This window comes from Pongo abelii, chromosome 11 (genome assembly GCF_028885655.2).
Source record: "Pongo abelii isolate AG06213 chromosome 11, NHGRI_mPonAbe1-v2.0_pri, whole genome shotgun sequence".
Taxonomy (NCBI): Eukaryota; Metazoa; Chordata; class Mammalia; order Primates; family Hominidae; genus Pongo; species Pongo abelii.
The window spans coordinates 84098092-84341884 of record NC_071996.2 but is presented as its reverse complement, the minus strand read 5'-3'; the positions used below and the strand labels follow the sequence as shown (position 1 = coordinate 84341884).

Below are 243793 nucleotides of genomic sequence, written 5' to 3'. Positions count from 1 at the left end.
ATGGAAAACTGGCTCTGGGCTGGAGGTGCCAGCACAGGGGAAACGGAAAGCAGACAGCTGGGTTGGGAGAGCAGAGACTGAAGTTGTCCAGCTGAGGGGTGCAGAAGTGCAGACTGCAATGACAGCAGGCAGAAAGGACTATATGTTCTAGACGGAATGGACAGGATTTGCTGGTAGATTGGATTGAAGGCATGAGACAAAGGAGACATGGATGATATCAAGGATTTTGATACTACAGATTTGAAACATTCTGAGAGGCACAGGTTTGTGATGAAAAACCATGAGTCTGGTTTTAGATATGTTTTAGAAGCTTATCGGACAGCCAAGTAGAGATGTCAAGTAGGCAGTTGGACATAATACCTAAAGTTCAGGAGAGTGGTTGGAGCTGGTGACATCATTTGCAGAACCCTGGATAGTACATAAAGCACAGGACAGTGTGTGGATAGATCCTAAAGACAGAGCCCAAAGACAGAGCCCTAGGGCACTCCAGCCCTGGAATAAGGCAGCTTATCAAAGGAAAAAGAGAAAGAAAGAAGGAAACACAACTCTTATTACTTCCATCTTCAGGACAATTCAAAGCCACTGTTTTTGACTTCCTGGCTTGAGTGAAGCTTGAAAAATGGCAACTTGCCCCTTTGCAAAGCTCCTAAGGAGTAGCCATTGGCTTGGCCTGTTTGCACTGGCTCTGGGTGAGCTTTTAAAATGCCAGTGAGCTCTAATCGTGTTGATTGCCTAACAGCTGTGAATACAAGACGCTGACTCCAGAATTGCAACTCATTCTGCGAAGGGCACCATCCTTTTCCCTCTAATGACTGCTGAACAGAGCCACCTGAAGCCTGCATGGGATTTAGCAGCAGCTGCACTTCTGCTCTAAGAAATAGCTCACTGCAGTCAGATCAAACTGAAGCTCTTCCTTGCTTTTCCTTGAAGCTTGGGTACTTATTGTCGGAGCATTAAACAGTAAGAGTCCTAGCTTAACTGGTGCACAGTGCTTTATGTTTGGTAGGGATTTGATTAGGCCTACAAACCGTCTGAGCTAAGAACCTTGAGAAACTCCTGCTATAGTTAGCTCTTTCTGTGACTTTGCAGTGTGACCAGGAATGAGGACAGAATAAGAATTTGCTGCCTTTATGATAGAACGGTTTAGGCACTAGAACACTGGAACTAGATCTACAACCCTATTAATTTAATTTCCTCTTCAACTCCCCTACTCCTTTTTTTCAATATGATGATAATGACCTTGTTAAAAAAAAAAAAAAAAAAAAAAGCCTTCTGCTTTACTTCCCACCCTGCTCCTCTTCCCAGGGACTCACTTTCTTCCTGCTTCCCCATTACAAGTACTCAGCTCCCTGTTTTATCACCCTGCTTAGAGCAGCCATTATCAGCCTTGGCTGAACATTGGAATTACCTGGGAACTTTTAAAAATCCGGAAGTCTGGGTCTCGCCTCCAGAGATTCCAGCTTAATTGTCTTGAGCGTGGCCTGGACATTTGGGTTTTCAGAAGTTCCCTATGTAACTTTAATGTGCAACCACTATTGAGAATCACTAGCCTCCAGACTCGCCGTGTTTTCAAAATTAATGAGCAGCTGATTTTAGAAATCTCAGTTATCAAGAGAAAAGGGTGAACCCCCGCCCCCAGGGCTCTTCTCCTTTTCCAGGTGACACTTCTTTATGGCAGTGGGTGAAAGAGAAGCCCTGCTGCTTGTAATCTCCCTCAACGGAGTGCAAGATCCAGGCAGACAAGACTGCAGAGGAGATACCTTGGGGGAAAGTAGAACCCTAAATACTTACACCTGGAGGCATTTACCTTTAATACTGAATTTGTCAGACGCAAATTTGTCTATGCAAACCAGGGCCTTATCTCTAGCTTCCCCTCAGGGGTTTTGGGAAGTGCGCTAGTACTCTGAAACAGGGTTGTAAAGCATCACCTCTGCTCTCCAGGCAACCCTCTGGAAAGGAGGTGGAAAAACAGAGGCTTCCACCCTTGCAACTCTAAGTGTGTTCCTTGGCCAGCGGGATCCATCACCTAGTATTTTCTCAAATATGTGGTATTTGGGGGCCAGTCCCACACCTATTCAATAAGAATCTCCATTGGAACAAGATGCCCAAGGGATGATATGCAAGCTTAAGATTGAGGAGGGCTGGTTTAACTCGAGGGTAACGAAAAGTACGAAATCGTACTTTACAGGAGAAACTAGGAGGAGGGAGCCACTTATTCCTCCTCTTGCAGCTGGGTCTTTTTGTGGTGAGTGGAGAAGCGGCGAGGCTGGCAGGCCAGGGTGCTGGACTGGGTCAGGCGCGGCCCCGCCTCCCTCCTGGGTCCCTGCCCTGCGCGCCGTTGCTGTGGCAGCGCAGGACGCCGCTAGAGCTGGGGCTGCCGCACCCTCCACCTCCTTCTCCAAAGGCCTTCCCGGACGCCTGGCTCGGGCCCAGCCTGAGACTCCGCCATGCCCTGGAGGAGGCGCAGGAACCGGGTGAGTGCCCTGGAGGGCGGCCGGGAGGAAGAGGCGCCCCTGGAGGTTGCCGCTGTGCCTTCGGCGCTGTTAACGTCCCCGCAGCAGACGGAGGCGGTGGCCGAACGGATTCTGCTCCGGGGCATCTTCGAGATCGGGAGGGACAGCTGTGACGTGGTGCTGAGCGAGCGAGCACTGCGGTGGCGGCCCATTCAGCCCGAGCGCCCGGCGGGTGAGTGCCCTGCCCCAAGCGTCTTCGCCTCCCTACGCGCTTCCTCCGTCTCCCCGGCCCAAGGCCTGCACCCACGCGCTTTCGCTCCACCCTCCCCATTTCTCTCCTCCCCTCCCCGTGCTCTCCTCACTGCCCGGACGTGTTACCGAGTCCCCAAGTCGCCGCCTCCTCCTTTCCAACCGGGAACTCACGCCTCTCGCTCCACCCCAGAAACCCCAGGGATTCTTTTGCTACTTAGCCTTCTCCCGCCTCCGGGACCTTCCCCGGACAAACGTCACACTCAGCTTTTGCTCAGAGTCTCAGCAGAAAATCTTGAGCCCCAAAGGGGAGGTAATTTACAAATGTGAGAAGGTCACCTACTCCGCCCCTCCAAGTTGAAAAAGTTTTAATCCATCAACTTTGATGGTACATTGAAACTATAAACATCTTACAGATTATGCCTACACAGGAGTTCTGAATCCAGCTCTCATTTTGCTGACTTGAAAATGTAACTCCAGAGCTTTGGGAGTGCTTCTGGATTTTTTTCTGCCCCTCACCTTCCTTGCCATTGTCTAGAACATATGTAACTTACCTGCACATTGCGCACATGTACCATAAAACCTAAAGTATAATAATAATAATAATAATAATAATAATAAAAGAAAAAAAAAAGACTTCTTCAGGCTCGGTCTAGAAACTTTTGATTTTTAATATTGATCCTAGAATATTGGATCACAGTTTTGCGATGCTTAGTTATGTCAAGCGGTTTGCTTACGTTTGCCTTTTATTGACTTAAAATTTTAGTTACCTAAAAAAGTTATAATGCTGTAGTTTACAACAGAAATACTTCGAGTCTATTTTCACGTCTTAGTCAAATAGCCTTATAGACTTAACAGATATTTTAGAAAGACCATTTTACAAGTCTTGTAAGTAGACTTTCATATAGTCTTATTTCTAAGTCCAAACTCGAGAAATACTCCCCATTGTTGAATTAACTTATATGTGAGCGGTGAAAGACAGATGAAATGGGGGCGGAACTACATCAAGGTTACTCTACTTGCAAGGAGATGACTTGGGGGAAACGGAATTTGGTGTTCAACCTCTTTTAGCTAAATACAAATTTATGAAATTAAAAAAATTGCCTTCCCCTGTTGAAAAACAAGACACAGTGTGCTGTTTATGTTACAGAATAGACTCACTGTCTTAAAATCTTGCTCAAAAGTCTAACAAAATGAAACCAACTAGCCAGGGATTTAGCACTGGTTGCGATTGTGAATTCTGCCTGTGCTGCATGTGCCATACTCGCTCACTTCACGAAAACAGTCTTTGACCTTAAAGTGTTTTCAGGTGTTTTAAAAACCAAGGTGTAGTATTTTCTTGAACCTTTTAAGTTAAAAGCTAGAGATACAGCTATAGAATTATTTGTAAGTCTTTCAGGCAATTCGAGTTATGCAATATAGAAGTTTATAATTAGAGTTTGGATTAGCCCAAAGAGCCAATTTAACCTACAGTGCAGCTGAAATACTATAGAATTAAAATGAGACATTGTGCAATAAGAGGTCATACAAACCAATGTTGCAGTATTTGTGTACAAAAAAAGCAAACAATGATATAAGAAAAGAAATGCTGTTTTATATTGAGTGGTGATTAAGGTAAAATAGGTTTAATTAGCGCCCCCCTGGCAGTAGAGTTCTAAAATAAATCTTGACAGATTTGTAACTTTAAAGGTTGCAAGTACTGATTCTTTGTTTAATTATGCCCTAAAACCATTTGGTGGTCTTTTCCTTCATACAGGTGTACCCTTTTTCTTTGTAGTTAATACCTGGTATTGAAACCACTTTGGGCCTCTAAGATTGGGGGCACAGAAGCCTAGAGCCTTAGTAAGTAAGAAACGAAGAGATGTTTTATTTAGGTAAAATATAGCCAGGCGTGGTGGTGTGCGCCTGTAATCCCAGCTACTTGGGAGGCTGAGGCAGGTGAATCGCTTGAACCTGGGAGGTGGAGGTTGCTGTGAGCCAAGATCACGCCATTGCACTCCAGCCTGGGCAACGAGAGTGAAACTCCATGTCAAAATGCACAACAAACAAACAAAAACAAACACTGGGAAATAAGAAGGAGATATTAAGAGATGATATATTTAAATGTTAGAAATACTCTGTTGTTGAATAAGCTTAGATGTGAGTGGTGAAAGATTAAATGGAAGAGGAGCTACATCAAAATTACTGTACTTGTGAGGACATGATATGGTAGGATGTGGTGGGGGGAGAGCATGTCCATTGCTGGTTGACAAGTGACTGGCTGCCTCAGAAAAGGATGAGGGTGGATAGGGGAGGTCACTGGAGATTATTAGAACATACCTATGTTTTCAAGACTGCTTAGTTTTTAAACCTCATAGTACTTTGTTTTCACTGACGAAATAAAATACTATGTGATCTTTTTCTAATTTTCCATCTTGAGTAATGAGCAAAGACATGAATGTATTTTATGAAGGCTATGACTGCCAAAATTGGGACAAATTGATGGTCTTGTTGGCAGGGTAAATGAGCATAACCGTAGTAATTGTAGTTCTCTTTATTGGGTTCAGGGGTGACCTGGAATAATGGATGTGTTATTACCCTTCGCTGTAGAAGTGAGGCTTTCGAAAAGAGGCTATACGTCAAGTTGGGAGGCACAAAGTATCAGCGCTTTTTGGGGATTTTTTTTTTAAGTAGAGAAATATTTTAAATGTGTGATATAATGTTATGCATGTGCTTCTTAAGCACATTAACTCAACCAGATCCAACAGCTGGTCTATTAACTTTTTAATTGTTTAAAAAAATTTAATTGACACGTTGTAATTGTATATATTTATGAGATACTATTTGATGTTTTGATATTTATGTTGTACCATTATCCAATCACAGTAGTTAGTGTATCCGTCACCTCACACTTTCATCATTTCCTTGTGGGTTAAAACATTCAAAAGACTCTCTTCTAGTTATTTTGTAATATATATAGTATTTTACTGTTAACCATAGTCACCATACTATGCAACAAAACACCAGAATTTATTCTTCCTACCTAGTTATAACTTTGTGTCTGTTGACTAACCTCTCTCCATCCTTCCTTCTCCCCTCCCCTTCCCAGTCTCTGGTAACTATTCTAATCTCTGCCTTATATATATCAACCTTTTATAATAGGAAAAGATTCTACGTGTGAGTGACATCATGTGGTATTTGTCTTTCTGTGTCTGGGTTACTTCTCTTAACATGATATCCTCCAGGCTTAGCATTCACAATTGACAGGACTTTATTTTTTAATGGCTGACTAGTATTCCATTATGTTTCTGTATCACATTTTCTTTATTCATCCATTGTTGTATGCTTAGGTTGATTCCATATCTTGGCCATTGTGAATAGTGCTGCAATAAACATGGGAGTGTAGATCTCTTCAACATACTCATTTTATTTCCTCTGGATGCATACCCAGTAGTGGGATTGCTGGATCATATGATACTTCTATTTTTAATTGTTTTAGAAACTTCCATGCTGTTTTCCATAATGACTGTACTAGTTTACAATCATACCAACAGTGTGTAAGTGTTCCCTTTTCTCCATATCTGTGTCAATACTTATTTTCTTTTGTCTTTTTGGCAATAGCCATTCTAACTGGAGTGAGGTGTATCTAATTGTGGTTTTGATTTGCATTTCCCTGACGATTAGTGATGTCAAGCATCTTTTAAATGTACCTGTTGATCATTTGTATGTCTTCTTTTGAGACCTATCAATTAAAGTCTTTTGCCCATTTAAAAAATCAAGTTGGCCAGGCACAGTGGCTCACGCCTGTAATCCTAGCACTTTGGGAGGCCGAGGCGGGCAGATCACGAGGTCAGGAGATCGAGACTATCCTAGCCAACATGGTGAAACCCCGTCCCTACTAAAAATAAAAAGATTAGCCTGGTGTGGTGGCACGTGCCTGTAGTCACAGCTACTTGGGAGGCTGAGGCAGGAGAATTGCTTGAACCCAGGAGGTGGAGATTACAGTGAGCCGAGATAGTGCCACTGCACTCCAGCCTGGTAACAGAATGAGACTTCATCTCAAAAAAAAAAAAAAAAAAAATCATCATTATTATTTTTTCTGTTCAATTAAGTTTCTTATATATTTTGGATTTTATCCCTTTGTCGCATGTATACATTGCAAATATTTTTCTCCCATTCTGCAGCTGTTTTCACTTTAATAGTTTTCTTCAAGGTGCAAAGTTTTTTAGTTTGATGTAATCTTATTTTGTCTGTGCTTTTGAGGTCTTATTTTAAAAATCCTTGCTCAGCTCAGTGTCGAGAATAATTTCCCTTTTTTCTTGTAATTTCATAGTTTCAAGTTTTACATTTTAAATCTTTAATCTATTTTTATTTTTGTATATGGTGAGAGGGAGGGGTTTAATCTCATTCTTCTGCATGTGAATATCTAATTTTCCTAGTACCATTTGTTGAGACTGTCTTTTTCCCAGTGCATGTTCTTGACATCTTAAAAAATCAGTTGGCTGTTGTAGGTGCAAAAATTTATTTCTGGGCTTTCCATTTTATTTCATTGGTCTGTCTGGTTTTATGCTAGTACCATGCTGTGTTAATATAGTTTTATCGTATATTTCTAAGTCAGGTAGTATGATACTTCCAGTTTTGTTCTTTTTGCTCAGGACTGCTTTGGCTACTTGGGGTTTTTTTGTGGTTCCACATGAATTTTCAGATTGTTTCATTTCTGTAAAGAATGGTGTTGGTATTCTGATAGCGACTGCATTAAATCCGTAGATCACTTTGGGTAGTATGGCCATTTTAACAATATAATTATTTCAACCCATGAACATGTACTATCTTCCCATTTATTGATGTGGGAAGATAATTTCTTTCATCAAAGTTTTATACTTTACAGTGTAGAGATTCTTTCACTTCCTTGGTTGTTTATTTCTAGGTATCTTTTTTTTTTTTTTAAAAAAAGTAACTACTATAAATGGAATTGTTTTCTTGATTTTTCACATAGTACAATATTAGTGTATAGCAATGCTACTGATTTTTATATGTTGATTTTGTGTCTTGCAACTTTACTGAATTCTAACAGTTCTTTGTGGAGTATTTTGGGTTTTCTATCTATAAGATCATATCTTCTGCAAACAGGGACAGTTTGACATGCTTCTTTCCAATTTGGATGCTCGTTACTTCTTTCTCTTGCCCAGTTTATCTGGCTAGAACTTTCAGTAGTATGTTGAATAGAAATTGTGAAAGTGGGCATCCTTTTCTTGTTATTGATCTTAAAATTGATCTCGTTATTGGTCTTTTCCCATTCAGTATGATATTAGCTGTGGATTTGTCATATGTGGCTTTTGTGTTGAAGTACAAACCTTCCATACCTAATTTGTTGGGTTTTTAATCATGAAATTATGCCACATTTTGTCAAAGGCTTTTAATGCATCTGTTAAAATGATCATACAGTTTCTGTCTTTCTGTTAATATGTATCTCATTTACTGCTTTGTGTATGTTAAACCATTCTTGCATCCCTCTGATCCCACTGATGAATCGCACTTGAACGTAGCAAGTTATCTTTCTAATGTGCTGTTGGATTTGGTTTGCTAATATCTTGAGAATTTTTGCACCTATGTTCATCAGGGATATTGTACTATAGTTTTCTGTGTTGTATTGTTATCTGATTTTGGAATTAGGGTAATGCTTGACTCATGAAATGAGTTTGGAAGTATTCCCTTTGCTTCAGTTTTCTGAAATATTTTGAGAGGAATTGATGTTGGTTTGTTAAATGTTTGGTTGAGTTCAGCAGTGAAGCCATTAGTTTCTGGGCTTTTCTTTGATGAAAGACTTTATTACTGATTCAATTTCCTCACTTATTATTGGTCTGGTCAGATTTTATATGTCTTCCTAAGTTAATCTTGGTAGGTTGTATGTGTCAGGGACTTCATTTTTTCTATGTTATCAAATTTGATGAAATTTGTTGAAAACCAACTCTAAATTTTGTTCATCTTTTGAAATTATTTTTAGTCTCTATTTCATTTATTTCTCCTCTGAGTTGAATTATTTCCTTACTACTACCAACTTTGGGATTAGTTTGTTCTGTTCTGTTTTTCTTTCTTTTCTTTTTTTTTTTTTGAGATGAAGTTTCGCTCTTGTTGCCCAGGCTGGAGTGCAATGGTGCGATCTCGGCTCACCGCAACCTCTGCCTCGCAGGTTCAAAAAATTCTACTGCCTTAGCCTTCCTGAGTAGCTCGGATTACAGGCATGTGCCACCACACCTAGCTAATTTTGTATTTTTAGTAGAGACGGGGTTTCTCCATGTTGTTCAGGCTGGTCTCAAACTCCCGACCTCAGGTCATCTGCCTGCTGTGGCCTCCCAAAGTGCTGGGATTACAGGCGTGAGCCATCGTGCCTGGCCGATTAGTTTGTTCTTGAGTTTATAGTGCCTTGAGGTGCATCATTAGGCTGTTTTTCAGAAATCTGTTGTCTTTTTTGATATAGGCATTTATTGCTATAAATTTACCTCTTAAAACTGCTTGTGCTGTTTCATAGGTTTTGTTATGGTGTATTTTCATTCTCACTTGTCTCAAGAAAAATTTTAATTTCCTTTTTAATTTCTTCATTGGCCCATTGGTTGTTTAGGAGCATTTTGTTTCCATGATTTGTGAAGTCGTCAGTTTTTCTCATTGTTGATTTCTAGTTTCTTTTCTTTTTCCTTCCTTCCTTCCTTCCTTCCTTCCTTCCTTCCTTCCTTCCTTCCTTCCTTCCTTCCTTCCTTCCTCCCTCCCTCCCTCCCTTCCTTCCTCCCTCCCTCCCTCCCTCCCTCCCTCCCTTCCTCCCTTCCTCCCTTCCTTCTGTATTGCTTTGTCTCCCAGGTCCAAGTGCAGAGGCACGATCTTGGCTTACTGCAACCTCTGCCTCCTGGGCTCAAGCAATCCTCTCACCTCAGCCTCCCAAGTAGCTTGGACTACAGGTGTGTGTCACTGTGCCTACAGGTGTGTGTCACTGTGCCTGGTTAAATTTGTTTTTTGTTTGTTTTGTTTTGTATGTTTAGTAGAGATGGCTTTTGCCATTTCACCATGTTGCCCAGGCTGTTCTCAAATTGCTGGGCTCGAGCAACCTGCCCACCTTGGCTTCCTAAAGTGCTGGGATTACAGCCATGAGCCACTGCGCCTGGCCTGATTTCTAGTATTAAAACGCTGTGGTCAGTAAAGATACTTGATATTATCTTAAGCTTTTAAAATTTGTTAAGACTTGTTTTGTGGCCTAACGTGATCTCTCCTCAAGAATGTTCCATGTGCATTTGAGAAGAATGTGTATCTGCAGTTGTTGGACGGAATGTTCTGTAAGTGTGCTAGGTGCACTTGGTCTGTGGTGCAGCTTAAGTTCAATATTTCTTGATCTCTTTGTGTGTGTTTGTGTATGTATGTCTAGATAATTTATTCATTATTGAAAGTAGGCTGTTAAAGTCTCTTACTACTATTGTATTGGAGTTTATCTCTTTAGGTTGAATATTTGCTGTATGTATCTGGGTACTTAGGTATTAGGTACACGTGTGTTTATAATTGTTTATCCTGTTGTTGAATTGATCCCTTTATCATATTATGACCTTCTTTGTCTCTTTTTACAGTTTTTGACTTAAAGTCTATTTTTTCTGATATGAGTATTGCTACTCCTGCTCACTTTTGGATTCTGATTGCATGGAATATCTTTTTCCATTTCTTCACTTTTGGTCTGTCTTTAATGGTGAGGTAAGCCTCTTTTAGGCAGCATGTAGTTGAGTTTTTTTTTTTCCAGTCCTGCAGCTACTTTATATCTTTTCATTAGATAATTTATTTACATTCAAGGTTTTTATTGATAAGAACTTATTTCTGCCATTTTGTTACTTGTTTTCTGGTTGTCTTGTAGATTCTCAGTTCTTCTTTCTCTCTTGTTTACCTCTGTGGTTTGGTCATTTTCTGTGGTCCTAAGCTTTGTTTTCCTTCTGTCTCTTGTTTATGTATCTGTTGTAATTGCTTTCTTTGTGGATACCATGGGGCTAACATAAAGAGTCTTGTAGTTATAATAAACTATTTTAAGCTGATAGCAAGTTAACTTTGGTCACATAAAAATACTCTAGACATTTTTCCTCCGCCATCCCTAATTTATATTTTTGTTGCCTTTATTTCTTTAGTATGTGTTCCCTAGCCATTGTAGCTTTTGTTGTTTTTGACCAGTTTTACTTTAAACCTTCATCTAGAGGATTGAGAGGTTTACATAGTAATATGATATCACTGGGGCATTCTGAGTTGGATTTATAAATTTACCTCTATTGGTGAGGTTTATATTCTCACATATTCATGATAGTTATCATTTTTTCATTTACAGCTGTAGCACTTCCATAAGCATTTCTTGTAAGGCTGGTGTAGGGGTGAATTCCCTCAGCTTTTGTTTGTCTGGGAAGGCCTTTATTCTCCTCCAGGATAGTTTTGCTGGATATAGTATCTTTTGTCCTTGGCTGAGACTCATTTTTTTTGTTCTTTTAGCATCTTGAATAAATTATCCCTTTCTCTCCTGGCATACATCAGTAATTTAAGGTTACTGATGAGAAATCTACTGATAGTCTAATGAGGATTCCCTTACATGTAACTTGATGCTTTTCTCTTGCAGATTTTAGAATTCTCTGTCTTCAACTTTTGACAGTTTGACTATAATGTGCCACAGAGAGGATCTTTTTGGGTTGAATCTAATTGGGAATCTTTGTGGTTCCTTCATCTGGATGTCTGTATCTCCCCCAATATTTGGGAAGTTTTTAGCTATTATTTCATTAAATAGGTTTTCTATGCCTTTCCTCAACTTTTCTCTATCTGCCAGTTCTATAATGCAAAAATTTATTTGCTTAGTTTTTTTTAAACTTTGGATTATTTCACAAAACCTATTTTCAGATTTTGAAATTCTTTCTTCTGCTTGATCTGATCTATTCTTGAAGCTCTCAATTGTGTCTTTTATTCACTGCATTCTTCAGATTTCTGTGTTTTAAATGATAGATCTTGTTTTAATTTCTCATTTTATAACTTTCCTGATTTCATTGGGTTGTTTGTATTCTCTTGTATCCTGCTGAATTTCTTTAAGATCATCATTTTTAATTTTGTTTCAGGCATTTTATAAACACCCTTTCCTTTGGGGTCTGTTACTAGAGACTCACTGTGTTCCTTTGGCAGTGTCGTGTGTCCTTGCTTTTTCATGTTTCTTGTGACATCTGCACATCTAGTGGAATAGTCACATTTTCCAGTTTTATGCAGTAGCTTTCACAGCGAGAGACTTTTCCTGTAGATGGGTCCTAGAGTGTTGGTTGGGTATGGTACATTGGCTTTGGTTTGGGGTGGATTCAGTACCATGGTCTCTGTGTAGTTTCTTCAGCTGTAATCTTCATCAGCAATGTCTGATTTCCTCAGTGGCCTAGGCTGCAGGAGTTTTTGATGGTGGTATAGTTTTGCTAGGGACAGGCATGTCATGCTAGTTGTCAGGCTGGACACTTGCAGGCTCGGAGGGCTGACAAGCTGTCTTTTGGGCTCCCCAGGGAAGAGAAAGTATGATTTTCCAGCTTTTCTTCTATGTTTATTTAAAACTTTGTTGTCTGGCTCACAGTGTTCTTTATCTAAAGTCTAGCTTGTGGTGGTGGTCATATTGCAATCATTATTACAGCTTCAGACTTTCTAGACCTTTTCCATTTTAGTGACCTTCAGCCTTCATTCGCTTCCATTCATGACCGCAGAATAGATGTAGTCATCTCTATAGAAGGCAAACTCATCCCATCTCTTCAGCTTCATCTAGAAATTTGTTTCATCTGTTACACTTTCTTTCTTTGGTTTTTAGCCTTCATTCTCTACCAGCTCCATTCACTTAAGCACAGAGATATGTTCAAGACTCTCCCATTCTAACAGTTCCCTGCCTTGATCCTGCAAGCTTTTCTCTCTAGCTGCTACCTTGCTTTTTATTTTTATTTTTTTTCTCACTTGCTCTGATAATCTCCTAGAAAAATTGGCTTACTCTGACCATCTCCATTAGTTCACCTCTTAATTCTTCAACCCTCCGAGACCTGGCTTTGTTCTTTCTCTACTGAAACTCTTCAGGCAGAGATTAGCAGAAGTCTTCTTATTGCTCAATGAAGTGGAAACTTTCAGTCCTTATTTTTCTGTATTTCTCCTTCATTTGACTTTGACTTAACTCTCTTGGTTTTTGTAATACCACCAGCACCTAGTTTATCAGTCTCTCATGGGAACTTCATTCTATATGCCTGCCAAATGGTGGAGTCCCAAGGAGTGTGGTCTGATCTGCTGTTCCTCATTACATGCTTTCTTGTCAGTATTGCACACTGTGGTTCTCATCTACCATCATCCACCTCCAGGAGTGCCATATATTTAGTAAGTTTACAAGAAAAGCAACTTTTCTTGCTCTGTAGACTAACTCTGATCTTTTGTTCCCTATCATGGTTATGGAACTCACTAATTATTCAGCATCAGCTGTCAGAATGTTTAACTTTGCTATTTAGGTTTGTGTAAGTTATGGGACAATAACTAGGATAACTAGAATTAGCTTGTAGCTTATGTGGGATAGATCATACAAATGCATATGTAAGTAGTGAATATTTTGGCTTAATAAGTGAAGGAGTATTTAGGAAGCTATCTGGAATGTTATCTAAGTCAGGATTCTGAAGGTAACCCCAGCCTCACTGTCCCTTATTCACTATTTCTAAACACCCACCAATCCTGCCTACTTTATTTACTTCGTATTTCTCCAATCTACCATCCTTCTCTGTCCGACCAATCACTGCCCTAGCTCAGGCCTTTAAAATCTCTCACTTGACCGACTCCTTTACCTCCTTTGAACCTGTGCACAAATGTTAGCTTCTTAGTAAGGCTTTCTTTGGTCACCTGTATAAAATTCCCATCTGCTACATACATCCTGGTTCCCTGTATTGCCTTATATTCCTCAGTGGCATTTATCTCCTTGTATACTATATAATTTCTAATCGCTGTCCTTTCTATTACCACCCCACTTCAAGATGGCAAGGATTTGTCTGTTATATTAGTGACTGTCCTAATAGGAAAAAGAAATGGCACATTTATATTGGAGTAACTTGAGAAGAATTTTTAAAAGTCAGTATTTATAAAGGTGTAGATATAGAGATAGTGAAGTACTCTTGGGACTAGTAATAATTGGGTAGGTGATACCATTTTTAAGCCCAAAAGGGCATAGTGAAGGAGCAAGCGCCTGAACCTGGATTCAGAGAGGCTATGTAGAGGAGGCCACTAGGCAGGAGCTGTGGCCTTTGCCTCAGCTTGGCTGATTACCTCACTAATCCTAAATTACCCAAGTTCCTTCTTTTCTGGCCCATTTCACAGTCCAAAGCCAACTTTAAGCCAGAGGGCAAGGGGAGAACTTGATGCAGTCCATGCAGTATGGCCTCCCAGTGAACAGGGCAGGTGGAGGATAGAAACTAAATCTAGATGGAGGAGAGGGAAGATATTCAGAATATCTTTTTTCTTTACTGTCAGAACCTTGAAGAGTGCCTGGCATATAGATAATATTTATTGAATGAATGAATTTGTTACTGGTTTACTGGCCTAATGAACTTTTGTTTTTCTTATTCTATTATAACTTGGTGACTACATTCCTACATACTTGATACCAACTCCTCATTAACTACAAAGGCAGTATTCCCCTCTCCCCCTTCTTAAACATCAAAACTCTTTTTAAAAAAAAATTCTTAAATGAATCGCCAGTATATAACAGATAAAAGTACGGGTGCCTTGATTGGAGTAGTGGGTAAATGATCCCGAGTCTGTCTGTTTGGGTTCCCTCTTTGCCTAAGCAGGAATGTGACTGTCTTGTTTGAAGCCCACTGAAGTAGAAAATGGGATGAGAGACACACTCTTCAACATGGCATAAGATTTCCATGCTTGGCTCCTGCCTATCTCTGCATCCTCCTTTCTCAGTAGTTTCCTCATATTTTACCATCCTGTAATTGAAAGAATTACAAAACTAGTTCTCTATACATGCTTTCTTGCTGTTCCAGCTGCTGGGAATTAGCTTCCTTTGTGCTTTTTTTTTATTTGAATGATTACATGTTTACATTCATTAAAATTAATGAAGATTCATTACAGTTGTTTTCTCTTTAGGCATAATTGGATCTCCTATGCTGAGACATTGAATGAAACTTTGTTTTTTCCCCATTATATGTTAAGCTCCTTGAGGTTCTTTTCAACTTTGCGTTATTCCAGGATTTCTATTGTAAGAGTTAAGGTTGGTCCACTTTTCTGATGTGAGGCTCATGGCAGGAAGGTTCCATGTTGCTCAGCTGCAGAGTAGAAAACACTGAGCAGGGCTTAAATAGATTAGGATGCTGCCATTATAATATAAACTGTGTTTACAAAAGGGCATCATCAATTCAGAAAATATCTTTTTCATTGACTACAGTGGTGCCTGATGATCTTTCTATTACAATCTTAAATTATGGTCATTTTAATTATAGAATCATACATGGGTTTATTTATGTTAAAATAAGGTAATTATCAAGCTAGCTGTGACCTATGAGAAAAATCCTGAAGAAATGATGAAGGGATCAGGTGACTGTTTTTGAAGTCAAGTGTGAAAGGTCAGACCACTCTGCGTCATGGGACCCTGCCAAGGCAGAGCAGGTCAAGTGCTGTGCCCAGTGGGGCCAGCCCCCAGTATGGTGCCAGGGACTGGGTGTGAGAAGCCAAAAATTGAGAATACACCTCGGAAAGGGGACATGGACAGATGCCACAGACGGATTTGCATATTTCATGATTTAGCCCTTAGCTTGTGCTGATATTGGATCAGATATTTTCAGAGTTCAGTATTTTCAAAAGCATCACTGATCACCTGTTGGCATTGTTTTACATCTCAACCAAGGACAAACTTTTGGGACATCTGTTTAACAAGGGGTAAGCTTTTATTTGAAATGTTCAATTAAAGCAGAAGAGTCAGGCATTTTTTTGTGCCTCCCCAAGAAAGATTTGTTTACTGTCCTCTGTGAATAAATATAATGTCATTATTTCCTGTAAAGGAAAACCTGATGGGGAGAGTAAGTAATGGGTAAGATTAGGCAATGTTAAGCTCATATATTAGTATGTTTAAGAGTGATCAATTTAGAGATCTCTGTGACAGAGATGCCAAATGCTCACAGTGCTATCTCATGTTGGAAACATGTGTCTCCTCCACTTTTCCTCGGTCCTCTGAAATGACGGCCCTTTAGGGATTGACAGATACTATACATATTTCTGTGCTGATATGTGATTTGTCTAAAACAAAAGTTTCACAAAACAATTCCTACCATTGCCGTTTAAGAATCACTCTGATATGCTCTGTTTCCATTGCAAACAAATGCTCATTATGATTTGTGAAATTAACTTCACAATTTCCTAATGGATGACACCTTGAAGTATGAAAAGCACTACAGGATCTTTTATAGCTTCCCTCCTCCAGCTCTCTGTAATCTGCTCCCGTCTGTGGTGTAGGAAAGATTTCAGCAGTGGCCACTGAAGGCCCTAAGATCTTGTCTCAACAGATAGCAAGGTGCGTAACAGACTTTGGACAGGTTGTTTAACATGTCTGAGTTACGGTTTATTCACTGGCAAAATGAAGGGCTTATATTATATTGTCTCTAAGTACTATCAGTTCTGACCACCTGTGAACTTTCATTTTAAAGAAAATACCTATTTCTACGGCCTTTAGGCATTAGGGAATTTTGTCAAATTAAATAAATCTCAGTAAGGTTTGATGGTCAATAGGGCCCACCGTCTGGTGTGTGTGGAGGGGTGTTGTATTTTACATCAGGAACTTCACAGCCCTCATGAATTTCTAATTAGAGGAACCACCTGAGAAATATAAGTCAAAGCCCTTTGCTCCCCTTACTCAGCTTTAGGGCACAGTGACTAGAGGTGGGCAGTCGCTTTGGCGTAGGTATTGTCATTGGAAAGGAAGAAACCATTTTCTGGAGGAAAAGAATTGGTTGAGGCTAGCTTTAAGCAACTATTTCATACTGGACAAAAGGACTAGCTCATCCATTCTTCATTCATTTCTGTGTATCCTCTATCAAATTTCTGAGTAAAGATTTTATACTATTTTTACTTGATTAGCATTCAAATATTATGTTTCAAAGATTTTTAAAAAATAAAACTAGGCCTTCGAATCATAATTATGGCTTATAACTCTATTTTTCATATACTTACTATTTCAAGTTACCGATTTCATGTTATGTTTTTTTCAAAAGAGTATTCCTGCCACAACTCAGAGCTCAGCTGAATTAGAGCAGTGACTAGAAAATCTGAGAAGGCTGAGCTTCAAAGTAAGGTCTGGAAAGTGTTTCTTATTGTTACAAGAGAGTCAAAATGATTTTCTTGAGCTTTAAGTTTATATAAGTATTTACTTGAAACTTAGCAGTTTAAAAGATAATGTGCAAAAATGTGAAAATGAGAAAAAACAATTTCAAAACAAGAGTTGGTGATTATGTGAGACTTAGCAGAGCAGAGTATATTCTAAGTATTAATCTGTCTAAGCTGTTTGGGAACAGATGTACGTGAAACGGATACCCGGTGTTCTGTTGTGTACACCCCAAGTGAGACATCTGTTGGTAGACCGTGTGGTCAGAAATAATGGAAGCAGGGGTTAAACCCCAATATGACCTATTACTCATGTGAATTATTGAAGGACTAATTACTCAGTAAAACATGATGCTTTGATTCATCAGTCTACACGTTAAGAAAAAATCCTCTTTAGAAAAAAATTTAGTTCTGTTCCTAAGCTGTCAAATTTGAGGAAATTTTTAAGATGTATGCAAAGACTCAAATTTCCATAGTAACTGCAAATACTATCTGCTTATAAAGTTTTAAAATGTTTTGACAGGTCTACTAATTTATCATAAAAATAGCCTCAAAAGTTTTAGCTTTTTGTTAGGGTAGGTTGGGTCTCACAGAAAACAAATGTACAGTGAATTTTCTAAAGCAGGGCTGTCCAGTTAGACTTCCTGAAATGATGGGAGTGCACTATATCTGAAGTGTTCAATACAGTTACCACCAGCTACATGTGGCTATTGAACAGAAACTGGCTAGTGTGACTGAGAAACTGAATTTTTAATTATATTTAATTTTTATTAATTTGAATTCAATAACTGCTTGTGGCAAGCAGCAACTGCATTGTACAACACAGCTCTGACACATGGAGAGTTGAAAATGTTTGTTTACTTTCTTCCCAAGCTTTCATTTTAGTCTTTGTTTCTACATAGAAAGGAAGATATAGCTTTTGAAAAATGAACCTGAATGTAGAACTGATATGGTTATGCAATTTGGGCTGCCTATTTAAAGATAAAGCAACTGAGTTTAGAGATTTCAAAGTGGCAGAGTCCTTTAACGTATTTCGTGGACTGGCCACGGTAGCTCATACCTGTAATCCTAGTACTTTGGGAGGCTGAGATGGGAGGATTGCTTGAGCCCAGGAGTTCGAGACCAGCCTGGGCAACATAGCAAGACCCCATCTCAGGGAAAAAATGTGTATATATATATATATGCATACACATATATACATATATACACTCATATATATAAACATAGTTTGTGTGTACAAAAAATATTATTATGTGTAGATTAGTTGGTTACTAGTAAAGTTGAAGTCTTGTCTATAGAAATCATTGTATTTTTCATGGTCATTGTGATACATTGTTTGAACTGAAATTTGGCAAATTCAATCTGTTTCTTACTACAAGAATAGTACATAGATTTGAAATGGTAACTCTCTTAGTCTGTGTACTCTGACCCTGTGAACGTCTGGAGACTAATGTTATTCCTAAATATGCTGTGTCCACATGGCACCATCTGAAGGCAAACACTTTTTAAAACTGATCTACTTTTGTGGACCCTTCCTCTCTCTCTTTCCTGCACCCCCCCATGGGGCCCTTTGGGGCTGGAACTGGCACAAAACTATTCCCCTAGGAATGGGTTCATTGAAGCCAAGGGACACGCAAATTGAGAATCAGATAGACTGGACCAAGGTCATTAAACCAGAGAGGGCAATCCAGATGGGGTTGTCCAAAGTAGGAAGTTCTGAAGTGAATTGCAGAAATGTAAACATGGCAAAGCTAAGGGAATAGAGAACCAGGGCAATGGATATAGAGAACAGAGCAATTGGGTATACAGGAAGATGCTGTTGGCTAGACTGGATGTTTTTGTACCCTCTGTAATTTGAGAAAATGGACCATCCTTGTTGAAATGGTCAGGGATGTAGTAGATATAATTCATTACAGTTGTGTAATCTCAGCACTAGAATACTCATCATAACCATATCGCTTGTTATCCCACCTAGCCTGCCACTTAGTTGGGTTATTAGATTACATTTCAGACATTGACAAGTCTACAAGCATCATTAAAATCCTAAACACAGACTTCTTTAAAGCCTTCTGACCGTATTCCTGCCCAAGTTTTAGAAGCACTATGCCAATGATGGGGGTAGTATATGCTGAGCAAGTGAGTTTTGATTGTGTGTGTCTGCATGTGTATGTAGGTGTGGTGAGCAACGGGAAGGAACTCTCAGCCATGGCTCTGAATGCTCTTGTGTTGGCCAAAATTGGTATAAGCTAGGAGGAGAAACACAAAGGAGAGAGAGGCATGAAATTGAAGGACATTAAACCATTTGCCAACTTTTGGCATGCAAACCAGAATTTGAGGAACCTTAGTGTAATGGGTGACTGAATTCAGAGATAGGCAATCAGGAAAGTATAGGTGCCAGAAATATTTACCATTGGTGAGCATTTTTGTTTTTGTCATTGGCATGGTGTTATGAACTTATATTAAGCCTAAGTGTAAGTCTAAAATAATGTACCAGCTGGCATCAGGGAATTCCCGTGTACATTCCTAGATTTTCATTAGAAACAGTGTTCTGGAAACTACCACTGCTGCTACACAGCAGTGCCCAGTGCTTGACTGAAAATAGTGAACACTTAACATTTGTTTACTCTGCCAGGCTCTGTGCTAAGTATCTTATCTTGTTTAACCTTAGCAAAGAAACTATGTAGTCTAGATAGGATTTTTATCCCTAGGGCCCAGAGGTGTTAAATAACTTGCCCAAGGTCATACCAGTAATTTCAGTTGCTGGGGTTCAAAGCTAGGCAGTCTGACTCCAGAGCCTGCACTGTCCCCATTTGGTTATGTTGCTTCCCCAGTTAAGCAAGCAAGAATTCCCCCTCATGCCATCAGGAGTCTGTCTGACATCTGAGTTGGTGGTAGTAAAGCATCATGGTCTGAACCAAAATAATAAAAACCTTTGAAACAGTATTATCTGACTTCTTTCAGGCTTTTAAGACAGTTCCATCATCAACAGCTTATTCCATTTCTCTGGCCACTTCCAATTTCTGAACAAATGAAGAAAATGGGAGTGATAAATTGGAGTTTTTAACAAGCTTTTTTTTAATCTAGTATTTTTTTCATGGAAACCACCAAACATACCCAAATGTAGGAATAATTATGTAATAAGCCTTCATGTTCAACCCTAAGAGGGGTGAGGCTCTATGTGACCCATTACTGAGTTTAAACAGTTTTCAATTTATGGCCAGTCTTATTTCATCTATACTCTACCCACATCCCTTCTTCCCCTGGAATGATTGAAGTAATTCCTAGGCATCATATAATTTCATCTATAAGCATCTCAGCATGTATCTCTAGAAGATAAAGATTTTCTAAAAAATCATATTACTACTCTTCAAATTTAAAATAATCTTTATAGTTTTACATATCTAGTTAGTGTCCAGATTTTCCTGATATTTTCTCTATTTTTTTAATATGTCAACCTTGAAATGAGGTCCATATTATAGTTGATGGCTATGCCTTTCAAATTTTCTCATCCACAGATTCATTCTTCTTCCTTTTTTTTCCTTTCAATTTATGTTTCGAACAAACTAGTTTGGCCTATAGTTTCTCATGGGCAAGAATAACCTTCAGACTGGGATGCCCATTACTGTGATACCCGTAAAGGGGATGAGGCAGGCTGGGGAAGGGAGAGCCTCAGACCATGATCAGATGTCACAAGGTCTTCGCTTACCTAGGGTGAGGACTTGGGAAAAAGATTGCCCATTAGGAGTCCTGCCATGGGCAAAAGTGGCCAAACTTCAGCTGTGCTGTCACAGGCTGTGGGCTGCCTTGGAAATGTAGGACCTCAGCTCCTCTGAAGTTGAGGTGGAGCTTGAGGGTACTAATACCTGGTGGCCATTGTAACAATAACTACACTCATTGCGATGGCATGGCAAGTTCCTCCTCAAAGGTGGATCCTAGCATCCACCATGACCAATGAGGTTTTTTTATTGTTATGATCACTATAAACTCAAGGATTTAAACCTATTAAATATTTTTCAATTCACAGCAATGATTATTTTTACTGATCTTCAAATTGTCACATTTTGGATTTTTAGACCAGTGGGAGCCCCTTCATCTTGACTTCTGAGTTCTTTTGACATTCCCTCAGCTGTCTGATAGCTTCCCTGCTTTCTGGAATGGCAAGATATTCCAGGTTCATCTTGAACATTTCATGCTTGAGATATGGAATCAAGCTCATCATCAGAGGGTCCTGGTTCCTTTTACTGGGTAGTGGTATTAGAGACCACAATTTGAGAACTAAGCAACATCATTGCTAAAACTTCCCCTATGTGTACCTTGTTACTTAGGTTTTTCAAAGAACAGAGCTAGAAAATATATTGGGTTTTTTTGTTTTGTTTTTAAAGAAAAAAATGTATCATAGGATTATGCTGATACTTCCAATTCAAGTGCAGGCCTAAGCTTTTCACATTGTCTCTTTTCTCCTACCCTTAAAGTCCTGATTCCTAACTATAACGACATCATTACTCATTTGCTTTATCCTGCATTATGTAGACACAATAGAGTAAGAACACCAATGCTGCCAATCAAAAGTATAATTACTGAAACCCACTTAAGATAGTCCTGCAATTATTTTTGTTCATAGAGTGTACACTACTAGGGAGGTGTAGTCAAACTACTGTGTTTTAAAGACACTTGGATCTGTGAAGTATAGCTTAGCTGTTTCCCTTCTATGCTTTTCCTTTCTTCCTGTAGGTAGGAAAGCTTATTTGTTCCTCAAAGCTCTGGGTTGTTCTTTTATTTTATATAAATAAACATGTGCATATATTCTTTTCATTACCCCCACAGTACCCACTATCTTAAACACATGTACCATATATGTGTTTTTCTATCTTGATTTCTTTCTTACTTAACAATATGCCCAGAAGTTCACTCTGTAGTGCTTTACATCAGCATCAAAATCTATTTTGATTTTGATACCGTTTATTGACCTCTCTGTTGGAGAAATTTGGATTGTTTCTAGTCATTTTTGTTATCGCAAACAGTGGTTTAATAAAAAACTTTACTTTCCTTTTTTTTTTCAATGTGCTTTTAGGATAGACGCCTAGAAGTGAGATTGTTGAGTCAAAGAATAAATGTGTTAATAATTTTGCTCAATATTACCAAATTCTTTCAAAAGGGTTGTGCAATTTTGCTTTTTAAAATCATTAAGGGCATGTATTTCCTGAAAATTTCTCCAGAAGAGTTTATTGCCAAACTTTAAAAAAACAACCTGATACATAATAAATTATATCTCAGCATGGTTTAAATTTGCATTTTTCTTATTAAATCATTCATGTTTCTAGTCTATTCCTCCTAACATTTAGGGAGTACCAATTATGGGGTCTCTAGAAGGTTCCAGGATGCTGTAATCAATTTGACATGATTTCTGTCTTAAGATATTCACAGTCTTCAGGAAGATATATTGACAAAGGAATAACTACATGATGTATTTTGTGTGCAACTTAGGTAGTACTTACAGAGCATTATAAATGCACATGGAAAAATAGGTAAAGGAGAAAATTATTCTCTGTTGGGTGGGCTGAGGGGGAAGTCAGGAAAAGCTACAGAGAGGTTCGAGGGTAAACTTGAATGTGGGCCTTGAAGTATGATTAGGAGTTAGCAAGGCAGACAAAGGAGCAAGGAAACCATTCTAGAAAAAGAAAATTTTGAAAAATCTCAAGAAAAGGATGCTTTGGCCTATTTGGAAAATAACATTGTTTTGTTTATGGGGGAGATGACAGTGCTTTGTTTTTAGTCAGTAGTTTATACAGGACTTTGAATAACATGCAAGGAAGTTGGCGTCTCAACCTGAAAATTGAGGAAGGTGTGACAAAGGCTGGGCATTAGGTGAGATCAAGTATTTCTGTTTTTTTGGTAAATTAGGTAGCAGGATAGATTATAAATGGGCTCCACACTGAGGAGCCCAGTGTGATGGCTGATCCAGCAGATCGGGAGACAGTGGCTGCAAAGCTGGGAGAATGGCGAGGTAAGCCTGGATGCAAGGGATATTGTCAAAGACAGAATTTGGAGGATGTGAGGCTTAAAAGGGAAATAAATAATAGTGATGCTGAGATTTCTAGCTTGGGCAGTGGGATAGATAGTAGACGCTGTGCAAATTTATTTTTAAATCAGCAGAATGAGAAGCATCTTATTTGAAATATATTCTACCAAATCTTAGCATCAAATGTGCCAGTGACTAGCAAAATGTGTAAACAGAAGGGAAGTAGCTTGAAAAGTGCACAAACTGGAGAAATTGCTCCTGAAGGACTGTAAGTTGAACCCTTTTAAGCCTAAGATCTGTGTTTCCTATGAGCCCTAGGCTCTTTCCTTGTTTATCCTGTTTATTAGAGTAGAGGCTACTTAAAAATAATCATAGTTTAAAGCTCTCTATTTTCAGAAAACATTATTCATTAGATGTTAGTAAATAATGTAATCTTCATACATTCTTAATATTCCTGCATTATTGGAGTGTAAAAAGTCAGTGAAATAGTCATTTGTAAAGATGTCAATTTTTATCTGTGGAAAATAACTGTTCATACCATTTTAAGCTTAAAAATTCTTCATTTACTTCTTAAAATATCCATGTTGATATTATTTTGTCTAATACAAGTAATTAATATTTACCCCAAATTAAGATTTTAAGTTTACTAAATGTTACAAACATAATTCAAAGCACTGTTTAGTGTCCATCTGTGCAGGAAAAATAAGATCAATACAATTGAGCAGCTGTTAGCATGTATTGGTTTCCTTATATTTTAAGTATGTTTTCATGTTTTGAAGGTGTAAAGGGATGACAGTATGTTTTGTTGTGGTTTTCATCATACAGATAAAAACTTATTACACTTGAAATCTTGGTGAACGTAATACATTTTAAAATTTCCATTCCTCACCCATTTATCTAGATATGTAGACACAGGAAAATAAATAACATGGATACATTTTTGTCATGTGATTTGATTTATGTTTTTTAAAAAGTAGAAATAAATTTCTCTAAAAGTTATTTTTATTTTTTAAATTTAGCATTTTTCATATTTGAGGAAAAAGCAATATGTCTTGGTACCCTAGCTTCTGAACTAAAAACACATCTGTCATTTTACAGGTTATTTTAATATTTTTCATTGGGATCAAACCTACTCTGGAAATATCTCATGGGTGAGCTTTATTTTTATGAAATGTTCTTGGCACTTGAAGACCTTCGTAGGTACATGCCAGACTCATCTTGCATCCAGTTCTTCTGCATGGAAAATATGTGCATTGAAATTCTAAGTGCCTTTTCAAATTTGACCTTCTTAGAGAATAATATGAGTCCCAACAATTGGAAAAACTATGGAATGCCTTTTGGCCTTTACTTTTCAAAGATTTTCAGTCAGTAATATTTAATTAGCATTCATTGTGTACATTGTACATTTGTGTGTGATATGGCTATTTCCAAAGGAATATTCTAGAAGATCTCAGCCTTCTGCTATTGAAGGTGATAATACACTACTAAGTTATGTGTTGCTTTACATTAAAATAATGTTGCAGCAGTTACTTATTGCTTAACTAGTGGGTATAGGACATCAGGTTGAAATAATTGATTTTGAAGTTAAGAATTCTTGTTTATATCTTAAACTAACCAAGTATGTTCATTAACTTTGGGAATAACAATGATCTTTTTCATTGTTCTTGAGTAGACTGGATAAATCAGAAAACCCATGTCAGAGGTCCCTGTAAAAACTTCAGTCTTATTTAGTAAGTCCCTTTATAAGAGTTTCAATAAAATCAGGTAAATTTAAACTCTGAAAATTCTACATACTGTCTATCATGTTCAATTTACTGTTAACCAATACTATGCACTGGAAAAAATTTTTTTCACCTTAATGAAACCACTGGTCATTACTGCTGCTACTGATGCTCTTTTGTCTGCACATACTGTTGCAACATAATGTGTTGTGCATTTGATACGGATATTATCATATTGCCATAAGGAGCTGCTATTATTTTAGACACCAACTGATTCCATGATAGTGTCAGATTTCTTTAACATATGCTTATGTTTTTGTACAAATGACCCCAAGAAACATCTGCTAGTTTTGTGGTGGTATCTACTGTTTCTTTTTTAGAATTTGACCTGTCAGTCACTTTTTAATGTGAGTCTACAATATTTGAGTTGTATTCCTTTCTAGTTTTTATGCTATTGATATTAACAAAATTGAGTCAGTTTTATGGCATAATTCAGAGAGAAACTGAAGCTGTCTATGGATGTTATTTTAAAAATACATTTTTCATGATTGTGCCTTTAAATTTTTGTCATTGATTGACACTTTAAAATTGAAAAGTGCCCTTTTAATGCATCCTTTAGGTTCCAAAATATTAAGTTGAAAATTTCTGTCTATTGGTCCTGAAATTACTCTCTGAATTTGATAAGTATGTAGTAGTTGTGGCGTATCCTTGGTCAGTTTATATCCTGTGCTAATTGCTAATCTTACTTAGTTTGTTCCATGTGTGTGTGAAGTCAGGCAAAAAAGGAAGTGGAATTTCTATAAAACTGTGAAATCTTTACTTTGTGGAGACTAGAGAAATTTCTAAATAAAAGAAGGCACTCCTTCTATTGTAGTTAGGATCCCTTCTTTTACTTGCTTTTCATGATCTTGACTGAGAAGCAACAATCGAGATTTCCATTGCCTGACGCTTTCTCTTTTGCTTTTCTTTTTGTTTCTCTTACATTTTTAAAGACAGCTATTTATTCAAAAACAATATGAACTTTTATTTATTGGACTTAAACCTGGAACATCAACAAAACAAAGAACAAACAAAACTACCTTTCCAACTTTATTAGAGGATGCTATCAATACAATTTTGTATTACGTTCACACTTGATACTAAACCTAAACCCAAGAAAGTGTGTCCTGTGTTACAGCATATCCCTCTGTTTAAGATAATAACTAGAACAATTTACTTTTATTTTCTACTCATCTGCTTTCTGTGCATCAGCTGTTGTCTTCCCTCAGCCTCAAAGCATGTCATCATTTACATCTCTGTGCTCATTCAGTCATCCTTGCTGCTCTTAGTCCCCTTTTTGTCCCTTGGGTGACTTATGTCATTAGGACAACCTTCTGTCCCCACTTGGCTGAAACTGAGCTGAGGCCCTTGCCAGTTGCATTAGGTGTGGCACCTTTCATGGCTCAGTTTGGGCCTCTGTGATATCTGTGTGCCTTCTACTCCAAACTCCATTCTGCCAGAGGTGGCAGGGTGACTGGAAGCTTTAGTTTCAGTGACAAAACCCAAGCGTGGCTATGCTGAGTGTCTAAGTAGCTTTCATTTAGGCCTGAAATAGGAGAGTCAGGCGCCTCTGTGTCCCCTGAGAAAGAGAGATTTCCCTCAGCTCTCTGGGCCCAGCACTCAACCATTTAAGTGAGCTGGTTAGTATAATTTCCCTAAATTGTGGTTTAGTTTCCCTATGAGTAGGACTGGAGTAGGACCAAGTAAGGAAAGTCCCTAGTGACCTTTCTGCCTCCTGAGGAGCAGGCCATTTACTTTCAGTTGTAGCTTCCCATCTGTCTGTCCCCACTACCCTATCCAAGGCCCTGGAGGAGCCACAGGATGAGGGAGGAGATTCATGGAAAAGCGCCTTCAGGTACTGGGTATGTCTGGAGTAACATTTAAAGTTTAAAAGACTCTTTAACAATTTTCCTCTGATACTTATTACTGCCTATACTTGTTTGGTTTTAGTACAGCAAGTTTTGCCTATTGTGGGGATGAAGAAAATAGAAATATTCCCATTAACTTTGTATGGTGCTTGGTATGATACCCTGAACAGGTGCACCCGTAATTGTTTACTTGATGTTCTTTTTAATAAGTCAACTATATCATTGGAAATTGAAGAATAGCAAAGTTAATTTGTTTAATCATTCTATGGGAACTCTTGCATGCTTGTTCACTAGAGGAACGTTGGGTTTCTCCCTTAAAGGACAAGGCTTTGTTTTGTTTTTAATAAGACACACTCTTTATAATTAAAACAAAATCCCAGTGTTAAGGGATTACTGTTTTAAATAATTGGATTTCTTTCCTTTGTTCCTTCTGATCCCCGTATATGAGAAAAAAAATCTAATGGTGTCTTAGGATAATAAATATTTTTAGATTAAAAAGTTCTCTTAACCACTGAAATTTAATAATACTTCTCAAAGTTTATGGATGATATAGAATGTAATGTAAGGTTGAGAATTTTAGATTTGGCAAAGGCAAAGATACAAAAACTAGTGAAAAACAACAAACTGGAAACACTTTTAAAATAGTGATGTATTTATCTTTGCAATAAATTATTCAGAAATATAAACTCACTATTTACATAGTTTTATTTAAATTTGTCCTCAAAATACTAAATTTAGTACTATATCTTTTCTTCTTTCAGATAAATGCTTTCCTGAAAATGGTATTTTAATATCTACAGATGGTTTAGTTTAACAATGGTTGGGGTAAAAATGACATAGGGAAAAGCAAAATGTGACAGCCCAGCTCTGTTACCTTTAGAGAAACTCAGAATAAACTCTATTCCTATTTCCTTCTCTGTCCCCTTTCCATACTCGAGAGCCCTTTTCTGAGACTCTGAAGTCGTGTGTGGGCCTTGGAGAGGATAAATAGCAGGGTGGGTGGTAAAAGGGGAGAGTGCTTTGCTTGAGGCAAAGTTTTCCTCCATATGGGACCTTCCTCAAGCCCTCCCTTCAAACCCTTTAAATGAGAGCATGAGCTCCTATGACAGAGGTCATGTGGAAAGCGGCATTAGCATGAAGGAGGGGTGCTGTGGAGGGGGTAAGATGCAAAAAGCAGCATTAGCATGGGGGAAGGTGGGGTGGAGGGATGTAAAGGGAATGAGATGTGAAGTGGTTAAAGGGCCATTTTTCTAGTTGGCCTCTGGGCTTTAATGAACCTTTTCCAGTGTACCTGTTTCTCCACTTAGCCCTGGGCTAATCTTGACTCTTAACTTTCCAGGTGTATAGCCATGCTGATTTCTCCTGGGTTTGGAAGCTCTGCGAAGCGCTGGTTCTAGTTCAATCACAAGACTTTTAAAGAACCAGAAAAATAAAACAAGTTTTAAAAAAGTAATTAAAAAAAAAAGACTTTTAAAGAACCAGTGAAAACCTGGGAGTAAAAATATCGAAGACTTGAGAAATTTTCATCTTTACCCTTCAAGTGGGCAGCATGAGAAATTCTTGTAAATGGTGCTTTCAAATCTTACACAAGGTTCTCAGTTACCTTCGTTTGTACTCCCTAGACCGTATTGCATCCCTTGCTATCTTGACTAATTCCCACCTAAAATAATTCAATGGCCTCCCAATATAATCTGACATTCTAATTAATAAGCTAAGAAATTATTTGGTTTTTCTCTCATTGGCGTTAAATATTCTTCAGTGCCCACATTTGGAAATATTGGAACACAGAAATGAAAAAAGATACAATCAGTTTCTCTCCTTGCCATGTTTTCCTTGATATGGCAATACGACAGCAGGTCACCCTTTGAAGAAAATTCAGAGATGCTAAAATAGAAATTAAAACTGAAGATAAGTCAAGGCAGGATAGTGTAGGAGTCTGCTACGGCTGTCATAGCAAAATACTACAGCCCAGGAGGCTTGAACAGAAATTTATCTTCTCACAGTTCTTGAGGCTGGAAGTCCAAGATCAAGGTGCCGTGGGGGTTGGTTTCTGAAGAGGGCTCTCTTCCTGGTTTTCAGGTGGCCACCTTCATACAGCATCCTTACGTGGCCTTTTCTCTTTGCCTGCATGGATAGAGATCTCTGGTGTCTTCCTTGTAAGAACACCAGTCCTGTTGGATTAGGACCCTACGCTATGACCTCATTTAACCTAATTACCCTATTTAAGGCCCTATCTCCAAATACAGTCATACTGGGGGTTAGGGTTTAAACATATTTTAGGGGAACACAAGTCAGTCCATAACAGGTGATTTGCTATAGTTCTCCTTTACCTAAATCTTTTCCAACCTTGAGAGTGGGTTTTGGCCAGGTGTGGTGGCTCACACCTGTAATCCCAGCACTTTGGGAGGCCGGGGAAGGTAGATTGCTTAAGTCCAGAAGTTCAAGATCAGCCTGGGCAACATGGCAAAACCCCGACTCTCGGGGGGTGGGGGGCGGGGAGAGTAGGGGAATTAGCTGGGCTTGGTGATGTTCACCTGTAGTCCCACCTACTCAAGAGGCTGAGGCTGAGGCTGGAGGATCACTACAGCCCAGGAGGCAGAGGTCACAGTGAGCAGAGATCGCACCACTTCACTTCAGCCCTGGGTTACAGAGTGAGAACTTGTCTCAAAGAAAAAAAAAAAAAGTAGGTTTTATTCTTCCCCTTAAATTCCTATTAATATTGAGGTGAGGCTTCTTGTGTTTTTTTTCAAGACAATGGTTAATGTGTGATTACTTAAAAATGATATATAACACTAAGAAATAAAGAATTGTTAAGTGAGAAGGAACATATTAAAATGGCTTGGAAAGATGGGTAATTTTTTACATTTTAAGTAGGTTTTCTTAACTCTAACTGTGGAACTTGGTCAATCTAATCAGTCTAAATATAGCACAAATAATGATAGTTATATGGACAGGAGAAATAGTAGTAGCCTTCAAAGATAGTGAAATGCATCTGAATATCACTAACAATGTCATGAATTTGCTTGTTCTAAAGTTTTCTGAAAGTATGAATTCATAACTGAGATTTTTTTTTTGCCTATGACTACTAATGTTTGAGGAGAGAGTAGTGTCAGAACCCCCCCCCATTTATTACATGTTTATTTCATATTTTGGTACTGAAATCAGTGTTCATTTTGTGTCTTCCTGATAAATCTTGCCAATAAGTAATTACCTTCCATATTGAAAAGTTCTTAGGGTTATCAGGTTGCTGGAGGCAACCTTAAAAGGCCATGCAGAACATTGACTTAGGTGGCTATTACCCTGCTTTATTCAAGTCTGAGCATATACTTTCCTACTACAATCAGAATACTGACCTACATTTAAAAGTGCAACACTGCCCTGTTATCTAAATCCATTGTGTTCCTGAGAGGAAATACCAGAAAAGAGGGCACCAATATTATTTTTCTGCTGTTCTTGATCATAAGTGATTACCTTTTTTTTTGGTTAGGCATTCTGCTTCTGAAAGATAACTGAGGTTGAAGTTAGTAGAACTAAGATTTTTATATAAAATCATAGGAAAGATAATTTTCAGGATTATTGAATCATATTGAAAAATTATATAATCATTTTAAAAGATAAGGACTAAAACGAGTTAATTCAATTTGGAAATAGTTAAATTAGAATTTGCTTCTGTTTTTGATGAATACTGCTTTTTGAAAAATCTTCTGAGTATTTAAGCTTTTACCACTCTAGTCATTCTCCCTAAAGTAGACATAGAAGCGTGTTCTTATCTTGATTTGGTAAGGCTCTGAAAATGCAAAGCAACAGATGTTGTACCCAGCATAATTATATGTATCCTGGAAACACATCTTTATTGAGTGGGATTTGTTCTTGGGGAAACAAAAATTTGGCAAACAAAGGGCATTAACTTGCTGATCTCAGCAGTAATTACTTGGGTTAGATTATAATAATCTTGTGTAGGTGGTAACTGCATGCATATATTACAAAATATAATTCTAAAATACATATATTAAAAGGAAAATGAACTTGCATAAACTTTAGCTCATGTATCCCCTTGAAGAGCAGAAAATATCTCAATTTCATTATTTGAAAGTTCTTTGAACAGCTTTTTGGAAGAGGTTTCCAGGATTCCAAATCCTAATATGTATATTGATACTGAGGCTTTGGACTAATCTTTGGGGGTTACTGCCTTTTTTTTATGCCCACTGAAAATAGAGCATTTCAAACAAATAAACTGATCTCTGATCTTTAAGCATGCCAGCAACTCTTTGAAACAAATCCATAGTTATTTTTACCAATGACTGTATTATAACAGTACTTTCTGTATTATCTCTTCCATTCCAAGGCCATTTTAAAACACCCTCTTTCTCCTCTCCCAATAGGTAAAGTAAGGCAGAGCTGCTTAGGACTGGGTTATGGAGAATTATCTGGAGATCAGTTTGAGAACCACTGTGCAAACCATTTCTTACATAAGTAGCTACAAAGTTGCCCTTACAAAAATTTCTGAAGTTGGTGGTGTTGCGTTTTGGAGTCTGAAGCTTAAATAAGAGTTTGTCAGTGGTCATGGTCTAAATAGCTGGTTACTACCAAGGTCATCTAATTTTTTTTAACACAAAAAAATATTCTGAACACAAGTGAAACCTTCAGGACAAGACATTTATGTTTTGAGAATATTTTTAAATGATTCCTGTCACGTATCTTATTTTACATATCTTAATGATCAGCATGTATTTTTTGTTGTTGATGATGATCTTATAAATGTGCTATCACCTAGTTTCTAATTCCTAACAGCTCCTTCATCAGTAGAATATTTCTGTAGCACAGTTTTGCCATCTGTTAAGAAAAGATGGTGACTAATAAGAGTGGCACATTTCAGGGCTGGTGTGCTATCGCAACATCTAGTGTTTTAGTACTGAGGACAGTGATGTATGCAGTGTTCCTTACAGCCATAGAGTGTGGGAATGTTTTCCTCTTCGGCAAAGTCTGTGTATTTCCACAGCTGAACTCTCAGGATCCAAAGGAAAACCACAAGATGATGAAACCAGATGAATGTGATCAAATTTCTATTCCCTACTACATGATTATTAGTTTTCATCAAAAGAAATACTCATCCTATCCTGGGTTGGAATTGGTAAAGAATTTTGCATTGTGACTAGGACACATAAAAGTTTTTAGGATGAGTACAAATGGAATTTGATAGATTTCCCCAAAATGTTTGGGAAAAGATTTATTCCTCCCTAGGAACAGCAAGAGTAGCAGCATCACATGAGGCAACTCCTGGTAATTTTTTCTTCTTGCTCTTATTTCAATGATATCTTTTCATTATTTTCTGTATCTCTCAATTTCTATGTTTCTCTTCTTAATGTATCCTGTAAATTTCTTAGTAGAACCTTTTTACTAATGAGGGTTTCCTAGCTTGCTTTAGGAGGCACTCAGGATGCCCCCTTTTGTAAGGCAGTAAATTGAAAATAAGAATTTGGTGAAGGTCCACATGACGGTTAGTTTCCATTCTCCATTGTACCAAACTGCTACAGGGAAAGAACCATATTCAACCTCAAATCCTCTTTATTTAGGTCAGAAAACACTTGGCATAGAAGAGACACTCAAATTTTGCAGCTAAATAGATTATTGATAGAAAATATGTTTCTTGCCTCTACAAGCAATATGAAACCAATATGATCTCTAAATATCTTCAGACTACTGGGGCAAATACTGTATTATAAGAATAATTCTTCAAAAAGGAAAATCCAGCTACTCTCATATCACCTCTCTATGTTGAAAGCTAGGGAAGATAAACTGGCTTCCAGCCAATGAGAGTCCATGTGGACCTGGTGCTGGCTGGAGATCCCTAATCCAAAGGCAAGAGCCAGATACTGGTTGTCTGCTGAAAATCAGAAGATGACCTCTCTGGTAGTAAGGCCAGTGACTCATGCCTGCATCTTTTATCCTCTTCTGATTTGTATAAGGATCTCTCCCTTTTCCCCAGTACCCACTCTTAAGAATTGCTTTCCTTTTTAACATGATCATACCAAAATGTATCTAACAGTACCTTGATTTCCTTTCTGAGGAATTTAGGGAGCATATTTACTTTGTCACACTCATTAGAGGTTTGGCTTCTTGGTTGGGTTCTTAAATGGACAACTTGTTTGGGTGATTTGGCAGAGAATAGGAGAAGCCAGTCCTTTCTGATAGAGCAAACCTGGGGAGCTGTGGTTGACCTACCTGCTAACTGTCCTGTACAATTAGGCGTGTGGCATCAGTGGGTAACTGACCAGAGCCACCATCTCAATGGCGGCTGTTCTTTCCTTCCTGTGCCTTCTCAGATCTCTTTTTTGTTCTTGTTACTCCACTATATTGGTTTTTCTTGAGTTTTTTTCAAGCGAATATCGCTATTCACTTCTACTGCAGTTCCTCTATTGTTCGCTTTTTCTCTTAGTCTTCATTGTTTTCCATTTTGAACATTCAGAGATCCATCAAAAAAAGTAAAATAACAGGAAGGGAGAGGTAAACACCAGTCAAATGAAGTATTATAATAGTATATTACTATGCTCTTTAAAGTAATTGAAGGATGGTTTTTTGGGGTCAGAATATCTGTTAGAATTTGGAATTTGCCACTCTTGAGACTGGGGCAAGCTATTTAAACTCTAAGCTTATCTGTCCCTCCTCACAGTCTGTAAAATGGGATCATAATAATGGCACCAAGTTTATGGTGTAGTGAGCATTCAGTGACACAATGAATCTAAACTTATTTGCACTACATAGAACAGAATTTTTGTCTATGAAGCAATATAGCATTTTAGGCATGAAAGAAACTTTAGATTAAATTGAATATCATTTTTCTTACCACAGGGTAAGTTTCTGTTTTGTTTGCCCCTGTTTCTCTAACTCCTAGAATAGTTTCCAGCACATAGAGATTCAACAAATATTTGTTGAATGAATGAATGCATCTATTCTAATCCTCTTGTTTTAGGAATGACCTGTCAGGCTCAAAAGTGAAAGCATTTCCCTCAAGATTGGTGACATAGTTGGGGACTAAATCTAAGGCTTTCTTTTCCTACACCAGTGTCCTTTCTGGGAACACGATGCCATTTTCTCAATATTTGTTTATTTATATGGTAAATTGGTAGGAAGCTGTGTGGTGCTATAAGAGGATAAGCTTTGATAATGAGGTATACTTGCTATCAAATTCTAACATTCTCATTTAAAACATGACATACCATTTATCTTCTACATTTTCATATGTAAAGTGAGGTGATTTCTACCTTATAGAACTATTGTGAGGATTAACTGAACTAATCTTCGTAGAGCACCTGGTCCCATTTTTTTTTTTTTTGCTCACCCCACCCCCCCCAACTTTCTAGCTAGATAACTTATACATTCACTTTGTTTTTCATTCCTTCTTGAATCTGTTGTGGTCAGACTTGACCCCTGTCACTCTACAGCTCACTCGTCAAGGTCAGTCCTCATTTGACTTGACCTATTAAGAGTCTGACAAGTAGTCACACTATGCTCCTTGATGCAGCTTTCTTCACCTACCTTCTTGGATGTCATTCTTTTGGTTCTCCTCCTACCCCACTGGGCTGCTTTTTCCCAGTCTCCATTCTTGGGTATTCTCATTTTCCCATGTCTGTCCTCTGACTTCTTATTGTCTCTGTTTCTGTTTTCTCTGGTTGGACCTTCTCTAGTTTCTGGCTTCAAATACTATCTAAATGCTCATGTCTTTCAAATTTATATCTCTAATCTAGGCCTCTCCTCTGAATTCCAGTTTTATAAATCTTCTGCTTAAATATTAGAGGTCTAATAAACTTCTCAAACTTATATGTTCTACAACAAACTCCACATTTTCTCCTGCAACCTCTAAATGTGTACCTCCTATAGATTTTCCCATTTCAGTAAGTGGGAACTTCATTATTCTGATTGTCCAAACCAAAAACACTTGGAGACCTGCTACATTCCACCCTTTGTCTTTCATTCTACATCCAACCCATCAACAAATCCTGTTGCCTCTTCCTTTGAAATATATCCACGTTTGAGCAGCATCATTGTCACCACTTGGTATTATACACTCTCCTTTCTCACCTGGAGTATTGTATTTCTCATCTGGGGTAGTGTCTGCCCAACGATGTCCCCCATCAGTCTGTTCTCCATGTAGCAATTTCGTTTTTGTTTGTTTTAAGATTAGGTCTTACTTTCGCCTTGGCTGGAATGCAGTGGTGATCATAGCTCGCTGTAGCCTTTAATTCCTGGGCTCAAGTGATACTCCTGCCTTAGCTTCTTCAGTAGCTAGGACTACAGGCCCACAACCACACTTGACTAATTTTTTTTTTTTTTTAACTTTTACTAGAGATGGGGTCTCCCTTTGCTGCCCAGTCTAGTCTTAAACTCCTGACCTGAAGTAATCCTTCTGCGCCAGCCTCCCAAAGTGTTGGGATTATAGGCATGAGTCACCATGCCTGGCCCAGATGTTAATTTTAAAGTATACATTAGAGCACATCGTTCTTCTGCATGTTCAGTGTAAAATCCAATGTCCTTAATGTAGTGTATATTACCCTACATGGGCTACTAGTGCCTGAGCCCTCTACTCTTATGTCTTATTCCTCTCCTGCTTTCTCACTAGCACCAGTCACATCTTACCGTTCCTTGAACACACCAAGTATGCATTTGCCACAGGACCTTGATGCTTACTGTTCCCTTTGCCCAGAAACCCTTGGAACCAGCTATGTGTTAAAATTCAGATATTTACTGATTTTAGAGAGCTAAAATGGGGTATATATAATATATTACATAACACAGCTGATTTGTGGTAGCGTTTCATAATTAAACAATATTTCTGAATGAAACATTAAGAATGCCTGTGCTAAGAGGGATGAGTAAAGACTCAAGTCTCATTGTCAGATCAGCTGCAGAATGAGGTCAGCTCAGGATTTGCTGCCAAATGACTTAAGAAAAAAATGTTTTTGGAGCTTTGGGGATTTCAGAATTGCAGATGAGGGATTCTAGACCTGTACCTACACAGCATGCTCCCTTATTTTGTTCCAATCTTTGTTCAACGATTATTTATTGGGTAGTCAAGGAAGATCTCTGTCTAAAAGGCTTCTCTGTGTAGAACAAGACTGGCATGTGGAAAGTTTCCAATTAACGATATTGAAAGAGTGAAGCTCAAATCATTTTTCACTCAAATACATACTATTTAGAAGACAGTGGCCAGTTTAAGAATAATCATTATTGGAAACAAAGTACTATTTGATTAGGGATAGTTAACACAAACACTTATTAGGATTAGGGATATGTGAAATACTTAATGGATGAGTCATGTGCTGACATAAAACCCATTATCCATTTTAGTTCCTGGTAGCCTAACTGGTTGAACTCTGTTTTATTGATCTGTTATTGATTTGGCCTGTAACTTCAAGTTACATTTTAATGTAATTTCATCCTTTTCTGATCACCTGTGTCTTCAAGCATTTTTAAGCAGTTGATAGATAGTTGAAAGATATTATCACTATTTCAGTCTAAAAGATATTATCACTATTTCAATCTACTTAAAATTTTTACTACATTCATTTTAATATCACTTATGGAACTAATCGAAAATACAAGATAGTGAAAAACTTCTGAGGATCACCTGAAATTTTAGCATTTACTTTCCTTACATAGAGGAACTTAGTCTCTCTAAAGAATTATGAGTAGTAAAGTATCAATGATATTTGTCTTAGTTTTGGTTAAGTGTACTCCACAGGAGAAAGTTAGGCATGAGCAGGAATTATTGTAGTCCCACATTCTCAAACAGTTCTCCAGTAAGAAAGATTTTGTGTATTTCCAGAAATCATTTTCCTCCTCCTTAGAGCTTTGGGACCATAATTGTATTTAAATTGCTAAACTGTTTTAAGGAATCATAATAAATTGTTTAACATTTATATTCAATCAACTTTGTAATTTGTATAAATTTTTCAGGGTAACATTTGAACAATTTTTAAGAAAATGGGAAATACAGAAGTATTCTTAGTTTTACTGTATTTTAAAAAGATGACATGTGATCTACTGACTGAAATCCTTCAATCATTTTTGTTTTTCTCCCCAAGATTAGATAGAATGGATGTGATTTTATTTTTTAATTTGCATTACGGAGAGTACTTTTTGGGGGTTTTATGAAAAAGACTTCATTTATTTTGTTAGTGGTACTTCAGTTGCATAAGAAAATGTTCTTTTAAATATAAGTGGTCATTTGTATGCAGCCTTAAAGTTAGCAAACAAGCCTTTGAGTAGTCACTATTTTTGAAGGTCTTTATATCTGATTGCAATGGCTTATATTCAATAGTACTCCTACTAAATGAAATAAAAATGGATGCCTCTTCTGCCACAGAGGCACAGGTGGACATCTTGGTAGCAAGCCCCATGCGGTGTGACACATGGCACAGCCCAACATGGGGGCAAAGAGCATGCGGCTTGAGCTAGGAGTCATTTTATGGCTACTTTGCTGTAGATTTGTGTTTTTCTGTGGAACAGCCATTATTGAAGATATTTATATGGTATGATGTTTGTTTTTCATTAAGTGCTTATTATGATTTCTTAAAAATAGTCAGGACTTGATTAGCAGAACCTATTTAGAAGCCAGAGTTCCCCTGCTCCACCCCTTGCTATCTATATAAATGATATTTTTGACTCTGTCCTTTATAATGTTGGCACCCTGTGCATATTAGATGTAATCAGGGCTGAAAGGAAACTTGAATCCATCTGGAAGCAATAAACTTTTCTAAAAGACTGCACAGTGTTATTTAATCCTGTGACTTCTTACTGTGAGTGAAATTAAGGTTTGATGCAGTTGTGTCACATCGTATTGATATCAAATTTATCTTTCTAAAAAAAAACCTGACAGTATTACAGCACAGAGGAGAAGATGGCTTGCTGTAATCCCATAAGCTATTTTACATTGATTACATGCTACATAATGTACGTAAATATATAAAATATTTGATCTAGAATGTTTAAGTTTTCTCTAAAATTTTCTCATCAGGTAATACTTTCTCAACTTCACCTTTAATTTTGGCTTCTTACCATAGTACTAACTATGCGGTAGTAATTGTGTTATGATGAAAGGCCTGGAGAAGAAATTATTATTTTAAAACTATTATAAAGTGGAGACACAGTTGTATAATTACCATCTATGTAGAATGCCAAGGTATAAACATTTAGCTTATTTTAGTATCAGACTCTTTGAATCAATTTAAGTCTTTTTCAGTAAAATTGGCTTCCTCTAATTTCTACTCCAAAATGGTTAAAATTTTGTTTTACTTCAAATACATTGGTAGGGTATCATATTTCATGTGACTAGGAGCCTAAACAATATCAGCTGACTGGCATAATTTGTGAAGTATTTGTGTGTTTATTAAAATTTAAAGTTTTTATTAAGACTTACAATTTTATTAAGACTTAAATTTTTTCCTTACATTTTGAGTAAGTCCAACTGAAAATAACTTAGAGACTTAGGAAATTTGACTACATTTTATAAGTAATTTCCTTGTAATTTTTCTTTCTTGTGGAAACAATTCTTATTGATTTACTTAACTATCTTTTTTTCAATGGCAAAAATGAAAACCAAATGTATTTGTCAACTATATTCTTTTAATTGGTGGAAATGAAAGGTTCATATCCCCCGTTTGCCTAGCATATTAAAAATAAACATGACCTTTGTCTTGAATGTTGTTAACTTGGATTTTAAAAATCAAACCATAATAAGCTATATTAAAATTGCTTGTCACCTTCCCTTTGTCTCAAGTAAGTCTGGGCCTAAAAATACTCATCATATGAATAAATAAAGTTTTACAAATACTTTTTATAACGTCTTGAATTATATGTGTGTTTGAAGCTTACTTTTGGATGTTCGGTCAACAAGGCTTCTGACAGTTTCTTTTTATCTTCCCTCTATTCCCTGCCACTGTGCACCCCAAAGAGATCCCTGACCACAGTGGTCCCATTGCTGGCATCACGAAGGTAGACTGAGGAGTTCAGGTATCCTAGAGGCTGTTAGGTGAATCTGTTCTACCTCTTTCCTGGTCCTAGGACCAGTCTTCAAGTAAAAATAACAATTACTTTAATCTCTCAAGTAAGGGTTCTTCTCCCTTCCAGCAACACAGATCTGCCTGTGCCGAGTTCAAATACTCTGAACTTTCAACAGTTGTTCTGAATACTTTTTTGTCATCTTATGATCAAATAGTGAGAGCATTGAGGGGATAACTGAATGGGCATGGTATAAAAGTCAGACTTTTAGTGTTTCTAAGTAGCAGAACCCTTTGGATAATTTAGAGGGCTGTGCGATATCCTCACCATGACTGCTGGGAAGTAATGGGATCTGACCTGCAGAGGTACTACATTGGCTGACAATAATGACAAAGGTGAGAGCAAAGTACATATGACTATCCTTGAGGTCCTCAGGAAAAAAAGAGTATTAGTGAGTTGAACTGTGAGATGTAAGGGCCTTTACCAATAAGGAAGCCCATGCCCAGACATAATCCTTACACCCTGGCAATAGAAACCATCATTATGGTTTAGATCTCATCCTGTTCCTACAGTCCAGCAAGTTCAGGCCACAAAAGGTTTAAGCACTTTTTCCTTTGTTCTCATAGCAACAGTTGCCCATGGAGGTTCAGTTACACTAATATTAACATTTTAATATACACAAAGAAGTGCCTGGAATGTAGTAGGTATTCAAACTTGTTAAATGAAAGAAGTAAACTTTCAGACTTACCTTGAAATACTACAGTTTTATTCTTTCTCTAACCTCTCCCACTACCACCATCTTAAAACCACCATTTAATTAGTATTTTATAGCAGGTTATTAAAGGCTTTCAAAGACCTTTGAACCTTCACCCTCTGGTAAGTTAATAACTTCTGATATGCGATTAAATGTCAACTGAGTAGTAGTGGGCCTTAAGAGTTCAGAGGGACTGAGAAATGAAGGTTATTGTTTAGAAGAGTGGCTCAATGTGCTTCGACAGTTGGTTAATATTTGAAAAGACTGGAGTCAAGAAGGCCTTCCATGTGCTAGGAAATGAAGGAGCAAAGGTCCAGAGGTGGAAATGTATACAGTGTGATTAAGGGATTTTCTGATTGATAGTAAATACAGTCAATAAAAAACTTTTATTGGAAGTCTAGCCTGTGTTTGAAGCATTAAGCTAGGTGCTGGGATACAGAGATTAGAGATGAAGATAATGATGAAGATATTGTTGAAGTGAATTGCTGAGAAGCTAGAGAAAGGGCCAATTACCATAATCTGAGGATCAGGAGGAATTGGTGCAAAGATCATCTGGTATAATATGTAAGAACTGTATATACAAACTGATATGTGTAGCTGAACTGATAATGCCAAAAAAAAAATGACTAGGTTTTTGATTAAGATGAATCCATTAAGGTCATATTTTCTGTTGGTGCCATTCTTGGAGACCTCCCCCAACCCTATACATTTATAAATGTTTTTCCTGAGGGACTGAGATGGAAGTGGACATATAAAAGGAAAGGTCTGGGCAAATACATAAGTAGGTAGTAAAATCAAGGAACAAATGATCTCAACAAAATTGCCCTTCTTGAAATGAATGAAAATGATGAAAGCCAATCACATTGCATGATGAACTTGGGGTATAGAATATTAAATATTTAAAATTGCTTTATTTCATGATGTTTCAGATGTAATAGGAACTTGTTGCATAGATGGTGTAAAAACAATCTAGTAATAAAATCTTAGGTATTTAATACAAGGTGAAGAAAGATCCAATGCATAAATCTTGGCATTTTAGGCTTAATTTTCATAAGGCTATGCCTGTCTTTATAAGACTATATACCAGGAGTTCTCAAGCTTTTTGGTCTTGGAACCCTTTTATACTCTTAAATCGTTGAAAACCACAAAGACCATTTATTTAAGTTGTAACCATTGATATTTGTTGTATTAGAAATTAAATAGACATTAAAAATATTTACTATTTAAAAATAACCGAAAAGATGGGCATGGTGGCCCACACCTGTAATCTCAACACTATGTGAGGCCGAGGCAGGTGGATCACTTGAGGTCAGGAGTTCGAGATGATCCAACATGGTGAAACCCTGTCTCTACTAAAATACAAAAATTAGCCAGGCGTGGTGGTGGGCGCCTGTAATCCCAGCTACTCAGGAGGCTGAGGCACGAGAATCGCTTGAACCCAGGGAGATGGAGGTTGCAGTGAGCCGAGATTACACCACTGGACTCCAGCCTGGGCAACAGAGTGAAACTCTGTCTCAAAAAAATAAATAAAAATAAAAATAACAGTAAGTTCATTGCATATTAACATAAATAACATATTTGTATTAAAAATTAAAAATAACTATTTTCCAAAACAATCAAAAAAGCAATACCACTCTTCTATTTTAAATTTTTTCAAATCTCCCTTTTCTAAAAAAAAAAAATATTGTGTAAGTTTAAGGGGTACAAGTGCAATTTTGTTGCATGGATATATTGCTTAGTGGTGAAGTCTGAGAATTTAGTGTATCTTCACCCAAATAACATACATTGTACCCATTAAATAATTTTTCAACACCCACCCCCCTCTCACCCTCTTGAGTCTCCTTTGTCTATCATTCCACACTCTGTTCCTATGTACACATTATTTAGTATCCACTTAAAGTGAGAACATGTGGTATTTGACTTTCTGAGTTTTTTCAACTCTGGCTTAATAGAAGACAGCTGAAATCTCAGAATGCTTCTTCATCCAGTCTATTGTGAATATGTTGCTTTAATTGAAGTATCTAAGGAAAATACAGTTTAACACAGATGTGCAGCTGAAAAGAAAACATCTTTTAATATGTTCAGATAATTGTGGATATTCTCCTTTGATACTATAGCAAAACTTGTCAAGTGCTAATTTCTTAAAGGCTGGTTATAATTTGAAATCTGAAAACATATCTATTTAATTGTAGTGTGCTATTTGAAAATTTATTGGTCTGTCTTGTACTTTGAATGGATATTTTGCCCATGTATGATTTTATAACATCCTGTATTGGCCTTTTGGAAAATTTGGTTTACTATCATAGGGTTTCTAAATGTTGATAAGTTTTATTACAGTATATTTAAAAAAGTCTAATGTCACTGCCAGTCTCATCAGAAAATTCTTTAAGATTAGAAAGCTGTTAAGATCATCATCACACTTACAAGTTTTACAAAATTCTAATTTTACTCAAAACATTATATTTTATCATTGACAAAGCTCTCAGTTGCTTTCCTTAGTGACGACTCACTTTGTTCATTTTCCAGAAAATGTTTACCAAATGCTGCTGCCTCAATACCAGAGTCTGTATTGTCAGTTGATCTTTCAAGTAAAAAGTGGTGTTCTGTGAAAAACAGCTAGTTCAGCTGCAACTGAAATGATATAAGTGTTTCTCCTGGAGCAAACCACCACTTCCATTTGTAGCAGAAATGCTGTATGTATACTTTCCATTGTTATTACCCATAACATTTTTAAAAATGTACTCAAGGGTGGAGATTTTTTTTAAAAATAAGTGTTATTGCTTCATCAAAAACAGTTAAATGAAACTGGATTTTTTAAACTGAGTTTGAGTTAATGAAGAATGCAGCAATTATGAGTAAAATTTGGTGCTCCACCTTGATTCATACTGACACTCCAGGAGTTTTACCCACTATTTCTTTTGTACCTTTAGTGCAAATGTTAATATGGTAGGAAAGGTAAATGACATCTTTAGTATTATTATAAAAATCGTTTTTACCCTGTATACTCTTTGAGACTACACATTGAGAATTGCTGATGAAGGTGTTTTAGTTTATCATAAGCACTGGAAAGATTTACTTAATTCACCAATTTCTCCTGAATATTTGTTTATATAAAACAAGACTATATGTATGGACCTACCCTTTTATCTAGGAAAATTAATTTCTAAGAACTAGCCAGGATATTTGGAATGTGAATAAATCATATATCCAGAAAAAGGCTTTAGAAGATTATCTATGATTGAAAGTCAAACAGCTCTCATTTTCTATTATACTGTTCTTTTTAAAAAAATTTACCAATTTTATGTGGTATTTATGATTAAACATACACCAAGTAATTTAACGTTTTTAATGTCACTTTTAAAGCTCAAAGAATCACATTTAGGCTGGGTGCGGTGGCTCACGCCTGTAATCCCAGCACTTTGGGAGGCCGAGGCAGGCGGATCACGAGGTCAGGAGATCGAGACCATCCTGGCTAACACAGTGAAACACCGTCTGTACTAAAAATACAAAAATTAGCCAGGCATGGTGGTGGGCACCTGTGGTCCCAGCTACTCGGGAGGCTGAAGCAGGAGGATGGCATGAACCTGGGAGGTGGAGCTTGCAGTGAGCCAAGATCGCACCACTGCACTTCAGCCTGGACAACAGAGCGAGACCCTGTCTTAAAAAAAAAAAAAAATTAGATTTTTGACTGTTTCATTAATTCATCTTAGACTTCACATGAAAATATCTGTATATCCTCAAATGCTTACATTCTTAAGTATCTCAGCCGTTTACACATGATAGAAACAACTAAATGGAAAAAAATTGCAGTTGGAAATTCAATATTTTTTATTTGATCTGATAAAAATGTGCCATTTGCGAATCGGACTGTAATTTTCTGTCTTTCTCTCTGAAAATAAGTTCAAAAATTTCCCTCTAATACTTTTACTGGATAAGAAGCCTACTTGGTTGTAACTCTTCATATATGTATGTATTTAGGAACTTAAGCTTTTCTGCTAACAAATGTTACGTCAGAATTCTTGAGGATAGTAGTATGTTGTGATGGGTTTTCAGTAAACTACAGGAGCAGCCCTATTTGTTTAAACCCTAGTTTAACCTGATTATTAACAATTAAATTGTGTTTTCTTCTAACAATTAAAGTGTATTTAAATTTATTGGTCCCTTGCTTCACAGATTTATCTCAATATGTGGTATATTCAAACAATTTTGTATTTTTAATTAGGGGATTAGATAACCAATTCTGAAGAGCCAAAAAAATTGTTAGACATCACATTGCTTAACCGTCTAATATACCATAAGTGTGTATATACACTATGTTGTGGGAGCCATCTATCAGGCAGGCCTGTTTTTCAGGCAGTATTTTAAAAAGTGGACATGTGCAGAAACTGTGAGCACAATTAGCGCCAAGCAGATAAATCCAGCTCTAATCCTGTTTACGGTCTACATCAGACAGATGTGCCAAGATTGATTTAGACAAGCCCGGGCTTACAGTAATATTTTTAAAAGTGCCATTCACTGTTCTATTTTTGTTAAACCTTTGCTAAGTATTCTGAAGTCTTATTGGTTTTGCTCTTCTTATGAACCACCGTAACCTACTTTAAGCAGGTCCCGCTTTGCTCTCATGGTGACAGGGTAACCTGCCAGGAGAGGTTATCTTTATTCCCTGTAATTAAGTTGACTTTTCCCCCCAAGAAAATACAACAATAGGAAGTGGGTGCTGAATTAAATAAATAGCATGATACCCAGTAGATGTATACTTAAGTCCCTTGCAAGAACAGATGGTCCCCAGTATCTCTGTAAGTAATGTGAGAGGACAGTTAATGTTCTGAAACAACTAGCTATAACCAGTATGATACTAATGAACCAGTAGATTTCAAATAATAAACCACATGCCGCCAAGCAAAATTATATATCATTCATAAGGATTTAAGTATCATAACTTGCAAAAAAGTATCAATACATGATTTCTATATTTTTATCTACTGATATCAAATATCAATTTATGAATAGAGTTTCACTTCATATTTTTTACCAATAAAGGTATGTTTTAACATTAAGGTAGAATTAAAGTTATATTTAAAATACATGCCCCAAAGTACGTGGTGATTTTTTTTTTTTTAACTCCTCTTTTACTATACTGTCTGCATGTATTGGGCTGTATATGGAAATGTAGCTTTTACATACAATTAGGAAAACAATTGCTTTTATTTCTAGCAGAAACTTGCACTATAACAGAAGTGGCTAGCATGGGAATCAGAATAGTTATCTTGTAGATGAAAACCGAAGCAGACATAAAAGATGTAATATTTTTTCAGCACTCAAAAAATTATAAGTAAAATTTTATAAACAAAAAGCAGTATTTTTCTGATTCATATGGAAAATAAAATGAGTCTGAGTCATTCTTAAGGTGATACCGCAAAGGTGTATAGATAAGAAGTCCATTTTTAAGTATACCTGAAACAGCAGTTTTTTCTCTCAATATGGTTTGTTTTCCCTTTTTTCTCTTTAATCATGTTTCCTGTAAGTATTTGCATATTCTAAGAATGTCCAAAAAATAAATGTTTTGCAGTGGGGGTTGAGGAGAAAGAAAGACCTTTTTAGATTTCAGCTGATCTTATCAGATGATCTCTAGAACCTTGAACCTTCAACCTTCACTGAAGTTAGCTGGAGGGCTTTTCACCTGGAAACCTGAGAAACCTTAGAAACCTTCTGTTTTAGCTCTCTCTCAAGTCTAGGAAGCCAGTGGCCTGCGGCCCCACAGAGCCAGCTGGTCCACTCCTCATATAAGAACTTCAGTAACAATACAAAGACATAGCAAAGCACCATCTAATCTGATAACTCATTAAACAATATTTAGATGGCTCAAGACTTTAAATAAAAACATTTTAAGCTTGTTTATAGAATACTAACAAGTTTTATTCCCAAAGACTATATTCAGAGTGAGAAAACAATTTTCCTTAAAACTAATATTATACACATGTTCGTATATGTTAGGAACTAGTTATATGCAAAATCAAGTGACTCTTGTGATTAGAACTGGTCAGATTTATTCATGTAGCATAAATGGTTAATATTGCCAAAATGGGTAATAGATCAGATTTTCTACGTGAGATATTGACACCTGAGAGATTTACAGTGTTTCACTGTTGTGAAAAATGGAGTGCTGAAGAACATTTGTCTCTTGTTATACATTTGTAAAAGAATTCACAAATTACTAATTTCAAATAATTAAATATTTCTTCCAAGCCTATAGTTTTTCTTTTTAATTTCTTCTTGTAACATTGGCAAAAAGACCATTCATGTGAAAACCTCAGATTTTGATCTGTACACAAATGCAGGAGTAGAGATTGGAAGCTTGAGCTGGAAAAGCAGGAAATACTGCTCAGATCCTTACAAGGATTTTCAGAATTTTCACTGTTGGGTCTTCCTGGTTGCCACGCTCTAACCTCCCATCTCCTTGAAGGCAGCCCCAGTTTCTGATGAAATACTATTCAGTTAATTTATACATATGCTGTCTTGCTGTTTTCCTAAGGACTACAGGCAGAACTGTGATTCACCTACTATTTTAAGTTTGGCTAGATTTAAAAACAGATTATCTCACTTATATGTGGAATCCAAAAAAGTCAAACTTATAGAAGCAGAGAGTACAATTGCAGTTGTCAAGAGCTGGGGGAGGTGAGGCAAGGGGATGATGGTTAAAGGTACAAAATTTCACTTAGACAGAATGAATAAGTTCTGGATCTATTGTATAGCATTGTGACTATGGCTAATAATGTACACTTGAAATTTGCTAATACCTGAAGATCACTAAGAGACTACGTCTTAAATGTTCTCACAACACACCAAAAAAAGGTGTGAGGTAATGAATATGTTAATTAGCTTGATTTAATCATGTCACATTGTAAACATGTATCAGTACCTCATATTATTTTCCATATGAATCAGAAAAATACTGCTTTTTCTTTATAATATCTTGTACAGCATAGATACGATTTTTAGTGGTCAATTATATTGTAATATATACATAAATATGTATGATTTTTATTGGTCAATTATACTGTAATAAAACTGCAAAAAATAAAGTCGTATCTTGTACAACTTTATGATCTATGTACAACTTTATGATCTATGCTGTATCTTGTACAGCATAGATACAATTTTTAGTGGTCAATTTACATACATAAGTATATATGATTTTTATTGGTCAATTATACTGTAATAAAACTGCAAAAAATAAAGTTGTAATTAAAAAATAATTTGGAAGAAAAAATTAGCAAGTGGTTGGAGATTGAGGAAGATGGGACCAATAAGTCCTCCAAGGAGAGTCATACATTCGTTTTTTTTTAAGGTCCATTATTAATCTTATAATATTTAATATGTATAATTTCTTGACACTTATGGGTCCAATTAAGTATGAGAACAATGTGGATAAATCTAAAAACCTTAAAGTTGAGTAAAATAAACCAGATACAAAGAAGCACATACTTTATAGTTACATTTATATGAAGTTGTAGAAAAGGCAAAACTTAGCTGTAGTAAAAATCAAAATCATGGTCCTGAGGGAACAACTAGAGAGTGGTATGAGGGAGCTTTCTAGAATAGTGGGAAAATTCTATGTCTTTATTGGGATAGTGATTATGTGAGTGCATATACTTAAAAAAACTCATGGAATCATGCCCTTACAAATCTGTAATTTTTTTTTTGGTAATTTATACCTTAATAAAAAACAAAACAGATGAGAGGGTTAGTGATTGTTTCCTTGAAGAAGGTCTTTACATGGGTCTGTTGTTAATGAGTTGTAGTAAAAATCACCCAAAATGCTTGGATTCAAGTCTTAGATCTGTTCCTACCAGATGTATGACCACAGACAAGTTACTTACATTCTGTCTTCAGTTTCTTCTCTTTTAGGAAAAAGCATCTAGTTTTTGTTGTAGAGATTAAATTAGATAATACAAATGAAGTACAGAGAACAGCATCTGGCGTGTAACACATGTTCATTATTAGCTACCCTTATTTTTTAGGGAATGGAAATTTTTAAATTAAAACTAATCAAACTATTTTAGGATAAGCAAGTGAAACAATCTTTTTTTTCAATCGATCACAGAAATATTTTCACTGAAGACAAATTAGACATTTATATAAGCAAACTACAGTGTCATTACCATTCAAATTTTCATATGCATATTCATACTTACATGCATATGAAAGCATTACACATATGTATTCTATAAATATATACAAAACAGTAATGGAAATGTGCTGTACTATTTTGAACATCTTTCTAGTCAGCCCTGCATTTTATTTACTTTTGAGACAGGGTCTCACTCTATTGCCCAGGCTTGAGTGCAGTAGTGTGATCTCAGCTCACTGGAGGCTGGACGTCCTGGGCTAAAGGAATCCTCCTACCTCAGGCCCCCTAGCTGGGACCACAGGAAAGCACCACCATGCCCAGCTTATTTGGTTTATTTTTTTTTTGTTTTTTTTTTTTTTTGTAGAGATGAGGTCTCACTATGTTGCCCAGGCTGGTCTTAAACTCTTGGGCTCAAGTGATCCTCCTGCCTCAGCCTCCCAAAACACTGCGATCACAGGCATTAGCCACTACACTGACCTCTACATTTTAATAGCTGAGTAGCCTTCTGTTATATGAATATACTTTTTTTTTTTAACAGAACCAATACTCCATTATTGTACATTTAGGTTGTTTCCAAGTTTCACTCAAATAATGTTTGGGTAAGTAAGTATTTTTATTTTTTATTATTATTATTATTTTGAGATGGAGTTTCACTCTGTTGCCCAGGCTGAAGTGCAATGGTGTGATCTTGGCTCACTGCAACCTCCGCCTCCTGGGTTCAAGCGATTCTCCTGCCTCCACCTCCTGAGTAGCTGGGATTACAGGTGCACACCATCATGCCTGGCTCATTTTTGTATTTTTAGTAGAGACAGGGTTTCAGCATGTTGGTCAGGCTGGTCTCGAACTCCTGACCCTCTGATCTGCCCACCTCAGCCTCCCAAAGTGCTGGGAATACAGGCCGTGAGCCACCACGCCTGGCCTGGATAAGTATTCTTTTAGCTAAATTGTGCATATTTATTCCCTTAGAGTAAATTCCTGGAAGTAAATTGCTGGATCAAAACCAGGTATATTTTAAAGAATTTTCCTTTTCTACATTAAAAATAATTATAATTCTGATTACAAGAAAGGAAAATTATGGAGCTTCATAAGAAAAAATTAGTCTCATATTTCATATCTCATATTGCATATTTAATAGGTAACCAGTGTTAAATTTGTTGTGTGTTTTCCACTGGGATTTCTTTCTATCTCCTTTAATAAAAGCAGGATCAGATCCCTCAGATTACTTTGTAACTTGCTTTTATTCTACTTTTTCATACCTGTTAGCATGAATGTCTTTCCAGACCAGAATACAGAGATTTCACTTAGTTATTTATGAGCTGCAGAAGATGACTATGATTTATTCAACCATTCTCCTGTTGAAGAGCATGAATATTGCTTCAGATATTTTTGTTATTATAAATATTAGTGCAATTAACATTTTAAAGTCTTTTGATACATATTCCCAACTTGTTCTCCAGCAATTACCATTTTTGCATTCCCACCAGCACTGGGGCTACTTCCCTTTAGCTGCATCACCATTTAGCATTATTTTTGATCTTGTGCCAATCTAAAAGGCAAAAAGTGGTATCTTGTTGTTTTAATTTGCATTTCTTTGATTACTAATTAGATTGAACTTTTTCATGTGTTCATTGGTCAATTTGCATTTCTTCTTTTGTGAAATGCCTGCTTGGGTCTTTTATGTACTTTACCATTAAAGTGTTTTTCTTGATTAAATAGATTATGTAACTGTCATATGTTGCAAATATTTCTGTCCATTTGGCCTTTGCTTATGACTTTTTATGAGTCTTCAGGACTTTAGAGGTCTTTATTAAGTATTCAATAATTTTAATGTTAAATGTATTGATCTCTGTCTTCCTTTGTGTCTTAGGGCTTTTCTATTTAAGGTTACGTAAATTTCTAATCTACAAATATTGGTGTATATTATGAAATAGGGCCCTATTTTTCTTTACAAAAGGTTAGTCAGTTCTAAATCATCCTTTGCTATTTCTAGCGGAGCTTAGATGCCACCATTATCACATCAGTTAATTTTTAAATGTGTAATTGTTTCCTGATCTATTCATTTATCTATTCCTAGATACTTCTATCGTAATAGCTTTGCCAAATATATCTGATAGGGTGTGTACTCTCCCTCATTACTTCATTTATTTATTTATTTATTTATTTAGAGACAGAGTTTCACTCAGTCACCCAGGCTGGAGTGCAGTGGCACGAACTCGGCTCACTGCAACCTCCGCCTCCTGGGTTCAAGGGATTCTCCTGCCTCCACCTCTTGAGTAGCTGAGATTACAGGTGCGTGCCACCACACCTGGCTAATTTTTGTGTTTTTTTTTTTTTATTTTTTTATTTTTAGTAGAGACAGGCTTTCGCCATGGTGGCCAGGCTGGTCTCGAACCTCTGATCTCAGGTGATCTGCCCTTCTCGGCCTCCCAAAATGCTGGGATTACAGGTGTGAGCCACTGCGCCTGGCCCCCTCATTGCTTTTAAAACATTTTCTTACTGTAATATATTTATTCCAAGAGAATTTTCAAATGTTTCATGAGATTCCTTGTCCATTCCTTACATCAGAAAATACCATGGAGATTTTGATTGAAGTTCTATTATAAGTAGTTATTAATAAAGAGAATACTGGCATGGAAAATATGTAATCTTGGAACTTGTTGTATCTCCACTTATTCAATCCTTTGTCTCTCAGTAGATTTTGAATGGCTCTTTATCCCACACGAGCCTAGAATCATTTTGCTAAGTTTATTCCTAGATATAATATGCTAATTGATATGGGAATTTTTTATCTCCATTATACCTTCTTCTTGGGTGTAGACATATTTGTAGCCAGCTTCCTCACTGCATATTTTTTATTAGGCCTAATGGCATTAAGTTTATTATTTTGGATTTTGCAAAAAAAATTATGATAATATCTTTAAATAGTTAGTTTCAACTCCTCCTTTCCCCTTAAATCCATCAATTACTGTCTTTTATTTCACTTTCCTTATGTATTGACTAGAATGCCTAGAATAATTGAATGGTATGAGTAATAATAGGTATTCTTGTCCTGTTTTTGGAAATCCTTCTGGATTTCAGTAAGTGTGATGTTGGCTTTTGGTTTAGTATCTTTAAATTTGCAATTTACAAGATATTTTACATTGGAATAGTCATTGAGTTGTTAAGTAAAGCACAAACATGTTAAATTCAGACTGAAGTACAGGACTTTAATGAAAAGTGAAAAGAGTTTATTTCATCACTTTCATTTTTTCTTTCCCTCAGTGGCTGTTTGTCCCCCTCTACCCCACTCCACCCCCCAGCTTCCTTCTTTTGTGCTCTTATTGTTCTAGGTTTGACTACATAAAAAGAGACTCTAAATTTATATGTGATACAAGAGCATAACTAATATTATAAAATTAGTCTAGAAGAAGTTATTTGCAACCCATATAATAAGGGACTAATTTCAAGATTATTTGAAGGACTTTAAATATTGGTAAGAAAAAAATAGACAACCATTTAGAATAAGGCAAAGCATGTGTAGAGGCAACTCTTAAAAAAAAAAGTGAGCTGGGTGTGATGATGCACACCTATGGTCCCAGTTACTAGGGAGGCTGAGACAGGAGGATCACTTGAGCCCAAGAGTTCAGGGCTGTGGTGTACCACAGTCACACCTGTGAATAACCACTCCACTCTAGACTGGGCAAACATAAGAAGATTGTGTGTCTTAAAGAAAAAGAAATGAAAAGATATTCAGTTTTATTAATTGTTTGACTAGCTGATTTTTGGAAAATACCCACAAATATAACCAAGCCTACAAGTTTTTTTTTAAGGTGGGTAAGAGATACATCTTATCTATATGCATCCACCTATGTGAAGCAGGCACCCAGTAACACCCCTGTGTGGAAGACAAGCTTCCTTAAACTTCACAGGACAGTATTTCCTATGTAGTCCATCATAGGCTGAGGATTTTTCAGGACCTTTGGTAAGCCTGCTTGGTTTCATTCTTGAGGGTAGAGGAAGGGTGTAAGACTTCTCTGGTCTCTCCCAAGCATTTTGGGGACCCTGGCCATAAGCCTACTTGCTCAACAGGTGCAAATGACTGGTAATATGCTGACCAGATGCAAGTGTACCACCGATGATTTGCTGTGACTGAGTTTGGTTTCCTTTGCATGTACTATCCAGCTTTTCGTTCCTAATATATTCTTCCTTAAGGGAACCAGGACTTCTTGGGGAATCCAGATGGGCTTGAAACACTGTTTTTATAAGAGGAGGGCTGTTTTCAAAGACATCTATAGTTCGTAACAAAGGAGTTAGATTGAAGGGACTCTCACTGTTCAGTCTGTGACAAGCATGAGTATTAAAATGGAGACAAGAATTTTAGTTAATTGGAATGTTGAATTTGTAAAAGGCTATAACTTCATAATATGATCAAGGGGAACAAACAATCTAAAATTTGTTAAAGTAGCATTTTCAAAGTGCGGTCCAGGGACTCTCAGGGTTGGTGAGGTCACAACTGTTTTTATATTATTGCTAAGACTGTATTTCACTCTCCTTCTCTCCAAGGATACGGTGGAGTTTTCCAGAAGCTATGGGATATGTGGCGATAGCCTTGCCCTGATGGAGGGTGTGCTTTGTGCTTTGCATTTTTGTCCTTTAAAAATGCTTGGTTTTAATTTTGAATACAATAATTATAGATAGATATAACCTACATAAACCAAAGTTAATTGCGGCCCTCGGTCTTTAAGGGTGCACAGTGGGGCCTGAGATTAAAGAATTTGGGAATTGATGTTCTAGAGAAAAGTTGATCTTACTGATGGGGGTTAATCAATTAGTATTTACTGACCGGGGCAGGACAAACCATTAATTTTATAAAGACACACAGAGCATTTCACTAAAATACTTTTACTCTGATTAAGTGGTGATTTTAGTAATAGTAATGATTGTTTGGTTTTCTGATACCTGAAGGAAAAAGAGCCTGTTGAATTGACACTTTGAGGGTGTTGAGTTTTAGGTCACTGGGTGACTCTAGAAATGGACCAGGAGAAGAACTGAAACTTGAGCTTTCTAAGAAATAGAAGACCTAAAAAATGTTTAGTGTTACCCTATCCCATGACCACAATAATTGAGAAAAAGGCCTTTCCGTTCCCTCTCCCCTACCCTCCCCCTTCTCCCCTACCCTCTCCTCCCCCCTCCCCTCCCCGCTCCCCCTCGTCTTCCTCCTCTCCCTCCCCCCTTCTCTCCCTCACCCCTCCCAACCTTCCCCCTCCTTCTCTGTCCCCCTCCCTCCCTGTCTTCCTCCCTCCCCGCCACTCCCTGTCTTCCTCCCTGTCTTCCTTCCTCCTTGTCTTTCATCCTCCCTTCCTTCCTTCCTTTCCTTCCCGTCTGTCTTTCCTTTTTCTTCTTTCCTTCCTGTCTTCCCTCCTCTCTGTTTGTCCCCTTCTCCTTGTCCCCTTCTCTCTGTCTTGCCTTTCCTTTCCTTCTTTTTCTTTCTCTCTTTCTCTTTCTTTTTCACTCTTCCTTTTTTTAATTTCCCTTTTACTTGCCTTCTCTCTTCTTTCATTCCTTCCGTGCTTTCTTTTTTTTAGTAGTATGTGTACTTTGTGAGCAATCAGACTATAGCTTGCAGAATAGTTGGGAGAGGCCAAAAATGCCCCTGAGAATGCAAGTAAGGAACTTCTTAGTGAGCATATGAACATCCTCACTCCAATCGGAGGGATAACATTGTTCATGCTTCAAGGGCTAAAAAGCTGAGAGAGGGTCTCTGCTCTCTGTTACTTTTAGCATTTGAGTCATTTCTGCATGTATTTCTACTGATTACTTTTTCTCCTATTTTGATTCATATGTTTTCTGCTTCTTTGCTTGTCTAGTGATTTTGGATTAGATGAGTGATATTGTGAATTTTACCGTGCAGAATTGCTGAATTTTTTTTTTTTATTCCTGTAAATATTTTTTGGCATTGTTCTAGGATGTAGTTAAGTTACCTGGAAAAAGTGACATCCTTTTTTTTTTTATTATACTTTAAGTTTTAGGGTACATGTGCTCAATGTGCAGGTTAGTTACATACGTATACATGTGCCATGCTGGTGTGCTGCACCCATTAACTCGTCATTTAGCATTAGGTATATCTCCTAATGCTATCCCTCCCCGCTCCCGACATCCTTTTGAGAGACTTGCTTTTAAGTTTTGTTAGGTGGAATCACAGCAGTCTTTAGTCAGCTCACTAAGGACCAATACTCTTCTAAATACTTACCATAATGTCATATGAATTTCCATGTTTTTCCACTTCGGCTGGTAGGAACACCTGTGTCATCTCTAAGCATTGTTCTGTTAATTCTTCTAGTAGTTCTTATCTGGCTTTGTACATCTGCTGCTCAATACTTTCAGCTAAAGTCTCAAGGGGACCTCTGCAAATCTACAGTGTTCACTGTTCAGCTTTCTCTTCTGTAGTAAATTGCACAGTGAACTCTAGTCCCCTTAGCCTTCCTGAACCCCCAGTTCTCCTTAACTCAGGGAGATCACCAGGCCCCACCAGGATTCCTGTATCTGCCCTGTGACCTGGAGACTCTCTGCAGGCAATAGGTTGGGGCAGTCGTAGGGTCCACTTTGTTTTCCTCCTCTTCGGCTTCACTGTCCTGTGTTACCTGATGTCCAATGTCTGAAAACTACTGTTTCACGTATCTTGTGTGCTTTTGTAGTTTTAGGTGAAAGGTAAAACTAGTTTCTTATTATCCCACATTGGCCAAAGCAGAAGTTTTGGAAGTCTTTTTTTAATGTCTAAAACACTTCTACTTTGAGAGTCAGTTGAAATGGTCTTTTCCACAATAATTATTTTCTGACCTATGGTTTAAAGATAAGTCATGAAAATTTTATGCCACTTTTTTTTTTAAGTCTGATTATGGATAAATTCAGGGGGCTATTTCCTCCTAGATTGACAGAGTTTATAATGTTTCCTACTCACAATAATTGTACTTCTGCTTCCTCTTTGCATGTGTTACTTTAATGGGAATGTATATTTCCTTTTCGTTAAGCCTGCCTTCAACAATCTGTCATAAAGTCACTTCTATTAGTGAATTCTATTTTTTCTGTTACTTTACTCTATCCTTAGTACCAAAGGGCTCCTTGTGTGACACCAATTTATTACTAAAATGTCTCTTTGTTTATGTTCTTGGAATTCTTCATATATTGACTATCCTCAGATGTTGAATGTTGTAGGCCTGTGTGGCAGGGATGCTCTTCCATTTATTCTATTTTAATCTAATTCTTGACAAAATAAACCCAATTTTTCTTTTCTTCCCCTTTCCGTCTCATGTAGGGACTGGCATAAAGGGCAGTCCATAAAATTACAAATGATTAATTTTTTTAGTTTTAACTATTAGTCTTACATTTAAGATATGGACACAATTTTTATTTCTTACCAGTAATTCATTTTATTTTTTTAACTTTTAGGTTCAGGGGTACACGTGCAGGTTTGTTATATAGGTACATTTGTGTCATGTGGGTTTGTTGTACAGATTATTTCATCACCCAGGTATTAAGCCTAGTACCCATTAGTTATTTTTCTTGATCCTCTCCCTTCACCCACTTTCTACCCTCTGGTAAGCCCCAGTGTCTGTTGTTCCCCTCTATGAAACACAATGGTTTTAATTGGAAAATTTAATTTTTTTCAGGTGATTCTAAGTATGACTTGCTATGTAAAGAAGAATTTATTGAACTCAAAGACATATTCTCTGTGAAACTGAAACGGCGTTGTTCTGTTAAACAGCAGAGAAGTGGTACTTTATTAGGAATCACACTCTTCATCTGCTTGAAAAAGGAACAAAATAAACTAAAGAATTCTACACTTGATCTTATTAATTTAAGTGAAGACCACTGTGACGTATGGTTTAGACAGTTCAAGAAAATATTGGCAGGTAAGTACTCCTCATGGGAAATTTTAATCAGCCCAGTTTCCTTGATATAGATGATTAATCTAGACATGTTTTGAGTGAAAACAACTTTAGTGATGTTGAGATAGTTTCTTTCAGTTCCTAGTTTTTGTCGTAAGTGTTGAAATTTGTCAAATACTTTTTCTACATTAATTGAGATAATCATATTTTTCCCTACATCCTGTTAATATGGTATCTTACATTAATTGATTTTCATATGTTTAACATCCTTGCATTCCAGGAATAACTCCCCCATGGCCATGGTGTATAATCTTTTAAAGATGCTATTGAATTTGGTTTGTTAGTATTTTGTTGAGGATGTTTGCATCAATATTCATAAAACATATTGTTCTGTAGTTTTTCTGTACTTTTTATCTGACTTTGGCATCAGGGTAATACTGGCCTCATAGAATGAGTTAGGAAGTAACTCTTGAAATGACTATTTTCATGAAGAAGCTTCAATAATCTGAAATAAAATAAGTAATTTAGTTCACCTGAGAGTTGTTTTTAGAAGCGTATTTATTTTTCTATTAATGTCTCTTTTGAACTGTATAAGAATGTATTCTCCTTCCACTCACACATTGATGCCACGTGTGTATATGTACTCTGTGGCCTGAAAATAAGAATTTTTTGAATAATCTTAAGAGGCCATGCTTTATACTCTGGTAATTGAGAATTACCTATTTCACAGTAGCTTTTTCTAAAGGTTAATTTCCAGAGAAAAGAGAACATGTTTATTAGGATATATCTCTTAATGAATTCAGTGTATCTGAAATTTTTAAATGACATTTTCATATTTTGCATACTAAATAAAATTCATAAGTACAAATATAATGCAATTCATAAGTACAAATATAATGCAATTCATAAGTACAAATATAATGCAATTCATAAGTACAAATATAATTCAATTCATAAGTACAAATATAATGCAATTTGGATTGCTAGAAGTTATCTAGTTAAAATATGATCTTAGGATTTTTTTTTTTTTTGGTCTGAGATTTATGAATCTTGCCTGTTTTTCTGTTAATTCATTTCTTCTTGTTTGCCACATCAATCAGATCAGAGTAGAGGCAGCTTGTATAGTTGATGACACAGTTTAGGGTTAGATGGCACAGGATAGAAATGGGTGCTAGACAAAGAGCAGTCACAGAGCGATGTTAGAAATTTCCAGTTCCAGCATCATTGATCAAGAAAACCATGAGGACCCAAGTTGATCAAAGGCGGCCAGTCAATAAAGTTATGCTCATGGGAGATGAGCTGAAGTGACATTACATTAAAATTGGAAGACCCTCTTACTAAGTAGCTCCATGCTTCCCTGCTAGCCCCTTTGGGGCTTCCAAGAAGACTTGATTATTTCAAGAAGGCAAGAACCCACAGAGGCCGTAGTTTAGTTTATCTCTCTGGAAACATAGAGAATATGTATAATTAAATAAAAGCACTTTAATAGTGACTCCTTTACAGTGTTATTTGAAATTTATGTCAAGTGATTTAAAAAGTAAAAATAAAAATGAAAGTTAATAATTTCAGTGGAAGTAAATTTATTAACATGACCAGGAATACATAAAACTTGAATGGTCTTGTCTATAAAATAAGGATATGTCATTTAATTAGGAGAGTCAAAGCTCTTTCTTGCACTTAAGGTCTGAGGAACTCTTCTCCCATGGGGCTTATGAAGGGCTACACTGAGGCAACTTCTTCAATATATCTCAGCCATAAAACCAAGAGAAAGTAAGAAGCAGAGGACATCACACAAAGCTCAATTCAGTAAAAGCAATTTTATAGGAATAGAGGGACTTGTCAAAAACAAAAACAACAACAAAAACAATGTCCAAATATTTATTCAGCTTAATGAGTGATGTTTTGGTTTGATCTAGGGTTAAAATCTAGACAAATTACAGAGATGAATAAACTACATATCCTTTAGTGTACCATCCTCTGAAAATGTTACTTTTTGAAACTTTGATTTTGATAAGAGCTGGAGGCACTCAGGGAGTCATTCTCTGGCATGGTCTTGGAGTACAGAGTGATTTTGCTGATTAAAAGCAAATAGATTGACTTTTAAAATCAACTCATACAAACAAACTGTTAAAATCTCTAATGAGAGTGAAGAAACCTAACCAAGACTGACTGATACATTACTGCTCCATCTCTGCACCAAAGTGGATTCAGGGAGGCCTGTAGGAGATGCCACCTCCTTATCCTACTCCCCACAAAGACAGTCCTTGGCTATCTTTATCAGACACAAATGAATGGTTGAGGCTCCAAAGCTCTCTACCAATTCTTGTGTTACGCTGGCACGTTTTTAAAATTTTATTTATTTTTTATTTATTTTTGAATGAAGTCTCACTCTGTCACCCTGGCTGGAGTGCAGTGGCGTGATCTTGGCTCACTGCACCCTTTGCCTCCCGGGTTTGAGCAATTCTCCCTGCCTCAGCCTCCCGAGTAGCTGGGATTACAGGCACCCGCCACTACGCCTGGCCAACTTTTGTATTACTTAGTAGAGATGGGGTTTCGCCATGTTGGCCAGGCTGGTCTTGAACTCCTGAGCTCAGGCAATCTGCCCACCTTGGCCTCTCAAAGTGCTGGGATTACAGGCATTAGCCACCGCACCTGGCTGGCACTTCTCTTAAAATTAATATCTCGAGAAGTTTTCTCTTTAAGAATATTCTTTCAATTGCAGGTCCATGTAGTTCTGGTATTCATTAAAGTGCCTATCCCAGGGGTTTTGGTATGTTGTGTTTCAGTTTTCGTGTTTCAATTTTTTTGATTTATGCATTAATTTTGTTTTCTCAGAATTCAGGTGCAGGTTGTTTAGTTTCCATGTATTTGTGTCGTTTTGAGAATTCCTCTTGTTCTTCATTTCTAATTTTATTTCATTATGACACTTGAAATGATTTTGATTTTTTTTGTCTTATTGAGATGTGACTTACGACTATGTGCTCAATGTGGTCAATTTTAGAGAATGTTCCATGTACAGATGTAAAAAATGTATATTTTGTGTTGTTGGGTGGAATATTCTGTAGATGTCTGTCGGGTCCATTTGGTCAAGAGTCTGATTTAAGTCCAGAGTATACCTTTGTTAGTTTTCTGCCACGGTGATCTGTCTGGTGCTGTGAGTGGGGTGCTGAAGTCCCCCACTATTGTTGTATAGCTTTCTTTTTCCATAGGTCTAGTAGTATTTGTTTTATGAACCTGGGTGCTCCAACATTGAGTGCATATTTATTTAGGATAGTTAAATCTTCTGGTTGAATTGAACCCTTTATCATTACATAATGCCCTCCTTTGTCTCTTTTTGATGTTGTTGGTTTAATGTCTGTTTCTTCTCATACAAGTATAGCAACATCTGTTCTTTTTTAATTTTCTATTTGCATGCTAGATCTTTCTCCATCCCTTCACTTTGAGCCCGTGGTTGTCATTACATGTGAGATGGGTCTCTTGAATTCAGCAGAAGGTTAGGTCATTTAAAAAATCTAATTTGCCACTCTATGTCCTTTAAGTGGAGCATTTAGGCCATTTATGTTCTAAGTTAATATTGATATTTGAGGTTTTTGTTCCTATACATTTGATATTTGAGTATTGTTAGGTAGTAGCTTTCTAGTTTGAATTGTGTAATTGCTCTATAAGATCTCTGAGCTTTGTACTTTTGTGTGCTTATATGGTAGCAAGTATTGTTCTTTTGTTTCCATGTTTAGAACTCCTTTGAGTATTACTTGTATGGCAGGTGTGGTGGTAACAAATTCCCTTAGTGTTTGCTTGCCTGGGAAAGACTTTATTTCTCCTTCATTTATGAAGCTTAGTTTGGCAGATTATGAAATTCTTGGCTGGCATTTTTTTTTCTTTAAGGAAGCTAAAAGTAGGCCCCTGATCTCTTCCTGCTTGTAAGGTTTCTGCTGAGAAGTCCTCTATTAGTCTGATGGGATTTCCTTTATAGGTAATTTGGCCCTTTTCTCTAGATGCCTTTCATATTTTTTCTTTGATGTTGACCTTGCATAGTCTAAGGGACTATATTCCTTGGGGATGGTCATCTTGTATCTTGCAGGTTTTTTCTGAATTTCTTGTATCTGGATGTTAACCTCTCTAGCAAGATTAGGGAAATTTTCCTGAATTATTGCCTCAAATATGTTTTCCAATTTGCTTACTTCTTCCTCTTCTCCATCAAGAATGCCAGTAAGTCATAGGTTTGGTTGCTTTACATAATCCTATATTTATCAAAGGCTTTGTTCATTTTTCAGATTATTTATTTTTGTCTAACTGGGTTAATTTGAAAGGCTTGTCTTCAAGCTCTGAAATCTTCTGCTTGGTGTAGTCTGTTGTTAAAGCTTCCAAGTGTTGTTTTCTTTTGTTTTGTTTTTGGATGGAGTCTCACTCTGTTGCCTAGGCTGGAGTGCAGTGGCGTGATCTTGACTCACTGCAACCTCTGCCTCCTGGGTTCAAGTGATTCTCCTGCCTCACCTTCTGAAGTAGGTGACTAATTTTTGTATTTTTAGTAGAGACAAGGTTTTGCCATGTTGGCTGGGCTGGTCTCAAACTCCTGAACTCAGGTGATTTACCCACCTTGGCCTCCCAAAGTGCTGTGATTACAGGTGTGAGCCACCATGCCTGGCCGGCTTCCAAGTGTATTTTGATGTTCCCTTTAGTGAATTTTTCAATTCCAAAAGTTCTATTTGGTTTTATCTTAATATGGCTATCTCATGTTTCATATCCTGCATTGTGTTTCTGGTTTATTTGAAATGGATTTTAAATTTCTCTTGGATCCACTGAATTTCCTTGCAATACATATTTTGTTTTTTTAATCTGTCATTTCAAAGTTTTCAACTTGGTTAGGATCCATTGCTATAGAGCTAGTGCAATTCTTTGGAGGTATGAAGACACTCTTTTTGTAGTGTTGGAGTTCTTGGGCTGATTCCTTCTTATCTGAGGGAGCTGTTGATTCTTATTTTTGAATTTCCTATTGGTTGGGCGGGACTTAAACTTTTTTTTTCCCCTTAAGGGTATGACTATGGTGTATGTTGTGTGTGATGATTCGACTTTGTTTCTGGGTGCTTTCAGGGGGCCAAGGCTCTTTATGGATTCCTTGGGTGTGGTAGCTTTCTTAGATGCTGCTTGTTGTAGCAATGTATTGGATTTGTGAGCTGACACTCTATCTCGTGTGGGGCTGAGGGTGCAGACATCTCAGGAAGCTTATTTTGTGGAGTAGTGCTAAGCCTTTCTGGTAGCGGGCTTTTTATTTGATAGTACAGTTCAGGCTGCAATCCAGTAGGTGGCACTTAAAAAATAAGAGCCAGCTTGCCCTCAGTTAGGCTGATGTCCAGTAGAAGCACCTGTCCTGACAGGGGAGTGGCAGGAAGAGATTGTGTTGGTGTGTGCTGAGGCCTTTGGGGTCACTGGTTAAGGGGAGATGGGGGGAGGTGCACTAGCTCCTCATCCAGTGCTGGCAGGAATGTGATCTGCTTTTCTATCATACTCCGTCACAGGGCTCATGACCTTCAGTTCATAAAGATTTTTTCCTTGGGTTCCCAGCCGTAGTCTGGCTGTAGGTTAGGCATATGCCCCTCTGAAGGCAACCACCAAAATGGTCTTGGGGCAGAGCCTCTTCCCCCAGTCTAGGGCAGGCAACTCCATGACTTGTATGTCCTCCATTGCTGGGACACTGCTGCTCTGTGTAGGGATGGGGAGTTGGGCCCCACCCTTTATGTAAGCCTAAGTGGCATTCTCACTTTCAGCAGGGGTGGAGCCATCTTGAAAACCATGAAAAACTCTTTCTTCGAGTACCTGTGCTGGCCCCCAGTGGGAAGAACCACTGCTGCGTCTTCAACAGTGTACGGGGTGGGAAGGTATTGCCACAGATGACCCCGTCTCCATATCCATTCCTTGACATGGTGTTGCCACCTTTAGCGCTTGGCACTGTGCCCACCTTTCCTTTGTCCCAAAGGGGTTTTGGCAAGTTGTGCCCCTCTCGCTTATAGGTGGCCTACACTGGGGGGGGTTAGATCTCTAGAGGTTCCATAGCTCCCTGGGAACTTGATGGCCCCCTGGGCTTTTCAAAGTCAGAACAGGTTATGAGGTATGTTTGCAGGGGATCTGGTGCTACAGAGACTCAAGGGTGGAGAATCCCTGGGCAGAGCAGAGGCCCACCACTGGTGCACAAGCAATATGGTGGCCACCATCTCATTTTGGGTCTGAGGGGAGTATGGGAACCCCTGCAGGAGCTGGCCACCCAGTTCTCTATCCCTGGGAAATTCCTAAATTGCCACCAATAACATTGCCCTGGGTCACAAGGGTGGGGCCTTGAGTTCTCTGGGGGTTGATCTCTGCCAGACTCTGGCTACTTTTCCTTTCTGCACCCCAGCTTCTTCTCATGGGCACTCCAAAAGGTCCTGGCTCTCTTTCCCCAGTTTTCCATTAGAAACTTGTCCATTTGACAGTAACTTTGATCTTCTTTCTAAGAGGAGCTGGCATCCAAGGTCTGTGGTCAGCTATGTTGGAAAAAAGAAGGAGAAAAAAACTAGTTTGTATTAAATTCTGAAAGACTAGTGGCACTGGTTAACTCTTTAAAGGATTGTTAACAAAAGAAAATCTTTTTAAACCAAACTCCTAATTTTATCAGAATTGTAACTGAAAATATAAATGTATGAAAACATAGGTATTATGTAAAATTTGCTCAATAAAAGAATAGGAAAAACTACTATTTATCTTGGACTTGTGACAGCATGTTAGTTTGACATTTGAACCCTTTCTACTCTAGTAAGTAGTGGTGGGAAAAATTCATTGTAGGAGTCTGCAGACATAACAAACTATCATTAGACTGCCAAGACCTCCACATAATAGAGCAAGCAGAGAATGTCAAATAAGTATGTTAAAAATGATCAAAAAAAGATAAATTGAAAACATAAATAGGGTGCTATCAAAAAAGGATAGCATTTATGTTATGACATATGTACACATGAATATCACTTTTTAGAATTTCATCCTTCTTAGGACTTATTCCTGAGTCCGAGGATTGAGAGGTTCTGATAAAATAGGTCTCAGTGGGTTCCAGGCATGGGCTTTCTTTAAAAGTCTCTCCAGGGATTCTAATGTGTTGCCAGGACCAAGAACCATGGATAGCCAAGATCTCAGCAGCGCAGTTTGATTGAATGAACTTATGTAGAACCCTGAATGCCACACTTAACCAAAGAAACCTTTCTAGGGATTAATTATAGGTGACAGAACATGCTATAGTCTTATTAAATATTATTAAAAGTTAACCAATACCCATTCCTGATTCATGTAAAATTCTCACTTATTTTCCAAGAGTTTTACTGTATGACTGGTTTATGGGATCCTTGGAAAAGGTTGACAGACATGGCAAAGGTTCCTGCAATGTTTCTCTTTGTCCATCAACAGCCCTAGCTCATAACCTCTACCCTTTCAGCTAAAAGCAATTAGCTCTTCAGAAATGATTCATTCTATTTATACTTGGGATAAGTAACATCAGGCAGTCTTCCCTAGGGCTTCTCACGGGCCCTGGTGGCATTTTTATTCTAAGGGAGGGTTATATTTTTACATGTAATTGGTCATAATTATACTAAAAACAAGTAATTGGTGTCTTATACAATAAAATTATATTTCTGCTTTAGTCATTGACAGAGTACCCTAAGAATAGGAGTTAAGAAGTATATTCATTGTCATCTTATTTCTGATATATTTCAAATTCTTTTGCTAGGAAAAAGCCCTTTTAACTGTGCTTTGTATAACAAAACTTCTTCGGAGAAACAATTTAGATAAACTTTGTCAGATCTTATGTGATTATATTCAAAATGCTAATTGAAGGTTCTCTAAACATTTTCAGTGATATGTTGAATTAAGTTTTCATGCTGTTAAATAAGTTAACATTTCTTCCTTTACTAAAGTCATTATTATAAAAATTTAAATCCTAATGATTAATGGCTGATGTTTATTAAGCATTTAGTATGTACCATTTTTTTGATAGCAGCTTTTATGAATTATCTCATTAAATCTTCATAATAGTAGCATCAAGAACTACAAATATGTTTTCATGTAAGAAGGGAAATAAAATTATGAGTTTTGCTGTGAGGTTTGAAGAATGAAAACAATGCATGACTTAGAAAATAGTATAATTAAGTGAATTTTATTATTATCATTATCATCTCTTAGTTTATAAATGAAAAAACTAAGGCTTACATAATGTAAAAGTCAGTTAACAAGGTTAAACAACTGGTAGGTGGTAGAGGAGCTGGAAATAAATCTGTACATGTCTGAATCTGGAGCAGGAACCCTTAACTGATGTGTCATTCCAGCAGGTCATCAGTTACTCTACAATACCTATTAAGTATACTTTATTTACTATATTTAGATTTATAGTAGATTTAGACTCTACTGTAAAAACATGGACTTCAGACACCTGTTAGACAGTATCCATATCATTTTGTTTGAAAGTTGTCCCGCTCTAGTGTTCTTTTCTAATCATGATGATTCAGAACTCTAAACTCTTGAAGCAGGGCAACCCTTAGGGTCAGCATTAATAATTTCTCAATACTTAAAAAAGTTTCCTCATGACTGTTGCTATTATTGAGATTTCTCAAATGTCTTGGCCTGAATTGGGTGTGCACTATGAAAAAAAAATGGCAGACATTTATTTTTGTTAACCTAAAGGAATTTTAAAAACACATATAAACACACTGGTTTGTGACAGATTACCAGGCTTTATGTTTAGCAGGGTTTCCTAAGCAAAACACAAATTCTGTAAATCTACAGACAGATAAAACATTGACTCAATCCTTAGATGAGAGTATAATGGATTATCACTTAATAACTTTTGTCACTGAAAGTAAATGATGTAAAAAGTAATAAAGTTCAACTCTCACAGTATGAATAAATAGGAAATACATAATATTTTAAATTAGGCAACAAATCATTAAGCCCCCAGCATTCATTAGACTATCATTAATGATAAAATTGTGTGGTATTTATACAGATATTATATGTAACTCCAGGAATTTTGTTATAATTGTGTATGAATATATTTGTTGTTTGAGGCAGGTAGTTGGATATTTGCAGCGGCTATATGCTGAAGCATTCTGGTAATAGTTTTCAAATCAACCATTTTTTTCTCCTTGTCGATTACCTTTAAAGCAAAAGCACCTTTTTTTACTATATTTTTTGAAAAAATACATTAGTTGTAAAATTATATATTTTGAAAAAGTTCACTTTCTGTTTTTACTAGTTTCACACCTTTGTTATTTTTTCAATGGAAAGAGCAGAGATAGGCAAAGGCGAAGCCTGTGTGTGTGGTTGGGTTCCTGGGCCCTTCATAGCATCTAATGCCAAGCTGTGTTCTCTTTTGTGTCAGTGCCTTCCCACTTGCTAATTATGTGACAGAGCTAGGGACTTCCCTCTGTCTAGTATGCCCCCCATCTCTTGTTTGCCTAGTGAAGTCTGGTTTGAAGCTCAAGGTCTGATACAAACCAGGTGATCCTCTGCAAAAAAAAACTGTACCTGAGCAAACGACGCACTTACTCTTTTATATGTTCCTGGCACTGCTGATACTCTGATAGAAAACATCATCACTTAATGCTAACTGTGGGCTCACAAAGGGGATACTTTAACTGTAAGAAGACTGTAACTCTTCTTAGCACAGAGATTAGTAAGTACTTGAAACAGAGTTTCACATATAATAAGTGTTCAATAAATTTTATGTTTTATTTCTAACACTTGGCACAGTGCCTAGCTCAATAAATGTTGGTGAAGTGAACTGAGTATACTGCTTATCTGTTATGTGGTAGGCATTATTCTAGTTGCTTCTGTTATAAACCAACTCATTTAATCCTTATCACAGCACTTTTATTGTGGTCAATATATTTTAATCCTCACAGATGGCTAAGGAAACAGTACTATGAGAGATTGGTTGACTTGCTTTGGGTAAGGTGCTTAGAAAGTGGTAGAACAAGATTCCTATCCAGGCCTTCTGATTCAAAAACACATTCTTTTTTTTTTTTTTTTTTTTTTTTTAGTAGTGTTTTCTGGAAAGGCAGGGTATAACTGACTGTGCTGTGTATTTGGGACTAAGTATATTATTGTCAAGTATATTAAAAATGTCACAACACTGGAAAGGAGTCCATCAATGGGCTATGCAGGTTGAAGGATTTATAGATGAGAAACTGATAAATTTGGTTAGCAAGGAAAGCCATCAAGTTGTGAACCCTTTATATTGGCAAAAGAGAGGGTCCTTTGAAATCTAAGGGAACAGAACTTTCTTTCCTGTTCTCCAAGTTTGGAGCAGAATAGGTAAGCTCCAGACAGTCTAATGCCCAAATTTTACCAGTGATGTTTTAGTTTTGTTTTTTTTTTTTCCAAAAGGAAAATGATGTAATTCTTCATATACTTCTGAATTGTCTATCTTTTCAAAAATAGAAATTTTCATTTTGCAGTACATACAGAATCAAAAGACTTTCAAGTCCTAACTCCACAAATGTTTATTTTGAAGTCTTTAAACTGTTTACCACGGATATTAGTAAATCTGTCAGAAATGAGGTGACTTACTTATCCTTCCCCCACCAGATATGTGTGAAGGATGATTACACTAGATAGCATGGATGGGTCCTCTATTTATCTCTTTTTACTTGAATGGAAAATACATCATTCAGATTAATCAATTAGTCATTGTGACTGATAGAATTTTTATATGGATAATCTGGGTTTGGTTCCTAGCTTTACCACTTACTTGGGGTCTTTATGTCTTCTATGGTCTCCTGTTTGTAAAGGGAAGTTGATAATGCCAATCTAGCCAGGTTATTGAGATGCTTAAATATGTAATGTATGCAAAGCAGCAGGTACTCAATAAAGGGTAACTCTTAGTATTATTGCATAGCTCTCCAGGTATGTATTGAGCTTCTATAGAATCCATAGCCCCAAACTCTTTAGCCCTTTGAGACCAAGATTAAGCATTGTCTTTCCAGAGGAGAGGGTGAGAGAGATTGCCATTATACTAATAGAATTCATCATTATCACCATCATCATCATCATCATGATTTCTTGGTGTGTCATGGAATGTACTGCGTTTCACATTACCAACAGATGTTAATTTTCACAACATTTCTGAGACAAGAAACTATGATTACATTTTACAGATAAGGTCATGCAGCTATAAAGTCATGAAACTGGGATTCAAACTCAGGCAGTCTGTCCCCACAGCCCATGTTCTTAACCCACCATGCTCTCCTGACACTTGAAAAGTTAGGAGGCATACTCCATAGCCTGTAATGTTGCTGCAAAGGGAATCTAATTTTAAATCCAGTGAAGTTTATTAGTTGCTGTCTTTGATATGCCATTCAGATTGTGCTATCCTTATGACGCCTATCTTGGTTGTATATGTAACTGGGCATCAAATATATAAATACTCAAAAAGTGATAGGTGCCAATAAAATATTTTACAGTTAATACTTATGTAATCTGTGTTCTATATGTTTGAGGGCTGGTTCTAAAATACTGCTCTATATTTGACTTTTAGTTAAACAGTAAGCTTTGCTCATATTAATTCTACAGTTGATACCAGTCTCATATTGCTAACATGTCTGTAAATAACAGTTGAAATTGATCTGGCAATTTTAGAGCTATCAGACCCAGGAGATGAGAGAAACATTTAAAATGTTTATAACATTAAATCAGCTGAGTCAAGAGAGAGAAAGAGAAAGATGATTCAGATTTCTTGTACTGGTGGATGTAAGTGCTTGGAACTGAAATAAAGGAGAAGGTGTAGGGAGGGAGAAAGATAAAAAAATCTTCCCTTTACACAAGTTGAAATTGAGTTTCCTTTGAGATATAGAGGTGAAGACATTTTAAGAAACTCCTTAAAACTCTCTAATGTGGTTTTTCAACCTGTTTCCATCAATTTGGCAACATATCCTCCCTTTTCGGCACAACAGAATATTCTAGGTTTATCTCACGTCTTCCTTGCCCCAGCCCAGGAATCAGCCATTTCTCTAAGAAACTGTGGTTCGTTTTGGTGGCGAACAGTATTGGGAAACCAAGATCTGGGAGCTAAATATACTCTTAGTGGTTAGGAGGTCATAACTTGTAGACTCTTGCAGCTGACGGAGTTAGGACATATTTATTAGAAATCGTGAGTTTATATTGATCTTGCTAGGATCTATCCAATCCTACAAGATTCTTCCCTGTGTCTCTCCTTTCTATTTGTGTATCCTTTCTTCCATATTAAGAACTGTGGCTCCCAACAACAAGGCATGTGCCCATTTGCCCAATCGTATGATGTATAAAAACTACTTTGAGAAAAGTGGCAGCCAAACCACTGAGAAAAATAAACTTGCTGAAATGAGTTCAAGATTTATTGGCAGCTCTTTTTTTGGCCCCTAGACTGGAAGTATATGTTTCAAGTATTGTGTTAAAAAATTATTTGGGTTAGCTTTTTCCACCCTTCGTAATAGTAATATTATTTACTTGAAATACAGTTGGCTTTGTTTCTATATTCAGTTTTTTTCTATCTTCATTAATTTCATTATATATATTTAATATGTAGGACATTAACATGTTTCCAAAAGAAGAAATCACTCCTTCCTGTATCATTTCCACCTCATCTCTCTTACCCCTTATAGGTAACCAATTGCACTGGTTTCTGGTTTATCTTACTTATATTCCTATTTGAAAAGTTACTATATATATGTATGTTTTTTAAATTTTTATATTTTTTTACACAGAAAGTAACGTTCAGTATGTACTTTGCCACTTTCCTTTTAAACTTAACAGTGTATACTGGAAATCACTCCATATCATGTCACAGAGAGCTTCCTTATAAATTTTATATTTTTTAATAGCTGTATAAGACTTCATTGTGTTGTCTGTACCATATTTTTTTTTCTTTTATTATTATTATTATACTTTAGGTTTTATGGTACATGTGCCCAATGTGCAGGTAAGTTACATATGTATACATGTGCCATGCTGGTGCGCTGCACCATATTTTATTCACTTCCCCATGTGTGGACATTTTGACTGTTTCTAGTATCTGCGATTACTAATAATGCTGCAGTAAACTTTGTGCATATCGTACGTTGGTAAATTTCTAGACATGGATTTCTGGGTTAAAGGTTAAGCACATGTGTAGTTTTGTTAGATATTGATAAATTCCTTTCCATGGGGTTTATATCATTTTAAAAAAATTTACCAGCAACGTATAAAAGTGTCCATTACTTCAAAGCCTCACCAACAGATTGTATGTTTTAAGTACTTTTATGTTTTAGAATTTTTCCAATGCGATAGGTAAACAATGGTATATCAATATAGTTTTAATTTACATTAAAGTTCAGCATCTTTTCAAGTTCAGCTAGTCTCAGGGCTATTCTTAATATCTTGTGAATTGTCTTCATATTATTTTCCCATATTCCATAATACTTTTGGTCTTTTTCCTCCTCAATTCTGAGAAGTTCTTTATATTTCAGGAATATTAGCCATTTTATTTGATATGTTACAAATATTTTTCTCCCAATATATAACTTTTCTCTTATAATGATTTTTTTTCATGCAAAGTTTTTAATTAAAACCTTTTATGGGCCCAGGTGCAGTGGCTCACACCTGTAATTCCAGCACTTTGGAAGGCTGAGGTGGGCAGATCATTTAAGGCCAGGCGTTCGAGACCAGCCTGACCAACACAGTAAAACCCTGTCTCTACTAAAAATAGAAAAAAATTAGCTGGGCTTGGTGGCACATGCTTGTAATCCCAGCTACTCAGGAGGCTGAGGCATGAGAATCACTTGAACCCAGCGGGTGGAGGTTGCAGTGAGTCAAGATCGTGCCACTGCACTCCAGAGTGGGCAACAGAGTGAGACTCTGTATCAAAATTAAATAAATATATAAACAAAACCATTATGGGCCAGATGCAGTGGCTCATCCCTATAATCTCAGCACTTTGGGAGGTCAAGGTGGTTGAATCATTTGTGCCAAGGAACTGGACAGACCAGCCTGGGCAACGTGGGAAAACCCTGTCTCTACAAAAAAAAAAAAAAAAAAAAAAAAAAAAAAAAAAATTAGCTGGGTGTGGTAGCATGCACCAATAGTCCCAGTTATTCAGGCCGGTCACGTGAGCCTGGGGAGGTCGAGGCTGCAGTGAGCAGTGATTGTGCCATTGCACTCCAGCCTAGGCAACAGAGTGAGACCGTTTCTCTAAATACATACATACATACGTACCTTTTATGGAGTTAAATTTACACACTTTTTCTTTATTGGCTCTGGCTTTTGCATTGTACTAAGACTTTCTTTACACTCAACTTATAGATAAATTCACCCATGTTTTCTTCTACTACTTGCACAGTTGAATTTTAGATCTCTAGTCCATTTGGAGTTTATTTTTTGTATGGTAGAAGGTATTGATCCTATCTTTTTCCAAATAGTTGTTACCCAGTTGTCCCAAAACAAGTTATTGAAAAGTCCATCTTTGTCCCAGATAGACTGGAACAAAATGAATTAAAGACTTAAATATAAAGATTTTTACTTGTGTATCCTTTCTTCCTAGAAAGAAAACATAGGCGGAAAGCTTCATGCCATTGAATACTTCATGCCATTGGTATGGCAATATTTCTATTACAAAAGGTGGAAAAAGCTAACCCAAGTAACTTTTGAACACAGTACTTGAAATATATACTTTCAGTCTAGGGGGCCAAAAAAGAGCTGCGAATAAATATTGAACTCATTTCAGCAAGTTTACTTTTCTTAGTGGTTTGGCTGCCACTTTTCTGAAAGTAGTTTTTATACATCATACAATTGGGCAAATGGGCAGATGCCTTGTTGTTGGGAGCCACAGTTCTTAATATGGTAGAAAGGATACACAAATAGAAATATTTATATTTAAGTCTGGCAATCATTTTTAAGATGTGAACTTGAACAGGCAACAAAAGCAAAAATAGTACGTTGGATTACATCAAACCTAAAAGCTCTGCACAGCAAAGGAAACAGTCAATTGAGTGAAGAGACAACCTATGGAATGGGAGAAAATACTTCTAAGCCACGCATCTGACAGAGGGTTAATATCCAAGGTATATAAAGAACTGCAACAACTCAATAGCAAGAAAACAAATAACATGAATAAAAAATGAGCAAAGGATCTGAATAGACGTTTCTCGAAAGAAGACATACCAATGGACGACATGAAAAAATGCTCAGCATCACTAACAATCAGGGAAATGCAAATTAAAACCACAGTGAGATATCGCCTCATACTTGTTAGAACGGCTGTTATCAGAAAGACAAAAGATAAGTATTGGTGGGGTGTGGAGAAAAAGGAACTCTAGCACACTGTTAGTGACAGTGTAAATTAGTATAGCCATGATGGAAAGAGAATGGAGGTTCCTCAAACAGTTTAAAGTAGAACTACCATATGATCCAGCAATTCCACTACTGGGAATATATCCAAAGGAAATGAAATCAGTATATTGAAGAGATCTGTATTTTAGTGATTATTGCAGCATTATTCCCAATAGCCAAGATAAGGGATCAGTCTAAGAATCTGTCAATGGACAAGTGATAAAGAAAATATGGTATGTATACACAATGGGATACCATTCAGCCTTTGAAGAGAAGGAAATCCTGTCATTTGCCACAACGTGGTTGAACCTGGAGGACATTAGCTGAGTGTAATAAGCCAGGCACCAAAAGAAAAATACCACATGATCTTTCTTATATGTGGAATTTTAAAAGTTGAACTCATGGAAATAGAATAGAATGGTAGTGACCAGGGGTATGCGATAGGCTGAGGGATCAAGGAGATGTTGGTCACAGGATACAGGATTTCAGTTAGATAGGAGGAAGAAGTTCAAGAGGTCTATTGTATACCATGGTGAGTATAGTTAATAATAAAGTATACTTGAAAATTGTTAAGAGTAGATTTTCTGTTCATACCACAAAATGATAAGTATGTGAGATAATGCATATGTAAATTGGCTCAATTTAGCCATTTCACAATGTATATATATTTCAAAACAACATGATGTACATGATAAATATACAATTTATTTTCAATTAAAAATTTTAAACTCTCTAATTGGCCTTCAACATATAGCACACGAATCTTTTCACGACTCTTTATAATGGAACATATATTCTTGGAATGCTAAAAATTATTTTTTTTGGAGGTCCTGCAAATAACTAAAAATTTATCTTAAAAGCCACATCTAATTACTTACATATGATCCAGAAAGGATACTTTGAAAAAGCTTTTTAACTGATAAAATCATTAAGATAAAACATATTCATAAAAGTATTCTCTAATAATTTTATAATTTTCTAGTTCATGAAGGATTAAATATACAATTATCTCATTTGAATTGGATTTTTTATGAGGTTAATTGTATTTAAATGCTAATTATTTTAACCAATTTTGTGATTGACTTCTATGTAGAGTAGGGAAAAAGAATTTCCTAAAGCCAGTTACATATATCTCTTTTTAGTCTGGATTTTTAATTAGGAAAAGTGATATAGTTAAATAGGTCTACTCTATAGCATCTTCTAAAATGAGTAAAAATTCATTATATCAGGATAAAAAATGATAAAGATATATGGATGACACATTTGGCTGAATTTTTCTTCTTTCTTCGCTGTTCTCTTGCTCTCTATTTAAATAGTCTTAGCTCTTTTATCATTTAAATTCTGAAGTATTGAGGTGATTATTCTGGCAGCAGGTGATCCTACTAATTACCGTTCAGTCAGTTTTAGCTATTAGAAACAGAGATATGTTTACATTGCTGGGCTGCATGTAAATTTAGAAGTTACATGGCTTTGTTTTTACTTTGACTTACGGCATTAAAATTATTTTCATGTGTATATGTAAAGATCTGCATCTATAAGCTTTTGTGGATAATAAGGTGAAATTGATGCATTGTAATATAAATTGCCAATATAAAATATCTCTAACTCAGACCTCTACTGGAAAGTTGTCAAATCTTATATAGGAAAGGCTTTTACCATCACTGTTACACATTAACTGGGCATAGTTTAATATTAATAGCTCCTGAGACTTGTGGTTAACTGAGGTTTCTATTTCCTGTGTTTGGGTTTTACCTTTGCAACAACTTGGTTGCTTTTCTGTGTAAAATAGTGGTGAATATACACAAGAGTATGACAAGGTTCTGGGCTCTTAACTTTGATGAACACCATGCCATTTCCATCATGCTGCACTCAAAACAGCACAGATGTGAGTCTGGGAGTGGCGTCCCTGCCGCTCTCATGAGCCTTTGTTTGGAGAACACCCTGATTAACCCCCACCCTTCACGGTTCATTGACTCACTGATAGATCAAGTTTAAACTAGTATATATTAGCACATTTGTTACCAACAGAGGAACAGTTGGCCATTCTGTTTTACATTGCTGGTTCATTGCAAACTGGCGTGCTAAAAAGGTCTATACTCTAGAGTATGAATTGGGAAGAACCAAGTCAGTTGCATATTAATGTTGAATTATACCTATATTTTAATCTTGGATTGTCTACTTGGGGGATGCTTACACTGTTTTCAAGTTATGAATAAGTGATAATTACCACTTTGAAATTCATCTTTTTTTTTCAAGGAGTTTAGGGGATTTAGGTGTCAATATAGCTTTCATATTAAACAGTTTGTCATAATTGGATGAGAGCAGAGCAAGATCATGACTACCTGATGCCTTGTGTTGGAGCATTTAAAAAATGTTTTCCAGAGAGTTATTTGTACTTAATGACTTTACATAAGTCCTTACATTATACTATATTTCTTGGTCACCTAAAAATGTTGTTTAGTCAAGAGGGTTAGGATGTGCATCTGTTTTCTCATGAAAGAAATTAAACTGTTCCCTTTTTATCAATTTTCTTACACTCTAAAGGCTTTTTTTTCTTACCTTCCTAACCTAGTTACTAAGGTCGTCTTATTGTTACAGTTCCTTTCATGGGAGATAGGTTTACTGCATCATTTGGCAGTTTCAGAGGGTGAATTTTGTCTTGGCTTCATCTTTCCTTACTGGTTGCCATCCCCTTGGCCACCTGCTTTTTTGCATTTTCCTTTCTCTTGTGAGATATGAAGCTCTGTGCCCCAATGGGGCTGAGGGACAGCACTCTGAGTCCAAGCCTAGGATAAGGCAATGGGCTTGCTTTTCAAAACAAACTAGTGTCATACGGGCTGCTGCTTTCAGGTCCACTGTCTGATTTTTATTATCACTGATGATTTGTTTCTGGAAGGCAAACTGATTTAAGTTCTGAGCAAAAGGGTTGGTGTTTATTTTCAATGCTACTATTAATTTAGAGTTTTAATTTAGAAAAGATTTTTTACCAGCTCTCAAATATGATTTTTCTACTGACTTTAAGTTTGTAGATATAAAGAGTAGACATGAGATAGGGACTGAATTACTTTTTTGTTTTTAAAACTTGGCAGTAATAAGGGGTTGCTTGTTTTTTCATGCTAAATATTTTTTCTAAGGGATCTAGATATCTATCAGAAAACTTACCTTTGATAACTCTGGTTCTTTATTAAGTATTTTTGTCTTATTTTAGGAATTAATAGAAATAGTTGTAATTTTAGACTTCCTTTATAAAACAGCAATTTAAAGAGAAGATTTTTGCTTAAATGATTGTTTTGCAGTGTTGTGCTTTTGTTTTCTTTAATGCAGTTGAAATTGCAGCTTTATCATTTATTTTTTAATTTGGGGTTTTTAAAAGAATATTAGTTATTTATGTATATTTATTGGGCATCTACTGTGTGCCAGACACTATTCTAGGAACTAGTAAACATAGCAGAGAGCAGAATCATGAAGTTCTTGACCTCAAGGAGCTTAAATCCTAGTGGTAGAGGGGGAATTCCAAAAAATCAAATAAATGTATTTCTATTATGTCAAGTGATGGTATGTACTACCAGGCAATGAGATGAAAATATTTCCTCTTCTATACAGAGTGGGCAAGGAAGGCTTCATTGACTGTGGAGTTTTAGAAGAAAGCTGAAAGTAATGGGGAAAGAGAGCCATATCGATATATGAAGGAAAACATGATCCAAGCAGAGGAAACAAAAAGTGCAAAGAATTGAGCAAGAAAGTCATGTTCGAATGGAGTCAGCAGGTTAAAGAGCAGGTCACAAATGTGGCTGAGGGTGGGTCATGAAGGGCCTTACAAGCTTTGTATGAGTTTTTACTTTTATTCTGAAAAAAAAACAAAAAAAACAAAAAAAAAAAACAAAAATGGGGAGCTATTTGGGGATTTTAATAGAAAAGTAACATAATTTCCTTTTAAAATGGATATGTGGCCACTAAGTGGAGAGAGTGGTCTATATGAGTGGATGGAATAATTGAAACAGGCAAGCAGGAGACAGGTTAAATGAAAAATAGATTAATCCAGGCAAAAGATGGTGACTTAAATTAAGCTGGGAGTGGGAGAGATGGTGAGACATGCTTAGACTTTGGATTCATTTTTCCAGATAGAGCTGGCTGACAGAGACATGTCATTTACCGACATAGACATGGCAGATTTTTTTTTTCTTTTCTGAGACAAGGTCTTGCTCTGTTGTCCAGGCTGGAGTGCAATGGTGTGACCATAGCTTATGGAAGCCTCAGACTCTTGGTATCAAGTGATCCTCCCACCTCAACCTCCCTAGTAGTTGAGATTACAGGCATATGCCACTGTATCCAGCTAATTTTTTTTTTTTTTCTGTAGAGACAGTATCTCTCTGTGTTGCCTAGGGTAGCCTTTACCTCCTGGCCTCAAGCATTCCTCCTACCTCAGCCTCTCAAAGTGCTGGGATTATAGGAGTGAGCTACCATGCCTGGCCAATATGGCGATTATTAAGAGGATAAGTCAAAGATGACGTGAATATTCTGTTATGAAAAGTGTCAAACATATAGAAAATATAAACAGTATTCCAATGGGCACCCATATTTTTATCACCTTGATTCTACAGATCTTAACATTTTTCTATATCTGCTTCAAATATTTTATTCTGCCAATGTGTTCTAAAGTAAATTGTTGATATTGTGATAGTTCTCTCCAAAATGCTTCAGCGTGTAGCTCTAAAAATAGATATTTTTCAGATAACCAAATATCATTAACCTGCCAAATCAATGAATGATAATTGCTTATTAACATTTAGTACTTGGTCCATAGTCAAATTCTCCATATTTTCCATAATGTCTTTTATAGTTAACTTTTACCAACTAGTGTCCAATCAAGAATCATTCGTTTAACTAATTACATTTAAACTATAACATTACAACATGTTTTTTCATATGTTTTATTCTCTCTGACATTGACTTATGGAAGAGACTAGATTATTTGTCCTGTAGACGTTTTATCATACTAAGAGTTACTAGGAGAGCTTAGATTACTAGTCCCCACTCTCAGAAATTTTGATTCAGTGGCTCTTTCCAGTGAGCTGCTGGTGACGTTGGGCTTTCATTCTGAAGACCATACTTTGAGCACTACTGCTGTACCACTATCCAATGGCTTCTTTGTGATATCGTTTAACTTGTTCTGTTGCCTGTATTTCCTCTAAACTGCATTTTCAATCTAAAGGCTTACTGAGATTCATGTTTGATACTTTGGGCAAGAATACTTCATAAGTTGTAGTGCTTAATGTTAGGTAGCACTTAATTCTATTTCACTATTCATGAGGCTAAGCTAAGGAGGTGTCAGCCTGATCCTTCTATTGTAATGTTTCATGTGAAACTACTAGATAATTTGTTGGGGGGGGAGGGTAGGGAAGAGATATCTAGTTTTCAATAAATATTTCACCTAATGGTTTTAACACACATCGATCATCCTTGCCTGAACTAATTATTTAATTAGAGATGGCAACATGGAGACTTTCTAATTCAATCTTTTTTTTTTTCTAAATGAATGGCCTTGTTTTTATTTTTAAATGGATGTTACTTCACAACTGGGGTTATTTGATTACCCAGAAATATAGTGCATATTAAAAAGGTAGGATAATTGCTTGGTTAACTAATTAAGCAATTTTTAATTACCAGTTTTCACAGTAAGGCACTAAAGTTTCTGACTTGAGCAAAGATAAAGTGGAAAGATAAAGTGGTCGTTTAGTGAGATGGGCAAGACTGTGGATAGATAGACTAGGTTTGGTGGGAAAGTCAGAATATCAGTTTTGAATATGTTAAGTTTGAGATGTCTATTAGAAACACATGTTGATGAGGCCGGGTGCAATGGCTCACACCTGTAATATCAGTACTTGGGAGGCTGAGGTGGGCGAATCACCTGAAGTCAGGAGTTCAAGATGAGCCTGGCCAACATGTGAAACCCTGTGTTTACTAAAAATACAAAAATTAGCTGGGCTTGGTGGCATGCGCCTGTAATCCCAGTAATCCCAGCTACTTGGGAGGCTGAGGTGGGAGAATCACTTGAACCCAGGAGGCGGAGGTTGCAGTGAGCCAAGATCCCGCCAGCCACTGCACTTCAGCCTGGGTGACAGAGCGAGACTCCATCTAAAAAAAACCATATATATATATGTTGACAATATTTCAGTTGAATAAAATAAAATATTCTAGCTATTTTAGGTAGAAAGGCATTTTATACCGATACTACTACTAAAGGGTAAGAAGATATGACTGTAGTACATTAAATATACTGATGGCCTACAACTGTTGCTGTGTTGCTTTTTCCTCTTCACCACACATATGCAGCCTCATGAAACATTTTCCATGACCAGCACACTGAAGGAAATAAAAGGAACCTAGTTTAGAGATGGTTCTGCATGATACAACAAAAATTAGCTACTAAAGCATTACAGTCCCACTCAAGAGTATTCCCCCCCTCAAATAGTAGGGCTGGTCTTTTAATCAGTTGATTCTAATTGTCAAGGTGTGATGGCCAAGGGATTGATGTTTATCAGTGTATGGACAGTGGTTCAGAGTTTGGTGAATTAGTCGAGTTGAAAGAGAAAGATTGGTGACAAAGATGTGTGAGGTGGAAAGTATGCTTTCACAGAAGAAGAACAGAAAATGAGATTTATGTTTTTTTGTAAATGTTCAACAAAGAAAATTCGTTCAGAGGAGGAAATAGGTAGGCAAGATGCCCCATCCTACAGATGTTAGTCAGCATCACTGCAAAGCAACCTCAGGGCTTATGCGGTGGACACTTAAAGTAGCACTGGTGCAGGGATGGGAGAAATAAATGGATTTAATAAGCACTGCTGCTTACCAAGGTTGATTGAATTGCCACTGTTGCCAAGTGTTCTACCTGCAAACAGATCAGCCTTGAGCCCTGGATATGGCACCATGTCCCAGAGCAACCAGCCAGCCACCTGGTGGCAGGTTGATTACATTGGATTTGCTCTGTTATGGAAGGTCAGTGGTTTGTCACTGCTGCGATGAATGCTTACTGTACGTTTGGATTTGCATTCCCTGCCCACCATGTTTCTGCCAGCAATAACATCATGGCATTATTAAAGCCTTATTCAGTAATATGACATCCTATATAATATTGCTTTTGATCAGGAGACTCATTCACATCAAAATAAGTGAGGCAATTGGCTGACAACTACAAGATTCACTGGTCTTACCATGTTCCTGTTGTAGCATATTGTATTTCTACCTGGAAGATAAAACCTTGCGACATTAAAGTAGTTTTTAGTTCCATAAACATAATACAGGGGTCTATGAATCAAGAAGTGGAGGTAGAAGTGTTGTCTTTTACTTCACATCTAATCCCGTGTTCAAAATATTTTTTCATCTTGCCTCTGCAACTTTGAGCTTTGCTGATACACCGAGGTTTTAGTGTGAGGAAACAATACTTTCATATGGGAACATGATAGTTGTTCGATTGAACTGGACATTTAGAATAACCTGGCCACATTGCTGAACTGTATAACTGAAACAACAAGGGAAAAAAATGAAGATGCTACACTGGCAAAGATGATTAATTTTGATTATTGGGAGAAATAGTATTGCTACTGTTACTTAGGAGGAAGACTATATGTCTAGAAACTAGGAGGAAACCTGGGTTGCCTCCTTGTAGCAGGGTAAAATGAGTGAGTACCTTGTCTAAGAAAGGGAACATGACCAAACTGAACCCAGAAGACATGGGAAATCTAAACAGATCAATTAACACCAAAGAAACAGGCATTTTTTGGTACTTCTAAAAAAGTACCAGACTAATATTTTCACAGAGATGTTCGTTATACCCTTGAGGAACAGGAACAGAAAACTTCTGTACTATTTAAACTATTTTAGAGGATAGAAAAGGAAAGAAAACTCCAGATTTTATTTATAGAACTTGCATGAAATTGATACCAGATTCTGACAATGCAAGTTCAAAAAGGAAAACTAGAGATCAGTGTTACTTATAAATGTCAAACAGCTCTTAATAAAATAAGAATAGATGGATGTGGTTATCAACATGATAAATATGTTTGTCACATTTTAAAGCCTACATGGGGAAACATTTGAGGTTTTCTTATTCTAGAACTGACAGGAATGTCCTTTATTATGAGCACTATTAGTCAAATTTTTCTGGTGGGACTAATGTAAGTACACTACTGAAGAAAATGAATGGTATGAACATTGGAAAGGGGAAATTAAATGATTATTATTTACAGATAAAATAATTGTTAACCTGGAAAATCCAAGAGAATAAAGGGAAGGCCTACAATTAAGGAGTTAAGGAAAGGGCTAGGTATAGAAATCAATAGTTTTGATATATGCAGGCTATAGCTAGTGAGGAGATGAGTTAGGGGAAAAAACACGTTGACAGTTAGCAACAGAAAAGCTGATAAACCTAGAATTGTTCACCACTTACCTTAAAATGTTTAACATTGTACTGACGGAGACAGGAGATTATTTATATGGAAAAACATACCATGTTTCTATACAGAAAGATTGAACATCACAGAAGTATTATTTGATCTTAAGATAATTTAATGCAATCTCAGTGAAATACCAGGAGAATGTTTTTAAGCTAGACAAACTTATTTCAAAGATCATATGTAAAAATAAGCAAAAATAGATGTGAAAAATTCTTTAGAGTAATGAGAGACCAGTCTTATTGACTATTAAGTCATTATAAAACTATAATATTTAAAACATGGTACTGACATATGAATAGATCAGTGGATCTCAGATGGGCAGTTCAGAAAGAGATCCAAACACATACAAAAATTTAGTACCTCTAAAGGTGGCATTTAAAATCTGTGGGGAAAGATGGATTTTCCAATGAATAATGTTGAGATAGGTAGATAGCCATCTGGAAAAAATGAAAGTCAAATCCCAACTTTTTACCTTTTATCAAAATGAACTTCAGATACAATTGAAAATATAAAATTGAGACCATAAAAGTATTAGAAGAAAAATGCAGTTTTTAAGTCTCAAAAGGGGACTCTTCAATATGATAAAAAGCCCAGAGGCCATAAAAGAGATGATTGATAAATTCAAATATAGGTCCATATAAGCGAAAACTTTCAGTATGGAGAAAACATCATAAATTATTAAGGCAAATGACACACTAGGAAAAGCATTTGTAACTCGTAACAAGCCTAGTTTTCTTACTGTATAAAGTACTACTGTCATAATTGACAAAGAAAATATGAAGAATTGGCAAGTGACATACGCAGAAAGTTCATAGAAAAAATAATAACTCTTAAACATTTACAAAATTTTACAACTTCCCTCATAAAAAGAGAAATGGAAATTGAAATTAGAATCACATACAATATTTCACTTTTCATTTGTCAAAGATCAGAAAGTTTGAACATACTGTGGGTTTATGTTTATAAGGATGTGAGAAAACAGGCAATCTAAATTCCTTGTAGAGTGTAAATTGGTACTAATAAGAGAAAAATTTATTGAATACTTTGTGCCAGGTGCTTTTCTGAGCACTTTACATTTAATTATCTCAACTTATCCAGAAAGTACTATTATTTCTGTATTACACATGAGGAATTTGAAGAAAAGTTAGACGAGTAATTCAAAGTCACACAGTTAATAAATGATAGAGTGAAGATTTGAGACCATTTCCTTTTACTCATGTGTCCACTTTTGGTCACAACTCTGCTGTTTCTATACTGAGTGATTTAACAATATATGATAAAACCTTAAGAGTACATACTCTTTGATCCAGTGATTCTACTTCCAGAAGTTTGTCCATTTTGCATCAAATAGATGGAGAATAGCATTCATTGCATTGTTATTTGCAGTAAAGGAAGATTGGAAACAACCTAAACATTTATCCTCAAGGACTCATCCATACAAAAGAATTGAAGTAAATTCATCCAGTTGAATATGAGGCAGCTTTAGATAGAGTGAGATGGCATCCTATGTAGTGATATGGAGTCATCTTTAAAATACAGTAAAAGGAAAAAGCAAGATACAGAATAGCATGTAGGGAAGCTGCTGTCTATGTGAAAAGCTGTAGAATATACATGCATTTTTGTATATGCATAGAATATTCCTAGACGAGGCCAAACATGGTGGTTCACGCCTGTAATCCTAGCACTTCGGGAGGCTGAGGCAGGTGATTCACTTGGCTCCAAGAGTTCAGGACGAGCCTGGCCAACATGGCAAAACCCCATCTCTAGAAAAAATATAAAAATTAGCTGGGTCTGATGGTGTATGCCTGTGGTCCCAGCTACTTGGGAGGCTGAGGCAAGAGGATTGCTTGAGCCTGGGAGGCGAAGGTTGTAGTGAGTCAAGATCATGCCACTGCACTCCAGCTTGGGTGACAGAGCAAGACACCATTCATCTCTCTCTCTCTCTTCTCTCTCTCTCTTTCTCTGTCTACACACACACACACCCACCCACACACACATATATATACACATATGTGTGTGTGTATATATCTATATATATATATATACGTGTGTGTATATAGATATATTTCTAGAAGGATTCTCAAAGTGATATCAGTGATTGTTGTGCAAGAAGGAAACTAGATATCAGTGAATGAGCTAAATAAGGTGATTTTGAATTCTGTAGCATGTATATGATTTACCTATAGAGAAAGCAGTGGAGCATGTGTTTCTCAAATATAGAATGTTTGCAGTGAGGTCACTTGGTGAAAAGTATAGCCATGTCAGACAGATGTAGGTTCAGATTCCAGGACTTCCAGGACTGCTGAAAGGGAAAGGGGCTTTGGATCTCCTTCAGCTTCAGGCAGCATTGCTCCTTTCCCAGCTTTGACATTAGCTGGAGGGAAGACAAGTTCTTAGAACTCTATGTGCTTGGGACAAGACCCCTTCCCCCCACTGCCTTATTCTCCAACCATAACTGCTGCAAACAATTCTTACCTCTTCCACCCCATGTCACTGCCTAAAACCCTTCATCACCTGGCCTCCCATGCCTCTAAGTCTCTGTACATCCCCTAGCCTGACGCTGTCCCCAACCCTCCTCAACTCCAGACACCATTTTACTCTACCCTCTGGAATTGTCCATTATTAGCAAAATCTCCTTTATTTTCAACCTCCTTTCTAAATATTTTCCCCACATTCTTGTTGTAATAGAGACCCAGCTTTCCCAGGAATGTATAGCTTTCCTTGCGGTCCTCTAAAGTGGTAACTGTTTCTCTGCCATACATTTCATACCACTGGTCCTGGAGATATTGTCAATGTCTTAATGTCTTCCTTCCATCTCACTTAAATTTTGAGACCGTAATTCCTTTTTCCTCTCTTAAAATTTCTCAGTGTTGAAGCTCAATCCATTAGATACCTCTAGCTGGCACTACTAGTTGCAGTCCTGTGCAGACTACAGAGTCATTTTCTTTATTCCTTGAAGACTTAAACTCTATCTTACTCTCACTCTCTCTGACACTACTCCTATTAAAATATTATGTCTCTTTAGCTATTCTTTCAGTTTTTGGTCTCCTCTCCTTCAACGAGGATGATTTCTAGAATGTTGGTTCTCAAAATGTGGTCCCTTTGCAAACATCATCAGCACCGGGAACCTGTTATAAATATGAATCCCCAGACCACACCCCAGACTACTAAGCCCAAAATTCTGGGGGCTGGAGACCAGAATCTATGTTTTAAGAAGCACTTCAGGTGATTCTGATGAATATGCCAGTTTCTTAGATCTTGTTATTGTCATTACTGACAACTTTCTCTGAGACCACAATTTGAATCTACCAATTTTTCGCTAGTACTCACCCATCTTAAGTCCTTACTTTACCCTTAACAGCCAGACATTTGAATATTCCTTAACTCTTCTCTTTCACATACTATATCCAAAGAGTCAACAAATGCTGTCAGCTATACCTTCAAAATACATATGGAATCTAACTTTTAACCTCCACTGCAGTTACTCCAGTCCAAGCACAACTATTTCCCACCTGGAGTATTGCAACTGTTCTTGTTTGGTGGCCCTTGGCCCTACTTTATCTAGTTTCCACAAAGCAGCCAGAGTGTTTCTTTCAACACCTAAGGTTATGTGGCTTCATTGATCGAAATTCACCATGCTTCACCTCTTTCTCTACAAAAGCCAAAGTCCTTGTAAATGTCTGTAAGGCTCGAGGGTGATCTGACCTTCCCTGGACAAGAAGTCACGCCCACCTTTGCCCTCCCTCTCTCCCACTACTAGTGATCTTCATTTTTATCTTTAGAATGTATTTCATTACCACATGACATACTCTTGTTCCTTTCTGTCTTGTGCCATTAGAGTGGGAGCTTCACAAGGGCAGAGGCTTTTCTTGTTCACTGACAGAGCCTCAGCTTCTGGAACCCTGCCTTGTACTGAGCAGGCATGCAGTTATTTGTGAATAAATGAATGAATATAGGAAGATAAATAAAAGTTGTTTTTCTGTGTGTGATAACACTGTCCTTATTGGGACTACCCCTGCTTGAGAAGTAAAGCAGGGCATTCCAATAAGTTTACCAGGTAAAGTAAACTTAATCAGGATATTTAATCTGACACTTGGCCTCTCGGCCTTAAGCAAGTTTCTTTTCCTGTCGTGTTTTGGTAAAAGTAAGCTTAGTTCTTCATGGTTAAAGGACAGCAATATTGTCCTGCATGATATTTTTAAAACCCAATCAAGAATCACACATTGCATTTGATTTTCATGCCTTTAGTCTCCATTAAAAGTGTGCCCTTTGTATTAATAATTAGAGTGATGAGGGACAGAGTTTAAGAATATATAAATATTTTGTCCCCAACTGACTGTCACTGGATGGCTTTGGCACCCATTGGTGATTCTTGCCTGAATCAGTAATTATTGTGATGACTGAAAATAGTGATTTTTCTCACTGTATAATTCTTCTATATTTATTAATTACCTAAATATTATTCTATAGAACAGAATGTTCCCTTCTCATCTTTTGTTTAGTGTCAGTATTACTTATGAAGTTGGGTGTTTAGAAAATTCAATGTTGTATAATACTGTTATTATTCAATATTGTATTGTCTCAGTTTGGGTCTTTCATCTGAGTCCTTTCATGTAAATAGTATAAAGATCAGTAGTAGAGGAACATAGAGTAAAGTGTGAGCAGAGAAGCCTTACTCTGAGACAAACTTCAGAGAGGTAGACTCCGTTGCTGATTAAGAAAGGCTTCACTGAGGAAGTGTTGTTTGAAGTGAGCTTTGAAAAGTCGTAAAATTTTGACAAAAGTGGGGATGAGGTGGAGCATAAAGGAAAAACTGTCTGAACAAAGGAAGGCCCGGCAGACTAGGAATTTGGTAATAATACAGTGGTTTTGGACCTTGATGAGGAAGTTGAAATGGAACATAAAAACCCTCTGCATTTAGCTCCATTTATTTGCTCAGGCAGCTCTCACTGCCTAAAATTTTCACCCCTGCTGTTTTGCTCAGGGGTGGGATGAGGGGTAATGAGGGAGGAAATTTTAGGGGGTGAAAACAGCACAAGCCAAAAACCCTGCTCAGATGCTCCCTCCTCTTGAAGCCTTTTCCAGATCCTTAATAAGAATTAACCACCCTCTCTCACACACTCTGTTGTACTTTGTGCTTCTCTGTTAACCAGCCTCTGTGTTTTGTGCGGTCTGTATTTGTGGATACATCTTCCTCCTTTAAAGCACGAATCATATCTTAATCCCTTGGCCCTTCTTCCCAGTACTTAGCACAAATGCTCAATACATGTTTCTTTAACACGTGTAACAGAGGAAGGAGAGGAGAGTGAGTGGGATTGGGAGCAGGAGGGTTCTGAATATCATTTTAAGGGGTTTGGGCTCACTCTTCAGGCAGCAATGGGCCATAGCCACCTTTGAACTGTGCAGCACTGATCAGAGCTGTGATGCCAAAGGATGCAGTGGAAGGGGAGGACAGCCAGCATGCCTGGGCATGGTCCCCAAGTCAGAGGACATCAGTGGGAGAAGGGAGAAGGCATGGAAGCAAGTAGCTACCATCTTATGAATCTGAGCACCCATTCAAAGGTGGCAAGGAAAAAGGAAGGCATTGAGCACGGTTTTGAGGTTTCCAGCCTGGGTGATTGGAGGCTGACGCAGGCTTCTTACCAAAAAGGGCCCTAGGCAGTTTCACCAGGAATGTTTAAGGAGTTTATCATGACCCTATCTCTTGTCTAAAACTCTCCCAAAAATCAAAACAGTATGTCCTGTTGAAATGCTTTATTGTATCAAATATAATGAGAAGTAAAATATTCTCTCTACTTGACGTATGAAACACTGACTTCCTGTAGTGGATAATTTTCACTTGTCTTTTTAGTAATGGTTTTTATTAAAAATAGATGTTAATAACTGCTTCTTTAATCTTTAAACATGGCCCTCTGAGAGCAGCTTACCATAAAAGAAACGGTTGTCAGCTTTCTTTTTGCTCCTCAGTCCCTCCTGCCCCTTCCTAACAACAGAAAATTTGCTTTGCACCTGCTCCAACTGGGTTCGAAGAGATAAGCATCTTGCAAGCCCAGAAAATTGTAGTATCAAATCTCAGCCCCAACTGTGAGGCAGCACTATCATCGAATCCCTGCTGAGAGGCGTTGCTTTCCCAATTCCCAAAAGAGTTCTTTCTCCCCTGGCCCCTTTTCAGGCTTGAACTCTGACCGAAACCCTCTTTTTAACTCCCAGCATGCACTGTACTTGGTACTGACACTGACCCATCCCTGCTTCCTCTATTCTGCACTGGACTCATCAGTAGGTCAGGCGTTGGTAGCCCTGGGGTCACTGGGGTGCCCAATTCCAATAATGAGCACATTTAGCTAAGGAGAGGAAATGTACCCTTCTATTTGTTACAGTCCATTGCTTTTTTTTCAGAAACAAATGCTAAAAGAACATTTGATATATTGTGGTTTGGTAAATACACATAGCACTGCCTAATATTCACAAAGTTGCCTCTTTTTTTTTGCATCTTCCTTCATAAATTAAATATATTGTTCTAACTCATGATTTATTTTAAGAGGGTTATACCTATTTCACAGCTAGGAAATGTTTTCAAATAAAGTTATATTCAGAATACTCTTGCAAGAATTTCCAATAAAAATAGCAAATACTATTTAAATGCATATAACATTCTAACAGACTTGTGTGTCATTTTAAAGGGAAAGAAAAAAAATGATGACAAGGACTTTACAACTTTGTCTTTAAAATTTCTTCTTAGGCTTTCCAAACAGACCGAAGTCATTAAAAATACTCCTTAACCCCCAAAGTCACAAAAAAGAAGCTACCCAGGTTTATTATGAGAAGGTTGAACCTCTGTTGAAGCTTGCAGGAATAAAAACTGATGTAACAAGTAAGTAATTTTCAGAATATAATTTCACCGTCTGTAAAAACATATAAAAGCAAGATAATCTGAATTTGTCCTTAATGCAAACTTGAGAAACTACTTGAGAAGCATTTTTATGTCTTCATAACCTACTGCAGCCAGCTCGAGGGTTATAATTATTTTGCTGTGTTATTTTTATTAGAATATTAATATTTTCTCTTTAGAACTTTTTCAGATTTTTTTTCAGACCTAAACAATTGTTAGATATAATTACAAAGGAAGCTGTATACTTGTTTACATCTTCACGGAGATGTTTGCTACTTACACATTAATTTTGCAGTTAGGCAAGAAATTGATTTTTTGCTCACTTATATAATTGATGTCTTTCCATGGAATTCTTCCTTGGGTTGTTTTCGTTCTGACTCTGACCCCTGCTGGTTAGGTCAAAACTAAGCACTGAACTGCTGGTTTTATTAATAGATGAATTTAGAGATGCTAGAAGCTTAAATTCGTTGTCTAAACTAAGAAATGTACTTAGGTTTGTGCCAAGGAAAATAGAAACTTGTTAATGCTAAACTTAATAGATGATTAGTAATATCATTTTTGATTTTTTTAATTTGGTGGTCACATTTCTTTGTTTCTTTGAGACTTATTTTCGTATGGTGGGGAACTGAGTAGAAGAGTCGACGCTATGGAGAATCGCAACCTTCCTAGCTTTATTTCTATGTGGCTTCGCTAACAGTGGAAATTTGCAATACATTTTAATTGATGAAAAGTATTATAAAATAAGACTACTCAGGGGACAACCCAGAGTGCAATTGGAACTTCCTAGTCCCAGTTATAGATTCCTAGGGAAGGGATTCACAGTGATGTGGCTTTACTCAGCTGTAAACAAAGGAGATAAGTTTCAAGATGTTAATAATATCATTGAAGCCTACACCTAGTGATTTGATGGATTGAGGTAGAAGAAAGTTCCAAAAAAAAAAAAAAGCAAGTTTTGTAGGAAGGTCAGCCCCCATGAAATGTGCCTATAACTATAGAGGTTCGAGAGAAACTACCATGAAAAACTCAAGAGGAATTTTTGAATTAAAATAAAGTTATAGTGAAGAAGTTAATCTTTCATGTTTGTGACCTTTGGCTTATTTAGAGGTGATTTACAAGTAAAAGAGAAAATTCAGATTTATGTTTTCTTTCTACTGAGGATTTCCAAAGATTGGCTGAAGGAAAAGTTTGAGATTTGTATTAGGGTGAGACAATTAAAAGTTGAATGAACATATTGGCATACTCAATGACTATTTTGTTCATTGCTTTTACATGTGAATACTACAAAGCAGCTTAACATGGATATTGCTATATAGCATTCACTTCAGGAATCTCGTTGTATGCTTGCTCTGTGTTCAACATTGTGCAGGATGCAAGATGAATAAGCTATCATACTTGCAATTGGATGACTTTCTATATTATTAGAGATTCAAAGAGATACTTAAAACCATTATAACTGGGGTATACATAAAATAACTTTGATGTCTCAGAGGTGATATTTTGATCGGAAGATTCAAGAAAAACATTTGAACTAGGCAGTTTTTAAGAGGCAGACAAAAAATGAGGGAAGGAAGTCAGGCTAACAGGCATGTACTGTAAAAGTTGGGGGGGGGCGGGGAGAGAGAGAGTATGTGTGTGTGAGAGAGTCCATGTGTGTTACACCCATACATCTGGAGAGTTTGTGCCAAACTTTGCTCTACTTTCCTCAGTTTTGACATTATCTGAAATCTTATTCTATCATCATAAAATAGCTGCCAGTGAATTTCATCCTTTCTTATTAATATCCAGTGGGATGGGGAGAGGTGTGCATATGTGTGCAAGAGAGACCCAATATGCTTTAATCCTGAAGATGAATTAAAATTTCCTTTTTTTAAGTTTGGGCACAGATACTGTATTAGCGCAGTCCATCTGGAATAATCATTTATTTAACCATCAAGACTCTTCCCAGGGGCTGAGGGCAGATCCCCTTTTCCTGATGACTGAAATGCCTCAGTTGAATCTGGATTCTGTTAGGGAGAAGAAAGGGCAAAATGACTTCTAGGAAGGCTCTCAACAATGTATACTACAGGAGGTATAATTCCAGGTTATGGATGGATCCTTATGCTGCACTCAGCAGTTTACTCATCGTGTATTGATCCACAGTTGGTGTAAATTTTTTTTTATCATAGTGTTGCAATCTGGTTTGGCAAAGATGACTCCACCAGCAGAATTAAAATTAAAAAGGAAGAGAGAAAAAGAGATTGGAGACAAGAAAACTGATATACAAGGCCTGAACTAAGGCAGAGGAAATCATCTAAATGTGCTTTCCTTCTTAATTGTATTGGAGACAAAAATATTACGTTCTAGGATTTTTTCTCTAAATTTGTAAATATTACTAAGTACCATATTTAAACATAAAACAATAGAATATTCCGTAAAGCAAATTTAGAATTTACTTACATTTGTGCAGAATGGCTAATTATTAGCTGCCTAACACTCCTCCTACAGGCAAATTTCTAAAATTACATCATTCGCTTATAAAACCATTTTAGTATGCATATTGGCTCAATATTTATGAAAAATATTTCTTGAATAAACCTGTGAATATTTGAAAAGTTTTAGTCTTCCTGCCTATCTTACAGTGTTATTTTTGTAGTTGAAATAATATATTTGAAACTTTGTATATTATACTACAGAAAGATGGTCATAATACTGTTAGTTTCAGTTTCAAAAATTATGTCATGGTAAGATTGAATTCATACTTTATTTGAAAGAGAAAGTATATGGAAGAGTAAAGCAGAAAGAGGACATATCTTCTGCATGTCCAGTGGGACATTGTTTTAATGTATCCTTGTGTGAATGGGTGAGTCCAAATGGAATTGGAATTACAAAATAAACCCTATATGATGAGTTAATTAGGAAATAGTGCTATATAAATATGAAGTATAATATGAACAATTACAGCTAGATATGTACACTATAAGGTACTGTAATTTTTTCATAAATTTATTTTAAAAATGGATCTTACCACATTAATAAAAATATACTTCTTTCATTTTGGGTTGTGCTGAAATCCTAACTACTTCTGAATATAGATCAGCATCTTTTGAAATATTTGTGCTAAAGTTGCATCCCCACTCTGCTACCACCACCAAGGTGTAGTATCTTATCTAATAGCATCAGAAAAACTTCTGGGAGAACCTGGAAATAATTATTTTTTCCTAATTACCTATTTGTATACAAATCAAAGAAGAGTATGAACGACAAGCCCATGCTGGCATATGACATCATTTCTCTTGCTTCTAAAACAAAGCAAGTTTTAGAGATTGTACTACTAAATGTGTGACAGATATTTTGAGGATCAGAGATCCATAGGATAATTCATAGAACAGTCGAGTGAAAAAGTTAAGGCAGCAGAGAAATCAGACTGAAAAGAACTTTTGAGGCCACATGGTTCAATTTTCTCCTTGTGGGTGGAGCACAGGTGTGTGGCACTCAACTTTGGCTTGGCCACCTACACTAGAGGCAGAGTATGTTGTTACTGGACAATACTGTTTGACATTCTTATGAATGTTCAGTTACTGTACCTTTGGGCAGATTAGAAAAGGCACCTCCTCTGTGCTGACTTACAAAAAGATGCCTTTTCTTCCAGGCGAATTCATCCTTTGCTTATAAAACCATTTTAGTATGCATATTGGCTCAATATTTATGAAAAAATATTTCATACTTTCAGAATATTCATATTTCAAAAATATTCAGCCCAAGGTCACTAGATTCAGCCTAAGGTCTTTTGTTAGATTGCAAATCCATCATTCCCGTTGGCTAAGTACCTTTGTGCTAGGCATAAACTGTACAAAATGAGAACTTGTGAGCTGACATTTGCCTCTTTGTAATTTTTATGTACTAGAGTTAATGTTATCTTTGTAGTAATATGAAATAAATGTGCCCCATCTATTGTATAAGAGCCATTGAGATATTTGAAGACAGATATCCTGTCTGCCCCTCATCTCTTGTTCACGATAGGTACTTCCATTGCCTTCAGTTACTTTTTGCATTAACAGAGCTGCTAGACCTTATCATGGTCATTATCATTATCATAGTCAAAGACATTTATCTGAAGGAAACCTTGATCTCTGCCAGCTCAGGGCTCTTGGGAGTGCCTAGTCACCAGATAATTTTACCTCCTGGGCAGAGTTGTCAAGAAAGTGGTGTTTGTTATCATTTTCCTCTTCTTTCTCCTAAAATCACGCTTCTAACATGGCTGTTAACAAACCTCTTTATAGTGTTTCTCTGGTTGTTTTTGGCTCTACTTGAAGCCTTCCGTTTCTTGGAAATGCCTCTTGCCTTTCTAAATCTCACCCAGCAGAAAGCTAGGCCATCTAATGAAACTGTGTCACAAAAGATTCCAGTAGCCTGAGGCATCACTCCTTCCAATTTTACCTGCATTTTAATACAAAATCTGAAAAGTAAATGTTCATGCATCATATCTAGCTAGAGAGAAAGATAATTCTGTGTAAAAGATTCTTTTTATTACCTCTTAAATAATTGTGGGTGTATATGGCCAATCCTGTTCCCATAGCATTCAGATGTGAGTTAGGAAGTTGGAACTTTATACCTGGGGACAATGAAGACTCACTAATGGAGTATATACAAAAAAGTGATATGATTAAATATGTATGTGAAAATGGTTATTCTGGCTAGAGTGGGGGAGAGGTTTGAGGGAGACAAGATAAAAGGCTATTGTAGTACAGGTGGAGTATCCCTTATCTGAAAGGCTTGGGACCAGAACTGTTACAGATTTAGGATGTTTTTAGCTTTTGGAATATTTGCATTATACTTAACCACTTCAGCATCTCTCTAATTTGAAAATCTGAAATTGAAAATACTCCAATGAGCATTTACTTTGAACGTCATGTCAGTGCTCCAAAATGTTTAGATGTTGAAGCGTTTTGGATTTTAGATTTTCTGGTTACAGATACTTAACTTGTCTACACATAAAAGATATTTAGTGATCAGATCAATCAGCTAATTTAGGGAATTAGCTGGGAGAAATGGAGGAATGCTATGGCATAATTTAAAGACAGAAACAACTGGCCTTGGCCATGGAGTGGTTCTGGAGAGTGCAGGAAAGGGACAATCTAGAAAGAAGTCATTTTCCTGTCTTGGAGTAGATGATGGAACACAAAAAGAACAATATATTTGAGAGAGAATATATTTGAAGGTATACATAATGGATTCTGCTTTGAGCTTACTAACTTTAAAGTACCTACAGGACAGGAAAGAAAATGACATTTCAGTATCACATCCCACACTAGAATTTTATCACCAAACCAAGAAATTTTTCCTTATGTCCAAATCAAATCTCACCTGATTTTATTTCAGCTGATTTTCTCATCAACATTGGGTATCAACCTTAAAACTTTCTCTTGTCTTCCTGAGGAAGTTGCATTTGCACCGAAGAGGGCAGGGGGAAATTCCCAGCAGTGAGAACTGTGTTCAAAGACCTGTAAACTGTGAAGACTTCACATCTCCTATTTAGAAAGAGCACAGGTTGGCAATCTCATAGGAAAAGGAAAATAGATGAAAGAAGAGGCTGGGTTACATTTTTTGAAATTACATTTGTCTAGCAATCCTTTCTTTATGTTTGTTTGTAGGGGGATGATTTGAATCTGGCTGTCACTGATTCCAGGGCCCACAATAGCCTGTCTAAATACATATTTGGTCCTTTCTACTATATCTAAATAGTAATCCAGATCACTCTTTATCCTTTTGCCTAACATTGTTTTTTATAACCACCTATTACTTCATATTATAATTCATTATTTCATTAGGATATATTGTCTATCTCCAGAATGCAAATTCCTGAGGCCAAAGACTAATTCATTTTGTTCATTTTGCTAATATATTTTATAGATGTAGATAGTCAGGTTCTTTTCATTTTGTTTCTTTGTTCTAAATCTTTGATTTTATTGAACTTGTACAATGTTACTCAAAAAATTGCTATTTTCAGACAGGTTGCATTAGTGTATAATCAAATTCCACTCACAATATCAAAAAAAGACTGTTACAAATTAAAAAAAAATAAAAATAGCATTCAATAATAACACAGTTCTAAAGCTCATTATTGGATTTGAAAAACTTTACCAATGTAAGCTTTGGTATAAAAGTAAGGCTTGGTAAACTGATTCTTAGCATAAATATTTTTTCATAATATTCTTATTTTTAATGTGTATATGTAAGATGTTTTATTTTGCATTTTAAGGTTGTAACTACTTGCTGTAGTTATAAATGAATGATCAGCACACATCTTCTTTGATAACCTTTCAACTTTATTAATATTGATATTTTATATGTAGTTTTATTATGCCTTTCTTCTGATTGGAATTTAATATAGAGAGGTTTTATTCATGTGAATGTTAATGGCATTTTGAATAAGCTATGGGAGAATTACAATGTAACACTGCTGGATACAGAATGATTCTTTCAGACACCAAGACTAATAATTTTTAACAATATCTAAAAACATTGTAGGAAAAGCTTGAACCATGTTGGCACCAGGGACAGACAGGCATGAAAGATTAATGTAATCTTGCATATAATGACACACATTCTTACACAAAAAATCCATCTGCAGTGTCATGTCAGTCAGCAGAAATCTTTGATGGGTGGATCCAGCTGGGCTGTCTCTTCTGGCAGAGCTGCCCTGGAAAATGCTAAATGTGGTTGTGATGCTTGGTGCCATCTGCAGTGTGCCCGTTTATCCTGTCTTCACTGGCATTTACGATACTGCATAGGGCATCAGTGACTGTGGAGACAGCGATACGGAGTGACAGATTCATTTCCTCGGAGGGTCTGAGCTCTGGTGGGCCTGTGTGCCACCCTCCTTCTTGGGTCTGGGTCTCTTATAATTGGTGTTGGCTTTACTTTGTATTTTCACATCCAACTCTTCCTCTTTTTAGTCTAACAGTTCCAGTACACATTCTTCTGGTTTGTAAATCTTACACTAACCTTTTGACTAATTTATTCATGTAAGGTTGCCAAACCGATTTAACATTGACTGTTCAATGCCAGCTAATATGCCTTATTTCCAAAATACTCCTCCTCCTAAGCCTCTAATTTAAAGGACATGTGTCTTATTTAGGGAATAGTAAACAGGCACCAGGATAAATTCTGTAACCACTATGCGTGGGATATTCCCAAATGACTTATGTAGTTGAAACAAATATATGACCTTCTCTTACATAAAGCTATAAAACATCAGGCCAGTAACACTTAGTCCTCTTGCCCATGATTAAAATATAAATATTCAAGAATAAATGTTGTTTTATGACTTGACCATATGTTTATCATATTATTTTGCCAGAACAAGTTAAAAAGTGTGATCATTGTTTAAAACTTTCACTTTGTGTATGTGTGTGTTTTTTTTTAATAGTAATGGAATATGAAGGGCACGCTCTGTCACTGCTTAAGGAATGTGAACTCCAGGGATTTGATGGGTAGGTTATATTATTAATCAATATATGTTATATCGTTTATGTATTAAATGCCTTCAGTAGTTTTAGCTACATATTTGGAACCTAACATTTAAAAATATTTGTAATGTATGTACTTTGGCTCTATCTTATTCATATCTATGTAATAATCATTAATGATAATATGACATGGTCATCTATCTCTCAGGATCTGGCATAGGAAAGCAAAAAGAGGAATCTAATTATAAATACTGGGAAACGACAGTGTACTACCTTATACTTACTAATGTGCATACATTTGCATCTATAATTATTGGCTTTTACCATATATCTAGAGAAGCACTAATGGAAGATGTTATACTGGTCACATGGCATAACTATATGATGATCCTCTTTGCAAATTAATTGATAGGTTTAATAGCTACCCATTGGTTAATTTGTCTGTGATAGATTGAGGGAAGATATTTTATAAATACAAGTAAATAAATACATTATTTTCAGAAAGAATAAGAAATAATTTTAATTATCTCATAATGTAGTGACTACAGTTTAGGTATGTTATTCACAGTGGGCATCGGAAACCATTGTTTGCAATACATTGGAGTGTACAGAGACTGTTCACTGGCATGCAAACATTAGAACCAAGGCAAGTGATATAAATTTCGTTGCCATTTTTTAAAATTAGGTGAACCAATTTGCTAAAGTGTTGGATTGATGTGTAAGACTAAAACGTATTATATTCCTTTAAGGAAGTTTTTTTTACATGAGTAGATATTTGATAATTTAAAAAGTTGACAAGTGTGTGAATTATTTGTGTTACATGGTGATGGGCAAGGGGCAAAGACCCATAAGGTCAGGAAAGGGAGTTAGGTCTGTACTTTCACCAAAGTGAAAGGCATTAACCTTCCCAAAGACTGATTTGAATGTGCTGGGGAGGGAAGTGGTGCAATCAAAATGGAGCATTGGCAGGGCTGTTTTTCAGAAATGCTTATTTATTTATTTATTTATTTTTTGAGGAGAAAACAATAGCTGTTGAGAAAGAAAATGTGGTAAGTAAAACATGATTTTTCCAAAAGGAATCTAGAGGGAAGTAAATCTAGATAGCAATATTATATAAGCATTGGGAATCAAAAATATGGGGTAGGAGATTACTTCAGAACTTTATACTTAGAGGTAGACAAAAACATTAATAGGCTTCATTTAGAAAATTGTCTTACAAGTATACAATTTAAGAAAAGTACTTGCGGGAATCATGCACACCAACTACCTGTTTGAATATGCTGCATAGTCCCTCACTAGACCTCATGAGTACATGAAGGTAGGTGCATTGCAAATGAGTCCCTGCTTCAAAACTTGATTAGATAAAGAATGAGAATAAAGATATCACAGATATTAAACTTGGTCTTACACAGCAGCATTACAAAATGTTCTGCTGAATGCAGTATCTATCAATATGTTTTACTGGTATTTGTACTGGGTAAAGGGATGAAAAGAACTTCGCAGAATGAAGAAAGACTTGCTGAAGTGCAGTACAGTAATATTTTTCTCTTTACCTGAACATATTTAATCCTTATTTATTTTTCATGGCAGGTGTTGTTATTTTTCCATGTAGAGCTAAAAGATATATAGATTTTTCAGTTATTATATTTTACAAACCAAATAGTTTGGCCTAACTATTATATGAATTGAGTTATGTAAGTGTTTCTAAACTCTATGGCATGCTGATATCTTTCAGACTTACAATAATTTCAAATTTCTACTGAAAGTCATCTTCATGTTCTAAGACCCTTTAAATCAGGGGTCCCCAACTCCGAGGCTGCAGACCAATATCAGTCAGAGGCCTTTTAGGAACTGGGAGGCACAGCAGGAGGTGAGTGGCAGGAGAGGGATCATTTCCGCCTGAGCTCCACCTCCTGTCAGGTCAGCAGCAGCATTAGATTCTCACGGGAGTGCGAACCCTATTGTGAACTGGGCATGTGAGGGATATAACTGGGCATGCGAGGGATCTAGGTTGCACGCTTTTGATGAGAATCTAATGCTTGATGATCTGAGGTGGAACAGTTTCATCCTGAAACAATCCGTCTCCCACCCCACCCTGCAGTTTGTGGAAAAATTATCTTCCCACATAAAAAGGTCCTTGGTGCCGAAAAGATTGGGGATCACTTTAAATAGCTTATTTATTTTTGTGGGTTCAGTTTTCCCAGTAGAAGCTGATATGGTAGTTGGAGTAATTATCTTAATAAAATGGCAATTTTAAGTCACTGTACTTAGAATTACATAGAGAGATATATGAGGAGAATAATAGAAACATAGTTTCTTCAGGTACTTTAAAGGAACAATTCTCTTGCAAGTAAAATTGTTTGAAAATGGAATATTCTACATTAGTGAGTTTTCTATTCCTGAACCTGTTCTAAAGAGTGGCTAAAGGAAAATTTTGGGGGGAAATTTATAGAAAAGGTGCAGAGATGAGAGAAGGTTAACCCCAAAATGCTATGGCATTTTGATGAGAGACAGACTCAAATTTCTTTAAGAACTTTAGCCTGAAGCACCTCCATCTGACACTAGTGGAACTATTAATAGGGAGTGATTAGGAAATCACCTAACAGTTTGGTTTCTAGATACAGGCTGAAGAAGTTAAGAGCCAAGAAAGATTCTATGTATAGTATTTAGTAAAGCAAAACGATTTGGTAAGTAATGTTTAAGAAATGCTATTTCCTAAGATTTTGGAGTTGTATTTATTTTTTTAATGAATTACATATGTTTCTATGAGACATCTTGTGACATTTCTAAACCCAGCAGAAACAGTGTATCAGCACTTATGACAGCTGGTTCTCCACTGCGGTGTGTCCTAGGAAACACTCTAAGATCCACTGTTAAACCTTATGAGAGCTTCAGATTCTATATTGCTCGCGATTTTACCGGGCATGAGTAGGAAGTTTTAGGAAGGAAAATAAAAGAATATCAGCTGCATAGACTTGAAGCAGTAACACTTGCATTTATAAGTGTGAGTATAGTTTTAAAAATCTGTAGATTTTATGCAATTGTAAATATATGAATTCCTCGCTATTAATATTTCAGAATTTTTTAAAAAATTGTTGAGTTACTTTTCTCTTGTTCATTTCACCATTAATTAGACCCATGATGATCTAGACATTATTTGGATTATACTGACATTTTATCAGATTGAACATATCTGTATTACTTAGTAAGGTAAAAAACAAAAACAAAAACAAACCCTTTTCCAGAAAGAAAAAAACTGTGAATCAAAACTACAATAATATATTGAACATTTCATAGATGATGGGTTCATAGATGAGTATAAAAATATTCATTAAAAAAATCTTTATTGCTCCTTAAAAAAGGATATATTATCACCCAGTGTTTCTTTTCTAGACAGAGTAATTCTGTTTGGAGCCATGGCAAGGAGTTTACTTATTTTAAAAACAAGATTTGTCACATGCAAAGGATTAGTTACTCTAAGGTTTATGTTTTAGAGTGACACAAGTGTGATTAACTCACTATAAATGATTGAATATTTTGCTTTTTGCCTTTCTTGTAGTATTTAAACTCTTGTGATATTTTTGTAAGAAGCTGTTGATGAAAAAAGCCAAACTGTAAAATATTTAAAGAGGTTTATTTGGAGCCAAATATGAGTGATCATGGCCTATGACAGCCCCAGGGGGTCCTGAGAACATGTGCCCACAGTAGTTGGGTTACAACTTGGTTTTATACATTTTAGGGATACAGAAGTTATAGCCAAAGACATAAATCGATAAATGTAGGGTATTCATTGGTTTGGCCCAGAGAGGCGGGATATCATGGAGCTGGTGGGGAGGGGAGCTCACAGGTGAATTCAATGATTTTCTGATTGTCTGTTGGTTGATAAGCTTTGCTGAAAGATTCAAAATCAGCAGAAAGAAATGCTTGAGTTAAGATAAACGGGGTGGTGTAGGCTGGGTGCAGTGGCTCAGCAGTGGCTCACACCTGTAATCCCAGCACTTTAGGAGGCTGAAGAGGAGAGATCACCTGAGGTCAGGAGTTTGAGATCAGCCTGGCCAACATGGCAAAATCCCATCTCTAGTAAAAATACAAAAATTAGCCGGGTGTGATGGCGTGTGCCTGTAGTCTCAGCTACTTGGGAGGCTGAAGCAGGAGAATCACTTGAACCCAGGAGGCAGAGGTTGCAGTGAGCTGAGATCACACCATTGTTCTCCAGCCTGGGCAACAGAGCGAGACTCTGTCTCAAAAAATAAAATAAAATAAAAAATTATAAAAATAAAGATAAATGGGGTTGTGGAAGCACAGGTTCTTGTTATGTAGATGAAGCCTCCAGATATCAGGCTTCAGAGAGAATAGATGGTCAATATCTCTTATCAGACCTTAAAAGGTATCAAACTCTTAGTTAAATCTCTCCTGGATCAGGAAAAGACCTGGAAAGGGAAGGAGATTCTCTATAGAATGTAAATTTCTCCTGCAAATGATGGCTTTGCAGGGCCATTTCAAAATATGTCAACAAAATACATGTTGGGATAAAATACTTTGATTTCCTCTAGGGCCTGCTATTTGTTATTTAATGCTACACCAGAGTCAGGTTGGAGTTGGGGATCTTATTACTACCAAGTCTGTTTTGTCAGTCTTATGATCTACTTTTTTTTTTGAGATAAAGTCTCACCCTGTCACCCAGGCTGTAGTGCAGTGGCGCGATCTCGGCTCACTGCAACCTCTGTCTCCCAGGTTCAAGCGATTCTCCTGCCCCAGCCTCCTGAGTAGCTGGGATTACAGGCATGCACCGCCATGCTCAGCTAATTTTTTGTAACTTTAGTAGAGACGGGGTTTCACCATGTTGTCCAGGATGATCTTGAACTCCTGACCTCGTGATCCACCCTTGGCCTCCCAAAGTGCTGGAATTACATGCATGAGCCACGGTGCCTGGCCTATGATCTACATCTTAATGTCAGTGCTGGTCATTTGCGCCTAAACTCCAAAAGACAAGAGGGTAAAAGGAGGCATATCCAACCTCCCTTCCTGTTATGACCTGAATAGTTTTTCGGATTTTCTTTGTTATCTTCATGGCCAAAAGGGGAAGGTTCATTCAGTTATTTGGAGGACTTAGAATTTTATTTTTGTTTTACAAGACTTATTTCCTAGGCTGAGTCACTGTACCTGAACATAATCTTAATGATTGAATAGTTAACATTTTTAGAAATATTTAGAAATATTTTTTCTAACTCACTTAATTTCACACTGGTTCTACTGGTAAACTGTTTTTCAAAATAATAAAATTCTCATAAGGCTATTTTTATTAGGTTTCATATATAGAAAAGGTATCTAATATATTGAATAATATTGCAGTTTCTAAGGCCAAAATGTCTTATTTTAAATCCGTGTTCTATTACTTACTAGTGGTACAATCTTGAAAAAGTTACTTAATCTTTCTATGTCTTAGTTTCCTAATCTGAAAATTGAAGGTAATAGTACCTATTGCATACAGTTATTTTTCCACTTAAATGAGTTAATACATGGAGAGTGCTTAGGAAGATGTCTGATATATATATAGTAATTATTCAGTAAATATTTCTTTATTGTTATAATTGTCATTTGTATTAATTTCAAAAGATTTAACACAATGTATTATGACAAAATTTCAGATGTTTCAGAACATGCTCATAGGGAGGCCACCTCTAATAACTCTAGCAATATGTTAACATATGCATGATGCTATAATTGTATGCAAGATTCTAGGAGTTAAGTGTTTGCATCTTATGTATGTTAAGGGTCAAGTTCTTTGGTGCTAAATTAGATTTTTTTGGGTATGACTTCACATAGTCTTTTTGGTCACACCCATATGTCAGCATTTAGACAGCCATGGATTGAGAGTTACGTTTAAATTCATAGATTAGAAATCTCATGGAGATTTTTGAAATCAGGTAAGTTTCAAGTCAAACCTTGGTTTTTTTCATTCATAAAGATGGGACTGTGGCCTATTTTGCAGACTTCTGAGGATTTAATAGAAATTAGTAAACACACTACCTGATATATAGTTTGTCCTTAGTAAACATCATTCCTTTTCTCTGAGTAGGTGGTCACATTGCAAACCTCTGGAATCAGTTTAGACATAAGAATAAAACACACCTAATCAAACATGACCTGGGTCATATCTTGAGTCTTCTAACCAGAGTAGACTTGGATTGCCCAGGCTGTGTGGAACTAGTGGGATGAGGAAGATGGGGACTAGAGGGAATAGATGGCTGAGAGAAAGATGGTGGGAACTGACTGGAAAGACACTTTCAGCCTCTGGTCACCACCCTCCAGAGCTTCCTAAACTTAGAGAACCAGTAACTACTGCTGACTGTGGCCCATAGGCAGTTTTGTTGGAAATAGTGTTTTTAAATATATTGAATGCTAGTTGCTAGTATTTACAAATTAGGAGACTCAGCCTTAAATCAGAATCTCTGGCTTCTCTAGAAAAAACAGATCTGGGTCCATTAGGCCTCACACGTGATGTGAGTGGGCCACAGCGAAGAAGTGGCTGTGCCTTTAGATTGAGCCTACTCTTCCATTCCTGCTGGGCCCTTGCAGCCCTTGAGTTGTGACACCTGCTTTCACTGAGGCAAAATCCACTTTCCATTGAGTTAACTGGTGACATTTTGATACATAAGAATATTTTGTTTCTTTTGAACACAAATGATTATGAAATGAATTTCTGGTATCTTATGTGTTATTTTAATGGATTCTGCCCCCATAGTCTACTTAACATAAAGTCTTAAAAAATATACTAGTAGTACTTTCTAGGATAAAAGGCTAATAATATTACATCTAGAAGTACCAAATAGCAATAATGTCAAGGAGATGAAATTCAGGTCAGGTTTGTAATTACTACATTCATATACTAATTATAATTAGCAGTTTCTTAAAGCTTCATATTTTACATGATTTTTATTGCTATCTGTCTTTTCAGAGCTTTATTGAGAATTAGCAGGATTTTATGACTTTGGTTGGTGTTAGTTAAATGAATTGCAGATGACAGTATTATTAACAAAAAATGAGAATGATATGCTTTTGGATGTTAACAGAGCAAAACGCTGGTCAGATGTGAGTTAACATGTTCAAATGTTTTCATATCTCTTAACACTTAAAGCTATTTTGTCTATGGGGAATTATCTAGTTATTATATTTGTGAAGTAAACTTACCTGTGTAGTGTTTGTGTCTTACCCATTGACACATAGTAACATGTTTGAAGGTACATGTGAGCAGTCATGCACATAGACTATAAATTAGTAAACTATTTTGAAGTCTAGATTTCATGACTTATTACCAATCATTCTGAAGTTTTGCCTTCTTTGCTTAATTTGTATTTTTCTAGTGTTGTCTGTGTTGGTGGAGATGGATCTGCTAGCGAAGTAGCCCATGCTTTGCTTCTGAGAGCTCAGAAGAATGCTGGGATGGAAACAGACCGAATCCTGACTCCTGTCAGAGCGCAGCTTCCACTTGGCTTAATACCAGCAGGCAAGGGAGTGGCTACAGATTCATTAAACTGACCCTTCTCCCTCTTTTCCTTTCTTACTTGCTAACCTAGACAGCACAACACAGAATTAATGAACAGACTTTGAAAGATCTAGACTTCTGGCATCCCCACTAGCAAATGTGAGACTTTTGACAAGTCATTTAATCTCTTTGAGCCTTATTTTTCTAATCTATAGAATAGGGATCACAGATATATTATTCACTTTATTACAAGGTTATTGTAGTACTAACGTTTGGTTTAGTAAACGGGTTTAATATATAGTTAAACCATCAGTATATGGAATGGTTATTATTCTCCCTTCCCATAAAAAGATCTAATGATTACACAGTACCAGGTAGGAAGTTTCGAAACAGGGCCACTCCAGTCTAGCTGCTTCCATATGAGGTGAATATGGTAACTTGCATAATTGACGTATAACCAAATAACCTTGAGAATGCCAAAATTACTTGTGACTGGAAGGAGGATAAGGTTTGGAAGGGCGAGATTCTTAAGGTCAAGCCTTTGTAATCTTTCTACTCACTGCCATTTTTCAGCATCTAGAATAGACTATGTCACAGTGATGCTCAGTGAAGCCTATTAAGTGAATGCATGTAAAGAAGACTTTATATAGTAAATGACACTTGGATTAGGTCTTAAAATGGGTTGGAGCTGGCCTGAAAAGGTGAGAATGAGTTATTTTCTTGGCTGCAAAAGTAATAAGGCAAAGGCAAAACCCAGGAGTGTTTGAGGAATAGTGAAAAGGCCATTCAATGGAAGATAATGCTATCAAAATAGGCCCAACCATGGAGGCTCCTGCATGCCACAGTAAGGGCTCTGAATTGTATTTGATAAGCAGTAGGGAATAATGGGATGTTTCAGAGCAAGGGGGGCAACCTGATTGGAGCTTGTTCCAGGAGGAATCATTTTGCCTCACCGTGTGAAAAGATTAGAGGATGGGAGCAGGAGAAAGTAGAGGTCAGAGACAGGGAGAACCGTTAGAGCTACACTGTGATCCAGAAAAGAGGGAAACATCATTCAGAAGCTGGTTGTATTACACAATCACTCATCCCTGTTTAACAAATGGTGCTGGGAAAACTGGCTAGCCGTATGTAGAAAGCTGAAACAGGATCCCTTCCTTACACCTTATACAAAAATTAATTCAAGATGGATTAAAGACTTAAATGTTAGACCTAAAAGCATAAAAACCCTAGAAGAAAACCTAGGCAATACCATTCAGGACATAGGCTTGGGCAACGACTTCATGTCTAAAACACCAAAAGCAATGGCAACAAAAGCCAAAATTGACAAATGGGATCTAATTAAACTAAAGAGCTTCTGCACAGCAAAAGAAACTACCATCAGAGTGAACAGGCAGCCTACAGAATGGGAGAAAATTTTTGCAATCTACTCATCTAACAAAGGGCTAATATCCAGAATCTACAAAACTCAAACGAATTTACAAGAAAAAAACAACCCCATCAACAAGTGGGCAAAGGATATGAACAGACACTTCTCAAAAGAAGGCATTTATGCAGCCAAAAGACACATGAAAAAATGCTCATCATCACTGGCCATCAGAGAAATGTAAATCAAAACCACAGTGAGATATCATCTCACCCTAGTTAGAATGGCAATCATTAAAAAGTCAGGAAACAATAGGTGCTGGAGAGGATGTGGAGAAATAGGAACACTTTTACACTGTTGGTGGGACTGTAAACTAGTTCAACCATTGTGGAAGACAGTGTGGCGATTCCTCAGGGATCTAGAACTAGAAATACCATTTGACCCAGCCATCCCATTACTGGGTGTATACCCAAAGGAATATAAATCATGCTGCTATAAAGGCACATACACACGTATGTTTATTGTGGCACTACTCACAATAGTAAAGACTTGGAACCAGCCTAAATGTCCAACAATGATAGACTGGATTAAGAAAATGTGGCACATATACACCATGGAATACTATGCCACCATAAAAAATGATGAGTTCATGTCCTTTGTAGGGACATGGATGAAGCTGGAAACCATCATTCTCAGCAAACTATCACAAGGACAAAAAACCAAACACCGCATGTTCTCACTCGTAGGTGGGAATTGAACAATAAGAACACTTGGACACAGGAAGGGGAACATCATACACTGGGGCCTGTTGTGGGGTGGGGGAAGTGGGGGAGGGATAGCATTAAGAGAAATACCTAATGTAAATGACGAGTTAATGGGTGCAGCACACCAACATGACACATGTATACATATGTAACAAACCTGCACGTTGTGCACATGTACTCTAGAACTTAAAGTATTTTTTTATATATATATATATACACGTATATATATATATATACGTGTATATATATATATATACACGTATATATATATATATGTGTGTGTATATATATATATATATATACACGTATATATATATATATACGTGTGTGTATATATATATATATATATATATATATATGAAAATTAGGCAAAATAGCATTACTTGAGGTACTCAATACCCTGGCAGAGTAGACATTAAGAGTAAGATAGACTGGACTTGAATTTCAGTTTGGTACTTGACTTTGGGTGGGTAATTAGCCTTTATTAGTCTTGATTACACATTTAAAAGGTTTAATAAGGCTGGGTGCAGTGGCTCATACCTGTAATCCCAGCACTTTGGGAGGCCGAGGTGGGTGGATCACCTGAGGTCAGGAGTTGAAGACCAGCCTGGCCAACATGGTGAAACCCTATCTCTACTAAAAATACAAAAATGAGCTGAGCATGGTGGTGTGCGCCTGTGATCCCAGCTACTGGGGAGGCTGGGGCAGGAGAATAACTTGAACCTGGGAGGCAGAGGTTTCAGTGAGCTGAGATTGTGCCACTGTACTCCAGCCTGGGCGACAGAGCGAGGCTGTCTCAAAAAAAAAAAAAGTTTAATAATGTCCATCCCCATAGGGCTATTAGAAGAACCAACTGAAATGTATATGAAAAATATATTGTATAAAGGCTATCACAAAATAAATAAATGATAGTGAAGGAAATTATTTTTTCATTTTAAAAAGTCGCACATTATCACTAAAAAAGCAAAATATTTTTCCCTATGATTATAGAAAATAATGCACATGGTTGAAAAAAATTCATATTTTGATAACCCTATTCATTTAGTATGGGTTTTAGAATACTTAGTATTGTTGATAAGTTGACAGGGCATAAGATATTCAAATGCCCTTTTAGAGTGTAAAGTCTTTCAGAAAAGTCAGAATTTAAAAGGAGAGAGATATTCAGATATAATCTGATAATTCTGGAGTATATAGGAAAACCTAAAATGGTTTCTAAGTAGAAGACACCAAGATGATTTTGACTCAAAGAGAAAAATGATGCATTTTGGGCCATCTTTTCATGGCATTTTATTTCTAGACCTTTTTGCTTTACTTTAGTAGTTCTGACTATAATGGTGGAAACTTTCCAACATTTCCTTCCATGCAAAGTGGATATGCTTAGGACATTTCATTAGTACTTAAATTCCCGAGGTCATTCATTGACTGCCATACATCAGAAATAGAAAGATGGGTGTCCCTACAGGTATGCCTTTGACATAAATTTGGTGGTTGGCTATAAAAACTGGTGGTTATTCTTATGTTTTAGTATGTAATTCAGATTTTATAAAGGAATAGCATTGAGTTTTATCACTATTATAATTTTTAAGAGTATTTCTGATTTGGGGAGCATTTTGTGTATTCTTTGGATGTTTGTAGTAATGACATTTTAACATGTCTTGTTTAGAAGACACAGTATGCTGCCAAAACTCTGGTCATTGCATAGGAGTTCTAGCATTCTAATTCTGTCTAATAGGAGGGGAAAGTCATGTGTGGGGTATATTTAATTTGAGGACTGTATGCCCAGTCAGGGCTTTTGATAGAGAATGGGAACTAGAACTAGGCAGGAAGTTTTCAAGCTGAACATGAGGAGACAGTGTGCCTTTGAAGCCATTTGCCTCCTGGAGAGAGACACCCAGAGGGAGAGTGTTTAGTAAATTAATCCACTGAGCCAACAGACTAAGCTGCTGAATTATGGTCAGACTCAAATGGATCAGATGTGGAGAAGCCTGTATTTGAACTGCTGGCCATTAGGAATGGTGTTTGTTGCTATGGGAACTGGTGCTAAGGAACTATACTGAGAGACTCTGATTAAAAGGGGGAGGGGGAATGGAGAAAAAAGCCTGAGAGGACATAAAAATAAAAAAGCAATCCAGTTGTTGTAAAACAAGGCTCAATCCACATACTGATGGCTGTGAACCATATATTCCTATAGAGTTTGCATAGATAAATTCTTGCTTTCCAATTAATTTGAGGAGAATAAAATATTGCTGAGGGACTGTTAATTTCTATGATATTTCAGGCAAAGAACCAAAGTGTAGGTGCCGTTTTCGTGAGAATTTTAGATATGCTTGACTAGGAAGTCATTACATCACATTTATCTGTTTGGATGTGGGAGACATTAACAGCCTTATGAATATTCATGGTATCTGGTTAATTAAGTTAATTGTTCTGCAGAAGTGCTTGCACTTCCAAGGACAATTTTTTTTTTTTTTTTTTTTTTTTTGCCTCCATAGTTTCTCCCTGGTATTTTGTCAGTAATTCTTTACATGAACTGCTACTTCTGTCCTTACTTTTTTTTGTATTTGGAACGTTTTAGCAGCTCTCGGGAGGGAGTGATGGGCAAAGTTTCTTGTAGTGTTAAGAAAAATAACTTTCAGGCTAATTAAAATGTTTACCTTGAGGTAGAACATTTATAGCTTTTGTGAGAACATTAAAATTACGCCATTGTTATTTATGTGAGCAGCATGTTCTTTTGGCATGTAGACATCTTTTCAAATAGAGTACAGTTTCCTGAAACAAAATGTAATCCATCTTTCAGATTATCCCAACAAAATATAGAACAAGCTATCTTTTTGCAATTTTACATATACTTTCTCATAAACTTTCCTTTTTTCTTCAGAGTGTCAAAAACCACATTTAAAAACTAAGATACAGATTAATGAGTAGTCAATGACTAAAATAATTTTCTGACTTCTAGTCATGTCTGTTATCACTGCCAACTTCTACAGAATTAGAGAAAAGTTGCAAAGCCTGAGAAGACATAAACAACTTTTAAAGCCATCTCTAGCATTCTAAAAAAAATTTGTACTTGGGCATACTCAGCATACTTCAAACTCACAGGGAATAAATGGTCTTTATTTTCTTAAGTCATGATATGTGTCATTCTCTATTGCACATGACATTACATTATGTTTTTTAATAGCCTTTCTAGAGAAATGCTTTTACAGTCTACTCATAATTAACCATGGTAATGGAGGAAATGTGTTTCATGGAGTACTGTAATCCATCGATAATCCTAAATATCTCACTCTAATTATGTGGCCTCCTCCAAAATCTTTACCACAAATCTGATTGGGAAGCACAATGGATTGACTTGTTTCTTCCTTTTCTCCCGATCCATTCCAGATTTATTAGCAATTAGATGGTCAAAGGGCAGGCTGTAGAGGGCCACAAGATCATTGGAAAGACCTGGATAAAGATCCACTGAGTAACAGGTTTCTACACTACTTGTTCTCAAAACTTAGGGTCCATAGACTCACCTTGTGAACTTGCTAAAACAGAGATACCTGGGTCCTCCCTCCTCCAAACATTCTGATTCCATGAGTTGGAGGTAGAACCCAGGAATGTTTTTAACAAGCTCCCAGGTAATGATGCTGCTTGGACTATGCATTCCAGAGGAGTTTCTCACCAAGTCACTGTGCATACAAACCACCTGGGGATCTAATAAATTGCAGACTCTGATTCAGTGTGTCTGGAATGGGGCCTGAGAGGCAACATTTTAAAAATAATATTTTTTTACTTCCATTAATACTTCTATTACTGTTTTAATACCTATTATCCTTATTTTTAAATGGACAAAAATTTTATGTATTTATTGTGTACAATGTGATGTTTTGAAACATGTATACATTGTGAAATGGCTAAATAAAGATAAACATGCATAAAATTGACATAATGATCACATACTGATTTTACATTGAGAACACTTAAAGTCTTCCTTAGAAATTTCCAAGTATATAATGCATTGTTACTAACTATTGTTTTAGCCTGTTCTCATGCTGCTAAAAGGAAATACCCAAGACTGGGTAATTTATAAAGGAAAGAGGTTTAATTGACTCGCAGTTCAGCATGGCTGGGGAGACCTCAGGAAAACTTCCACCATGGTGGAAGCATGGCATATTCTTCACAAGGTGGCAGGAAGGAGAAATGCTGAGTGAAGTGGGGAAGAGTCCCTTATAAAACCATCACATCTCATGAGAACTCACTCACTATCACAAGAACAGCATGGGGGAAACCATCCCAATGATTCAATTACTCCTACCTGGTCTCTCCCTTGACATGTGGGGATTATGGGGATTAAAATTCGAGATTTCGGTGGGGACACAAAGCCTAACCATATCAACTATAGTCACTAGGTTGTGTAACAGATCTCTTGAATTTATTCCTTTTAACTGAAATTTTATATCCTGGACCAGTATCTCCCCAATCCTTCCCACCCATTAGCCCCAGTAACCACTATTTTACTCTTTGCTTTTATGAGTTTAAGTTTTTCAGATTCTACATAAAAGTAAGATCATGTGGTATTTGTCTTTCTGTGCCTGTCTTATTTCACCTAGCATAATGTCCTCCAGGTTCATCCACGTGTTGTAAATGACAGGACCTCTTTAATGCCAAATAGTATTCCATTGTGTATATAAACAAGCTGATTGTCCCTAATCTGAAGACTTAAAATCCAAAATGCTACAAAATTAGAAATTTTTGAGTGCCAGCATGATGCCACAACTGGAAAATTCCACACCTCATGTGATGGGTAGCAGTCAAAGTGCAGTCAAACCTTTGTTTCATATAGAAAAATATTTTAAATATTATATAAAATTATCTTCAGGCTATGTGTGTAAGATGTATAAAACTTTTATGTTTAGACTTGGGTCCCACCCCCCAAATATTCATTACACCAACAGTGTAAAAGTATTCCCATTTCTCCACAGCCTTGCCAGCATCTATTGTTTCCTGACTTTTTAATAATCGCCATTCTGACTGGCGTGAGTGTGGTTTTGATTTGCATTTCTCTGATGATCAGTGATATTTAGCTTTTTTTTTTATATGTTTGTTGGCCACGTAAATGTCTTCTTTTGAGAAGTGTCTGTTCGTATCCTTTGCCCACTTTTTGATGAAATTTTTTTTTCTTGTAAATATGTTTAAGTTCCTTGTAGATTCTGGATGTTAGACCTTTGTCAGATGGGTACATTGCAAAAATTTTCTCCCGTTCTGTAGGTTGCCTGTTCACTCTGATGATGGTTTATTTTGCTGTGCAGGAATTGTTTTCTTGATTTCTTTTTCAGATAGTTGTAAGTGTACAGAAATGCTACTGATTTTTGTGTATTGATTTTGTGTCCTGCAACTTAACTGAGTTTGTTTATTAGCTCTGACAATTCATTCATGGAGCCTTAGGGTTTCCTAAATAAAATAAGATCATGCCTACAAACAAAGGGAATTTAGCTTCCGTCTTTATGATTTGCAAGGCTTTTATTTCTTTCTCTTGCCTAATTGCTCTGGCTAGAACTTCCAGTACTATTTTAATGACAGTGGTGAGAATGGGTATTATTGTCTTCTTGAGGAACAAGACATTGTTTCTCAACTCATGAGAGTCATTTTAATAAGCACTCAAGTATTGTCATTCCTGTTTGACAGTAGGCCATATTTTGAGTAACAAGGGTCACAACATAACTTGCCTTTTGGTGAATCAGTTGGAACCAGTTTGCCAGTTAGTTAAAATAAACTTTTCTTTGCATTGGTATTACTAGAAGTAATTGTGCTTATTTATAATTAATAATAATTAAATATGCTTATTCTTAGTTACCTAAAAAATTATGATTTTAATGACCTCTTGGTTGATAATGGCTAAGCTGCCTCAGCTTCTCCAATTTAGCAACCCAAGTACATATCAGTTCAAAGTAACACAAATTGAAGCAATTATGTATGATCACATAGGAATGCTTCTGATTAACAAAATCCAGAGGACTGGTCTTTGCCTTGATAACCGGAACACACCGCATCCATGGTTTCACAGCTCTTGGCTATTATTGGACTTACTTATTATATTCTTTAATTCAAGAAAAATTGTAGTTTCATTTATTCTGTTCTTAATAATTTTAAATTCTCTTTAGCCTCCTGGGAATGGGAGGGGCTAGCTGGTATTGTCTCCTGTACCTCAGATTTCACTTACACATAAACATTAAAGGGGCGTAACTTAGGGAGCTCTTTGCCTCTGTGGACTGGTGGGGAAAATCCAGGTGTGTCTTAAATTCTAATAATCATGAAAATCAGAAATCATAATGTTTCAAATACAAATCTTCATACATGGAAAATACAATTGAATTAAACATTTTCTTCAGTGTAGGAGACATTTGTCAGATAACAGGGGATTCTCATTTGGCTAAGAGCTTACCTCTAAGATTCATTAAATGTATTTAGAGCATATTTTTTGTAGTTTGTAATTATTTTATTTTCTGAGTTATTATTTGGATTATTTTCTCTTTTATTTATGTATGCATGTGTCTCTGCTCCCCAGAGGCACCCTTTTGCTGTTGATCCTCATTTTGGCATTGAAGCTAAAAACCCATTCATTAAGGTTGGATGAAGTGGGCTTTGATATAGCTAGCATTTGGCAGGTAGAAAATAGACAATCGTGATTAAAAAAAGCTGTAAGCGGTTACTATAAACTATTTTTAAATTTCTAAGTATTTTAAATATTCAACAAATGTGTAGACATTTGATATGCATCTATACTGTGAATAAGAACTTAAACTTCTAATATTCACATTAACTTTCCTGATTTTATAAATTCTCGTTTATTTTTCATCTGAACATTGCAGAATGACATCTACATAAAGTAAGAGCAAATGTTAATTTGAACACATTCTACCCTAATAGTGCATGTTTTGAAATTGCTTTGGCAGGATCTACTAATGTATTGGCACATTCTCTTCATGGAGTTCCTCATGTGATAACTGCAACATTGCACATTATAATGGGTAAGAATTCTTCCAAAGCAGTTCATATTTTCTAAGGAAATTTTGATTTATATAAGGAAGGCCATCTTATTTCCATCAGACTTTAAGAAAAGGCAGGTTCTTTGTCTCTCAAAATAGAGAAATGTTTGACTAAAAAACCAAAAAGCAATGCTTTACTATGTGGATTGCCTGTCTTTTCAAAATACTTGCTTTGTAAAGAGCAGTAAATGAAGTTTTATTGTAATCTCTATAGAAAAAAATATTGTAGTGTGCTCAAAATAATAATTTTATAACCAGATGAAGAACATTAATGAATACTCTTTAAGTATATCCAACACTGATGTAGGAGTGTACCAAGACTCTAGGACTAGGATTATGTTATTAATGAAAAAACATACCAGAAAAAAATTTCAGCCAGTATACGTCTATAGATATTTTATTATCCCAATTGGTAAAAAGCATATAAGCTCAGGTATATGTAACACCAAACTACTGTTAAATCTAAGTTTACCTTGCCTATCTACTTTAACTTCGTTTCTTTGACCATGTTTTATAGGAAATAGCAATAAGCTGAAAAATTTAGTACTCTGGGTTTCTTCACTAGTAACCTGAACAAGTTAAAAATGGTAATTGTTGTAGTTACAGGTAAAGGGAACTGAAGAGAAAGTGAGGGATGTTCATGGTCTACAGTACCTTGAGATATTCTCCTATAAGCCAATAAATATGCTCTCTTATGTTTGCTGTTTTGATACAAGTCCTACTGTACTCACTGACTAATATTTAACGTAATATTCAAGGGCATGTACAGTTGGTCGACGTCTGCACCTTCAGCACCGCTGGCAAGCTTCTTCGCTTTGGGTTCTCAGCCATGTTTGGCTTTGGTGGAAGAACTTTGGCTCTGGCAGAAAAATATCGATGGATGTCCCCTAACCAACGGAGAGATTTTGCTGTTGTTAAGGCACTGGCAAAACTTAAGTAAGTCCTTTTCTTAAACCAAAAATTTTGTATCCCAGGTTCAATGACTGTTAATAACAAATTTCATTACATTTTAGGGCAGAAGACTGTGAAATATCATTTTTACCATTTAACAGCTCTGATGATGTGCAAGAAAGGTAGGTAAAAACTCAATGTAATACAGATAACCTATATCTTTCTTTAAAGCATAAAACATTCTGACAAACAATTGATCAGACTTAGGATCTTTGGTTATTTTTCTAACATAGTAGTAAAGAATATAGAATCACAGACTCTTACAGGTCCTAGTAAGCAAACAACTACTCAGTCAGCCTTTTTCTCTTTTTCCTTCCTTCTTTCCTCCCTTCCTTCCCCCTCTGTCTCTCCCTCCCTCCTTCCATTCTCTTTTTCCCTTCCCTTCCCCTTTCTTTCCTTTCCTTTATTTTTTTCCCTTTCTTTCCTCTTCCCTTTCCCTTTTCTTTTGAGTGCCTACTATATGCCAGGCACTTTGAATACAACAATGCACCAAAAAATGAACACAACACACAGTTTTGTCCCTCATGATAATTTTGGTCTAGTGTGTAATACAAATATTAAAGCCATATTAAAGAAGGGTTATAGTCTTTGAAGAAATAGTACATTATTATTCCTTATAATACTAGTTTACCTTTAAATGAATCAACACATTATGTTGGCAGCAACAAAATTGTACACGTTTTTACTTACTATCTAATTGAAGAAAGTATTTAACATATGTAATGATGAGTTCTCTAATTTTCTCGTATTTATTAGATTTGTGTGTGTGTGTGCGTGCGTTACCTGTTTTATGTCTTTGTTTTGTTTTCTTTCTTTTAGGAGGGCACAGGGATCTCCCAAATCTGGTGAGTCGAAAAGTATCTCCTTGAGAACTCTGCCAGGTTCTGTTGACATTTTGCTCTGATGAGGGAAAATAACTAATCACTTTCATTACCTTTAGACTGTAATGATCAATGGCAAATGATCCAGGGTCAGTTCTTGAATGTCAGCATTATGGCAATTCCTTGCCTGTGTTCAGTGGCACCTAGAGGCTTGGCACCTAATACCAGGTTAGTAAGCATTTTTATTGAATTGTTGATACATTTCTTATAGACCATTTTTTTTTCCAGGATATCCAATTAACTGTTGGTTAGCTAGAAACTTAACAGGTAGTTTATCTTTGTATATTAGAGATTCTAAGGGATTTGTCGTCACAGTAGGTTGAGAACAACTGTTGAACTGGAATAATTATCAGATAATCATTGACTAATGTCACTGAGGCTAAAATAATATTTCCTAAGTTTTATTGATAGAATTTTATGCCTACTTTGCTTGATTTATTCATTTAGTTGTGGAGAACATTATATTAAATACTGACATTTCTTGTGAATGTCTTTGCTGTCCAACTTTAATGCAAACGTAAATATCCTCAGCATGAAAATCACACATATGTATATTTGACACTGTATTAGTCTGTTTTCATGCTGCTGATAAAGACATACCTGAGACTGGGTAATTTACAAAAGAAAGAGGTTTAATGAACTTACAGTTCCACGTTGCTTGGGGAGGCTCCACAATCATGGTGGAAGATGAAAGTCACATCTCACATGGCAGCAGACAAGAGAGCTTGTGCAGGGAAACTCCTATTTTTAAAACCATCAGATCTCATGAGACTTATTCATTACCATGAGAGCAGCACAGGAAAGACCCAACCCCATGATTCAGTTATCTCCCACCAGGTCTCTCCCACAACACATGGGAATTATGAGAGCTACAAGATGAGATTTGGGTGGGAACACAAAGCCAAACCATATCAGATACCTTTAGTCAAAAGAAACATTTCAGTTCTATTTAATGTGAATAGTAGTGCATATCAATCTCCTGCCCACATATTCAATTGAATAAAATATGAGACATCTTATATATATCTTTTTATCCATAGGATATAGACATTCCTTCTCTTGCACATTCTTCTTAAGCAGCTGTCCATTATGGGGCTGAAAATATTTCTTTCCTGAATCCAATCCTGTAGAGTGTAGGAGAAAGGATCGTGAGTGTTGTGAAATATAGCCAATAAACAGGGAAATATTCAAAGTTAGAGAAGAAAAAAGAGAAACTGCAAACTTCGATATTGAAAACCCAGATGGCAAGGTCCTCATTAATTACATCTAGTGCTAAAACTTGAGTATTTTGAACCTTGTGTGATTTAGAAATTGAGCCTGATAGTTTTCCCCCACACCCTCAGAAATCCTAGATAGCTGTGTGCTTTCGTAATGTAGTTTCCCTGACTAAACTTGAAGATGCGGCTAGCTGACCAAGGAGCTATGTTCTGCAGGACTTGAGACAATGTTTATCTAACCCTGTTTGTTTAAGGACCTTCTTGGGAGGGTAGACCTGCTCTTCTGGGAACAATCGATTCATAGCTCTGTCAAAGCCACTCCGTAAATGTTCAGCTTGACTAGAATTCCACTGTTGCCTCTGCAGGCTTAATCAGTATTGATGAATTTTTCAGAGAAGGATGACTAATTAGAGATTTCTTATGTGGTTTATAATCACAACATGCCATCTTTGCAAAGACCTTTTGATCAAGACTCATTTGACCAGAGATTTTTCAGAGATGTAGCTTCTGATGATTCAGGAAGATTGAACAGGAGATTTCACTTTCTTCTTTTTCCCTACCATGATAAATAATAATTTATGTTAAAATATTTCAGTGCAAATTGCCAATAGGAACTAATATTCTTATATTCTAAGTATTCTAAGATTAAATGTGTTCATATATGTGAGACATTTAAAGCAGTGCCAGCTATGTAAGTTGTGTTTCTATTTCAAGTAAATATTGCAAAGCAGGCATAGGATAATGCTTTTAATGTTTACAAAATTATGCAATTAAAAAAAAAGATGCACAGTAACACTACCATGAATGTTTTGGTGCTGTTTATTTTTAATTGGGAAGAAGAAGCATGATGGAAAGCATACTGAGCACCTGGAGTATTGGTGCTGATGACCATTTTTTCTCTGTGTGCCTTTGAACAAATCACTTAAACTCAGAGTTGTCTTTTCCTTCTACGTGAAATGAGCGAATGATGAGATAATCTCTAAGGTCCCTTACAGCTCTGACCTGAGCTTCCATAAGATACTAAGAGCTCTTTTTTTTATTTTGTTGTTATTCTTAGATTAACTTCATGTTTGCACTGAAATCAAGCTAGAAGTCATTTGTATGTATTTCTGCAAACCGCATTCTATAGCTTGATGCATTTGTGAGTGGCTGTTTTGGCACTAAATCACACCTCTGAATTTTCAGTCTCTTATATTGGATGGAACAGTTATGCAAGATTAAAATGTTCAGTCATTTAACTGAACATGTGTGGCAGCATTTGTTCACTCCATTTCATCCATCCAAAGGCCACTTTGATTTATTTCATTTCCTATGTCACTTAGACCTTCTGTCTATAAATAAATATTTAAATCACACTTTAGATTTCAGAAAATGTTGAGCTATTTGTTACACTACTTGTGCATATTAACTCTTCTATAATACATCTTTTAACAACATAGTTTCACATTTAGAATTTCTAATTACATTGTATTTTAAATTATGTCTTGATATGTGAGTAGGATGCTTGATGGTTTGTTTTGTAAAATGCTCTAATGTAAGAGCTTATTGAGAAGGAAGCCAAAGATTTAATAAAACTCATTTGAAAGCCTGCATCATTTAAAAAATAGCAAGATATGGTTTATGAATTTTAGGTAAATGTAACATGGTGATTTATCTATCTTGTCCAATACTTTCAGTAAACAGTATACTTGTTATAAGGAACAGTATGTCATAATTTTTGGTATAATCTCTTAGTAAACTTCTTAATGTCTAATAGAAATATTTAATTTCAGATTGAATAATGGAAGTATGGCTCTTATAATTGCCCGAAACACTTCTCGACCAGAATTTATAAAACACCTGAAAAGATATGCCAGTGTAAAAAATCAGGTATAGTAAATTCTTTTTGTTACTTATTTGCAAAGCTATTAATCATGTAGAAAAAGTTGCCACAAGCATTGACATCGAATCCTGCCTCATAAGAAGGTTTCATTTTCTTCTGAATATATTAATCTTTTTTTTCCCAATCTGTTTCATCCAAATTTTGAAAAGCACCCACCAGGATTAATATAGATTGGCCTTTTTTGAATGATGAATTAGTGGTTATGTATATGTAACCACAAAGATAAAATAGGAAATGTAGTGTTATATTGCAATGTGAAATAAATTAAGGATAAAATTACATACTCAGGCTGTTCTTCAGAATGAAAAGAAGTGAAATTTGAGAGTTTAGCCTTCTTGATATTATGGCAGCAGACTTTCTAAAGTTATGATCTTTAGATCTTCCTGACATTTGTTTGCATATCTGCCTATGCTCATTGCAATAGATCTGTAGATATGTATTTAAAAATATGACACTTTTATACAAATATTCATTCAAAATGAGAATATGTGAAGATATATATTTCCACTTAAGTGATTTGCTTTAAAGAGAAACAGTAACTATTACAAGCCATATTATTTTGGCAGCTATTTTGACCTGATTATTAGGAAAATTATCCTTGAAATATTTGAATTTCTGAAATTGTGAGTCTTTGAAGTACATAGGTATGGTTGTAAAACCCTATAGTTTCACACTTTTTTTTTTTTTTTTTTGAGATAGAGCCTCGCTGTGTCACCCAGGCTGGAGTGCAGTGGCGTGATCTCTGCTCACTGCAACCTCCGCCTCCCACGTTCAAGCGATTCTCCTGCCTCAGCCTCCCAAGTAGGTGGGATTACAGGCTCACACCACCACGCCCAGCTAATTTTTATATTTGTGGTAGAGACGGGGTTTCACCATGTTGGTCACGCTGGTCTCAAAACTCCTGACCTCGTGATGTGTCCACCTCGGCCTCCCAAAGTGCTGGGATTACAGGCGTGAGCCACCACGTCCGGCCCACACATTCTTAAAGGTATAAAATGGTGCTTGGATATAGTTGGGAGAGAACAGACAGGAGGAAGACGAGACTAAACCCAGCCAATGACTGGCAGCTGAACCTTGCTTATGTACCTTAGCCATAGCAAGTCTCTCCATTTTTGCCTCATTATATTTTCAAACTTTCTTAGGCCATCTTCATGAAGTTTGATCTTCTATCTATAACATTATTTGATCCTCATGTATTGAACAACTAACTGGGCTGCTTAGGAACTTAAATCATAAAAAATTAGTTACAGTTCCACTTTCTTTATATGTCAAAGTAGATCAGCAAGTATAATGTAGGTTGTGAGCCTACATAACACCTTTATGTATGTGTTTGGGTGGAATATGGAGATTTATTGATTTTCAAAGGAATATATGCCTTTTCACATTTTAATAAATTTTTAAACATTAAAATCAATTTTTAAAAAACCCAAAGCACTATATATTCATTGCTGTTTTTAATTCAGAAAATAGAAACAAGAAAATGACTTAAAGCACTCAAAATTCCATGTTCCTCAAGATTAGTATCATTACCTTGGTAGAATTTTTTCCAAATCCTTTTTTATTAAATAAATGAGAAGTTAAGTAAGTATTAACCTCATTCATATGCCTCTATTTGAGAACTTAAATAGTATTAACCTATTAATCTACCCCTGAGAAGTTCTGTATTTATTTTGGGGAGGTGTATGTTATACAAATTGTTTATGGAAGATCTCTTTTGAAATTGCCTATGGGGCAAGTCTCTCAGGCAATTTTTATAAATATTCTTTTTTTTTAATCAATATACCTTTCTTCTGATTTTAAAAGCAATGGTTACCTTACACATAAAGACAGACATACAGAAAATAATAAAAATCTGTATCGATAGGAAGATGTTTTCTAAAAGAGATAATATTATGCAGGATTTATCATATTTTCTCATGTACTCTACGAGGCATATCTTGCTTTTGACACAAGAAACAGTTGCCTGTGTGTGATTCACTGGCCTTAACTCTGTTTTATTTATCAACTTTCAAAAATTAAAATCCATGCTATTTTTTTTTTTGCAAAGAATTCTAAAATATTTTGCATAGTGTATATAGTAAGAATAATTAGATTGATTCCCAGGGTGACTGCTTTCAAGCAGTGTTAATTTGATTTGTTAATTATCCATACAGGTGTGTTTATTTAGGCTCTTTCCTTCATGGTGACATTAAAAATGTGAATTTATATAAATTTTGTAAGATCATGAAAATCAGATCTATGTAAAAATCATGTCTACTGCAAATTCGTAGCAGTGCTGGTATTCAGGAAGGAAAATGTGGCAATTCAGTCTAAGGAGAGTAACATCTGCTTCTCTGAACCATGTTTACCAGGTTGAATAAGCGAATGTTACTGTATAACACCGTAAAATAGATTGAAACCACCATGTGTGGAGTGGCTCCTGTTCCTTCCCCATCTCTGTGTAAAATTAGATAGAGGCTGAACACTACCCTTCAAAGTCCTTGCAGCTCCATCCTATTGCTTTGCCCCCCTTCTCACTGTCCACACTTTTCTCTTTCATTGTGACCATTTTTGGTAGGGAGTTTAAAACCTTAAATGTGAGTGCTTCCCCCCGGGATTTCTTTGCAGCCCTCTCATCTTCTCAGGATGTCGTCTCCTGGATGGCCTTATTGCCCCTCACTTTTGAACTATCTGAACATCATGCACTCCGAAGGGTTCTGTCATCTTGTCTTATCTGCAGGACCTCTGTGTTCTTGTATGCTGAGGAGGTTCTGAAACTCACCGGCATCTGGAGGCCAACATGTCTACAGCTGAGCTTATCTTTTCCCCTAAAGTTGTTCCTTCTGCATTGCTCTGTGCAGGTCAATGGCACCAATTTCTATCCATCCAGGTTACCCTGAACTGTTCCTTCTTCCTCATTCGTCACTACCAGTCCCCTAACTTGTTCTGTCGGTCTCTTAATGTTTCTAAAATTTCTCCCTCACCTTAATTCAAACTTTAATCCTTTCTTGCTTACAGTAGCCTCCTTTTGGCCTTCAGGTTCTCTGGTCTTGTCTTCCATACCTCTTTTTAGAGAAACTTTTTTCTAAGACACACATTGGATTTCTCTCCTGCTTGTTCAGTGCCTTTCTCTTGTTGTCAGAAAAATATGGAATTTCCTCAGTCTGGAACATGTGGCCTTGGTATCCAGGTCCCTGCCTGTGTTGCAACCCCACCTCTTATTACCACCCTCCACCACATTCCCAGTGTCTTGGCATTTTATTCATTGGCTAAGGTTGCCATAACAAATACCATGGAAAAGATGGCTTAAACAAACAAATGTATTTCTTTCATGGTTCTGGAGGCTAGAGCTGCAAGACGATGTCAGCAGTTTTGGTTTGTCCTGAGTCTTCTCTCTCTGGCTGGCACATGGCACCTTTCTCACAGCACCCACAAGTGAGTGGTCTTTCCTCTGTTCATCCCCGATGTCTTTTCCTATGTCCAAATATCCTCTTCTTAGAAGGACACCAGTCGTATTGGATGAGGGCCTAAAGACATCATTTTAGCTTAATCATCTCTATAAAGATCTTATCTCCAAATATAGTTATGTTCTGAGGTATACAGGGCGAGGATTTCAATACAAGAATTTCAGGGCCAAGGGGCATGATTGAGCACCTAGGAGTCACACTGAATTCTGTGTAGTTGCTTGACCATGGTTTGCCTCTAGTTTTTTAAATGCTTCCTCTCTCCAGACTTTCTTCTCCAGGCTAAGTCTTATATGTTCTTTAAGGCTCAATTGAAATGGGAAGCTTTCCCAACATCTGTAGCCTGTTTGCCTCCTCTTGTTTCCTCCGTTGAACTCCACGCTTGCGCCATCATGGCACTTCTCTGTATCACAATTATAACTGTTTACTTCTCCTCCCCATGCCCCAAACATACCCTCACACAGGATACTAAGCTCTTGGCTCCCTAAAGTCCCACTTAACAGTGTCTGTGGCTTCACAGTTAAAGCATTTGAAGGATGGCTAGATCTTCATTTTGTGAGGTGTGCACATGACAACTGCTGATTTAAGATAATAGACTTACTGGTGGTGGCTGTCAATTCTTGGCATTCCTTGGCTTACAGCTGCATCACTCCAGTCTCTGACTCTGCCATCCTTGGCATTCTTCTCTCATAAGGACATCAGTCATATTGGACTGGGGCCCACCCTAATGACTTCATCTTAAGTTGATTCTACCTGCAAAGCCCCTACTTCTAAACAGGGGACATTCACAGGTACCAGGGGTTAGGACTTGAACATAGTTGGGGTGGGGGAGGGAAATATAATTTAGCCCATAACAGGCAGTTGTGTGTTTTAAATGAATTATCAACTAACATGAATGATTATGTAGATAATTCTACAAGGATGAGGCATGTAGCCAAGGCTTTATACCTGAGGTAGGAGGTCTAATGCAGTTACTGTCAAACAGTTTTACTTGGGGCCCTCTAATTCTGTACCTCAGTCACAACAGCTGATGCCATCATATCATCTACTGTTTAACTGTGTTTACAGTATAAACTGGAAAGTCGGCTGGACCTTGGTATCTACATATGTAAAATATGGGTGTTGAGGAAAATATTAGTTTTCTGTCAACTTTTAAAACTATGTTTCATTGAGGTTTACATGTGTAAAAGGGGAAAAACTATGTAGATGATGTTTAATTAGGAATGTATCTCATGTCATTTTTCTGAAAACTGAAATGAGTAGTTATACATTTCTGCTCAAGTTATCTGGCTATATTTTCTTAATTATTTCAGAAAATACATAGTGCTTTTTCAGTGTAGTTTACTTAGGCAAACAAGAAAAAACACAAGTTGAAGTTTACCTTGCACCATTCTATAGTGGTAAGTAAACAGTGATCTTGCAGCTTGTGTCCATTGTTAAAGTGGGAATGGGGCAGGCAAACACCTTTTAAAATCCATATTTGATTGGCTTTCTCTTTTAAAAGATGACATACATCCCATTTTATCTTCAGAAGTTTAGACTTGCGTTCTTCCAAATTAAATTCCAAGTGTGAAACTTGTACTAGTTTGCTTTATGTCAGCTAAACTAATTGACAAGTTGATAAACTCAATGGATTATATGTCTTCTGTATCTCCAGGCCAGTATTAAAGATTATCTTTAATTGAAAAATCTACAGTATCACTATTATATGCAACTTCTCACAGATATGTTACTATTTGTCATAAAACAAGATTTCTAGGTGCTAGATCTAAACCCAAAATGCTTCGGATAAGAGATTCCTTCTTCCAAAAAAGATTTCTAGGTGCTAGATCTAAAAGAACCCAAAAGGCTTTGGATAAGAGATTCCTTCCAAAAAAAGCTGGAGATCCCTGTTCATAGTCTCAAAGCTATGAAAATGTCAGCATACATGTTGATATTTACTTGTGAGAGAGGGCACAGTGAACTTTGATTTGCGTTAGTAGCTAGAGATAAACCAAGTATAATGATTATTTGTATTTTAGTTCAATTTTCCATTTGTTGAGACTTACACTGTTGAGGAAGTAAAAGTTCATCCAAGGAATAATACTGGTGGATATAATCCAGAGGAGGAGGAGGAAGAAACTGCTTCAGAAAATTGTTTCCCTTGGAATGTAGATGGTGATTTAATGGAAGTTGCATCAGAGGTCCATATTAGGTAAGTCTATTTCACTGCTTATATGTCAACCAGTAAACATAAATCTAATGGTACAATGAAAGCTCTCCTCTGAACTATCAAAGCAGGCAGTTGGTTAGTTTTTAAAAAATCAGTAAATCAGGGAAGCATAAAGAGACATGCACAAATTTCAATAAATAAAAAGTAACTTTACATTTATTCAACTGTTATGTAGAGCCAAGGCATTTTCTTTGGTTATGCATGTCTACATTGGCTTTCTAATTTATTGTTGTGCATAAACTACAGATAATGTCTACAACTTCCATTTTGGATTTTTAAAAATGGATCAAGATCTTAAACCTTTTAGTGGAGCCATCTGAGTAGTAAAGTGTTAGATTTTTATCCTTCCATCTTAGTTTCCTCTCACTCATAATTACTGTAACACGTTTTGTTCAGCAATTTGCTTTTATTAGGCCTTTACAAAGCATTCAACTTCCCTTGGGAACAATTTTACATAGCAACTGGTATAAACAGGTTTAGGAACCTGCAAACGCATCCTTGGTAGGCGTTGTGACACTCAGTGGTTAGAAGAAGCATGCAGGGGTGCCCACTAGACGTGGGTGTTCTAGAGGCATGACTGACTGTTTTACAGAGGTAATAGAGAGCATTGGAAAATCAAGGAAGTCAGTTTAAGGAGGCTTTAGAGCAATTACTGTTGTTGATGATTTATCAGACCTTCTCAGTTTTCTAGATTACAGCTCTGTTGTGAATGCTGTGTTTGTTATCAATTTGTATTTGGCATTGTGTACCATACTTATTAGGTGTATGTGTGAAAAATAACAAAATAAGTTGATGAAATAATGTATTTTCTTTACAGATTGCATCCAAGACTTATCAGTCTTTATGGAGGAAGCATGGAAGAAATAAATGATTCCAAAGTAACATGTAATTGTTTCTAAAAGAAATGTACAAACTAGAATTTTAATATAAAGAAATATGGCCATGCTTTAAACCTGTGGTCCCCATCCTTTTTGGGACCAGTTTCATGGAAGACAGTTTTTCCCTGGATGGGGGAATGGTTTCAGTATGAACTGTTCCACCTCAGATCATCAGGCATTAGATTCTCTTAAGGAACATGGCACTCTAGATCCCTCACATACCAGTTCATGATACAGTTTGCACTTCTATGAGAATCTAATGCTGCTGCTGATCTGACAGGGGGAGGAACTCAGTAATGCTCCATTGCTCTAACCTCCCACTGTGTGGCCAAACAGATATCCTAATAGAAATTGCTATTTTTGATGTTACTAACAATTTAGCCTCTAGGGCTTTAAAAGTCAAGATGAAATATCAATTCAAATTCTGGTTTTTTACAATGTGTTTATTGGACACACAAAAAACTTTGCAACCATCATAATACATCAATATTTAACCTAGATAATTCTGAAATAATACAGATTTCATAAGTCTGCCTTGATTTACTGCTCCCTAATCCAGAGCAGTTAAATTTCAAAATCACAGTTAGTTATATAGTCTACCTGCCCAAAAAGAATAACCCATCTTAAAGTGGTAGGGTTTTAAAATTCATCATACGTAACAAAGTTGATAACAAATACTATTTTGAACTGGGCAAAATCTAGCCCAATATGTAATTGTGTTCCCCTTGTATCTGAGAGGCCTGTGTTGGACAATCATAGGTACTCTGCTTTCACTGTACTCAAATAACCTGAAATATATAGTTGTTTCTGAGTAGGAAAGAACCAAATTTAAATTTCTTTAGAGACCATCCTGGAGAAGACAGTTCTGAATCGGGGCTTGATTTTTCATCTATGATCCTAGATGTTCTCCTGAAAGAAGGACTAGCCTTTTTATAATGATATAAAGTTTATTCCTGTGTATACACACTCTGGATTCAGGAGGTTTTGTGCTTGTGTTTCACTACTCAAATGCCTTCACAAATCTCAGAACATTCCTCACCATCACTGCAGGCCTGTGAACAGAACTTTCATCAATTAGGATGACTGGCTAGTGGCAGGGACTTCATATAAAGAAATCTTTTCCAGAATTGTTTTTCCAAATTGCCTTCTAATTTGATCACTTCCTATAACAGATGTTCAAAATTCGGCTACAGCTCTCTTGTGAAGACAGAGTCAGATAAAATTATATTCTGCAATTATCTAGATCATAAGCATAAAATAAATATTACAAACATGATTGTATTTAAAGAAATTATTTAAAATCCAGAAAGTCATTTAAAATAGAACCTCATATAGTATGAACAAACTATAAAAATATTTTACCTGTCACTTAACATTTCATGAAAATTTTGATGTCTCATTTATATTCACTGTATACAAATTGAATCAGTATCTTTCAGCTAAATTTATGAATTTTGTTTCTTCATTTCCATGATTTGTAAAGAGTAACAAAGAATTACATCCAAGCAAATATTTGTGTGACAGTCAATATTTTACATAGTACATAATATGTACATAATATGTATGAAGTATAGGCCCCCTAGTCTTTGCACAGCTTTGATTTTAAAGTTATTAGTGAGGTATGGTTTCTGTATTTTTAAAATCAGTGTATATCAGGTAAAGTGCAACACTCACAATCTTTTGTTTCAGAATATAAATTCAAATATTTTATAACAAAAGATTTGAAGATGGTTCTTAACTATTTACTCCTGGGTATGCTTGATAAAGGTGTGTTATAGGAAGAATGGTAAATATATACCTACATAAAAACACATGTGTATATATACAGAAAGATGGGGAAATCCATAGCTGTATAAAAAAATAATTATCCAGAAGTCATTTCACTAAGCTCAAACCAGTGTGCATGTTCAGTCTGAAGTTTGCCAATTAGGCCTATAATATTCATAGTCTGCTGAAAAAAATGGTTGTTGGAACAAAGCCCATAGGAAATGTATTATAAATAAAGGGCTTTAAAGTGATAATGGTCCACTTCTACTCATTAGAAAATTTGGGAACAGCTCTCTAAAAAATTATATTTTTAAAGAACAAGTATCAAAGATGTATTTGAAATGAACCTCTGCCCACCCAGTGGGGTTCATTTTACCGAGGCAAGCACATATGGTAAGTAGTATTTCAAGTCTAAGACTTCTCCAGTATAATTTAACTCAGTTATACTTTCATTTCAAGATATCTTCAAGGGTTTACTTTTCTTGAATAAATTGAATGCTTTAGTGTTTCTCTACCCATTTAAAAGCTGAGAGATTATCTTTGGCTGTATTATTACCTTTGCAGTTCTTCTATCTCAAAGAGTAATCATTGCTGAGATTTTCCCCTTGCATGAAGACATAATATGTCACAAGATCATGAGTAAAAGAAGTCCGAACAAAATTCATTTTTTCTTGTAAACAGTGTCTCTTAAATTTCTTTACTACAACCTGAGTCTGTTTTCCATTCTCTCAATTTGAAAGAAGTCCTTAATCATCATTGCTTTTACTGTTGATATAACTCCAACTGTCTCTTCTGTTTTCTTCTTGTAGGATAGATTTGTATTGTCTTTTAAAGAAGCCGGCCTGAAAATAGCATTACATAATCACTAGTGTATAGTTATGTACACTCTCTTATCTACTATACTCATTTCTAATATCTAAGCAGTTAACACCAATATTTCTTAAACTGCATCCCTTGTAACATCAATCATAAAGGTTTAACAGAGGTAATCAGTAAAAATTAGTGGGGACATACTGGGTTAAAGAAACATTTTTGTTTTTAATGCAGAAATTCTCAGTGATACACACCACATTCTCTCCAAAATTGACATTCAGTGTAATTTGCAATCTTTTCCAAATGGTTTTTTAAAAGGAACGTCTTTCAAAACAAATTAAGAAGGCATATTTTTCTAGAAAGACTTGGGTGTTGAAGAGAAATGTGAGATCAGTACTGAGCAACATAAAAAGTTAACATTAAAATAGTGAAATATTTAAATCTAATAACTTGGAAGTCAAATTGGCTTTGAGAAAATGTCATTTTTAGTAGTTTAATGTTGGTAATTGTTAAATGCTTACCTTCCACATGACATATGAGATCAACAGAAGTACAATAAGTCCAAGTAGCAAGCTACTTGAAATAATCACTATGGTGAAATAACGTTTAGGTCTTTGATGATGTAGTCCTTCCAGTAGAACCTATGTGAATTAAGAAAAATAAAACTCAAAAACCAAAAAAAAAAAAAATCAGTTTAAAAAGTTGCTTATATTTCCTTTAAAGCCCTGCCATAAGCCCCAGTAGTATTTAGAACTACCCACCCCATTTTTTTGCTGGTTCTAATATAATTGCAGGAAACACTGGTAACTAGCAGAAACAGTGAGTGTAATGGGCTGTATCCATGACTTTTCCTTCAATCTATTCAATTCTCACTGCTGCCCAATTCACCTCTCTAAAAGAACTGCTGTATTGTTCCCTCCTGCCAGTTGTGGAAAATGCCAACTCTCAACCAAGTATTGGGGGCCCTCCATGACCAACTCTCAACCAAGTATTGGGGGCCCTCCATGAGCTGGTCACACTCTACTTTCCCAACTCAGTTACTCAAAAGGAAGTAATTAGAGACACCCTTGAAATGTGTTTTCGTATAATTTTAATGTAGCAGTTAAGAGGGTAATCTTACATGCACAACATTCTCATCCTTGTTTAGTTCAATAACTCTTGGATTTGGCTCTGGAAAACCTGTTGCTCTTATTTCAAACTTGAGTGCTGAAGTCTCATCCTGTTTAATAAAAGAAAAATCACCATAGCCTGGTTTATTTCATAAAGACATAATTTATCAGGATCTTTACCTTCTAGCTAGAGGTGTTCACAATTTACCTTCCCCAATTTATTTCACCACTTAAAATTAACTGCAGTGCTTCCTTTAGGTTCCCAAAGTGTGGTCTTGGTATTAATTTATATAGTATCATTTTATTGAAATCCTTTGATTAAACAGCTACCTTGCAAATAACTTGATTTAAATATTAGACTACAGAAAGAGGTAAGTTACCATTTACCAGTGTTCTCCACCCCACCACCGCATATTGAATCTATCTTATTTGGGCTTTTTATTTCTTTCTAAATTAAATACATTATAGAATTCAAATATAAAATCAGTGGATGAACTCAGAACTTTACTATCTAAAGCAGGGATTTTATAATGCAGAATCCATGAAGCTTGGGGACCTGTAGATGGGCTTTATAAATTCTAAGAATCTTTAGGAGATGTTTTCATGTGTGCATTTGCTGAGGGAGATAAGAATATATTTAGTCAGATTCTTAAAGAGGGATATGACCTTTAAAACTACTGTGTAAGTGTTGTTATTTAACATTTTAGAGCTGAAAATGACAAGCTTCATATAGATCTAGAGCAGTGGTTCTCAGCAGGGAGGGTTTTATCACCTAAGGGACAGTCAGAAATGTCTAAAGAAACTGTCAAGTGTCAGAATGTGGGAGGTGGTACTACCAGCAGTGAGCGTATAGAGGCTGAGGATGATACTAAATATCCTACAGTGCACAGAACAACCCCCCAAAACAAAATTATCTGGTTCAAAATGCCAATTATGGCCACTGATGAGAAACCTAGACCTAGAGAAAAAGAGAAGGCAAACTGCAAAAGGTTAAATGACTTGCTGATGGTTCAATGACTTTGCTTTTAGCACAGTTGAAACTAAAATGGATATTTCTTCTTTGCCTGTATAGTGTATCTTCCTCTTAAGCACTGTTTGGCAATTTCAAAAATTCCACTTGAACATAACGGCTGCCATTTCCTTTGGCTTCCTATGTTCCATGAACTAAGTGCTTATAAAAATCATCTCATTTATCCATATTGAACAGATGAGAAAGCTGAAAAACAGAACTCCACATAAAACTAGTTTCATCTCAAACGACTCCTCATAAATATACATGCTCCTTTGTAGGAAGAAGTCCAAGATACTTAAATTTTTTAAATAATTAAATATATGTTTTTGTTGTTGAATTTTGATGTTTTTATTTGATTTTATGAAAGCCTTAGTTTTTCTTCTTAGCTATACTTTTAAAGTAAAAGGGCTTCAATAAAATTCATCATCCCTTCATGCTAGAAACGCTCAATAAACTAGGTGTTGATGGAACATATCTCAATAAGAGCTATTTATGACAAACCCATAGCCAATATCATACTGAATGGGCAAAAACTGGAAGCATTCCCTTTGAAAACCGGCACAAGACAAGGATGCCCTCTCTCACCACTCCTATTCAACATAGTATTGGAAGTTCTGGCCAGGGCAGTCAGGCAAGAGAAAGCAACAAAGGGTATTCAAATAGGAAGAGAGGAAGTCAAATTGTTTGCAGGTGACATGATTGTATATTTAGAAAACTCCATGGTCTCAGCCCCAAAACTCCTTAAGCTTATAAGCAACTTCAGCAAAGTCTCAGGATACAAAAATCAATGTGCAAAAATCACAAGCATTCCTATACAATAACAATAGACAAGCAGAGAGCCAAATCATGAGTGAATTCCCATTCGCTACAAAGAGAATAAAATACCTAGGAATTCAACTTACAAGGGATGTGAAGGACCTCTTCAGGGAGCACTACAAACCACTGCTCAAGGAAATAAGAGGACACAAACAAATGGAAAAAAATATTCTATGCTCATGGATAGGAAGAATCAATATCGTGAAAATGGCCATACTGCCCAAAGTAATTTAAAGATTCAAGGCTACTCCCATCAAGCTACCATTGACTTTCTTCACAGAATTAGAAAAAACTACTTTAAATTTCATATGGAACCATAAAAAAGCCCATATAGTCAAGACAATCCTAAGCAAAAAGAAAGCTGTAGGCATCAGGCTACCCGACTTCAAACTATACTACAAGGCTAACCAAAACAGATACAGAGGCCAATGGAACAGAACAGAGACCTCAGAAATAACACCAGACATCTACCTAGGAATACAACTGGTCTCAAACTCCTGGCCTCAAGTGATCCTCCTGCCTTGGCCTCCCAAAGTGCTGGGATTACAGGCATGACCCCTTGTGCCTGGCCTATTTTAGCCTTTATTACCTGTTAATTTCTAAAGCCATTTCACTTAGTCAATGTAGATAGTTGAAGTGATAGAAATACAGTTTTAGAGTTTTACTCCAAAATTTTATTTAAACCTTAATTTGTTGAATGCCTTCATACTATCCTGCCTATATGACTGAATTTATAGATTTTATGTAAACTTAGCCACCAAGTTGTCAATGTTTTAGACTTACCATTTCTAAAATGGTTGGCCGGCCTTCCAATTGGATATGAACACTGGCTTCTTTTCCACTTTCCATTTTCCCAAAATTACACAGGAAATTTAAACAATGTGGATCAGCTTTTATGCAGTACTTGAAGGGAATATAAAAGTGCTACATTAAAATTTTCAACATTGGAAAATATTTTTAAAATATAGAATTTAATATATACTCTAATGGCATTTTGAAAATCATCTTTCTATAAATATGAAATTAAACATCTGCTTTCCTTAGTGGCATTTAAATTACCTTTAAACAAGACATGAATGTTTATTTTCTAAATTATAATAAAGTATTTAAACTGGAGCATATGTTCTTATTATTTGTATTAACATAATCTTCTGGGACAGAATTTTTTAAAAAATGTTCCTAATCAGAGTCTTGCTAAGTTACATATTCTTTGTTTGTTGTAAAACGTGGATCATTTCAAGGTGATGACTGCTTCTCCAGTTTTTTTCATACATTCACTAAGCTGAAAAGAATGAAAATTAACCCATGCCACAAAGGCTGCCCAGGTGAAGACAACCTCTTGGTGTCCTGAAGGGTCTGGAACAATGTCTTGTTGGCAAATAGTGGGCATTTGTTAGATAAAAAACTGAAACTGTATAACATTTTTTTTTCTTTTTGAGGTGGAGTCTTGCTCTGTCACCCAGGCTGGAGTGCAGTGGCGTGATCTCGGCTCACTGCAACCTCCACCTCCCAGATTCAAGCAATTCTTCTGCCTCAGCCTCCTGAGTAGCTGGGATTACAGGCACCTGCCACCACACCTGGCTAATTTTTGTACTTTTAGTAGAGACGGGGTTTCACTCTGTTGGCCAGCCTGGTCTTGAACTCCTGACCTTGTGATCTGCCCACCTCAGCCTCCCAAAGTGCTGAGATTACAGGCATGAGCCACCACACCCGGCCAACATGTTTATATATGGGATAGACCCTGGGTCTATCCCAACTCTCCAACCATGCTTGTTCTTCCATGCAAGAATACTACCTAAACTTGTCTTATCTCTTATCATTGAAGTGACAGCTCAAACCCATTGACTTGATTTTAAGTGTCTCACTTCTCTGTTGGAAAGCAGGAACTACAACCTGAAAAATTGAAACTTACCAATAGCCTCTTATCAGTCTTGGACAAGAACTGGACTATGCCTTTCAAGGTCTGCATTGCACTCTTTTGCTGCTCTAATGCACACACTCTTTGATAATTTTCAAAGTGGCATTCTCCAGTAGTAGTCTATGAAGACAGAAAGCAAGAGAAATCTTATCTTTCAACATTGGAAAAAACAGCAAAAAGCAACATGGTTTTAAAAGTTCCAGTAGCTTATCTTTACTAAAATATATCAAGTACCTCTGAAATTGTAGAAATTTTTTTGACAGATTTGGGAGTGATTAAATGTCTGTGGCAGAAACACAAAAACCCAGCCAAATTACAGAAGGTTGGATATAGGTTCTAAGCTGATAAAAGGGCCTTAACCTTGCAGAAATGTGAAAAATGATATTGGAACATTAGCATGATATTAAATATTTATTTCCCTTTATAGGCAAAACAATATAACACTGTATTCTTCTCTCTAAATCTGGAATTTAAGTAGAATTTTTAAAAATCAGACCTCAAACCTATTTAGTAGATTTGTTGACTTCTGTCTTCAACCTGTTAAGCTCAAAACAATTCTGATGGAACCATCAATGCAAGAATATCGGTCCTTAAGAAGTGGTTTGAATAGTGCTTCCTTAAAAAAAGGCTATAATCCTCATATTTGCACAGTAGTTTCAAGTTTTATGAAGAATTCTACTAATCAAATTACCTCTGTAGGTCCGTATCACACAGAAATGTAACAAAATAATTATTCAATGGAGATGGTAGAATATAGTTCTGTTATTTAAATCAAATGTAAAAGTTGCACTGTAACTCTGTAGTTCTAAAGAAATGTATAATATTCAAAGCATAACTCAATAAATGCATGGTGAATTCATAGCTTAGAGTGTGACTGAAGTAAGATAACAATTATCCATTTTCGCATCATAACTTGAATAAAGGATTGGTTTGCATTTATTTTAGTATTTAAGACACACAATAAAGGTTAGGTGGAAGAAATACATTTTTACCTGGACATCCAAAATGTTGAACAGCTTATCAGTTTGGGGGCTAAAAGAATTTGGTACCATTATTTCCACACTAACATTGGGAGCCATGCTATTGCCAGTGTTGATAACCTGATAAGAAGGAAAAATTTTTTAATAAATTAAATGTTTTCTATAAATGTAAGTACAGATATCAGTGAGCTTTTAGGTGATCCCATATATTCCATGCAACATTTATAGTGGTGGAGGTTTACAGTTGGCAGCTGCATAACAAAGGGAGACAGGATATCCATAGTCAGAATTTTTAAAGTTTGCTAATAATTTCAAATGAGTCATTATTTCTAAACTTCTAGTTTTGGTATTGTTGAAAACAAAAAGTACAGGCTGATGGTTTATTGGAGAAACAGTCTTAGGAGACATAAACAATATATATTTGTATGTTACATTACATATTTTAAAAATATCATTTGGTTCTCATGAGGTAGGCCAACATTTTGGTATTCACCAGCTAAGGGAAATGCTAACAGGTGTTCTTAGTGTTCCCAAGACAAAAGTTAAAAAATGACAAGAGTTATGACCAAAACTCAGGTATTGTAATTCTAAATCCTATGATGTTATTGCAAAAGCACTCTGTGCTAAGAGGATAATCAGCAGGAGAAAGTGAATAAAAATGTATTTTTATTCAGGATCTATATGCTGATGCATTCAGAAGAAAAGTATGTTGTTGGGTTTTGAGAAAGCACAAAAGGTTTTTAACAATACTTGTCAAAAAATGCTTAAGAGGATGATAAATTTGGGGATGGAAGATTCCTGAAAAGGGAAATGGGGCCAAAATATAGTCTACTGAACTGGCAGCTTAACTATAAAACCAATACAGTAAGTCAGAAAGAGATGCATCCCAATACCTCGATTAAAAAAGCTGACTTGCAGACCTGCACTCATTTTATGAATGCATGTGACATAGATGAAGAAAGTGTCTCCAAATTGGGAACAGGTGGTAATTGCTAATCCATAAAAGCACAGGGCAGTTGCAAAAGGAAATGTCAGCAACAGATACCTAGCAGTGCCCAACACTACAGACAAGGTCTTCTCGATGCCATTAAATATCAATCTAAATCACAAACATCTCTGTTTGCCTAACAACAATTAAACCTCTAAGAATATCTACATAGTTGGCTAGACACAGAAATCCTATATACCGCAAGTTTCTCCAGTCCCAGTCACCACATTATAAATTTAGTATAAAATACTTTGTAACTATTAATTGTAAATTAATAAATAAACATTCTAGAGTTCAGTTTGGTTTCTGTTTTAGTTTATCAAAGCACAAACTCCCATTGGGTTTTAAAGAGCATTTCTTGGGACTTCAAAGTGGAGAACTAAAATTTTTCAACATTAGTATAAACTAGTGTAACAAAAATTGGAGTATACATAGAATCAACAGGATTTCAAGGTTATTCTTTTTCCACAGATCTAGGGCAAAGCCAAGGAATTTGCATTTTGGATAGGTACCCCAAGTGATTCTAATGCACATTTTGAAAAGCATTGTCTTACAAAATATTATACCTAATCCAAGATTTACTCACATATATAGATTATTCTATAAGAATGCTTGGACAGTGCTTTTGGTTCAAAGAATTTTTTTTTTTTTGGAAATTTACTAATCACCAACATCTTTGATACAATAAAAATATCAGTTTGACAGCAAAAAATGTTTTTAAAAACTTAGGTTTACATCAGTCTCCTAATACTTCTGAATTATGATAGTACTCTTTACTTTAAAAGGTTATTTAATAATTGATAAAGCACTTGTCACAGGTCATAAACTTATGGCTTGAAAGGCTGACCAATGTGATCTTAAATGGAGATGGGAGGTAAGAGCCGCCTTTACTTTGTAGTGCTGAGGTTTTTATAAGCTTGAACCGAGAAGAAATTTCACTGATTTGCACCCAAAGATGCCTTCCCTTAGCCTGTCCTGTTTTCTGTATGTGTCTCTAGCAAATTCAGCTCATCCCATAACTTTGCCTGTTTCAGGCATTATCTCTGTTCCTGCATGCTCTCTCTCACCTGTCCTGTAAGGAGATATGGGCTTCAATACCAGGGACAAGACAAGTGGAAGGAAAGCAGCAGGGGTCTGAGAGGCAGGAGTACCACTGCTGCTGCCCCATTCCAGCCAGCCGTGGTCTGCAGAGGCTGAGGGACGTCATAGGTGTACAATGTCCCTTGGAGCAATGCATCAGTGGCATCCTTTTAGGTTGTTACAAATATCAACACAATTAACTTTTCTTACATGGAAAGTTAAGTTCATTTTCTCCACCATGCACGTTTCAGGCTCATTTTCATCATTTGATCCATACACAAATGAAGTTGGGTTTACAAACCTGGTAGAAACAAATTCAAATTTAATTAACTGTCTTATTCGATGATGTATTATAAAGCGTCTTTTTCTATAGTCTGGAATATAGCATATTTACAAGTCACCATGGAATACTTTTGGTTTTGTGGTCAGATATACATTTTATTTAAAAAAAAATTAAATTAGGGCCGGCAGCGGTGACTCATGCCTGTAATCCCAGCAATTTGGGAGGCCGAGGAGGGCACATCACCTGAGGTCAGGAGTTTGAGGGCAGCCTGGCCAACGTGGTGAAACCCAATCTCTACTAAAAATACAAAAAAAAAAAATTAGCTGGGCGTGGTGGCGCCTCCCTGTAGTACCAGCTACTCAGGAGGCTGAGGCAGGAGAATCGCTTGAACCCGAGAAGCTGAGGTTGCAGTGAGCTGAGGTCACACCACTGCCCTCCAGCATGGGCAACAGAGCGAGACTCCGTCTAAAAAAAAAAAAAAAAAAAGGCCATGTGCTCTGACCTAGGTAACAATATCTGTCCCTCACCGATATTCTTTTCTCGCTTTCCACAACACTACACCTTTTTCATTCTACTGACCATTCCTTCTCTTTCAGCCCTTAAGTGATTCATGTAAATTTGGCAAATGTAATGTGGGATAACTTCTTAGTTTTTTCCTAAGGTTCTCATACCTCAAATTATGTTACCCATTTTTGAATTATTTCTTCCCATCTCATGATCCCTGCTGGCTACTTATAATGAACCCCAAATCTGGGGAACGAGTCTAACATTATTAAGTATGATAATTTTTTTATTACAATACAAGGCTGTCACTCTCTCTTAAAGGCCTGTGATTTGACATTTTTATCTGCAATAAACTTTAAGAAATATGTTTCTAGGGAGACCTCTACTCCATAAGGTGCTCACATTTGGCAGCTAATATTAGGTAATACCAAATTAGAAACTCATGAAACAGGAAAGTAACTGGCATAGATTTAGGCAGTTTAACAGGTGAACATTCCTTGTTCAAAATGATGAGATGTGAATAACAGAAAAATAGGAAGACACTCATCATAAGCCAGGAGGAGTGGCAAGATAAACACTGAAAACCAGGAAACATGCAATGAACTTTTTATTTGCTTACTCGTGATTCTCTAGGTCTTACTCTCCTGTGAATGGCCTTTTTTCACCCATTTGCTTTATCTCAAACTTGATACTCAATTCCATCAGACACTGACATTTTACATTTACATGACTGTATATCACCTTTCTAAGTGGAAAAAATGACTGCGGGATGGTTTAGATTTAGAGCAACAGGAAAGGCTCATCTGTCTATTTGTTCTGTAACTCATATCTTCTACTGCATAAAAATGTAGTTTTAAGGACTAACAGCATGAATAAGTTCCAGTGGAATTACTGAAGGTTTCTGTAAGCCCCCTTTTATTCTTTCTCCACACATCTCCTTCTTGAATGAGAGGGGGATCCACTCAATCATTAAAATCATGAGGAAGCAATGAATTCTCATACTGTGGTTGAGGAATTCGGTGATCCCATAGGTATAAAAAGTGGACAAGGGACACCTTGCAGCCAGATCTCTCACATCTCAATCCATTTGCCACATGTGTAGATATGGATCTGCAGAATAGTGATTTGACTAAGTTTGCACTTCTCTGAACTTCACACTTGACATGGGCATTGAGTATGATTATGCAGACTGCATACTGCCTAATTCCGGATTAGGATTACACAGTGCACAACTGAAAGGCTCAGTGTGGCCTTGCTAGCTTATTGGGGCTCTCACAGTAAGAAATCTCCTCCAGCTGGGTACTAGTTTGATGTAGTATCAGTGATGATTATAGGGTGGGTTATTATAATGGACAGCTAAGTAAGGGCTATAACAATGAGGTAATTATTAAAAGATGAAGTATCCTTTTTATTAAAAAAATTCTAGAATACAGTTTTTTCATTATGTAAGAAGCAAGGAAACTGTAAATCAGCTCTAAATTTGAAAGGAGGCCTTTATGTCTACTTACCCATGAACAGTCAGCTTAACCTCATATTTTAAAGGTATTGCTACAGTGACTCTGCTGTGCTTTAGATTGTCCATTTCCCCTTCATTTTCACTACACAAATAGAAAACACCCTGTTAGAATTCACCAAGCAGAAAAATCTTCAGAGAGAACTAATTACATACCCTGTATACCTAATATACTCAGAGGTTTGCTTAAATGCTTTTTGAGGAGTGGGGATAAAAGTAGATATGGTAGTAAAAATTTTTTAGGACAAGGTTGGCAGAAAATTTCTCTCATTATTTAAACTGTTATCATTTGCTTCTAATGCTAGATAGAGGAGTTTTTTTTTAAATAGTTACATTTATTAGATTAAAAGATTTTTTAACCTTTATGTTCTAGGTGGTACAAAAACCAGAATAAATAGGTAGTTTAGAAACAAATTTATTACGCTCTTTAGGTTGAAGAAGTATTTTTGCAAGACTTAATTCAATGATCAAAGAAAGCACATCAATCATATAATTTTTCAAACTGTATAGCAAGTCGTGTACTGCCTTAACGTATCTTTATAATCAGTTTTACTTATAGAGATTTTTAGGATGAGAGGGTGACCAAGTTGTTGTGTTAGGTAAAATGAAGTCCATCTTGATGTTTACTCTGAATTTTAAAAAATATATTGAAACTTCACTCATGAAATAGTCATTAACGATTTCCTGTTTACTCTAGGAGACATATCTATGTCAGTCATTACCCTCACTTTTAAATCTTGTAGAGTTATTACTTGTAAACTGTTTATTCTGTTTTTGATTTCAAATACACAGTTTGATTCGTGACACATCATGTCCACTCTAGTCTAATCTAATAAATACTTAACATAGCTCAAGAGCTAAAACATTACCAGTAACTCCCATTTAACTATGTTGTTTGGTTTTTTTAAAAGCACACCATGTAAGAGAAGTTTTCTGTTACAATTAATGGAACACAGTTTTATGGTTCTCCTAATTCCCCCCTCAAAATATGGGGGTACATTTCTAGTTCATTTTATTAACAATAAATTATACCAGGTAGCATGCACTGTGATATTGAGGTCCTCTTCTGCTCTGCTGAGTGAGCTCACATCCAGGAGAAAGCTAATATCTATCTGTAAAACACAGAGCAGGAAAGCCCATTAAAAAAAATCTCAAGTACATTTTTTATAATCTGAATTTTTTTCTTAAAAGCTTATGTTCTATGGAATGTAGAATTGAATCTATTGTAAAGGCATCAGCTACTCCTCCCTTGGCAGTAAGATTCAGTGAAGTTGTTGGGTTTGTGGCAATTTTAAAGTACACACATATCCACAAGTAACATTCAGAGACAAAGCCTTCTATGAATATGAACGCAGGCAAGTCCAGACAAAATTAGAAATGCTTTCACAACTTGAGTGAAGACTCTTGCCAAAAACACCTTTTTGTATAGCAGAGGTAACATGCCTGGCAGACAGGACCACCTGCGGTGGGGGTGGGGGGTTTTGGGGAAGGGTGTGTAGGGGGAGCAGAATTCTGATTGACACATGCACACGCCCATTTCGATGTAAACATGCGACACCCTTTAAAACAGCAAACTTTGCCAAGAATATAAACACAAAGCCCAAAGATTTCAAGAACCAGTTTTATTTCATCACTCAGCTACCCACCCTAAGCTAAAATATTTATAATATTTTATATGCAACATAAAGATAGGGAAGAATAGAAAAATATTCATGATAGTGAACAAAAGCCATAAAGGTGAAACACTTACGCTTGAGAGATGATCTACATATATATAGCCAATACTGCAGTCAAGTTGTACCATGCCAGAGTTATCTGTGACTTCACAGTTTATTTGCTTATCTTCCTAATGGGAAAAATGAAACAACTGTTTTGGACAGGAAAGAAATAAGTTTGTAACATATGTTTAAGGATGGTTATTGAAAAGAATATCATCCCAGAAGTATTTGCTTTCCTAGGAAAACTATTTTCTATTTATGTTTGAGATAAATAGAAATATAAATGATATAAATATGTGTGCATGTGTGTATATGTGTGTGTATATATGTATGTATATATGTGTATATATGTGTGTGTGTATATATTTTTTATATATATATATGTATACTCTAGTATTCAGGTTCTCCACAAAAAAAAATTTCTGGACTTGCAGCTTTCATTCATCTTGGTATATTCCCTATTTAATCCAGGGTCTGAATTCCTTGAAAAATCATGAGGCAAGGAATCTATAAGGTTCATATTTTAATGGTCGTCTTCTGTCTGGTATGTGAGAATGTGTTTAAGGTATTTAATCAAAATAACTATAATCTCAATAGGTGTAATGAGGTTATAATTGCAGTAAGTATAAAATGCTTTAAAAATACAGTCCGTGAATATCTGAGTTTCCACTGTTACTTTTGCAAGTAGTGCAAACACTACAGAAAAAAGGTAATAGATATTCGTGAGAGGTCAAAGGTCACTCTTGGTGTGAAGATGTGGTCCCTGGACAAAAGATGAGTGAATTTGATAAAGGATAGAGAAAATTCCATTAATTGTCTGAGTGTCGCCTTAAAATAAAGAACGGTAACTCTGGAGTCCAGGATGGAGGATCAATCTCACTTGTGCAAGGACCACAATCAAGGGGATACTGTTCCAACATCAGATGTGTGCTGGCTATGGCAGTGAGAATGTAAAGGCACCCAAACGCTTCCTCCTACTCCTAACACTGGAAAACAGGAGGCTGATGCCTTTGGAATTAAGACCCAAGAACTTGCCATTCTGAGCAGGGGCACGGAGTAAGTCTGAAAATAACTAGGAGCCTAAATATTAAGATTTATACCCTAAATCAGTGAAGTGAATTCTACCATTTACTTTTAAAAAATTAAGTAAAATACTAAGTAGTATCATGCTGTTGTGGTTTACAGTACTTACCAGCTCTAAAATCTTAATGAAATAAAGACCCACGGGTAGTTTGACATGTAGAGTCGTTTCATATGCATCATCTCCAGCATTAAACAAGGACACATTCAACATTAATGTCTTCATACTCCCAACAGCAAGATACGTTTTATTTTCATGGGGCCTAAAAATTAAGTAATATTATTTAATGCTTGTTTAGGAAATAAAAATCCCTCTGTCTTATATGCATACAAGGATATATGTATATAATTTATGCTGAACATAAAATACTAATTTTCTTGGGAAAACAATCATGGGATTGACCCTATGCAAGCAGATGTAAACCCATATTAAGAAGAACTCTTTATCATGTTTTTTGTAAATTCAGTCACCTATTACCCAAGGAAAGTTTAATGAGCTATAATTAAACTCGTATCTTTTCTCATTTCTTTTCTGCGTAACCTCTTGCTTGTATAATTTTAACATTTTCCTGATTATTTCATAACGTTTTCTAAAAGCAAAGCAATTTTTCTTTTCTTTCTTGCAAGCCTAAAATAGACATTGAACTAGCCGCTGCCTGAACCAAGGGAGGAAAATGGAAGGAACTGGTAGAAAAGGAGAGGACTAGAAGGAATGCTTGGTAGAAGTGAGCAAGGCATGAGGAAGAACTACTATGTCCACCCACAAGTGCGTGGCACTAAAATCTGTTGGACTAGAATTAAATTGTGAAGCAGCTGGTCACCTCCACGAGTAACTAGGCCAAATTTAAAAACAGAACTGGAGAAATGCTTCATCCTCCTGTGTATTGCAAAGTATAGATTGCTGCAAATCCACACATATGCACGAGTTCAAGTCCTGGCACCTCCAGCCGTTCTTTCCGGTGGGGAAGTAATTTAGCATTTTTAAGCCTCAGTCATCCTATTCCATACTACCTACCATTCAGTGAAGATCTGGGTTACGTATACTGTATAAAGTCCTTAAAATATTTTAAATATGAAGTATTTGAGACATAAGGAACTTATTCAAAGACCACAGCTAGAATGTTCTAAAGTCTTGAAACAATTGCAAATTTCTACACAGTTCATTCTTTTTCCCAGTGAGAGGGTTAGAACAGCTAAGTGCTAAGGAAAACTTTCCATCACAGCATGTCATTTTATAAACTTTCCCCTAAGAACAGAAGTTCTTAGATATCTAGTAATTTAAAATTTAGAAAAATTAGTTCAAAGTAGAGAAGCATGTTACCCAAAGCAAAATATCAGGTGAGGATAGATAAAAAAGATAAATATCCACCTAGCACTGCAGAATTTAGAAAGTTTCTTCAATAATGTTTAAATTGTGTCATTCAAATCAACATTTGTAGAGAAGATTAGTGTTTGAATAAACTATTTATGGAAATACTAAAGATACAGTAGGAATTTAGTTGTTTTTGTGAATTGATTAAAGACAGAATATGTAAGGACAGAGTTTAAGAACATGTTTCAAAATTTCTGCTTTTAAGTATTGCTTGGAGATTCATGAATGAATATAATTGAAAGTTTCTGCACAATAAATCAGGCACTAAGTTCATCGTTCCCAAATACCAACACACTTCACTCCTTCCTAGAGCTGATATAATAAAGGACGATGTGTAAATAAATGTAAAAAAATGATACACAAATGAGCAAGTGTTATGAATAGAGGGCTCTGGGGGACACTTTTTGCCTGAGGTAGCAAAGACATGATACTTGTTCTTTGTCTACTACTATGGTTAAATTGGCTGCCTCAAGAAATATTTTTTAAGTCTGAAAATGTCATGATTGAATCTAAATTCACTTGGATTGAGTTTCTAATTGATTTATCTGTCTCAAGTCCTTCTCCTCTCCTTTAATCCAGTCTTCACACTGCCAGAAGGTCATTTTCAAGAAAGCAAACGAGATAATGGTAAGTGTCTGTTGAGAACCTTACATTGCCTTCATGATAAGAGTTCCAACTCCTTAGCATGACACAGAGGCTCTCCAGAATTGGCCCCTGCTTCAGTTTTCACTGCACAATTCATTCTTTTGTTTCAAGTCATATTTTTCTATAAACAAGCATCTAATACACCAGGATGTTTTGTGTCTTCCTTCAAACTAGCACTCTGACAACATCTCCTCTTCATGCATCTGACTTGTACTTATTCTTCAAGATTTAGCTTGGACGTCAATAATTCTTAGTTGTTCTTCCAGCCAAAACTCACTGTTTCACCCTGCACTGCTCTCCGCTGACAGCGTAAGGTGGCAGCTTCTCCCTCTCTCAAAGCACACTGGGCACCTCTATAAAAATGCAGTATTTTCACAATGTCAAGTCTCTGGTTCCTCTCACCACTAGACTAATTTGCCTTGGGGAGAAGATGCTGGATCGTGATTCATATGCTTTCTCAGAGCCTAACAACACAGTGTTCAAAAAATATAAGCAGGTACGTACATGTCTGTATTAAACATAAAGAAGGGTTCGGTGGTGTCCAAGCAACATGTCAGGAAAAACTGGGGAAATTATTGGATAAGTTATTGACTGTTAGAAGTCTATGAAAGTATTCAGCATAAATACTGTCACGTTATAGCCTTAAACCGTGTTTATGTTCTGTGATGGAATACAAATTCCAAATGTCTCACTAAGAAAGTAAATATCTAGCATTACCACGTTGTGATCTGTACCCCATCCAGATAACTTAATGTCTTAGTGGTGATAAACCTACTGAAAAGACCTATGAATTAATGGCATCATAAGACCATGGCAAAATCAAAACTGGAAACGTGGTACGGTTTTTGAGAATTATTCTTATGAACCTCGGAATATGCAAATAAAATAATTTTGGACATTTTTCCCCACTTTTATAACTCTAATATAACTTCTAAGAAAATGGGCACTTAATGCTAGAAAATTCTTCCTTTTTTCTATTTTAAACTTATCAGAGTATAATACATGCACAGAAAAATGCACATATCCTAATTGTACAGCTCAATATTTTTTATGAATACATGTGTTAAGCACCTAGATCAAGAAAAAAAATATTAGCAGCACCACTGAAAAACCCTCTGGGGTTTTTTCTTCCAGTTATCGGCCCCACCCTCCTTGATTTTTAATAATATAAATTGGTTTTGTTCAGTTTTGTATTTTATATAAATGTAATCTTTGAGTATCTGTTCTTTTGCATGGCTTTTATTCAAAATTTTGTTTGTGAGACTAACATATTGGTACACATAGTTGTAAAATGTTTATTATCATTGGTGTATATAGTCCATTTTATGAAGATGCCACATCTTATTTATCCTTTCAATTATCCACGGGACTTTTGACAATTTCCATTTTTGGAACTATTAGTTTTTTGGTTGACACACACATGTAATTCTGTAGGCTAAATACGTATTTATATTTATCTTTGTTTCTATCTAGGAGAGATTCTTATAATTTTTTAACCCAGGATTAATTTCTTAAAAATCTTTGAATCTTGGCTTACTTTCACAACCAGCCTAAGTTATATTGACAAACTATGTTTAAAAAACAAAACATACTATCAGGAACTATTTTTAATTAATAAAAATATATATACTTTAGAATTTCCTTATAAAAAGCAAGCATATCATAGAGTAGAGGTCTGCAAACTACTGCCTGAAGGCCAAATTCCCATGTCTGCCTACTTTAGTAAATAAAGTTCTATAAGAACACAGCCGTGCTTTTGCACTACAGTGACAGAGTTGAGTAGCTGGGACAGAGATCTCTGTCCCACAAAAACAGATATATGTACTATCTGTCCCTTCACAGAAAAAAGATGCAGGCTCTTGCTACAGAACAATCCAATTGATGAGTAAATTAATTACAAAATAAACATACAACATATTACCATATTTAATTGAAATCTATTTTGTGCTATTCTAACTATAATAGAAGCTTCATTATTTCAGATGGCATAGGATGCAGTTCTTTACCCCAGTAAGCCATACAGAATTAGAGAAAATGATCCCCCAGTCCTCATAACTCCTCCAGACATGGAGAAGAAAGGAAAGAATGCCACTTCCACATGCATCATCTCTACGTTGGGATCCTTGATTTGAGCAGTTGGATATGCTGGAAGAATGTGTAATAACTAACAAAGCAGTAATTCCAAACCCTGGGCACCACTGCAGGATGGGGGAGTCTGAGTGACAGTGTGCTACCACAACATTTTAGGGAATGGCTGTGATTTACTCGTGCCTGTGTTGTAAACCTTGGGGTTAAGTAGTATGCATCTGCTTGGTGGCACTGTTAAATGGGAGAGAGGAAATGTGTGGGAACATGGCTGTCCCACATCCCGCCCCCCCACCGCAAACTCTATAATCATGTTAGGACTAAAGCAACCTAAGAGGTTCTAAAAGTAAACTTCAGCTTGACATTAAAGTTTAATTAAGACTTGTAGAAGAGCTGCCCAGAAATAGACATTTATAAAATATTCTGGCTTGTAACCAAAGCATTAGTCACTGAACACCTTTGGGAAAGAAGTTGGCACTTAGACAAGCAACAGAAGGTGAAAGCACTGCATAAACAGCTAGGTTCCAAGACAACAGCAAATTAAAGAGAAACACAATGTTCACATTTCAGCAGCTAGACTCCTGGTTTATTTTCCATTTTTAAGCTATTTTGCCACATTACCATAATTACAATTCTACTTTTCTTTCCCCCAAATATACATCTTACTGTAAATTGATTCATTAACAAGATGCTCTCAGAAAGATACCTACCAGCTTCCTATGTGAGACATAATAAAGAACCAGGTGCACATCTGGAAGTGCGACAAGACTGAACCAGAGCTGTCCCCGGGACTCATAGTTCATTCTTCATTAAAACATGCATAATGCAGACTTGAAATTTACAAAGCAACCTAGAATCCATGTAACTTAAACAAATCAAGGTACTGTGTACATACAGAATCATAACTTAATAAGTGACAGAGGAAAAATAGAAAAATGATGTACTGCAGCACCAGGCTCTATGTTTTTTTCTGAGTGAATAATATAGCTTTATTTTGCAAGAAATGCTCCCCAAGTCTTAGTATAATGAATTCACCCTGTCTCCCTAAAATGAATTAGGGCTTGATAGCTAACTTGTTTTTAATCAAGATGCTACAATAAAATATAATGTAAACTGATACCATACTTCACTATGTCAAGATACATGACTCATTTATTTGACAAAAGAGTAACCTGCAGCAAGTAGCCTAGAGGCCTAAGTAAAATTTTTATCTTGTTTTCCTTTACTACTGACTTCAGGGAAAAAGACAATACTGAAAAATTCTTGCCTGTTGGAATGGACAGGTTACCTGTTACCTGACATTTAGGAAGATTTTATTAAAGACAGGCGAACTCACTGAGGTTAAGGGGAGAACAGCAGAAAAACTTAAATTGAAAGACTGAACCAGTAATTAGCATGTCTTAGTTTATAAAGCACATAATTCATTCTCCCAAAACTTTATGGGGTCAGTGAGGCAAATATTCCTACTATTTCCATTTTAAAAATGGACAATTTCATCAGACTAGCTCTTTGGGGGATTAATAGCATAGTGGCAGATATTGCTCCTTGCTCATTGTCTAGCCAACGGTGATTTCCCTTCTTAGCTGCCAACAGAGCCCTGGATTATTCAGGTGACAGGCAGCATTCCCTTAATATTTCAGAAGACAGACCTCTAGGTTCAACTCCAGAGAATGTATCACAATAACAAAATGATTGATTCAGGATCAACTTACTGTGATCACGACGACTCCATTCTCCTTCAACCATGACAGAATCAGGGATAAACAGGTAACACAGGTCTGGTTAATCAGAATACATCTAATGAGGTACTGCCCTTCCTGGAAGGGCAACTTAAAGATGACAAAGCACTTTTGCTCTTTTCCCTTTTCTCTTGCTTGGAAGCTTGATGCTGCTTGGCTATACTGTGATCATGAGAAAAAGCTGAGAGAGCTGGAAAGATAACCATCAATGTCTAGTCTTTGGTAGCTGTTCACCAAACCTGTGAACATCCTTCCTCAAGACTGCTTATTATGCAAAATAATATCTTTATTGTTTAAGTCACTATTAGTTAATTACTCTAAAACTTGCAATTAAAAGTATTCCTAACAGATACAGAAGCAATTGTTCAGGGAAAGCTTACATCACTCATTCTGGAAGCACAACTGAGGTGCAGAAATGTATTGCGGTGTCATTTACACGAGTATCAAGGATTTGATTTTAAACTTCCTACGTGATGGCTAATACCTTCTATTATATTTGTAATCTTGAAGTCGTGTTGGTTCATCTTTATTTTGCACTGGAAGTCCTTTTAAATGTAGTTTATTGTCCTAAGCATTTAGACATACAGGAAGAAGCCTCAACTTAATGAAGAGATGAGAGTGGATAAGCACTGTTTAGTGTACTGTCGACAGTTTATTATTGTAGTCTTCAGAAACTCATGTTCTTTACTGAGTAAATACATTTACCTAAAACAGGTTGATAGCTCTGGGGCACATAAATACTATTAGTGCCAGCAGAGTTATAGCTGGGAGAATGCATGGAACATATGGTCACAATTCGCCTACTGTTTCTGAGAAAGGAGAGAGGACACCTCTGTGGGAGAGACATATTTTTGTCTGATAATTTACTTAAACACAAAGCACTTTGTCAGAACCTTTCACTGTGAGTCTGAGAAATTAATTAGAAGGGCTCTCATTTGAAAGTTCCTCAAATAAATTATCATTTATCTAATAGAAATACATAGCCTGTAACTTTCTTAGTTGATACAAAAAACACAGCGCCTACTACTTTATATGGACATTCATGCCACTTCAAACCTTGTAAGGCTGCGCTACTGAGCCAGTCACAGCCAGCCATATTTTCAGGATATAAAGCTTACATGCAGAATTATGTATAGAACTGGCAATGTTTCATTTTATGGCCAAACTAAAAAAGCTTATCTATAAAAATTCCAACCATAATATATCAAAAATAGAAATAGTAATGACTTTTATGGAGCCTTCGTGTAAATCAGGCTTTGCACTAGGCACTTGGCCTGCATTATTACCCTTTAAGACAACCTTAAAGAGTCGGTACTATTTTTATCCACTTAGCAATGAGGAAAGAGGTCTAGAGAGGTTAAAAGTCTTCTCTGAAAAGGTCACTAGTAATACAGTAGATATGGGATTTGAACCAGGTCAGTTTGACTTCAAATCTGGAAGCTCTTCACCACCACAACATTGGTTCTTAGGTTTCAGTGTGATAAGAACTTGGAGCTCTATTAATTGTGAAGATCTGTGGCTTGGTCCCCTTTAGTTCTGACGTGGATGGTCTGGGGCCTAGGAACCTGCATTTCTTCAAGCATCCAGGTGATTCTCATAAAGGTGGCTCAGAGACAACACCTTAAGAAACACAGCCTTACACTTCATTTAAAATCATTATGCCATTTAAAATCATAATGGGTTTGATAGGCTGCAAGAAATATTATCGCCTTAAATTAAAATGCAAAGTAGATATTTTGTTGTGAGAAAACATGTAACAAAGAAAAATAATTAAGATGCATTTTCATTATTCAGGAAAGAAGCATAGTTAGTAATTTTTTTTATAAATGTCAATGTCTCATTTTCTCATAGGCCAGAGAGACTGCAATGAAAGGTGACAGCACAAGTGTCTGATTTAAGAAAATGAAAACACTCCTTTACTTGCAGCTTAGAAAAGATTTCCCCCACACAGCTCGTCTTCTTATCAAAGGCCCATGAGGGTAAAAACACCAAGACAATTAAGCAGTTTAGGAAGAACATAAATACAGAAATGGGAAGATTATAAGTTATTCAACTAAGAAATCAATAAAGCCACCACCCTACATGCTGGAATACAAAGTAGTCAGTAGTCACTGTTTCTGGATTACAGTTAATCTGGGTAACATAAGTATAAAGTCCAATCATCAATCAAATAGGTCAAGGCTTTTTGGCCCTGAACTATGGACTCTCAAGGCTAAACTGACATTACCTAAGTGAAAATAATTAATTGATTCTCGGCCATATGTGATCCTACCACAGTAGGGTACTCAACCCTATTTGTCAACCTTTTTACTTATTCCTAGTTGACTCCCTGTCCTTTATCTATTTTGAATTTTTTCCATTCAAGTTCCCAAACATATCCTCAATGCCTTCAATTACCATACACAAACTTGCTTTTTATCCTAGCCATCCATGAGTTCTCTGTATTTCCCTTCCTTTCATATTGAAATTTCTTAATGTCAAGCATCTATTCATAGCTTGTTAGCTCAAGATAAGGAGATTCTTAACTACGGCTAATTCCTCTACCTATGAATCTGATCCCTTTTGGGATCTTGTTCCATTCTCAGCAAACCTCTCCAGTCACCTGCAGCACTCCAGGCACTGTTAGGCATTGGGAACACAAAGATGAAAGGACAGGACCCTGCTTTGCAGCAGCTTCCAGGACAGTGTGGAGATAGACTCTCAATAATCGTGAGCACAGTGCCACAGGACCAAGGTCACAACAGAACTTAAGTTTAAGTAGCTGAAGACCAGGGGGCTTCCTCTAGGAAACAGGTGAGATTTAAAAGATACATAAAAGTTAATCAGGTAGATGGGCAGAAGAAGTGAGAAGACACAGAGGTTCAGGAGAGCATGGCACAGCCAAACCACCATAAGTATTCAGCCATTGATGAAAAAACTCCCTGGGGAATTGGTGAAAAATACCACCCAGGAGTTTAGATTTTAAGTCTAAAATGAGCCACTGAAGCACTGTTATCACACGTGTATGTTAATAATGCAAAATCAAAGGCCAGTATCCTAGAAAGCAGGAGAACTTAGTGACCTAGGTAGGATAGTGAGTGCCTAGTTTGGGGTAATAGTGGTAGAGATAGCAAAGCATGAGGGATAGAAAGACATCTAGGTGGTGGTATTGTAGAACTTAATAATTCTAGATATCAGGAATAAGAAAGAGAAAAGAATGCAGATTGAGCCCTAGGATTCTGGCTTTGGTAACTTTCTAATGCCCATGTCATTCCTGGATAGTGCTTGGGCAGATTGAAACTATAGGGCACCCAAAAGGACATGTCTAATAGGGAATTTGATACGTAGGTGGGTGTGAAACTCAAGAGACACTGGTTTAGGCATCAGCAGTGTAGGCATGCCAGTTGAAGTTGCAGTTGTGAGCAAGACTACCAAGGTTGAATGTGGTAGTGAGAGAAAGGGCTGAGGGAGGACCATTTAGGGTGCCAAAACCAAAGATCCATCAAAAACAGCTGAAAAGAAAGGGCTAAATAACTACTAAGACAATGGGAGTAGGATAGTATCATGAAAATTAAAGGATAAGACATTCAAAAGAGGAAGTGAACAGTGAAATGCTTCAGAGGGGAATTCAAGTATGGACTGAAAAGCATGTGCTGGGAGTTAAGTTGAAGATGTCTCCCTCCAATTTATTCTTTTCCCTGCCTCTGGCCCTCACATTTACATCTTCTAATAATTAAACAAATAACAACATTTGATAAATACATAAAAATTCCTCACTTCAACCTACTTGTTCCCAGTATACTCTCCTTTCTTTAATCACTAATCCTGTCATTTGGCTACTTCTGCACTGAGAGTTCTATCTTAACATTTGCCAGTGATACCCATTTTTTCACCACCCGTCACATTTTATTAATAAATGCCAACTTCCATGACCTTTAGACATTATGCTATCTGATCTTTTTATAAATTTTACAATATTAATTCTCCCTTTTTATATTCTCCATTGGCTATTTCACCAGGGACTTAGTTCTCTTTAATTCCTTGAAGATACCTTCTCAGTCTCCTACAGGGACTCCCCATTCTTTTTAATCTCCTTGAATAAAATTGTCCCCCAAGATTTGATCCATAATTTTTTTCCTCTGTGAAATTCACATTTCTATCCCTTGGGCCATCTCACAAGTCACTAATGTATGGAGGAACTTCCAAACATAATTCTCAACTAGATTTTCAAGTGGAATGCCACATAGAAAAGTCCCTCCAAATTCAACATGTCCCAGATTAAAGCTGCTCCATTTATATCCCAATCTCCCAAAAACAGTTCCCCATTTTCCTGGCCTGTCACTGACGCATCTCCTTCCCTGCTTTCACTTGCCTTCTACGATCAGTCCTCAACCTGAAGTGCTCATTCTCTCTCTCTGGTCCTTGTTTTCACATCATCTCTTTGATATGCAAAATGATTTGAATATAGGGGATCCAGATATGATACAAAATTGCAGTGGTTTATTTGCCATCATAAAATAACGACAGCAACCAACATTTATCCAGTCTTTGCTATGTTTTAGTTGCTATTCTAAAGCACATATCTATTTCCTTTTTACTCTGTTTCCCCTTCTATGAATTTAGAAGAGCAAGATGGTTTATTCCTTTTTAAATTTGTCATACTTGGATTATATATCAGTCTGAGTGATATAACCAGTTTTCTGGGCGATAAAAAGCTAAGCATTGCATTGCTAATTCTTTAAATGCTGTTAATTTTCAAGGGTTAGCTCTTGTTCCTTTTCTTTTGGGAATGCAAATGCACACACTCATTACCCCCTCTTGATGACTAACAGAGACTATATACCACATATACTTACTTCAAAAACCCAATCTTTGCAGAAACCTGTAAATCAGCAGAACAATTTTCATGGGCACAAAACCTTGCAAAGTTTATCTGGAAATAAAAAGACAATGTTTTTTATTTTGATTTAATCAGCAAGTATATATATATTTTAAAGACGACGACATCTGTGATGCATGAGAAAAATAAAATTGATACATCAAATTGACAACTCTATTTTATCTCTTTTAAAAAGTTCAATTTGAGAATTAGTAGGGTTCAAATGACAATCACTTGCAGGGCTAAAAGAGCTAAGTTCTAAATAGGTAAAATTTAAAGCCCAAATTTTGTGAGTGAAATAAGATTTGGAAAAAAAGTTAAATGAAAGGCATTAAAGGAGTTTATTAGCTGCCAAGATGTTTTTCACTGGGCTCCTCTCCATTTTCTGGTGCTGCAGTTTGATCCCATTTATTACATGTGAGTATGGCACTTAATTTTGGCAGATGTTGGGACAGTTATTTTATACTCATTGAAATTAGCTACATGGAGATACTTAGAAATTTTACTTAGAGGAAACATTGAACAAAATTAAATAAGTAAGGGTTTCAGAATTTAATTAACTCTAAGTTTTTTAATAAGATCAATAAATACTACAAAAGACCTAGGAAGACCCAAGGCATAAGCTGGACAAAAGGAAAAAATGGGGAGAGATAAAAGGGAAGATAATGGGAATAGGTAAAGACAGACAGATGCAGAAAACAAAGAGAGATCTAGAAAGTCAGAAGGAGCCAGGCTCATTAAGTGTAAAGTGACTAGAGTACTGTCAAATAGCATGCCTACAGCTGGGGGAGAAGTGTAAATATCTCTCTAAATAAATATGATTTTTTTTTCTGCCATTTCTATTGGTAAAGCAGGTTGTTCTAAGAATCAAAATATAAATTAATATAACTACAAATTGCTAAGGTTTTGACTTGTGTACTTGCAATATTGAGATTTTCACTATTAAAGACATTTACAAATAGTTGATGTTGACAACTGAAGTTCAACAGAAGAGTAAAAACAACCCCTGACTTCTGTAAATATTTTCATATGAGGGTATAGAGAAAAATCTGCTCTTCAGTTATCTTCACTTGATCCTGTATTCTAGACTAGACTAGTGGTGATTGTAAGCTCAATTATCTTAAAGTGACTATGGGGTAATTTTGTCTGGACAGGATATGAACTAGACCTTTAAATGTCCCTTTCATCTTTTACATTCTGTGTGTCATTAGTGAACATTTTAATGAAGGCTTTTTACCATGCCCAGACACATCCTGTTTTTGGACAAACACTATGTCTTTGTGTTGATAGACACTAAAGGTCTGAACAACAGGACTCCTGAGAATAAATACACTGTCAGTGAAACTTAAATATTTTGAGAAAATTTAGAAAACGGTTCACTGGTTAGAATGTAGGATCCATCTCAAATGCAATTGATCCTGGGATGTGGCTGAAAAGCGTATAATGAAATTTTTAAAAAGAAATTATTGTATAACAGAAATACATGTGTCTGTAAATGGGTGAAACTAAGCAAGAAAATTTGATTATGAAGACGTGAGCGAATCTGTGAGTAGGATGAAAGCAAGGGAGAAAATGAGAAGAGGAAGATAAACTGAGGACACATGATGACACTGAATAACTAACTTATAAATACGACCTTCTCCCATTATGATTTCTCTCTAGTAATATATCTTTCTTCACTGGCAAGGCATTAAAAATAGAACATCAGCATTTTATATGAGAATCTACTGTTGTGATTAAATGCATATTTTAAAATATTCAGTTCAATATCCTAAAGGTAATATAAACAATTTAAAGAAATGGAAAACAAGACACATCATAAATCTATTTTTATGTTTTTAAAAATTCATAATTTTTAAAAAAAATTCTGACGTATAGTTCACTTCTTCAGAATTATGCCATATTTTAAAAATTTAGTTAAATGCCACATAATAATTTGAATAAAGGAAAATATTCCTACTGTTTTTTTAATTATGTCTTTTTCTTTCTTCTGCTGAAGAATTGGCTGAAGCGGTGGGAATTCCTCTGTACTTCGTTTACTGATGACATGAGGACCAAGGTGGTAAGCAGCTTCAATCTGAATTGGGGTGAGGATGTCCCGCACATCTTTCTAAGGAAAATAACCACCACATGAATTAACAAAAACAAGCACGTAGATTAAAAAAATATAAAACTCCTTTCCTGAATAAGGCCAAACACTATACATGGAAGACAAAGCAAATACTTATCTTTTATCTAAACTGTTAAAAAAATGAAGATGTATATTTTTTCATATCACACAAAATCATTTACGTTTCTTATGGAAAACACAAAAAAGAATAAAAATGAAAAATAATACCATCCAATAATAGTTATAAAGGTCTGTACTTGGGAGTATTTTCTTCCATGCTATTTTCTACGCATTTAAAAGATAACTTGATATTATAACATAAGCATTTTTCATGATAAACTTTTTGTAAATCATTTCAAAGTGCTTTTTATCAAACCATTTAACTTTACCCTATACATTTTCTCTTTATAGCTCTCAATAACATTTTGATTGAATTTGATTCATTTGACTCCAGATTTATTATAAAACATCCTTTTTAGTTATTCTTTTTTTTTTTTTTTTTTTTTTTTTTTTTAAGAGATGGAATCTCCCTCTGTCAGCAGACTGGAGTGAAGTGTAGCTCACCACAGTTCTGAACTCCTGGGCTCAAGAGATCCTTCTGCTTCAGCCTTCAGAGTAGCTAGGACTACAGGTGTGCACCACCATGCCCAGCCAATTTTTTCATATTTATAGAGACAGGGTCTTGCAATGTTTCCCAGACTGGTCTTGAACTCCTGGGCTCAAGGGCTCCTCCAGTCTTGGCCTCCTAAAGAGCTGGGATTACAGGTGTGAGCCACCATACCTAGCCCTTTTCTTTCTTTATGGAACTTTTCTATTATATTTTCTAACAGATACTGAATGGTATATAGGAAAAGTATTTGTTTTGTACATCTAATTGTATACACTGGTCACTTCACTGATTTTATTAGTTGTTAAAGTTTTTATTTATTTATTTATTTTGTTTTTGAGTCAGTCTTGCTCTGTCACCCAGGCTTGAGGGCAGGGGCGTGATCTCAGCTCACTACAATCTCCCTCTCCTGGGTTCAAGTGATCCTCCCACTTCAGTCTCCTGAGTAGCTGGAATTACAGGCACGCACAACCACACCCAGCTAATTTTTGTATTTTTAGTAAAGACCAGGTTTCACCATGTTTGTCGGGCTGGTCTCAAATTCCTGACCTCAAGTGATCTGCCCCCCGCTCGGCCTCCCAAAGTGCTGGGATTACAGGCTTGAACCACCGGGCCCGGCCATTTTTTTTTTTTTAAGTTTATTGTGCTTTTATACTTCACAAAGAACGCTTGAATTTATTTACCAATTATGCAGAAATTGTAACCCATTCACAATCCATTCTGCTCTGTATAACATTCATTTAAACTTAATATCTTAACTAATGTCTACACAGCATTTCTTACTCCTATTCTTGTTGATATGCGGTCACAGTTTTTTTTTTTTTTTAAATAATCAGATTTTTAAAATTCATTGTCTTCTGTCTCCAAAGAAACAGCTCGGGTTTATTACAACTGATTGACAATACTTACATTTTAACCTTTATTTATATATGCAGACATTATTTTCTTTTAAAAATATTTTCTATCAACTTACAAATGCTTTTGATTATTTGCTAGCCTCATTAAAAAAATTCCACATTATTTTCAAAATTATTTGCTTACACACAGTGAAATAATCAACAAGAAAATATCTTTGAAAGCATTTGTCATTTGATTAAATAAGCACTTCACTAGATAGTAAAAGTGTCCTAGACTCTCAAGTCTATGAAAACAAAGAGAGTCAGCCCTCTGTACCCATCGGTTCCACATCTCAGGGTTCAGCCACCTTGGATCAAAAATAGTTGGCAAATAATGGATGGTTGCATCAGTGCTGAACATATACAGATTTTTTTCTTGTCATTATTCCCTAACCAATACAGTATAACAAGTTTGTACATAGCATTTACATTGTATTACATATTATAAGTAATTTAGAGATGATTTAAAGTATATGAAAGGATTTACAAAGGTTAAATGCAAATATGGCACAATTTTATATAAGGGACTTGAGGATCCTTGGATTTTTGTATCCAAGTGGGGTCCTGGAACCAATCCCCCATGGATACTGCAGGACAAGTGTATATGAAAATCAGGTAACATATAAAACACGGTGTCTCTTAGAAAGCACCTGTTCAAGCACTCCACAGACAGAAATGTGATTTTCAAAGGGTACTCAACAAAACAGACTTCTCCTTATCTAAAAGGGTAAGCTAATAAGATTTTACTTATTAGTAACCTAAGAGGATTTATAACAGAATTCAATTGAGAAACTACATAAAGTAAGACATGTCAATGAGAAATCTATAAAATAAGATTTTAGACACTGCAAAAAGTAAAAGTAGAAATGATCTCAGGATATGAGAGAGCAGTTCACATCACCAGATATAGCCCACCTACATGGAAACTAGTGGAGAAAATCTATGCAGTTTTTGTTTTTCTTGGTATTAGAATTGTTGCTATACTCAGGAGATAATTTGACGAATTGGTCACAGACTGTGATGTCTTTCATACTAATAATTTAAGGCTCAGTTTTTGACTCTACTTTTCATATGGCCATTTCAATCTATAAGTTCTTCTCATTTTAAAAAATAGATTCAACAAATTCCCTCTTGACCATTAAAGAGTCAAGTGTTTTCACCCAGGCTAGACATATTAACTTAAGCCATAATTGAGGTTTATGTTATGCTAGATGAGTTCCTCAGGGTAGACCCATGACACTGCAATTGACAGACCTCCTACTGAGTAATGTCAGTGGACCAGGTTTCTATTTATCTATAGATATTTCAGGATTGCAATATTGCTTAAACATTACTGCCCCAAAGCAAACAAGGAATAGATTATTTTCAAAGCTCATCAATTAATAATCCTTAAGGAATAGGAGAAAAAAATCCCTATCACACAAATTATTGCTGTGTTGCTATATTATTTATATAGCAACTTTTGATAAAAATCAACGAAGTAATTTAATAAAGATGACACACACCACATAAAAGACTATATCTATTCTATGTCTTTATGTAATTACAAACAAAAAGGATGTAATCTTTTTTCTCTTTTCACTTACAACATTATCAATTTATGTATATAGTGGTTAAAAGTAATAGTGGTCTGAAGGTGAAGAACTGGTGTTCAAAATCTGGGGTCCACCACTTATTATCTACCTAACATTGGACAAGTTTCTTAATTTTTCTATGGCTTAGTTATGTTATCTGAAAATGGGACTAATAACAATTATGGTGGTTATACCTATACCTTATTGTTGTGATGATTAAATGACATAATGTCCGTAAAGTAGACATGACAAGATTTGTATGTTGCTTCAAAATTCAGGTATATAAGCCAACTAAGGAATTACTAAATTTCAGTTTCCTAGAATAGGAGATTCTGGTGAACATTTGGAAGGAATAAGAAAACTGAACTACTGCCAACCATCAACATTAAATAGAAAATTAGTTATAGAACAAGGAATAGAGCTCTATTTATTAAACGGTATTTAGAAGATTTGGAGCCTGAATCAGAGTACTCAAGATCCCTGATTACTTTTCCATTCTTATACAGAGATTCTTTTATTAAATTACTTGGTAAGTGATCACCTCAACATGAAACCTTGACCATATAGGAATGCTGCAAATCAAGGCCAAATCCCAAGTTATCGACTTGTGAAAACGGAACAGCTTGAAGCCCTGAGTATTACAATAGCAAACTTGATTAAATTATTCCCTAGGTGTAGGAGCTAGACAGCCACTGATTGTCCCTCCACATGTCCACTGTTTTAATTCTTCTCAACAAGCTTGCTTTGACCAAATCACATGCTATCTAATTCATACTAATTTTCCACAAGGTCTTCTCTACATCTGTTGTATATTACTTTCATTATCCTAATTAGCTATTAATTACGCTTTTCTTACAATATATAAAATGTACATGCACTCTTGCAAAAACTGTATTTGACAGATATTCACACTTATTTAACTTTAACAGCTCCACCTAAGGACAAAAGCTGTAATATCAAAAATGTCTTAAAGTGATTAATTAAATATTTGGGAGTAAAAAAGTAGATTTGTTTACATTTTAAAATTTGGATGGGCATGTGCTATCTATATTAAAAATAATGAAGATTCCATGCCACATTTTTATGGACAATTACATAAAATAGGGTGCCCACAAGCATACAAATTAGCACATGCCTGAAATTACATAACGTCTGTCTTCTTGCTTGACTTTCATGGAAATCTGTATTTCTGGCCAACTTGAGAGCTGAGCAACAGGCCCATGTACTCCTGTTAATTTGGTGGGGCAAAAAAATTTATAAGATATCACTAAATAAAAAATAATGTCAGGAATAAATACTTGAAGATATCTATTCATGGGTCTACTGTGTCCAAGGAGGCTCTAGGGATACAAAACTGAAAGTCGGTACCTGTCACAATCTATGTTCCACAAATCCACATGGACAGTGTGGGGCATGAATATTCTGATAGAGGCATGTCGAAATACAGAAGAAGTAGGGCCACCTAATCTACACATAAAAGGGGCTGGGGAGGCTCTTACATAGGAAGATTTTAAGCAAGGAATATGACTAGATTTTGGAAATACCTCTCTGGTGCTAATGCAGGGCTCGGGAAAGAAAAGCTGAGACCAAGACATAGGTTGGTACCTGAACCATCACCATCTTGTATAATTGCAGTCCCTTTATCTAGTAAGCTTGGCTCAAGTGGTAGAGAACAGTCAGACATCTAGCACTACAATTTCCTGAGAAAAGACAGCACCCTCAAGACAAATGCCCTAACCATTATACCAACAGAACATTCTCAGATTTTTCTTACAGAATTTTTTAAATAGCACCAAGAACATAGCATCCATAAATTTGTTAAATATTTATTAAGTTTCTGCCTTACGTAATGGATTGTGCTAGCTCTAAGAATACAAATATGCAAAAGATAATATCCTGCCTCAAAGACCTTGCAATCTAACAAAGAATTCACATATGTTATAATAATCAATTCACTTCTAGAATACCATAATATTAAAACAGTGATATAGTTTGCTCGCACTTAGATTTTCAGCAGAAATGTCTGCATATATGAATCAGTCCATAGTGTGCTATTGTTAAAAAATTTCTTCTTTGGAGTAAATGACATTTCATTAAACTATGTGCATGTATCATTCAACAATATAAGCAAATGAAATAAAAAAATACAAAAAAATATATTTACTAATCAAATACACATTTGTTCTCCTGAACCTACTATGGAAAAAAGATGAGTTTTAGAAGTCACCTATTTTGTCATTTTACATAACAAAATAAACCCGTATTTCAGAAATCTAAAATTCAGAAATTTGAGAAATCAAAGAAAGAAAAGAATTAACTAATCTACCCAGGTAGATTGATGTCATGATTTTAATAAAACACGCGAAGGCCACTGAATTCACTGGCTCTCAGAATATCTCTGGGGACAGGCATTTTTCGTTCAGCAACTAAGCCAGTATTTCTAGCTTTATTGGAAATGCAGACAAACAGGAAATCTTATTGTTTCCTTTTGTTATCCCAATGTAGCATCCTTCTTCTCTTCTGAAATATCAGTGGATATTTTGATGCAGAGATCCATCAAGTTCAACCAAGAGATATCATCTGTCAAAATTTCAAGGGAAGTTTCACTACCATGGCTGCTCTAACATGTCTAAAAACTGCTTCAAGTTACAGTTTGGGTTTCCCTAAATCAAAACTGCTTCAAAATTATCCCTTGTCCTAAGAAATCTCTAAAATTTGATGAAGTTGTATATTTAAAGCAAAAACAAAGACTTTCATATAGTTACATAAATGGGGAAACATCTTTTCATAGAGGAAAAAGCAATGTCTAATAGAAGATGATTTCAATAGATAAAACACTAAAAGATATAAATGAAATTAACCATTTCCTTTATATTACAGAAATATCATTCTAACTCATTAGCAAAATCTAATAATTGTATGGCTCTGGTGGCAAAAATTAAAGCTTGGCATAATTATAATCAACTAAAATACAAAGGTTTTTTTAAAGCAAAAAAAAAAAAAAAAAAGACAATTTCTTCCTTCTTTCTTATTTTATGAGGAACAAATTTTGACCAGTCAAGCAAAGTAATCCTGTGTGATACTCTTTTAATTATGATTAGACTTAAGAAAACTGATTCCCCTACTAACCAGATAAATGAAAACATAGCCTCAGAAAAATAACATGCCAGAACAAAAATCTACATGCCAGTGATATAGATCCTTATTAGACTATTAAAAATGCACCTCTAGTCCAAGAAGATCTAGCATAAAACTAAAGAATTGTGATTAAAAGAGAATACTTTTTTAAAATATATGTTTTATATAAACTTAAGATCTGGAGTCTTTTTGACAGCCGAATTCCCCGCCATCAAAGAACTCAACGGATTTTGTAAGTAAATTTAAAGGCTTTCGTTTGCATAAGGTAATCAAAGAATTGTCAGCAAAAATAAAAGCAAAATTCAATCTTTTCCTCACTTTTAGGTCTCCAAGGACTCTTCTGTTTTATAATATCTATGCCATCTTTGCAGCTTGATCCCTTTAATAGTCAATTCCAACAATTTGCTGATTGTACTGGGATCTCCAATTCAAATTTCTTTCCTGGTCCCTCACCGTCTTGGTGTACCCCCTCCCCTCCTTAGCCTGCTTCAACTTCACAACCAAAAATATAACCATTCCTTTGTACATTCCCTCCCACTGCATGCTCCTTGCTTGCTTCACTCTCTTGACTAAACCACAACCCTGGTTAATTGTAACTCTTCATCTACTCCTGCAAGATTGAACATGACTGGGAAAAAAACACAAGCGCACAGGCTACACTCAGTTTATGACAATAAGTGCAAGTGGTCCCAAACACCATCTGACAACCATCCTCTATTTTGTTACTCTCACATTCTCCTAGAAGACTATCTCACATCTTCCCAAACTCCAAATGCCACTTCCTCCATCCCTACTCTAGTTGATGAGTTTGCTTCTTAGTTCACTGAGATTATTAAAGCAATCAGACAAGAACTTCCATAGTCCCCATCACCACATCTACCCAGTATCTGCAAGCACATACTCAGATGAATCATGCACATGCCTATCTAGAACCAGCCCTCTCACTTGTACATTTAATCCTTCCCTTTTTGCCTTCAAGAATTTAGCCCCAGCTCTTCTCCCCTGTCACATATATCCCAAGTTTTTCACTCTATTGCAGCATGCCTATCAGCATAAAAACATGCTAATGCTTCTCCTGTCTTAAAAGACAAAAACCCAGAAAACTCTTCACTCCAGTTCAGCTACTGACCCCCAGCTCCATTTCTTTGGTCACCTTTGGGGCAAAACTTTTTGAAAGAATAACCTATAACGCTTCCGATTCCTTTCCTTCTCCCCTCCCGCCACTAATGTCTGAAATGCTTTTGCCACCACCACCAACAGCCTCTGCATTATAAATCCAATGTTGAGTTTTCAGCCCTCATCTTATTCGATCAAGCTGCAGTATAGAAAACATCATCATGCTTTCCCCTTTTTTCACTTCAGTTCCAGGATGCCACACACTGTTGATTTTCTTCCTTTCTCACTGATTGGAATCTTCTTATCTCCTCTGTGGGCCTCTTTTCGCCAACCTCTTCATGTTGTAGCGGCCCAGAGTACAGACGGTGGCCTTCTTCTGATCTCAGCCATCTTAATACGGCTTTAAATACCATCCATATGCCAAAGATATATTAAGTTACCTTTCCTGTTCTCTGCCTATCCTCAACTCAAGATGAGTATGTACAAAGGCTTAGTTGATATTTACATTTAAGATAGGTCTCTCTGGCTAAGCAGGCCCATGACTGAACTCTAGAATTTTCCACTCAAAAGGTGTTCTCCTGCAATATTGTCTCAATTGATGAAAACTACATTTCCAAGTGGCTCAGGCTAAAGACCCTGGAGTCATCACAGATCCTCTTTCTCAGATGCCAGACATCCAGTCTCTCAGCAAATTGTAAATTGGATGTCAGCAAATTGACTTCAACTACTTCTTACCATATCCACTGCCACCACTTTTGTTGGAACCATCTCTCACCTGTGTTACCACAGTAGCCTCTCCTCCATGTGTTGACTCTTGATCTCCTACTCTATTCACAACACAGCAGCTAGAGTGTTCCTTTGTATACGTATGTTAGATCATGTGACTTCTCTGCCAAATGCTGTTATAGATCCCCCTTTCTCTCAGAGAAAAAGCCACAGGTTCTATATAATCTCTCCTTCCACCATTCTTCCCTTTGCTTACATTTCTAGCCATCCTTGCCTCCCCATTGTTCTTTAAAATAACCAGGTACATTCTTGAGGCCTTTTGACTCAGCTTTCCTCGCTGAAATACTCTTCTCCTGAACCAGTTGTTCTCAAAGTATAGGTCCTCTGGGAACTTTGCAGAAATGCACATTATCAGCCCTTACTGCAGACCTACTAAATCAGGGATTCTAGATGCGGGCCAGCAATTTGTGTTTTCAGAAGCCCTACAGGTGTTGTTGCTATTGCACCCTAAAACTAAGAACAACTGCCCTAGATATCTACATGGGTAACTTCCTCACTTCCTTCACGTCTTTGCTCAGATGTCACTTTCTGAATGAAGCCTACTCTGAGTATCCTATTTAAAATTCTCCATTTCACTCCTTCTGCAGCACTGCACATTTCTGTACTCTGCCCTCCTTTTTCCTTTATCACCCGTATCTTCCAAAATACTATAAAATGTATATTTTTATCATATTATTTTTTGTCTCACCCCAGTAGACTATAAGCTCCATGAAGGTAGTGATCTTTTTATGTCTTATTCACTGGTATATACAGAATTTGACACAATGTGGGTACTCAATAAATACCTATCAAATTAATTGAGTGAATGGCCAGTAGGGACATCTACACAAGTAAAGCATGTCCAACCAACACACAGGCAGGGAGTCCTCTGACAAGCGGGGGTAGTGGGCCCCAGTACATAATTAACAAGTGTCACTTCATTTCATTGTAAGGAATGCAGAGATAAAATAGATACATATGTTAACACTCCCACTCCTGGTACCATGGTACCAGATGTGTTTTATGGAACACAGGAACAACCCAGGCATCCCAACTGCTATGCGTCTTCTTTTCTAGTATTAGGAAGATGGAAGAATTCAGGTTGCTGTCTTATGCTTTCAGACTGTAGAAACTTAAGAGTGTCAATGTTTCCTAATGCCTTGAGCTATTACCCTGGTGGAGGTGGGAAAGTACACTTATTACATTCCTATACCTTCTTAAGTAACAGCTACAGCTCCTTGACAGAACTCAAGTTCAGGGTAGCTGCAACTGTGGTTCTTATCTTCTGTGTGTGTTTGTTACAAAGGAGAGGGTTGGAGTAACTTTTTGCCTTTCTATATACGAGTTTTAGAAGTGTTCCAAACACAAGCAAGGTAACTCAGGAAGAGAAAAAGATACTGAAGGAAACGAGCATTTCTTAAAAAGTCTCTGCCATGTACAATCCCAGCAGTAAGTGCTATCATTTAATATTTGCAATATGGTACAAAGGCAATGGCTGAATCCTGCGACCATCAAAACCATGGTAACACTACAAATATACATGCAACAAAACACTTACCTCTGCTAATCATTTCTGCTACAAATTTACTCCGAAAAAGCTGTACAATTTTGATGATCCCTTATTTATAGGAACGATGCCAAGAAACACAGGACTAAATAAACCAGATCACTTTTAGAAATTTAACGCAATGTGTTTCTTTATGAACATCTAATGTTGGCCCTTTTATTGCCTTTAAAATGATCTCAATATTTGTCTCTACAATTGACTGACGTAAGTAAAACGACATCTATGAAGCATGAAAAAAAGAACCTCTTTAATTCCTACCATATAAATGATGGTTACATTAATATTCTATACTTTTGGCTCTGAACTATCTAATAGCTTTATTCTAGTACAACAATAAAAACTGTTAAGGGAAATAAGGAAATAGCATGGGGATTATTGCTCTTAGCATTTAATAACGTATTGGAGTCTTGATGCTTGCTTGCATTTGCTTGGAATAAGTATCTAAGGGAAAATTAAGCCCTAAGCTGAAGCTACTATTTGAAATCCCAGAAAGGGCTCCTGGGAATAGTTTGGCTTTTTGTGACAATAGATTTTCTGATGAAGTACACGGTTCCCTAATGAAAAAGACCTGGCACAGCTTCATATGATAAAATTTGACCAATGTGAGGAGTGCGATGATCAGTTTGGGAATGAGTGTTTTAATAAAAGAAACATGAAATCGGCTGTGCTTTGGCAGGACATACCCCAAACCATCATGAGAGCTGTCGTCCTGGCCCACAGATGATCCCCACCATGCTACAACTGTGCGAGTTCCCACTGACATCACTGACAAAGCTGGCATGGAAACAAAGACATAATCCAAAAGCAGTCATGTTGGATTCTGCTTCATTGGAGTCGTATGAAAAACAAACTAACTTCCCCGCCTCCCCTGACCCACCCCCAAAAACGTACCACGGAATAGATTTGAGGCTCAGTTGAGCTACTGAAGATGTATATTTCTAGGCAAGTAGATAAACAGGGATAGGAGAAATGAAATTTTAGAAAGGAAAAGGCAAGTGTTTTCAAATGATGAGGTCAAATGTGATAAATGTGAAAAGGGATGATACAATAAGAGGACTCTGAATTACTTGGGTTGAGATTGTCTAATACTTTAACTGGAGCAACAGGTCATAGTTCAGGAGGGGTAACAGTTGCTTTTATCTACATTTTATAAAAAGATACCAATACAATAAGTTGCTATCAACAACGTTGAAGTTCACATATTCATTAATAAAAAATAGCTTACATTACCCGCATAAATGCTCGATGTGTTCTACAGTTAGCTACTCTGCTGGACACTTGTATGCTTCCTGTAATCACGTCAGAAGTTCCATTAGAAGAAAAATAGAATCTTGGTGGAGACTCTGCCTTTCTGTTCACATCCAAACTCATGTTATAAAACAAAACTGCAAAAATATAGAGAATTGCAATTAATCTAATTACTGAAATACATCTATTGTTATTTTTGAAGTGATAATAGTCAAAGTTATATAGACTACTGGAAATAATATCTGGAATTCTCTTTATTAAACAGCTTTTTAAAGACTAACCTGAAATATAAAAGAGGGAACAATTAAAAATACAAATTTTAAAAATTGTTTTTATAAAGATTTATGAACTTTATGTTTCTATTAACATTAAAATCTTTAGTTATTTGCTTAATCTTTATATAAACATTTCAAAAATATAAAAATTGTTGCTAATAAAAGTCTTGCATAATGTTTCAGATTCCTTTTTTTCTCAGAACATTGACAAAGGAAGTACAGACACAGCACTTTGCTCAAATGTCACTTGGAATAATTCTATCTTATATGGTTATATGACTAATTTTATATATGACTTTTTTATATTTTAGATTTGTTTCTGATTTGAAGGCTTTTTTTTTTCTACATGAAGTGAACACATGATTAAGTCAAATCTATATATATGGTTTTCTTAAAAATGTCATCTTTCCAGTCTTATGCCCTGATTATCTGTCCTTCCTCTATGTTATTGGCTTCTAGTTTGACCTTCCAGTGTTAATTTGTGCAATTTTTAAAAAATTCTCTCAATAAATATTCTAGCGGTTTGGCAGGGTTTATTTCAAATCTGAAATAGTAAATATTCATCTGCTCATGAAGATCTCCAAATTTGTAAAAAAAAAAAAAAAAAAAGAAAAGGAAAAAAGAAAAAATTTAAAAGCAAACAAAAACTTCCAAGCCAGATCTTACCAAGAAAGTGAGAACCATTTCATGAATCTAAATGGGTTCTTTGCCATGCAAGCTAAATCTAATAGTCTGCTGAGGTGTCACTCATTACATAAAGGCAATAATTCATAAGTGGTAGTTTAAAGAATTTATGTAATTCTTGACCTGTTCACTTAGGAGTAACTTACACTTCTAGAAGAATTTTACCTACGTATTTCAAGGAAACATAAGCGTAAAATTTATATTACTCTTTATACATTTCAAATAAATCAATCATCTTTTTAGTTGGAAAATAATGAAGTCCAAGCCAATTGGATTTCAAAATTATAATAACTGAGATTCAATACCTCAGAGAAATAGCACTGCAATTGAAATAGCTGTCTACAAGTTCATTGCCCTGAGTTCAGAAAAAAAGTAAATGAAAAAGGTGAAAAAAACTAATCCACTATTAGTAAGAGTCAAAATGTCCTGGTTTTATTAAACATGCTTGCCATGTGAATTATTTCTCCTGGGAGTCATTTTATGATAATTATAAGGTATGTTTCTCTAATAATGTGATGATTATTTATGTGTTTCATATGTTTGTCTTCAACTATTTTTAAAAATATCTGGTCACAATGGAATTGTTAGTAGAGGAAGCACTGGTTTTACGTAAAAGGAAAGAGCCTCATCTACTCAATGTGTGTCTTTCAGATTATCCATCAGCTTGTCTGTGTTAATGTGTAATTTACTCTGTGGTCAGGCTCTCAAATTGCCATTTTCCAATCAGTAACTAGATGAAGGCTTGCCCACCCTCTTATTACTGTAGCTCTGGCCATGACTTTTCCAGGACACTATTAAAAATGAGTCTGATATAAAGTAGAGATACCAGGCTCATTGTGTACCTTTCAGGTACAGGCTCATTGTGTACCTAATGCATACTAAGACCTCTATTACATATCCATGGTATTATTTAATAAGTATGTGGGCCCTTCACGATGTTTAGATAACAGCAGCCTGCAGGGTCATGAATACAATAAACTCTTGACAGGTCCTAATAGGGGATCATAAACGTTGTGAATTATTAATCTCTAAATGATATGCCCAGATATGCTCTTCTCCTACCACAGGCTTGTTTCACTAGTAGTTATTCTTATATTAGCCTAAATAAAACATAATTAGGAACATTAATCTGCTAGCAAAAATACTTATAAAGTCACATATACATGATTTGGGATTCCCCACCACAATTGTGGATGAGCTATATCAATGATACTTTCTCCAGAGCAGATAATTGAGAGTTGTCTATACATAGGGAAATAGGTACGGTTCTTAGGAGCTTGTAGTCGCAGTAAATTATTAACAGGCGTATTATTTATAGAAATCAGAAGCAAGTCTAGCTTCTTCAATTTTTTTAGTATTTATTTTTATGGTTATTATTTTTTGGAGACAGGGTCTTATTCCATTGCCCAGGCTGGAATGCAGTGGTGTGATGACAGCTCACTGTAGCCTGGACCTCCTGGGCTCAAGTCTCAGCCTCCTCAAGTGCTGGGATTATAGACATGAGCTACCATGCCTGGCTTTCTTCAGTTATTGACATTGGATAAAATGTCAATTTTATCCAATGTCAAGAAGAAAGAGATTTCACAGGTTAAGCTCAGTTCGTTTACCTTAAACTAATATAGCAAGTGATACTATGTCCTTTGCTTCTCATAATCTCTAAACAACTACAGCCTTCTAATGTGCCCGACTCATTGGTTAGAACAACGCAAGAATCCAGAAGATGGAGAGGAAAAGTACGCATCAGGTAGCTTCTCTCCCCTGCTCTAAAGAAGATCTCCATGGTGAAAACCAGGGAGGGCTCCAAGCAGGATTGTGGGATTAATGAATTAACCACACCCCATCAAGCATTAATATTGTAAGGCATACCCACCAATGTAACCTGGAACTTCCTTGCCCTTATATGAGAAACAAAGTGTTAGATCCATGCACACAGAAGGCCATCCATTTTCAACACAGTCAAATTTCGTTCTATTTACTGACTCAGGGTGGCTTAAAGAAGCTTCAACAATTACTACAGGTCTTGTCCTGAGAAGGAAATAAAATTAGCAATGTTAATTGCAGAATTATTTTTCCTTAAGAAGATTAAGTGCATTTGTTTTTTCAGTTTACATTGACCAAGTAATTTCATGAGTCTTATTGTGTGTGTACATACTAATTACATTTCTGTGTACAGGGCAAAATAACTTTTTATTTAAATGTCTAAAAATTTTGACTTTGATGATTTAATTATATCTCTGTAAAGTGAAAAAAATACCCTAAAATTCAATAATTAAACTTCGAAATACCAAAAGAGCATCATAAGGTCACTACCACTGCTGATTTTAAACACTGCCTCCCATCATTTTACAATTAAACCAAATTGCCATTAAGCAGTGAAATATATCAATCTTACCTTAGCAACACAGCAGAATCAGACCGAAAAGCACCAACTGCTACATCTGGAGGATAAAAAACAACACAGATTAATGATCATCATTAGTCAAAGAGAAATTACTTTTCAGCCATAAATACTTAACTACGTATCACCTTTGACTACCTAAAAACACTATTTATAGAAAATTAGAGAATATATGCTAACATCTTATGATTCATTCGACTTTTCTCTGAATCTATTCATGTACAACATTCATCCCACTATAATATATCATAAACTTTATGACAAAAACAAGTTTACTAAAACAAAATTCAATTTTTGGACTAGAAACATTCACCCAAATTTCTTTTCTAAATAAAAATTTTCTTTCCTTTCCTCATCATATATTTGATTTTCATGAGTGCTTTCATTTTTTCAAAAACACAGACTATAACATTGAGTAACTAGCACTGTTAAGCTGAGGAATTACTTGATCATTTTAGGAATGAATTAAGGAGAACTTTAAAAATGAAGAAAAAAATTATCAGTAAGATGAAGTCTTTCATACCAGTTTTATGTACTTCACTATAAAGCAGTATCTATAATAGAGCTTATTCCAATTTATAAATTATGATAAACTAATTACTCACCTACATAACCATTATTATCTGCATCAATTTGTCCTGATATAGACTGTCCAAACATACTTAACGATTTGCTGATCTGAAGTCCTTCAATTCTCTGAAAAGTAGGAAAGTTGAGTGGGGAGTAGTTTTTGAATACTAATATACCAGAGAAGCAATGATTTAGCTAAATAATGAGCTTTCCCAGGCATGCCTTGGCACATCTACTAACAAAGCTGCATTTGAGTTAAATCAAATACTTCCAAGGGTGCAAAATTTTTCCAGCTTGAAATGAACAGGTGACATTTGTGACTAAAAAAATTTACTTTGTGAGCAAAGGGAAAATTATGCTGTATAGATTTTCTGAAATAGTCCTGACTCCCTCTCAAGTCTTTTTAGAGATGGGGGTCTCACTATGGCACCTGGGCTGGCCTTGAACTCCTGGGTTCAAGCAGTCTTCCCAGCTCAGCCTCCTGAGTAGCTGAGATTATTGGTGTGTACCACCATGTCTGGCCTCCTTAGGTCTCTTCAGGCTCTCTATTTACTTCCTTGCCCAACATGAATAACTAAATAAGAATTTGTAAAACAAGATGTCTATAATCACTTAGTGGAGCCTATGACTGAGGCTTTTGATAAAAGCTGACTTTTTAGCAAGAACAACCCTAGCCAGATATGTACTTTCTATTCCACATATCTAATTTCATGTTCACATACAGGTTTATAAATATTAAGCTGATATTCATACTAAGAAAATTAGTATTTTTTCACCAGACAAATACATTTCTTTTATGTCAATTACAGAGAACCATTTGCTTATTTTTGCCTAATCAAAAATAACTGTGCCAGCTAATATTTCCATGCAAATATCAAGGGAAAAACTTTTCTTCCCTGCGTATGAATGTCATTTTTTTTTCTAGGCACTGAAATGCCATGATTTTTCAACATACAAAAGTGAAGGCAGAGTAAGATCCTGAGACATTATTAAAGTGCTATCATCTTACTACTCAACAGTGAAAAAAACCCAGAGAATCATATGTGTGTTTGATCTCCCTGTGCAATCTTCACAAAATATGGGGCTCTAGCCACAAGGCCAAGACACAGTTAATCAAATCCAAATGGGCATATTTTAGAATCATATGGATATTACCTCAGAATACAATTTAATGAAATACAAAGAGAAATCTTTAATGGGCTATAGACAAGCTAGGGTGGAAATGAACTACAACTCTTATTTATGGAGAAAGGGAGTTTGAAGAGTTATTAATCCCTTAAAATAAGATCATTTGCCACTATAAGTAAACAGTGAAATAAAGTGTTAAGTATTTGAAAGAGAAAATTAAGAAAAATAAGTCCACATAAAACCTGGAAGTTTTAAGGATACACATTATAACCAATGCTTCTTTTGGAAATAGAATAGTACTTTACCTGTGAGAAGGTTGATGAGATCCCATCTGCACGGCCATTGTAAATATAAATAGCACCTCGCAAGTCATCTTCCTGTGGAGCTCCGATAGCAACATCTATCCAATAATTTAAACAGTGGAAAAATAAATTATTGATACAAAGAATGCAACTTCGCAAACTAACCTTATGAACCTTAATTCATATCACATAAGAAAACTCTCTTTTATGAAAAATAAGTCTTCTCAGACAGAAAAAAATAAAATATGATCATCATCATATACAGGATTGCACACAATAGTTTGCACATGGAAGAAAGCAGAATGGAAGCATCTGAGAGGCAGTGTAACAAAATGATTAGAACACGGGCTCTACAGCCAGACCACGAGGGTCTGATCCGAGCTCTGCCACTGGGCACTGCCACACTAGGCTGGGCCCATTTCTTAATCTGTGTTTCAATTCCCTCACCTATATAATGGGATCATAATAAAAATCCCTCTCAGCATAAAAGGATATAACTTATGTAAAGTGCTTAAAGCAGTGCCTTGCATGTAATAACTTCTCATAATCTATGAATATTTGATCATAAGAATTTTTATTTTGGGAGTCTAGACTTACCTTATTTGCAAAATGACTTTTAAATTAATTCCTATTCCAATGAAAATGATTAAGGTATCTGTTAGAGATATCTGCACACACAGACACACAGGATTTCAGAAAAAGGATTTGTTCTGTAAAATAATGATTATATCACCTTTCTGTATTATTGACAATTATGTCAGACTATGAAACCATGCGAAAAAAGATCTGATCAACTAATATAAGAAAACCTGAGTAAATGACATGGTTGCTTAAGTGCTATAAATATATAGCACAAAGGAGAAAAATAATATTCTACAGTTGCAAGAGCATTTCATTATTTTACCAAGTATAGTCTATTTATGCACATATTTATTTATATGCAATGGTTTATTTAATAGACACCTAAAGTAGTTTGTCTTCATGATATTACTTATTACTATCAAATCGAAAATCATTTTATCAACTATAGTGGTAATTTTTGGCTACTATTTCAATGAGGAAAAAAATATCTTTGATATATAACTCCACGCTAAACAACGTAAAATTTTAAAAATGCAAAAGCTTTTCTATTTTCAGTTAAAAAGAAATGGTAGACACCTATATTTACTTTGTTTAGACATACTAAGGCTAGCCTCTTTTGACTCGTACAGAGTTTTTCAAACTTTCATATACAAATATGCCCACTCATTTATTCATTCATCGGACAGCTAGTGAGCACCTACTATATTCCAGGCAATTGCCAGGAGCTGGCAAAACAGGGCAGTATCACAGAAAGAAACTCATTGCCTAGTGGGGAGGAATGGCAAGTAAGAATAGACTAATAGCACAGCATATGAGGAGGAAGTGGTGGAAATTAGGAAAGGCTTCTCATAGAAGATGATGCCCAAGATGAGATTAAAGTATCCATAGGTCATAGACAGGTGAAGAAAAGGGGAAATGCAATTTAGAGGCAGGGAAAAGCCTGTGCAAGGGCAGGGAAGCAACAGGCAGCATGGCACATGTGAAGAACGGCAATTGGTTTGGAATAACTGGAGTCAGATTTGTGCAGAATATATACATACAGGAACAGAGGAGCAGGAATGGTAAGGAAGAGAAAGAGGAGGAGGAGGAGAAGAGGAGAAGAGGGACGTGAGAAGAAGGAGTGGGGAAAAGTATTTTATAGCCATTGAAGGGAAGACAGCAATTTATTTAATCGGGGCTGGGTTTATACTTCTACCGCTGTGGTTAAATCTCTAGAATTTGCTATATATTGATTCTTCATAACACATGAAAAAAATAACAAGCCTTGGTAGTGAAGTGGTTGATGTAATTCTTACAGTACCTGTTATTAGCAAGAGTGATCTAGATTAAGGCAAATATTCAGGAAAAATACAGATGAGCCTTTTCAGCCAAAATATTTAAAAGGCCCAGATAAATTTTTTTCCATACAGAGGACACTTGGGTGTATTCAATCTTTGGTTATCACATATGTAGATTCAAACTCTTCCTGGATTACAGTTGGATCTGTTATATAATAAAGTTCTAGCTATCATTATTCAAATGAGAAAGATATGTTTTGAAATATATACAATAAATGTTTTTCAAGCCTATGCAACTTAATTTGGGACACAATATACAGAACATAGGTATTTAATGATTACTTTTACTTCTTATTTAAACATTTTATTTCATTCTTTTAGTATAAATCAAAATTATTAGTATGTCAGCCAACACTTATACTATGTTTACAATGTAGGCACTGTGATATGGGCTTTGTGCACATTTACCCAAGTAACTCTCACAACCACCATATTAAATACTCTGACTCCAACTTTACAGATGAGGACACTGAGGCACAAGGTATAACCTGCTCAAGGTGACAGAGCCAGGATGTTGTGGAGCTGGGATTTAAACCCTGCAGCGTGGCGCAGATCCTGTGCTATTCCCATGCTCTATAAACTCATTAACAACAGAGGTCATACTCCCAAATTTCCCTTCCTAATACCAATTCCTGTTCTATATCAAAGAGGTTCTCTCTCTCTCTCTCTCTCTCTCTCTCTCTCTCACACATACACACACAGACACACATACACACACACACAGACACACACGAATACTATTCAGCCATAAAAAAAAAAAATGAAATCATGTATTCTGCAGCAACAGGGATGGAAACTGGTGGGGGATGTCATTATCTTAAATGAAACAAGCCAGGCACAGAAAGTAAAATAACACATGCTCTTACTCATAAATCAGTGCTTTAAAAATGTGTTCACATGGATGTACAAAGTAGAATTAAAGGAGGAGACCACCCCTCATATTGACTTATGCCCAATTTCTGCCTCCAAAGAAAGAAAAAGTAAAAACTAAAAGGCAGAAATGAAATCCACAAGCAGACAGCCTGGCCCCACACCCTGGGCCTGGTAGTTAAAGATAGACCCCGACCTAATCGGTTATCTATAGATTACAGACATTGTATAGAAAAGCGCTGTGAAAATCTCTATCCTGTTTTGTTCCGATCTAATTACTGGTGCATGCAGCCCCCAGTCACATACCCCCTGCTTGCTCAATCGATCACGACTCTCTCACGCGCACCTCCCTTAGAGTTGTGAGCCCTTAAAAGGGACAGAATTGCTCACTTGGGGAGCTCGGCTCTTGAGACAGGAGTCTTGCCGATGCCCCCGGCCAAATAAACCCCTTCCTTCTTTAACTCGGCGTCTGAAGAGTTTTGTCTGCGGCTGGTCCTGCTACATTTTGATAGACAATGAAGACTCAGAAGGGAAAGAGGTTGTGGGGGGTGGATGATGAGAAATTACTTAATGGGTAAAAATGTATGTTATTTGGATGATGGATACCCACAAGCTCTGACTTGATCACTATGTAATTGATGCACGTAACAAAATTTCACTTGTACCCCATAAACAAATAAAACAGAAGTGCTTACTTAATGATTTGACGATATATCAATATTTCAGGTGCACACAAAATAACAGTACAGCTTGTAATTTACAATTGTAGAACTTATTATGGTTCTGCTCTAAAAATATTCAAACATATAGTCTAAAAGTCAGATAATAAGGCTCAAGGTGAAAAAAAACTAAACCAATAGTGGTCTTGTCAAGTCTATTTTACTTGTGAAATAAAAAATATGATCTGCTGTTGGTCACGTCAGGTATATTAGTCTGTCTGACCAATTTTTCATGCTTTTGATGAGTTTTACACTAGACTTTTGCCAAATCAATTGGTCATCTTTTTAGAAAATGGCTTGTGTTGCTTTTCTAAGGACACAGGAAATTGATTTTTTTTTCCATTTGAGAACAATTGAAAAGTGACATGACAAATGCCAAGATAACTTAGGTTTGCTACGCAAAGTACCACAAAAATTTGCATAATAAAAAGACATTAAGTGTGATTTGCATCCAGTATTGTAGTCTCTGTCTTCATAATCCTACACTTCTTGCCATGAACACAAAGTATCTTTACCCATCCACCCCAGAAAAATAAAATAAGAGAAGATGGGGCAAAGTAATAAAGAAACACAAAGAAAAATAACTTGTAAATTCCTGTTGCCTCATGCAGGCAGACATGGTGGAATGGAATAAAAGACCTCAGCCAAGAACTAGGACACACTGGCCCTGTTTCCACATCAGCAATGGTCTTGCTAATATCTAAAATATAGAAAATGCCTACTCATGGGCAAAATAGAAGATAAAATTAGAACTGGAGGGCCGGGTGCAGTGGCTCATGCCTGTAATCCCAGCACTTTGGAGGCCGAGGCGGGCGGATCACAAGGTCAGGAGATAGAGACCATGCTGGTTAACACAGTGAAACCCTGTCTCTACTAAAAACACAAAAAAATTAGCCAGGGTGGTGGCGGGTGCCTGTAGTCCCAGCTACTCGGGAGGCTGAGGCAGGAGAATGGTGTGAACCCGGGAGTCAGAGCTTGCAGTGAGCCCAGATCATGCCACTGCACTCTGGCCTGGGTGACACAGCGAGACTCCATCTCAAAAAAAAAAAAAAAAAAAACACTCACTGAAGTGTTAATGTAGCCACTAAATGTAAATATGCAGTGAATTATAAATGACATAAATAGCACAAAAATATGCAGGAACATTTTTAAAAATCATTTGCATAATAACCTTCCAGACATAAAGGTATTACCTTTAGGAGTGGAGTGCTGAGGGATTTCAGCGAAACAAGAGCTGTGTGAAGCCCAGGGTCTCATGTACAAATTGAGAGACTGCACTGTCCCCTGAAAGTCGCCTCTGAAGTCCTCTTCCTAAGTCTCATCGACAGAACACTCTCTGTCTGTCCTTCACACCACTGGAAAATTACCTGGGCTTTTCCCAGGTATAGAGTAATTTTGATAAGGGAATTTGCCTATTGCTCATGACAGTTTTACAGCTCTAACAATAATTCAAATTTGTCATTGACATTTTGATGCCACAAAAATAATTTCTCATGTGTACATAATTTTTCACATTCAAAAGAATAGTGAATGGTCTTCTTTAAATGTGCCAATTAAAACAAGACAGAGAAATCAGACAAAATATGTGTTTTACTAAACAGTGATTTTGCGTTTTTAAAAGAAAGAATTGGGTTGTCTCATACAACACACATGACAAATCAAAATGCATAAACATGGTTTTATCCATAGGTCTTTATTAGGTAGAACCCTTAAACTTGCTACTAAATAAGGCTTATGTTTTCAAGTATTAATTTTATTTTCTACTTGATGGTAGAACTATTAAAAAGGGTGCCACGATTTTCTTCATTTTCGTTTATTATGGCACATATTCTGTACCTGGTATGGTGCATCTGACCCAAAATGAATGTTCAATAAATGTCACAGAATTGCTGGTTACTTATGAGATGTAACATCAAGCATAATAAAATTTTATTTTTTGTTTTTAATCAAATCAGGCTTGTAATAAAAAGATAAATAACAATTTCTTATTGCTGTACATTAAAACTGCACACTTCTGAATGGAGAGATCAGTTATCAGTAAATTGCTTTTCTATGACACTGGATGGCTACATAGGAGCAGCGCTGACCTGAATTTATACAAACTCTCAAGAGATGTGAACTCAATGTGATGAGTGACGGCAGCAGTGGCCAATACAGGAGTGCAAACCAGGTGTCCCGCCCCCTTTCTAGGAAAGGCATAAAATACGACATGTTCCCTATTACAGCTCCAATTAAATGAAATAGCCACAATACCTTCCCTCACCCCTGTCCTGGATGAGGTTATTTATGAAAATGAGCCAGTGCCCAACATGGGGCCCTTGGGGGGTAAGGGAAGTAGGGGGAAGCTAGTGATGGGTGGGGTACAGAGAGGCTCCCCTCCATACATTTTTTTTTTAAAATTATGTGTAATCATAATAACCAAAAGTATATACACATATTTTTTCTCTTCTTTCAGTTTTAAAATAGCAAACAAAAAATCCAGAACAGTAATACTTGTATAACAAGTTACACTATTTGACGTTTAAGAAGGTTCACTGGAAGCATGTATTCAATAACTGACTTTTTGTGTAGAATAAGGCATTTTATATATTTAAAGTAGATTGTGGTATCTAGGTACAAGAAGACATTAAGGAGATGAGAATTTATAGTATCCCATCACTTTAATCTCTGAGAAAGCTTTAGCCTAAAATTACCGTATACTAATTGCCAATGGCCTTATCAGGAAGACAATTATGAACCCTAAAAATAAGTATCAAATACTTATGTGCTGAACTCCAGGAAATTGCACACTCTCCTCTTAACCTATTCATCATTTTATGCACAGTTTTAACAGACTCAGTTACTTACCACTTAGAACTAGATTGATAAAAGCAAATTTTTAACAGGGAATGCTAGTAGATGCAGCATTTCAACAACAGGACTGACATCCATGGCGATATGCACAGTTACCATACTACCATCTATTCAATTAGTAAAAAACTTCAATATCAGTGGGTAAACAGCCACTGTCCCCAGGCTTCCCAATGGCCTGCTCAGAATCTCTTCTCGAATTCCCCAGATCCTCCCACAACATAGCCATAGGGAATGCCTGGCAGAGCAGGGGCTTCCAGAACCCTGCTCCAGCTCTGCAGCCAGCCTCTGTTGGGTTTGGTCAGTGTCTTTATTGTACTGATAGTTAAATACCGTGGTCCAATGAGTCTACGATACACATTTCCTGCCCATATTTTATTATTTCTGAAATCAGGATCTTCCTTAACAGAAAAATGGTGGGTGTAACAGCTTAATAGGTAGCTTTTAGGGACACATAAATAATAACGCAGTTTCTAATCAATGGTGCCTTAGAATCACTGAAATAAGGTATTTTGAATATCATCCATTATTAACAGTGGTAAAGATCAATGGGTGACAATTGAGGAGAAGTCATATATAACACTAAAGAAAAGAAAAAACTTAGCATGCCATTCTGGCTCCATCTTCTATAGGAAGGTAAACAATACAAAACTTTAATCATATTTTCTTCCGTAAACCGTTTTAAAAGCAGAAATCAAGCACTAATTTGATAATTTTAATTACCTTCAAAGCCATCATTGTCAATGTCGCCAAGATTAACTATAGATTCCCCAAATCTTGCAGCATATTTGTCACTTCCAACGAGGTTTATTTCCATTGCATTCATTACTGCTCCCTAGATAGAAAGGGAGAGAAAAGGTGTCATTATAACACTCCCTGACAACTTTACACAATTTACTGTTGTAATTGGATATGGATTTTTTCTAATGTGTCAAACAAGTTGGACAAACTACAGACTGAGCTTTAGTACACACATCTCAGTTCAATTCAATAAATATTTATTGAGTCTGTCAACACATAATAGTATTAGAGCTCAGAGGACATAAAAAACTGTCAAACTCATGATCTCTAGCTTTGAAAATCCAATAAATCATTTTGATAATTCAATTTAGCAAATATTTATTGAGCCTCTACTAAAGACAACACACTGCGCAAAGAGTGAAAAGGTGAAAGGGGGCAAGGCAGTGTGTGTGTGAAACACATTCCCTTTCTTCAATAAGCCCACAGTTATAGGGAAGGCTTAGCACAAGCATATAAATGACTGAGAAGTAGAAACTGCTTTACAATATCGAGATGCAAAAAAAAAAAAAAACTAATTATAATAGAAGAGATTTCATAAAGGAAATGGCATGCCAGGTGGCTATTGAAGGATAAGCGTAATTTTGATATACAGAGAAAACTAGCAGTAAAACAAATTCCAAAGAATTTGGCTCTAATGAATGGTATGTATAATGAATGAGACAAAAATGTCAGATTGCAGTCTTATAGTGTAGCGTCTTCATTGTCGAGGAAAATTTACTCTTAATTTAGGGAACAATACTAAACACTGAAGGTTTCTGAGTTGAGGAATGACATGATTGAAGCTGGCCTTTGGAACCAGCAGCAGTGGAACATAGATTAGTCAACTAATAACTAGGAAGGAGGAAGATGAGTTACTACAATAAGACATTCAATAATGTAATAATTAGCTGTTGCAATAACAGCTACTAGTTCTCTTTGCAAACTTTGATCATGTCAGTCTTTTGTATTAAAAAGAAAAAAAGGCCACGTCCTTTATTCTTCTCAAATCTACTTGGCACTCCTTAAGCATACACACGCTCTCTGTCAAGTGTCTTCACTTGTGAATTTTCCAATAGAAAAATTCTGATTTTTGTCTTTCTCAAACACTACTTCCTCTGTAAAAGCTTCTTGACCCAAAGGGAATCACTTCTTCCACTCTGTATGTACTTATAATGTGCCATGTACCATGTCGTAGTCAATTGTTTACTCCCATTGGTGTCTTCACAAGATCCTGAAGTCCTGGGGTTAGCTCTAAGATTATTAGCTCTTTTTATAGTCCTGGTTACATTTCAGATACTCACTAAATCTCATTTATTTTATTTTAAATGAACTAAGATAACTGGGAATCATCTTTATAAATATAATCACTGACACTGAAGCAGTGAATGATTGATTCAAAGGAGTCAGGGATAAAACAGCTTGGCTCCTGGGCAAATGTCTAAATTAAGGAGCGGAAGGGTGAAAAGGCTCCAGGGAGAACAGACAAGGTATAGACTTAAGACAATGCAATGGCTCTGAAGTTCTGGAAGGAGAGTTTCAATAGGAAGAGGTGATCACTCTTCTTCAAGTATTCCCTAGTCACAGAGAGTGGTGACTGAGAGTTCGCTAGGAACCCCTGAGAGCTATTTTAGTACAAGTAGGTAGAAGCCAGAGTCACTCAAGTATCATTCTTTCTTGAGTTCATTCAAAAACAATTTCACCTACTTGTCTAGGACTCTTCCAAGCCCTGATGAAACTGCGGTAAACAAGACAGACAATCTCTCTCCACAAGGCATCTATACTACTGTAGAAGAACAGACAATACCAAATCAAATCAATGTAAATAAATGCCACTTAGTGGTTAGTGCCATTTCAGAGAGTTGAGAAATGAGAGGTTAGATGGAACAAAGGAAGACTAATCTACATCAGAGGATTTAAAAGCTGGAATCAATTATTAATTTAATCCAAGTGTTTCATAAGAGTAGTGCCTCGGGGTAGGTATGAGGGAAGAACAGGAGGATAGCCGAGTGGGTAGAAGGGTTTATCTGTTTTTTCTTAATGAGATTAAGATTTCAATGGGGGAAAAATGATTCTATATTGCTTTATTTTAGGTATACATGTGGATGTTTAGAAGTAAAGAGGAAAATAAGAGAAATTTGCAGCACGAGGATGTAGCAAGTACAAAGACCACTATTTTTGGAGACAGAAATGGAATAAAATTATCTGATATCACTATTAATGAGATTTAATGATCACTGTGTAGATAATTTGCTTTTACTATTAAACGTAGGTTAAATACAGTGTAGGAAATACCAAAGCATAAATAACTTCCCTGCTCTCTATTTTAAACTTAGAGAATCTTCCATTTATAAGACTAGATGTTTTCTTTCTTAAATTGTAGAGTTTAGTCTGATGCTTAATATAAGAACTTGCTAAATGCTCTGAAACCATTGACTGAACATCGTTAAAAATACTTTATTGAAACAGAGTCCACTTTGTTGAATCCTGACTGAAAAATGCTATGCCATTAGAAATGAACTGGTCCTCTCACAAGCCCACTCTTGTTTTCAAATCAAAGAACAGGCCAAGAAGATCTCATTAAGACTCTATCAATTTTTTGTTTTGACTTAACGTCAAGAATCTAGGCTGGCAAGATAAGGCCAGAAGTCTTTGAATTATCAAGTGGTCAGTTTCTACCACAAATTATCACTAATAATTTAAAATTGAATCATAGTAATTACCTATTTATACAACTAATAGATCCACTGTGAAATAAACTGTGCCAATTTTATATTCTTATCAAGAGCACAATATATATGAATTATGAAAATTAATATTTTAACAAAACACATCTTGTTTCTAATTGTTTTCAAATTAAGAAATTGAAAATACTTAATTCTTCATCTTCTAGTCCTAGTAATATTTTATAATTCATATAAGGACCTTAAATAGCACTATTAAGAAATCTACATTTTGAAGGAGGTATGAAAATTATTCTTTCAAATTAGATTAGTATCAACATAAAACTGCAAGAAATTTCAGCTACCAGAGTGAACCCATACAAGCTGTGAACAGAGAAACTCCCTAACAATCTATTTCATAGATTGTTCTGGAATATCAAAATGGGAAACTTTCCCATTCATCATCATATTCCATTTCATTTTTAGAGCATCAGTACAGTATTAGAATTTTAACTTTTGTCAATAAAAGAAACCTGAAAACAATCTCAGATCTCTGGAATAAGGCCAATTTGAGTTTTGATCATAATTCCATAAATGGCTTCCAGTTGGGGCACTTGGACATACCGAGCCAGAGTTGATGTACACAAACACTCTTCCTTCCTCTCTGATGGTGCTCTGCATGGGTGCTCCCACGAGCAGATCTGAGAAGCCATCTGCGTTGAGGTCCACAGCACACACAGAAGCTCCAAAGTACGATCCAAGCTGTCCCAAAACAAACCAGATCCACTCATTGAGAAAAAAGCAGGGTTACTCGCAAAAGCCCAAAGAGATACTAAAGACAGAGACATATTACCTTTTTACCTTTCATTTCATGTAAGATATTTAGTTCTTTTTCATCAATGCTGAATATATATGCCTGTAATTAGGGAAAGAATTAGAAAAGTTTTTAGGAATAACATATATTTTTTAAAACTCCACTCATTTCTGTTTGATCAAAACATGAATTTTTACAACTTGCAGTTAATTGCTCAAATATAAAAATAAATCCTTTTAAGAGTGACACAAAAGGGTTTGGGATCCACTGTTACATTAATATGCCTTACTTGCAAAAGTATTTTCTCAGGAATTATCTTATTGATCCTATAGAGGGGGCACCGGAAGTGTTGTTTGCCTCTTTTCAAAAGTAAGGCTCAGAAAATCTGGGTGACCAATGTGCACATAGCAACAAAGCAAAAACTAAAACCAGAAATAATATTTCCTTCTTTCTAGTCTTACTACAAAATATGTAGTTACCTCAACTTATTTTCAGCTGTGAAACCGTTCACCATATACTCCCTGGACATTTTTAGATAGTTCTATCTTATAATTTTCTTAAAGGAAACAAAGTCTCATTTGACTTTTGTAATTTTTCAGAAAGTTTTTGCTAAATTTCTTTTAAAACCATAACATCTTTCACCAATTCCACTAAATGTAATAACCTGTTCATCATTTCTAATCTTTCTTGCCTTACAACATTCACAGTTTCTCCTTTAATATCTTATTCATGCAATGTATTTGAACCTTTGTGAAGAAATAAATATAAAAATGTAATTCTTACTTTACCAATCTGCTCATGTTGAGGAGCTCCTCCAACTACTTCGGTAGTATGCTGGCTCCGAAAATGACCAGCTCCAACCGAATATCCTTTAAGAAAAGGGAGAAAGTATGAGAGTCCTGGGTAAAGTACATCATTTGGTAATATGGGTAAAATAGATCATTAAATTAAATTATACTGAATTCAAAATGACTACATTAAGCAGTTAAGAATATTTAGCATAGAGATACTCAAAATTGGTCATTCATTATGTTTTATGCAATTTTGATATGTGTTACAAAACTGCAGTCATATGGTTTGTATTTCCGAGTCTTAGAAATTGAAAATAGCATCTTTACATCTGGTGCAGTATAATCAGTTTCTAGGATTACAACAGACATATTTTAGAGTATATTAAATATAAAATCTCAATTGGGAAATGAAAACTTTAAACTTTAAATAAAAATCCTGCTAAAGTTCAACTTTTTTTTTGCCAGCAAATCTTTCTTTTGTGATGACTTTTCGATGACAAAAAAATTGTTTGGTAATATGGTTAAAATAGATCATAAAATTATTTGTATTTTATGTGATAAAAGGCATGTCAAGTTATATTTCTTGAACTATTTAAAAGTATCCTTTAATCATAAACAAGAAAACATTGAATTGTAACAAATTCTTCTACTTGAAATTTCTTTTGTTTGAATAGAAAGAAAGAGTGCTTGTTTTTATAATTATTTCTGAGTGTAAGATGCTCACATTTGACACACACACAGTTTAAACAAATCTGGATTTCCTGAAAATCTATAGGAAAAACATTTATTTTCTTGTAATGGACATTAATGCCAGAAAACTTTGCATTTCTGTTGAAATACAGATGATAAAGTACCCTACTATTGACTTATGAGATGAGGAGAAGGAAGATGATAAAAATAGTTAAGCTCTGGGAAATGTTCTAAGAACTTATGAGGTGAAAGGTCAATGAGCTGTTTTTAGACCCACATGCTTCATGGAGCCCCTCATCCGGAATGTAGTGGACAGTACCACTGGCTTTCAGTTGGTCCTTAAGGAAACTATACTTACTTACACAGATGTTTAAATGAGTTAATTCATGTAAAGTTCTCACGAAAAGTTCCTGAGATATGGGAGGCACTCTACAGAAACCACCTGTATAATCAGTGGACTACATAGAGATACAAACTTACTAATGTTTCCTAAAGTGAACTACAAAGAGTAAACTAAACTAGAAGTCCTATTAAGAATTATATATTGATGATTTTAGTCACATGTGTAAATGTAAAATATTGAGTTCACTAAAGTTTCATAAATCCTATCCTTAAGAGACAGTTTCTGAACTGCCTAATTATTACTGTAATTACACTGGCCATTTAGATCTTTGGAAAATACATTTTCCTTATTTATAATTATAGTACTAGTATTTGTAAGGCAGAGATCATGTAAGTTTGTCAATTTTTATAGTACCTAAATAACTTCCAAATTTTACTTGATTTTGTTTGTCTAAAAAAGCCTTGTACTTATTTGTAGTTATATTGTAGACAAAAAGAGAGCCAGTCCAATAAGATGATCCTGGGGCTCCCATCACAATTAAATCCTGTAAGAAAAAAAAAAAACTATTATTATTTAAAATTTAATCTCACCACCCCAAACCTCCTCCAGATACACGATAGTGAAGAGAACATATTTTTATAATAATAAATTCCTGAGGTAGGAATATTCTGTGAAGTTAAAACATACTAGGAAAAAAAAAAGCCAGAGAAGTTGGCTAATGGATTTCTAAAAGCAAAATCTTCAGAGAAGAAACTCTGAAACTCTCATTTAATGCATTTATCAGTGGATTTCAAAAGTTGAAGGCAAAAGTACTGAATGCTAGAGTAAGCTTTTGGGAGAAAGGCAATGTGGTTCCTATTAAAGAAAATCATATGTGGGTAATTCATTAGTGCTAATTATGGAGATAATCACGTGTTGCCAAAGAATAAAAAGCAGACTTAATTTACTTCTATTTGCAAAGAACCACTGACTAATTTTTCTAATAATGTTAGCTTAGGGAAAAAAAGTCCAATGGAATGTGGGGCATATTTTGTTATACAGAGGAATTTAGGAGAAGGAGAAGATTGGAATGAGCATGCCCTTGTCTGGTATAGTATGAACACTTTCAGCAGTTCAATATCTTTAGCATATTTCTATACTCCTAAACAATCCTAAACTTAAAAAAAGTCAACTTAAACTGAAGAAAGCATTTTCTTTGTAAGCATTTTAATATAACTGTTAATATTTGCAGACACTGTCAACCCCAAACTTGATATAGCGCCTGATCTTCATGGAGTCAAAAAACATCCCTGAATTCATAGCATGTTTTTAAGAAAAACTGAGAGATTTGGGGTTGAGTACAACTGTGCCCTTTCATGCATATCCTAGAATGTTAGAAAGAGTAAGAAATCTTGGGAATATTGTCTGTCTGATTTAAGGGGATATTAAGTTCTTAAATTTCCCAATTATCATAATTTTAATGAAAAACATAGACTGATATGCTTCCTTTGCCCCTCAACTAGAAATTTAACATACTTGGGTTGATATTTTCAATACCTAAGTTAACAAGACAATTAACCGTAGCTACTTTTGATTTTCATTAAATTCTTGATGAAAGAAATATTTTTCAGTATAGATTTTAGTTCATCTTATGTAGTATAGCCATCTAAATATTGATATTTTATTGAAATATATGTGGAATTTTGAGTGGCAAAAATTAAGTTGTGATATTCAAATTTAAGAGACATGATGAAGATGTTGCACAATTTTTACTTTAAAACATATCAGTCTTCCAAACTGTGAGAAGAATTAAGACTCTATATGTAAACATTTATAGTAGCTATTTTTTGAACAATTACCTTTGTGTAAAAACTAGATATTCCAGCTTGACATGATGCAAAATTTTCTCCAAATTTTTTCACATAATCTAAAATGAAATATTAAAACAACTCAGAATTTTATCTTAAAATAAAGATATAATCTCCATATTTTTTTCTTAAATAAATCCTTAAAAAAACATCCTTTAAGATCTATAGTTTGTACTTTTTAAAAATAAAAACCAGTAACCTTGATATAACAAATCCCTTCCATATTAATATTCAAAATATCCCCATGAAATGGCAATAAAAATATCTCCCTCTGCTTCTTCATAGGAAGCACACACAGCATATACTCAAAAAATTTTTGTCAAGTGAGTAAGACAGAGGTAGGATTTGTGATTTTGAGTCCATATTTTCTTTTTACTGTATATATCTAAGGTGTATAACATCAGGTTTGATATACGTATATAGTGAAACAGTTAACTACACTTAACATACATACCTCCTCACAGTCATCTTTTTTGTGCATTTAGAGGGAAATCTACTCTCTTGGCAAATTTCCAGTGCACAATTATTAACTCCAGTCCTCATGCTGTACATTATATCTCTAGACTTATTCATCCTACACAAATGCAGCTTTGTACACTTTCACCAACATCTCCCCATTCCTAACCCTCTCTCTACTCACCCTCTTCTCTATGTATTTGACTTTTTTAGATTCCACAGATAGGTGAGATCATAGAGTATTTGTCTTTCTGGGCCTAGCTTATTTCACTTAAAATAATGTCCTTCAGGGTCATCCATGTTGTCACAAAAGTCAGGATTTCCTTTTTAAAAGGCTGAATAATATTCCATTGTATATGTTTATGTATATATGTGTGTATATATACACCTCACACAATTCCTTATCCATTCATTCATCTGTCAATGGACACTAAGGTTGTTTCTGTAACTTGGCTATCGTGAATGCTGCTGCAATGACATAAAAACACAGATCTCTTTATGTGGTACTGATTTAATTTCCTTTGGATATATACCCAGAAGAGGGATTGCTAGACCATATGGTAGTTTTATTTTTAATTTGAGTAACTTCTCTACTGTTTTCTATAATGGCTATACCAATTTACATTCCCGCCAACAGTGTGCAAGGGTTCCCTTTTCTTCACACCTTCGCCAACACTTGTTATCTCTTGCCTTTTTGATAATCACAATTCTAATAGGTGTGAAGTGATATTTCATCGTGGTTTGTAATTTGCATTTCCTTGATGATTGGTGATGTTGAGCACCTTTTCATCTACTTATTGGCTATTTTGATGCCTTCTTTGGAAAGAAAGCCATTTGGTCTCTTGACTATTTTTTAATCAGTTGTTTGGTTTTTTGCTATCGAGTTGGTGAGATCCTTATATATTTTAAATATATAGGACTTATGTGAATATTATTTCCCATTCTGCAGACTGTCTCTTCACTCTGTTGATTATCTCCTTTCCTATGCAGGAGCTTTCTAATATAGTCTCATTTGTTTATTTTTGCTTTTGTTGTCTGAGCTTTTGGTGTAATTTCCAAAAACTCATTGCCTAGACTAATGTCAAGTAGCTTTTCTCTTATGTTTTCCACTAGAAGTTTTATGGTTTCAGGTATTGTGTTTAAGTCTTTAATCCATTTTAGTTGACTTTGGTATATTTGCTAAGGGTTCAATTTCATTCTGTTGCATGCGGATAGCCAATTTTCCCAAAGGCATTTAAAAAAAAACCTTTCAGGTTCAGGGCTCATGTACAAGTTTGTTGCACAGACAAATTGCGGGTTGTGGGGGTTTGATGTACAGATTATTTCCCCATGCGGGTAATAAGCATAGTACCCAACAGGTAGTTTTTCGATCCTCTCTCTCCTCCCACCCTCTACCCACCAGGTAGGCCCCAGTGTTTGTGCCTACTTTGTGTCTCTTGTGTCCATATGTATTCAATGTTTAGCTCCCACTTATAAGTGAGAACATGTGGTATTTGGTTTTCTGTTCCTGTGTTAGTTCGCTTAGGTTATTGGCCTCCAGCTCCATCTAAGTTGCTGCAAAGGACATAATCTCGTTATTTTTTATGGCTTAGTATTCTACAGTGTGTATGTATCACATTTTCTTTATCCAATCCAACACTGGTGTGCATTTAGGTTGATTCCATGTCTTTGCTATTGCTAACACCATTTATTGAAGAGAGTATCCTTTCTTAGATTTTGCCCAACTGAAAATATAGACTGAATCAAGATCTGCATGGACATAAAGGTCTATTATTACAAAGCCCCATGAATGAACGATTTTGGAACTTACTAAGGGGGCAAAGCTTTACTTCTTCCAAAAAATGATATAAGTAAACTTCTATGAAAATAAGAATTGGAACCACAGCTTCCTTTTGGCTTTGCTAAGCATAAAACTTAAATAAATTGGTAAGTCATTTATAGTGACCATTTCCAGTCAGGCATTTTCATCCCTTTCAAAAAAATATATCTTACCTGATCCTGTATTTTACAATTGTAGATGTGTTAGGTTTATGGCATCTTGAGATTTTTGTAGTATGTGGCTAGGTATATCTGAGAAAAACTAAAAACTCTACTATGAAAATATTTTAAATATAAACCAAAAACTATTAGGAAAAAGAAGATAGCAAACATACAGAAACCAAGACTGAGTTTTATTGCAACTGAGAATCAATACTCACTTTTTTATCTTTTGGGTATCCGAAGGCAAAATAGGAATATATGTAATATAAGCTGCTCTGTGACGTCACATTCCAAGGAAGAAAGAGCCAAGTCTTATTAGCATCAATAATTGAACTCAAATACTTGGCCAAAGTTTTGCCAACCAATAAAATTTTTCTTTGGGTGCCGAGGGATTTTTTTTGAGAGTGAGGGTGGTTAGAAAATTAGAAATTTGCATTCATATGTTTCTTAGCTTCCTAAAGACACATTGTTGGATTTTAGTTTTGCTGCAGATATCCTCTGACATGCTCTGTTGACATTCACCCCAATTCTGCTCACTTCTGTTATGTCCTAGCTCTGTACTTGCTGATGCTACCTATAGCACAGAGTTACCATGAGAAAAATGTTTCAAACTCAAGACACCAATCTCTTGCTGCTTGAACGAAAACATGTAAATTAGAAAAAGAGATAGTGAGTGCGAATGAAAGATTTGCTTACACTGATTATTCTTCCCAATTACTCCTGGAAGCTAAAGGTAAAACTGGAAACCTAAAGTCTTTCTTTTTAATCAGACTTCCAGTATAATTTCACAATTTAAATGTCCTATATTTGCTGGGTACTAGTCTCACTTATACCAAATTGAAAGTAAATTTAATGCAAAAGTGGGTAGTTAACCAGCTAGATTTCAGAGTTATTAAAATTGTAGAATTTTTATAGCACAAAGTGCATTTATGAAAAATAATGCTATTGCAATTGGGTAAAGAAAGAAATTGAGTAGTTAAAAAGAACATAATTACTTAGAAGATCTCCCTCTCCTCTGAACATGTAAACTTGAACATAAATTTAAAACACTAAAAGGTATTCACTTACTTATCTTTATCTAATTCATATCAAAATCATGCCTTACCTTGATAACATGGAGCTATTCTTTTACTCAGTTCTGTTCGTAAATCAGGGGGCATTCCATAGCAACCACCAGTGGGGAGCTTATTTTCATTCTTTATGTAAAATATATTTTTCCATCTATGCCCACAAGTCTGAATAAAATAAAAGTAGATCAAATGATGTGAAAGCTGCACCCAGGATAGCTGATTTCACGATGGATCAGTGGACCAGTTCCCATACCTACCACAATGGATCCATTTTCTCCTGGCTGTCTGGAAAGTGTGACCCCCAACCACTGATTGTCTCTCTCTTCCAAACAAGTCTTTCCACAAGGTTCTCCATTAGGGCTACCTATAGCATGTGAAAATAATTTTATCAGTTGTATTGAAAACATTCTACAAAAGAAGAGAAAACTGTGCACGCATCCCCAGTATTTTTCCGTTAACTACTTCTCTATCTTATATTCAGTGCACAATGTGAGGATAAATGTGAATTACTCTGTGCCAACATAATTATTCTCTAATACAAGGTGACTTTTGTTGTAGAAATGACCTCTGACTGGTAGCACCATGAAGAGATAGACTCAATCATATAAGAGATAGCTAACAGGACTAGGAGTGGGGAAAACCACTTAAAGCTAATACAAGGTTGTGCAACTACAACTGCTGTGTCTAATGCTTGGAAAACAATTAGCCATTTATCTAACAACGTAAGCAATATTATCAAAGCACTTTTAAAAATGTTTCTTTTACTGAGATATTAAGAATAGAAAGACTATAATACATCCCCAGCAATTAAGGTACAATTTATTGGAACTGGAAGGTGATGATTAAGCATGCAGAAAGTGGAACATACAATTAGCATACCAATAATGCCTTGTGTTTACAAGAAACTGCCCTATGTTTACATTTATTGGAATATGACTCATGTTTTCAACAGAGATAAAAATGATTTGGAAACCAGATTATCTCAGTAGTAAATAAAAAACTTCAATACATACTTTGGCAAATGCATGAATAGCCAAACATAAATAAAATACTCATGTACTAGATAGTACTTCTATACTATATAAGAAATGGTCTTCACAGTGATCATTTTTTTCTTTTGTTAGAAAAAATTATTTGTGTTATAGCTGGGTTCCTATTAAAATCCTACGTTAAGTAATTTCAAATAAGTTACTTTGGGGGAGAGTAAGATGCAGTATCCTAAGATTCTTTTTGCTGTCTTTATTTTCAGCCTCTTCAGTTGGCATGTGACAATTCTATTGCATCTGTTCTTAATTCCTGGCAAATACATTAGCATCAATTTGATTGGATAAGGATGTGGAACTCGGGTTTGTTAATTTTGAACACTGGTCACTAGGTACCAAGTTTTCATGAATCTATGGTGACCATTCTCTATATCATTGGCACTTTGTCTCCTCCTATAATGTTGACCCCTAAATGTAGTTTCCTGGGCAAACTCAGAACCCTTACAGAGATACAGACTAATATTTTTATTCTTATTTTTTTGGTACCAATGGGGATCTCACTATGTTACCCATACTGGTCTTGAACTCTTGCCTCAAGTGATCCTCTTGCGTTGACCTCCCAAAGTGCTGGGATTACCAGCATAAGCCACCATGCCTGGTAAGGCTAATATTTGAGAAGTGAAATTATTTGCACTAAGTCTCCTGGGTAGGAGAGATTTTGTTTAAGGAGTATGGGAAGATGTTTGTTTATACTTTTGTTTTCTAAAATGTCATTCAGGAAAAACAACCTTTAATCACAACTGAAGTGAAGAAAATGTTTGAGCCCCTCCTCTAGAGATTCTGCTCCAGCAAGTCCAGGTGAGGCCCTGATTACCCTAGGTCAGTGGTTCCCAGTCTTTTTGGCACCAAGGACTGGTTTCGTGAAGACAATTTTTCCATGGGCAGTGGTGAGGGTTGGAGTGAAACTGTTCCACCTCAGATCATCTGGCATTAGATTCTCCTAAAGAAAGCACAACCTAGATCCCACGGCTGTGCAGTTCACAATAGGGTTTGCACTCCTACGAGAATCTAATGCCACCACTGATCTGACAGAGGCAAAGCTCAGGTGGGAATGCTCACTGGTCCACCGCTCACCTCCTGCTGTGCAGCCCAGTTCCTACCAGGCCACGGGCCAGTACCCATCCACAGCCCAGGGATTGGGGACCCCTGCCCTAAGTGGTTCTCATGGTCAGGAACACTGTTACTGTGAAATGCAGAGAATGTTTTTCTGGACAGCATACACATAGAATAAATGACAACTCTCACTAACTGGTAATGGCTTCCTGGAGAACTAGACTGAAGGGAGGAGGACCAAGACTAGGTCTGGACAAAGAATGCTGGGATTGATTGGCAATGGTTGCTATTAGAATTGGAAAGGAGTCTTGCTGTGGCCCAAACCTTGGTAAAGAACGGTCCAGGTGGACACATAAGGTCTCCGTGTTAAATTGAGAAAGGAAGGGATGAAGAGAGAAATGACACGAAAACAGAAGGGGAAAACAGAGGGAAGATGGTAGGAGAAAAAGAAATTGTGTGTGGGAGATAGGTAAGGTCTAAAACAGGGAGTTGTTATTGTGGCTACCTGATGCCAAACCAACAAAATTTAAAGTAAAAGAGAATGAAAAACAAGGCATTTTAATTTTCATTATAATACAATTTTCAGTTTCCACTAAAATCAATTGTTTACTGTCAAAAATAGATAACAAATGGTAGATTCAGTCTACATGAAGTTCCTGTTATTTACTACAATAGCCATGTTAATAAGTTCCCTCTGAAAATACTAAAATTTTTATGAAGTTATAGTCAACACTCAGTTAATTGAGCAAAGGAAAATTAAGGACAGGAGAGGATGGGGGTCACAAATAACACGGAATGTATAATAGACACTTTCATTACGATTACATCTGATATTTAGAAACAAATCTAATATTCTAGAGAGAGCCACCCAGAAGATTAAAAAGACAATAGTTTAGAACCAGAAAGTACCATGTAAATAGCTTAATGAAAATGGCCAAAAAATTATGTGCAAAAATAGTGTATTGTTATCGGTTTCTTAGCTGAACTGTTTTGTAAATTTCTAAGTGAAGACTAGACAAACTCTTGCATTATGAACTGTTATCTATTTAATATTCTGCACTGCCTCCTCCTTGTTTCAGTTTTAGCTCCATCAGGTAACATGACAATGTCATCACTGCCCAGGCTCACACTGAGGTTTACACACACCACAAACTACTCACTTTCTCACTTACTAACATCACTTCCCTGAAACTTCTTTCTCTCCACATGAGTGCCTCTCAGCTCTCTGGGAAAAGGGCCACTAAATCATTAGGCTATTTTAAGATGTGTCCCATGTAGTTTCACCAAAGTCCTGGGACTTTTATTTCTAGTGTGGCTCATGCCCTTCCCTTCTTCTTATTCTAGGCTAAAAATAATGATTCTTAGAAACAGGAGAACAATTAGCCCTCCAGAAGCCACAAGAAAGAGATGTTTATTTAAGAATAAATGTAGGAAGAGCTTTCCCAGGAAGCCAGTGATGTGGTTCATTCACCCGTGAGCAGTAGAGATTTCGAATAGAAAAACATATGGTAGGTGTGTAAGTGGGGGGTCAAAATGCCACTAGATGTAATCTCATATCTGTTACAATATGGTTCCAAACAATAGTTGCCTTCTAATATATAGATAAAATTTCTGATTCATTAATTTTCAAATATCTCCTATACAGTTGTTAGTTAATCCACTCTTAGATACTGACAGATGACTCTCAACATCAGCACTCAAGGGTTCTTAGACACACAGGATGCGATCACTCAGAGGAAATTGTGGTAAAATTGATTAATATCTTGTAGGAAGAAGTATTTTCATTTTTGTTAGGGTTAACTATATTCATTTGTTTACAATGTTTCTGGCCTACTTCCAAGGCTTAGTAAATAGTGACCTCATTCATCTTGCCCAGGACTGTATCTTTGCCATAATCCCACCCCCAACAAACAGCCCAGAAATGGGTGCTGAAATGGAAAGGTCAGTAAACGAAAAACAATTCAAAGCTTCTATTATGGTTTGACTGAGCATCTTCTATTTATTTTATATATCTTAATTCAAAATGTGTGTAAAAAGAATGAATGCACAGCCAAAAAGAAAGTTCATGAAAATAGTCATGAAACAATCATTCTTCCACAAAAGAAAAACCAACCTTAATAAGTGAGCAAATACATATACTACATTTAGATATGTTTCCCCTTTTCACTTCTTAACACTGCTTTTACCATAGAGGAAGCCCCCAACAGCAATGATAATATTGAGGTAACTTTCAAGTACTGGTTACAGGCTAGAATCTGTTCAGAGAACATCCTGTAATTCCTCCTAGTGTTCTGGGTTTTTTCTTAATTTCTGGGACTTTTTCTCTTTTTATTTTTTAGAGAGATAGGATCTCACTCTGTCATCTAGGCTACAGTGCATTGGCGTGATCATAGCTCACTGCAGCCTCAAACTCCTGGGCTCTTGTAATCCTCCCACTTCAGCCTCCTATGTAGCTGGGGATATAGGTGCCCACCCCCATGCCCAGCTTCTCTTTTCTTTTGTCGTGCCTGTGGAATCTTAGCAGAAGAGGTAAGACCGCTACATGATCAGCTTGTGATCATGGCCTTCTCCAAAGCTTTTCTCCCTTAACCTGTGTGATCCTGCGTCCACTCCTTTTCCACTCAGTACTCAGCCTCGACTGGACGTTAGAATCAACTGAAGGGAGTTTGAAACCAGTACCTCCACCTGGGCTCCACTCTTAGAGGCTCAGACTTGACATGTCTGGGTTAAGAACCAGACATAAGAATTTTTTTGAAACCCCCCAGGTAGTTGTAGCATATGGTTGGGCTTATGAACAATAGCTCTACAATGTAGCTCAGGGGTGTCCAATATTTTGGCTTCCCTGGGCCATACTGGAAGAAGATTTGTTTTGGGCCATACATAAAGTACACTAACACTAATGATAACTGATGAGCTAAAAAAAAAAAAAAACAAATTGCAAGAAAATCTCATATTTTTTTCTCTTTGACATATTGATTTTATTTTCTTTGGATATACACCTTCAGTGAGATTGCTGAATCATATAATAGTTCTATTTTTAAATGTTTGATGAATCTCCATACTATTTTCCATTATAGTTTTACTTACTTTCCCATCAACAGTGGGCAAGGGTTCCCCATTTTTCCACATCCTTGCCAACATCTTTTTTTTATTATTATTATACTTTAAGTTCCAGGGTACGTGTGCACAACATGCAGGTTTGTTACATATCTATACATGTGCCATGTTGGTGTGCTATACCCATTAACTCGTCATTTACATTAGGTATATCTCCTAATGCTATCCCTTCCCCATCCCCCACCCCATGACAGGCCCTGGTGTGTGATGTTCCCCTTCCTGTGTGCAAGTGTTCTCATTGTTCAATTCCCACCTGTGAGTGAGAACATGTGGTGTTTGGTTTTTTGTCCTTGCGATACTTTGCTCAGAATGATGGTTTCCAGCTTCATCCATGTCCCTATAAAGGACATGAACTCATCCTTTTTTATGGCTGCATAGTATTCCATGGTGTACATGTGCCACATTTTCTTAATGCAGTCTATCATTGATGGACATTTGGGTTGGTTCCAAGTCTTTGCTATTGTGAATAGTGCCGCAATAAACATACGTGTGCATGTGTCTTTATAGCAGCATGATTTATAATCCTTTGGGTATATACCCAGTAGTGGGATGGCTGGATCAAATGGTATTTCTAGTTCTAGATCCTTGAGGAATCGGCACACTGTCTTCCACAATGGTTGAACTAGTTTATAGTCCCACCAACAGTGTAAAAGTGTTCCTATTTCTCCACATCCTCTCCAGCACCTGTTGTTTCCTGACTTTTTAATGATCACCATTCTAAGTTTGCGGATTTGTGTTGGGCCGCATTCAAAGCCATCCTGGACAACATGGACAAGCTTGATGTATTAACAGATGGTTATGCCTTTTCTTGTATTATATTATTTAAAAACCTACTGTTTTAAAAATAAAAGTAATATCCTTTGTTCCCCCTTTGTTTAGTTACCTATTGATATACCAAATGTTAAGCAAATTGTCTTTGGGTAGAAATACAATATTTCTAATTTGGTCAAAAATGACGATTATTAGAACTGCCATGAGAGCTAATTCTCATGAATTTCTCTGACAGAACACTATAAACAACCTCAGATTATCTTTATATTTTATCCAAACGTCATGCTGAAGTGATTTATAATCTGGTTTTCAATTCAGTTCATATGTTACTCATCTAAACTCTTAGTAAATCAAATCAGCTTCATAATTGAAAAAGTACTTTATATGGTTTAACATAAAAGAGGTCAGCAGAAATTAACATGTGATAATTTTCCCTGCTTTTAAACAACTAGAATGACTAATTCTTTGCACAGCTGAATGCATTTTTCCACTAGATATTTAAAAAACAAAGCCACATTAAAAACCATCTCCTTTTAAGCCTTTCTCTTTCCTATTTTTTTTAATTTGGGAAAGAAAATGTAAAAATGCATGCTTACTACAGTTTATTTCTTCCTACTGATGTGTATCAGCATATATAAATGTGTATATAAATGCAAATAAACAGGAATTTTGATCAAAGAAATACCACAAAGCTAGTTAAGTACATTCTTTACTCCTCCCCCTTTCATTATTATTCATATCACCAGTTTTAGTGTCATTGCTCCAAGTGTGACAGGGACTATGGGAGATTAGATATTTGACCTTGTATGTCACCTCCATGAGGGCAGATTGACTTTTGTTGACAGCAGCATTCCCACAGCTCAAGATAGTGCCTTACATGCAGTAGGCAGGAACTCAGTATGTATGAGGGAGGGAATTTTGAAATACATTATATCAGCACAAAAAAATCCTTTACTAGAATGTACTACTGCATAATTACCACCAAACTTTCAGGGATCTAAGCTTTGGAAAGGTCTTTTCTTTTTACTATGACTCTTCCCTACTTCTCTTCCAAAATATTATTTTCTTCAATTTTAAGACAGTAACAGATGGTCTGAAAGGAAACAGTCTCTGAGTTTGAAGATCTTTACAAAGGATGACTTGTGAGTGGGATGACTTAAGACAGAATCAGCTGGGGTCCACAGAAGATGCCTATCTCAGAGGGTTTCTGCAAGGACTGTGGAGTAAATGAGATATGTGTGATGTGCTTGGATGACAGCCTGGCAGAGAAAACATGCAAATGTTAGTTGCTATTGGCATCATCATATTAAAGATTAATGTAAGCATATTAAGCCGCACATGCAATGCAGCATATAACCTGGCTCATAAAATATATGTGGCATATCATTATTGGGGAACTGTAATCATACCCATTAACTCATTTTACACCCACAGTAGTAGCAGAGGATTGCTGTATTATTAATTCTATCCTACAGAAGAGAAAATTGAGTCTTAAAGGAATCAAATAACTTGCCCAAATCCATAAGTGGAAAGATTAGAATAAAAAATAACATCTTTGATCTCTAAGTTATTTCACTCTATAGCATAGAATAGAACTCTAGAAATATTTCAGACATATGAATTAACTGAAATCTATTCCACTTTCTGAAGCTTTTGGCTGAAAATATATAAAATATAGCAAATATGCTCACAGACTGTACAATCAACTTTCACTTGTTCAAGAAAAAGGTCACTTACTTGTTCCCTATCTTGTCCTGCTCTTTTCCTCCATTTAGAATGGTTTTCAGTATTTTGGCATTTCCACTAAAGAAAGAAGGACCAGGGAAAAGGTCATACTCTAAGGTCTTCTTTCTATATAACTTTTGACAGTACTAGTGACATACTTTGTGGCTAGGAAAGCTTGGGACTTTCTAATGCAAGTAAATGTCTGCTTTATCTACCTGCGTCATCGTACTGTCACTTCCCCACCAATTCAGACATTTGACTGGGGCTCTCAGTCAGGCTTTCTGGCTACTAAGACAACATACATACTTACCTGATCTTTCAAAACTCATGATGTGATGTGAAGTTTCAGAAAAGCAGTAAAAGCCCTTACCTTCCACCAACTGTCTTTTTTTTAAGCTGAAGCTCTATTCCATTGTAAGACAAATCCTATACATTTCAAATTGTTCCACTCTAAAGTTTTTCTTAATCCTGAAACATGAATGATCCTTGTTCCAATTCCATATTTTATGAAGAGTCATTCATTCAAGATATTTTTTATAAAAGCAATAATTAAAGTATATAATCCCTTCACTCACATAACTTCAGATTAGGAAAAATATATTAAAAGTGAGAAAATCAATTCAAATATGACAACATGACAAAATTTACCATTGCAGGGCTATGAGGATGAAGGAAAACTTATGCTTGTGTATGCAAGAATGCCTGGCACCTAGTAGGTGATCAATAAATAATCAATGCCTCTGCTCCTCAGGGTAGGTACATTATGGTGCTTTGAACTGAGCCAGCAGAGGGCGCTCACAATGCTGCAAGAATTGATCAGCAGTCTTTAGCTTTTTAATTAAAATGGCCCCTTAATTTAGTTTTTCCTTTTAAGTCCTAATACTTACTAAATCCATTAATACTAATCCATATAGTAATTGACTATATTAAACTATGTACTGTTTTCATACATCTAGTTAAACCTGGTGGCAATGTTTCTAAAAGATAATGATGTTTATGAATTCTACAATAAAAATAATTTTGGGTAATGAAAAGTAAAATATCCTTGGGTTTTAGAGGTGATACAGGACATAAAAGTACTAAACTTCTAGAACTCTTTTCCTCCAGCTAGTCTAGTGGCAAATAAGAGTCAAAAGAGCAAAACATCAAAGTTAGAAACCATTCTCAAAGTATGTTTTTTTAAAAAATGTGTTGAAATGTCATATTTTCATATTGCCTAAACAAAATCTCACAACAGCCAATAATCATGCTCAATTTATGTGAGAAACAGTTTATATAATTGTAGGCCTGAAAGAGCCAGTTATTTCTGCTCTTTTTTTTTTTATCTTATTCTATTCTATTTAGAAAGAGTTCAAGAGGTAAATGTCCCCAGAGAGTAGTGCCAAGCTTTATGGTTGCAATTTTATAAATCTGGGCTGATCCTGAGTCATCATGAGGCCCCAGAACTCTAACAACTAGGTCACTTGTGGGTTTGATTTTAGGTTTGGGGTCTCTGCCAGGACTTCTTCAAAATCCCACAGAAAACGTACACAAGTCTTTTTAATAACTAAAGCTGAAAAAAGTGCCCCAGCTGATACATTTTGTAAGCATAATTTAAAGAGGGAAAGTAGTCTCTAATTACTAATACTTATTGCATGCTTACTACGTACCACAGTTTTAATACATGCAAAGACATGTATTAACTCACTTTTCATAACATCCCTATGAAGTAGACAATAGAATTATCATCCCAATTTTATGGATGAGGAAGCCGAAACAGGGGATGACTAAGCACTTGCCCAAGGTCATGCCACTTGCAAGGGGGGAAGGAAGGGATTAAAACTCACACTATCAACCACCATCTGATGCTGCTAGACAATTCGTTGTTAGTACTTTTCCATTATTTTCAAATATGGACATTTTGAATAAACCTATACTATTCTGAAACAACCTATTAAAAGAGCATATTTAAACCTCTAACATTAGAAAATAAGGAAAGAAAATTCTGAACCTCCATGGTTTTCAATTAATCTCTTGGATTTAAAAATTCATTTGAAAAACAATCACTAATGTGTGGATGCCACTTTGTATATCTTTGAAACAAGAAAATACAAAAATGTAAACAGAAAATACTCCAGGGAAATCTGCTTGGTGGTCAGTATTAAAGTTCTATGCTTGGTTTTGGAATTCACAGGGTAGGATGGTTGGAAAAAAAAAAAAAAAAAAGACAGCAACGAAAGAATTGAAGGAGGTCAGCAAGATAGGAAGGCTTAAAAATATACGAGAGAAAAACCAGTGAGGAATGTATCATATTATCCTGACCAATGGAGGATCAGAATGAGATGAAGAGTTACAGATATCAAAGGACATTTCTCTGGGCAGAGTTTAAAGGATAAAATGTGATATTGACAATGACTGGCAGACAAAATGATGATAGTCTAATGACTTCTAGAAAACTTCCGCAAGAAAACAGACTGGTATTGTGGTGAGGTAGACCTCGAAGGGATTCACAAACAGATGGTACACATTGGCCAGCATTTTATACACAGGGCATAATGTCAAAAGAACATGTCTAATCCATTGCACACAAGGAGTCCCATAAAAGGGGTTTTTAGAACTAAGTCTACAATCTTACTATTTTCTGAACATTTTTGTGAATTACAGTGTTTTATGTGGTTTATATAAAAAAGATTTTCTATGATTTTTAAAAATTCTCACAGGTAAACTGAGAACAAGCACACTGAGCCCAGACCTGTCACCTGTATGTCCACTTCCATATTCTAATTTGATGTTTCCAGCTAATCTCAAAATTAAAAATCCCTGCTTTTAAAGACAGTCATTTCCAAGCTCCCTATTTCAAGAGCAGGTGTTACTGTCTGAACTACCTGATATGAGTCTTTGGAACCCAAGGCAGACTTAGACACTTTGGAATGAGGCTGAAAAGTGCAGCAAATCCCAGGGGATTTTGCCCAAACATAAAAAAGATGAAAATTATTTCACATTTATTGAGCCCTTACATGTGCTCCTCAAAACCAGTCAGAACTGGGTCCACTACTCAGATTTCACTCCTCCAGGAAGCCTTCTCCCATTCATTTCTTCTCATCACTGTGTACCTGTCTATTGTCATGCTTATTACATTATCTCATAATTAATTGTCCATTTACCTGTCTCTCCCATCATCTCAACTGAGTTACTCAAGGGCTTCAACCATGTCTTATTCAACTGTGTATTTCCAATACACAAGTAATCAATAAAATGTATTAATGAAGGAAGAACCCAGTTAAAAGTTATTGACACTTGCCATTGTTTCCACTTCTCAACCTTCTGCAGTGGATTCACCATTAAAGCTTGTCTTACTGAGTTTACTAATGAACTAATTCTCTCTAAATCTAATGAGACCTCATAATTTACCACCCTGGTTGACGTCTTGGCAACTTTTACTACTGCCAACTACTCACCTCTTCTCAAAACACTCTCTTCCTTTAATCAGGTTAATGTCAGATTGACCTGATTTTTCTTGCTACCTCTTTGGCTTCACCCTCTTAGCCTTTTTTTTCAGCCTCTTTTCTTCTCCAGCGGTTCTCAAGCATGGATGAATACTGGAATCATCTGGGGACCTCTGGAAACTACTGGTGCCCTATAGACTTACCCCAGAGATTTTATTAGTTTGAGATGGGCCACCAGAACTGTTAAAGCTCTGCATGAGAATTTAAGTTACAGCCAGACTTGAGCAGCACTATTCTAACCACTTCTCAAACTGTAGGAATCCTTAGAAATTTGCCATTGGCCATTTGATCTATTTACCCCAGAGAGATGATAATCAAAGCCTTGGAGGTGAATGGGGTTATGTCAATTACTCACCTCTGATTTGCTAGTACAGACCTCTCTAGTGTCTACCACACCCATACATGGAACTGATCACTAGATTTTTACTTCTATGTCTCACAGGAATCTCAAGCTAATGAAACTCATCATTTTGCCTGAAAACCTGCTGCTCTTCCTTTTTTCAGTATATTGGACCATCATCCATGTCACAGCCCAAGTTAGAAACTTCAGTAACATCTTTGGAACCTTCTCACTCATCTCTTTCATTCAATAATTACCAAGTGCTATCTCCTAAATATCTTCAGAATCTCCATGTTCTTCTCCATTGCTACTACCAGTGTCCTTGTACAGACACTTGTCATCTGTAGTCTAAATTATAACAAAATCTTCCTACAACTGCCTCATCGTCTTCAGTCTTGACCCAGTTACTCCAAAGCATTCACTAACCTGCAACCTGAGAATCTGTCAAACATACAAATCTGATCATGTCACTTCCCAGTTTTAAATATCCTAGGGTAAATTCATACTTACAGAGTTGTATCAGAAGTAATCCCTGCCTGCCTCTCTAACCTACAGTTTAGCTCACACTCCATAGTGCAACTGTACACATTTTTTAGTTATTCAAAAGCATCGTGCTCTCAAACACTTCAGGGTCTTTATACACACAGTTTGCTCTTTCTGGCAAACTTTTCCATAGCCTCTTCCTCTGGCTAACTTTTGGTTATTTTTCAGTTCCTCCACTTGAACACCAATTCCTCAGGAATGCATCACTTTATTGTCTTACCTAGATTAAATCTCACCATACTTTCCTATAATAACCTATCTTATAAACTTTAAAGCCTTTGGGACAAGGAGTAGGTTTCTTTTGTATGCCCAGGTTCAGGCCCTTAGGCATCCCTCAATGAACAACTGAATGGATAAATTACCCACATGTGCAATAGATTTCCACATCTGGTCCTAGAACTGTTGCCAAGGGGATATATTTTCAAGTCACTGGGTGTATCACTCAGTGACCAAGTAAACTTAAGTCAAAAACTAATGTGCATTTAGAAAGCCTCATCTCTCAAATTAGGTGGAAACCTCATCCTTTTGGACATAAAGTTTGGGAAACTGCAGGAAATAAGGAAACTTGTTTCTGGTAACCTGATAGTTTATTAGTGAAGCTCTCTGTCTTGATTTTCTACATAATTGTATAACAGCCTTCATTCAAGGATGATTTTTCAAAATGACCAATCTGCAATCTCAGCTTCATAAGCTACAATTTAAAGCACATTGCCAATGAAAAAGTAAAAAGTTATCAAGAAAAACATATTTCAAGTTTCAACAGCGAGATATTTGCTATTTAATGTTAAGCTAATAACTCCTATGAATCAAGTAGAAGTGAAGATTAGGTAATCATTAGTTTAATAATGCAATGCTAATTAAATTCTTTCAAGTAGGTTATATAATATGAACCAGGAGGCTGGCTAAGGTAATAAAATTCCCAGAAAGAAATCTAAATATGGGTAACGGTGACTAACTTGAGATGGGTCTTTCCTGTAAGAGAGGCACAGGCAGGCAGCTTGAAGGCCCAGTAACTATAGAACACTTAGTCTAGAAAAGAAAGTGAAAGTTCTACTCATTTATGCATAAATATCAGGAAAGCATCTCCTAAAGAGATAGTGTTATTTTTACACAGAGACCTTAATGTTTCTCTACAGCAGTGCTGTCCAATAGAAATATAATACAAGCCCATTGGAAATTTTAAATTTTATAATAGCCACATTAAAAAAGTAAAAATAAAATTAATTTTATTTAACCTAAAATTTTATTTCGCCTAATAAATCCAAAATATTATGTAATCAATAATTTTAAAGTGTTTGTTTCAACATATATCATAAAAATTAATGAGTTTTCTTATACTTAGTATTCAAAAGCCAGTATGTAATTTACATTACAGCCCTCTCATTGCTGACTAGCCATATTTTATGTGTTCAAAGCCACCCGTGGTTAGTGGATACTATACTGGATAGTGCAATTGTATAACTTTAGACTATTACCCAAATGAGAGTCAGTGTGTGTATAATGCTTTCAGTGGTAACTCCAAAGTAATGAAAGATCTGGAGTGTTTCTTGAATAACCAAATAAAGATCATCTTTTTAGTGTAATTTTATAATCGTTTCTATGTTTTATTATGTTCTCTTTGAATATTGATAGTCCATGGATGGACTATGCTTAACTATATTAATTGAGTCATTCTTTGTGACACTTAATTCAGGAACCAGCTGTGATTAAAGTTTCCTTTAAACAAGCCTGATGATGCAGAGTGCCTGGGTGGAAAGTGGACATGTGGAAATCACCTGGGTCTCCTAAGACATAGTCTTCATGAGCAAGTCTGGGCCCAGACCCTCCTGGCAGACACACCACTTTCCTCTGGTACAAAAGAAGCGAGAGAAGAGATGTCTCTTGGGGAGTCAGGGAGGTAAAAGGAGGCCAACAATATATATGCAGGAAGAAAAGCACCTTGCAGTACTATCCAGGCAACTCTCTTGTTGCTGGCTCTGCAGTCAACTTGCTTGCCTAAAAGGGGTATCTCATGCCTAATGTCTCTCACCCTGGGCATTCTAGATAAACGGGCAGGCTCACTTCTGCTTATGGCATGAATATACCATATGGGACACCTTGTCCACAGAGGGTAGGGTAGGGGAGATATGGATCTCCTCTTTTGAGGGGAGGAGTCTATCTGAATCAACCATTGATCTGAAATTCTACAGAGACTCAAAGACTAGTCTATGTGGATATTTTTAATTGCATGGGAGATGGGCACCATTTGAAGACCCTACACCTTCAGGTTCTTGATAGCAAGTAAAGGTATTCCAAAGGAAAGAAGATATCTTACTGACATGGCAATCATAGATCAATCTTTAGTCATTATAACATTTTTTTCTTCAGCCAACAAAATATTTGTCATTGTGTTTCATTTCAACTTCTACCTTTTAATGTATTACCTTTTAATTTTTAAACTTTTGGTTCAGTTTATCAATTGTCCCTATTAACCTCAACCTGCTTGTTACAGATAACACACAGATAATAGATTTAAGTAAACAATAAAGAAGAACTGCTATTTTTTGAATGTCTATTATGTGTCAGTACTGAGCTAAGCATTTTTGAAACATTAGTCACCCACATTTGAAACAGGACAACTGAAGCTGTTTTATACAGAAGATACACACATACACACACACTCTTCTACAGAAGATGGCTTATCTATATTTACACACACTCTTGAAACTTCTTCATACAAAATAGTGCATAGCCCACAAACCTAAGAATCCTAAATTATTTTTATTACCAATGTATTGTTTTTAGTGTTTTATTTCTAGACTGTAGCCTCAATCCCTATTTTATAGCTTTAAGCTACCACTGAATTTATTCTGAATAGAGAGAGGCAGTATTTTACATGAGGAATAAAAGATATCTGTATTCTTTAGAATATTACATGAGAAATAACTTCATTCAACTCTTCGGCAAATACTCAAGGCATTACTATCACTATTAATGTTTTAACTCATTGACTGACTAGGAATCTTGCCTTTTTTCCTTTAATCTCAGTAAATACCTTGTAGATTGGCCAAAATTTTGAAAGTTAAAAATATCAGTTTGGCTCATCATTTCTAATCAATTATCTTACTCATCAATCAGGTTGATAAATTTTCACTCCACTTTTATTCATTCATCCATCCAAAAGATCTTCATTTAATTCATATCTGTTACATATCTACTATGTTTACATTTCTCTGAGAACAGTAAACCCCGATGCTACCCATGCCCAAACAATTTTTTCCTTCCATTGACCGGCATTATCTTAAATTTAATACAGTATTATGTCATGATTTATCCAATTAAACACAGACATCCAGAAATAGATTCAGTGTCCATTCAGACAGGAAGTAGGCACTAAATATCAGTAGGTATAATGTCATGGATCAGGAAACTATGACAGGACAACAGAAACAAAATTGCTCCCTCCTGAGACCTTGCCAAGATCCTCTGGCAGACTAAAGTTGTCAGCTCCACTCACTAATTCTTCACCCATAACTCTCCCATGCAATGAAAATTATGCTTTGCAAAATCATTCCAAAATGTATGGGTCTGTGAATGTTTTGTGCATTCCTACTGTGATTTCTGGTATTGAGGATGCTTAACAAGAGGCTAGGGCTTATTCTACATGCTACAGACAGTTCATAGACTTTTATAGATGCTCTAACAGTAAAAATTCCATTATGTTTACACTCTATCTGAATTCATCCGAATGAAGGGAACCAGCTTCACAGTTTGAAAAAGAGCAAAGACTACTATAAAATACAAAAGAAGTTAAAGATCCTATAACTAATCTCAAAAGTCCATTTAAAGCAAAGAAATATAAAGAAGTACCAATTTTATTCACCGTTTACAGATGACCCATCAGCTCAGCAGACAACATATTAAACCATTCACTTAATTTTATTTGCATTGAAGATGCATACATGGAAGAAAATGGCTTAGACTTCGGACCCATTCAGACCCTAGCTTGACTTTAGTTCCCACCTATCAGTCACTAGCTAAGTAACTTTTAAAGGTATTTGCAACTCTGAGCCACAGTCCTTGTACATAAACTAGGAACAATGTCTACCATGACCCAGGGTTGCTTTAAGGGGAAAAAAGTTAAGCAATATGTATAGCAGTTAACACTTTGGAACAAGATAGGTCTTGTTATTTAATATTCCTTCCTCTTTCCCCACTTGTCTGTGTGCAACAAACTTGTCTTTGGCTTTGAAACATGAAACTTCTCCCCTCTATCAGTACACATTTTTCAACTTGTCACAAATCTGAGACATTGAGAAATGACTGCAAAAAGATGGACCCATATAACATGAGAGTTTTGGATGACGGTTTTGGGAATGGAAAATTATACTACATTAACGATGAAGATGCCAATTTTCCTTTTCTTTTAGATTGTATATTCTAAGTAAAACTATCACTTTTTTTTTTTAGGCCTTTAGGTTAAACGACGGGATATGGGATCAATTCCAATTGCTATTCCTGATATGCCCCTTAGCCTGTTCTTTAGGAGGGTTGATAGGTCAAAGATGGAAATAAAATTCTCAAGTCTCGGCTTAGCTGGATCCTGTCCTTAATACGCTGAGAGAGTCTAAAATGTGCTTCACACACGGAGAGACAGGGGGAGAGATGAAGAGAAGGTATCATAAGAAATTTCTCTAGCATAGTTGTCAGAGTACTGCAATCATTGCCATAAGGAAAAGGGAGAACTATATTAACAGAAAAGGAATCCCTTTTATATTAAGGGGGCAAGATGAGATGGAGTTGAAACTGAAAACTTTACGCTCTTTAAACCAGAAGTAACAGGCAACGTGAATCTTTCCAGGACTTGCCCTATGGTGGGGTCCACATGGGGGGTCGGGAGGTCACTAACTACTGGTCCCATACCCAACTCACCCAGCTGGAGCTGTTCGCACGTCTGGCCGGGATTCTTTCCGATCCTGCATCTGTAAATCGCCCCAGGATTGATCACTGAAGCGTTGGCGAGCCAGTTGGCAGTGGGCGCACCCACTAAGAGCCTAAAGCGAGACACGTGCACGTGCGCTCAGACGTGAGCTGTGCTGCCCACTGAGCTCCCTGTTGCCACAGATGTGCAGTCCGCAGCAGGGCAGCTTCCCCACCTCCTCCTCCGCCCACCACCTCCGACTCGAAGCTCCAAGACCTTGCACCATAACGCACCCGGGGCGCTGCCACCCCAAGATAAGTTAGTTTCCCTGGCAGATTTCCAGCGAGCTGGCTCTCGCAACGTTTCCCTCCTGCCTCCTTGGGAGGGAGGAAAGTTTGAATCTGGCAGGGAATCCCTAGGGCGCCATTCTCACGGCGCTCTGAGCTGCTGAGGGCGCATCAGTCCAACTCTACTCACCATCGGTTCGCCCCGTGGCTGTGCAGCACGACCGAGTAGCCGAACAACGTGTTGGGGGGGCCCTGGTAAAGCAGCGCGCTCTCAGTGTCCACGTTGTAGGGGCAGCCGGTCGGGACCCCCAGGCACAGCAACAGCATCACCGTCTCCCGGACGGCGGCCCTTCGGGGGCCGGGTTCGCGCCTCGCTTCCCAAGCCATGCGCTCTCGGTGGGGAACATTCAACACTAAACGGCCACTACCCCAGAGTTGCACGGGACGCGACGGTTGGCCAACGGGGAAGAACGCCCCAAGAGATGAGGCGCAGCGTGTCCGGCGCCAGCGGGCTAAAGGAAGGAGAGAGGGAAGAGGAGGGGAAGTCGGCCCACCGCGGGCGGAGCGATCGGGCTGGCCTGGGATGCCGCGCACTCGCCCGGCCCCACTCCCGGTTTCTGCCGCCGGCCGGGAGCTTCGGGTGCTCGCGCTGCTTCTCCGGGTACGGGCCGCTGGGTGGGGTCCCGGGCGTGGTGCGGAGGCGCAGGGCCGGGCTCCGTCTCCGCCTACGCGCGGCTGCAGGGGGCGCTGGGGAACCTCGGCTGCGCGGGACTCGCGTCCTGGCCCGGGCCTCCCAGCCCGCAGAGCGCGGGATGGCTCTGGGCTCAGCAAGAGCGGACCTGGATGGGGCACAGGCTTCCCCCTTTAACGGTAGTTGGGGCCTAGAAGCGGAGCTGTGTGACCCCAAACTGCGCGCCCCTCGCTGTGACCGCCCAGCCTCTGCGGCCGGCCCGGCGTGGCCCAAATGCCAGCCACAAATTCGGGGAGTGGGACTGCGGCGGGGAGCCGTCCAGTTCTTTCGCTGATAGTTAAACCCTGTGTCTTGTTTTTCAGGTGTAGGCAACCACTAGATAAATTATCAAGAGCCACAAATTGAAAACAAAAAAACAAAAAAACTCGCCTAAGGCCCTTGGGGAACATTTTAGTGACAAAGACGTTATGGCTATTCTCTTCAAAACCCACATCTCGGCACCCTTCTATGCCCACTTCCTTCCTCCCCACACTTCCTCTGCAGCCCGGGCTGCATGCGTGAGCAGGCGAGCAGCAGCCACTCAGACTGAACGGCAGGCGGTTTAGGCTGTGGCTGACCCCAACAGAGAGGTTGGGTTAAGGAAGCACTGTGACTTGATTCACTTTAACCGATTCTGATTGCTCCAGCTGGTAATTGATGATCCCCCCCCCCTTTACACGCACCCACTCAGTTGCCACGGGACACACCTGCTATTAGGGGTGTAAATCCCAGTGTGGGGTCAGGGTCCTAATGAGCCTCTGAAATGTGCCGGAGACCCACAACGCAACACACCTGAACTGGGTAGTGAGTCTCAGTCTAATGCAATCCAGGTGTGTCCTGCCTTTTTTTTTTTTTTTTTTTTTTTTTTCCTTCAGCAACCAGAGAGACAGCCATAGGTGATTATTAGACTGATATTTTCAGGAGATGAAAGTCTAGTTTTTTATTGTTGCTATATGTAAAAAGAAAAGAAAAGTCTGCATCAAAGAGTGTGTCCCTGTGCTAAAACCATGCTGGAGTCACACATCTGACACTAATGACAGATACACAATTAAAATGCTTATTCATTTATTCAGCACCTTCATGGAGCAGGCACTTGGCTAGGACCACAGGATTCCACCAAGAGTAAGGCAGGACTGATACAAACTTTCAAAAAATGTTCGCTCCAATGGTAGATAGAAAAATTTGTACTAACTAGAGAGAGATCCAGGTAAGGACACTTAAAGAGAGATTTGAAGGACCAGGAGTCTTGAATCAGGCTAAGAATGGGATGAGCAATAAGGAGAGCACCAGACGGGACAGGTAGAAGAACTGAGAGAGCTTGCCTGGCTAGAGTATTTAGCCACCCCACACACAGGTTGGTGTGATATGAGGCTGACTTAGGGAAGCAGGAATACATGGTGAACCTCATAAACCAGATTAGGAATTTTAAATCTATGTTGGGGCTGACAGGAAGTTGAAGAATTTGTCTCGGTCAGCTCTGGGTTTCAGAAGTGTGAACGCAAGACTGAACACAGAAAACCTAATTTTGGAAGCCCCTGCAGCAATAAGTAGAGATGGGATAATCCCAAGGGGGAAGTATTTCTCTTTCTTGAAAGACTTTTCTCTCAGGGCACCAATTGATTGAACTTTTTTCTCCTACCTTCCTATCTGCGCACTCTGAGTCTCCTTTGCTGGCTTATTTTCCTCCACCATAATTGATGAAAATCCTCAGGGCAGTTTTGGATTTGGGAACTGGGTGCGTGGTGCTACCATTCATGGAGAAAAAAAACACTGAGAAATGAAGTTATATGCATGTATGTGTGCATGCACATGGGGGCATTGATGGGTTAAGTTTTAGCCATGTGGAGTTTCAGATGTTTGTGGAATGACAGGATATTCTAGCCAAACTCAATGCAATTATTTTCACTCTGTCAATAGACAAAACATGAGGAATATTAACTTTCTCTGACTCTTTACTGTAAAAAGTCAATACAGTGTGTGATAAATCTATTGTAAAAATGAAATGGCTTCCAGAAAGCTAACAATCAGGGCCCATGGCTGTTTCTTTCTATAGTAGTGCTGAGTGTGTTTCTTTCTTAGTAGATCTACATGCTGATTTTAACCCAGTTCCACAATTAGCTTATGGTGTCGTTATTCTGAACTATGCAATCCTTCTTGTCTGCAGCTACAAAACCTCCAGTTGAGGCCAAGGAAGTAGGTATGTTAAAGCCATTCTGACACCCTCCAGAAACTGGCAAAGCCAGATCTTCTGATCTGAATCCCTACCAGTTTCTTTCCCTCCCTTCACCAAAATCTTTTACAATGAAAGCCACTCAACACAATTCGTTTCATAGCATAGTTTTGGTGACGAGCAGTCAGTGGAGTGGTTGATAAGGCAGGACTTTTTTCCATAGTATGGTTATAGTTATGATTCACTACCTTTCAAGAAATAGCCACCCTACATTATCTCATGTGATGTTAGCTGAATTTCCTTCCTCCAGGGCTTGGAAAACAGCTCACTTTTCCTAATGTTAGCAGGAATAAAGTGTGTTTCATGTTGCTTTAAAAAAAAGCTGAAGATACAGCTATTTCTCTGATCAATGCTTCTGAAGGCAAGTGAGGGGGTGGAGGAAGGGGAAGAGAAGGATGTTTAAGAAAGACTCATGCCTATCCCTAGCTCTCTACTCGACGTAAATATTTGGGCACTCAATTATTAAATGTCATTAGATTAATATGTATCAAGTGCCCACGATATGCCAAAAAATGCATTATGCACTAAAATTATAGTAGACAAAATACAAGTGATCTCTAACCTTGTGTAGAAAGTCCTCCCCAGTAGCGAGGATTCTAATGTGGACTCACCCTATTTTTCAGTTGTTATCAAGAGTAAGCATTTCTCCTTCTAGAAAGACTCTCTTCTCATGATACCACCTTATTAAGCTTTTTCCTGCCTTTCTATCTGGCCACTCTGAGTTTCCTCTGATGCCTCCTTTCCCTCCACTGTAAGTGCGGGAAATCCCCCAGGGCTATATTCTGGAACCTCTTTCATTCTCTTTCCATCTTCCCTCCTTAGGAGATCTAACCCATTTCCTATGTCTTTAAATACCATCTAAATATAAATCATTAACAGAATCAAAAACAGAAAGAGTATACTTATTTCAATAGATGCTGAGATAGCATTTGATAAAATTCAACATTCCTTTATGATAAAAATTCTCAGCAAAATGGATATAGAAGGAACATACTTTAAAATAATGAAGGCCATATATGACAAACCTACAGTCAACATCATAGTGAACACAGAAAAAATGAAGGCCTTTCTTCCAAGGACTGAAACAGACAAGGATACCCCCTCTCACCACTGTTATTCTGCATAGTACAGAAAGTCCTGGCCAGAGCTATCAGGCAAGAGGAAGAAAAGGGTATCCAAATTGGAAAGGAAGAAGTCAAATTAGGTTTGTTTGCAGACTACATGATCTTATACCTAGAAAAATCTAAAGAGTCCACCTAAAAGCTGTTAGATCTGATTCAGTAAAGTTGCAGGATGCAAAATCAACATACAAAAATCAATAGCATTTATATATGCCAACAGTGAACAATCTGAAGAAAAATCAAGAAAGCAGTTCCTTTTACAGTAGCTTCAAAAATATACAATACCTAGGAGTCAATTTAACTAAAAAAGTAAAATATCTATGCAAGGAAAAACTATAAAACTCTGATAAAAGAAATTGAAGAGGACACAAAAACCCAGAAAGATATTCCATGATGGACTGGAAGAACTAATATTGTTAAAATTACAATACTACATAAAACAATTTACAGATTCAATGCAATTCCTATCAAAATACCAATGACATTCTTCACAAAATAGAAAAATTCCTAAAATTTATAAGAAACCACAAAAGACCCTGAATAGCCAAAGCAATCCTGAGCAAAAAGAACAAAGCTGGAGGCATCACACTACCTAACTTCAAAATTTACTACAAAGCTATAGTAACCAAAGCAGCACAGTATTGGCATAGAAACAGACACATAGACCAATGGAGCGGAATAGAGAATCCACATATAAATCCATGCACTTACAACAAACTAATCAGTGACAAAGCTCTAAAGAACATACAATGGAAAAAAACCATCTCTTTAATAAATGGTGCTGGGAAAACTTAATAACTACATGCAAAAAAATAAAATTAGAACTTTCTCACCATAAACAAAAACCAAATCAAAATGAATTATAGACCTGAAATTATGAAATTACTAAAAGAAAACATTGGGGAAATACTCTAAGATATTGGTCTGGGCAAAGATTTTTTTGTGTAAGACCTAAAAAGTACAGGCAACCTGAACAAAAATAGACAAATGAGATTCCATCAAGCTAAAAAGCCTCTGCACAGCAAAGAAAACATCAACAAAATGTAGAGAGAACCCACATAATGAGAGAAAACATTTGCACACTATCTGACAAGGGATTAATAACCAGAATATATAAGGAGCTCAAACAACTCAATAGCAACAAAACTAAAACCTAACAAAGAATGTAATTTCAAAATTAGCAAAAGATCTCGACAGATATTTCTCAAAAGAAGATATACAAATGGCAAACAGGTATATGAAAACATGTACAACATCACTAATCATCAGAAAAATGCATATCAAAACCACAATGAGATATCATCTCACTACAGTTAAAATGGTTTATATAAAAAAAAGGCAAAAACAGATGCTGGTGACAAAGTGGTGTCAAAGGGGAACCCTCATACAGTGCTGCTGGAAATGTAAGTTATTACGGCCACTATGAAGAACAGAATAGAAGTTCCTCAAAAAAGTAATACTAGAACTATGATATGATCCAGCAATTCTTGTGGGTATATATCCAAAAGAAAGGAAATCAATACATTGAAGAAATATCTGCACTCCCATGTTTATTGTAGCACTATTCACAATAGCCAAAATATGGAATCAACCTAAGTGCCCATCAATGAGTGAATGAATAAAGAAATATACATACACAATGGAATATAATTCAAACATAAAAAAATTAAAATCCTGTCATTTGCAGCAACATGGATGGAACTGGAGGCAATTATGTGAAGTGAACTAAGCCAAGCACAGAAAGACAAATATTGCATGCCCTCACTCATATGTGGGAGCTTAAAAAGCGAATCTCATGAACATAGAGAGTAGAATGGTAGTTACTATAGGGGAGGAAAGGGTAGGTGGAGGGCGATAAAGGGAAAAATACATATATAAGTGTAGTTATTACCACTGGACTTTACACTTAAAATGGTAAAGATGATAAATTTTATATGTATATTGTACCACAATAAAACAAAGTTTAAAAAGGAAAAAATATATGCACAACTAATATCAAATAATTGTATTGGATGGTCAGTGGGGGATACAATTAAAATACGTGAAGAAGCAATCCTCTAAAATTATCCATGACTGTCTTTTTTTGTGTGTTAAATGTTAAACATCCTCAGAGAAGAGTACAAAAGTACAAAAGAAAGAGTACATAGAAGGTACAATTTAAATTATATTATCTTACTATATTCTACACACCCAATAATTGGCTTCTAAATCCTTGAGGAATCCTTGTTTTGCTTTTGCATAACGTTCTTTTATTCAGCAGGCAAAAAAAAAAATATATCAATTAAAAATAAAGTTTGAAGAGAATACTATAAACACCTCTACACAAATAAACTAGAAAATCTAGAAGAAATGGATAAATTCCTCAACACATACACCCTCCCAAGACTAAACCAGGAAGAAGTTGAATCCCTGAATAGATCAATAACAGGCTCTGATATTGAGGCAATAATTAATAGCCTACCAACCAAAAACAGTCCAGGACCAGACGGATTCATAGCTGAATTCTACCAGAGGTACAAGGAGGAGCTGGTACCATTCCTTCCGAAACTATTCCAATCAATAGAAAAAGAGGGAATCCTCCCTAACTCATTTTATGAGGCCAGCATCATCCTGATACCAAAGGCTGACAGAGACACAACCAAAAAAGAGAATTTTAGACCAATATCCCTGATGAACATCGATGCAAAAATCCTCAACAAAATACTGGCAAACTGAATCTAGCAGCACATCCAAAAGCTTATCCACCATGATCAAGTGGGCTTCATCCATGGGATGCAAGGCTGGTTCAACATATGCAAATCAATAAACGTAATCCAGCATATAAACAGAACCAAAGACAAAAACCACATGATTATCTCAATAGATGCAGAAAAGGCCTTCAACAAAATTCAACAGCCCTTCATGCTAAAAATTCTCAATAAATTAGGTATTGATGGGATGTATCTCAAAATAATAAGAGCTATTTATGACAAACCCACAGCCAATATCATACTGAATGGACAAAAATTGGAATAATTCCCTTTGAAAACTGGCACAAGACAGGGATGCCCTCTCTCACCACTCCTATTCAACATAGTGTTGGAAGTTCTGGCCAGGGCAATCAGGCAGGAGAAGGAAATAAAGGGTATTCAATTAGGAAAAGAGGAAGTCAAATTGTCCCTGTTTGCAGATGACATGATTGTATATTTAGAAAACCCCAGCATCTCAGCCCCAAATCTCCTTAAGCTGATAAGCAACTTCAGCAAAGTCTCAGGATACAAAATCAATGTGCAAAAATCACAAGCATTCTTATACACCAATAACAGACAAACAGAGAGCCAAATCATGAGTGAACTCCCATTCACAATTGCTTCAAAGAGAATAAAATACCTAGGAATCCAACTTACAAGGGATGTGAAGGACCTCTTCAAGGAGAACTACAAACCACTGCTCAACGAAATAAAAGAGGACACAAACAATGGAAGAACATTCCATGCACATGGATAGGAAGAATCAATATCGTGAAAATGGCCATACTGCCCAAGGTAATTTATAGATTCAATGCCATCCCCATCAAGCTACCAAAGGCTTTCTTCACAGAATTGGAAAAAACTACTTTAAAGTTCATATGGAACCAAAAAAGAGCCCGCATTGTCAAGTCAATCCTAAGCCAAAAGAACAAAGCTGGAGGCATCACGCTACCTGACTTCAAACTACGCTACAATGCTACAGTAACCAAAACAGCATGGTACTGGTATCAAAACAGAGAGATAGACCAATGGAACAGAACAGAGCCCTCAGAAATACCACCACACATCTACAACCATCTGATCTTTGACAAACCTGACAAAAACAAGAAATGGGGAAAGGATTTCCTATTTAATAAATGGTGCTGGGAAACTGGCTAGCCATATGTAGAAAGCTGAAACCGGATCCCTTCCTTACACCTTACACAAAAATTAATTCAAGATGGATTAAAGACTTAAATGTTAGACCTAAAACCATAAAAACCCTAGAAGAAAACCTAGGCAATACCATTCAGGACATAGGCATGGGCAAGGACTTCATTTCTAAAACACCAAAAGCAATGGCAACAAAAGCCAAAATTGATAAATGGAATCTAATTAAACTAAAGAGCTTCTGCATAGCAAAAGAAACCACCATCGGAGTGAACAGGCAACCTACAGAATGGGAGAAAATTTTTGCAATCTACTCATCTGACAAACGGCTAATATCCAGAAACTACAAAGAACTCAAACAAATTTACAAGAAAAAAACAACCCCATCAACAAGTGGGTGAAGGATATGAACAGACACTTCTCAAAAGAAGACATTTATGCAGCCAAAAGACACATGAAAAAATGCTCATCATCACTGGCCATTAGAGAAATGTAAATTAACACCACAGTGAGATACCATCTCACACCAGTTAAAATGGCGATCATTAAAAAGTCAGGAAACAACAGGTGCTGGAGAGGATGTGGAGAAATAGGAACACTTTTACACTGTTGGTAGGACTGTAAACTAGTTCAACCAATGTGGAAGACAGTGTGCCAATTCCTCAAGGATCTAGAACTAGAAATACCATTTGACCCAGCCATCCCGTTACTGGGTATATACCCAAAGGACTATAAATCATGCTGCTATACAGACACATGAACATGTATGTTTATTGAAGCACTATTCACAATAGCAAAGACTTGGAACCAACCCAAATGTCCATCAGTGGTAGACTGGATTAAGAAAATGTGGCACATATACACCATGGAATACTATGCAGCCATAAAAAAGGATGAGTTCATGTCCTTTATAGGGACATGGATGAAGCTGGAAACCATCATTCTGAGCAAACTATCACAAGGACAAAAAACCAAACACTGCATGTTCCCACTCATAGGTGGGAATTGAACAATGAGAACACATGGACACAGGAAGGGGAACATCACACACCCAGGCCTGTAGTGGGGTGCAGGGAGGTGGGAGGGAGCATTAGGAGATATACCTAATGTAAATGACAAGTTAATGGGTACAGCACACCAACATGGCACATGTGTACATATGTAACAAACCTGCATGTTGTGCATATGTACCCTAGAACTTAAAGTATAATAATAAAAAAAGTTTGATTTTTTTATATACATGTTGAAATATCTGTTAATCAATTGGCTATTTCATGAGTTATTTAAATATACCCTCAATTGTTTGACATGAAAAAAATAAACAAATATCATGAGTCTCCAGTTTATGTCTCCAGCCTTGACCTTTCTTCAGAGCTCCAGGTTCATTTGTTCTACTGCCTACCAGACATCTCCACTTGGATGTATAGTGGGCATTGTGCATGTAACATACCTAACACTGAGTTCTGGTTCCCTGACTTCTCACTCATAGATGGGAATTGAACAATGAGAACACATGGACACAGGAAGGGGAACATCATACTCTGGGGACTGTTGTGGGGTGGGAGGAGGGGGGAGGGATAGCATTAGGAGATATACCTAATGCTAAATGACGAGTTAATGGGTGCAGCACACCAGCATGGCACATGTATACGTATGTAACTAACCTGCACATTGTGCACATGTACCCTAAAACTTAAAGTATAATAAAATAAATATATAAATAAACTATTCTTCCACCCAATCTCTTTCTTTTCAAAACAACTGGGCACTCTATCTGACCAGTTGTTCAAGCCAGAAATTCGGAAAGTAATACCTCCCTCTAACTTAAACAAAGAATCCATCAATCACAAGGTTCTATCAATTTGACCTCTAAAATATATCTCAAGCCCATCTTATGTGAATCTTCTTCTGCACAGCTACTACCATTTCTCAAGATAATTTCGTCTGGGCTATTTAATAATCTGCTACGTGGTCTCCCTTTGTCATTCCCCCACCTCATGAAATTTCTGCACAGAAGCTAAAGTGAACGTTCAAGATTCTAAATGAATCAGGCAACTACTCCTTTGCTTAAATCCTTTAATAGTTTTCCATCGCTTTCTTGTAGTACAAACCACACTCAACGTGACCTAAAAGGACCCTATGATCTGGCTTCTGACTACAGCACCAGCCTTGGCATTGGCCACTTCCCCTGGATCACCTGGCTTTTGTCATATTGGCCTTTCTTAATTTCCTTAAGTGCATCAAGGTTTTTTTTTATCCTTAAGGTCTTTACCATATTATTACCTCTTCTTGGACACATAGCCTCTGACTTTTCACATGATTCCTCTTTTTCTTTCTTCCATCTCAGCTTAAAGATGTCCTCACAGAGGACTTTCTGCCCATCCAATTTAAAATGGGTCACTATAATATTATCTGCCAGACAATCGTGTTCATTATCTCCGGAACTCTTTAATTTATAATCATATGTTTTTTCATTATATCTTTCTCACTAGAATTCGAGAGTAGAAAACATGCTTTGTTTTGCTCCTGTTGTTTACCACCGTATCTCTAGCGCTTTATATGCTACCTGACAAGTAGCAGGTGCTCTGTATTTTTTAAATGGCCTTTACATGATTTTGGCTTTTTACATCATTAATGTCACAAGCTGGAAATTTATAGGTTTATGTTCATTCATTATTATATGCAAAACAATATGCTAAGTCCTTTGGCAGATATGAAACTGTATAAAAAGTGAGTCCTAATCTCAGTTTGTAATTTACAAAGGAAGATATGATATACCTTAGATAATATAATGTAGTCAAATTAAATATCACATACAATGAGGAGACAAGAGACAGTTGGTTGCTGACAAATGGTGTAGGCATAAAGGCAGTTTCAAGACCCAAACTTACATAAAGAGCAGGGCAGGGAAAATGAAAGAACTTGTAAGGCATTGGGGAAAAAACCTGATGTGTGTTGTGTGGTGTAGGTACCAAAAGGAAGTAAAATATGACCAGCATTTTTAGACCTGGTGACAGAGACACTGGTAATATCATGAAAAACAAAACATAAAGCAACTAGATGGAAGAGTTGGAATGGGGAAGAACAGGGTGGGGTGGAGGGGTACATGGTGTTGGGAGAGATGGAGAGTGTGTTTAGATAGTGCTCGCTGGGTTCTAGAGATAAGTCTGAGGTATTGGCGTGACATTCATGTAGATACATCTGGCAAGTAGTGTTTTTTGTTACACTTTTTAAAATTAGATTTTAAAAAATTACTAAGGTAAAAGCACGTAAAACAATTAGAGATGCATAAAACATTTTTTTTACAATTTCTCTGCCTCCCTCTAATCTAACTTTCTAAGACACTCCTTTGCCCACAATAAACTGTTACACCCAAGTGCTTGCCTCAAGGTCAGCTTTTAGGGGATCCAAACTAAGACGATAGTTGTTTGTTTTTTGTTTTTTTTTTTAATAGTACTGAAGTTCCCAACCAGAAACAAGAAGCTCATTTCTTCTATCCAGATACAGACTATCAGATCACATTTCTTGGTGCTTTTTTTTTTTTTTTTTTAAAGACAGGGTCTCACTCTGTTGCCCAAGCCTGGGTTAAAGTGATTCTCTGAGTAGTTAGAACTACAGGTGCGTGTCATCACACCCAGCTAATTTTTTGTATTTTTTTTAGTAGAGATGGGTTCACCATGTTGGCCAGACTGCCCTTGAACTCCTGGCTTCAAGTGATCTACCTGCATTGGCCTCCCAAAGTGCTGGGATTACAGGTGTGAACCACCACACTTGGCCCTGATGCTTTAATATAGGTATCAATGACAAGGTTGCCTTAAACGAAATATGAAACAAAGGCTTCTCCTCAGTTGTAAGACTTCTGAAACCTGCTGAGAAAGTGTATGAGGCATGGCTCAGAATCCCTGATCCCTGAAAGACTGAGAGGCTGAGGCATCTATCTAAGGAGTCTCTTCCTCCACTGGTGGAGAGATCACCTCCCCACACTTGCAGATTGTACCTGTTTGCCAGCAAGCAAGCTCCAAGGTATGCTCAGGCAGCAATGAGAGACAAAAACATGGGAGCTAGGAAGTTGCCAATGTTATGAGATTGTCTACCCAGCCACAGCTCATGTGGCCCAAGGGGTACGGCATCAACAGCGTCTGCTACAAGTGTCAATCAGAACCTTGAGTGATTAGTTAGTATTGCTCAAACCTGGTTTTTTATTTGTATAATTAAGTTTTCTCTTGTTGGATGGGGAAAATGAGTACACGAGGGCAAAGCACTTAATACAATGCTTAGCACATAATAAATAATGAGTAAATAGACCTTTCTCCTTCACCACTCTTTTCTTCCCTTTTAGCATCATCATCATGAATATTATCATTTTTTTAGAAATGAACTACCTACAGAAATAAACTATGTATAAAAATCTGAAATCAAGGCAATGACCTATATGTGGAAGATTATCTTGGTTAATAAAGAGCTATTTATGTCTGTATTTGCTTATACTTATTCACTCATTCAACAAATTTATTGAACGCCTGTTACGTGTCACTGAGAGATGCCATGTATACCATGGCAAAAAGGGTTGGGATCATTATCTTGTTTAGATGGGCATTCTGAAAGGGCAACATGGTAATAAATAATAAATAAATCTTTCCATTTTTTCTTGTCACTTCTCAGTATATACTTGTCACTTTTTAATATATACAAGTAGATTTTTTTCTACAGCCTAACTATCAATATGTCATTTCTCAACTCTGTCCTCAGGAGTATCCTAATAGTTCCTCCCTCTACTCAACCCAAATAAATTAGAATTTCTCACCTGGGGCTTTATGCCATCCATGTTTGGCCTCAAACTCACTTTCTTTCTATCCACCCCAAACATAATCTATTTTCCCTTCCCTCTCAGCATGTTCCCTTTACTTTGGTAAATTGACAGATCAAGCCAGTAGGTGTCAAGTGCCACACAAGATGGTGCATAACAGAGAACGGATGGAGAGGTTTCTTCTGGCTGAGATGTTCAGGGCAATTTTTCTGCAGTAGGAGGGTAATTTTGATAAATATTACTTTTTACACTTCTTTTCAAAACTCCTGAAACTACTGCTACTTTTAAAACCAAGTCTATTTCATGCTTCAGTTCAGAAGAAGAAACAATTGCTCCTCTTGTTACAGTATATAAAAGACTTGGTATAAAATCATTCTCCTCTCAGGGCACATAGTTATTATGTGACAACCTTTTATCTCATAAATAATCTGACCTGAAAGATTGAATTTATACACTGGGATGATATAACAACTGGTCCACACTGGCTCTCAAAGGTTCACAAGACACACAGATAGTTTGCAGCAACACTTTCCTTTATTATCAGGAGTTAGAATCTATTTTATGTAAAAGTGCTACACAACAGTGTTTTACCACAAGATTCATACACATGGCTTCATCTTGAAAAAACAGAGTTCCAGGCATTTTGGAAAGGAATATGGTGCAAAAAGTATAATTATAAAAGTAAGATCACACAGCAAGCACATGTACATATATCCAAGCATCCTGAAAACACAAAACAAGCTAACAATATGTTCTTATTCATCAATAGCTGGCAATCTAAGTCAAAACTAGGAAACAATTTCAAACAAATTACAAAATATGTTGTGGATATAGCACAAAAAATATAATGTAATAGTGGGATTTTCAAAGTAGCAAAAGGTTGTATGGGTGACTAAAAGAAATTTAGTTAAATATTAGTCTTTAAACTTAATCTTACTTTTTCTTTCTATTTCTCTCTCTTTATTTCTTTCTTTCACCAGACCAAACTGAGGGGACATAAACATTAGTCCTTGTAGACTAGATAGAAGAGATAAGAGAACATGAAAGACTAAAATATAATCAGTAAATAGGAAGAAAAAACAGTGAAATGAGGCTATATGACTTTGTAAGAAAAATACCAGGAAATAAGAGAAATAATTTACTGCACTGAAGTTTCCTGAAGGGCTTAGAACCCAGCAGAATTTTGGGGAAAATAATTATAATTTTCATTAGTCAAGTATTGGGCATATTACTACAAATAAAAAATAATATCAGCTCTCTTATGTCTGTGCATTGAAAGACCAGCAGACAGCTTGGATGTGCTATTTTTGGTATACACTGGAAATCAGCTTTGTTTATAACAGTTGCACAGTATATTGACCTAGTAAAGTAAATTTCCTCTGTTTACAGAAACTAGAATAACTATTTTGATTTTAAAACTGTATGTTGTTCATTTCTTTAAAAAAAAACTTGTTAGAATGGTGGATAAAAGTAACAATTTTAAATTCAAATCTTTTTTTTACTTCTGTCTACAAGGTTGGTAATACTAATTCAACACAATAATAATATAGAAATTTTTCTTGTAGAATTTAAAAATATTGCTTATTCTTTTCATGGTTCACATAAAAATCTGCAGGCTTATTTAAAACCAGTTTTAGAAACTAAACAGGGATTTGAGTGACCTGAAGTTCCTAATAATGGAACTGCCCTTGTATTTTTACAACTGTCTTGTTATTAAAATGAAAGGGGTAAATCAGATTGTCACCAAAGTTATATTCATTTCTAAAATGTTATTGTTTTTAGTTTTCATAGGCAGCAAGAGAACCCTCATTATTTCAGAGAGAACCCTCTTCTTTCACGCAATAGGAATCAGAAAACCATACACAGAGATGAACAGGTAAAGAGCATTCAGTCAGTTGATAACTCTATTCAAGAAGGTGAGATGATGCAACAATAAGAAGAAATACATGAATCATGAATAAACATCAACATCTGTCTATATATCAACATCTGTAATCAACTATCTATCTATATCATCTTCTTAGCATATTATGGCCTCGTTAAGTATAAGCATATCAGGAAACTTTAACTTTTCTTTCCAGAACTGTTGGATAACACTCTTTTCTAGTGTTTTGCAATTGCCTTTCCTAAAACTCCCTTTCCTTTGTGCTCTTACATATGTAGCCTTCTGGTAAATGATCATAATAATAATAAATTATACTTGTTTAGATCTTTATAAAATACATTTTCTCAAGCTGCAGTAAAGCTTAAGATCTAAGCAGCATTGTATGGTGCAATGAAATGATAGACAATGATATAAAACACACATGTAAGGTTTCAGAAACAGGTGGAAACTAACCAAACAGCAACAGGTCCATATGTTCCTGGGAAATGGCTGTGAACAGAGCTGAAACTTCTATGACTTGTCTTTGGTATCTTTAAGATACTGAGATTGGTGGGGGCCAGTGGCTGACACCTGTAATCTCAGCAGTTTGCAAGGCTGAGTTGGAGGATTGCTTGAACCCAGGAGTTCAAGACCAACCTGGGCAACATGGCAAAATCCTGTCTTTCCAAAAACTACAAAAATTAACCACCATGGTGGCATGCTCCTGTAGTCCCAGCTACTCGGGAGGCTGAGGAGGGAGGATTGCTTCAGCCTGCAATGAGCCGTGATTGCACCTTTGTGCTCCAGCCTGGATGACAGAGCAAGACTGTCTTTAAAAAAAAAAAAAAAAAAAATGGAGATTCCCAGGGAACATGTTAACAATAACATTTTAACAAGCAAGTGAGACAGTGTTTGTTCAAGGTCTGGTTAGCTATTCAAATTTACTATTTTTTTAAACTATTTTTCCCCCAATGTATAGAGAAGAGACACACATATGTTATTTGTGTATACAGGAGAGAAGCTCAGTATCTGAAGACATCAGAAAAAGTCTACCCTGAGAAATCACCTATGATTACTCCAAGAAATCTTACCTTTAAATGATGATAGCACCTATTTATGTAATTCCTAGCTTAGCTCATTTTAGATTGACAATTTGTTTTCCTTGTAAATTAAGAAAGTCTTAGAAATTCAAACTCTTAATCATTCTCTTTATCAATACAGTTTTGAGAAGCCACTCTAACTAGCTTAGTGCTGTTCATGTGCATGAGTTAAATATTAAAAAATGGACCTGAAGGAATGAAATAAAGCAGAATGAATTTTTAGATCTATGTTTGTTCAGTTTTCATAATGAAACTTTTTATTTAAAATAATTATTGGACCACTGACCTTCCTATGTTCAAGTATAAATATAAAAATAAATCTATTTCAAACTCTAGAATGATTATCAGGTTATTTACCCTTGAGACATAATCGCCCCTCCTGCATTTCTATCCATATTTATGAGTGTTATACTAAAATTTAATAAGCTGATACTGTAAAGGCCCATGGTTTTAGCAATCTTACATAATTCTTTAGGGCCAGCAGATATGGACTAACAGCAGAGCTGTCGGCCCTGCAGTAGATAAAGCAAGGTCTGGGTGGAAATGATTCAAATCTAATCTTACCACTCTTTTTTACAACTGTAACTTCCGCCAGCATCACATTTTATTCAAACATGGGTAAAGTTACCACATGGCTTTTGGCTGTTAAGTGATTTTGGAAGTGCTCGTAAATCTTTATGAAATTCAATTCAGTTTTCAACAAGTAATAGTTTAGGGAATGGGCAAAAATGCTTTCATAGCTCCACTGAAAAAATTTTCATTGAATCAAATAAAATTTTAGTGGCTTGACTGAAATGAATCCTTGTTATGCGATCATTGCTGGTATTAACAGTAGATACTGCCAATGGGCATTTGTGTAACTTTGAGTCCCTTAGGTTTTTCATAAAATAAAAACTACAAGAGCAGAATAAGGGGTGGGGACAGGATTAAACCTTTCTCACTGTTCTCATAATAGACTCACATTCTAAATCAGACTGTCAGTAGCATCAGACATTTTTTTAATTCAGGAGGACTGTCTTTAAGAACAACAACAACAAAAGTCCAAGATTTTATAACCTCATTTGATAATCTTTCACAGACAGGAATTCCAAAGGGCTTTTGACTTCAACACAGAGAAATTCCCTATTTTTCACAAGAGAACTCAGTTAAAAGAGACAGGAGGTATACACAGGATAAGAGTATTGTTTGAAGTGAGATCATAGTCTGACTTGTAAATAACATCAAAAGAGCTCCTGTATGGGAGTTGAACTGAAGAAAGAAACATGTAAAGGCAGCCTTCTTGTTCTTCTATATCCCTCTGATTTGTAACTCAGATGTCTGTTAACAGATTAAAATGTGCCCCCTTCTTCTTTTGCAACCTCCCTGACCACCTGTCAGTGTCAGTACACTTAGAACTCAAATCTGCTTCTTTCAGGATCCCCCCATTACAACAAGAATGACTCTGATATTATCTCTTTAGCCTATACTGTAAATACTGTTCAGTCTACCAGAGGCTTTTGATTTTAAAACTGGCTTTGTCCTCATGGACAAATTTTAGGCATCATCAAGTAAAGTATACACAAGTTCGCTGTTTTCTTCAAAAGCATTCTATGCCTAGTCATTCTTTCTCTGTGAATATTTAGCGGCACCTACCCTATGCCAGGTATGCCTGGTGCTACAAATACAAACATAAATGAGGCAGGATCCCACGTTCAAGGAAATTACTATATGTACAAATGAGATTGATGTAAAACAAATAAATAAAATACTATACTTTAAAAAAAGTGCAATATTCTGTGTGGGAACAAAGAAAGGAATGGCCAATTCTGAGAGTCAGGTAAAGCTTTATCAGAGGGGAACACCTGAATCTCTCCGTATGGGCAGGTGCTTACCAGGGAGATAAGGTGGAGCACTAAGACAGTGTGAACTCAGGAAACTTTATGCACCTGTCATAGAACAGGGAGTAGTGGGAACAGACAGAAGAGGTAGACAAAGTTTGGATTGTGTCAAACTCATATGCCATGCTAAGAAATATCGATTTTTAGTGAAGTCAGAAAAAATTACCTTATGCAGTAGACTAAAATGCTTACATAGATTGAAGCGATGGGAAATTAACAGACAGCCTAGTTAAATGACTGATTTATTAGAATAGCAGAAAGATGCCAAGAGCCCTAATTAAATGTCTTAAATGGCTAAAGAGAAAGGGATGGGGTGAGGGCAAGGGAGAACTTGAGCATGGTGTCCACAGTTTTGGGGGACTGGGTAATGCCATTCAGTGTGATAAGGTGTAAAGGAGGGGAACAGGTCTCAATGGGAGGATAATTAGGGTGAAGTTGATTAGGGTGTTGAGCTTGAATTTTCTGAGATATGCAAGTGAATGTGTTCCAGAGACAATTAATATATATAATTTGGGACTCAGAAGAGACATATTTGCTAAAGATATTATCTCAGTAGCATTATTAACATATAGGTGGATGATGGAGAGATATGGAAGGAAAATAGAAGGGAGCTATGGAAAGAATCTTGGAGGATAATAAACTTTTGGATCCAGCAGAGGAAAAGCAAACCATAATTAGATCTAAGAAAGAATCATTAGAGAGCTAGGAAAACCAGGAAAATGTCTCAGAAGACCAAAAGTGTAGAGTTTTAAGAAGAAAGTGGCCTACACGTGAATGTGACTTTCAGGTCAAATACAACAGGGATTTAGCAATTAGAGTTACACATAATTTGTAAGACTTAGAGTGTCTGGGGGAAGATGGGTGAGAAAAATTAGTCTCAAAACTGACCCTGGGGCTGCATGTTTGCTCTATCCAAGAGGGAGGCCTGAGTGGCGGCCCTTTGAGATCATCACAGTCTTATTCTCTGGACCAGCATGAAGACTGAAAATCAGTCTCTGGAAAGGAAGTCTGATCGTTCTGAAAATTGGTTTTTCCATACAGCTGGTTATCTCATTTCCCGACCCATTCTTTTCTGCTGACATAGGCCTCATCTTCTCTTTTTCTTCTATAACTACCAGATACCAAACCCTCCCACAAATCTCCATCTACGAGCTTTGGTGTTCATTTTTAATTTTCCTATCTCCTCTTAGGATGACACTAAGCATGACAATGGACCATGGTAGCTTTACTACTACCCCAAATTCCCGCTACTTCAGTTTCTTCAAATTTAGGACGGGTGGTGATAGGCATATGAATCATAGTGCTTAAAAACCTCACATGGAGAATGTAGCTATATTAAGGAGTGTTGGAAAAAGCAGGAGACAACAGAAGCCAAGTTTTGGGCTCAGCAGGGAAATACTGAATGCAGCCGAAGACATGGTTGTACTTGGACATGACACGCCAGACTCTATTCTCAGATGTTAAATCTTCTTGGTCTCACTGCCCCCATGGCACAGTGCTTGGGCTGAGCGGTCAGCATGTAATTATGTTGTTGCATTTCAGATAGGCGGATAGAGAAGGTCAGATCTTCTCTGAGAAGATCAGGAGGTCTCGAAATTTTAAGTGAGCTCATCCCACCCAGGTGCTCTGGTGACATTTCTGAGAGCAGGTTGAGTTTTAAATAAACTTCGAGATTTCAGAATCTAGGAGAATTTGAAGCATTTCCAAGGAACCAAATACTTTCAATAAAGTGGGAATCTTATTCTGGAGAATTTAGTGGCCACAGACTTGGCTGTTTGCATTTTTGCTAACTGGTAAACTTGAAGCCAAGGCAGCTCTGATGTTAACTAGGGATGTAAAGTGACTGTGAAACAGACACACACACACATGCTTTGTAAACTTGTGCTCTACTAAAGTGAGAGAAGATAGGCAAGTTGTGGAATTAATTTTCTATTCAACATTAGAATGTAAGATCTGCACAAAATGTGTTACGTATATTGCACTCTAAGCAGTATTTTCAGTCAGTTGTAGGTCATACATTTTAAGTGGTTAAGCAGAAATTCCAGTGTCAAGTTCTCAGGAAAACTTGCTGATCACCCCCAGGTGGTGACAAAACAATCCCCAATGATAGCAAAACACCTGGAGAATGTCTTCCAAGACAGTGAGTCTCAAATTTTAATGTGGGTGTGAATCACCTGGAGATCTTGTTAAAATGCAAATTCTGATTTAGTAGTCTAGGTGAGGCCTGAGATTCTGCATTTCTAACATGTCCCAGGTGATACCAAACTGCTAGGCTATGGATCACACTTTGGTAGTAAAGTTTTAAGACAGTATTCTTAGTTGAGTCTCATCACACAGTTATACCAGCGAAGTATAAACGCTCTTGTCAGAAATGCCAGCAATGAAAATCTGAACTGAGCAGCTAAGTGTAAATCAATATTTTGGGTCAATATCTTGTGGTTGAAAAATTAAATTAGACTATGGAATGAAAATCTATTTTGACATTTAGTTAGAAGTCATACAAATCCTTTTTTATAGATGAGATAAAATTTTGTGGCATGCTATTTTTTAATGACCAGACTCAGTGAATTGTAGTTAGAAATCTTGTCTCTCCCTGACTATAGTTTCTAGTGTAGTTACAGATATTTAACTTAAATTAAATGCCCTTTTTGAAATACCACCAAACGGAACTATGTATAAAAAATACTTTTACCTGTTTTCTTTATTTCTTCCTTCCTTCCTCCCCGTGGGTCTGCCTGCCCGCCTCTGGAGGAGAAGGAAGAGAAGGAGGAGGATAGGAGCTTCCCTAATAACTCAAATTTATAATGATTTTAATTAATAATGGAAAGGGAAAAATACAAGGAGAAATTTTCTAGCTATATCTTTACAGGAACTTTGATATAAACAAGGCTTCTAATTCTTGAGAATTAATAACAGTTTTGAGAATCCAAATCTTAACATCAAGCATTAATTTTGGTAAATTCTCCCAAGTTGTTGATCTTTTTCACCAAGAAAGATTTTAACACTTAAATTTTTAGATGTTTACAGACTGCTGTGGGCTTTTAAAGCACAACACTGATATGCTATGATTCTGAGAAATACTATTTAATTCTGTAAAACTCACTCCTTTGTCCAGTAACGGTGTTTCGAAGAAGAGTGGTTCTGTGAACAAGATTATTATTTCCCAAATGAGAGTTCCATGGTCACATAAAGTTTGAAAAAAATCTAGGTACTTTAGTTCTCTTTTGTAGAGAACCAATGCATATCATTATTTGAAAAGTTATGAAAACAATTTTTGCACTCTGTTTATCACAAATTTATTGTCCATTTACTTTGGAAAATGTTTACTTTTGCCACTCTTCTACCTGTTCCCATATTAATCAAGTTTTTGGTTTAGGGAAGAACTAGGCAGAATGCCTTTCCTTTCATCATTAGTAAGGTGACAGTCTTTGCAGAAATTTCCCCAGTTGACTATCTCTGAAGTCTTTTTTGGACAAGGAGGATATGCTGAGCTGTGTGGGATGCCATGCAAGTGAATGGTCAACAAAGGAGAATGGGATGATCAGGACATAATTGGACCAATCTTTTCTTGTTTATTTTAGATTTGGGGGTACACATGCAGGTTTATTACATCAGCATATTGCATAATGGTGAGGTTGGGCTTCTAGAAAACCCATCACTCAAATAGTCAACATTGTATATAATAGGTAAATTTTCAACTCTCACCCCCTCCATCCTCCCCTATTTTGGAATCCTCAGTGTTCATTATTTCCGTCTTTATGTCCATGTGACCCATTGTTTTGCTCCCACTTATAAGGGAAGACATACGGTATTTGTTTTCCTGTTTCAGAGTTATTTCATTTAAAATAATGACCTCTAGCTCTATCTATGTTGCTGTGAATGACATGATTTCATTCTTTCTTATGGCTGCATAGTATTCCATTATATATGTGTATATATATATATTTATATATGTATATACATATACATACACACACATATATATATACACACATATATATACACACATAGTTTGTGAAAATATTCACAAACTATGCATCCTACAAAGGAATAATATGTAGAATCTACAACGAATATATATATATATATATAATTCTTTATCCAGTATATATATACATATATTCTTAATATATATTCAGAATATATGGGTATATTCTTTATATATACATATATCGTTAATATACATATAGTATATATGTATATATATTCTTTATATATACATATATTCTTAATATATATTAAGAATATATATTTCTTTATATATACATATATTCTGAATATATATTCAGAATATATATATTCTTTATATATACATATATTCTGAATATATATTCAGAATATATGTATATTCTTATATATACATATATTCTGAATATATATTCAGAATATATGTATATTCTTATATATACATATATTCTGAATATATATTCAGAATATATATATATTCTTAATATATATATTCTTTATATATACTAAGAATATATATATATATATATATTCTTTATATATACTAAGAATATATATATATATATATATTCTTTATCCTGTCAACTGTTGATGGACCCTTAGGCTGATTCTGTGACTTTGCTATTGTGAATGGTGCTGTGATGAACATGCCAGGGCAGGTATCTTTATAATAAAACTATTTCTTTTCCTTTGGGGAGATACCCAATAGTGGGATCGCTGGGTCAAATGGTAGTTCTATTTTTAGTTATTTGAGAATCTTTATGATGATTTCCACAGTAGTTGAACTAATATGCATTCCAACCAACAATGTAGAAGTATTCCTTTTTCTCTCTGAAAACAATTTTATAATTTTTAAAAAATGTTATTTTTTGACTTTTATTAATACCCATTCTGATCGGTATGAGATGGTATCTCAGTGTGGTTTTAATTTACATTTTTCTGATGATTAGTGATGTTGAGCACTTTTTCATGTTTTTGGATATTTGTATGCCTTCTTTTGAAAAGTGTCTGTACATGTCCATTGCCCACTTTTTAATCCAGTTGTTTTTTTTTTTTCTTGTGGATTTGTTTAAGCTACTTATATATTCTGGATATTAGTTCTTCATCAAAAAATATTTGCGTAGTTTGCAAATATTTTCTCCCATTCTGTAGGTTGTCTGCTTACTCTGTTGATAATTTCTTTTGCTATGCAGAAGCTCTTTAGTTTAATCAGTTTCCAGTTGTCAATTTTGTTTTGGTCGTGTTTGCTTTTGAGGTCTTAGTCATAAATTCTTTGCCTAAGCCCATGTCCAGAAGAGTATACCCAGGTTTTCTTCTAGGATTTTTATTTTTTGAAGTCTTACATTTAAGTCTTTAATCCATACTGAGTTAATTTTTGTATAGGATGATAAGTAGGGGTCCAGTTTTATTCTTCTGCATGTGGTTAGCCAGTTTTCTCAGCACTATTTATTGAGTAGGGTGTCCTTTCCCTACCATTTATGTTAGTTGTCTTTGTCAAAGATAAGTGGATTGTAGCTATGTGGCTTTATTTCTGGGTACTCTATTCTATACCATTGATCTGTATGTCTATGTTTGTATCAATAACATGCTGTTTTGGTTACTACAGGCTTGTAGTATAGTTTGATGTTGGGTAATGTGATACCTCTGGCTTTGTTCTTTTTGCTTAGGATTGCTTTGGCTATTTAGGCTCTTTTTGCTTCCATATGAATTTTAGAATTACTTTTTCTAATTCTGTGAAAAAGGAAATTGTTAATTTGATAGGGATTGTCTTGAATCTGTTGATTGCTTTAGAAAGTATAGTCATTTTAATAATAATTCTTCTTATCCATGAGCATGGGATGGTTTACCATTTGTTTGTCCAGTTTCTTTCATAGTGTTTTGCAGTTCTCCGTACAGAGGTCTTTCACTTCCTTGGTTAAATGGAGGTGAAAGTCCTCCATTTATTGCTACACGTTTTGATAGTTTTTTTTTTTTTTCTGTGGGGGCGGTGGGCACGATTACAAATGGGAATGCTTTCTTAATTTGGTTCTCAGCTTGAGCATTGTTGGTGTATAGAAATGCAGCTGATTATGTGTGTTAATTTTGTCTCCTAAAACTTTACTGAAGTCATTTATCAGGCCTAGGAGTCTTGTGAAGGAATCTTTAGAATTTTCTAGATACAAAGATCATATCACCAGTGAAGAAAGATTATTTGACTTCTTCTTTTCTAATTTGAGTGCCTTTTATTTTTTTATCTTGCCTGATTGCTCTGGCTAGGACTTCCACTACTATGTTAAACAGGAGGGGTGAAAGCAGACATCTTTGTCTTACTCTCAATCTTAGGAGAAATGCTTTAAATGTTTCCCCGTTCAATATGTTGGCTGTGGATTTGTCATAGATGGCTCTGATTATTTTGAAGTATGCTCATTTGATGTCTAGTTTATTGAGGCTTTTTATCATAAAGAGATGTTGAGTTTTATAGAAAGTATTTTCTGCATCTATTGAGATGACCAAATGATTTTGTTTTTAAGTCTATTTATGTAGTAAATAACATTGACTTGTATATGTTGAACCATCCTTACACACAAGTGGCCCAATCGTGACTCTTCACTTGGGGCTGATGCATCACATAACATCGGAGCACTATTAGCAAGAAATGGAAGTAGGGAGGGCTTCTGGGAAGGTAACTAACAGTGCCTAAAGGAAATTTTTTTTTTAATTATTATTATACTTTAGGTTTTATGGTACATGTGCGCAATGTGCAGGTAAGTTACATATGTATACATGTGCCATGCTGGTGCGCTGCACCCACTAACTCGTCATCTAGCATTAGGTATATCTCCCAATGCTATCCCTCCCCTCTCCCCCCACCCCGCAACAGTCCCCGAAGTGTGATGTTCCCCTTCCTGTGTCCATGTGTTCTCATTGTTCAATTCCCACCTATAAGTGAGAATATGCGGTGTTTGGTTTTTTGTTCTTGCGATAGTTTACTGAGAATGATGATTTCCAATTTCATCCATGTCCCTACGAAGGACATGAACTCATCATTTTTTATGGCTGCATAGTATTCCATGGTGTATATGTGCCACATTTTCTTAATCCAGTCTATCATTGTTGGACATTTGGGTTGGTTCCAAGTCTTTGCTATTGTGAATAATGCCGCAATAAACATACGTGTGCATGTGTCTTTATAGCAGCAACCTACTCATCTGACAAAGGAAATTTTTAAGAAAAACGTATGCATCACTTTCACTGCTTTCATACTGGTTTAAACCAAAATCTTTTCTCATTTCTGCAGAACCTTTGGGCTGATGCTTCCATTCTTATTCTCTTGTTTTTAGTCCTCCAGATGGCTGCCAGGAGGATCATTTAAAACCATAAATCAAGTCGTGTTATTTCCCTGCTACAAACCCTCCAAAGGCTTTCCATTTCATTTAGTATAAACTCCATGCCCCTGGTCATGGCTAAAAAGTCCTGTGAACTTTTGCAACCTGTGTTAGTCTATTCTCACATTGCTAATAAAGACATACCCAAAACTGGGTAATTTGCAAAAAAAAAAAAAAAAAAAGAGGTTTAATGGACTCACAGTTCCACGTGGCTGGGGAGGCCTCATAATCATGGCGGAAGGCAAATGAGGAGCAAAGTCACTTCTTACCTTGGTGGCAGGCAAGAGAGAGCATGTGCAGGGGAACTCCCCTTTATAAAACCATCAGATCCTGTGAGACTTATTCATGATCATGAGAACAGCATGGTAAAGACTCCCCCCCAGCCCCCCATGATTCAATTATCTCCCACTGGGTCCCTCCCATGACACTTGGGAATTATGGGAGGTACAATTCAATATGAAATTTGGGTGGGGACACAGCCAAACCATATCACAACCTCATCTCAAGCTTCACTCACTTTATTCTAGTCTTGGCTGTTTGCTCTTCCTCCAAAATGCGAGGTTATTTTTTTAATCTCATACCATTGGCACTTTCTTTTTTTTTGCTTGAAAGTTTCTTTCTTCATATTTTCACATGACTTTCTCCCCTATTCCTGTTCATGTATCACTTCCTTAGGGACAATGTTCCTGATCAGACTCTCTAAGACACTGCTTTATTTTTCTTATCTGCTTTCTTTTTGTCCTTTAATTATATACTTGTCTATATTCTGTCACCTCCACTAAAATATTGAAACATGAGTTGATCTTGCTTATCGCTGAATGTCATTACCTACAACAGTCTTACATTGTAGACTAGCAAATATATGTGGATTACATGAATGAAATCTCTAAAGTTAAAAGAGAAACTCATAGCCAGTTAAAATAGAAGATGATGGGTTGTTTGTAAACAAAAAATACAGAGTAGTGGCACTCATTTGGAGACCTAATGAAAACTCTGAATAGCAAAAATCTTATTGACATCTTTGATCTCATTTAGACCCAGAGATGGGGCTGAATTTATTGGATGTTAACAAATCTAAAAAACTGCATTTGCAATGCAACAAAAAAAATAAATAAGTGGGACCTAATTAAACTAAAAAGCTTCTGCATAGCAAAAGAAATAATCAGCAGAGTAAACAGAAAACCCACAGAGTGGGAGAAAATATTCACAAACTATGCATCCTACAAAGGAATAATATGTAGAATCTGCAAGGAATTCAAACAAATCAGCAAGAAAAAAATCAAATAATCCCATCAAAAAGTGGGCAAAGGACATGAATAGGCAATTCTCAAAAGCAAGTATACAAACAGCCAACAAACATGAAAAAATGCTCAGCATCACCAATTACCAGGGAAAGGCAAATTAAAACCACAATGAGATAACACCTTACTACTGTGTGAATGGCCATAATTAAAAAGTCAAAAACAATAGGTTGGCATGGATGTGGTGAAAAGGGAACACTTTTACACTATTGGTGGGAATGTAAACTAGTACAACCACTATGGAAAACAGTACAGAGATTCCTTAAAGAACTAAGAGAACTACCATTTGATCCAGCAATCCCACTAAATGTATCTATCCAGGGGAAAAAGAAGTCATTATATGAAAAAGACATATGCACATGCATGTTTATAGCAGCACAATTCACAGTTTCAGAGATATGAAACCAACCTAAGTGTCTATCAGCCAATAAGTGGATAAAGAAAAAAAAAGTATATATATATGTGTGTATATATATATATACCATAGAGTACTACTCATTCATAAAAAGGAATGAAGTAATGTCTTTTGCAGCAACTTGGATGGAGCTGGAGGGCATTATTCTAAGTGAAGTAACTCAGGCAGAACTGGAAAACCAAATATTGTATGTTCTCACTTATAAGTGGGAGCTAAGCTATGAGGATGCAAAGGCATAGGAATGATAGAATGGACTTTGAGGACTCAGTGTGTGGAGTGCAATGGCTGGGAGTAGGGTGAGGGATAAAAGACTACCTATTGGGTATAGTGTATACTGCTCGAGTGATGGGTGCGCCAAAATCTCAGAAATTACCACTAAAAAATTTATCCATGTAACCAAAAACCACCTGTACCTCAAAAGTCATTAAAATAAAAACAAAAATTATTAAAGAAAAATTAAATAAGTAGTTTCAGGTGATAACATGCATTTGCAACACTTTATTTGAAAGTTCTGCCTTAATAATCCTATCTGGAGACCCATCTGAGCCTTCTGCTGACACCTTTAGCATCTGCAACTCTACCACATTAGATGATGGAATTAGAGACTTTTTCTTACCAATATAAGGAAGAGCTACCTGTAAAGATTTAGGAAAAAAGTACTGATTCTTAGAGAAAATCATAGATTGAAATGAACATTTTAAATTAGACAGAATCTGAGGTGTCTTCCAACTACTGAAATTTAAACTGATCCTTCCTTACATTAAATTCTATTTAAAGAAAACTTCCTTAGAAAACGTCTTCTAAGACACTAAAATTTAAGTCTAGATTATTCATAAATTTAAGAGACAATTTTGTCTGGGATGGGCATTGTTTTACATATAAAGGACTCAAACCAATTTTCTTTATATGCAAGAATATTTTGAGTATAGATGATATCATCAGACTTTAACACTCAGCTTAATTTCTGTTATGTTTTTAAAGCTTATTGCTTGTCTATCATACCTTGTCTGTTATTCTATATGTTAAATTCAAGTAGCAAGATTTATAACAGAAGTTAGATTTTAAAAATCTGGAACCAATGAAAGACATTCACTTTTAACATGGCCTTAGTCCCAGAAGCTTTATATTCGCAATGTAAAGCATTCCAAGCTAATAGAAAAATTGGATTAAAATTAATATGAGAGGTTATTTTTCAAAACGCTTTAGAGTTATGTCAATGACCTAATGATAAATGTTCCAGTAAAATTTGCACCTTTAAGAATGCTTTATACATTGTCACTGCATCTCGCACATGTCACAGTCTCCATTTGGACACTAGACACAGAACTGTTCTGTTAAACAAGGCTAAGAAGTAGCTGTAGAAGGGACTGCTGGCTGTTCACCAAAGTTCATTCTCCTCTTCTGCTCTAGTAATACTGTTGGGCTGAAGATGTGACCACAAAACCAGGAACTACATTTTCTAGCACTGCCACCCCTTGTCAATCCTTTCAGAAAAGCATGACTGCATGACTTCATTTTCACCATTGGAAAATAAATGGAAGTGATGTGTACCTCTTCCAGGCCTAGTGTCAGAGGCATTCGAACCAGAGTGACTCCATCTTGAATAGGGGCTGGGTAAAATAAGGCTGAGACCTACTGGGCTGCATTCCCAGGAGGTTAGGCATTGTAAGCCACAGGATGAGACAGGAGGTTAGCACAAGATACAGGTCACAAAGACCTTGCTGATAAAACAGATTGCAATAAAGAAGCCAGCCAAAACCTATCAAAACCAAGACGGTGATAAAAGGGACCTCTAGTGGTCCTCACTGCTCATTGCATGCTAATTATAATGCATTAGCATGCTAAAAGATACTCCCACCAGTGCCATGACAATTTACAAAGCCATGGCAATGTCAGGAAGTTACCCTATATGGTCTAAAAGAGAAGAATCCTCAGTTCAGAGGAATTGCCCACTACTTTCCTGGAAAACTCATGAATAATCCACTCCTTGTTTAGCATATAATCAAGAAATGACCATCAAAATAGTGAAACAGCAGCCCTTGGGGCTGCTCGGCCTATGGAGGACCCATCGTTTTATTCCTTAACTTGCTTCAAAATCTCTCTTGCATGAGTTCCAAGAACCCTCTCTTGGGGTCTGGATCAGGACCCTTTTCTGGTAATGCTGGGATTTAAAACATTGGGCGTATATTCGTTGATGCTCTTTCCTCTTCCCATAAACTGGAATAAATACTATTTAAAGAAAATTTCCTTAGAAACATCCGTCATGGTGTTAAGGGCAACAGTCCAGATGATAATGGAGAGAGAAAATGGAAAGACCTGATCCCAGAATGACTGTATGGACCACAGCAGGATGCCTATTTGCTCTGGATTGACACGTAAGGAAGAAATAAAAGCCATTTTAAAAGCCACTCCACTGTGAAGACTTACCGTAATAGCACTATAACAATTTGGCCTTTTATGCTAGATAATACGGGGCTAAAGCCATCTTGGATGCCCTCCTACCCCACTTTCATGTTCTGCTCTTTTTTCATGATAGCTCCTCATTCGCCAGAACCCTCAGGAAGCTACCTGAATGTGTGCTCTGTTTTGGATTCTTTTCTTCGTGATTTTGGCTTGCTCGACTTCTAAATCCTGAGTTTTGTTGCATTTAGTTTTACCTATTTGGCTCATTCTAAGGCATCTAATTAACTCAGTTTTTTAGAAGCTTATAGACCATTATGTCTGATAAAAGGCACTATTTTACCTCAGAGTTGTGACTTAATCCAAATGAATAGATTTTTTTTTTTTAAATTGGCAGAAGTTCCAGCAGAAGTCCACAGATTATTCTAGTGTCTGTTCAATTATATTCTATAATGTTGGATTTTCCCTTGTGTAAAAAAAGGTAACTTTTTTCCCTTCAGATTCTCAGGTGAGAGCAGAGCTCAGCTTCCCTTTCCAAGACAGAAAAAGAACGAAAATTGAGGCTGAGATGTTCCCATTTCTTTGTCGCTGTTTTGCTAGATGGCCAGAAGTAAGAGATTGTCCCAAATGTAGGCTTAATTTATTGTTTCAAACAGTCATGAACTAAATAAATATCAATTACTATCTACTATCTGGAAACGAATTTAACTAATGAGATTGCATGATTCAACTTAGATTTCAGAAGTTTCCATTTACTTGTTACAATGAACCAGAAGCTTAAAGTTTCTGAGTACTGCCTCACACTTCCCAGCTTAATTGTCTTTTGAGGCAAAAAGTGAAAGAATTTGTAGATGACACTGATCAAAGAATGTTCATGTTTTCTGGGCCACCTCCACTTATAAATCAGAGAATAACAGGTCCTCATTCTACATCCCAGTTTTTATAACATACTTTCTAATACTTTGCACACTGCTGGGAGCTACTCTTTCATGGGACATGAAATAACTTACTGGATCATAGTCAACATACAAAAAAGTATGAATAGAATAGAATAGTATAATAGTACTTCAACTATAATTCCAGTAAGTATTGTTTTGTGAAATTTTAGTTTCCACTGGAAATTTAGTTTCCAACATTGTATAAATGTTAGGGTGAGTGTGAATGTGTACTGGGTTGTGATGCAAAATGTATTATTTACTATTAAAAATAAAGTTTTAAAACACTTGCTTTAGCCCATCAGCTCATTTTGGAAACAGGATGACTCCTCTTTATGGATGCCTACCTAGCCAGGCTACTGCCTTCACATCGTTGAATGGAGTCTCTTAAATTAACCTTTAAAGTGCTACAGTGCCATGTAATAATAAACTACACATTTATGTATCAGGGAGTTAGGTCCAGTGCCATCCTTTTGCAAAACTATTTAATTCTCTGTGCTTCTATAAAAATCAATCCCCAATCCCAACATTCTTCTAGTTTACATAAAATAATGCCTTTGTAAAGAAAAGCTTCCACAATATAAATTTGTCTGTGGTCAATAACTTAATTTACACATGGACTAAACATATAGTTCTATAATTTTAAGTTTCCTCAATCATGGACAATATCGTGCTGTACTCAGAGCACCATAGAGATCCTTTCTGGGAAAGCACCAATGTACAATTGCACAATGTACAATTTAACAGCTTATATGAGAAGCTATTTATTGCAATAAAAGGAATTTGCTCAGATTCATGCTCAAATCCATTTGTGGTTTCTGCTATAGATTATCTTTTGGGGGGTAGAAGGTCAAGAAATAATTTTTTATTCTAAATGCAAAAAAAATATTTTACTTGGTAGAATGCACATACCTGTAATTTGCAAACTATGTTTATAATTTCAAATTTTATATATAGCATGCCTTATATTCCAGATGAAATTACTTATAACTAGATGCATTCATTTAATTATTATACATATTAAAATGTATAAAACATTCACCAACACACTCAAAAATATAAATAAAGGGAAAGGAGAAACTCCTGACTGATTGCCTTAGTTGAAAATACTGACACACTATTTTATCTTATGGATGATCATATCTAGTACCTTAACTAATAACCTGCACCACTGTCTATTATACAGTGAAGAGAAAATCTGAACACAAACATGATTGAATGATGAACAGATGAAAATAATTATATTTTCCTGAAAAGTGGTTTAACTCTTTAACTGTAAAATATTCTGCTTTTCAGAAATCACCTCTCTGAGAATAATCTACAAACTCAATAATTTACCCAAAAGTACCAGCATTAAAAGTGAAAAAGTTTAAAACATCAAAACTCATGTCTTCAGAACATTTGGTTATAATAATTTTGTTCTAAGATTATACTGTTTGTACTTGAATTGATAGCTCATTATTGTATATTTGAAAGCTTTATGAAATGGCTTTACCTTTTCTATATATAATATTATTGAAAAACAGTGTTCAAATAATCTATAGGCTTTCCACAGTGACTAAAACTTCACCATAAAATAAATCACTGTGTTAAGATGCTCAGTATCTGTGAGCACATAAGTGTTTAAAAATATGCAAAAAATAAAAAGGGCAAAGAAAATTAAGTGTATTTTTCAAGCTTCTCTGATAGAAAATTTATGATTATTTAAATTGGCCCTAGGGTGCTGTTTATCTTTTTGTATTATCTTTAGAGGGGAGGGAAAGGAAGAGAGGAGGGAAAGTAGCTTATTAAGCAAATGAATAGTGCCCCCCTCTACCTTAATGCTGGAGGAGGACTCTTTTCAAGCACTTGAGAAGTGTGCAAACACTGTAATTGCCACATGAACAAAGGCCACTCTGCACAGCTCAGTTCACCCTTTGATATGGAAACTACAAATCTCTTCTTCTTTTAGTAAATCAGGATTTCCAGACAGCAACCCTTTCATCCCACCGGTTTATACAACACTTTCCTCGTAATAAATTTAGATCACAGGTGGTTTTTAGTGTTTTGCTTTATGCCTTAGCAATGTATTAGGGAGGTCTTAGGGCACTGGCCTCCCTTCTTGGTAGATTCTACCTTCCCACCTGATAGAAATTAGTGGGAGTTAGGTAGGTGGTATGTGAAAGGTATTTCCCAAAATGCAATTGAAAAAAAAAATCCCTTAAGCGTGCTTTTGAACATTGAAACATAATTTTTGGAATAGTGTTTTCTTATTGTTTGCAAGACGTAAATGGGGGCAGTGGTATATCCATGAACTATGAGCTTAGTTACACATAATCATTTGTGGAAAATACTTTGTGGTCTCTTAGATACATATAAAGTCAATTTACCCTCTTGAAAATATAATCCTCAATGATTTGACATTGGAGTGAGTTCCAAAGGCTCAAGAAACACCAATGACTAGCCTGAGAAAGAATTTGGCAAGCAGAAATTTTCTATGGAAAAACTGGTCTCAGTGTTAACAGTAGAGATCCTGGCAGCAAAGGGTTGGGATGTCAAAAAGCGTAATTGAAATACCCTGTCAAAAAGGGTAATTGAAATAAATTTAATCAAGGTGTTACCACTATGGAACATACCCAAGTCACATGGCACCAAAGTATGTTAGCAGGGGCAAATCTGTACGAGTCTGCAAGAACCTCAATTCTTGCTGCCTCAGAAGAAAGAGTTTGGCCAAGGAGCATAAGGCAGAAGAAGTGACAGGCAAATATTAGAGCAAGAGTTAAAGTTTATTAAAAAGTTTAGAGCAGGAATAAAAGGAAGTAAAGTACACTTGGAAGAGGGCCAAGCAGGTGACTTGAGAGATTCAAGTGGGTGATTTGACTTTTGACTTGGGGTTTTATAGATTGCCATGTTTCTGGGGGACTGCATCCCTTATCCCCTGATTCTTCTCTTGGGTTGGGCTGTCTGCAGGTGCAGTGCCCTGCCAGCACGTGGGAGAGAACGCATGTGCAGTGTGTTTACTGAAGCTGTACGCATGCTCCCCTGAGGCTTTCTTCCCTAACCAGTTGAGTGTTCCTGCCAGTTAAACTTCACCATTTTGCCTCTTAGTGCACGTGCTTGAACTCATTCCCCTAACTCCTGAGATCTTATGGGGAAGCCGCTGATCATTACTTTCAGGTGTTTCTATCTACTGGGAGACAACCTCTTCCTGGCACCAGCTATGACCAATTATTATTATAGGGAGACAGCTTAACAACCGCCTGGCCATCACTGGATGGTTGCCTCACATTCGTGAAGGGGTGTCTTTCTTGCCCGGCTCGTGTCCGACTAACTACTGACTGTAACAGAGAGACTATTTAAAAGTGTGAGGTGAGCGTTATGGGTAGCTAAAAAGGGATGGTAAAACACCAGGATCGCCACTAGACTTGAAAGGCAAGGTGAAGGAGCAGCTATTGGGTCCTAGAGAGAGCTGTAGATGTAGCTGATGGAGAGCTACCCCACAGGAGCCGTGGCAGTTGGGGAACCAAGCTACTGACAGCCCATGGTCTGCCATGAAATAAAATTTACAAATCTCTTCCCCTGGTACTCTTTAATCTTCTGTCAGGGGCTCCCAATGACTAAGGTCAACCAGAAGCAAGAGGGTAAGAATACAGTTAATGTAGCCTATAGAAATTGGCCTCCTGACACCCAGAGCAGACTGAAGATGCACATAAAATGAATCTGGAAGAGCAAGACTCTTTGATACACTCAGATTTCCTAAAATGTAAGCTTGAGAGCTGTTCGTGAAAGAAAAGTCACTGAATGGAAGCTCATATACACCAGTGTCAATGTTGACAGTGTAGGTGGGATTGTGACATCTTTTTGGTTTATTGATTGGCGCACCTTCTTTAAGGAAGAAAGGCAGGGCACCACCATCCTGAATATATAGGATGTATTTTAATTCCTGAAAAATTATCTCTCATTCTTCTCTCTCCACTCACTCACTTACTCAGTGTATGATAACATTGCTGAGCAAATATGTCATGAAACAGGGCAATTGGCTAGCTGTCAGTCATAGATTGAGTCTCTTATAGATGCAAACATCAATTAAGTGGTTCCAAGGTCATACGTTTTATCATTTCCTTGACTAAACCCTTCCCACATGACCAGTGTGTAGGGGGTCGGGATGCGGAGGTATAGTTGGGAACAGTGCAAAAAGGAAATTGATATTGATACCCTGAATTTACCAAGGCGACATTATCTTTAAGTGCTGAAAGAAGGAATTTACATATTAGTAGAGTAACATTATCCTTGATAACAGTTCTTGTTAGTATCTTGTTAACAGTTCTGTCTAGGGTACTCTACATTTGCATACAACTTCTCATTTAACACTTATAACTACCTATCAGTGGATTAGCCATATTTTATTTACTCCAATTTTACAAATGAGGAAACTAAATTATATAGAGCTTAATGATACCCCCAAATCACATAACTAGTTAGCCATGGAGTCAGATTTAACTCAGGCTTTCTAATTCTAAACACAGTTCTGTTGTCACAGATAAACACAAGATACACTCTAATTGTTCATACTTTTTGTTTTGGTATTATCTTTTTTGACATTCAGATATTACTTCTGAGGTAAACATATTTAATAATAATGAACTTAACATTGTTTAAAATAAAATGACTAAAAATGGCTAAAAATGAATTTTTCTATATTATCAAAGTCTATTAACATTAGAGAATAGTCAAAATCCAATTACTTGCAAGTAACATTTTTTCCCTTACATGAAATTTATTTAAATAGTCTCGAAGTATAAGGCCAAATATGCCGCAATCATATTTCAAGTTACAAAGGTTATTACTTGCTAGGAGCAAAAAAAAATAATTCACAAGATATTAGTTAAATCATATTTTATATGACTTGTTTAATAAAGAGAAAAAGGAATTAACACAAATAATTTACTATAAAAGTGTTTTAAGATGATTTAGGCAAAAAATATAAAAATATTGTGAAAAATTATTTCTGACAATGTCAATGTTAGGAAAATCAACAAAAATAAATGAAAATTCAGAGCTTAACTAGTAAATCAAAATTAAACATAATACAATATAAAATCTGAATTATTGCTGTTCTGCATATAGTACTTCTCATAGAATTATGACTTTGGAAGGTTTATAAAACTGGAACCCCATAAAACCTCATTGAGGTAAGTAATACTCCAGTCCCATTTTTAAAAGCAGAAGCGGATGTGTCTGTGAGAACTGGAAGAGATACTCAACAGTGATTTCATTACAAAGAAAATCCTCCTTTTGCTGACTTCTTATGCTAGATGATTTCTCCTTCTGCTTGCAATTCAAAGGATCTGTCATCTTAAAAGCTGTTATAATTAAGCTAAGTAATTAAAAAAGGATCAGCATGCTTTATCTATCTCAAATAATAGAAACTTCTGCATTTAGGCCTATATAGCTTTTATATTTCTATTAGGGAATTATTTTCTAACACGATGTGTCATTTGAGTGGAATTCCGCTTGTATTTTTTTAGTCATGTTTACAACTTGTTTAAAATTGAGTATTATAGAGATTGATATATTTGATGTAACATTCCTAGAGATGTTTCTTCTCTACAAATTCTGGTAAAGATAATTCCTTGAAATGTCTTCAAAAAAATAATCCCGTGCTGTAGATCAACAGTAGGAGAAACATGTATTCTCTGAGGGTCATTGTATCTGGAATTTCTTTCATCTGGCAGGGCTCTAGTTATTCACATTCACCTCTGAGCAAGACGAAATTGCAATAGATCCATGGTATCTCTGTTTTGCTTTCGATATTACCAGAGTGATGTAAATACCATCACCAATTATCATTTGCTAAATGCTGAATCTGCAAGGAATTCTGTAGAACTGCCATTTCCTAATAGGAGAGTAGAATCTTTGTTTTTAAGTAGATTTATTAAGGTAAAATTTGAATGCCATAAAATTGACTCCTTTTAAGTGTATAACATGATGATTTCTATAAATTTAGAGTTGTGCAACCATTACCTCAATCTGATTTTAAAACAATTGCATCACTTCATAAAGATAGACTCCTTGATTTTTAAATTTGTGAAACAACAGCAAGTAAGTGACTCCTGTTTATGAAAACAATATAAAAATATGATTATAAATATTGTAAAGTGAAATTATTACTTAAATTGTGAATTTTGTAGTCAGAGTAATACCTAGAAATCTTTGTTATCATTGAGTTGACAAGCTTTTTGGGTAAAATGTAGTTGCTGTAAGTATTTTATTCAACCATGGAGATGGCTGAAATTTTAACTGAATTACTTGTATGTTGCAATGTTTTCCTAAAACAGGAAAAAAACTACAATTCGTATCTCTACAAATAATTTTACAAGCTGATCTTTAATCATTCTGAGAGATGACAGTGTTTCTTTTTACAGAGCCATGGGGCTTGGAATCTATTTAGATCAATACACAAGGCAGAAAGGACAAGACCCAGTTGCTGAACTGAAACAACTGATTCCATTGGTAGTCTCTCTATCAGCACCACAACTGGAAATGCCACTCTTCAAGAAAAAGACCATCAATCCAAGCACCTTTCTAAAATCACTTAGTGGAGGCCTGAATCTTGTAAGAAAACTAACTTAGAGTTTCTGCATTTACAAATAAAATTTCTTTTCTGTGTGTTTTAGTTTCCTAGTGCTGCCCTAACAAAATGCCACAAACTGGGTGTCTTAAAACAATAGACATTTATTATCTCACAGATCTGGAAGATACTAATTTGGAATTAAAGTGTCAGCAAGGCTATGCTCCCTCTTTGGCTCTGGATAGATTTCCTCCTGCTTCCTCCTACTCTCTGGTGGCAGCTACAAATCCCTGGTGTTCCTTGGCTTGAAACTGCATCACTCCAAGTTCTGCCTTTGTTATCACATGGTATTTTCCCTGTGCGTCTATGGCCTCATTTTAACCTGATTACATCTGTAGAAATCTTTTTTTAAAAATAAGGATATATTCACAGATACTAGGGAATGGGATTTCAACATATCTTTTGGGAGAACACAATTTAACATGCAACAATATGAGCCTTTAGGGATCATGAATCCCATGCACATGCCTTTGTTGTAAAGGTTAAAGAGTTTCCAAAGAGCAATGAGTCCCTCTGAGGTCATATGGTCAGGTTGAAATGAGGTTCTAAGAGATCAGGTATCTTCTCAGATCATGTAAGTCCTCCTGCAATTAAAACATCTAAAAAAATAAAATGAGCTAAAAGTGAAATTTGCCTTTTTCTATTCTTTCAATATCTGAATAATTTTGTGGAATATATTTAATGTTTATTGTTAATAAACATCCCTCATTTGTTATCTAGTCTTTCATACAAAATACACGTGCAAATATTCTGAAGTGAAACCATGACTCATTTCTTTCTCCTTGTCACTTTGCTTTATAGATCTAGAGAGAAGTTTCTTTTGAAGTTCAATGTGGATTTGAAAGTATAGTTTCTACAAAAACAAATACCAAAGGTCAGGTTAGATGAGTTGTACATATTTCAGGCACTTGGGCCTTATCTCTCATCCCACCAGTCAGAATCTTCCTCATTAGCTTTCTCTAGGCATTGTTTACACAGCTTTGTCTTACAGACTGATATTAATTTTACGATTGTGATAGGTAACAGGATGTTACATAGGGCTCCTGCTGTTTGGGTTTCTGCTGAGGCCCGAAGAGTTGGCAAGTATGTCCCCACCTTCAAAATGAAGTGCTAACCAAGTTCAACAGACTGGTACAAGAGGGAGACTTTGCTTCCCTTAGCAAACTACCCTTCTAGCTTTTAGAGAAGTTAAGAAAGCTCAAGAGAGGAGAAAGGGTTTAAAGGAGGATTCTTAAAGGGGAGAGTCATTGGGCTGTGATTCTTTCTGAGGAACAGAGGGTCGGGGTTGAAAAGTGTACCTTTGTTACCTCGAGTCAAGTGAGAGGGGCTTTGAGGAGACCATGCACAGAGTTTCCTATGCATCTCCCATATGAACTGCAGTCATGCCTGAGAGTCTCATGATGACAGGTGACTGGCTGAAGCAACCCATGGTGACAGAGGAGAGTTCTGCTCTTGGAAGTAACTGCATGGCCTACAGGGGCCCGGATAAGGATTACATCTGAGAACCATCTGGGGTTTTCTTGGGTTCCGTCCCAGAAAGCTGCTGGAGGGTTAAGGGGGCCTCAGCTGAAAGTCTAGTGGTGCCTAGATAATCAGGGTGACTAGATAATATCAGTGGCTGAGGCAGAAACAACGGAACCAGCAGAGAACTTGAGAAGTGCAGGTGAGATATCGCTAGAGATGAGGGATCTCAGAAGAGCCCAAGAAAATACCCACAAGAGAAAGAGTCTCTTTAAACACTTGCCAAACCCAGAGAATTGAAGTCATGGACCTTTCAAGGGGGAGGAAAAAAATCAGTCCCACAAAACAGCTCTAAATGACTGTGAGGGAGAAACAAGAAAGCTGGTTTCTGATTTGTAAATATGTTTTCTTTTCTTTTAAAAATACTCAAATATCCTTATGTGTAGTGAGTATTCTTTTGTCAGGTGATAATTCATTTTTTATAATGAAGAGAGTCTATGGAGGCCATTTACCCACATGCTGTGTCATACATATCATGTACATGTACACAGACTCCCAACATTTAAAAATTAAAAAGTATTTCTCTGCATATTTTAAGCATTCTCTCAAGTAATAAACATCAACTCAAGGCAGTGTGGCAAAAACTATTGCTGTAATTAGAAATCTTGTTTCAGCAAGGTGGTGACTTACAACAGACAAAGCAAAACTGTTGAATTTTTCTTGCCTGTTCTTCAACTGTGCCTCTCATTCAAGAGGGGACGTATGTACACATGATGCAGTTTATACCTCTCTATCATCTGTCCACCACCATTATTAGTCTTTTCTAGGACTCAGAATTTAGGCAGCAGTTCACAAAAAGAACGTAGGTCCTAGGGCGCTTCTTTTGGTGCCAGAACACATGTTTTGGGATCAGAAAAAGATGTTCTCTCTTATAAACCATGGGGACATTTTAGTCCTGCCCTATATTCTGTCTCTTAGTAGAACATTTCTACTTAAAAGTTATGACCTCATTGCAGCCTCTAATTCTCTTTATAATTTTACCTTCAGATAAATTCCCCTTTTCAACTTCCTTATTCTGGTAAATGACAGCACTGTTCTCCTTAGTTACTACCAATCAAAATCATTGTCATTTTTTACTTCTCCATCTACCGTGCATTTAATATCCAAGTCCTGCTCTCTACGTTTTTTGAACATCTCCCATAAATATATCTTCTTTAGAAGTTTAGAAAGTTTCATTAGTTGCCTGAATTCGTTCAGTCTGCGAAGTTGTTTTCCCAGCCTCCAGGTTCTCCTCTCTTTGGGTTTATCCTGTGCATAGTAAACAAATTTCTCTCTCTAAAACACAACTTCCATTTACCATTCTGTTGTTAAGGACTATTTTGTGGCTTCCACTGACCTCAGAATAAATGAAAAACTTCAGATGGAATTATAATACCATTAAGGCAGATGCAGCCTCTCTGAACCTCACCCATTATATACTTTAATCTTACTCCTGTAAAATGCCTTTATAATTTCAAAGGTAATTTCATTAATTCATTAAAAAATGCTTGCAGGCTGGGCGCGGTGGCTTGCACCTGTAATCCCAGCACTTTGGGAGACTGAGGCGGGCGGATCACGAGGTCAGGAGATTGAGACCATCCTGGTGAACACGGTGAAACCCTGTCTCTACTAAAAATACAAAAAAATTAGCCGGGTGTGGTGGCGGGTACCTGTAGTCCCAGCTACTCGGGAGGCTGAGGCAGGAGAACGGTGTGAATCCGGGAGGCGGAGCTTGCAGTAAGCCAAGATTGTGCCACTGCACTCCAGCCTGGGCGACAGAGCGAGACTCCATCTCAAAAAAGAAAAAAAAAAAAAAAAAAAAAAGCTTGCAACTCTGCTAGATGTGGGGATACAGCAGCGAAAATCAAAGACACAGTCCTTGAGCACACATCTTCTGGAGTCCAGAGGGACACAGACAAGTCAAACAAGTTTTATGTTGTGAAGTACCAAATGCAATAGGATAGGAGAGGCATAAAATACCCTCGGGTCATCAGAGAAGGGTTCTCAAAGGTAGTGATACTCACACTGAGGCCTGAATGCAAAGCAGGAATTTTCTGGTGAAGTACAGTCAAGCAGTCTACCAAGTAGAAGGAAAATAACGTATGAAGGTCTAGAGGTGAGACTGAGCATGGCTAGTTTATGTAATTGAAAGCAATTTTGCTTTGTTAAAATGTAGTATATTGATACCTAAGAAAGGAGAGGATGAATCTTGCAAGTTAGGATAAAAAACTTTGACTTCATCTTAGAAAAATGTGACGCTATTGGGCCTTTTAAAGAAAGAAAAGAAGATGAGCAGATTTGTCATAGAAAGTATACTCTGGCTGGTGGTTGTAGCATGGGACCAGAAAAGAAGCAAAAGACCAGGTAAGAGACGGCTTCTGGAACGCAGATGTGAGTTTATAGTGGACTAGACTTGTGTAGAGGCAGTGAAGATGAAGGGAAAACAGTGCTGTCATTTACCAGAATAAGGGATTTGGAAAGGGGAATATATTTGAAAGAAAAATTATGAAGAGAATTAGAGGTTGCAATGAGGTTATAACTTCTAAGTAGTAGTGCAGTATCCCAGTGCTAATAACTGCAGGAAGCTATTTTCAACTTTAGCGCAAAAGGGGTAAGCAGGCAGGAACTCTGACCTTAAGTCCAGTAACACATAGCCTGAGGCATATCCAGAGTGGGGAAAATACATATTCCCACTCACTGTCCTCCCTCATTCCCTCCCTGTCACCTTACGCTAATGCTCACCGTTGTTCTAACTCCAATAGCAGATAGAATGCAGTAGAGTCATTGACGACATCCATGTTAGTCAAACCCCTGGGTCATGGAGCCAGATGAAGAAGGAAGGCAAACGGAAGGTAACCTGCACAAACTTATTGTTAGCACTATTATGCACCTCTGGGTCTTTATCTTCCTTAAGCTCATAGTAGTCTTTAACAATTTTGGCCACTTCTTGAAACTTTCCTTTTGTGGCCTATGACCCTGCAATCTACCTGTCTTTTACCTCAGCCTCCTTTGCAGTATCTATCCCTTTATTTAAATGCTGATGCCCTCAGAGCTATGGCTCTTCAAAAGCTGTTTTCCTCTCATTGGCCCTCAGTGGGTCTCATCTATTCCTATTGTTTCAGTCATCAGCAACAGCTTCATGATTCCCAAGACTATTTTGAACCCAGATATTTTTCCTGAGCTTCAGGCCCACTTCCTTGTCTGTCTATGTGTATGTTTACTACGAAGTCTCATAGACACCTCAAGATCAACATGTCAAAATTGAACTATCGTATCTAACCTCAAATCCTTTCCATTCATATTTCCTACTTTAGCAAATGAAACAATCATTCTTACAATTGCCCAAAATAGATATTTTGGATTCATCCTTGACCTAACACATTTACTTGTAATTAGAATTTCTTTTTTTTTTTTTTTCTTTTCTTCTTAAAAAAAATACAAGCTACACGTGCAGAATGTACAGGTTTGTTACACAGGTCTACATGTGCCATGGTGGTTTGCTGCACCTATTGACCCATTCTCTAAGTTCCCTCCCCTCACCACCACCCCCCAACAGGCCCCAGTGTGTGATGTTCCCCTCTCCGTGTCTATGTATTCTCAATGTTCAACTCCCACTTACGAGTGAGAACATGTGGTGTTTGGTTTTCTGTTCCTGTGTTAGTTTGCTGAGGATGATGGCATCCAGCTTCATCCATGTCCCTGCAAAGGACATGATCTCAGTCCTTTTAACGGCTGCATAGTATTCCATGGTGTATATGTGCCACATTTTCTTTATCAAGTCTATCATTGATGGGCATTTGGGTTTGTTCTATGTCTTTGCTATTGTAAATAGTGCCACAATAATAACAGATACATGTGCAAGTGTCTTTATAGTAAAATAATTTATATTCCTTTGGGTATATACCCAGTAATGGGGATTGCTGGGTCAAATGGTATTTCTGGTTCTAGATCCATGAGGAATTGCCACACTATCTTCCACAATGGTTGAACTAATTTACTTTCCCGCCAACAGTGTAAAAGCATTCCTATTTTTCCACAGCCTTGCCAACATCTACATCTATTGTTCCCTGACTTTTTAATAATTGCCATTCTGACTGGTGTGAGATTGTATCTCATTGTGGTTTTGATTTGCATTTCTCTGATGATCAGTGACGTTGAGCTTTTTTTCATGTTTCTTGGCCATGTCAGTGTCTTTTTTTGAGAAGTGTTTGTTTATATCCTTTGCCCACTTTTTGATGTGGTTGTCTTTTTCTTGTAAATATGTTTAAATTCCTCATAAATTCTGGATATTA

At 36.5% G+C, this 243793-nt stretch overlaps 2 protein-coding genes across 3 annotated transcripts; one reads left to right on the top strand and one right to left on the bottom strand.

Moving 5' to 3' along the window:
* The first annotated feature begins 2313 nt into the window (after positions 1-2313).
* CERKL (ceramide kinase like) lies at positions 2314-123637 on the top strand. 2 transcript variants are annotated; one of them, XM_024243604.3, is made up of 14 exons: positions 2314-2685; positions 55221-55463; positions 85986-86117; positions 93544-93607; positions 94152-94229; positions 100948-101090; positions 110135-110209; positions 110986-111163; positions 111241-111300; positions 111998-112023; positions 112119-112227; positions 115049-115145; positions 120623-120795; positions 121631-123637. In XM_024243604.3, exons 1-14 carry the CDS (start codon positions 2448-2450, stop codon positions 121710-121712), a joined length of 1698 nt encoding a protein of 565 aa, XP_024099372.1. In that variant the 5' UTR covers positions 2314-2447; the 3' UTR covers positions 121713-123637. The 2 variants fall into 2 exon arrangements, with proteins under 2 accessions (XP_024099372.1, XP_024099373.1); XM_024243605.3 differs by lacking the exon at positions 94152-94229.
* ITGA4 (integrin subunit alpha 4) lies at positions 122114-202257 on the bottom strand. The gene is made up of 28 exons (XM_002812646.6): positions 201593-202257; positions 201127-201248; positions 184396-184502; positions 184174-184303; positions 180624-180691; positions 179200-179329; positions 177745-177830; positions 177001-177063; positions 176772-176909; positions 173431-173542; positions 166353-166447; positions 164955-165045; positions 164344-164389; positions 163822-163976; positions 160975-161129; positions 149932-150081; positions 147949-148025; positions 137385-137535; positions 136225-136320; positions 135507-135586; positions 134470-134559; positions 132385-132475; positions 130119-130226; positions 129121-129246; positions 127992-128111; positions 125392-125490; positions 124793-124912; positions 122114-124300 (listed from the first exon to the last, which is right to left on the bottom strand). The coding sequence occupies exons 1-28, from the start codon at positions 201787-201789 to the stop codon at positions 124205-124207; spliced, it is 3099 nt and encodes a 1032-aa protein (XP_002812692.1). The 5' UTR covers positions 201790-202257; the 3' UTR covers positions 122114-124204.
* Positions 202258-243793: the final 41536 nt, after the last annotated feature.

Coding starts and splice junctions, on each gene's coding strand:
- CERKL (XM_024243604.3), top strand. CDS start 2,448: ATGCCCTGGAGGAGGCGCAGGAACCGGGTGAGTGCCCTGGAGGGCGGC. Junction 110,210..110,985: donor AACATTGCACATTATAATGG/GTAAGAATTCTT, acceptor GTAATATTCAAG/GGCATGTACAGTTGGTCGAC. Junction 112,228..115,048: donor GGCTTGGCACCTAATACCAG/GTTAGTAAGCAT, acceptor ATTTAATTTCAG/ATTGAATAATGGAAGTATGG.
- ITGA4 (XM_002812646.6), bottom strand. CDS start 201,789: ATGGCTTGGGAAGCGAGGCGCGAACCCGGCCCCCGAAGGGCCGCCGTC. Junction 173,543..176,771: donor TGTACATCAACTCTGGCTCG/GTATGTCCAAGT, acceptor CTTTCTATCTAG/GGAGCAGTAATGAATGCAAT. Junction 166,448..173,430: donor TGACAATGATGGCTTTGAAG/GTAATTAAAATT, acceptor ATTATTGGATAG/ATGTTGCTATCGGAGCTCCA.